This window comes from Tiliqua scincoides, chromosome 3 (genome assembly GCF_035046505.1).
Source record: "Tiliqua scincoides isolate rTilSci1 chromosome 3, rTilSci1.hap2, whole genome shotgun sequence".
Taxonomy (NCBI): domain Eukaryota; kingdom Metazoa; phylum Chordata; class Lepidosauria; order Squamata; family Scincidae; genus Tiliqua; species Tiliqua scincoides.
Genome location: NC_089823.1, coordinates 5,650,045 through 5,930,592, shown reverse-complemented (window position 1 = coordinate 5,930,592; position 280,548 = coordinate 5,650,045). Strand labels below are relative to the sequence as shown.

Here is a 280,548-nt window from a genome sequence, read left to right as displayed (position 1 = left end):
GCGCTGTGAAAGGTGGTTCTGGCACAGCGTCTAGTGTGGCTGAAAAGGCCGATTCGGGAGCGACAATCCCTTCCACACCGGGAGCAAGTGCAGTCTGTCCCTGGTCTGTCTCCCTGGCTATGGGCCTTCCTTCTTTGCCTCTTTGCCTCAGACTGTTGGCCAAGTGTCTCTTCAAACTGGGAAAGGCCATGCTGCACAGCCTGCCTCCAAGCAGAACGCTCAGATGCCAAGGTTTCCCACCTATTGAGGTCCATCCCTAAGGCTTTCAGATCCCTCTTGCAGATATCCTTGGAGCACAGCTGTGGTCTACCCGTAGAGCCCTTTCCCTGCACAAGTTCTCCAAAGAGGAAATCCTTTGGGATCCGACCATCGCCCATTCTCACGACATGACCAAGCCAACGCAGGCATCTCTGTTTCAGTCATGTATACATGCTGGGGATTCCAGCTCGTTCCAGGACTGTGTTGTTTGGAACTTTGTCCTGCCAGGTGATTCCAAGGATGTGTCAGAGGCAGCGCATGTGGAAAGCGTTCAGCTTCTTCTCCTGCTGTGTGCGAAGAGTCCATGACTCACTGCAGTACAGAAGTGTACTAAACATCTAGGCCAGATGCCATCACCACATCATGTGGCAAGGAGTTCCACAGACCAACTACACGCTGAGTAAAGAAATACTCAGCCTGACTCTCCTGACTTTTGTCTGTCCTGACTCTCCCAACACTCAGTTTTAGCGGGTGTCCCCTGGTTCCGGAGTTATGTGAGGGAAAACAGCCTTTGCTCAGGGAGGTGCTCCAGCCCAGCAATCATTTTGGTCACTCTCTCTTGCACCTTTTCCTTTTCCACTATATCCCGAATCGGCCTTTTCAGCCACACTAGACCAGAACCACCATTCAGAGAGGGATACCAGAGTCTTCCAAGACTGAAGGTTGCCAACTATAATGATATCCTTTTTGAGATGATATCCTTTTCTAATCCCCTTTTCAAAGCATCCAGGCCTTCGAGAGCCATCAGCACATCCTGTGGCAAGGGGTTCCACAGATTTATTACATGCCGGGTCAAGAAATCACAAATCAGGGGTGGGATGGAGCAGGGGAGGCGGTGGTCAGTGGCACAGAGCAGACACTTGTCAATCAATCTGTCCAGGGTGCTTTTCAAGGCATCCAGGCATTTGGGAGCCATCATCCTGCGACAAGGGGTTCCACAGATTAATTACATGCTGGGCCAAGAAATCACAAATGTGGGGTGGGGCGGGACAGGAGAGGCAGTGGTCAGCGGTGTAGGTCAGATGCTCATCAATCAATCTGTCCAGTCCCCCTTTGGGGGCATATCCTGTGGCAGGGAGTTCCACAGAGCCCAGGACGCAAAAAACCTTAGCCACACGAAGCACGTGGGACTTCGCAGGGCGCCCTCTTAAGCTGCTCTTGCGACGGCCGCGGCCGCCTCTCCCCGCAGTCCTCAGCACTGCTGCTGGCAGAGGGCGCCGTAATGCCCCAATAGCTGCGCAGCAGCTTCTCAGGACTGCCTCCTCGTGGGCCGTAATGCACCTAATAGCAAAGCCGCTCGGTTTCTCCCCCCCCCCAGTCAGGCGCATACAGTGCCGTGCAAGGCCCCTGGCTTAAGGTCTGATAGCCCTGCCATTCAGCTCCTCAGAGCCCAGGCTTTCTGCTTCAGGTAAAGGCAGTAGCCAGGTAAAGCCAGGTAAAGGCAGTAGCCAGGGAGACAGACCAGGGACAGACTGCACTTGCTCCCAGTGTGGAAGGGATTGTCACTCCCGGATTGGCCTTTTCAGCCACACTAGACGCTGTGCCAGAACCACCTTTCAGAGCGCGATACCATAGGCCAGGGGTGTCCAAAGTTTTTGGCAGGAGGGCCACATCAGCTCTCTGACACTGTGTCGGGGGCCAGGGGGGGGAAGAATTAATTTACATTTGGAATTTGAATAAATTTACATAAGTTTACATAAATGAATATATTGAAGATGAACTTATATGAATGAATGAAGGTCTTGCAATAGCTCAAGGCCTATAAAAGGCCTTGCAGAAAGCAAGGCCAGCCTTTCCTTCACTGCCACTGCTGCATCACAGTTGGGAAAGAGCAAGCAGTGGAGGGAGCTCTTATCCCACAGCTCACGCGAGAGGTCAAGCAGTCGCCCTCACACTGAGAGAAGTTGCGTTGGACCAGTGCGGGCTTCAACAAATCTCCAGAGGGCCAGAGGCTCATTGGAGACTGGGGACTCCCTGAGGGCCGCATTGAGAGGCCTCGAGGGCCGCAAGTGGCCCCCGGGCTGGGGTTTGGGCACCCCTGCCATAGGCAGTTGATTCAACCCACCCTCTGTGCTGCTGGCTTCGGCAGGGACAGTGTGCTCTGTGGAGAGGCAGGTGAGGCAGAGCCTCCCCACTGGAGTCCTTGGAAAAGCAGCGCCCCCATGGGAGGTGAGGCAGAGCCTCCCCACTGGAGCCCTTTGAAAAGTGCCTATGTGAGGGGAGGCACAGTCTCACCACCGGAGTCTGTGGAAGAACAGCGCCCCCGTGTGAGGGAGGCAGGTGAGGCAGAGACCCTTTGAAAAGTGCTGCTAACACTGTGTGCGGCACTCAAGCACACTCAACCCACGCGGAATTCAGGAACAGAACCCCTGCGGATGAGGAGGCACCACCTGTACAACTAATTTTCAGTGCAGCAGAAAGTGTCAGTTTCTGAAGCCTGCGAAATCAACCCCTGAGCCTGTCAATCAAGGCCTGTTAACCGGAGGGGTCACTGTTCAGAGTGGTGGGTGCTGGAACCCCACTTGGACAGGGACTGAGCAAAGCCAGTTCAGGGACTCCAGCAAATGATCACAGGGCAATTCTGGCAAATTTCATTTTTCAAAACAACTAGAACATGCTACATTTCAAACAAACACCACAGAAATAGCAAAAATTTTCCAAACATCAATTATTTGATGCAAGAAGGGACTCAACTTTTGTTGCCTGACTGAGCACAAAACCAATTTTAAGCTGTATAAGATTTCTCCCTTGTGTGGGTTCTATGATGTTTTATAAGATGACTACTCAGATTGAAGGCCATTCCACACTCCTGGCACTTATAGGGTTTGTTTCCCATGTGGGTTCTCTGGTGGCGCTTAATATTCCCACTCCAACTGAAGGTCATCACGCCACATTCCTGGCATTTGTGTGGCTTCTCCCCTGTGTGGGCTCTTTGCTGTGAGGACTGAGTCTGCTCCTTCTCTCTTCCAATCTGGTCCCAAACCAATGCTGTTGAAAAAAGAAATGCCGTAAGAGACCAAAGGAAGGAAGAAACTACAACTAGTTGGGAAAGTATGGTACCCATGACCCCTGATGCCCTGAGACAGGGGGAGCAGAGTGTCTAACAGGGATCTGTGAAGCATGGCTGTGCCATCCCAAGCTCCCCCTCATTGCTGGAGTAAAGATCCAGACTAGGCAGCAGATGGCTGTGAAGACAGAGCCCTCAGCCTTGCATCCTGTCACTACCACCTCATTACTGGTACTGACTGAATTCCTTATAATGGGGTGTCCCATACAGGCATGTGTTGCCCTGCCCCCTTTCCAGCACAGAACCCACCTCCCTAGTGCCCCTGTCACTTGGGTAACCAGCAATCCTGCCTTGGGAGAGACATAACAATCACCAGACATTTGTGAGGAGCTCCAGAAGGATCTCTCCAAACTGGCAGAATGGGCAGCAAAATGGCAGATGCGTTTCAGTGTCAGTAAGTGTAAAGTCATGCACATTGGGGCAAAAAATCAAAACTTCACATATAGGCTGATGGGTTCTGATCTGTCTGTGACAGATCAGGAGAGAGATCTTGGGGTGGTAGTGGACAGGTCAATGAAAGTGTCAACCCAATGTGCGGCGGCAGTGAAGAAGGCCAATTCTATGCTTGGGATCATTAGAAAAGGTACTGAGAACAAAACGGCTAATATTATAATGCTGTTGTACAAATCGATGGTAAGGCCACACCTGGAGTATTGTGTCCAGTTCTGGTCGCCACATCTCAAGAAGGTCTTAGTGGAAAAGGTGCAAAAGAGAGCGACTAAGATGATTACTGGGCTGGGGCACCTTCCTTATGAGGAAAGGCTACGGCGTTTGGGCCTCTTCAGCCTAGAAAAGAGATGCCTGAGGGGGGACATGATTGAGGCATACAAAATTATGCATGGGAAGGATAAAGTGGATGGAGAGATGCTCTTTACACTCTCACATAACACCAGAACCAGGGGACATCCACTAAAATTGTTGGAAGGGTTAGGACAGACAAGAGAAAATATTTCTTTACTCAGCGTGTGGTTGATCTGTGGAACTCCTTGCTGCAGGATGCGGTGACGGCATCTGGCCTGGATGCCTTTCAAAGGGGATTGGACAAGTTTCTGGAGGAAAAATCCATTATGGGTTACAAGCCATAATGTGTATGTGCAACCTCCTGATTTTAGAAATGGGCTATGCCAGATGCAAGGGAGGGCACCAAGAAGAGGTCTCTTGTTATCTGGTGTGCTCCCTGGGGGTATTTGGTGGGCCGCTGTGAGATACAGGAAGCTAGACTAGACGGGCCTATGGCCTGATCCAGTGGGGCTGTTCTTATAAGTAGTCTCACGGCCCACCTCATGTGATCCACCTATGGGCAGTAGTGCTTCCTATGGAGTGACTAATTTTACGCCACTTGATTGTCTAGGTGTCTCAGCATGGAGCTCAATGCCTAATTGGAAGGGGGGGTAGCAGACCCTCCTAGGTGGCTTGGCAGGTGCAAGGTGGCTCATAAGTGACTTGGCAGCGGCAGTAACATTTTTTTCTGGAAACAATATACTGCAGTGGTTCACAAACTTTTTTGCACCAGGATCCACTTTTTAGAATGATCATCTGTCAGGACCCACTGGAAGTGATGTCACTAATCTGGAAGTGATGTCATGGCTGGAAGTGACATCATCAAGCAGGAAAATTTTTGACACTCCAAGCCTGCAATCCTTCCCCCCTTGACTATCATTGTTAAAAGCGCATACACAGTAGCCTGTTAAAAGTATATTTCCCCAAATGCAGTCACATAGCAGGGTTGCATCAAGTCTAATATATTAAAAATAAAATATGGAAATGAATGGAGCCAACCTGAAATTGGCTTATGACTGACCCATAGTGTGAGAAACTCTGATCAGGACTAAATGAAAAATCCTATCAGTTCTTTCATATCCTAACCCACACCGCCTTCTGAATCCTCCACACCTTCTATCCAGAAGAGCAAAAGAGAAGGCTACTAAGTATTTATCTTCCAGCTGGAACACACTCCACCTCCTAACTGGATAATGCTAATTCCCCACCTTTTCTTCCTTATTTAAAGTGAACATTTCCTTTTTACTCTCCTACAAAAGGAACATACAAAGAGGGTGTCAGAGAAGTCTAGGATTTTAATTGTGGCCTAAGCTTGCCTTTTACCAATCATTTTTGGATCTCATGTGGATCTCATTTTTGGATCTCTTTCAAGTGCTATCTCTGTCCCAAGTTAGAGGGGTGACATTTCAGGGGCAAGCCTTCTCTGTAGTGGACCCAGTCCTCAGGGCCCAATCCTGTCCAACATTCCAGCACCAGTGTAGCCATAACGCAGCCTTGAGGTAAGGGAACAAATGTTCCCAGGCCTCTGTGACTGCCTCTCCATCACAGGATGCAGTGCATGCCCCATTGGAATGTCTACACTGGCACTGGAAAATTGGATAGGATTGGGCCCTCAAGTGTGGAATTCCCTTCCAGGGTAATTAAGAACTACTCTCTCCTTCATGGCTTTTCAGTGAGAACTCAAAACATACCTGGCTTTTTGTTGATGGGTGGGGGTTTGCCACCCTCCCCCCCATCCCCCGTCTCCTGGGGACTGTAGGGATTTTTGCATCACTCTCTGCAGGCTTCAGCAGGGAGCTGGATCAGTGAAATTCAAGCTAGTGTGAACTGCAGAGACAGATTTGTTCTACGGACTCAGACCTTCTCTGTCTCCTGCTGTCATCTTGTGTCAAAGTCATCAGACTCCAGGCACGGATGAATTTAATTCTCTTTGGTCTGAGATATAAATTGCATGCAGAACTTATCTGCAAACTTAAACCAAACTCTAAAGCAGGGGTTGAAAAGGGGTTGGAACTCTAAAGCAGGGGCTGCACCCTGCATGAAAAAACACTGGGATCAGAGAAGGCCCCACACTTTGATGCCACCAGTGTGGGTTCACACCACTCACAGCAGAGCCTCCTCAGATAACCTTAGGGGACAATCCAGCTTATATGGAAAAAGAGTACCCTGACCCCAAGCCAAAATGGGCTTTATAGTTTCAAGTCAGCACTTTGAACTTGGTGTTCCTGGGAGGGCAGGTGATGGGTGGCCCTGGGGGCGGGCGGACAGTAGGGGGAGGCAGGGCTGGGATCCAGCACTTATGCTGGATCCCAACCCCCATTCTTGGGGAGTTCAGAGCGACCTCAAGCTACTCTGCTCTCCTTGTACCATAGGGGCAAATATGCCTTGCCCGGAGGTAAGGGGAAAAGTTTCCCCTTGCCTCTACCTGAGCCGCTTTGGTCCCATGTCCTGCACTGGATACAGTGCAAGCTGCTTGGCTTGCCTGTTCCGGTGCAGGGTAGGATTGCATCCTTCATGTGACTGAGTTTGAGTCACAACAGCCACATGCTATGACTCACAAGTCGTTGGGTTGCAGACTCAGGACTCGACTCGGGACTTGGGCTCAGTGACTCGAGCACATCCCTGTCCCTCACCAACACAGTTTCACATTCAAGGAGAGGGAACACCAAGAGTGCCGATGAAGTGGATGTTTTGACAAACTGGGTTCCTCCCCTAATTTTTGAGCACAGCAGGTGCCTTTCTTACTGCAAGAAGAAGTAGCTCCACCACCAGTGATGGCAGGACCCAGATTCCTGTTCTACAGATACAAAAAATACAAAGAATTTCATATTGCACCATGGCAAGACTGAAAAGAAGAACAGATGCAAATTATCCAGAGTATATTTTATTGCAGGCAGGAGTGTGTGGTGTGCAGTTGTGTGTTTGGGGGGGGGGAGGTGTTTCTTCTGCTTTGGTGAGATTATTTCTGTCTCGGATCTACTTCTGCGGTACACTTACACTCTTTTGGCAGTCCCAGCTCTATCATTAGGAAGGGAAGGCTCTCCTTGCATCTCCCTCCCCCCTCGCTCCTCTTCCCTCCTTGGCCTGCTGCAGATTGTCCAGCGTGGCAAGGCGGGAGATGGGAACCGACCGCCCTCTGCAGAAAAGGCAGAGCTAAGAAGACCCGCCCCTCACCCACATTTCTCAGATTTCAGGCTGATTGCACCAGAAATGTGCAGTGTGGGGTGTTTTTTTTTTCCAAGAGGCAGCTCCTCCTCTTGCATGGAGAGGGTGATTTACAGTTACTTTGGACAAGCAGAAGAGCCTCATCCTCAGCTCTCATACAAGCCCTGGTTCACAGCTTGAGGAAAACACACCACAACACTGGGAAATGATAGCAGATGGGTGAAAAGGCTGTTGTTCTGGAGGGGCTCAGTGGACCTGTTTTTGCATGAGAGCTTTCACTCACTGAAGATGCAAGCCCCATCAATCCCAGGATTTTCCTCTGGGCCTGTTTGGATTCCCCTTCTGCAGCGCCGTCAGGCAGTGCATGTGCCTTATGGGGTACAAGCCATGATGTGTATGCGCAACCTCCTGATTGTGCCTTATGGGGTACAAGCCATGATGTGTATGCGCAACCTCCTGATTTTAGGAATGGGTTAAGTCAGAATGCCAGATGTAGGGGAGAGCACCAGGATGAGGTCTCTTGTTATCTGGTGTGCTCCCTGGGGCATTTGGTGGGCCGCTGTGAGATACAGGAAGCTGGACTAGATGGGCCTATGGCCTGATCCAGTGGGGCTGTTCTTATGTTCTTATGTTCTTATGCCTTCACGGTTGCACCCCATAGCCGTGTTTCCATATGACTGTTTTTGTGCAAAATTACACTGTGTGGGTTGACTTGGATGTAAGAAATGGTTGCAAGGAACAGAGAAACAAGCTATTTCATTATATGTACTCAGAATGCCAGCCTCGTCCCTCATGCCTGGAACTTGCTCTGAGAGCACCTCCTTCTCTTCCTTTGGTTCCCTGATGTAGCTGTGACTATAAACATGCTGCTTGCCTTGCATGCTTCCCCCTTTGCTAAATAACAACCATGAGGGAGCCTGATCTTGACTGAGAATGTGGGATAGGCAAAGGGTTAAATCAACCCTCTACTACACCCTGGTCTTGAGCAGAACATCCCATGTTCAATCCTCAGCAGCTCCATATAGGACTAAGAAAAACTTCCTGCCTGCAACCCTGGAGAGCGGGTGCCTGTCACTGTCAGTGATACTGAGCCAGGTGGGCCAATGATCTGTCTCAGCATAAGACAGCTTCCCAGGATTCAGAGTTTCCCAGAATGCAGTCTGAAAACCACTGGTACATAAGAACATAAGAAGAGCCTCGCTGGATCAGGCCAAAGACCCATCTGTTCCAGCTTCCTTTATCTCACAGTTGTCCATCTCATCCTCGGCAAAAGAAAAAAAAAGAAGATCTGCTTTGTTAAATAAATGCATATGCATTTAGGGTTCTAAAAAATGAAATGACTCCAGTATTTGTTTCGCAGGATATTTGCTTAAAATATCCCCTATTTCTTCTAGCCATGTGTGTGGATGGATGTCTGGAAGGAGGAGCTGCTGGGGCTGGGGGGGGGAGGGTGAAATGCGAGCCAATTCCTGGCTTCCAGCAGCTCTCTAAGCTCCCATAGCATTGTCCATGTGGGAGTTGCATAACTGTGGGATGTGTCAGGGCAGTCAGTTTAGGACAGGCTGCTGAAGGCTAGAGGATACAAAATCAATAGGGATGGCTCTTAAAAGCTCCCTTTGCAAGGAAGTGCTGCTGGGTTTAACTCTAGAATTGCTGATGAGGTTGCCTCTTTTCCTGGCCTCCCCCACCAGCCCAATCAGGGAAAGTGTCAGCAGATAAGAGTGAAGAGCAAGGCCAGGAAAAGGCACAGCAAAAAGTCTTGGATGACAAGGTGTCCTTGTCTCAGCACAGCCCAAAAGGACCCCAAGGAAGGGCTCCTGATTCCCCCACCCAGCCCAAGAGGCAAACAGAACAGGCAGCCTTTATTCTGAGTCAACCTGACCAGCTTAGCACCAGCTGGCCTAACTGATTGCTGCTCTCCAAGGATTCAGACAGGGTTTTCCTATTGGTGTTAATGAAGGTTGTTTTAGGCAGAGATGTGGGAGATGCCAGGCTACTGGTGGCATGCAGGGGTCTGGAATAAATAAGCTGCCACAGAGCCCACCCATTGGTTCATCTAGCCCTCTGCCTGCTCTGGCCAGCAGCAGAGAGTCCTGTCGTGTGAGATCCTTAACCTGAGATGCCAGCAACTGGACCCAGACAAAATGCATGTGCTCTTGCACTTGGAATAACTAGCACCCAGTACATTGGGATCCATTTGTCCTGAGTTGTACAGCAGTAGGGGGTGCAAAGCACTACGTTTTGCAGGTGCCTGAATGCGCTGTGTCAGCGACCCCTCTCCCTCCCCTTCGGAGCCATTCTGGTTGGTGGAAGCAAAATGGAGGCAGAACGCCTGGCTCTGAGGGGGAGGGGCCGCGTTGCATTCAGGCGCCTGCAAAACTTAGTGCTTTGCACGCCCTCTAGCTACGCCAACTGTCATGCAGAAAATTCCTTTTTCTGCAACATATGGACTGCAGAAGGAACAGCAACAAACGGGGCAGGTCTATTTTTGAAAGCAATTTGCTGCGGCTTGCTTGGAGAGTTGTTTTATAGAAAAAAGGGAAACGCCTCTTTATGCTGTGGCCACCCACAGGCGCTGCCAAGCAGGCCTGGTGGAAGCTATGGGGCTGTCACTGCCTTGGCTCTGGCCTCGCTCTACGAAAGGGGAAAACGAAAAGTAACAATGAAACAAAAAACGGAAGGACAGGAAAAGCAATAAACTCAGGTGCAGACAATTAAAAATGAAAAGAAGCCACGCTTTTCTTGCACACCCCTAACCGGCACGCCAGGAGTTTGCTGCTCCGATTCATCAGGGTTCACTCCTCCAGGCTCTCTCTGTCCCTTGGCAACAAGCCAGTGAGAACAGAAAGGAGTCTCACAGTTCTCATCACCCACATGCTGCAGAAATTTAAGCCAGAAAATGGACTCAGGCAGGATCTTGGGAAAAGCCCACATCATCCCAGCATAGTCTCTCCCCCATGGCTGTGCCTGGTGTTTCCCCAGTGTCTTTTAGGTGATGACACCCTGTGGGAGAAGGAACCGGCTTCTCCGACTCCATCCTTTTCTGATGTAAACTACTCTGAGGAACATTTTTGTTGCAAAATAGTGTAGGGCAGGGGTGCTCACACTTTTTTGGCTCGAGAGCTACTTTGAAACCCAGCAAGGCCCGGAGATCTACCAGGGGGGAAGGAAGCGTCTGACAGACACCCCCTTTAATGTATGGAGCCCCTGCTGGAGTCTAGTCAGTTTTGTCAGTTTTGTTGCTGCATGCCTGAAGAGCAGCTAAAGTGTCAGTTTCAGTGTCAATTTAGCTAAATATGTCAGTTTCGTCTAGTGACTAGAGGAAACTGACATATTAACAGTTTGGAGAGACAGGGCTCGGTGATCTACTCATTTTGCCTCGCGATCTACCGGTAGATCGCGATCCACCTATTGAGCACCCCTGGTGTAGGGCATCCCCATCCAAACCCTGGCTTGAGCCGGCACAGGACTCCCTAGTAAGGCATGTTTGCGCTTACTCAGGAGCCAACTGGGCTGGTGTAGAGGCCTGTGCTTGTTGGGGGAGGGCAGATCCTGACCCTGTGCTGACTGACACAGGTAAGTGTCCACTAGCTGGCACAGGGAGGGGGAAAGGTTGGTGAGAGGGTGGTGTGGAGATGGGGAGAAAGAGCCACCCACCATCTTGGGTGGAAAGTTGGGAGAATTGGGTCTGGAAGAATTGGGTCACACACTGTATCCTAACCTCCGTTCCTGGGCCAGGCAGCCGTACACAGGCTAGTACAGATGGTGCAGATCCGAGAAGCCCCATAGGGATGGCTGGGGCTTTACTCAAGGTAAGGGGAATCACTGTATATCCCTTGACCCCAAGGTGACCTCCAGCCATTGCCTAACCTGCACTGGATACAGCTCAGGCCATGCAGCCTGGCTGTAGCAGTGGAGGTGAGGATCGTGCTGTAAATGTTCTCCATAAATGCTCAAGCATCTTCAGGAACAGCACAAATTCTAACCTGATGAAAAGAAGATTTGAGTCTGTTTCAGTCAGTCATTATTTCTAAAGAGGTTCCGAGCAAGATTACTGCATTATCTTCAGGATAGGAAGATATTTGTATGGGTTGTGAATCTTCTTGTCAGCCAGAGGGAGAGGCTGAGGATGGGGGTGGCTGCAGGGGTCCAAGCATGTACTTCCTCTGGGGATCTGCAGCAGGGTTCGATTATGCTGTTGTAGTAAGAGTGCCAGTTTGCTTCCATATGCTCTGCTTGCAGTGCGTGGCTACATGGGGGCAGCATTGGTAAGTACTGCAGGTGTTACAACGCACTGTGTAACTGGCCTCTCCTTGCCTTTGAAGCTATTCGGGGCACCGATGGCAATGCACTGATGTGTGACCTGTCTGTGCTCTTCAGACAGGTCACACCTCTGTTCGCAGGTGTCATAAAACATGCGGAAGGCTTGAAAATAATACAGTTGTAAAGTGACCTTCAAGCATGACCATCTGGTTGTTCAAAAGCCTGCTACAAGCATATCTGATACAAGCATTCATTTGCATTTTTCCTGCTAGCCTACATAGCGCATCTCAAATGCAATTCCGGCTGCTTGTGTGAATTGCAGCACAGATCCAGAGCCCAGTAGGTGGTAGTACAAAGCCCATTTCCGGTCACAGATCCTAGATCTAATGGATGACAGTCTGGGTCAGAATTTTGTAATTGGCTGGTCAAAACTCCTTTGTTTTGCTCCTACTGCCCAAATGGCTCCAAAGGGAAGGGGAGGGGAAGAGGAAGCTTGCATGCTACAGTGAGGCTCCCTGCAAAATTTAATAACAACAACAACAACAACAACAACAACAACAACAACAACAACAACAACAACAACAACAACTCGGTATTTATATACCGCCTTTCTGATCATCGGATTACTCCTCTGACTTTATTCAAGGCAGTTTACACAGGCAGGCGTTTCTAAATCCCTCAAGGGGATTTTTACAATCATGGAGGTTCTCTCTTTCAAGAACCAACAACATTTCAGAATGGATCTTCCTGGTTTGATCTCACTTCTGGCCTCCAGTTCTCCCGCGCAGGCTGACAAGCAGCTCCATCTCTCACATGGAGGCAGCCAAGACGCTTCTTGCTCACACCAAGAGCAGGAGGAATAACTCAGCTGGGCTTGTCAGCCACTTCAAGGTCTCGCCACTCTCAGCGGTTCAGGGAGCTGCTGGTGTCCTCGAACCGGCAACCTTCTGATGTTATCTTTGGGCTAATGGAGGCTCTGCCCTCTAGACCAGACCTCCTGCCCACTAAAAATTTAGTGCTTTGCACCCCCTCCAGTGACACCGCTGGCAGTCCAGATCCATATTCCACAGGCTGGTCCTGAGTTTGTGTGTTTATTCCTCAGGTGATACTGAAACCTTTTTGAAATATCTGAGGACTAGTTGAAGCAGCATAAAGTTTATCTAGCCTGCTTTGAGTACTTCTTGTTTTTTTAAAAAAACAAACAAAAAACACCAGCCCTCGGACCAAAAAACAAAACAAAAAGAAGTGTCTGCTGCAAAGTTTTGCAACAGGCCAACTATGTATATCCAATTTAGCCTTCAGACTAGGGAGGGATTTCTAGAAAATTCAGGGGAGTCAGCATGATGCAACTCTGGGAAAAGTCTTGCAGGGTGATGTCTGCCAAAGGAAATCCAGCTGTTAGTAGCCCAGGCCAGCTGTTAAAAAGGCCCCTTTACATGCACGCACTCACATTCCCTTTCCCCCCTCAAGGTTCTCTAATCTGGAAAAGCTGTGGGTTTCCTGTGTGTCTCATCCCTGGCAGTACTTTATGTAGGAATCGGGAAGAGCATCTGACTCACTATAGGGTTAAAGTCCAGACACATTTTCTTTTCTTTCTTTTTTAACAGTGAGATTATAACTCAAAGCAAGAAGGAACCAAACGCAGGGAACATAATTCGCTTTACTCCCATGGTAACATCCCTGCTAAATAGCCCCTTTCAAAATCTGTTTGGCCGATGGTGGTTCTTAGCTTAAAATAAAGGGATGGAGAAGGAAATTTCTGCAAACCACTTTTGGGCTGCAATCCTATTCACACTTTCATGGGAGTATGTCCCATTTAACACAATGGGAGTTACTTTTCGGTAGACGTGGATAGGGTAGTGATGTTTTTAAAAAAAAGAAAACCAGCATTATAGCTTGGCCAACGATAGCAGACAGTGGACATAAATGGATAGCAGGTTGTTCCAAGGATCTGAACTGTGAGGCACATTTATCTAGAACAGGGGTCTCCAAACCCCGGCCCGGGGGCCAGATGCGGAACTCAGCAAGCCTCTTTCCGTCCTGCGGCCAACCTCTTGTCCCCTGAAAGCCTCTGACCCACTCAACTGAACACGACCAGAACTGTGCTCTGATTGTGTCTGGAGGGTGTTCTGAGGGCCAGAGAGGTTGAAGGAATGAGCCCATTCATTCATTTATTCACTCACCTAAGTTCTATCTCTAATTTATTTGTTTAAATTTTATATTGAAATTTTTTTTCTGGCCCTCCACACCACGTCAGATATTTGATGCGGCCTTCTGGCCAAAAAGTTTGGAGACTCCTGATCTAGAAGAACAAAGGCTGAGTCCTCCCTGCTTTCCTCCAGAACAGTGGTTCCCAGCCTGTGGTTCGGGGACCGCAGGTGGTCTGTGAGGCTCTGAGAAGTGGTCCATGAGGTCTCAGGAAAAAAAAAAAGACAATCACCTTTGATCACTTCCAGTGTCTCCAAGTGAGTGCACCCCCATGTCCCCTCCCCATCAGCTGTGGCTGTAGGTGGTCCGTTCCCCTTCCTCTCTGGTGGTCATTCCCCTCCCTCTCAGTGCTTGCTGATGAACCAGCTGCGGGAAGGTCCATTCTCCATCCTTTCTTGTAGCCTGTGGAGGAGTGCTCACTCAGTGAGATGCTTCCCCGTGGACCACCAGTAACGGCGAAGAATGGACCCCTGCAACTCGCATTTCCAGTGTCTCACGGAGCGCTCCTCCATGGGCTACCAAACTGAATTGTATTTTCGTGTGGTGAGGATGGAGGGGATTGCATGTGGTCCATAACTATTCCAATGTTTGCTTCAGTGGTCCACAGGCTCCTAAGGGTTGGGAACCACTGCTTCAGAAAGAAAGAATTCAATTTCCATTCTGGTGAGTAGGTGTGACTCATATTCCAGATGCTTGAAAAGGTCTATTGCCAGTTTGTGCCCATCCTGGGACTGCACAGTGCGCAAGAGGTGTTGTATCAAAGCAGCAGAGACAAAGGCACACAGTAGATGCCAGGAACAAGGGACTGGCAGGCAGCTCCTGAATGCTGCCATATTTTGCAGGCCATGCCATTCTCAAGCAGGGTGGAGGCAATGTCTTCGTCTCACCTGTGTCTGGGCTGTGGTGGCTTTGTGTGGCTTTTTTGGGAAAGCATTGCCCGAGGCAGTCTTTTGTCATCCTCCTGAAAAATCTCCTGAGGTGGCCTCTTCCTCTCCTTGTCTGGACAGGAACGATCAAACAGCTCCCGGGGTGCAATGGAGGTGAAGATCTTGCCTGCTGCCAATTGTGGCGTTCTGTGACTCAGTCAGCGCACGGCCTCAGGCAAAGCATTTCATACATCTCAGCTCTGTGGAGGCCTACAAAATGAGAAACGCTGCAGCCTTAAATTGTTCCTGGAAACCATCACAACTGGGCACACATTGTTTCTCTACGCATAGCCTGCTATGACATGCTTTCCCTCTTTGGGAGAAGCACCCACCTGTGGGGGGCTGCTGGGAAGGGTCTCCAGGCCTTGGCACCTCATACTGTTTCAGGCTGCAGTGTCCAGCTGATAATCAGACCGTTTGATTTAAAACGTTTTGATGGACGACAAAGGTATCCCTATGAATCATGCAGCAGATTTTAAATGAGTCTGGATTTATTTTTAAGCCAAAAACTCATCCAAACTGAAGGCAGGGCCGGCCTTAGGAGCTAGGGGCCTAAGGCAAAACGTTTTTGTGATGCCCCCTGCTACCTGCGGGGGGGGGGTCCTACTCACCAGAACGAGCGGCAGAAATTAGCCCAGGGCTGATGGTGCCCCGCTCAAAGCAAGGCACCTGGAAGTAGGTGGTAGGGACATGATAATGTCACCTCCAACTGCTTCTGGGCGGTAATTCACCCCAGGGGTGACACTCACCCCAGCAGTGTCTTTTCTAGTGGCTGTCTGCTGGTGTTCTTTTGCATCTTTTTAGATTGTGAGCCCTTTTGGGACAGGGAGCCATTTAGTTATTTGATTTTTCTCTGTAAACCGCTTTGTGAATTTTTTGTTGAAAAGCGGTATATAAATAATAATAATAATAATAATAATAATAATAATAATAATAATAATAATAATAATAATAATAATAATAATAATAATAATAATGAGCCAATCAGATCCAGGGGCAGACAGGAGGGCCATCCAACAGCAGTGCTCTGCTCACCACACGCTCCTTACCATGCCTTGGCATGGAAGATTCCACGCTAGAGCGTCAGCTAGAGTGAGGTGCCAGCCGCAAATGCTCTGCTCACTGCCCTTGCACGAGGCCACTCTATACGCAGGGCCCAATTCAGTGAAAGGAGTCACATCACCCTAAGGCCGACCTGGCTCTGGGGCCATGCAGAATGGTGTATGCTCTGCAATCTTTGTAAGTGCTCATTTGGTCTGGTCAGCTTCTCTTCCACCAGCTTGGCACAACACTGCTTGGAAGTGATCTCTCAGGGTCAGGTAAGTGCCATAATCCACTGACCTAGCCTGGGGACCCCTTAGATTCCCAAATTGGCTGAAGTCTGGCCCTGACTGAAGGTAACCTGTGCCATTTAAGAACTCCCTCCTGCATGTGAGAGCAGTGCCCAAGCACCATTTCTCTGGGCCTCTTGTAACATGCTCACCCCCCATTCTTTTCTACAGAATGAAGATATGTTGGAAGACTGACGGGTGTCCTCTGGCTGCTTTCATTTAAGCTCCTTAAATGTCTGGCTGCTGGATTTGAATTTATAATCAGACTTGGCAGCAGGACATGTATGTACATTAATGATGCAGGAGTGACAAATGCCCTTTTGACAGTTGTTTGCTGTCCTTGGGAAGGGATCAAGCGTCAGTTCTTTTTTGCACCTTGGAGACCAGAAGACAAGTGAATTTACTTGCATGTTTTCTGGGGCCTGTCAATCCAATCAGGAGCACTGGGTCCTTCTATCCCTGGGATCTCAGTGTCCCCGAGTATTATAAAAATGGTGGTTGGCAACCTTCAGTCTCGAAAGACTATGGTTTAAGCCTACAGCACCTGGTATTCCCGGGCGGTCTCCCATCCAAGTACTAACCAGGCCTGGCCCTGCTTAGCTTCTGAGATCAGACAAGATCAGGCATCTGCATTATAGTGCCTATCGCTTCCTCTTCCCCTCTGGGCTCCTCCTGCCTGTTCACAGGAAATGTCCACAGGAAATAAGTGCCTCTTTTTCATTAAAAACAGCTCACATCATTTTCTTGCCAAATCACCCTACCCCAAGCATCTCTTTGTCCCTGAAGTAACTATTTTCAGGAACATTCAGTATACAGAAGGTCTCAGCTGCTAGAATAGCTCTACACACCGCATAGCGCTCCCCCTAAATGTTCTGTAGATGTATTAGGTAATCTTCTCAACGGTCCTGGAAAATAGACCAATATTCTTATTCTCATCTCAAAGATGGGGGCAGAAAAGCTTGGAAATTGCTACCTGCCACCCACCTGGCAAAATTTCATTAGCCCTTATAGGGAAATGGATCACCCACTGTCAGGAATTGGAACTGAGATGCTGGAGCCCAAGCAAGGGAGGGGGAGGACAGCTTCATGTCTCGCTTAGGGCTTTCCAGAGGCATCTGAAACTGGAAACAGAGATGCTGAACAAGAGGGAATTTAGTCTAATCCACAGAAAGGTCCTTCTCCTGTTCATGTGAGTTCATAGCTGTGCTTAAGTTTGGATTGGAGACTTGCTGTCTCATGGCTTACAGTCTTAACTGCTACATTGCACCTGCTCTGCTCCTCTATGGCCCTTTTTTGGGATATGAAATGGTTCAGCCTTCTGACTGGGTTCATCTTCACAACAACAGCCTTGCAAAGCGAGTTAAGTGAAGAGATAGTGAGTTACCGAAGGCCAACCACTGAGCTTCACACATTTGCCAGCAGTTTAATCCCCCAATAAACCCAAATCTAGCACTTGGCATTTACAATTTGCATCATGGTGCAGCCTTTTCAGTGCCAGGGATCAATTCTAGAACATATAAAGAACAAACAGAAATGACTCTCTGAGCACAAGCAGAGTGCATTTCTCTACCCAATTGAGTAACTACAGAGGACCCCAAACATCAGGGGTTAATGGAGAAGGACTTCCAGAGCAGAAGGAATTGATTCTAGGCAGGGTGAAGTTCATGTTCTAGAAGCCTTGCCAAAACTTCACCCATTACACTGGCTCTGGATTTATTTGTGTGTTGTACTCAGTGGCCCGTGTAACAATGTAGTACACACAAGTGGAAGCAGATTAATTGAAAGGAGGCTGGCCAACCAGGCAGATCTCACTAGGTGGAAGAAACAACACGGGAAGATGGAGGTTGAATGAAGATAAAACAACACTAATATGGGTTGCATGCCTAGATGGAGAGCCAGACAAATCACTTTGCTAGGTCACTCTGTCTCCAGTAACAAGATCATTCCTCATCCTTGGCATTGGTGGAGTGTGCTCAGTGAGGAGGAGAGCATTGCCTCTTGTGGCAGCTTTCAGGATTTACTAGAACTCCAGGCAATTTGCTGCTGTTTGCACTTATATCACTGCCCCAGGTGGAGAAGCTCCAAGGGCAGTGTTACACGGTTTGGCTCCTCTGAAGTAGAAAACACTGGAGCAGTGGCATAGCTAGAGGGGGTGCAAAGCACTAAGTTTTGCAGGGAGCCTCACCACAGCGTGCAAAAGTCCCCTCACCCTCCCCTCTGGAGCCATTTCAGGAGGCGGGAGCAAAATGGAGGCATATGCCTGACTCTGAAGGGGGGAGGGGCCCCTTGCATGCTGTAGTGAGCCTTTCTGCAAAACTTAATGCTTTGCACCCCCTCTAGCTACACTACTGAACAGGAGACCTCTGGGGCATTGAATTCCTGCTTCATTTGCAAATGTAATAAGCAGATGTAAACAGCAGGTATTTCTACAAGGGCAGATATGCTGCCTCACATCAGACCCCCCCCCCAAAGAGAAGCCCTGCAGTGCAGCCCCCAAGCACTTTCCACTTTCATATAGTTCACATTTAACATTGTGCCTCTTTGCCTGTCCGTGCTGCAACCTGATGCAGCCCTATATGCACAACATGTTCAATGTACATAAAACTGGTGCAGTGTACACAGGATTGCTGGTCTCTCTATGAGCATATGGTTAGCCATATGTTCTATGCACTTGTAACAGTGCACTCAATTTGCACTCCACATTTTCAAGAAGTCCAATCCTCCTGTTGACTTATTCAAAAAAAAAAATCCCATGTTGACTTTTTGAATAAACACACACAGTCATTCACATGAACATATATATATGTCTAAAGACCTGGGTACAGTAAGGTCTGAATTGCCCTTTCAAGCTCAAGTGAGAGATTCCCAAATAACCCAGCATCTGACTGTTCTATGCAATTAGAGACCAGTCTCTGAAACAATCATTCCTCGTCAGTGGAGTCACTGGGTTTGCACTACTCGGTGCAGGAGGCCAGAGTAGCACTCTCGTGATGGACCTCCTGCCCTGCAGTGGACAAGGTGATGCTTCATTACCTCACCCCCTGTTATTTTGCTATAACGTTTGATAGAATAGAGATATTTCAACACAGTTTGTTTCATTGCATTCTGCATGAAATTACGCATCGATTGATATATAACATGATGGTGTTATTTGAAAATACCAAGATTTTAAAAATTTTGGCAAGTAGAGGTGTCACCACCCTTTGCACATCACTTGGTGTGGCTTGCAACCCCCCCCCCCCCAGTGATGCCACTGTTCCCAGTGAATAGCACAACACTTTAGAGCTCTTCACAACATTTTCCCACTGCCATTCAAATTCTTTAAATACTGCAAAGTAGACCTGATAGACAACAAATTCTAATCCTTCGGAGAGCAGGAACGCGTTTCCCCCAGTAGGTGGCAAGCATTAACCAACCCAGATTGTCGATCCTGAAGAAGAGAAATCTCCTACATTCATGGGAGAGGCGGGGCAGAAATCTGGAAGCAAATATTTGTCTTCTGAAAGTGAAGGTTGCTTCTTCACACACAGCATTTTTAATGTGTGCATGCAGAACGTTGACCTTGGAACGTTTGACAGCCACGAATGATGCAGAGTCTGGCACCCCACATTCCCACAGTCCCTTGTTTCCAAGGGCAATTTGTATTTTCTGCCAACTCTCCCTGAGAAATCCTACAGCACCTAAAGCATCCTGTCCTCACGTAAAGTTGTTACATTTAACATTGTTTTAAAGTTGGTCAGCGGATCTCAATCTTCCATCCTCTGTGGCTGCATGCTGTAGGGCGACCGGAAGCCGCTTCTGAGCTGCACTGGGCCCACAACCAATAGTGTAGCTAGAGGGGGTGCAAAGCACCAAGTTTTGCATGGCCTCACTGCGACGTGAGGTTTTGCATGGAGCCTCCAAGTTTTGCATGGTGCCTCACCGCAACGTGCAAGCTCACCGCGACGTGCAAGCAGCCCCTCTGCTTTGGAGCCATTCCAAGCCGCTAGAGCAAAATGGAGGCACATGCCTGGCTCTGAAGGGGAAGGGGAGGGGCTGCTTGCATGCAGCAGTGAGGCGCTATGCAAAACTTAGTGTTTTGTACCCCCTCTAGCTATGCCACTGCCTGAGACCCACTTCCTTGGCCTAGTTGTGCCCCAGAATTCCTTGCGATAGAGTGTGGCATTCTGGGGTGCAATGATACTTTATGGTGTGATGGGAAGGTGCTCTATGAAGAGCGTTCTTGAACCCACCTATGGTAAAACTGGCTTTAATAATAATAATAACAACAACAACAACAACAACAACAACAACAACAACTATATACCACCTTTCTTGGTCTTTATTCAAGACTTTATTCAAAGCGGTTTACATAGGCAGGCTTTATTTAAATTCCTTATTAAATAGGGATTTTTACAATTTGAAATAAGGTTCTATCTTTCAAGAACCACAACATTCAGATGTTTCCTTCTGATCTGGTTTCACATTCTGGCCTCCATCCTCCCACGCTCAGAGCAGATGGAATAGCTCGGCTTCAGCTTGTCAGCTGCTTCAAGGTCGCACGGTGCCGGTGGCCTCGAACTGGCGACCTTGTGGATGTTATCTTCAGGCAGATGGAGGCTCTACCCTCTAGACCAGACCTCCTGCCCAATCCTATGCGTGGTCCTATGCCTGGTCACCACATCTCAAAAAGGATGTAGTAATATATATATAATGGATATATATAATGGAGAGGGTGCAGAAGAAAGCAACCAAAATGATTACTGGGCTGGGGCACCTCCTGTATGACGAAAGGCTATGAGTTTGGGCCTGTTCAGTTTAGAAAAGAGGCACCGGAGGGGGGACATGATTGAGACTTACAAAATCATTCAGGGGATGGACAGAGTGGATAGAGAGATGCTCTTTTCCCTCTCACACCAGAACCAGGGGACAGCCACTAAAGTTGAGTGTTGGGTCAGACTAATGTGTAGTTAGTTACTTAGCATGTAGTTAGCCCTGTGGAACTCCTTGTCTCAGGATGTGGTGATGGTATCTGGCCTAGATGCCTTTAAGAGGGGATTGGACAAATTTCTGGTGGAAAAGTCCATCACGGGTTCCAAGTCATGATAGGTATGTGCAAGTTCCTGGTTTTAGAAGTAGGCTACCTCAGAATGCCAGATGCATGGGAGGGCACCAGGATGCAGTGTACTTGTGTGCTACCTGTCTTGTGTGCTCCCTGAGCCATGGTGTGTCACAGGAAGCTGGACCTGATGGGTCTTTGGCCTGATCCAGTGGGGCTGTTCTTATGTTATTATGTAATTAGTCTGTGGAACTCCTTGCCACCTGTTGAGCCACTGTGAGCTACAGGAAGCTGGACTAGATGAGCCTTTGGCCTGATCCAGCAGGGCTCTTGTTATGGTCTTATGTCTCAGAAATTCCATTACAGGGAAAGCACCCAGGCCAGTGACTACAAGGGGAGCAGTTGGAGGGGGAGGCAGTCAGGTGATGGGTTCCATTGCAGGTGCCTCTCCAGGGAAGGTGAGCAGCTTGCCCTCCCCCCACCAGCCTATGCAGCCCATTGGAGTCAATGGGGCTCACTCCCAGGAAAGTGTGTACAGGATCGAAGCCTGACAGTACAATCCTAACCACACTTTCCTGGGAGTAAGCTCCATTGATTCTAATGGGACTTACTTCTGAGTAGACATGCATAAGATTAGGTTGTGAGTTCCCAGTAATCCCGGCTCTTCCTTGCCCTTTCTAGAGAGGTCCCTCCCTGACATCTGGGAAGAGGGAACAGAGAACTGGCCCCATCTGTCCCAATTCATCCCCATCAATACTGGTTCCCAGTATACAGTGGGGGCCGCACCCCTGGTTGACCTCTGCCTCTTCAGACTCCTTTCTCTCTGGTCTCTGCTGTGCCTGTGTGTCTAGACCGGTGGTCCCTAAACATTTTAGCGCCAGGACCCACTTTTTAAAATGGCAGTCTATCAGAACCCACCCAGATTTACCAGCCTTTAAAAAAAGAAGATCCAGATAGAATTTATTTATTTATTTATTTATGACTAGAAAAAGATCCTCAAACATTTATCCCCGTATATTTACATATGCTTGCAAACTGCAGGAGCTCAGCCCCTTGTTAGCAGCGATCTTGCAAACTGCAGGAGCTGAGCTCTTTGCAGGGTAATTAGCAGCTACAGTATCTGATTTTTGAATAGCCTCCGTGCTTAAGGAAATTAGTTATCTGATCTTTCCACCACCCTTTGGCAACCCACCAAAAATCAGGTTGCAGACCACCAGTGGGTCCCAACCCACCATTTTGGAACCATTGATCTCTAGACTGTACGTTCTTGAGGGCAGGGGGCCTGAAGGTACCAGGAACCATGTATAGAGCAAGGCTTTTCAGTGGAGGGAGAGTCTCATTTTGGCCAGTCTCTGACATTGGAGATGGCAGCTGTGCGAACAGAGCAGATGGCTTGCTCCACAGTTGGGGTTGTCCTCTGAGTCTGCGCCCTCCTTCTCCAAGCCAGGCCTCTCCTGCACAGTCACATCTTGTCCTGGGACACATTGACCCAGCAGCCACCTCCATTTCCAGTGGGGTTGGGCCAGGCAGAGCAGTGCCATTGGTGAGGCTAAGTACCACCTGCTCTACTGTGAAGCACCACTACTACTACAGTAGAAGGTGCAAGGAATTAAGAATGAATGAATGAATGAATGAATGAAAAGCACAAGCACTTTTAAACCTGCAATTCTCTACACACTCGAACCCACAGAACTTACTTCCAAGCAACCATTCACAGAGTCAGGCTGTAAATCTTACAGATTTTAATGGGAAAGATCTAGGCACAAGGAAGGGTGAACTCTCCCATTGAAATGAATGGGGCACAAAGGCCTTGGCAGAAGTTTGTTCTTGAAACTCAGGGCACTGTGCACTTTCTGCTAATAGCATTAAATTAGAACTCCGTGCCAAGAAAGGCTGGATTTCGTGACCCCCTGTGAATCATGCACCTTTATAGCAAGTTTCTCTGTATTTTGGCAAATTGTTTTGCTTCTGCTCATCATGGGATATCCTGTTCCATCCTGACCTCCGTCTTTTGAGATTTCCCCCACAGTTGCCTGCAAACAAACTTGCTGCGTCTCCTTTTACCAGAATAAAAGCTAAGATTCTCAAGATAAGAATATAAGAAGAATTCTGCTGGGTTCGGCCAAGGGTCCATCTGGTCCAGTGTCCTGCAACAACTCCCCTCTGTAGCTTGTTACCAGCAACTGGTATTCAGAGACATCCTGCTAATCTACTCCAGTTTTGTACTGTATGCAATTTTATATTAAAATGTACTTAGATCTATTTGGACCATTAACTCACATGCATTTTTAAGTGGCCATTTTGATTGCTTCCCATTTTTCCATGGAGATTTAATGTCTATAATAAATTTTATTTATATCTCTACGATTCGACAGACCTTGGCTGTGAACCTGGGGCCTCGCAAAAACTGTTTCCAATTGGGCCCTGCAGCTCTTAAGGCCGGCCGTGACTATGTGTTGCATGAAGGAGACTCTTGTCAGAATTCATCCCAGTGAAAACATACTGTGCACTGGTGCAGAATCGTGGTGTACAACTCTTGGGCCTGGAAGTAAATGGCTGATCTCCTTTAATCTACTTTGATGGGAGGGTCTGTCTAGGTTTGATAGGAGGAATCTGTTCAGGCTCCACCCCCTATCCTACCTGGAGACCCCAAGGTTTGAATGGGACCCACTGCACACACAACAGGGTTGAGCTGCAGCCCTTCTTGACTACTATATTTTTCCTGGGAGCTCTCCAAGGTCCTGCCTTGCCCCACCCTTGTTTGCCTTGTCCTCTGTTACACTTAGAATCCACTACTCTATTGTGGCCAAATTATGTGAAACAGACAGTTCTGTGGTTCTTCCTTCAGAATCCCCCCTCCCCCCAGTGCTTTCCCACCTGAAAAGATATGGAGAGCATGCATCAATACACAGCAGCGTAGCTAGAAGGGGTGCAAAGCACTAAGTTTTGCAGGGAGCCACAAGCCTGGAGGCAAATGCTTCCATTTTTCTCCTACTGCCCAGAATGGCTCAGAAGGGGAGGGGGAAGGGCTGCTAGCAGGGCGCAGTGAAGCTCCCTGCAAAACCTAGTGCTTTGCACCCTCTCTAGCTATGCCACTGTCAATACATTATTTATTTGTAGCCTGGTAATTCAACATCACTTCAAGGTGGCCAACACAGAGCTCTTCTCCCCTGTATGTTAGTTTTGTAGGGACAGATAATTTATGGTGTACCTATGGAGGCCCTTTTACTCAGTGATACAGCCTAGAAACAGTGCTGCCATCACAAGCAGGCCAGTTTGTCCATGTCCTGCCACAGGAATTTCTGGTTTGCTTGTTTTCCTCTGTAAAAAATGTTGGTGGCAATAATGATGCATGCACATTCTGCGGGGCATAAAGCCCTTTGCACATCCATGCATCAGCTGGAGCTGGTGGTAGGAAAGGTGGTCTGGTCCAACAAGAAGCTGACGGAACATACCAAGATCCAGGTCTACAGAGCTTGCGTCCTGAGTACACTTCTGTACTGCAGCGAGTCATGGACTCTTCGCTCACAACAGGAGAGGAAACTGAATGCTTTCCACATGCGCTGCCTCCAACGCATTCTCGGCATCACCTGGCAGGACAAAGTTCCTAACAACACAGTCCTGGAACATGCTGGAATCCCTAGCATGTATGCACTGCTGAAACAGAGACGCCTGCGTTGGCTCGGTCATGTCGTGAGAATGGATGATGGCCGGATCCCAAAGGATCTCCTCTATGGAGAACTCGTGCAAGGAAAGTGCCCTACAGGTAGACCACAGCTGCGATACAAGGACATCTGCAAGAGGGATCCGAAGGCCTTAGGAGTGGACCTCAACAAGTGGGAAACCCTGGCCTCTGAGTGGCCCGCTTGGAGGCAAGCTGTGCAGCATGGCCTTTCTTAGTTTGAAGAGACACTTGGCCAACAGACTGAGGCAAAGAGGCAAAGAAGGAAGGCCCATAGCCAGGGAGACAGACCAGGGACAGACTGCACTTGCTCCCGGTGTGGAAGGGATTGTCACTCCCGAATCGGCATTTTCAGCCACACTAGACGCTGTGCCAGAACCACCTTTCAGAGCGCGATACCAGAGTCTTTCGAGACTTTCAGTCTTTCGAGACTGAAGGTAGGAAAGAGGGAGAACCAATGTGCTGGATTGATTTTGTGACACCTGAGAAGTCAGAGTTGCCAACAGACTGAGAGATGTGAAGAAAAGTTCTTTTTTTCCCCTCCCCTTGGCTCCCTCCTCTACCCACTAGGCCGTACTGTAGTCTTGTTCCGCATGGCTGACCTTCTTTATTCCTGGCGTCTGATGTCAGTTTCGAACAAGCTGCCCTGTGACATACAGTTTGTTGCTTGACAGCTCAGCTGCTGATGGCTGGGGCATGATGGGGATTTCAAGGCAAACCCTGCACACTGCAGATGGGTTGACAAGTTCTTGTAACGGCTCACAATGCTGCCATTTTCATCAGGTGGGCTTATTTGAAGGTGTCTTTTAAGTTTGCCTATACAGAAAAAAAAAATACTTGGAGGGTCACCAAAATATCTTGCTACATAGCTACCAAATCCCACTCACAAGGAGGATTAATTGTAGACCCTGTGACAACAGGGTACTCAAAAGCCTATAAAGCATTTCTGACCTTGCATCTATGTAAAGAGGGGAATAACATGCTTCGTTTTGAAATATTTTGGTGCGTTTTCCCAGCATAAACCTGATCAGGACATGTCACAAGAAAGGGCCATAATCAGACAGCGGCAAGATTAGTGGGTTTCTTTTCACAGGGTAGAGGGAGATTAGTCTGGCCTTCCATTAGCTTAATCCCCTCAGAAATAAGCGGTCTGGCAACTTTTGCAATGTCTGCTATGATAAGAGGAAAAGACTGCATGGGTTCACTGAGAAGGGTCTGTTGCTAGCTTTCCTTGCCCTGATCTGGAAAACCAGTATCTGAAAAAGCAGGATGTATAAGATTGTGTTCTGCTTTATTTGTTGGTCAATTTCATTTCATTGTTAAAATACTAATTTGTTTACTTACTTAGGGCCCAATCCTATCCAACTTTCCAGCATTGGTGCTGCCATCATGCAGCCTTACAAATGTTCCCTTACCTTGAGGAGGCCTCTATGACTGCCCCTCCACCACAGGATGCCCCAGTGGCACAGCTGGACTGGCACTGGAAAATTGGATAGAACTGGGTCCTTGTTGTGCTTACATTCTGTCAGGCCCCAGGCAGGGCACCTGCCACCCCCAGGGTGACAGGTTCAGTGGGGTCCATGAGAGGTCACGGCTGCCAAGCAAAGGCAGGTCCAAAGTGATAGGTCTCAGATAGACTATAGAGGAAGGGGGTTGTTTCATCCTTCTTGTTTCACTCGTGGCTCCTTGTAGGTTCCCAGGCCAGCCAGAACATAAGAACCTACGAACAGCCCCACTGGATCAGGCCATAGGCCCATCTAGTCCAGCTTCCTGTATCTCACAGCGGCCCACCAAATGCCCCAGGGAGCACACCAGACAACAAGAGACCTGCAAGGCTTCCTGGGAATTGTAGTTAAGAACATAAGAACAGCCCCACTGGATCAGGCCATAGGCCCATCTAGTCCAGCTTCCTGTATCTCACAGCAGCCCACCAAATGCCCCAGGGAGCACACCAGATAACAAGAGACCTCATCCTGGTGCCCTCCCTCCCTTCCTCACCAGCCAGCCTCCTCACCACCACTGTCCTTCACCCCCGCCTGGTCCAGTCTTGTAAAGGGTTTGCTTGCCCCCCTCTGGACCTGCCCCTCCTTCTCTCCCAGGTTGCAGGATCTTGCCCCCCCTCCCCCTTGTTCCCGTCGGTGCCTGTATTCCTCCTTGTCCTCTGCCCATGTCACCCCTGTCTTCCAAAGTCTTGGCCTCAACTGCAGCTGTTTTGCCATGCTCAATTTCTCTGGGGGTTGGGCCTTGTTGTGGGGGCTCTGAGAACTTGTCAGAGGGACAGTCAACCAGGAGGGGAAGTGCTGCCTCCTGGGATGTCTCTGACCAGGCGGGTGCCCTTCTGGGACCCAGACACATTTTCTTCACGTCCATTGGTTCTTTGGCAGTCATTTCAGGTGACTGCCATTCCCCCACACCTAGAATGCTCCATCCATGGCGTTTGGAGGCAGTCAAGGAAAAAGAGGAAGCCATCATAAAAAAGCACAAAGGCAAACTCCATCAGCAGAATGCATTGTTGCAGAATAATCTCATGACTGGGCATTCTGGGGAAAATGGAAGTTGCCAGAAGATGACCACTGAAATGAGCTGTGCTGCTTCTGGAATCAGTAAACCACCCCAAAAAAAGATGAAATAAATGACATTTGCTTTTTTCATCGCTATCCAAGACCTCTGGCATTTGTTTTGTAACTTGCAACAAATGAAATAAACAGGCCTCTTCCATTCATTTTTCATTTGTCATATCAAATGTCATCCTAGAGGCGGGGATTTAACTCTCCGTTGCCAGTGGGGTGCTGCTTGGAAACAACATCCTCAAGCAGTGGGCTTTTCAGGACCATGGCCCCCTGACACATCTCCCAATAGGCCCACTGGCTGGACCCATTCCATAAATAGGGGTGGGGAGAGGGAAAAACCAATGAGTGCACGTTTAAATTCCAATGCATGTTGTAAATTCCTGAGGGATTTCTGTTCATCTGCTTCTGCAAAACCAACAACATGCCCTGTGGTAAAGACTAAAGGCCAAAACCTATCCAACTTTACCATCCTGGTGTAGCTGTGCCAATGAGGTTTGCGCTGCATCCTGTGGTGGGAGGGTAGTTATGGAGCCCTCCACAAAGGAAGGGAACATTTGTTCTTTGCCTCGGGGCTGCATTGCAGCTGCACCGGGGCTGGAAAGTTGGATAGGATTGGGCCCTAACTTGTTTATCTTGTGACATAAGCTTTGGGCACTAGAGTTCAAATCCACGTCATTGGATGCAAGACGTGTTATCAGTTGGCATACATAGCTGCAGACAAGCAAGCAAGACCCTGCAACATAATGTTGCCATCTCTGACCAGCCACTAAAATGAATGTTTTGCTGGGTGATTGTAAGCCTCATTGGTGACTGTCATGAATATGTACAGTTTAGGCCTAGTAACATGTAAAGCCTGAACCAAGCTAAAACAGTAACACAGAAGTGGCTTGCAGTCCTAGCTGCTAAGATTTTACAACTCAATGGAAGGTGAGCACCTAGGCAGCCAGAAAGACGCCCATGAAGGATGGAATGCAGCTGTAGATCTCCAGGGGAAAGGGAAGAGCTGAGAGCGTGAGCTACTTCGGAAGGACAGGGTCTTTTGGTTTTTGTCTCTTGGAGAGATAGGTGGTGGGTGCACAGCCTGTCCCGCCAGGACCATGTGGCCTTAGGTAACTGACCTAAGGATCTACAAAAGAAGCTGACCCAGATGAGAGTCAGAGAATAATAGAGTTAGCCAGTTAGCTTGTTTTATGCTGACATGTTTCCTAGAAGTTCTTATGCCTCTAGCATTTGCTGCCTTTTGTAAGTTTTGTAACCCTATGTACTTAATAAAGTAAAAAATCTTTTTACCATGTTGGTTCATTCTATGGTGAACTCGTGCAAGGAAAGCGCCCTACAGGTAGACCACAACTGCGATACAAGGACATCTGCAAGAGGGATCTGGAGGCCTTAGGAGTGGACCTCAACAGGTGGGAAACCCTGGACTCTGAGCAGCCCGCTTGGAGGCAGGCTGTGCAGCATGGCCTTTCCCAGTTTGAAGAGACCTTGGCCAACAGACTGAGGCAAAGAGGCAAAGAAGGAAGGCCCATAGCCAGGGAGACAGACCAGGGACAGACTGCACTTGCTCCCGGTGTGGAAGGGATTGTCACTCCCGAATTGGCCTTTTCAGCCACACTAGACGCTGCTCCAGAACCACCTTTCAGAGCGCGATACCATAGTCTTTTGAGACTGAAGGTTGCCCCCCCTGGTGTTGGGGACAAAGGTTCAGAATCCTGCCTAGCCGTTCAGCAAGCTACCAAAAATCCTCATTGTGGACTAGTAACTTGAGGACTGAGACTTTAAGTAAAGAAAGTGCTCAGTGCCTGCAAGGGATATAGTTAAGCCTAGAGGGTCTCGGTGTCCCTGGACTGAGACACTGGCTCTTACAGGGTGGTGGCAGTACTACCGAACAGGGATCTTTGAGGGCTCTAGGGTTTAGAACCAACAACTCTGAGCACCCCAAAACCCTGGGAGTGTGAGACCAAGTATACGACAGTGACCCTTTGGGGGGGGGGCAAATCATCATCATAATCATTATTAAAGATATAAATCTCATTCATATATTAGACTGCTTATTTTATTTATTTATAGTATTTTTATCCCACCCTTCTCCCCAAAGGTGATCTATCTGTGCATCTCATATCACCTCTTACCATGAAAGACCCCTGAAATGTGGCAAAGTGGCCATCTATAAATATTTTTATATTTATAGCCTCTCTTGAGACTTTTTGGCGAGGCCTGAAGACCCTTCTGTTTAAACAAGCCTTCTGAGTTCATGGCCTTTTAAACATCTTTTCTACATCTTTTAGTATTTTTTACAGGCCTGATCTGCTGCTTTATGCTCTTTTTATCTGACTTTTCATCTGACTACTGTTTTTATCTGTTAATGTGTTTTTAATATGTTTTTATCTGTTAAATGATGTTTTTAATCTGTTTTTAACATGCTGTAAGCCGTCCTGGGTCCCTTTAGGGAGAAGGGCAGGGTATAAATAAAGTTTATTATTATTATTATTATTATTATTATTATTATTATTATTATTATTATTATTATTATTATTTTAATAAATAAAACTGTGCAGCCTTGTGTCACTTTGAAAATCACCAACACTGCTCAGGCCATCAAGGCATCAGGCAAAATCAGAATGTGTCTATGAAGCAAAGGGTGCTTTAAACATTTGCTTGCTTCAGATAGCGCTTTCATAATCTATCTCCTAGAAGGCCAATTAAAATTTTTCAGATGGTTAGCTGCCTTTGCCTCACTGATCAAAATACGCCAGTGCGCTCTGGTGGAGAGCCATTTCTGAAAACCCCCAAAAGATAGGTTGATGGCTCAATGCTTTGATTTCAAAGATCACTGCAAGCCTTGACCCAGGCCGGAAGCAAAGCAAATGATTCAAGAAGATTTTCATATCTGAATTTGCTGATATATTCATATCTCAAAGGCCTTGCAAATGAAAGTTGAATTGCAAAAGGGGAGGTCAGATTCAATTTCCCACTCTCCCTTCCCCACCAAATGGCTGATTGATGGGTTTTCAGCTTTTTGAAAAGGTCTGCATGCAATGCAGGCCTGGCTGCTCTGCACACACAGAGTTGATTTGGAGCCAAATATGTTTGTTAGATGTTATATAATAAACTCTGCAGCATGTTAACCTGCAGTTAATCTCTTGCAAAGCCAATCTGTTCAAGCGCCACCTATCTTAAAGCCTGGTGACTGCTATATCCTATGGGGCAGGAAACCAACTCCAGGTCTCCTCAGGGTAACAAATGTTCCCTTACCTTGTGTATGACCCAGGTGGCCCAAATGAGTCTCCTTGGATCTGTGCCTGCTATTGAGCTAGCGCAGAACTGAGGAGACCCATGTTGGATTTATTTCCCAGTCTGGGAGGATATGGCAGCAGAGCAGCAACTGTTACCCTGCACATGCCTGATCTCATCTGATCTTGGAAGCTAAGCAGGGTCAGGCCTGGTTAGTACTTGGATGGGAGACCGCCGGGGAATACCGGATGCTGTAGGCTTATACCATAGTCTTTCAAGACTGAAGGTTGCCAACCAACCTCCCCCCTACCCTCTCCCACCCAGTTCTGCCCCCTTTCAACCATTCCCCACCCCAAAAAGCCCAGCTGCCAGCCAGCGGCCAGACCTACTGCCAGGAGCTCTCCACATCCATCTTCAGTTGCTGAGGCCCAGCATCAATTGGCACTGGGTTTGGTGTTGGTGGAACATTCTGAGCTCTGGCACAAAAGTGCTTTATGGCACCTTTGCTACAGTCTGGGTCAGCAGCGCCGGTGGAATGCCAGTGCCGCAGCCCATAGGATTGGGTCCTTAATCCCTAAGGCCCCAGTCCTTTTGGTGCCACAGTGCCTAGTGCTGCTGGAATGAGTGTTCTGGTGGCACTAGGCGCTTTCCAACTGTCACAAAAGGCAACACAGCATAGCATGCAGGCTGGCAATAAGAAAGGAAGAAGAGCCCTTCTTCATCAGGCCAAGGGGGATCTGCCTATTCCAAAGTCCTGCTTCCAACAATGGCCAACCAGATGCCCTTGGGAAGCTCACAAGTATTCAGAGGTATACTGCCTCTGAACAGGGAGGCTCCATCAATCCATCTCCTAAGACTGGCTCTGCCTAGGCTCATGTCTTGCCCAACCAACTGACATTATATAAATTGCGCAATTGTCATTTCAGTGCATTTGTTGCAAGATTAACTTGTAACCCATAAGCAACAGGTTCAAGTGAAGTTACATCATCATGAGTTCAGCAAGGAGGACTGGTTGGTGCAGGTGGGGTATTTTTTGGCATTTGGTCATGGGATGTGAATTGCAACAAGGACATCACTTTCAACATGAGGTCATGTCTGGGCACACTGAGTTAGTGCCACTGCTGTCAGTCGACCACATGAACACCAGCAATTGCTGGTTAGCCACGATGCGCAAAGCTATTATACATATAATGAGGAAGTGAATATTATGTAGAAACAAACATCAGAGGAGCATTTGAGACTTTAAGGCTGAGGCTCGCCTTTGAATTGGAGAGCCAACCATTTAAAGCTTGCTTACAGCGTGTGCTTGTAGACAGCCAACCTCTCTCTGCAGGTTGAAGTTAATTATGGTTAACCTACCTTAAAAGTAGTTTTTTAACTTATCGCAAGTGCGATACAAGGACATTTGCAAGAGGGATCTGAAGGCCTTAGGAGTGGACCTCAACAGGTGGGAAACCCTGGCCTCTGAGCAGCCCGCTTGGAGGCAGGCTGTGCAGCATGGCCTTTCCCAGTTTGAAGAGACACTTGGCCAACAGTCTGAGGCAAAGAGGCAAAGAAGGAAGGCCCATAGCCAGGGAGACAGACTAGGGACAGACTGCACTTGCTCCCGGTGTGGAAGGGATTGTCACTCCCGAATGGGCCTTTTCAGCCACACTAGACGCTGTTCCAGAACCACCATTCAGAGCGCGATACCATAGTCTTTTGAGACTGAAGGTTGCCAACATCACCTTAAAAGTTTGTTGTGAGGTTTTCAATAAGAAAATATGTTCTGAAATGCTGGAAACATACTGGAAGCAGCATGCAAAAAATGCTAAGAGATTATTATGGTAGGTCTTCTGTTTAATTGCTGCATAAGAAGTCGATATTCAACAGGTGAACTTTCCCTATATAAGAAGAGCCCTGCTGGATCAGGCCAAAGGCCCATCTAGTCCAGCTTCCTGTATCTCACAGTGGCCCACCAAATGCCCCAGGGAACACACAAGACAACAGACACAACCTGCGTCCTGGTGCGCTCCCTGCATCTGGCAATCAAAGGCGGCCTACCTCTACCTTGCACATACCTACCATGACTTGTAACCTGTGATGAACTTTTCCTCCAGAAATTTGTCCCATCCCCTCTTAAAGGCATCTAGGCAAGATGCCAACACCACTTCCTTTGGCAAGGAGTTTCACAGACTAATTACATGCTGGGTAAAGAAACATTTTTTTCTGCCTGTCCTAAGTCTCCCAACTCTCAACTCACTCTTTTCCCCATCACTGCAGTTTTTGGTGCCTTTTGATTCCTGGGTATGTGATAAGGAGAATTTTCATTAGGTTATGACAACTTCTGCTTGTCTTACACTTCTTGAAGGTACAGGAGGCTGGTCAAAAGATAGCCACCATTGATCCCAGTGAGGCAAAACCAGAGTATCTCTTCTTCACTGTAAAATATCACACGGTATCTTTCAGAGGTGTCTCATAATCATCAACCTGAACTGTTCAAGCAGCTGCTGTGTTATGCTTTTTACGTGCAGGCATCAAGAAGTTATTGTGTTTGTCTCCATGCTGGGAAGGCTTCCTTTGAAGATTTCTGCAGTTCAGGCTGCTGCAATGGTAGGCACCAGGATGCAGGTCTCTTGTTGTCTTGTGTGCTCCCTGGGATATTTGCTGGGCCACTGTGAGATACAGGAAGCTGGACTAGATGGGCCTTTGGCCTGATCCAGTAGGGCTCTTCTTAGGTTCTGCTAAAAGCATAAGAACAGGCCATGGCAGTTTTTCTGGTCACTTGGCAACCCCCCTGAGTGGAGCCATCTCTTCTTCAGTTTCCCGGTTTATTTTATCCAAGGGGTAACCCAGACCAGCTTTGCTTTGTCTGCAAAGTTCTCCTGGAATTGCCCTCTGAAGTAGCTGGCATGAAACCTGACTCGACAGAAATGCAATCAAATATTGACAAGAGAGATGAAGGAACTATTATCAGTGCCAAGGTGGGTGATCCAGCAGGCAGCTCCTATTCTGGCTGCAAATGAGTCCACAGGCACAACCTTCAAACAATGACCTGAATGAGGCCGAACGATGGCATTCAGGAATGTGTGCAGTTTATGTTTAAATGCACCGGATTTATTTGGAAATTGCTGAGACTTGGCACAATTTAATCAGCAGTGTTGAATAGAAGTGGATGTTAACTCTCTGGGAAACAGTTTAGACCTGTCTTTAATTTCAAGGCTAAAGTATATATTCAGAGTGAAAAATATTTACCAGAAACCTCATGGTTTACATAATCAAGGAAATCTGGATCCGTTCCAGAGGTTTCTGCACCAAGGCTGTAATCCTGAATCTGCAGCTCTGTACACAGGCAAGCAATTCCCAGTTGCTTTCGCTGCATTGTCTCAAAAGCCGCCTCAGGTCATCCGCAGTCCACGGTGTATCTGCAAGAGCTCTTCTGCAGTCGCTGGAGAGGAAAAGACACCCTGATATTGCCTGCACTAGGGACGTGCGGTGGGTGGGGAGGCAGGTGAGGCACTGCCTCCCCATGGAGTCCTTTGAAAAGCACCACTGCTGTGGGAGGCCTAAACCACTTCGGGGGTGGGGGTGGGGGGTGGAAATAGGACTGCTTTTTTAAATGGCCCTACCTCTGTGCTTTTGACAGAATACAGAAAAAAAGATCCGAAGAAGAGCATGTCTATGGGACTGGTCTGCCTTCAGGGCAGGGTGAAGAGGTTGCCTGTGGTGGGAGGTGACAGAGTGGCAGCCCCTTAGTCCTGCTGCCACTTTCCACCAGCCCACAAGGCTGCTCAACCACTCAGCTCATGGGCTGAAAATGACTTCGACTCTGAGCTCCCTATGTCCTCTGGGCCCTCAGGCTCAGCCAGGGGACCCAACAGAAGCAGCAGGCAACTGGAGAACGTCCATTCTTGCACACTGAGAGCTGACTGCTTCCAGGCTCCAACAGGCACATTCTTCAAGCCCTGCCTCTTCCCACTGGCTCCCAGACTCACAGAACCTTGGACCATAGAGCCAGCAGGGAGAGGTGACAAATCTCCTTGCCATTCTGGGGTGTGCGCTTACACATATATGCTAGCAGTACAACACATGTCTCCCCCTCACCAGGGCAGCAAAGAGGCGCACGGCTTCGGGAGTGCTCTGGGTCAAGCAGAAACATCAGAAAACAACAAGCAGAGGTTGCGCTGTAGCACTACGACAATAAAGTTACATAAGAACATAAGAACAGCCCCACCGGATCAGGCCATAGGCCCATCTAGTCCAGCTTCCTGTATCTCACAGTAGCCCACCAAACGCCCCAGGGAGCACACCAGACAACAAGAAGACCTGCAAAGCTTCCTGGGAATTGCAGTTAAGAACATAAGAACAGCCCCACTGGATCAGGCCACAGGCCCATCTAGTCCAGCTTCCTGTATCTCACAGCGGCCCACCAAATGCCCCAGGGAGCACACCAGATCACAAGAGACCTCATCCTGGTGCCCTCCCTTGCATCTGGCATTCTGACATAACCCATTTCTAAAATCAGGAGGTTGCGCATACACATCATGGCTTGTACCCCGTAATGGATTTTTCCTCCAGAAACTTGTCCAATCCCCTTTTTAAGGCGTCCAGGCTAGATGCCATCACCACATCCTGTGGCAAGGAGTTCCACAGACCGACCACAAGCTGAGTAAAGAAATATTTTCTTTTGTCTGTTCTAACTCTCCCAACTCTCCCAGTTACTCTCCCTGCTCCCTGCTCCCAACTCTCAAAGTTACTCCCAAACTGTCCCAAACTCTCAAGTTACTACTACTACTACTACTACTACTACTATGGCCCTGAATGAGTCCACCAGCTCTCTCTGGAAGCCTGTGATGAAGCCCTTTCTTTTGACTGTTGAACTTCCTGCCAAACAATTTCAGTAGATAATCCAACTGTTGTGTGAGAGAGTGGAAAACATCCCCCTCTAGCAGTTTCTCCAAAGCAAGCACAGTGCTATAAACCTCTCCCCGTGTTCTCCTCCTCCCCAGCTAAAAAGCTCCAAGTTAATCTTTAGACTTTGCGTGGACAGAAGGCGCTCCAGTCCTCAATCCCTTTAGCTGCCCTCTTTTCACCTTTGCCCAATCTCCAATATCAAAAATTTAGCAGATGAAGCTTTTTCCTGGCTTGGAGATAAATCGATGGCAAAATCTTCAACAGCTTGATAACTGTGATTGGGTTTTTGTTAAAGGCACAGAAGCAGGGGCCAGTAGAAAAGTTGGCAACCCTTGTAATAGCCCCAAACTGGGTCACACTGAACTATTGTTTTACTTTTTTTTTTTTTTATTGCTGCATGTCAGCCCCAGGAGCAAGGCCAAGGGAAAAGGTTGGCAACCACACTTCGGCCTTGTGAAAGATATGAAGTGATTAAGGTATTCGCTGTTTAAGAGGGCAACTGAAATTCCTGTGTCAACAGGCCCTTCAAGATGTGTTACTCGGGTGAAACATAACCATGCTGATGTCTGCTTGAGTTCCATCCAAATCTGGGTTCTGTTCTGGTTTGGATACCTAATTTATTGATTTGAAATTTTTTTTAACCCCATCCCAGCAGGCTACAATTACAAGGCGTCAACAATATGAATAAGAGCTTATGAGCAAGGACATAAAATGAAATGAAGCGTTGGCATTCATCCAAGAATTGGGCAGGCTGCAAGAAACAAAAGGGAACCAAACCATGAGGCAAAACTGGGCTTGCCGATGAAATCAACCAGGCCTGACTGGCTGCAGGTTTGAGGGCAAGATAAGCTTTGGTGGGCCTTCTCTGCTTGATATGGTGATGGTCAAAACACTACACCATGTGGGGCACTGTGGCATAAGACAATCATGGTGGGGGTGGCTGATATCTAGAATACCAGTGTTGCTGCTGGTCGGTGGAAACCTGCTTTTGCTGCCACAGCCGGAGGACGGGGGTCCATTCAGCTGGGGGCTGCTGACTGCTCGTTTGGTCCACTCCTCCAGGGGGCTGGGTTAGGCACTGGCAGAGGGCCCCCTTGGAGTGCTGGACATCAGAACATAAGAAGAGTCCCACTGGATCAGGCCATAGGCCCATCTAGTGCAGCTTTCTGTATCTCACAATGGCCCACTAAATGCCCCAGGGGGCACATAAGACAGCAAGAGACCTGCATCCCGGTGCCCTCCCTTGCATCTGGCATTCTGATGTAACCCATTTCTAAAATCAGGAGGTGGCACATACATATCATGGCTTGTAACCCGTGATTAATTTTTCCTCTAGAAATTTGTCCAATGCCCTTTTAAAGGCATCCAGGTCAGATGCCATCACTACATCCTGTGGCAAGGAGTTCCACAGACCAACTACACAAACCAACGGACCCTTGACTGTTGCCCAATGGCGCTTTATGCTGACATCTGTCCTGGAGTCAACCCCTGTTCACAAACCCTGTTCTCTCCAGCTGTTCTCTTCCCTCTGGGGCTTCCAGCACAGACAATAATATTATCATTTGTATATGTATATTTTTAAATTATCTGGGTCAGTTCCAGTTTTGAACCAGTTCAGGTGCATTTCATACAGGTCAAAGTCAAACTTGTATGACTGCGATGCAACTCCTTCAAAAGGAATATGATGATTAAATAGTGAACTTGAAAAGACAGATAGCAATGCAGAAGCTCGCCTCCGTTCTTACTTTCTGAAACCTTTATTGGCATATCAGATGATTAACAATTGTACTTTACAATTGACAGACAATTTGCATAAAACTCAACAATTTAAACAAGATACTAGAATTATTTAAATTCTAACAGCGTTACTTTAAGGATCTCGGATAAATAACCAGCAACAGCTGCAGTTAAGGAATCACAAACATCACTCATAAACTTGGAGAGAATAATATCAGAGGGGATAAGGTCAGAAGGGATCCAAGAACCAAGGTAATGATTCCGAATATCAAAGTGTGCTGGGCAAAGAAAGAGTATATGAAACAAAAAATCAGGAGTCTCATGACAAAAGAGACAGAGCCTTTTCTCCCAAAGAATGTTAAAAAAACGGCCAGAATGAACTGCAGACGGGAAAATGTTGAGGCGAGCTAACATAAAGGCTCGTCTATGTAACGGATTGGTTAATGTATAAAAATAATTAGATGCATGATTAAAGGATGGGGCCAAACCAAGGGAAAGAGGGGAACAAACAGAATTGAGACTATTACTTAGATACTTAAATTCAAATGCTAAGAGCTTGTCTTTTATGAATGTATATGCTCTTGGAACTCGCCTCCGTTCTTTTGAAAGAGATGCAAAAAAGGAAGATACCCTCTGGAAAACCTGAAGAAGCTAAAACATATGAGGTCCTTTCTAAGAACAACAAAACAAGCATCCTCTATAGCCCTCTAGATACCTTCCTTGTCAGCCGGACAGCTATCTTGCTTCTGACCAGCCAGGCTGCTCTCTGTTGACATAAGGACTAGAAACTTGGCTTTTTTTTTTTTTTTTGGTAAACAATTTCACAACCACAGATGAGAGCTTCATATCCTCAGTAATAATAATGGGTAAGAGTGTGTTATTCATTAAATCCTGAAAGTTGTGCTCTTATGTAAAAATCAATTCCCTTCAAAGGCCCCCTCCGTTGTTGCTGGATTCTTGATCAGTGATGTCTTTGGTTAATGTTTCTGCTTCTCAACTTCCTGCACATTCTTCCCATATCTCTTTTGGACAGGGTGGCTCCTTGAACCCAACAAACTGCGACTCGAACCTTGTTTGCTGAACAAAAGCTCTCTTATTCCTCCCCAGGAAAGTGAAGGATCACATTCCTAGTTATCTCGGTGCCAGGACGTTCCACGCCAGGCATCCCAGAGCCACTGCCACTATAGAAGACACAGTGCTTTCCAATGCAAGCCTCTGCTTCTTCCCTGAGAAATTCATTCACTCAAAAATTAAGGCTGCACTTCTGTGCACACTTATTTAGTTAGTGCCATTCAGGTACACAGCATTTTACAAAAATGAGAGAACAGGTTTCTGCCCTGTTACTGGTGCTTTTTAAATACATGCAACATGAACACACAGGGGAAAACAATTTGTGGCAGAGATCCTGCGTAGTGGCTAATGGCACAGCTGGGGGATTTGGCAAGGAAAGGAAGGAGGCCTGGGTGAAGGGAGCAACAAACGGATTTATTCCAGTGACTTCAAAAAGGAATTAGAAATGGTGCCTAACTGAACTTACTCACTCAGAGCCCAATCCTGAGCTCTTTGTACTGGCCTTATGCTGGCACTGGGTGTCACAAATGTGCTATAAGGCATGCCCAGGTAAGCACTGGTGCCTGCCTCGCACCAGTCTGGGCTGAACCCAGCACCAGCCGGAAGCCAGCCCCACACTGCCTGGAGCAAGGGACAAGTTCTAGGTGGTGGAGAGGTTTGTGTGTGTGTGTGGGGGGGAGGTGTTCCAGAGTGGGGGAGAGGGCAGGGGAATGCGGAGAGAGGGAGGGATGGGGGAGGAAGTATAATGGAAGGTGGCAGGACTGGTGGGGCTCTGTTCTGCTTGAACCAGAATTCTTCATTGGGTCTTCTGGGCCAGGAGTTCTGGCCGAATATGTAATCTCTCAAATCTGCACCAGCAAAATAGCAAACTTGAGAAGCCCCATTGGGGGCTTGGGGCTTTTCCTGGGGGAAGGGGAAAAGGGGACAAAAGTCCCCTCCCCCCAAGGAGACCTCCAACTGCTTCCCGGAGCCTGCTGCATGCAGCAGTAGCCGTTTTGGCACTGCTGCTCCAGTGAGTGCTGGGAAGTTTAGAATTGGGCTGACACTCACTCAGCTAGACGGGAAAATGTACCTGACAATTCACTCACAATAGAGCTTACACGCTTACTCAGTGTGTAAACTGTTGCTAGGGAGGGGATGAAGGAGAACTATTTGTTGAAATGGGGCAAATGGGGAAAACAAGGAGAGAAGTCACTGCTATGCTACAGCAGGATCTGACTCAGTACAAGGTAGCCTCCTGTGTTCTTCATGCCTAGGCCAGCATCCTGTTTTCCAGCAGTGGTCAGTTGGAAGCCTCCTGGAAGCCCATGCACAAGGCCTGAGGTTGCTGCCCCTCCAGTAACTGGCATTCAGAGGGTCCATTAATGTGGAGATTCCATTTGGCCACCTTGATGAATAGCCATTGAGAGATTGCGGCACCTTGTGGTAGCAAATGACATGAGTTATCAATGGACTATGTCAGGGGCCTCCAAACTATTGCCCAGGAGCCACATCCAGCCTGCCACAAAATTTTATCCAGCCCTCAGCAACTTAAAATAATTTCCTAATCATGTAGTTGGACAGTTAAGACGTGCAGTTCTGTCCACCGCACTCCATTCCGTATGGCCAGAGTGGTGTCAGCCTGGCTAACCTTCATTTCAGCCACCTGGACCATAGGCTGAAAACCATAATTAATCAATGCTAACCTCACCCCTTCGATAAAACAAATCGGGTTCCGTATATTGACTTTTCATCAGCACTGTAAAACAATTGCGGTTTTCGCGCATGTGTAAACAAATCATAACAAACCGAGTTTCCCCAATAGATCAGGTAGAGACATTGGCCCTATATAAAACTGATTTTTTTAGGCCTGCAAAAATGTGTAAAAAAAAAAATGTGGCGCTTGTACTGAAAAGTTTGGAGACCCCTGTACTATGTGAAGGATTTACCGGGGTCAGTTCCCCTGGCTGGCCCTGAATTCGAGTGTTACGAGAGAGGAAAAACAATCCCTGTAGGCACATTTTCCATTCTGGATATGCACTCAGGAAAGATTATTTATTTATTTTTTCACATTTTTATACTGCTCTGTCTCCAAAGAGCTCAGGGCAGTATACACAACTGCTGCCCTCCTTTTGTCCACACAACAACCCTGTGAGGTAGAGAGAAAGACTGGCTGAAGGTCACTCAGGAAGTTTCCTGGCTGAGAGGGGATTTGAACCTGGATCTTCCAGGTCTAAGTCCACCTCCCAAACCACTACACCACCCTGGCTCTGTTTGCATTTTTGACTATGGTATAGAGAATGGGGTGGGGGGCACACACAGGGGGCAGCCTTGGTTGGATCTATGGGGGAGACACACACAGATATCAAGATGAGCACAGACCTTGTGCACACACACACCTTGCTCTCCTTAGCCTGGGGTTTTTGCAAAGCATTAATTTCCCAATCTCCTGCCCTCACTCTGAAACCATCAGCGAGGTGCGTAATTGCACGCAGCACACCGCACAGCCTTGACAGTTGGCGCATCTGCCAGGGAAGCTGCCTGAAGGGTGGATCCTATTATCTGCTCTCTGTAGCTGGCAGGAGACGGAAATCTTTCCATTGTGCTCACGGTAATTGCTTTGCCTAAGGTTGGTGCAGCTTCAGGAGGCGCAGCTGCAGGGTGCCCACGCTGTTCCTGCTGGACCACACAGCTGCAGGGACAGGCTCAAATGCCAAGGAGCCAGCTGTGCGCCTCATGCTTGTGTGCGGCTGTGTGGCTGGTACACTGGGGAGACTGTGCACAGTTCTGATTGCTCCATCTCCAAAAAGACATTATAAAGCTGGAAGAGGTGCAGAAAAGGGCAAGCACAACAACAACAACAACAACTAGGTATTTATATACCACCTTTCTGATCATTGGATTACTCCTCTGACTTTATTCAAGGCAGTTTACATAGGCAGGCATTTCTAAATCCCTCCAGGGGATTTTTACAATCATAGAGGTTCTCTCTTTCAAGAATCAACAACATTTCAGAATGGATCTTCCTGGTTTGGTCTCACTTCTGGCCTCCAGTTCTCCCACGCAGACTGGCAAGCAGCTCCATCTCTCACATGGAGGGCAGCCAAGACGCTTCTTGCTCACACCAAGAACAGATGGAATCACTCAGCTCGGCTTGTCAGCTGCTTCAAGGTCTCGCCATTCTCAGCCGTTCAGGGATACGTGCCGGTGAATGCGTGCCGGTGTCCTCGAACTGGTGACAATTATCATCATTTATTCCTAAAACACATTAGGTGCTGTTCCAAAACAGGAGGAGCAGTCCCTGTCACATGCTCACCACTGACAGTGTAAGAACAAAATGAAACCCTTTCCTGCTAAGTCAGGCCCCTTGTCCACCCAGTTCAGCCTTGTCAGCAATGACAGGCAGTCCGTAGCGTAGCTACAGGGGAGTATAGCATTATGTTTTGCATGGCAACTCAACATGCCGTGCAAGCTGCGCCTCCCCCTCACCTCTGGAACTATTCCCAGCAGGGAGGAGAAGAGAAGACACCTCTGCTTTGCTCTCACCGGGAGTGACTGATGGCGAGAAGGAGGGGCAGCTCACATGGCACATTGAGGCACCTGTAAAACTTATGGCTGTGCTTCCCCTGTTGCTATGCTACTGCTGACAGTGGCTCTCCAGGGTTAGAGGTGCACAAGAAAGTGTGTTTTATTTATTCCAGTGGTTCTCACACATTTAGCACCGGGATCCATTTTTTAGAATGAGAATCTCTCAGGACCCACCGGAAGAGACGTCACGACCGGAAGTGACATCATCAAGCAGGACAATTTTTAACAATCCTAGGCTGCAATCCTACCCATGCTTACCCAGGAGTAAGTCCCATTTACAATCATTGTTAAAAGAATATATATAGTAGCTTGTGGAAAGTACAGGTCTGGAACATTTCCCCAAATTTCAGTCACATGCCATGGTAGCCTCAAGTCTAATATCTAAAAAATAAAATATTGAAATGAATGGGGACCCACCTGAAATTGGCTCGTGACCCACCTAGTGGGTCCCAACCCACAGTTTGAGAAACACTGATTTATTCCTTTGACTTTCATTCCTAAAAATGTAATTGATGCAGTTATTGCTTCATTAACAGTACCTGTGCTTTGCTTTTTTCATTCAACTGTTGTTGTTCTCGTTCATTTTCATTTCTCTTTTTTCTGGTATATATTTATTTTATGTCTAGCAAATAAATTCATTTTCATTTCTCATTACTTCCGAGCTTGTCTGCTGGTTACATTTATCATTCCAATCCTATGCATGTCTCCTCAGAAGTAAGTTCTATTAGAGTCAATGGGGCTTACTCCCAGGAAAGTGTGGATAGGATTGGGCTGTATGTTTTCCATACAGTTGGCACAACCTTTTCAGGTGCTCTCCTATCCCTCCAAAGGATCAGGCCTGCCAAATTTCAGACAGGGAGGAGAAGATATTCCCCATTTTATAAACAAGTTTTTTAAAAGGCACAAAGCCTCACTACCAGCCTGATGGATGCAGAGAAAGACCTTTCCCATCATTAAAACCCATTATCCTTTTAGCCAGCGCTGCACAGAGTGAACCGGAGGCCTTCTGGATGTGATTCATGCAAACCCAGCATTTGGAGGTGATTATTTCGAGGGATGCCATGCTAATTTCGCCTCTGCAGTGGGGGAAAGGAACCCACAGTTCCCATTAAACCCACATGGAATAGAATTCAATTTGACAATCAATGTGAGGTCTGCATTTTCACGCTGGAGCTTCCCTTTGAAGCCTTTTGTTTTGGTCACTTTGAGGTAAGCCGCAGTGCGTCCTGGGAGACTGAACTGTTCTCCCACTGGCTTCTGAAGCTTGGCATTTTTGATGTTGCCTTGTGTGCCCATTCATTCTCTTGCATGCAGAGACTGCCTGTGTAGGCAGCAGAAGGACGTTGTTCACAGGTGATGGCTCCGATCACGTTGAAGGAGAAGCTGATGAGTGAACCTCTGGTAGTATGACAGGCAGCACCAGCCTATGTGTGGCAGGGCAGGGGGAGAGAATGGGGCAGGAGCGGGGTGGGACTGGCTGAACAGTCATAAATTATTTATTCTGGTGGAGCAGAATACATTACAATATCATACGCACAGTTTAAATGCAGTGGCACCACTAGGGTTGGTGAAAACCCCATTCACTTTATTTATTTATTTAAATATATAGCAAGGCAGGCCCCCCAATAAAACAGTAACCAACAAAAAACCAGTGGCCAACTTGATAACACTCACACAGCTGAATAACAGTCCAATCCTGAGCTGCCCAGTATCCAGAGGAGCGGTGGCACCAAGACGGCTGCATTCTCTTGCATGGACAGGACGGTGCCAGGCAGTCACTGGTGGCCCCTTGGAGGAGCAGGCTCTGCAGTGGGGCTACTCAAGTCTGCACCAGCTATTTAGCCAGTGCAGAGTTGAGAGGCCCTGTGTTGGGCTGGGTGGCCCAGCATGGGGTTCTGGATCCAGTGGAGCAGATCTCCCCCTTTGCCTCCCTGCCTCTGACTCCATTTTGCTCCCCCCCACCTGGAATGTCTCTGAAGGGGAGGGGCTGCTTGCACAGCACTTTCAGGTACCTGCTAAACTTAGTTCTTTGCACCCCCTTCAGCTATGCCACTGCCGAGTCAGACCCTTGGCTTATCTCCTTCACTATTGTCAGTGGCAGTGGCTTCCCAGGGCTTCAGGCAGGAATTATCCTCTGCCCTACCAGGCGATGCTGCCAGATATTGGCCTTGGGACCTTCTGTGCACAAAAATGTGCTCCACCATTGGACTCCAGCTCCTCCTTCCATTGCTGTGACTGGGACCCATTCCTGTTTGGGGGGGCTATGCACATGTGCTGTGTCCAGCAATGGAAGACTGGGCTGCTGTAGTTGTTGGCATCCTTCAGTCTCGGAAGACTATGGTGTCACGCTCTGAATGGTGGTTCTGGAACAGAGTGTCCTCTCCAGTGCGCAAAGCCTGGGTAAAGTAGGTATGGAGGATAGGCTGTTACCCATGCAGCAAATCCCCCCTCTCCACGTTGCTGAAATGGTCCAATGGAAAGGCAGAGGCCAATACGGTTGGTTCCAGCGACGTCGCAGGAGTTGCCAGAACGTGACTGTGTTCAGCCATGAACTGCCTCAGGGACTCCCGCTCCGGATTTTGCCTCGAGGTTGACTCCTGAAGCCTTTTCCATAACTGGATGTAGCCACAAGGCAGTGGAGGTTTGGGATCAGAGTTTTCCTTCTCTCAGATGAGCTGCCTTCCCAGGCTAAGGAGTCCCATCTACCTGTGGATGTTTAGTTGCCTCTTAGGACAAGTACAGCCAAACTGAGGGCCTATTCTTATCCCCAGCCCCCAGGGGAATAAGTAACCCTGCTGCAGTAACCCTTTGGGCTGCTGTAGTAACCCTTTGCTTTCTGGACGCATGGCTGAATAGGGAAAACACTTGGTCCAAGGAGAAGTGCCTGGATGGCCCATGACTCAACAGCTGTAGCCCCACCTCCACTTTCCTCCCTGGTAAAGTGCTGCAGGACTGGGCCCTGGGGAGGGCTTTTCAAACCAGCCAGTCCCAGCTGCCTCCTCCTGGGGAGGTGAAGAAATGCATGGCGCCTGCAGCTGTAATGCCCCAAGCCCAATCCTATGCAAGCCTACTCAGAAGTAAGTGCCATTAGAGTCAATGGGGCTTACTCCTAGGAAGGTGTGGACAGGATTACAGCAGAGCCCAAGCCTACTCAGAAGTAAGTGCCGTTAGAGTCAAGGGAGCTTCCTCCCAGGTATGCAGCCCAGGAACGTGCGTGGCTGGCTGGCTGGCTGGCTGCGTGGCTGGGCGGTGCTGCTGCGGTGCTCCGCCTCCCGGCGGGCTGCAAAGAGCAGGCTGAGCGCACCTCGGCTGCTGGCTGGCTGGCTGGCGGGTCTCCTTCCTCCCTCCCTCGCTGCCTGCAGGGCGATGCGCCGGGCAGGGGCCGCCTGAGCGGGCTGGGCGCGGAGGCTGTGAGCGCTCGCCGGTCCGGCGCCGCGGCAGGTCCGTCTCCATCAGCGCGGAGGGCGCGAGGCGGCGGCAGCAGCAGCAGCGGGCCGGCCGGCCAGGGCAGCGCGCCTGGGCGCGTCCCTCCGGGGAAGGCGGCTGCAGCGCCCGCCCGGACAGGCTGCCCGGCGCCGGGAGGGCGATCGCGGAGCGGGCAGGCACCGTCTCGGCCGTACCGCCAGCGCCTCTCCGCGGGGGCGTCCAGGTAAGCGCCGAGCCCGGCCACGCTTCCCTGGGAGTAAGCCCCGTTGGCCGTCATGGGGCTTGCTTCTGAGTAGACCTGCCTGGGATTGGGCTCTGTAAGGCTATAATCTCGTCTCCACTTTCCTGGGAGTAAGCCCCATAGACTCTGAGTAGACGTGCATAGGGTTGGGCTCCAGGGCTGCCATCCTAGCCACACTTACCTGGAAGTAAGCCCCACTGACTCTAATGGGGCTTACTTCTGAGTAGACCTCCCTAGGATTGGACTCTAAGGCTATAACCCTGTCCACACTTTCCTGGGAGTAAGCCCTATCATCTCTAATGGGACTTACTTCTGAGTGAACGCGCATACGGTTGAGCTGTAAGGCTACAATCCTATCCACGCTTTCCTGGGAGTAAGCCCCATTGACTCTAATGGGGCTTACTTCTGTGTAGACCTGCCTAGGGTTGGGCTCTATAAGGCTTATAGAGCTATAAGGCTCCTATCCACACTTTCCTGGGAGTAAGCCCCATTGACGCTAACGGGGCTTACTTCCGAGTAGACGTGCAGAGGAGCGGGCTCTCCTTGCGCTGCGCCTCTTGCGCGCTCGGGGGTCGCTCCTTCCTTTCCTCTGTGCGCTCCGGGACTTCCCCGCGTCCCTCCCGAGTCCTGGTGCGGGGATCGGCTTGGGGGGCGGCGGGGCAGGGGAGCTGCGGGTGAGGGGGGGCCTCGGGGAGGGCGGCGGCGCTTCTCACCGTTGCCAACTGACCAGGTGAAGCTCGCCCGGCCGCCTCCTGCGCCCCGGCAGGTGTCGCTTCCACGGCCACTGGCCCTTTGCTGCCGATGGGGACCTCGAGCCTGCCCCCTTCCAGCCCCCTCCTGGGCACGTGCTCTCGGCATCCAGTCTCGCTGTGTTCCGCAGGCTTCTTGCTCCGGAGGCAGCGGGCAGAGTTCAAAAACCCAAAACTTTTCCGTGTCCTGCCGTGTTGTCTGCTCTGCGTGGCGGCTGCGAGGGACCTCCTGAGGCTTGGCGATGGGGGGGGGGCGCTGCTACCGCTGTGAACCGGGTGTTTGAGGGAAGAGTCGCCCACTGGGCGGGTGTGGCATGTCCTTAACACGGCCTGTTCGATGGCGGGCCTTAAGCTAGACTTAAGTCTTGCAGGGGTCTCAAGATCTGGAGTTTGGCATGCTGTGGTGAGGCTCCTTGCAAAACTTAGTGCTTTGCACCCCCCTCTAGCTATGCCACTGTGCTAGGATCCCAGCCTGTCTTCCCTTACCTGCAAGACTTAGTGTTTGTGCACTGTGGTGAGGCTCCCTGCAAAACTTAATGCTTTGCACCCCCCTCTAGCTATGCCACTGAGCTAGGCTTCCAGACCCCCCCCCCTTTTGTTCCTGTTCTTCTAATAACCATTTGCTTGGTGGAAATTAGTGGGGTGGCTCATTCCCCAGCACCCTTCCCCACACCAAGGCCTTCTGTTGGATTTTGCTTCTTCAAGACCCCCTCTTGCCAGAAAAAAACAAGCGGTGACCCCAGCCTTCTGGCCTGGGGGGCTGGGTAGTTCAGGGGAATTAGGCAAGGAAGGATGTGGTGAAGCTCTACTGTAGCCTTCTTTCCAGCTACACCTGAGTGGACTTGAGGGAAAAGGGCAAATAGGGGCATTTCAGATGTGGGGAGGGGGTAGCTGTTTGGGAAAGATGTAGGCTTGGTGCTTCTGGATGAGGAAGGTAGGCTGAAGAGAGGATGGTTTATGTAATGTGGGGTTGGTTCCGATGGTTCTTGCCATATTGAGGAGCAGACTCTGGTTGTCTTACTGTAGTTAGGTAGCCCTTGATACACTTAGGAGAATTTCTCCTTTACATTTAGAAGAGAGGGTGGTTGTGATGCTTTTCTGTAGCCTTTAGGGTGGGGTGGACTGACCAGCTGGGTTTCCCCTTCCCTACTGATCCCTCTTGTAACTTTAACTGCAGATTGATATATAGGAAATAATCACATACAGTTCTCTGTTTTTCCATAGCAGGCAAAACTTTCCCTGCTTAATTTCTGCATGGGGGGGGGGCTGTTTAAAGGAACAGGGGCAGAGTGGTGGCTAGTCTGATCTTGAATAGCTGCCTCTCCCTGCTCCATTGTCATTGATTAGGATCCCCGATAAGTGTGTAAAGCAGTGATTGTCAACCTTTTTCAAAGCACACTGGCAAGGTACTAAAATGGTCAAGGCACACCTCCAGCTTTTTGACAACTGACAAGGCACACTGTGTTGCCAGTGGGGGCGCACATCCCCCAGTGGTCCTCTTGATAAATGACCCTCTCTCAAATTCCCGGGGACACCTGGGGACCATTTGCAGCACACCAGTGTGCCGCGGCACACCAGTGTGCCGCAGCGCAGTGGTTGAAAATGGCTGGTGTAAAGGGTGCAGAGAACTTCCCTTTTCCCAAATTGCTCCCTCTGCAGCAGCCAAGGGTGTGAAGACTGTGGGGCCGATAGGAAGTCAGGGTGTGGGTTGCTTAGTGCCTGCCACTTGCTAGGATTCTTGCAGAGAAAGTGAGAGCGTGCGCACTGGACCAGAATCCAGCAGTGTGCTTAAGCAAAAGTGTATTCTTGGGACTTGTCTATTTGCAGGTCATACAGCCAGACTGGACCTAACACAACTGTTTTGTCATGTAACAAAAAGCGATTGTGCATGTGTTAAGCCACTTGGATTGAGACTGCAGTGTTGGGAAGGGGGGCTATGGCCCTTTGGAGACTGTTGGCACCCATGACTGCCAGACATGAGCTGTGGGCTGAGTTAGAGCAAAGTCTTTTATAGTCTCCATGTGTTTTCTGCTTTTCCCTGGGAATTATTTTAAGCTCTCCCCCCTCCCCAATTGCCTCTGAACAGCTTATGTCGACACATGTTTCTGGCTTGGTCTGTATGTTTTTCACTGTGCAGGAGGTGTGTGGCAAGCAATTCATAGTTCTCATGTGGTTCCACTTGCCTGTATTGTGGTTCTCATGTGCATTATAAATAAGTTCAGTAAAATTCATTCATTCATATAAGTTCTGTCTCAGATGTATTCATTTATGTAAATTTATTCAAATTTGAAATGTAAATTAATTCTCCTGGCCCCTGACAGAGTGTTAGAGATGATGTGGCCCTCCTGCCAAAATGTTTGCCCACCCCTGGCATGGAGAAAAGACATGGAGATCATGCTCCCGTTGTGCATATCTCCACCCTTTCTCTGGGCTCAGCATGTACATGAAAAAGGAAAAAAAAGATATTGGGAGTTCGGTTGTGGCATTTCCAAATCTAGTTGGGCCCTAAAACCTTTTTGAAGTCCTCAGTCTCTACATTTGAAGCCAATCAGTAAACAACAGAATCTTTAGCTTTAGATCTTGCAAGTTAGTCCCCTCTCTCTAGTATCAGGGCTAAAGGTGCCCTTAATTGAGAGTGTTTCCACAGCTTTGTCTATACTCCCTCAAAGTGTGCATCCCTTTTTAGGCACAGTGGTGTCCGTTTGTTAATGGATGTCTCCTGGCACATACCAGATTTGAGACTGGGATGCTACACTGCTGCCAATGATGCCTTCATTTGGCTGGTACTAGGCTGGCTGAATTTGGGTCTCACTTGCTTGGGTGTACATTCTGAGCATCTCTGTGTTTGAAAATCAGAAATGTTGTGGTCTTGGTACAGAGAACACTGATGTGGGAATGTGTGTTTCCTCTGGTGGTGGCAATATTTAGCACTGTGCAAGAAGTGAAGGCAGAAGCTTGCGCTCTTGCCCTATTTATACATTGATGGCATTCCTAAGCTGCTTTCTAAATCAAATGGGAGGCGTTGTGTTACCCTCCCCCCCAAAAAAATCTAGGATTGGGCAAGGCCTGATCTATCTTGCTTATGGAGTATCTCGTATGCTGATGGTGCATGTAATTAATGCAAAAGATGTGTACAATGTCATTTAAGTCACTCCCTTCTTGCCTGCTGTTGCCAGAGAAATTTGGAGCTGACTGGTGCTGTAACAAGACTCAGCATCTAAAAGTGGATTGTAAGGAAACAAGTATTTTGAAGGTGTACACATTTGGTCCCTGTTGTGTATATGCAATGTTGGGTAGAAATGGCTTAATGTTCCAGTGGCAGTTCCTGGATGAGCACATCGTGGCTTGACTTCATCTTTTTTTGTTGCATAAGTCTTGGTTTACTGGATGACCTTTATTGGGCCAGTCACTACTTCTTAACCTAACCTGCCTTGCAGGATCCTTGCGAGAACAAAAGGAGGGAACTATGTACAGCATCACCTTGGGTGATGCCACCTTGGTAGGGTGGCAGAAAAATATATTTAGTTGTAAATTGAAACAATTTTCTTCATTCCTCTCCTCTCCCCCTTCAGTTGTTGAAAGGGATGGTGCTATTCCAATCTGTGTGTGGCCTTCCCAGCGAAATCCCAGTGGGAATTGCACAGAAGTCATTAAAAAATTGCAAGACACACGCGCAGTTATCTGGGAAGTTTCTGTTTATATGGTGAAGGGACATCCCAAGCTGAAAAGGATTTCCCCAGGCAATCCTTCATTTTTCTTCCCCTTGCGGCACTGACTGGATAAATTAGCTCGTCTGTCATGCTCTGGCTAGTCCTCTTTTTGAATGGCCCCCACCCTGTGCTGAGAAAAATGAGCGCCAGTGTTTAAGGAACGGAAATAGATGTGAGAAGCCTCAGTTAAAGGTCTACTGGTGTCCTGGCCTCCTTGTGTGCAGTTGCGGTTGGTCTGTCTGACTCTCCATTGAAATGTTGCCCATGAATTCATGCTGCTGTTCAAGGAACAAAGACAATAGTACGATGAAACAAGCAAGACTTGTGGTTTAGTTGTGGGGTGCCCTTTCTACCTGACCCTGAAGTTGGTGAGTGGGTTGAAGGGCACACTAATGGGTTGGTGCTGCAGATTTGAGGGATCCTGGGCAGAATATGGTCCCTCTCCCATGGGCCCCAGCCTTGGGTCAGCTCTCACCCTGTCTAAGGTGTGTGCTGTTGCAGGATGTTCTTGAGCAGGGGTACCCAAACCCCAGCCCTGGGGCCACATGTGGCCCTCAAGTCTTCTCAATGTGGCCCTCAGGGAGCCCCCAGTCTCCAATGAGCCTCTGGCCCTCCAGAGACTTGCTGGAGCCCACACTGGCTGATGCAACTGCTCTCAGCGTAAGGGTGACTGTTTGACCTCTTGTGTAAGCTGTGGGATGAGGGCTCCCTCCGCTGCTTGCTGTTTCACGTCTCTGATGCAGTAGCAGAAGCAAAGGAAAGGCCGGCCTTGCTTTGTGTAAGGCCTTTTATAGGCCTTGAGCTATTGCAAGACCATCATGCATTCACATAAGTTCATCTTTAATATATTTATTTACGTAAACTTACATAAATTTATTCAAATTTTAAATGTAAATTAATTCTTTTTTCCCCCGGCCCCTGACACAGTGTCAGAGAGATGATGTGGCCCTCCTGCCAAATACTTTCTTGAGTATCCTTCTGCACCTCTGGTCTCCCAAGTCACCAGAGCCCCAGTGAGTGCGGAAATGGGATGGGCTGCGCAATGTTATTGAATTCCCAGTGACGCTCGCACATGATGCATCTTCAGGACTAAGTACTTAGTGCCAGCCTCTGGTATAATTTGCTTTGATTCTGCACTGACTAGTGGTGAACTAGTAGATAAGTTCACCTTATCTTATCTAGTAGATTAACCTTATCTTATCTGTTAATATGTTTTTATTTGTTTTAAATTATGTTTTTAATCTTTTTTAACCTGTTGTAAGCCGCCTTGAGTCCCTTCAGGGAGAAAGGCGGGGTAAAAATAAAGTTATTATTATTATTATCATTAGATAAGCCCCTTAGGTCATGGTGAGATGTGGTCATTTCTTGCACTTGAGGCCTGGTGCTGGTGGTCTTGATGTCTGAGCAGATCAGGAACTGACTGACAGATTAACTGATTAACAGATCAGGAACTCCAGAGCATCTTCAGCAGTGCTCTTTTGGTGCTGTCACGGATAAGCGAGAGGCCTTGGGGCATAGGGAGCGGAGAACACAGATCAGTGTGAGGAAGCGCTCAGCCTTGCCACTTGTGGTTTGTGCCAGCTCTGAGCCTCAAAACTTCTAGAGCCTCTGTGGCCTTGTGCCCCTCCAGCCCTCATTTTTCTTCTAGCTCCACCACCCTCTGCCATACAGAGGTCTCCTGTTCCTTGCAGAATTATCTGTCCTTTCCCTCTTGCTGCCCCTGATGCTTAAAAAAAAAAACAACAACTAGCAGGTATGCCTCTTCCCTTGCTGTATATCCCTTCTTGGGGGGGGGGTAGCAGAATGATTAAGGGACTGAGCTGTGAACAGGATCTTCTCAGGTTCACACATCACCTCTGCCATAAACTGACTAGCAGCTCAATCCTAACTAACTTTCTAGCGCTGATGCAGCCATGCCAACGGGCAGTGGTGGTGGTGGGTCAGTCACGGAGGCCTCCTCCAGGTGTTCGTGGGCAAGTCACTTCCCCATAGACTCCCTAGTGGCAATGTGGGGAATAACAATACTGACCATACAGGGTTGTTGTAAGTGGCAACATCAAGATAAGTCTTGATCTTTTAGAAAACGGATAAACTTTGTTTTGATCTTTTAATCAAAGGTTTTTTTATACATTCTGGGGGTTATTTTCTGTGTTGTAGTCTGTTTTTAATTTTTTTTTGTAATTTTGCTAGCTTTTAATTTTATGGTTTTAACAGCAAAAGTTTTTTTCTTGTTATGCTTGTTAGCCACTTTGGGTGCCCCATTTTGTGTGCGTGTGATAAAAATTGTTTAAACAAAAACATCCCACGAAGTGGTTTGTACATTCAGAAAGCATGAGGCAAGTGTCAAGTAATTGCTAAAATCTGCCTTTTCTGTGAAGCTTTTGGTATAACCTCCCAGTTCTCATACCCTAATGCTGTGATTTTCAGTCTTTTTCATCTCACAGCACAGTCATGCACTAAAATTTTCAGGGTACATCATCAGATTTTGAACAGTTGACAAGGCATACCGTGATGCTGGCAGGGGCTCACATCCCCAGTGGCCCTATTGCTAATGACCTTCTCCCAAACTCCTGTGGCACAGCTGTGGACCATTTGCAACACCCATGTGCCATGGGTTGAAAATCACTGCCTTAATGCATAACCCTGAAAGAATGGCTGTTCTTCCCTGCTTTATCCCTGCCTTCACTTCCCTCCCCTTCTGTTATCTCTCTTCTGTCAATATGTAAATTGTAATCCCCTTGGGGTCAGAGGACCTCCATTCTTTCTGAAGTAGCATGTGCTTGGATGGTGTGTAAATAATAAAGTAATGAGTTTACTGATCATCAGAGACTGCAATTCCCTCACTGCTGACTGGCTACGCTAGAGCCTGGGCACTTCTTGCTTTTGAAAACAGGTGCTGGGGAATTCTGTGCTCCACCAGCCTCTATAGACAACATCCTTACTCATTTTTTCCACCTTTCTTTCCAAACAGGTGACACATGGGCTAGAAGAGAAGCAAACTTAGTGTCTCTGAAGATCCTTATCCACTTCTACACCATGTGTTGCCCTCTGATTTTTAACCCTTGAACATCAAATATGCCAAGCTGAATTACAGAATTGTTGTTCCATGATAACTTCTCCATGGAAACAAACTTCAAGCACACAAAAGGCGTGAGTGGGCTAGTTATGTGAATCTGGCAGGAGCCCCATGGGCTATTTGCTGGTGGCCACAGCCCTGGTGGTCTGGAATGCCTGTCCGGCAATGACAGAAAGGCTGGCCCTCAAAGGTCGGCCACCCCTCTGCTGTGACTCCAGAACTATCAGTGAGTATTGGATGTTCTTAGATCATGTTCTTAGATCATGATCCACATGGGTTGACAGTGAGGACCAATGAGTTGGGGCAGTGCCCTGTGGGTACGGAGAGGATGCCATAGAACAAGGGTGCCCAAACCCCGGCCCTAGGGCCACTTGCGGCCCTCAGAGAGCCCCCAGTCTCTAATGAGCCTCTGGCCCTCTGGAGATTTGTTGGAGCCCTCACTGGCCCGACGCAACTGCTCTCAATTTGAGGGTGACTGTTTGACCTCTTGCGTGAGTTGTGGGATGAGGGCTTCCTCCACTGCTTGCTGTTTCACGTCTGTGATGCAGTAGTGGCAGCAAAGGAAAGGCCAGCCTTGCTTTGTGCAAGGCCTTTTATAGGCCTTGAGCTATTGCAAGACCTTCATTCATTCTTATAAGTTCATCTTTAATATATTCATTTAAGTAAACTTATTCAAATTTTAAATTTAATTTTTTTTTACCCCCGGCCCTTGACACAGTGTCAGAGAGATGATGTGGCCCTCCTGCCAAAAACTTTGGACACCCCTGCCATAGAACGTTCCCCAGAATTCTCTGCAACACTTGGTGTGGTGGGCATGTTGACTGTTTTTCTTCCGCTCCACATCAGTGCATGAAGGATTCCTCGAAAGCTGAAAGATTTTAAAAGAGGCTGCCTTTGTGCTTGAATTGCACGAGCATAATTGTGAGATTTCCACTGTGTGTTTGAATGGATAGAATTCAGAATGTTGTGGGGAGGGCCGTGAGTAGCCTGCTGTAAGAAAGGACCCTTATGGCAGGGTTTCATGTGTCCTGCCCTGATTTCCAAGCAGTTCCAGTTCTGTTCCGGACTGGCAGGAAAACATCTTGGTGCTTTCAAACGCCTTGAAGAAGCAGCTGGTACAGATGTGGCCAATAAAGATGCCAGTGCAGGATGGCAGAGGTGGGGGGATTTTGAGTGTTGTTTCCAGGGCTGTGAGGATGAGTGCCCTGCCAGTGCGTGAGAGGGAACTTGCTAATCTGCTAGTCTCCCTTTAGCTCCCTCCATTCTGTCCCCAGCCCTCTCTTGGGCTGTAACTTTTAAGCCTCAGTGGATCAGCATTGCATCAGCATGGATTGCAAAGCTCCCTGTGACTTTGGGGTCTGTTTTGCTGGCTTCAGGGTCATGCGGTGTCTTAACAGCAAAATGTCCTGAGGTGGCGACAGCTTGGAGGCTGAGCAAAATTAATGAAGCCTCAGCAGTTCAGTCAGGAGGGACGTGCTGGGTCAATGCAAGCAATTAAGAACCTTCCTGTACTGAGAACCTTTGTCATTAAGAACAATTAAAAACCTTCCAGGTCAGGATTGGGACTCTGCTGGTGCACTGTCCAATCCGCTACCAAGTACTTTCCCTGCACAAACTGGTGACCTCAGGTGCAGCTTTGGAGTCCCTGAAGCAGGGAGCTCTGGGGAGTTGAATGATCACACCCAGGCTTCTAGGGTGGGACTGACTTGGGTTGTAATGGCAACCACTGGCCATTGCATTCTCTGCAGGCTTCATGCATTTCAATATGGACCAGTTCATAAGGAAATTTTCTCCAGGAGACCCATTGCTATAAGCAGAAGAGAGGTGTCAGCACAGCTCCTCTTTTTCCCATTGGGATGTGTGCAGACTGAGGATTGACTGTGCCAAAAGAGACCAACTGCTGTTCCGTTTAAAAAGCAGCCTGTCTCTTTGGCAGCAGAAGCGTGCAGAGAAATAGGAAGGAAGACTTGAGTGTGGGTGCCAGTGTCTCCCTGTTTCTCAAAATTATGCCTTGTCGTTTTAAAGAATGCACAGACAGCTTAACAATGGCATGAAAATAATAACAGAGATTAATGTTGCAAGCAATAAATGGCAAACATTTGAATGCAATGAGAACATAGGCAGTAAAAACAAAGAAATCAGGAGCAATAAAACAGGGTTATTGTATATTTAAAAGGCTGGGCAGGCTCGTGTCTGAAGCTAATTAGTAGATATCAAAAGGCAGGGTTGATCCAAGAGCGCCTGGTGTGTGGAGTCATGTGCCAAATCCTGCTCACTTCAGTGGTGTAAGTGAGGGGTGCAAAGCAGTAAGTTTTGCAGGGAGCCTCACTGCGGTGTGCATGTGGCCCCTCCCCTTTGGAGCCATTCCATTTGAGTGGGGGAGCAAAACAGAGGTGTTTGCCTGGCTCTGAGGGGGAGGGGTTGCATGCAGGCTCCCTGCAGAACTTAGTGGTTTGCACCCCCTCTAGCTATGCCACTGCCTGATGTGCCAGCCTTGCTTCCTGGATTGGAAAAGGGGGATGGAGAGGGAGAGGAAGCTGCTTGGATGCTCCAGCCCAACCATTTTCCAGATTTTTCTTCTCATGGCGCTTTGACCTCTGTGATTTTGCCTCTTTGTGGGAGGCTTTTCTGGAGGAAAAATCCATTACGGGATACAAGCCATGATGTGTATGCGCAACCTCCTTTAGAAATGGGCTATGTCAGAAGGCCAAATGCAAGGGAGGGTACCAGGATGAGGTCTCTTGTTATCTGGTGTGCTCCCTGGGGCATATGGTGGGCCGCTGTGAGATACAGGAAGCTGGACTAGATGGGCCTATGGCCTGATCCAGTGGGGCTGTTCTTATCTTCTTAAGTTCTGTGACTTTGCTTCTGGGTCTACTGCCTGTACTAATAGATGCCCCTCTTCCTCCATTGGCAGAGCCTTAGAAACAAAGCTGCAGAACCAGGAAGAGTTTTTTGGCTATTTTCAACTGCTGTGCTCCAAGCTCCTGTGGCACACTTGTGGACCATTTGTGGCACACCGATATGCCATGGTACACTGGTGGAAAATCACTGCTCAAGCCCATCCTCCACACTTCCTCTTTCATTCCATTCCGCTCTTTTTCCTGTCTAGGCAGTGGGGGGGGGGGGAGAAGGAGGAATAGTTGTGGTAGTGATTGGGTGAATAGAGGTGGGTGCTCCTCTAATCTGATGCCTGAGACAATGGATTGAGGCATCTGTCAGCCTCATGGATGGTTGGCCCTGCAAAGAAAGCAAGCCTGATTGGGAGAGTTTTAGAGTTGAGGGGCCACCACAGAAAAGACCCTGTTGCTTACCTGCCACCTCTGTCTGACAGAGGGGAGTGGGGAAGGAAGACACCAGAAATGGGCTTTTGAGGAGGAGCTGATAGAACAGGGGTGCTCAATAAGTCGATACCGATCTACCAGTCGATCGCCAGGCAAAATGAGTCGATCGCAGGCTTCTCTCCCGTCCATGCATCCCTGGGAGTGAGCCTCGCCCTGGGAGTGAAGCATCCCTGGGAGTGAGCCCCGTTGACTCTACTGGGGTGACTTGTGAGTAGACCTGGAGAGGAGCCGCTGGCAGGCTTCTCTCCTGTCCACGCATCCCTGGGAGTGAGCCCCGTTGACTCTCCTGGGGATGACTTACCTTTCCCCTGTTTTTGCACTGGTATGTATGGAGATCTGCCCCCCCCCCAACTTCCATCTGTTGGTTCTGTTTGCAAGGGGTTTTGCACTGGTCTTGCTGTGATGTCTATATAGAGATATTCCCTCCCCCACACCTTTCCCCTGTTTTTGCACTGGTCTGTATAGAGATCTGCTCCCCCCCCCCACACACTTGTATTGGAATCAAGGAAGATCTGGTGAGGAGGTAGATGTGGTGTCAGCAGTGGCCCCTTTAAGGGTAAGGCCTGGGCATCCAGCAGAGTGTGCTGCACGGCTGCAGCCACTTGAAGGCAATAGGGCCCTCAGGGATATAAGAGCACCTGAGGCAGGAAGGGCTCCACTTATTTATGTGAGTCAGCCTTTTCCTACATGAAGACCTTTAAGTCCAAGTCCATCAGTTCCACCATGACTGATGAACATTTGGAAGTGTGCTTGAAGCTGGCTGTCAGCAGCTACTGTCCTGGCTATGCATCCTTGGCTGATTCACTTCAGTGCAAGTCATCAAAGTAAACTCAAGTAATTACAAAAAATGTTTATAGTTAATTATGTTGTGTTGTGCAATATTGGCTCATGCGGTTATGCAAGGTACACCAACACACATTGTACACATAAATGTTATATGTTATGATGGCGCGAACATTGTAAAAAAACTCTGGTAGATCTCCAGGCCTTGCTGGGTTTCAAAGTAGCTCTTGAGCCAAAAAAGTGTGAGCACCCCCGTGATAGAATATAAAGAATTTGCAATATAGCATCAGCACCGCAGTCATCCAAGAAAAATCAAGCTAAAAAATAAGTGGCAAAATCTCATATCAGTGTGAGTTTGTGTGAAAAAAAAACATATAAGGGTATGTGTTGCATCTTTTTTCCCATCAGTCGTAGGCCTGTCATTAAATATGACCTAGCATAATAGTGAAGAGCATGAGCGGAGAACTCAGCTTGTTGAGTCGCAGTCTTGCTGACCTCCTCTGTAAGGCAAGGCTGATGTTGGCCAACTTTACAGGGTTTGCACAGGTGTGTTTGAGATGGATCAAATCACATTTTAATGAGAAAGCTGGAGATGTCTTTTACACTTCTTGGTTCAGGGTTTTTGGGTCTGTCTGGGGAAGAGTTGGGGATTAGTAGAAAGTTGCCCAAGGAGAGTGATGCTGTGGTCAGCAGAAACTCATCATGCTTTCTGCACTAACGAGGACTAGACATGCTACTTGTATTTTTTTTAAAGGTCTGTCTTGGTAGTATTAAGGATCCCTTAAGGATTGCCCTTCTGCAGTTGGCTAAATCAACATGCAGGGTAGTTCTGTATGACACTTATAATAAGAACTGTTTTCCCCATTAAAAACCAGCGTTGCCCATTCCTGTCAACATGAGCCTCCCATACATTTACTCAGAAGTGTGCCTTATTCCATAAGTTTCCCTCCTAGCCCTTTTCTTTTAAAAACTACTTTTCAGTTGTTTCCTGTTTACTTATGGTGGCATTCTTGAATCTCCCAGAATCAGTTCCTGTTCCCTGCTGGACAGAGGAGGTGGGGTGGAGTGGAGCTTATTGGTTTTTCTCCTTGCAGCTAGAGCAATTGCTCATTAGTTTTGGTTTGGTAGTGTCAGATGACTTGTGCCGATTTGACCAAATGCTGATGAACCTGCCCTAGCTTGTAAAGACTTCCTTTAAGGCCCTTTGGCAGGCTGCCCTTTCTGTTTCAGGGGTGGTAGGTAATTCCCTGTGCTAGGATTGTCTGGGTCGTGGTGCCTTGACTTCAAGTGCTCTCCCCAGAGAGTCCTGCCTGGTGCCACCTGCTTTCTGGCATCAGGTGAAAGAAGGCCTCTGAGACTTCTGGATTCCAATTATTTTTTAGCTGAATCAAAGTTCCTTCTAATGCTTTGTTTTATGCAGTTCTTTATATACTTTTTGAATTGTTGCTGATGTCTTGTGTTACCTGCTGTAGTCTGAAGAGCAGCATAGAAATCTTCTAAATACATTTTTCTGCCCCACCCCAGTCACTGCCCACCCCGAAGATGACACTTGATCAGGTCTGACTCGTGTGTGATGTGGCTGCTTCTGAAAGCCACAGTGGCATGCTTCATGCTGTTGCAACACCCTGCCACGTGGAATGCCCTATGCCAGTGGTTCCCAAAAATTTTAGCACCAGGACCCATTTTTTAAAACAGCACTCTATCGGAACCCAGCTAGTTTACCAGACTTTTAAAAAAGGAGATCTAGAAATAAAAATATTTATTTATAATCAGAAAAAGACCTTCAAACGTTTATCCCCCTATATTTGCATATACTTGCAAACTACAGGAGTGCAACTCCTTGCAGGGCAATTAGCAACGATCTTGCAAACTGCAGGAGCTGAGCTCTTTACAGGATAATGAGCAGCTACAGTGTCTGATTTTTGAGTAGCCTTGGGGCTTGAGGCAATTAGTTATCTGACCTTTCCATCGCCCTTTGGAGACCCTCCAAAAATCAGGTTGTGACCCACGGTTTGGGAACCACTGCCTTACGCCAGTCTTGCAGGTCTTGGGGGCTGTGGCATGACAGTGTTTCCCACAGACAAACAGAGCATCATAAATGATATATTGCTAGCAAGGGCCTGAAATCCTGCCACACAAATGTCATTTTTGGCAACAGTTGTGCCGTCGCAATGTGGTGTGCAAATCGGGTCACAAAGTAAAGTTTGCTGGGGTGCAATCTTGATGCCATCTAATCTCATCCCTAGTTATGCTAGAAGAAAAGCCCATCACAGGTTGCATGCTGTGATGGGTGTGTGCAGTCTCCTGGTTCTAGAGGTAGCCCATCTCTGAATGCCAGTTGGAAGGGAATGGCAACAGGTGGCTAATTGTCCTGTGTGCCCTGATGCATCTGGTGGGCCACTGTGAGATACAGCAAACTAATCCTGCTGGGCTTTTCTTTTGTTCTCGTGTCCAAGACTGATGGAAGGGGAGGACCCAAAGTTTGGTGTGTGAGGAGAAATCCTTACCCTATTTTGCTGCAAGCAGCCACCTGAATGGAAATTCTTGTGTCAAAAAGGCAGCATTTCAAAGCCACAGGGGTTAAGTGGAGCTGCCACAAATGATATCTTGAGCCCCAGATGCTAGGGGTGAACAAGAGAGGGTGGCAGTGGCCTTTATGTTGTTCCTGCAAGTACCCCGAGCAGTCTGATTGGCTATAGTCAGAAACAGCACATTCTCCTAATTGTGTGCTTAAAAATGGAAGCATCCTTTTAAAGCAAAGCAGCTAGGGTGTTACATGTGCAATTCAAATCAGAACCACAGGGGAGGGGGTGGTTACATGTTCCACTGATGCTGTTATTCCCATTGAAAATTACCCCCAGCTGCTGTTTGACCCCTGAAGCAGTGGTTGGCTTTTGTAATGAAATGTTCTGTTTGGTGGTGCATTTTCTATGCTGATGTGTGCCTTGACTGCTGTCGACATTGATTCACCTCTGCTTTCCATATTGTTTAATGTTTGCTGTCGTGTTAAGCTAGTAAACGGCTTTGATTTCTTATAAAACACGATCTAAAAATACACTGTAGTAAATAAATTTTGCAGCATTTTGATTTGGAAAGGCAGTTTTTAGGAAGAATATCTTGTGACTTGCACAGAGATTTGGGTTTCTCATGTGTCCTGCCTGAATGCTGAAACCTGACACATGCTTTCCATTTGTTTGCCTCAGTGGGAACATTCCAGCAACTCTGGGATAGAGACAAACATGACATCAGAGACTGCAACGGATTGTAAAGTACTATAAGCCCTTTTCAGGTCAGGTAAGCCCTGAAAGGTAATGAAAGGAGTGCTTACACATGAACTGTTGGACCTTCTGTGACCTTCCTTATGCCACCGACTAATTCCAGATAACTCTTCACATGCATTTGTTTGCCATGTGCCTGGATCTGTCAATCCAAAGCTCTCCCTGGAACAGAACCCAGTCCTGCCTTGACTCTTCTCTGCTTTTGGACGCAGCAGGAATGCATGTCTCCAACCAGATGGTAAATTGGGCTCCTTCCATCCCTGAAATATGGTCCCCTTCAGAACTGAAACACTATTTTTAGGGGCAGAAGGCTTATTTTGTTTGCAATTGCTTCTCCACATCCTGCCTACTTAAGTTTGGAGGGGAGCAAAAAGAAATAAGGACATCATGTGAAACAAGATATACTGACAAGCAAAAGTCTGGTCTGTTCTAACTGTGTGAAGCCTTAATAGGCTTCTTCATTCATGGTCTTAAAACCAGCTGTCCTCGCATCTTGGAACATGTTATTATAATAACTGGTACTTTAATTAAAAAAAAAGCTTTGCATTTCATTTTTAAAAAAATGAATATTAGTATCAATGTTGACACGTGCAAGACAAACAATGGCAGCAAACAAAAGTGATGGGAAAAGCTCTTGTATTCATTAATATGCACATTATATTTGTCATGATAAAGTGGGTAAGCTTGTGTTTTCAATTAAGCTAGGGGTGAATCACTCAGGGTTGTGTGTGCTGCAATTTTGCAGAAGCAAGAAACACTTCTTTAAACAATTACTCATTTCAATTGTCCAAAGAGATCAGGGCAGCAGGCATGATTCTTCCCCATGCCACTTTATTCTCACAACAACCTTATGAGGTGGGTTAGGTTTAAGAGGTAGTAGTGGAAAATTCAAGAACTCATATGCGAAATTGCTGATCTGCTAACAAAAATGCCTTTCAAATTGGCTTCTGTGCAGCCAGTGTTGTGTTGATGTTTTGCCTTTTTTAAAAAAAGGATCCAAGAATTTACAGACAGTTAGCTTAAGCAGTGTTTCTGTGCAGTGTTGCATATATGCAAACAGGGATCAAATGTGTACACCTGTGGGCTGGGCAGAAATGGGTTAATGGATTACTGGATAAATTGGAGGAAAGCAGCATTAAAGATTAAGATTACGAAGCCTATAGGAAGACCATAGGAAGACCCTGATAGCAAATGTGGTTTAGTGTAAAGTGATGCATATTAGTGGAAAAAAAAATCCCAGCTTCACTGATGATCCAGAGAACTGGAACACCTTCCTAAGAAGGCAAAGCTACAGTGTTTGGAACTCTTCTAACAAACAGAAAAAGGGAGTTGGAATAGTTAGGGTGAGGCTTATAAAATTACGCCTGGTGTAGGGGAAGTGGGAGGTTTGCCTCCCTCTCACTTTACTGGAACTGGGAACATCCAATGAAATGGAAGCTCCAGGACAGACAAGTGGGAATCCTTTTTCTGTGCAGTGCATAATCGATAAAATTGGCTACCACAAGGTGTAGCAATGGCCCAGTTTAGGCGGCTTTAAAAGGGGTTTGCCCAACTTCAGGTGTGCCATTGGCTACTAGCACCTGGGGTCAGTTTTGTTGCTGCATGCCTGAAGAGCAGCTAAAGTGTCAGTTTCAGTGTCAGTTTAGTGTCAGCTAAATATGTCGGTTTCGTCTAGTCACTAGAGGAAACTGACATATTAACAGTTTGGAGAGACAGGGCTCCGCGATCTACTCATTTTGCCTCGCGATCTACCGGTAGATCACGATCCACCTATTGAGCACCCCGCCCTAGAGTATTGGTCACTGTGGGGCTCGCTCAGTTCAAAGAGTAGATCTAATTTTTTTGTTCATGGCTGTCACTTTGTGTTGAGTGTTGCCAGGGGTCCAGCTACAAAGGGGTGTTTTGATTCTTTGCAGTGCTCAGAGTGTGTTGGTTGCCACTGTTTTTAAATCGAGGTGCTTTTGCTTGCAACAAAAGAGGCAAGCACATCTTTCAGAACTTCCTGGGCTCTGAGATTCAATATTTTTTGTTCTTTTTCAGTGGTAAATAGGAGTAAGAAACTCTCGAAAGAATTTTTGGGTTTACTGTATGTTTTGGGAATTATATCTTGAGAAGTGCCATACCAGGATATGAGGGAACAGTTCAGCCTTGGTGTTAAAGGACTCAGGCTCACAAACTCCCACCATGGTGGAATTGACTGGTTCCATTGTTAAGAGTCTTGTGGGGCCCTACATGAAATCATCAGAAACTTGTTAATCCAGCCTCGTGGTCTGGGCTCGCTCAGTTCAAAGAGTAGATCTAATTTTTTTGTTCATGGCTGTCACTTTGTGTTGAGTGTTGCCAGGCAGCCCTGTTGGAACAGCAGTGCTTTAGGCTCGTCCAGTGGATTTTGGGCATGTGATGGATTCTGTTTGGGAAGTAGCAGTTCAGGGGAAAAGAACTGTCTGTGCCATTTACAATTAAGGGTGGTGATGTGCCTCTGGGGCGAGAGAGGCTGCAATTAATAAGTTGAATGTTTATTTTTAAGTCTAAGCCTGTCTTTTCTTGCACTTGCCTATTGAAGGGCATGGATATTTATGAAACTATCTCTTCACTCATGGCTTGGATGTTGTAGTTCAGACCTTTGTTTTGTAGGCTGTTGAATTGTGGGGGAGGGGAAATCCTTTTGGAAAGTGTATAAATGCTGCTACTTGCAGGGTGGACTGGGGCTCGACAGTAAGAACACATAGCTTTGTATACAATCTCCAGTGGCTTCCAGTTTCAAACTAGTTCAAAGTGTTGATTGTCACCTCTATAGCTCTAAAGCAGTGATCTTTTTTTTTTTTTTTTAAACTAGTGTACCTTGGCATTTTGGTGTGCCTCAATAAGTTTGCAGGTGCACTGAAGGACTTTGGAGCACAGTGGTTGAAATTAGCTAGTGCGCTAAGATTCTGACTGGCCCTAAAACATCCACCTGCAGAGAAGGCTGCCCCTGTGTGGGTCCCTGCTGTGTGTACTGTCTACCAATCAGCTTTCTCTGGAAGTGGGCAGCTCTGTTTTATCTCTGGATCATTCAGTCCTAGCAGTGTAATTGCACCTAGGGCATTGAAATTACCCGCTATTAGAGGAGGTGGAAGAAGAAATTACCCACTGTAGCCATTGTTGGCAACCTTCAGTCTCGAAAGACTCTGGTATCGCGCTCTGAATGGTGGTTCTGGAACAGCGTCTAGTGTGGCTGAAAAGGCCGATTTGGGAGTGACAATCCCTTCCACACCGGGAGCAAGTGCAGTCTGTCCCTGGTCTGTCTCCCTGGCTATGGGCCTTCCTTCTTTGCCTCTTAGCCTCAGACTGTTGGCCAAGTGTCTCTTCAAACTGGGAAAGGCCATGCTGCACAGCCTGCCTCCAAGCGGGCCGCTCAGAGGCCAGGGTTTTCCACCTGTTGAGGTCCACTCCTAAGGCCTTCAGATCCCTCTTGCAGATGTCCTTGTATCGCAGCTGTGGTCTACCTGTAGGGTGCTTTCCTTGCATGAGTTCTCCATATAGGAGATCCTTTGGGATCCGGCCATGTGTGAATCACTGCATTGGGGCTCTTCCTTCCACCTCATTTCTTGTGTAGAAATACAGGGGAGTTTCAAAGTCATTGACAAAGTGCACATGAAGCTGCATTCTGCTGAGTCATACCTTTGGTCCTCTTAGCTCAGCCTCATCCACACGTACTGGCAGTGGCTCTCCAGCATTTCAGATAGAGGTGGGCTTTTCCAAGCCTTCTATGGAGATGTTGGGGATGGGGCCTTGTTCACCCAAAGCGGGCCCACTGTCCCTGAGCTGTGGCCTGTCTTGTTCTTATCCACTGTCTACAGAAGCAAGCCTTTCCTGGTGTGTGCCTCCTATTTGAATTTAGAAAACAATGATGCCTCTGTGACTGTTTTCTGTGTTGGCTTCTTTTCTTCTGTGCGCTACTGACTCTTTATCTGTGCTGAGTATCAGTAACTGAGCATGTACTTTGCCTGTTGGGAACTCCCAGATCCAACCCTCAGAATCCCTGGTGAAATGCTGTCAAGGAGCAGATTGGGAAAAGGCAGTTCCACATTGGCCCTGCAAGCGATCGGTTTGAACGGAGGCAGGCTGGGCCGCTGTCTCTGCCTGTGAGTGAACGCTTTGGGCAATGGCTTTGATGTATTCCAGGCATGCCAAGAGCACAGTGACAGAACATCAGCCCTCACTGAATTGCTGGCTGTGTGTGCCCAAGAGGGGAATTCTGTGGAAACGGGGACTTTACCGGTACGCCACTCTGGGTGTAGCTATTTTGCAAACCCATAAATAGGACATCATGTTTCATTAGTCACCCAGCGCTTGACTGGGGAACCTTCCAGCCTCCACGCTGGAGGTACTCCAGGCTTCCTCGTGGAGGGAGAAAGGGAAGAATTCATGATAGCTGTGTGTACTCAGGCAATCCAACTCTTGTGTCAGAGGAATCTGAATGTCGGGAAATAGAGTGCATTTTGCAGATGTTATTTTTGTGCAAGTACTGGCCAAGAGTAGGCTGCAAACCTGATCTTCCCTGGTTCAAATATCATCTCTGACCTAAAGTCGCTAAGGAACCTTAGACAAAGCATGTTCCTTGGCCTCAGCTGCAATTTGAGGATAATATTTGCCTCACAGGGCTGTTATAACTACATCGTGATAGTGCATGTGAAGCACTTTGGCTGCTCAAAGTGCTATACAAATGCTTATTATTAGCTTGCATAAGCCTGGCTTTCTTTCTACCATGGGCACAGATTCTGAGCACTGATCTCCTGTCCCACCCCCCACCCCCAAATATCTCGTTTAGCCACTTCTATAACTTCTGAGATCAGAGTAGGTATTCCTCCCCCCCCCCCCCGAAGAGCCAGAAATTTCATACCTTTAAAATCAAAGTTGAGGTTCTTGGGAAGTGAGATCCTGTGCTTTCTAGTCACTGCATTTTCCGAAGGGAAAAACGGATGTAATTTTTAAAGTATGCTATAAAATCGAGGCCAAAACAACATGGTTTTCATTTGTTTTCTTCCTGTCCTCAAACTGAATAAATAAGTGCCACTGCTCTGAGAGCTGAAGAGCCAAAATGGAGTTCCCTTTATGTGCATTAATGCACTGAAGCCTTGATTTACAATGGTGGGGGGGTTTCCATTGATGCCTGGAGTCCATGAGCTCTGAATACATTTATGAAAATGCACACATGCACGTGTGAAGCACATATGGCGAGTTTGTACAGAAGCTGGCAAGGCTTTGTTGTGTCTGAAGTCTTGAGAGTTCGCCGTGTATGCATGGCTTATAATATCACAGTGTGCCTTGTTTTGCACATCCATTCGGCTAAGGCAGGAGAGTGATTTAATTTCCGATACTCTGCAGTTAAAGTTTCGGCTACAGCGTTTCGCTTGGGGATCTGGCTTGTGAATGATGTTCAGATTTGTTCCCAATGTTCACTTCATCTGTAAGGATACTTAAAATGCCATCTTCCTGGCCAGTTGCACCTAGGTATCTCTGGTGATGCTGACCTTGTTGGGACTCCTGCATCCAGGAGTCTGGACTAAATCAGGCTTCTGCTGTGTTAAATATACTCTGCTGGCTGCCCCGTATTCAGAGGCATTGCACCTCTGCATACATGGTGCCGGGGGGGAGGAGACAGGTTTAGTGCCTTTATATGGGCTTCTCCAGTGAATGGGAAACCCCTGTTTGTATGTAACATGACTGGTCGGCTTGGACAGACTTGTTGTCATGACCGCATTCATTTGCATGGTCACCTTAACCTGCATATTGGCACTGCCAGTCAGTGTGATACTCGGCTTTGGCAGAACTGGGCTAGGCAGGAACCACATGTGCCCCTTCTGGGTTTTGCTCACATCTGTCCATTGGTCAGATTCTTTCACATGATTGTGGTCAAGGGGATGTGGTCAAGGCTGAAGTAAGGTTTCCTACCTTGGGAGATTGTCAGTCTCCCAAAACCTGACAAAAAGGGGGTGATTGTGATTGTAAGATCATAAGACCAGCCCCACTGGATCAGGCCATAGGCCCATCTAGTTCAGCTTCCTGTATCTCACAGTGGCCCACCAAATGCCCCAGGGAGCACACCAGATAACAAGAGACCTGCAAGGCCTCCTGGGAATGGTAGTTTAAGAACATAAGAACAGCCCCACTGGATCAGGCCATAGGCCCATCTAATCCAGCTTCCTGTATCTCACAGCGGCCCACCAAATGCCCCAGGGAGCACACCAGATAACAAGAGACCTGCATCCTGGTGCCCTCCCTTGCATCTGGCATTCTGACGTTGTGTGTATCTTTGTTTAAGCCCTTGTGAAGTTTTATACTGACTTGTCGAGTTATGGATGTTGGAGTTACAGGTGGCTGCGTTGGTTCTTTTGTGCAGACCCAATATATCCTTTGGTGGCAAGAACTGGATGTTTCAACAAGTATATTTTGACTTTACTGACCCCTGGAACCTAACCTGTACATAAGTCAGGTTCTCAGGACCCAGTTCTATCTTCCCCTGCCAATGCAATTGTGCCAAAAAGGCTTGTGCTGCCCCTGTGGGGGCCAGATTAGGAGGCACCCATAGAAGGACCCTTATCTCTATGTAAGCCTCCTGCTCACCAATGGGATTTGGCCTCAGAATCCAGAAGAGTCTCCCAGAAGCTGGAAGTGACATTCCAAGAGGCGAAGACCATAGTGTGCTATGAGAAAGAAAAACATTGAAAATGGGAATTATAGCATGAGAAGTACCATAGCATGTTCTCCTATGAGACTTCCCTATAATTCTAAACTCTTGTTTCTTTTTTTGTGGTGAGTAGGAGTAGACATTCCTCTTCCCCTTCCTTGCAAAACTTTTACTTTAAAAAAAAAGCTTCTTTGAAAGGTGAGCACTTTTGTCTCTTCTGCTGAACTTATGTCTGGGTTCTGCATTTTAAAATGCTCCATCCACCGACACTAACCTTCATCCATTATCTATTGGGGTGCTCTTGGTTTGGAGGTTCCCTTATAGCCATTGTGGCATGGAAATGTTCCAAATCCTTTTAATTAAAAGCATTTTAACTTTTTTCTAAAAAAAACCAAAACCCAGCAAATAGCTGTTCACAGAGGGGAAAGGAAAATAGCGATGTAACAATATTGACCACCTTGCCGATTGAACCTGTTGTAAGGTAGATGCCAGCAGCGCATTGCACTGTGACTCAGGGCCAGATTGATTCATACCTTGGAAGTCTGGTATCTCACCTCGTGGGCTGCTTCATCACGGTTGGAATTTGGCCTGGTATCTGCCTACGTTTCCACTTTGTCCCGTGTGGTGTTTTTTTCTTCCTTTTCCCAGAACACTCTTACGAAGGTTGCTTGCATTCCAGAGAGGGGGAAAGGTTCACTGTGCTAACTTTTGCTAATGTTCCCCCTGCCCAGCCCCTAGAGCAGGGGTACTCACACTTTTTTGGCTCAAGAGCTACTTTGAAACCCAGCAAGGCCCGGAGATCTACCAGGGGGGAAGGAAGCGTCTGACAGACACCTCCTTTAATGTATGGAGCCCCTGCTGGAGTCTAGTCAGTTTCGTCAGTTTTGTTGCTGCATGCCTGAAGAGCAGCTAAAGTGTCAGTTTCAGTGTCAGTTTAGTGTCAGCTAAATATGTCGGTTTCGTCTAGTCACTAGACGAAACTGACATATTAACAGTTTGGAGAGACAGGGCTCTGCGATCTACTCATTTTGCCTCGCGATCTACCGGTAGATCACGATCCACCTATTGAGCACCCCGCCCTAGAGTATTGGTCACTGTGGGGGTGTGTTGCATGGATGCCCTGCCAGAATTGCAAAGAGATGTGACAGTTGCTTGGCACTGTGTGGTCTGATATCAGCCTCCTCCCTGCTTTCTTTTGAACAGTGTTTTGTAGCTGGATTTACTACATACACAAATATTCACACAATTGCTGTGTTGGGCCCTGCAGCTTACCATGTCAAACATTATGGAGAGCCAAGGCAAACGTTTAGTAAATGGGAGGAGACACATCAGTATAATACAGATGGCTGTGTGGCAGTGTATAGATTGGGACTTGTGTCAGGACAGTGGTGTAGCTAGAGGGGGTGCAAAGTGCTAAGTTTTTCAGGGAGCCTCACTGCAGCATGCAAGTGGCCCCTTCCCTTTGGAGCCAGGTGAACGCCTCCGTTTTGCTCCCACTGCCCAGAATGGCTCCGAAAGGGAGGAGGGGGGATCTGCTTGCACTCTGCGGTGAGGCTTCCTGCAAAATTTAGTGCTTTGCACCCCCTGTAGCTATGCTGCTGTCAGGTTCTCCTGGAAGTTGGGAAAGTCACTAGCCTGGGGGCTGGACCCAAGAGCCAGTCAAAGGAAGTTGGATCTCTTGGGCAAGGCACACCAGCTTCTTAATGGCATTTTTGCGTGCCTTAATCCTCCAATCGTTTTCCTGCCTTGGGGTGAGCTGAGAGTTGAGGAGTGATTTGTGGAGGAGTTGAGGAGTTATCTTGTAAAAGGGGAATTTAAGGAGAATTGGAAATTTGGATCCTGGCTCTCCATAGGTTGTTGTGCGAAGTCTGTCTGGCCTGGGCCAGTTAGAAAACATAAGAACAGCCCAACTGGATCAGGCCATAGGCCATAAGCCCATCTAGTCCAGCTTCCTGTATCTCACACTGGTCCACCAAATGCCAGGGAGCACACCAGATAACAAGAGACCTGCTAGGCTTCCTGGGAACTGTAGTTAAGAACATAAGAACAGCCCCACTGGATCAGGCCATAGGCCCACCTAGTCCAGCTTCCTGTATCTCACAGTAGCCCACCAAACGCCCCAGGGAGCACACCAGACAACAAGAGACCTGCAAGGCTTCCTGGGAATTGTAGTTAAGAACATAAGAACAGCCCCACTTGATCAGGCCATAGGCCCATCTAGTCCAGCTTCCTGTATCTCACAGCGGCCCACCAAATGCCCCAGGGAGCACACCAGATAACAAGAGACCTCATCCTGGCACCCTCCCTTGCATCTGGAATTCTGACATAGCCCATTTCTAAAATCAGGAGGTTGCACATACACATCATGGCTTATAACCCGTAATGGATTTTTCCTCCAGAAACTAGTCCAATCCCCTTTTAAAGGCGTCCAGGCCATCACCATCACCTGCGGCAAGGAGTTCCACAGACCAGCCGCACGCTGAGTAAAGAAATAAACGCTAAAGTAAAGTTCAGGCAGCAGACTGGGGCTACTGTGACTAAATGCTCTCCTATGAAGAAAAAATTTCTACACATGATAAATCAGGATGTGGGGGGGTGGTGGTGGAAAGAGTTATAGCGTAGTCTTTCTGATATGCTCATTTAAGTGCAAGGATTTTTTTACATGTGTTCTGTATGTATTTAGTGGGAAGAACTTAGTCCTGTTATGTCAGCTGTCCTGCTCTCTGCATCACCTGGCAGGACAAAGGCCCATAGCCAGGGAGACAGACCAGGGACAGACTGCACTTGCTCCCAGTGTGGAAGGGATTGTCACTCCCGGATTGGCCTTTTCAGCCACACTAGACGCTGTGCCAGAACCACCTTTCAGAGCACGATACCAGAGTCTCTCTAGACTGAAGGTTGCCAACATAGTCCTGCTCTCTGCCTCCCCCCCCTGCCTGCTGTCAAAAGTTCCATCCTGCCAACTTTCCCCACCTCTGGTGAATTTTCAGAAAAATATGATGTCACTTTGTTTGCTTTTGGTTTAAGAAACCTGAACAAAATCAGCCTTGCCAGATGCTCTTGGCATGGGACAGGACCGAGCAAATAAACAGTTCCCAGGATCCAACCAACAGAAAGGTCATTTCAGGAAAAGTTGCCTTCCCCCCCACCTTCTTAAAAAATTCAGTAGAAAATGCTGAACAGGCACCCATGTTCTTTATTAACTGTAACTGAGCTGTGCAGATAAAAGGCTCAACACCTGCTGCCTCCCTCACCTGGGTGGCTAAAGCAGGGGCTGGCTGGGCTAGGAAAGGGCTGCTAAGGGAAGGCGATGCTGGAGGCCGCACAAGTCAAAAGAATTTCTCATGGCTGAGCAGGACAGACAATTGCAAGTGCCAGTGGCCTGTTTCATAGGCTTACCTGTAAACAGCGGGGGTGTGTGTGTGTGTTCTGGTGCACAGTCTGAACCCCTGCAGATACAGGGGTACGCCTGTTGTATTTTGCAGTAATATATTCATTGTTTAACTTTCTGTGTTTTGCAGCTGGAGAACTTGGACTGGAAATGATGGTTTTGCTCCCTGGGTTCCTATAGAATATTTAATGCTATGTTCTGCTCCGTTGTTGGTAACATTTATATAATATTACTAAAAAACCACAACTGATTACTAAAAAAAACCACAACTGAACCAGTGTAAACATTCATTTATTTGCAGATCTGGGACAAGTAGAGGAGGATCCCCTCCCCTAATGGATCCCCACTGACTGTAGTCCTCAATTCCATTCCTTTTAAGTGAACTCTGCCCAATCTACTCCCTTATAGCAAGGGAAATTCATGCCTTATAGCAGGCATGAAAACATTTAGAGGCTTTATGGAAATGATGCAATCCCTTCTTGAGCTATTTTTGCAGCAGAAATATCCAGATGTGAAGGCTTTTGGGGTTGGACTAGGCTTATACTTGGGGGATTAAGTTACTATACACAAATCATTAAAATACCAAAATGGCTAGAAGACTGATTTGGTGGAATTGATTTTTGAATGCCTTGCAGGTCCCAATGACGGGAAGCACACCTTTTCTTTCAATTCCCATATGAAGTTAAAGCTAAGTACATCTCTAGGTGGGAACAAATTCCAGACCCACCCTTACTGGAAGACTGGACTGTTGTATGCTTGTCAGCACCAAATAGTGCTCAGCTTCACTCTGGGTGCAGTTCGTCCCTCTTGTGCCCAGATTGCCTCCTTCATTTCCTGTTCAGCCCCAACCATAGTTTTCTGTGATGTCTGAGTCAGGCAGACCAGGAACCACTTAACTCTTTCCCTCTAGCCATATTTTCTTCCTTGATGTGCTACCTCAGGTTCTTCTCCACTCAGGAAGGAGGATGGAAAAGCTACTGGGGGTTGCTTTTGATTGCCACATCTCGACAGAAGATTGTATTCAGGGTGTCTTGGGATTTGGCGTGAAGTGGTTTTTATGGTCTGGGCTCACTCTTGCACGACAATATTAGTGCACGGATCTTGGACTTGTAGATCTGCAAGCGTTTCTTGGCTCCTGATAGTTTGATAAGAGCAAAAACTGAAAGTATGTTTTCTGGTCCTAATGCCAAATTTCTGGGCTGCACATCTGCTTGAGGCATCATTCCTAGATTCTAAGTGTGGGGCCCCCTTCCTTGAGCCACTGCCTAGCTCTTGTGCATGGATCTCAGGATTCTGGTGAAATGAGGACTCGCAACAAAACCTGAGATGATCTAACTACTACATCATGCTGGCATGTGTGCTCTTTCTTTCTGTGTCCTGCATAAATGAACAAGTGCGACTTGTTTCATATACTTCTGGTGGGGACAGAGGGAAGTTGGTGGAGAGTTGAATGGTATGGGCCCTCTTGCTACTTCTAGTATGTGCTCCTTGCGACTTTCCTGCATACGTTTGCGTCTTGTAGAGGACAGGAGCAAAGTGTTGTAGCAGGTGTGCGCAGGTCAAAGGTGAGTAGAGTGTGAAATGGCCCAAGGGGCAAAGAGGAAAAGGAAGCCGTTAATCATGAAGCGAATGGCAGCCTTGGATAATGGAGTCTCTGTATTCAGGGCTGGTGATTTGTGGTGGGCTGGGGAGGGGGGGAAAGGGAGGGGAATCTGCATCCTGCTATATGCTTCAGTTCTCTCTTTCATAAGTGAGAGTGCTTGAGCATTTTTGGTCCGTTTTTGCAGGAAATCAACCAACCAAGAACTAGTGAGGACATGATGTTCAAACCACACGGCTGAGTTAAGGGCACACCAAAGATGAGTCACTGGCTAAGAATCTCATCGGGAAACTAGGTTAATGTCAAAAATGGGAAGAAAACCAGATTCCAACAGAGATTCACTCCACGGAGGGGTGTGTATGGATGGCTTATGTTTTGGTCCAGTGAGCCTTCAAAATTCTGCAGCTTTATATGGGAGGTGTATTGAAATGCTTTTGGTCACTTCTTATAGGAGGCTGTAAATATAGATTCAGGGGGCAGGGCAAGGCCCTACTCAGTTCCTTAGAGCATTCCTTGAGGTACCTTGCACAATAGCTGCCTTATTAGTGTGAGTTCTACTACTTTATCCAGGATTTTTCTGTTCTTTCTTGTGGCTCTTGCAAGGTTGTGCCAGTAGATCCTCCACCCAATATCCAGTGTTCATTAGCGACCAAATCTAGATCAAAGAGAAGTCGGAGATCTGTCAAAAATATACAACGCCCTCTCGGTCCTTCTTTTTTTGTTTGTCTTCGGAAAATATGAAGATCGGCTAGAAATTTCCCATAAGGATGCAAATCTTTGAGAGGCCACCTTCTAAAAGACCACAAAGAGAGCCTTGGACTCAGCAGAGGTCATATTTCAGATAAAGAACGTACAAAACGGCTTTATACCAAGTTAGCATATTGGTCTATCTGTCCTAGGACTACCACTGGCCACTGTTCTTCAAGCCAGGAGTATATCACCTCTGCGGCAAAACATGGTGCATGTCCTGGGTGCCATCGGTGAGGCACCACAGCATGTGCTCCAACTGCTTCCCAACGTCATGATGCTGTGTGGCATCGTGATGTCAGGCATTGCCCTGGTTGTCAGAAGCCCTGGGTATGCCACTACTTCAAGCATTGAGGCAGAGGTTCCCCGCACCTCCTATTGGAAGATGCCAGGGCTGAAGGAAGGACTTTCTGCATGAAAACAGGGACCTTCTGAGTTATGGATCCTTCTGATCTGGCTGCAGACCTGGGGTGGTGGTGGTGGTGGAGGAGCTGACTGTTACTCTAGTTGGGTCAGAAGCCGGTGTGAATTCCAAATTGGGCAGAGACTAACTTCCAAGGCAGCAACAGAGGATAGAGGGACCTGGGGCAGGAGTAGTCAAACCAGGCAGGGGTAGAGATTCAAAGCAGCAGGAGCTTACGCTCTGTCCTTACACCAGAGAGACATTGTGCCAACTGATGAGGAACTACTGAGGCCAGGACTTTTATCAAGTCGGGTGAACAAGGATTGGTCCTTGGGGAGGGTTAGCTGCCATGCTGGAATTTCAGCCCAGGAGGTCTCTTCAGAGCAGCTCAATCTGGGAGCTGCAGCACTTTTGGCACAGAAAGTCAACCTTTCCCCTTCTGGGAACCGTGATTACAAAGAACACCCCTCCCAGGGGGACGACTTACAAGCAGTCAGCCATCCTCAGCACATACCAGTGTTTACGGGTAAGGGGGTGTTGGGAAGAATTATTGTCTGTACGCCTGGAGGAGGGCTGGGCCAGGGGATCTGGAAATGTCTGGAACAGCTTTGAGTGTTACATAAGACGAATCTAAAGGGATTTCTCTCTTGTGTGCAGACATGCTGCCAGCAGCGCAGTGGAGACTGGGTTCTGTGGGCTGCTTCAAAGTGCTGGCTTGTAAGTCTTCCAAGAGATCTGTGCTTCCCACCAGGCTCTTAAACCCTGGCTCTTTGCAAAGACCTCTTTCTCTTCATTCTGTTTTGCTCCTTTAACTTGGGCTTGTTGCTGCTGACGTTAATTTTTAAATGCTGTGTTGAATTATTGTTCTTGGAAAGGTGTCTAGCAACTGAGAGCAGCCTGAGGATGGGGGGGGGGATTTTGGCTGGAGAGATGCGAGTTCAAATCCCTATTTGACCAGGAGTGACCTTGTCATTCTTAGTCTAACCTACTTCATAGGGTGGTTGTGAGGATAAGGTGGGAAGGGGCAATAACTCAGCTCTGGTTTTGCATGCAGAAGGACCTGGGTTCAGCGTCTGGGTCAGCTGGCTGAGATCCTTCTCTGTGATTCTGGAATGCAGCTGCCAGTCGGTGTAGACCAGTGGTTCCCAAACTGTGGGTCAGGACCCAGTGGTGGGTCACAACCTGATTTTTGGTGGGTTGTGTAGTGCCCAGCAGAGCCTCCAATAAAAAAAGTGTGATGGAAAGATCAAGTAACTAATTGCCTCAAGCTCTGAGGCTATTAAAAATCAGACCGCTGCCAATTGCTCTGCGAATAGCTCAGCTCCTGCAGTTTTCAAGCATGTGTACATATAAGAGATAAATGTTTGAGTGTCTTTTTCTGGTTATTACTTGTAAATAAATTTTTAAAAAGAGTTCTAGAAAGAAACGTTTTTAACAGTCTTGTAAATCTAGATGGGTCCTGATAGAGTGTTGGTTTAAAAAGTGGGTCTCTGTGCTAAAACGTTTGGGAACCACTCGTGTAGACAACACTGAGCGAAATGATGTGGTTTTAAGGCAGCTTCATCTGCTTAAAGGAAAAGCCCTTGAGGGAATCTTCCGCAGCTTGGTTGTGGAAATGTTGTAATAAATCCCCAAATGGCTTGCTTTTGATTGCTCAGAGAACAAGATGATGATCGCCTGGAATTTGGTATTATCTACTTGGTTTTAAAACAGCTTGTTAGAATTTAGAATTTCAAGGCCTTTGTGAAAGGGCATTTAGTATTGATCAGTGTTGGGTTCTAGATTGAATTGTGTTTTTCCCCTTAGGTTTGTCAACTTTTTTTCATAGTTCTTGTGAAAGTTTCTCATTCTGTTCATTGCTAAGGCACTTACCATCTCTATGTGTGTCTAACCCATAACAGAGACAGGGAGCATTAATTATTGATGAGCTCTGGGGCCTGCCTGAGACAAGTCTTCCTTGTTGAGTAGCCACTTTCTCCTCCTAGACTTCAACCTGTGAAAGTGCCAACCGTGATCAGCTGTTACGGGGCAGCTGGGGATGACAGGGGTTTAGCAGTTTGTGAAACGGAGGCCCAAGAGTAACTGATAGAGGCTTGATCTCAAAGAGCTCTTAGTTCCTTAAGAAAACAGCAATCAAGAATATACATTATGTGATGGAATCTCTTCAGGCACCCCAATTTTGAAACAAAGGACGAAATGGGCAAAATTGAAACCTGGATTGCAGGAATCACTCAAATGGAAGTGTTCAACCTTGCAAATTTTGTCCTTCACCCCTGCTTTGTTCTTAGTGGCTGCCAATTGCAAGTGTGTGTGTGTGGGGGAGAATGCACAGTGCGATACAATAGGAAGACATCGTACCCTATGCGTAGAACTGAGTGTTGCTAAGAATGCATGAAGGAGCGCACACAGGGCCTTTCAGTGGCAGCTGCACATGGATCATAGTGGGTAACTCTGACCTTAGGGGACTCATGAAGCTAACAAAAGAATATGAAGAGTGTCAGTGTATCTATTTGCATTGGGAAATATTTTATTTGCATTGGTGACTGTAAACAGAGTTGAGTCTTTCTGCCAGGGGTTGTTGAGCTGGATTCCAGAGAACCCAGCAATTCTTGGAAGCGAATCAGTGATTCTTCAAAGAGATGGTCCATAACAATGGAGAGCTTTCTTGTTTTTCTCCTATAATTCTGAGTCCGGACCACTTTTTTGATGGGGAAAGGCCTGAAACATTTGGGGCTTTTCTCCCATTCCCAGCTCTACATTACCCAGTGAGAAGGATGGTTGGAAGACTCTGATTTCTTCACACAAAGCACAACTTAATTTGTAGGATTAGCTTCCAGAAGGTGTTCCGGTCAGTCACGCAAATGGCTTTTAAAGGGGATCAGCTGCATCAGCCATTTTCAACCACTGTGCCGCGGCACACTGGTGTGCCGCAAGTGGTCCACAGGTGTGCCACAGGAATTTGGGGGAAGGTAATTTATTAATAGGGCCAATGGGAGATGTGAGCCCCCACTGGCAGCATGGTGTGCCTTGTCAGTTGTCCAAAATCTGGTGGTGTGCCTTGGCCATTTTAGTGCCTTGTCAGTGTGCTGTGAGATGTAAAAGGTTGAAAATCACTGAGCTACATTCATGGAAGAGGAGAGAGCTATCAATGACTGCTCATGGCAATGGCTGTACTGGACCTCTAGTCTTGGGGGCAGTAGGCCACTGAGTTCCAGCTGCTGGGCAGTGGCAGTGAGAGGGCTGTTGCCCTCGTGCCCTTGTTGGCCCCACTGAGAAACCAAATGCTACACTTGATGGGCTTCTTGGTGTGATCCAACAGGACTGTTTGTCTGCAATGAACAGCACCTGGGCAATTTTGAGTGTGTTTGGAGTGTGCACCACGCATAGCCAGTGCATAAAGCCATATGCACACCGAGTCTACTGCAAAGGTCATTGGCTGTGAAGTCAGCTCAGAAACCATGGCTGTGTGGGGAAAGCGTCAAACCTTTTCTAACCAAACCAATGCCAGGAAATAATTGGTCTGCTTAACTGAAGAATCTTCCGAATGGTTGGAAGAATCAAATTGGTGGCCTTAAAAGCAGCATTTATGGAGCCACTGATCATATTGGCTGAAAACTGAACGTTAAACTCTAAAAACTTGAAGGAGGACCAATCTTCTGTGTTCCAGGAAGTAAAAATAAAGGAAACGGACTGAGAACAGAAGCAGTAGCTGTTTAGTCCTTTACTTGGGGGACCCCAAGAGCTGCTGGATTTCATTTCGGTGCTGGAAGGTTAGAGCTAGGAAGTGGCTTTTGTTTTTCTGTCTGGTGCTTCAGCAGAGGGCCAAGTTCCTGGAACTGCTTTGTCCCCCTTGAAGAGCAAGTTTCCTCTGAAATTTTTTCATTCACCTGAATGTCAAAGATTTCCAAGAAACAGCTTCCTGCTTCCTAGCTGCTTGTGTGTGACTTCAAGGAAGGTGTGGGCATTGGCTTATTTTCCTTTGAGTGTGGTGGGCTGTTGGTGCTGGACCGACCAGGATGCAGCTCAAGGTGGTGATAGTAGTACTTAGGAAGATGCAACAGAAACTTGCTGCTTTTGGGGATAGGTTGGGGGGGAGGCAATGGGGCACTCCATGTTGGGAATAGGGGAAAAATAGACCATCTAGTGTCTCTTAGTGGCCCCTACCTGTTGGATGCAGCATACCTCTAAATATCAGGTGCTGGGGGACTAGCAGTGGTGGAGACTTATTATTATTGCATTATGCTGGCTTCTGTCTTTTGTGGTTTTTTAATCACACCTTTGAGATCATCCCTGGGCTCTTGTGGTCACACACAACCCACAGGACACAGTAATAAAATCCAAAAGCAAAATAACCTTGAAGCAATAACAGCAACCCCCACTTTTCAGGAGGCAGGGCCTGGAGAACTGTTCTTGTTTGACTTGTGACAACTCTTCTTGGTGTTCTTTTGTGCCAGAAGAGCTGAAAAACAGAAGTGTGTAAAGCACTGCATACCTGGCTAGTGTTGTATAAATAATAATTTGGGTGGGGTGCACAATAGCTACTAGTGTGAACCTGGCACTGTCTCAATGCCTATGCTTGCAAATGGCTTATTATAAAGATATCTGAAGTCTCCAGCTGTCACAGTGTAGGAGCTTATCCTGTGTGTTCGGGCAGATACCACTGCCCGAACGGCCCCTCCTGACCAAAGAATTAAGTCAGATAGAGGTTAAAAGAGAAGATGTTTCAGACCTCATTGATAAATTAAAGATCAATAAGTCACCGGGCCCTGATGGCATCCACCCAAGAGTTATTAAGGAATTGAAGAATGAAGTTGCAGATCTCTTGACTTAAGATATGCAACTTGTCCCTCAAAACGGCCACGGTGCCAGAAGATTGGAGGATAGCAAATGTCACGCCTATCTTTAAAAAGGGAAAGAGGGGGGACCCGGGAAACTATAGGCTGGTCAGCCTAACATCTATGCCAGGTAAGATGGTGGAATGCCTCATCAAAGATAGAATCTCAAAACACTTAGACGAACAGGCGTTGCTGAGGGAGAATCAGCATGGCTTCTGTAAAGGTAAGTCTTGCCTCACGAACCTTTTGGAATTCTTTGAAAAGGTCAACAGGCATGTGGATGCGGGAGAACCCGTGGACATTATATATCTGGACTTTCAGAAGGCGTTTGGGCTGGGCTGGGGCACCTTCTGGGCTGGGGCACCTTCCTTATGAGGAAAGGCTACGGCGTTTGGGCCTCTTCAGCCTAGAAAAGAGATGCCTGAGGGGGAAAATGATTGAGACATACAAAATTATGCATGGGAAGGTTAAAGTGGATAGAGAGATCCCCTTCCCCCTAGCTATTTTTTCTACACTCTATTTTTTCTATTTTTTATGTTACACTCTCACATAACACCAGAACCAGGGGACTGCCTCTAAAATTGAGTGTTGGAAGAGTTAGGACAGACAAAAGAAAATATTTCTTTACTCAGCGTGTGGTTGGTCTGGAACTCCTTGCCGTAGGATGTAGTGACGGCATCTGGCCTGGATGCCTTTAAAAGGGAATTGGACAAGTTTCTGGAGGAAAAATCCATTATGGGTTACAAGCCATGATGTGTATGTGCAACCTCCTGATTTTAGAAATGGGCTGTTAGAATGCCAGATGCAAGGGAGGGCACCAGGATGAGTTCTCTTGTTATCAGGTGTGCTCCCTGGGGCATTTGGTGGGCCGCTGTGAGATACAGGAAGCTGGACTAGATGGGCCTATGGCCTGATCCAGTGGGGCTGTTCTTATGTTCTTAACTACAATTCCCAGGAAGCTTTGCAGGTCTCTTGTTATCTGGTGTGCTCCCTGGGGCATTTGGTGGGCTGCTGTGAGATACAGGAAGCTGGACTAGATGGGCCTATGCCCTGATCCAGTGGGGCTGTTCTTATGTTCTTATGCGTGTGTGTTTGAGACATCAAATGAACCTGCCTGGAAGAACAATGTCCTCGTGTCCACCTGTGTCTTTGTGAAGACAAAGTTAGTTGCGAGGTTGTGCTGAATTTGAAGGGAGTATCTGTAGTTCCTGTGCAAAGGACGTCTGCAGCGACGGGACTTGTCTAGTCTGTGCAGGAAGGTTCTTCGGAAATATGCTTGATGAATATTCCAGGTGGTGAGTTTCTTATCGTAATGATGCGTTAATGTGGACTTGCTCAGTGACTAGCCTACCTGGCTGGTTTTTGGGCTTTCCTGAGGCATCTGGTTGGCCACTGTGGGAAATGTGTCTCTGGATTAGATGTCCCTATGGTCTGATCCAGCAGGGCTCGGTCACTCCCCAAAGCAGAGTTGTAGTCTAACCAACCACTTTTAGGAGCTGTACACCACATCTCACCATGATTTGCTACTCTGACCTGAGTGCCCATTGACTGCACTCTTATCTGGGGTCTTATCTGCTCCATTGAATGATGTTTAGGGGGAGCATCTCCTGAGTGACAAGCACATAGTGTGCATGCATGTTTCACCTGAAAGGCACACTGTGGTACCTGGTGCTGAGCTCCTGCCCTGTTGGAAGCAGTCGGGGCTGAGTCTGTGGCTGCCTGACTTTTCTAAGGATTTGCTCCACTCTTTTAATCTGCTTGTTTGCCTAACTTTCCTCAGGGGCTAGGAGCCCCCAAACCCATGTACAGGTTTGTGACACAAGTGCTCTCCTTTTCCAGAAGAACTGCCTCCCTTGAAAGTTGCCCTGGGCTCCTCATGGCAAGGCACCAAACCAGTGTCACAGCTGTGATGGAGTTTTGGATACCGAAATAGGCGTGAAGAGGCTCTAAGCTTGCTTGTTTGGAGGGGTGACTGCTCTGTCTGCAAAGCATCTTGGCTGTATTCTCATAATATATCTGGGCTGAGTGACTGCAGAGATGGGAAAGCTGTCCTTGAAACAAAACTTTTCGAAACTGATAGCTGGAGCGATCTATTCCCAGCCCCCAACTTGAAACTGTTGGCTCTTCCACCTGGGAACATCTTATTTTCAGCATATAAAAGGAAGCTTTGCTTGACCTTGGAGTGGGTTCTTTCCCTGTGTTTCAATGCGAGTCACTGATCTGAGTGTGTTTTTCTCCAAGAACAAGGAACTGCAACTTCAGCAGCCACCAAACTCTCCAACTGTCTGGTGCAGACGTGTGACAGAATGACCTGTTTGCATTTGAGGCCAACTGAAGAATCTCTGGTCAGAGTAGCAGATCATGCAGAGAGCTGCAATAGGCAACCTTCTCTGAAAGAGGTGTGTTCTGTTGGGACTCTGCATGGGGAGTCATTGAATGATCCAGCACAGAGAAGGTACTTGGAGAACCCAGTCATTGTGGAGACTGATTGAAGATGGCCAGTGACTCATGCAGAGATGCAGCAGAAAACCTTCTCTGCATTGGGTGCTTTGGACTCCCTCAGATCTTTAGTTTATGAAATACTCTAGTGTGCCCCAGGAAGCAACTTGAGGACTGCTCTCCCAAATAAAACTCTAGTTTGTATCATGTGTTGCTTGATCTCCCCCCCCCCCCCCCAGCCTTTTTTTGGCTGCCTGTAACAAAGTGTATCTGTCAGATAACCAGCCTCAAGGCGTTAGTCTGGCACGTGGGCTTGGTGCCACTGGAAATAGCTGGCTCATCCAGGCTAATGTTCCTGCGTTAGAGAAGGGTTTCTGTTGGTTTTTCTAATAATAGAAAGCTTTGCGGGGCTTAAGGAGGGCCAGACGGACCTAGTCCAATATCCATGCGCTGCTCTGTTGGGTCAAAGAGCAGCTCAGCAGCTTAGGACTTAAGACTGCATGCAAGGGAACCTTAGGGCTACAGAGAGGGTGTGGAGTTCTGCTAGCAAGGAAGAATAATTCCATACAGGGGTGCATCTGGATATTGCTCACATGGAGCAATTGTGTGGGATGGTAGAGGAAAGCAATGGTGTGGCTGTGATGTGATGCAGTGCGCACTCCTTCAGAAGTTCAAGCCAGAAACCAGGTTCAAATCCCCACCCAGCCATGAGTGACTTTGGGCCAGTCACTATCAGCTTCACTTCCTTCACATGGTTGTGCTTTAAAATGCAGACTGTGGCAGGTACCTCTTAAATCTTGCTCTCCGTAAATATGATTACGTAACTGGGTGTGTTAAAGTCTGCTGGGTTGAAGAGAAAATGTTTTGGGGTGTCAAGTCCTGGGAGGCAGAGATGGTGAGGGGCCTTTGTTTTGCTCCCGCCGCTGGGAATAACGGAAGGGGAGGGGAATGGGCCCCTTACACGTTGTGTTCAGGTGCCTGCAAAACTTAAGTGCTTTGCACCCCTCTAGCTATGCTACTGGCTCAACTCAGTCTTGCCACTGTTAAGACAAGTTTTTGTATCATTCCCAAGGCTTGCCTGATCAGAGCCAGAAGTGGGAGAAAAGAGAGAGATGTTTTCACCCTGGGAAGTGAAGTCTCAAATCATTTCCAGCTCCCTTAAAATCTATTGTTGGGTCTCTCACCTGAAGCAGGTCAAGGGCGGCCTCCCTTCCCAGGCTGGGTACACAGGATTTGGAAGCAATATGTCCGTTTTCAGCCTTAAAGCTCATACCACTTTCTAAAATCAACTTTATTGCCTCCTATAATATTGACTTTGGTAGCAGCTGAGCAGGTGCCTTGTTTCCTGAAGACATGGTGAAATTGGTCTCTCTCTAGCTTTGGTTTCTTCCTTTTCCTCAGTTCTGATTGCAAGAAGTTCTTGTGTCTGTCCTGTACCAAGAGAAGAAAACAAGATTTTACGCTGGTTCAGTTCCACCTTCACCCTTGTCTTATTGCTAAAGCATGCCAATGCAATAAACTTGTATTGGAAATGAAGGTGAGGAAAGATCAACTGAGGAAACAATAATACTGTATGTGGTGGCTATTGATCCTGTGTAAATGCATCATCCTACTTACTAAACCAGACCTGCATTCCCTCCCCTTCCCCACTGTAAAGTTGAAACACTGTCTCTCTGTGGATGCCCCCATACCTGCTAGAGTGATACTGGTACTTTATGTTGGTAAATTACATCAGGGGTCTCCAATGCGCCCGGTGGCCAACCTCTTGTCCCCTGAAAGCCTCTGACCCACTCAACTGTGCTCTGATTGTGTCTGGAGGGTGTTCTAAGGGCCAGAGAGATTGAATGAATGAGCCTTCTTGAAGGCTTCTATGAGTCCAGAGCCCCCATCTGCAGAAGAAACCACCTACTGCATCTCTGCATGCCATTGGCATAGCTAGAAGGGGTGCAAAGTGCTAAGTTTTGCAGGGAGCCTCACTGCAGAGTGCACGTGCCTCCTTCCCCTCCCTTTCAGAGCCGTTCCAGGTGTGGGGGGGGGAGCAAAATGGAGGCAAATGCCAGAGAAGACACAAAGAAGAGGTGAATGCTTCCATTTTGCTCTTCCTGTTCAGAATGATTCAGAAGGGAGGGGGCTACTTGCAGGCTATGATGAGACTCCCTGCAAAACTTAGTGCTTTGCACCCCCTCTAGCTACACCACTGCTGTGGCTTTACCTCCTTTCATGAGCCTCTTTCCTGGAGCGGTGGGTATTTTTTGCTGTCTCTGGGTTGGGTATAACAGTGGCATGGAGGCAGTCCTGCTGCAGAGAGATGGCCAAAGTGTCCATCCTCTGCAGAGGTTACTTGTTTCTTTGCTGCATGAATTAGTGCTACGAGTTCACCTCCTTCCAGGGGAGAGCTGTGCTTGGAATAGAGACTTGTGCAGAAGCCCAGTGGGGTGGCCTTCTCTGAGAGTGGGTAATTCTTGCCCTTGGAAACCTTTGAAGTAGACTCTGATCTGGTCATCACCTGGATTTGAGACTGCTTAGAAACGGTAGGTAAGCCACATGGCTTCTGGGGTGGTTTGGTAGCAAACCATGGTTTACCCAGTTTGGGTAGAATGGCATACAGTCATTGTGTCCTGGCTCTGAAGAGGTGGAGTGGGCTGGGGCTTGAGGAAGGCAGGCAAGCCTGCAGCAGTGGCTATGGGGAGTTGGCTGGGGGTCCCTCTGTTTTCTCAGGTCAACTGGACTGAACAGCAGCACCTGCTCCAGGCACTGCATGGGGAGTTCTGTAGCATAGCTGAGAAGTCCCTCTTTGTGCAAGCTGTCCCGCAGGCACAGGAAATAAGGCACCTGTGCTTTGATGCCTGGGATTCTGGCTTGAGACTCCAGGTGCTTTTAGGCTTGATGAAACTAGGAAGTTGGCGTGGAAATTAGAGCACCAAAATAAACTTGGTTTGGAGGAACATGAACGTTAAGTCTAAATAACTCTGGGACTTTCCAGCTTCTCTGCACCCCCTGCCCCCTTAGTCATTGATCCTGATGTAGGAGGCAATGAATGTTTTTCACTGCATTAGCTCTGCTCTGGCAGTAATGGCTAGAGAGCATTGGTCTCCAGCCTGCAGGCTGTTGTATTCAAGTGTTCTATTTATTTCAAGTGTTGTATTTCAAGTGTTCTATTTATCAGGCAGTTTTCTTTGTCGCCAGAACAAAGTGGTTCATAAAACAACTGAAAGAATATTGTATCTGTCTTCAGATGAGAAAGATGTGCATCAAGTTTTGCATCAGAGCTTTTAGGATTATGTGTGACACAAACATCCTTTTATATGGTGAACAGTTGGATGTTTCCTGAGATTTAAGGTGACCCTTTTGTCTTTCTAACCCAGGGGTGCCCAAAGTTTTTGGCAGGAGGGCCACATCATCTCTCAGGCACTGTGTCGGGGGCCGGGGGGGATTAATTTACATTTAAAATTTGAATAAATTTGCATAAGTTTACATAAATGAATATATTAAAGGTAAACTTATGAATGAATGAAGGTCTTACAATAGCTCAAGACCTATAAAAGGCCTTGCACAAAGCAATGCCAGCCTTTCCTTTGCTGCCGCTACTGCATCACAGACATGAAACAGCAAGCAGTGGAGGGTGCCCTCATCCCACAGCTCATGTGAGAGGTCAAACAGTCACCCTCACACTGAAAGCAGTTGCGTTGGGCCAGTGTGGCTCCAACAAATCTCCAGAGGGCCAGAGGCTCATTGGAGACTGGGGGCTCTGTTAGGGCTGCATTGAGAGTCCTTGAGGGCCGCAAGTGGTCCCAGGGCTGGGGTTTCTAACCCATGGAGAACAGGTTCCTACACTTCTGCTTCGTGGTTGTCATGCTGGAGACCTTGCCTGGCAAGCTGAATTACAGGTGTGCATTGAACCTTGGAGTGTGCTCACTTTTGCTGCTGGGAAAGATTCTGGTCCTCTGGGTTCCGAGAGGTTGGTCTGTGGCAGTTGGCTGACTTGCAGTCATTAAGAGTTCCTGTTGTTGCTTCACTGGAAGTCCAAACACTGGCTGGTTGATTTGCGGGTGAGCTGCTTCCCCCCAGACACCCCTGTTCTACTGTCTCTGGATTCCTGCTCCAACTTCTGGGCCTCCTGTTCCTGTCTCTTCCTGTTCCTGCCTCCTAAATGCAGGCATCTAGGACAGTCTGCTGAGGTTGATGGGGCTGGTGTCCTCTTACACTCCATTGTATCCTGTGGCATACATAAGAACATAAGAACAGCCCCACTGGATCAGGCCATAGGCCACAGGCCCATCTAGTCCAGCTTCCTGTATCTCACAGCGGCCCACCAAATGCCCCAGGGAGCACACCAGATAACAAGAGACCTCATCCTGGTGCCCTCCCTTGCATATGACATTCTGACATAACCCATTTCTAAAATCAGGGCATTTGCGCATACACATCATGGCTTGTAACCCGTAATGGATTTTTCCTCCAGAAACTTGTCCAATCCCCTTTTAAAGGCGTCTAGGGTAGACGCCAGCACCAGATCCCGTGGCAAGGAGTTCCACAGACCAACCACACGCTGAGTAAAGAAATATTTTCTTTTGTCTGTCCTAACCCGCCCAACACTCAATTTTAGTGGATGTCCCCTGGTTCTGGTATTATGTAAGAGTGTAAAGAGCATCTCCCTATCCACTCTGTCCATCCCCTGCATAATTTTGTATGTCTCAATCATGTCGCCCCTCAGGCGTCTTTTCTAGGCTGAAGAGGCCCAAACGCCATAGCATTTCCTCATAAGGAAGGTGCCCCAGCCCCGTAATCATCTTAGTCACTCTCTTTTGCACCTTTTCCATTTCCACTATGTCTTTTTTGAGATGCGGCGACCAGAACTGGACGCAATACTCCAGGTGTGGCCTTACCATAGATTTGTACAACGGCATTATAATACTAGCCGTTTTGTTCTCAATACCCTTCCTAATGATCCCAAGCATAGAATTGGCCTTCTTCACTGCCGCCGCGCATTGGGTCGACACTTTCATCGACCTGTCCACCACCACCCCAAGATCTCTCTCCTGATCTGTCACAGACAGCTCAGAACCCATCAGCCTATATCTAAAGTTTTGATTTTTTGCCCCAATGTGCATGACTTTACACTTACTGACATTGAAGCGCATCTGCCATTTTGCTGCCCATTCTGCCAGTCTGGAGAGATCCTTCTGGAGCTCCTCACAATCACTTCTGGTCTTCTCCACTCGGAAAAGTTTGGTGTCGTCTGCAAACTTAGCCACTTCACTGCTCAACCCTGTCTCCAGGTCATTTATGAAAAGGTTGAAAAGCACCGGTCCCAGGACAGATCCTTGGGGCACACCGCTTTTCACCTCTCTCCATTGTGAAAATTGCCCATTGACACCCACTCTCTGCTTCCTGGCCTCCAACCAGTTCTCAATCCACGAGAGGACCTGTCCTCTAATTCCCTGACTGTGGAGTTTTTTCAGTAGTCTTTGGTGAGGGACCATGTCAAACGCCTTCTGAAAGTCCAGATATATAATGTCCACGGGTTCTCCCACATCCACATGCCTGTTGACCTTTTCAAAGAATTCTATAAGCTTCGCGAGGCAAGAAGCCATGCTGACTCTCCCTCAGCAAGGCCTGTTCATCTATGTGTTTTGAGATCCTATCTTTGATGAGGCATTCCACCATCTTACCTGGTATGGATGTTAGGCTGACCGGCCTATAGTTTCCTGGGTCCCCCCTCTTTCCCTTTTTAAAAATAGGCATGACATTTGCTATCCTCCAATCTTCTGGCACCGTGGCCGTTTTGAGGGACAAGTTGCATACCTTAGTCAAGAGATCTGCAACTTCATTCTTCAATTCCTTAATAACTCTTGGGTGGATGCCATCAGGGCCCGGTGACTTATTGATCTTTAATTTATCAATGAGGTCTGAAACATCTTCTCTTTTAACCTCTATCTGACTTAACTCCTCGGTCAGGAGGGGCTGTTCGGGCAGTGGTATCTGCGAGGTCTTCTGCCGTGAAGACAGATGCAAAGAACTCATTTAATTTCTCTGCCATCTCTAAGTGTCCTTTTATCTCCCCTTTCCCTCCCTCACCATCCAGAGGGCCAACCGCTTCTCTGGCGGTTTTCCTGCTTCTAACATATTTGAAGAAGCTTTTATTATTCCCCTTAATGTTGCTGGCCATGTGTTCCTCATAGTCTCGCTTGGCCTCCCGTATCACCTTCTTACATTTCTTTTGCCACAGTTTATGTTCCTTTTTATTCTCCTCATTAGGGTAAGACTTCCATTTACGGAAGGAAGCTTCCTTGCCCTTCACAGCCTCTCTGACTTGGCTGGTTAGCCATGCGGGCACCCTCCTGGATTTAGTGGAACCCTACTTTCTTTGCGGTATACACCTCTGCTGGGCCTCTATTACTGTTGTTTTAAGCAGACTCCATGCACTCTGGAGAGATTGGACTCTTTTTACCCTCCCTTTCAACCTCCTTTTAACCAGCCTCCTCATTTGAGGGAAGTCCGCCCGTTGGAAGTCAAGGGTTTTTGTGAGAGATTTGCCTGGTATTCTTCCCCCAACGTGCACGTCAAAACGGATCGCAGCATGATCACTGTTCCCCAATGGCTCAGTAACGTTTACATCTCTAACCAGGTCCTGCGTACCGCACAATATTAAATCCAGAGTCACCTGTCCTCTGGTGGGCTCCGTGACTAGCTGCTCTAAGCCACAGTCATTTAGCATGTCAAGAAATCCGGTTTCCTTATCGTGACCAGAACACAAATTGACCCAGTCAATATGAGGATAATTGAAGTCCCCCATGATTACAACCCTGTCCCTCCTTGTCACCTCCCTGATCTGTTTCCTCATTTCAAGGTCCCCATCTGATTTCTGGTCTGGAGGACGATAGCACGCCCCCAGTATTACAGCGCTGCACAAGCCTGGTAATTTAACCCACAGAGATTCTACAGTGGAGTCGGACCCACCTTCAATCTCTACTTTGCTGGATTCTATCCCTTCCTTAACATAAAGGGCCACCCCACCTCCAACACGCCCCTTCCTGTCCCTCCTGTAGAGTTTATAGCCCGGGATTGCGGTATCCCACTGATTCTCCGCGTTCCACCAGGTTTCCGTTATGCCCACTATGTCAATGTTTTCCCTTGTCACCAGATATTCCAGTTCTCCCACCTTTGCTCGTAGACTTCGGGCATTCGCATAAAAGCATTTGTACACGGAATGCCCTAGGATGGGCTGCTTATTCGCTCCTTTGTCCCCGCATCCTCTCATTGTGCCAAACCGTCTATCACATCCCATCACGCTACCTTTGCCAATTTCTTCTCTTACCCTGCCTTTGTCTTGTTGTTCTCTAACCTCCCCATCCTCATCCCATAGGGATGAGGAGTCCCGAACCGGATGCCCCTCGGCTCCTGTCGGCCTTCCCCCAGGCCTTACCTGCCAGTTTGAATTGTTTCTCCTCAAAGGTGCTCTCGTCATTTTCTGTTTGTAGCTATCCTGTGTGGCTGTTTGCCTTCATACAGGGGTGGGCAGAAGGCAGATTAGGATCTACTCATAGATCTTGAGAGCAAGTAAAAAAAATTATCTGCCACAATGTTCTTTAATCACTTTATGCCTCAGCCTTGGTGCTTCTCCCCTATAAAGCAAGAGTATCAGCTGATCATCTTAGACTACCACTGTGTTGTTCGCTATTGTGTTATGGGGTGGGGGGAGGACAAAGCAGGTTATGTAGGAGGCTTGCAGGAGAGGATCTGAGTGCTGTATGACTGCATGTTGTTCTTCTGCTTGCTGAAAAATTGACATTTCTACAGAAGCTGGAAAATGCACAGCTTTTTTGAATTCTACCATGCATGCAGGTTGTAGAACTAGGGTCCGCTTGGACTTCTTTGGAAGGGAACATGGTTTGTGTAGCTTATGTGCCACAAGAGCCTGGTCATGAAACCTCAAGGCTTTGATCTGCAGTGAAAACCCATGGTTGGTACTAGCATTCTCTATAGCGGGTGTCTCTAAACTTTTTGGCCAAAGGGCCGCATCAAATACCTGGCACAGTGGCGAGGGCCGGGAAAAAAAATTAAATATAAAATTTAAATAAATGTATTAGAGATGGAATTTAGATGATTGAATAACTGAATGGGCTCAAATGTCCAGGACGTCTCCAAGCACCGACCAAGAAATGAAGCACACACTTAAATGGACCCCCCTTCCGCCACCCCAAAAGCACAACTCTGGTTGTGTTTGGTCAGCTGGCCAGAGGCTCTCGGGGGATCAGAGGCTGGCCATGGGTTGGATAGGGCCTCTCCGCGGGCTGCATCTGGTCCCCGGGCCGGGGTTTGGAGACTCCTGCTCTATAGGGTTAGCTTTGGGGTGTAAGCAGGGGGTACTGGGGGTTTATGATGTGGTGTGTGTTAATACACAGAGAAATTGGAGTAGGGGACAGCAAGCAAACACCAAGACCCAGTGCAGGTGTTCAAAGCAGCATCAGTTCCCCTGGTGCACACAGCATTTCCTTGCTGCTCCCCAGGGCTGCTTCTTGCCAGCCGGCTGGAAAGTTCTGTTTTTCACCTGTCAGATTTTGAGTTCCTTCAGACATGTGCTTGGAGGGTTGGTTCCAATGTCAGGGACCAGGTTGTGTGAAATCCTTGCTCTTGCAGGCAGTGTATTGTGAGAGCAGAGAAGTTGCACAATACTGCTTGCATCCTTTTGGCATTTGGAGTAGCCACTAGCCATCGGAGAACGTTATGCAAGCAAAGTCAGGCTGCAAACTAATGCAGGCGTCTGGAGAGAAGGTCACTTTGAATTTGCGGAGAGCTTGCTTGCAGCTGCGTTTGGAAAAGCAGGGTTTATTTCCAACAGGCAACTGGTCTGCAGAGTCTTTTGTTGTGCTCCAGAAATGCAGTGAGTGGCAAATCCTAAACATCAGTCACTCCATAGGTCATGCTGGGGCAATGTTTACATCCTGTAATTAACATCTGTGTTTAATAGTGCATCCAGTTTTCAGCCCAGCAAGCTCTGAATAGCATTTACAGCTAGTTAAAATAATCTACTAGTTGGAGGAAGGGGTGTGTGTGTGTGTGTGTGTTCATCCCATTCATTTTTGTTCTGATATGGTAGAATGGGTCACATTTCTGTTGGCGCACAGGCAGGGCTAATCTACCTGTTGGGCAGCCCAATCCTGAGCTGCCTGGCTTGTGGAACTGCCAAAAATAGCTGCCACGGTGTCCAGCGTGCAACCAGCCAGCCCACGGCACCTACTTGGGGGAAGGGGACTTTCACCCCCTTCCCCCAGTTAAGGGAAGTAACCCCATAGTGGGGCTACTTGATTCTGTACTAGCTTTGGAGCTGCCACAGAATCGGAGAGTCCCGTGTCGGACTGCGCAGTCCCACACGGGGCTCAGGATCTGGTGGAGGTGAGCTCCACCCGTCCCTCTCCTCCTGCCCGGCTCCCTCCCCCTGTCAGTCCTCCTTCCTACCCTCCTCCCACCTTCGCCCACCCTGGCATGCCTCCTCCCCGCTTCCCCCCACACCCCCTACTCACCTCTTCACTGCCAGGTTCGGGCAACTTGCACTGGGCCTGTGCTAAGGGCTCGCAAGCATGCCTTATGGCATGTTTGCAACAGTGTGCACCAGTGGTGAGCCAGCGCGCACAGTTCTGGATGGGGCCCAAGTCAGCAGTTTTCTCACATTTTCCTGCTTGGCCTTGTAAGAGATTAAGAGTTGGTGATAAATGTCAACCTTTCAGTAAATCTCTGATATTGGCAACAATTACAGGATGTGCTCTTTTATGAAATCTCCCACTGAATCTGAAATGCACCGGATGAGCTGCTTTGTGTATAACCCAAGAATGTGGTGGGATATTTTTATGGCTTTTTTTTCTTCTTCAGGCAAATGTATTTGCTGCCGTTTCCTGTTGTCTGATTTCGAAATGAAGCACAAGTTCCTGTCTAATTCAGTGTCACTAACGAGCCCTTCATTAGCCTGACCAAAAATAGAATCTGCTGAACTGCAAGTCCCAGCTCCTTGGAGGGTGGCTGGCTATTTCTGGGTGGGGTGGGTTCCCTTTGGTGAAACTTCAGTGGATGGGTGAGAGGAACAAGGGATTGATGCAGACACTTTCTTTGTTAGACGGTTTGTGGGTCAGTCTGGGAAGACTGGTTGATTCTTCATAAATGGGAGCCAACGGTGAAGAGGTCGTCTCATTCCTGTGAGTTGCTTTTTCTGATTTGTATCTCATTCCAAATGGAGCTCCGAGAAGGAGCAAAAACGGGGAGACTGAAAAAACAGTTGTTGGCAGTTTGAGGAGGAGGGAGATATGTATCTAGCTCATTTGCTATTGAAGTGCTTTTTGCTGAATAGCGGTATATAAATATACTTAATGTCAGCTAGAAATTCTCATTATCTGAAATTTGAGGGGGGGGGGTACAATTTTGGTGTAATCTTGGTCCAATCATCCCTGAGAATTTCTCTACCCAAGTCTGGGTGCTTCTTTGCCTTCTCTACCCAAGTCTGGGTGCTTCAACCCAACTCTGCAGTTGGTTGTAGGGCTGTCACCCAGTGCGAGAAACCTTAGTTGATCTTTGGCATGTTTGAACCCCAGTATCTGTGGATCCAGCATCTGAGTTTGAATTTAAAGGGCTTTAAAAAAACTAAAAGCACACCAAAATCATTTTTCCTACTTCCGTGTGGCCAAACCACACCATTTAGCCAACCTCTAAAACTCTTTTTAGGACTAAAAGACCCACTTCCAGGATGTGCAGAGGTTCCTTTCTCCTCCCAGTGTCACCTCAGAATGCATTGCGATTTTGACCCTGGCATCTGCAGATTCTGGTATTGGGGGGGGAGGAGGAATCCCGTCACATAACCTCCCCATGGATATTGAGGGTCCCACCTGTAGTTTTGAAGCAATACATGTAATTTGTTAGCTGAGAGATTCCTGTGGTGTATTGGATGTGATTTTAGAAGAGGCATCCTCTCTAGCGTGGAGCAGGAACTGTACTTCTAAAACAGTTGGCAACCTCAGTTTTTAGAAGTGCTTATTATAAAAATAAATATTTTGGAAAAACTATAGCATCTTTTTTGCCTACCAAAAGGCTACTTGCAGTCCTAACTGTTATAAACCATGGGGCATTTGGTGGGCTGCTGTGAGATACAGGAAGTTGGACTAGATGGGCCTATGGCCTGATCCAGTGGGGCTGTTCTTATGTTCTTATGTTCATGACATTGGCCTAAGTACCAAGTGTTCCTGCTGAAAGCATGCTTGGAAAAAAAGAATAAATTAGGACCATACAAGCTGCCTTTTTGGTGATCTAATCTTGAATTGTTATTAAGGATCAGGTGCCGTACAAAAGTTAACTGAGTCGTAGTCCCCCCTTCCTGATTAAGAAGAGAACTGACTAGACCAGACCAGAAATCTATCCATCCAGCACCCTGTTTTCTATGGTGACCAACCAGGTGTTTCCACAAGCAGGAAGTATGATAGCCCTTGCTATGGTCCAGATCTGGAGTGGCCCCCTATGCACACTTGTTTATGGGAGTAAGAGAGCAAGCATTGCAGGCCAATGGCATGATTACAGTTGTACAGTATCTATTTTGGTTCTTAGACAAGAGACTGTGTGTGTTTGTGTTACAGTATGGGACAATGTCTAATAAGATGGTTTTGGTTTTTTAAACCGTGATGAAAGATCCAGTTTGTTGTTCTTCCCTTTAAGTGTGTTTAAACCAGGTAATGTGGATAGGTTAGAGGTGATCCTTCCCCCCAAGTTCCTTAATGAGGAATTCCTTCTCATAATTACTTTTCCATATCCTCTCTGATTTTTCTTGCAAAGCTGTCAGGCAGGAAGTTAATGCTGTTCTCGAATGCTTATATCTCTGCAGCCAAACATCTAATTAACAAACACCCACTTAACCTTGTCTTAAGCTTTACTCTGAGCAAAAGGTTGAAAAACATCTTCTGTGGCAGGAATTAGGAAATGCAGAGTCAGGAAAAGTAGTTTCTACTTGTACAAATGCTTTGAACATATGGACACTGTTGCCTACCCACTCCTGCTAGATTTAGGATTTAGATTTTTCATGGAATAGAATGAAATGGTGGCTCAACCTCAAAAAGCGCGATCTAGTTTAGCATCTTCTTTCTATTGGGCGCTGCTAACATCCTGCAATGGCTCAGGACCCTTCCAGCAATGTGTATATGTGGAGACCATCTTGATAGGGCTGGTGACATGATCTCCTGCCTATGCGAACATCTTAGGAATCTCCATAGAAGGCAGCCCTTGCATGGAAAGGAATTCTGTCCTCGCTTGGCCTGCTTGATTCCTTGCAAGCTATTCATATGTTACATTGAAGGATCGCCTCCTTCCATACAATCCAACCTGTCCTCTCAGGTCATCAGAGGGGGCCTTTGTGCCATCACTAGTGGAGGTGAGGGGGATGGCGGCAAGAAAGAGGGCCTTCTTGGTGGTGGCTCCCCATCTGCAGAACTCCCTTCCCCTGAAATTGAGAACAGCTTCATCTTTGGAGTCCTTTTCGGTGGGGGCTTAAGATCTTTTATTCAAGGCCTTTTATGCTGACACCAGAGGGCATGGTGCTTTTTGAATGTATTTTAATTTGGGATCTAGGTTTTATTGTGCTTTATTGTTTTTAAATGTCTTTTATACATATATGTACATTTTGTTTTTAATATGGTTTTAATTGTGAGCCGCCTTGAGTGCCCTTCATTGGATAGAAAGGCAGGATATAAATTCTATAAATAAATAAATTATTGTGCTTATGTCTCTATGTACATACACATTTTTGTGTGTGTGTGGCTATACATGTATTTTGTTTTTACAAGTTGGCACAGGGACTGAAACCCTTGATGCAGAGTACGGATTGCGTGTGCTACTGTTTGTGCATTGGGCACAACATGTAACCACGTGTAATAACGTGTAACGTGTAAAAACCACGTGTAAAAACCACGTGTAAAAACCACGTGTAATAACCACGTGTGCATACGGAGCAGTAGTAATGTGAATGCAGATTTTACGTGGGGTGGACACGGCATATAAACCTTTTCCAGCTTATGGGCAGGGGAAAAGCCAGAGGACGCACTGTCCTTAGACCTGCTGGTGAGGAGTTCATTGAGTTGAAGTTCTCTGCCTAGAAGGGAGGGGAAAAAGGAGAAGTTTTAGAGGCCGCTGGAGAGTTGCACAAACTCATTCAGTTCCCCAGTACTGTCAGCCAGTCAGTTGTCTGTTGCACCTGGAGGCTTTTGGAGCACTCGGAGATAACAGAAGCACAAGATCCGTGTCTCAGATATGGCTTGTAAAGTCGACATACTTTAACACAGTCCTGCCTGTTCCAGTGAAATATGTGTAAATAGGCTTTGTGTAGCACTTTGCAACACTGAAAATATCCCAGATGAACAAGCATGATGCGTCTCTAGATGAACCGCAAAGAGCAGTGTGCAGGTTGCCCAGTTGCCATACTCAACGCAGAGATGTGAAGTGCTGTGCCAGTGCCAACAATTCTGTGAGGAAAATCCAGTAACACCTTCAGCAAAGTTGCCTGATTTAGGTGACAATCCCATGCATACCTTCCTGAGAGTAAGCCCTATTTAGGACCATAGGACTTACTTCTGAGCAGACAAGCAAAGGATTGTACTCTCAGTCTGCAATTTGAGTACGTGGTTGGGAATATTTCTTTTGTCTTCCGCCTTTCTTGTATTAACTCACCCCCCCCCCCCAGTGGCTTATAATATAAGACCACATCGTATTAAAACAGCGATAGCAGCAGCATCACATGAAAGCAAACCAATTGGCAGTAAAGTGGAATGAAATCATTTTCACCACATTGTAGTCGAGTCTGTGACGGCCTGTCCTGCACTTGTTTCTCATGGGGCTAAGGGTGCGGTTATATGCAGCTTTTTGTGTTGATTTTTAGTGTAGGAGTGTGGAATGGAGAGAAGTTTCCATCTCTAGAGGGAGTTGGTTGCACTTCATTGTAGAGTGGCTGAATCTCAGATGCTGTCACCAACTCTTGACAGCACCAAGCAGGAATAGGGCCTTCTCGGTGGTGGCGCCTTGTTTATGGGATTCCCTTCCCCTGGGATTAAGAACAGCTCTATCTCTGGCGACCTTTCAACTGGGCCTCAAGACCTTCTAATTCATGAATTTAACTGATTCTGGTGCTTTTTAATGATTTAATGAGGAACATTAATGAGGACCATCCACTAAAATTGAGTGTTGGGAGAGTTAGGACAGACAAAAGAAAATATTTCTTTACTCAGCATGTGGTTGTTCTGTGGAACTCCTTGCCACAGGATGTGGTGACGGCATCTGGCCTGGGTGCCTTTAAAAGGGGATTGGACAAGTTTCTGGAGGAAAAATCCATTATGGGTTACAAGCCATGATGTGTATGCGCAACCTCCTGATTTTAGAAATGGGTTATGTCAGAATGCCAGATGCAAGGGAGGGCACCAGGATGCAGGTCTCTTGTTATCTGGGGCATTTGGTGGGCCGCTGTGAGATACAAGGAGCTGGACTAGATGGGCCTATGGCCTGATCCAGTGGGGCTGTTCTTATTTGATATGCAATTTCAAATGGGGCTGTTCTTTTGTTCATTGCTGTGAGCTTGGGTGTTTCGTTTTAATGGTTTAATTGTTTCTAATGTACAGGTAGAGCCTATTTATCCACTTAGTTCCGTTCCGTGACTCCGTGTGATTAACAAAAAATGCGTTCTGCTAAATCCCATAGAGTTATGCAAAGAGGCTGCAACTGTTACCCTGCACATGCCTGATCTCGTCTGATCTCGGAAGCCAAGCAGGGTCAGGCCTAGTTAGTACTTGGATGGGAGACCACATGGGAATACCGGGTGCTGTAGTACCATAGTCTTTCAAGACTGAAGGTTGCCAACCAACCAACCTACAGCCTGACACTTCTGGATGGAAGGAAACTAAGGCAACTGTTCTCAATCCCCTCCCCTCCCCACTCAGTCCTCCTGTTGCCAGCTGTCCTGCTTCTTTCACAGTTGGGATGCTGATCTTTTCAGAGTCCAGCCCTATGCACGTGTTCTGGCTACAGAGATTTTCGGCCCCCATTCCCCTCTTCAGCCTCTTTGCTGGCTCAGGGGCTCCAGGAATGTTACTGTTCCTTTGCAAGGGGAACCTCTTCCAGGGCTCCAGGGCTATTTCCCTGCATGGGCGAGGCAGAGCCTTTTTGCAGTGTTTTGGGCTGCCTGGAAATGGAGCAGGGCCAAGGAGGCAAAGGTGTGTGTGACTTTCCGTACTCCCGCCCCATTTTTGTTGAGACACATCTGCAGATAAAAAAATCTGTGGATAAATAGGCTGCACCTGTATATTGTACTGATTTTATGTTTTTAGCCACCTTGAGTCCCCTTTGGTGTGGGATAAAAATACTATATATAAATAGATTCTTCCTACCCCTAAGGCAGTTAGAAACCCTTCAAAGCTTTGTCCCATCCTTGCATCTTCCCAAATAACAAATTGATTTGACAAACGATTTACTCTCCTGCAGTTGGTCATGATCAGCATTTTTCTGGGTGGGCTGGCTACGTATGTTGACCTGACTTCAGGGTGGACGTTGGCAACCAGGACTTGGGGACAATTATCCTTAAGAGGAAGGAGGGGCAGATCAGTGGACTCGGTCCAGAGTTCAGGGTATTAAACAGAATATTGAAAGCACTTTCACTAAATAGATGTTGGAGTCATCCACTTAGTGAGTTGATGATGGTTCCCTTGTGGTCTGTCTTTGTTAAAGGCAGATGAAATGGCCACTGATGGAAATTGATCTGCAAATGCCCTTTATATCTCTCTTCCCCCATTGTGACTTGCCGGTCAGACGTTGGTGGGGGGGTAATGTTGCTCTTAAAATTCATCTGGATGTCAGAAATTTCAGCTGGATTCAAATATGGCAGTACAACTGTGTTGACCCAATGTGCGGCGGCAGTGAAGAAGGCCAATTCTATGCTTGGGATCATTAGGAAAGGTATTGAGAACAAAACGGCTAATATTATAATGCTGTTGTACAAATCGATGGTAAGACCACACCTGGAGTATTGTGTCCAGTTCTGGTCGCCGCATCTCAAAAAAGACATAGTGGAAATGGAAAAGGTGCAAAAGAGAGTGACTAAGATGATTACGGGGCTGGGGCACCTTCCTTATGAGGAAAGGCTACGGCGTTTGGGCCTCTTCAGCCTAGAAAAGAGACACCTGAGGGGGGACGTGGTTGAGACATACAAAATTATGCATGGGATGGACAGAGTGGATAGGGAGATGCTCTTTACACTCTCACATAATACCAGAACCAGGGGACATCCACTAAAATTGAGTGTTGGAAGAGTTAGGACAGACAAAAGAAAATATTTCTTTACTCAGCGTGTGGTTGGTCTGTGGAACTCCTTGCCACAGGATGTGGTGATGGCGACTGGCCTGGACGCCTTTAAAAGGGGATTGGACAAGTTTCTGGAGGAAAAATCCATTACGGGTTACAAGCCATGATGTGTATGTGCAACCTCCTGATTTTAGAAATGGGCTATGTCAGAATGCCAGATGCAAGGGAGAGCACCAGGATGAGGTCTCTTGTTATCTGGTGTGCTCCCTGGGGCATTTGGTGGGCCGCTGTGGGATACAGGAAGCTGGACTAGATGGGCCTATGGCCTGATCCAGTGGGGCTGTTCTTATGTTCTTATGTTCTTAACTTCCGTTGATCCAGCTGCACTGATTGGTAACATTGGGGGGGGGGGGGAGAACAGACACTTTAAAGTACTGGCTATCACCTTTTAAAGTCATAAAAGGCTGCCTTCCCTCTTCCCACCCCCCCACTTCTGAACCTGTGTACTCTCTAAGGTCATTTGGAGAGGCTCTCCTGTGCGTTCAGCCACCTTCTGGAGTGTAGTGAGTGTGCATGTGGGGAGGACCTTCTCTGTGATAGCATCCAGTCTGTGGAACTCTGCACCAAGATGACTGCCTTGCCCGCTTTTTCTTTTGCTTTCTCTGTGGCCTGAAGATGTTTCTGTCTGGAAAAGGTTTTGATTGTGTTTGATGGCTTTCGGTTCTCATTACTGCTGGCTGCTTTATTTTCCTCTGATCTTCTTATTTCTGATTTCCTTATATTGTGTTAATACTTCATTGCGAGTTACTTTGGACATAGGAAGAGTAGGATATATATAAAAATAAATTTGGGTAAAGTAATTTGTAAGAGGTGGATATGCTTTAGGTGAGACGTGTATCATAATAGACATTCTTCTGTGTGTGTGTGAGAAAAGGGAACTATCTCCTTTTAAAGACGGTGACTGCCACCTGCAATTTTACAAGTACTTTTAGGAGACACACTCAATTAACTTGGCTTTTTTGTTTGTATCTTTTTAGTCAATGAAAATGCTTTTAAAAAATCATTACTCAAATGTCTTACACCATGTTCAGTGCTGCAGCCTGCTGTTCCTGGGTACTCACTGAGTGCATGATCTAATCCCAAGGACACTTTGGGAGTTTGTATGCAGATGTGAAGGGTGGCAGATGATGGCCTATTGAGGTGGAGAGTTGGACCTCTGACACATTTGCATTTTGCTGAACCATAGGGGAAGGTTTTTGAGACTGGGGAATTAAATCAATAGGAAAGAAGAATACCTTGGGAGGGGCTTTAGCTCACCTACTTTGCTGTTACTGGTATCTTCTCCTGCCCCCTGTGAGGCAATGACCTGCCCTCCTAGGTTTTCCAGCAATTGGGAGGTTCTAGGACAGATCTTGACATGATCCAATCAAGTTTGTCTCGTTCTGGTTCTGTGATTTTTATTATCTGGGTTCCACAGATTCTCAGCTGGTTTTTGGCTTGTGGAGGTGGGCTTAAATAGGTTGCTTCTGGGCACAGTGGGAATTCAGGTGACAGAGGTCTTTGAGACCTAGCAAACCCTTCAGCAGGAGAAGAAAATTATTTTTAATTATCCTGATCTGCTCTCCAGTGCAAGACATGGGGAGTAATTTTCTAATGAGCCTCTAGCAATTGCAAGTGTTTCTCACATACGTAATTATCCAGCTGTTTATCAAGCCAAAGCTCCTTTTAAAATCTCATTGTTACCTGTGGAAAATGCATCTGGCTAATTGGCCATGAGTTGTGTTCCTCTTCTCTTAGTAATGGATTTTGTGTTGAAAATGGTGGCTTTGAAGTTGCAATGGTTACACAGGGTATCCTGATCTGATGTGCTTTTTTCTGAAGGCAGCCTTTCTCACTGGTGCAGCTTTGTCTGCAGGAGGGCTCAGGTTCCACCCTTGGCATCAGTTATAAAAAAAAGGATGAGGTTGCAAGGAATGGAATATAGTTTCTGCCAGGGAACTGCTGCTGGTTGGAGTAGAAAATCCTTGGCAACTTAAGTCCACTCTCAGTTTGTTTCCTGCATTTTGGTCTTGGTGACTTTCAAAATAGTTTACAACAACAAGTCAGAAAAAACAATGAAGATACATTACTACAGTAAACCGGGGGAGGGGGGACGGGGAAATAAATCAAGGTAGCAATTTGAAAACTAAGCTAAGCAGCAGCTATTTATTTTAGAACCTGTTTACTCTGCCTTTCCCCTTCTTCAGCGCAAAGCAGGGATTGGCAAATCCAGCGTGGCTTGAGTCTAGTCACGAGTCACCGACCCTGTGACTTGAGTCAAAAACGTCCTAACGCGGGTACTTTCCAAGTTGCCTGGAGTGTTTTCGTGACTTGAGAAGGTGCAAGTCACAAGTCCTTTTGATACATTCTCGTATGTCAGATGCAGAAAATAAGAATCAGAGCTGCTGCCAGTGTGTGTCAGTTTTCTTTAAACACTCCCCTACTGTCCCGTCCCATCTGTAAACAAGGCCGGTCTCCCCGACTCTGAAGTTTACACAAATGTGTCTTATGGCACCTTTGTAATGCCTTCAGGTCGGCACAAGTGACTTGTGCAGGCCTAACCCTGGGTTAAAATTGCACTGTTAATGTGCGTTATTTTGATGGCATCCTTCGAACAACCCTGTAAAGCAGCCCCACATCCCTTTATTGGACATTCTTTCCTGAATGATCTGCTCTTTCCATCCTGTAGGTTCTGGATGTCTGGGTACTGCCAGGTGCAAAGAAACCTGTTTGGAAAGAGCTTCACAGAACACCGTGTAGTTAGATTTTTAAAGTGTAGGAGTCATGACACAGTCCCACTGAGATGATGCACTGGGAACAGGTGAGGTGCCAAAGGTCTGTACTTAAGTCGAATCATCTGGTTCTTGCTGACCCAGCGCTACAAGGCTTGTGTGAAAATCACCATTGAAGGATGTCCTGCGCTTGCACAAAAGTGCAAGTGCATCCACCTGTAACTTGGGGAGCCAGTGCACAACAAAAAATCAGCTTTGTTTCTTTGCTGTTCTTCTCCTTCCATCTAGTATGCTTTTATTTAAAGATCAGTCTCATTTCATTCCGTACACTTGAGTGGAATTGCAGTATTTAAAAACTGAACAATGGAATTAAAAATATGCCAGATAAATATAAAAGGTGGTGTGCTAGCATCTATATGTTGGCTCTGTAGGATTGACTTCAAGGTAAATTTGTATAGCATTGAACCTTAATGTAACAGACACCATATATAGTGTCTCTCTCAGGGAGCCCTTGACATATGACTTGGATATTGACATATTCCCCTAGGCAAACTTCTCCATTTGCCTTCTGATGGTGCTGCTTCTTAAAAGTCCTTCGAAGAAAGTTCCTGAGTCAGACCATTGCTCAGTCTTTCCCGGTACTGCCCATTCTGGACTCTCAGCAGTCTTCCAGGTTTTGGGCAGAGGCCCTTCCCGGTCCTGTTGTCATAGCTCCTGTTAATGGGAATTTCTGAAGATTGATGCCGGGACAAATTCATACTATTAATAAATAATCCATAGAAGAGCTAAGCTGATTAAACATGACAATAATTCAGGGAAATGAGCCAATTTGTGACAAAACTGTGACTCTTGGCTTGCTCCTGCAATTGCAGTTGTGATGTCAAGAAGGGTCAGGAAACCTGGGGAAGATGCAAGGGTCCAAGGAGCATCTTGAAAGGTTCTGGTGGTTCTCTGAGGTATTTAATCAATACCGCAGAAGCTACTTTGCTTCTCTTTGTGAGTCGTGTGTTTTTCCTAACGCAGCTTAGTCAGAGATGTGGTGGTAAAAATTTATTTTGGCTCTGACCCAGCCACTTAAAAACATTCAGGCAGCAGACCCTGGCGGGAACGGGGGAGAGGAAAGGGAGTGCCTTTTAGGGCAGTGGCTATGCAAGCAGTTCTCTCGCTTGTGAGATGTGTGTATTAGTGGACAAGTGGAAGGAGCCAGCGAGAGGGTTTTACAACCAATTTCTGGCATTCACATGCTTGACAGGATGAGCCTATTGGATAGCTTTTGAGTAAATAGGGAGAAGGAGGAGGAGAAGAGAGCTCTGGTTTGGGTTGAGACTTTGATGCAGGAAGCCCTGCAAGTGACTGTAAAACTCGAGCATGTTGCTGCATCCTCCCTTGTCTCTTTGCCACAGTTGGTCTGTGGAACTCATTGCCACAGGATGTGGTGACGGCATCTGGCCTGGGTGCCTTTAAAAGGGGATTGGACAAGTTTCTGGAGGAAAAATCCATTACGGGTTACAAGCTATGATGTGTATGTGCTACCTCCTGATTTTAGAAATGGGCTACGTCAGAATGCCAGATGCAAGGGAGGGCACCAGGATGCAGGTCTCTTGTTGTCTGGTGTGCTCCCTGAAGCATTTGGTGGGCCGCTGTGAGATGCAGGAAGCTGGACTAGATGGGCCTATGGCCTGATCCAGCGGGGATGTTCTTATGTCACACTGGAGTGTTACCTCCAAAAGAACACAGGGTGGAGTTTGCAGATGAAGAGGTGTGGCTATGCAGTATCATTCTTGATCATTCCCATTGACTATTTTGTGGCCCTGAATACATCCCATTTCGGGACGGGATTTGGGGAACTGTTGCATTGGCACCTCTGCACTCTCTCCCCTCCTTCCAAGTCCTGAGAGGACCTAGCAGAGGATGGGCAGGAGGTCTGGTCTAGAGGGTAGAGCCTCCATTTGCCTGAAGATTAACATCCACAAGGTCGGCAGTTCGAGGCCACCGGCACCGTGCGACCTTGAAGCAGCTGGCAAGCTGCAGCTGAGCTGTTCCATCTGCTCGGAGCGTGGGAGGATGGAGGCCAGAATGTTAAACCAGATCGGAGCGTAACATCTTGAATGTGGTGGTTCTTGAAAGAGAGAACCTTCTTTCAATTTGTAAAAATCCCTGCATGGATTTAATAAGCCTGCCTGTGTAAACCGCCTTGAATAAAGTCTTGAATAAAGACCAAGAAAGGCGGTATATAAATACTGTATATTATATTATTATTATTATTATGTGCTGCGTCTTGGAATGGTGCCTCCCCCACCCCATTTTTGTGCAGTCTATTAGACTCTCTGCTTGCCACCCATCTCAGATGGCATTTTGTTGCAATTGTTGGTATCTGCTGATGGTGTAAGTCAGGGGTGCTCGATAGGTGGATCGTGATCTCCCGGTAGATCGCGAGGCAAAATGAGTAGATCGCGGAGTGCTGACCCCCTCCCCCCTTCAGGTGCCTCTGGGAGGAAACGCCGGGAGTAAGGCCCATTGTACTCAATGGGGCTTACTCCCAGGTAAGTGTGGCTAGGATTGCAGCCTCACAGCCTAATCCTAGGCATGTCTACTCAGGAGTAAGTCCTGTTATACTCAGTGGGGCTCAAGGTACACCAACATACATTGTACACATAAATGTTATATATTATGATGGCGCAAACATTGTAAAAAAAACTCTGGTAGATCTCCGGGCCTTGCTAGGTTTCAAAGTAGCTCTCGAGCCAAAAAAGTGTGAGCACCCCTGGTGTAAGTACTTCTGCCAAACATAAAATGAGAGTGAAGCTGCCCTTTGCTCCTTAAGTGACGTGCTTATTAGCAAGCATTCAAATGAACTTTCAGTGTCTTCTTGGAGAGGATGTTGCATGTAGCACTTAAAGGCAGGATTGATGGATGGTGTGGGGCACACACTCATTCTCTCCCCTCCCGTTTTTGCTGGTGCACATTGCAAAACGTGAATAATTAATTTCCCCTTGTCTTGCGCCCTGTTTTATTTCTGTACATGTAATGCTAACCAGCCCAGGCCTGAATCATTCATAGACTGTGTTCCCCTGTGGCAGAGCAGCGAATGGCCTGGGAAACGGTAGTTACAGGATAGAGCCAAAGGCCCAGAGGCTACTGTCAGAAGAGGGGCCTGGGAGTGGCACTCCAAAAAAACTACAGGATCCCCAGGGATGTGGTGAGCATGGAGTGGAAATTTCTGTTGTTCAGGGTGTTGGCTAGTTCTGAAACATCAACATCATGCCATTTCCCTTGTGAAGTTTAGTTTGTGATTTAGGGCAAGGCAGATGAGAGAGTGAGTTAAAATTACTTGGGGGGAATATCTGGGCAGTTTTGCAGCAGTTGGTTCCCCTCTCACCACTTTTAGACCGTAGATGACTAGCATCAGCCTGTATGAGCAAGATTTTGGCCGGAAAATGTTTAACACATAGATTTGTACGCTTGACCTTGCCAGGTTTGATGTAATAGAGGAGCCCTTAATGTGTGGGTTTGTGTACTGGCTCTTGAAAGAATCATCCCAGAAGACCCCAGGGTAAAAGAGGCTATGTGAGAGCACTTGGGGAACAGTTTGCTGCAAAACAGAAGCCTGCATGAGTGGATAGACCTGAATAGGCCCTGGCGCTGGTGGGCAGTCCTTTTTCCTTGCAGTAAAAAGATAAGTTGTGCTTTTGTGTGATGGCTTCATTCTGCTTTCCCCATCATTGTGTGATTTAGTTGGTGTTGGTTGCTAACTTTTATGATGCTGTGGTTTTTTTTGTTTTTTTTTAAATTCATTGTTGGCTGCTTTGGGGCACTTTTCAGAGGGGAAAGATGTAGTAAAGACGTATAGAAATCTTGCCTTTTGCAAGGAATGTACAGTTCTCATTATCCTCTTGGTTAGTTTCTTTGAAACCGTAGTGGATTAGCAGATGATGAACTATTGATCCTGTGGGATCCATGGAGTTAGGTGCAAGGGGTACCCTGGGGGTGGGGAAGGAGTACCTTCCCTGCCATAAGAAGAATCCAACAGGGAGGGAACCAGCAGAGTGCAATAGGAAGTGCCAGAAGATCTCTGAATGCTGCAGAGATCTTCTGGAGGAAACTGGCCATTTTCAAGGCGTCTGTGCTGGTTGCAGGTTCCATTGTGAAGGTCCCTGCAGCCTCTGGAAGCTCTTGCATTGCGGATAGGGACAACAGAGGTTCGGATAATGAGAGAAGGTAGCAATTCTGTCCCTTGCAGATAAGTGAATTTGCAGATAGTGAATTTGCCTGTAAAGAGAACTGACTGTACTGACTGGCCTGAAGCTAGCTGCTCCCTCTTGATCTCTGTTCCTGTCTGTAGTATGGGTATAATAAAGTTAACCCATCTTGCAGAGTGGTTGTAAGAATCGTAACACGAGAATGTATGCAAAGGCCATTCAGCATTGAAAAACACTATATGCGTGCCAAGAGCAATAACTTCCTTCTTCACAGGACACAAAATAAAGGTGTGGATTTTGTTTTCACTGGCCTGGTTAGTGGAGGTTAGGCAAATTCATGTAGGCAAGGTCTGTGACAGAAAAGCCCCTTTGGGGATAATCTTGCTACAGTGGTGACATCCAATCCCAGTCTGACTTTCAGGCCTCTTGCACATGGCCTGACCTAGTAAACTTCCAGGATGCTGTGAGGGTGCCAAAAGGAAGTGTCACACCTCAAACATTGTTTCCTAGAACTGTCACCTCCCTCCTCTCTGGCCAAAAGACAGAATTAAGCATCTGGAGAGTGGTGCCAAATAGGCTTCATTATTGAGCCAAGTGTGAGCTTTGAAATGCTTTGGCTGATGGGGCGGATTTGGTTGGTTTGGCAACCCGGTCAGCTCTGCCAAGAGATCTCAAAGACAGAATTGGGGGTGATTCTTTCCACCTGGTTTGAGATTTGAATATTTTGATCTCTTGATTTAGCAACTGAGGTTGCAACAAACCTGCAAGCAGATTAGACCCGATCTCCCCTCCCCCCCAGTAGAACTAAAATAGATTTTTCTTACAAGGCAGATTTATTATAATGGCCCTCTTCAGATCTTAAACCTGTTGAGGGCTCATATGTGAGGGTGGCCACAGACGGTAGTGTGCTAGAGGGGCTCTCAGCTCTGGGGAGAATTTCTGTCCATGTTTGTTCCCTCTGTGGCCAAGTGTTGAAATAAGGATGCCTGGGGCCAGTGGCATAGCTAAGCCATCTGGCGCCTGGGGGCACAAAAATTAACACGCCGTACTACAAAATCAACACCTTCGCTCGTGTCCCGTCCTATCTGGGACGTGGTCTGAGGTGTGGGGAAGCCATGAAAACCAGAAGTGCCTTTGTAAGACTTCCAGGAGAACTTCCAAGGCCTGGGGAGACTGTGAACCACTTCCCTGAGCCTCAGAATGCCACTTTTTTTTGCCTCTGATCTACCATTGGGGGTGTGGGTTGGCACCCCTTCAAGACATCATACCTGAGGCAATGATGTTCCCCCTGCCCCCCTTAACTACACCACTACCCGGGGGTGTAGCCAGTGGATGGATGCATGGCTAAGCTGGTGCACCATCTTTTGTCCCCTAAGCATTTGGTCCTCCATGAACTGTAGTCCAGGCTTCAAACATCCTGCCTGGTTCTGCACTATTCCAAGCTGCGGATTGGCAAGTTCAAAGGCACTTGTGAGCCTCAGCATTTGGCAACCTCCTAACCTGGAGGGGGGGGGGAATGCCTAGTGGGAGGTTGCGACTTGAATCTCTGCAGCCAGGTGGAAGGAAGGTTGCTCAAGAGCTGCCCCCAAATACACCTTCCTCAGGGGTTTGCCAGTGGGTCTTCTGACCTTGGCTTAGCAATGCTGGAACCTGCTGGCGCCTGTGTGTAGGTTCATGTCGGTATGTCCTCAGCCAAGCAGTGCTGTTCTGTGACACTTGGTTGTGATGGCCAAATGGGGTACCCATGCTAAGTGGTAGTACAGCGAAGAGTGCCAGATGTTGGAGATGAACAGTGGGCAGTTCACTGTTGATTTGGTGGGCTGCTTGTGGGCCACCAGAAAGCAACTGGCTGTCAACTGTTGGATGCCATCTCCCCACTTCTGTGTTGGAGACGGGGAGGTGCATGCTGAGAATAATGGTCAAAAATGACTCCTTATCGCACCTAATCCTCCCTGCAACTTCTTATTTCTTGCAGGACGCTCCCAAGGCCTGATGGATTTCTGAGAGTCTGCTGGTGACAAGCCTGGAAGAGCATGGTTAAACACCAACCCCTGCAGTACTACGAGCCACAGTTGTGTTTGTCATGCCTGACGGGGATTTATGGTTGCCGCTGGAAGCGATACCAGCGGTCACATGATGACACCACAAAGGTGAGTAGTCCGAACAGCCTTGCTGCTGTCACTCTTGGATAGGTAAAAGGTGCCTGGAACACGGGTGTCAAACTCGTTTCATACAGAGGGCTGAAGTTAGCATTCAGGGCTCCAGCTGAGGGCCGGAAGTGATGTCATTAAGCAGAAAGTGACATCATTAAGCAGCTAATGGCCAGAAATCAGACCCTGTTCTCATATAGAAACTCATTAACTGCAAATGACGGAAGAGAAAGTGCGCAAAACTTGATCATTTTTCAAGATTTGGGAAAGCCCCATTTCCATGTGGGCTGCCATTTCAGCATCAGCTGAGAGGCTGAGGGCTGGATAAAAAGCTTCTGGGGGCCGCATCTGGCCCCTGGCCCTTATGTTTGGCACCCCTGGCCTAGAATGTGAGAAGCTGAGAACCCTGCCCAAAAATTGGATTGCTAGGCAAAAGAAAAGGAATTACCTGCGGCTCTGTTACTATTGTTGGGTTTATTTATTGGTGTCTTTGCTTGCAGAACTGTGAATCACTGGTTTTTATTCTTATCTGATATTCAGTGGTATACTGCCTCTGTACAAGGAGGCTCTGTTTGGCCATCGTAGCTAGTATTTTGCCAAAGCACTACTTCTTTTGTATCTATGCAGACGAAGGGCCCAATTCTAGGCAATGCGTGCCAGCTTACCGCCAGCGCGCATTGTCGCAAACATGCCCTAAGGACCTCTGCAGCCCCCGGCGTTGGTGCTGGGCTAGTGCTGGTGGACTGCTGTTGCCCCACCACTCTGCGATCGCCTGAACCGCTGGGCAGTGGAGTGATATGTGGGGGTGTAGGGGGAGGTGAGGAGGAGGCACCATGCTGGGGCAGAGGAGGGTGGAGAGGTGGTGTCCTGGGAGGAGGGAGCAGGGTGGAAGGGAGGTAGAACCGGCAGAGTTCCAGCCCTCTGCATCCAGATCTTCTGTATCAGGCTGTGGACCTGACATGGAGGCTCTTGATTCTACAGCAGCCCAAGATTTGCCGCAGAATCGAGTAATCCCATTGCAGGGCTACTTGCCTTGCCCGGGGGAAGGGGATGAAAGTTCCCTTCCCCTGAGGAGCTGCTGGCGGCTGCCCTGTTGCATAGAGGATGTTGCAGCAGCTGTTTTGGCACTGTGGCAGTCCTGGTGCAATGGGCAGCTCAGAATTGGGCTGTAAGTGCGTATCTGTTGTCTGAAGGATTTGTGTGAAAATGAGACATTGAGTTCCATGCAAAGCATTAGGTAGAGGGGGAAGATCCCTGGAATGATTATAAGTTTCTTGTAACTTTTGCAGAGTACAGCAAGGGAGGAAGGAAGACTTCCTCTGTATAAGATATACCTTAGGAGGAGTAGGAACTACAAAACTCTTACGGCTTTGTCAGCCCAGTCGGTATGAAGATTCTTGTCTCCCCTTCCTCCTAACTCCTGTTCACAAAAGAGTTTCTGTCTAGTTGTCCTTTGAAATCCAATTAATATTTCTAGGTATTGGCAAATAAATGGCCTAGCTCACATTTTTGTGCTATGAGACTGTTGATTGATGGCCGGAGAGAAAGCGTTACTGCGCAATAGCCGCAGCCTGTGCATTAAAGTCTTGTTTTCTAGACCACGGAGGCTGCTTAAAAATCCTCTTTCTTGATCCTGACCTCATTGGCAGCCCTGGGGAGTAGGCAATGGTGTTGGATAGGATGGCGGGCATGCAGTTGTGAGTGTAAAGAGATGACTGCTTGGAGTTCATGAAGTCTTGCTTTAAAAATAACAGTCCTAAATGTCTCAGTTGGAGCTCTCTCCCATCAGATTTCTCTGGGAAAGCTTGCTTTTCCATATGTAAACCCTGTGACCCTCAATCCCTCACTACATCCTCCACTGAAACCAAGCCTTGTGACTGAATGTACTTGCCTTTATACCTGACTGTGCACCTTTCACACACTTGGCTTTTAGGTTGTAAACTGCTTGGAGCAGAGGAATGTTCTCTTTGGTTTAGAAACCCCTGTAAGGCTCTCTGTGGACTGATGATCCTGTATCGATGCATTCCAGAGCAACTAAGCTGCACACATTTCCAACAGTGAACTGCTCTCCAAACTCCTTCCTCCATTGCTGGCTTTGGGGTGTGTGTTCTGTTTTGGGGAAAGGTCCGGGCACACATTATGCAAGTGTAGCTAACCTTCTGGCTTGCTATGTGCTCCTGGACACTTGAGACACAGATGTCAGCCTCTTCCTGTGGTGTGCTGCAGTCTCTTGTGAAGCTTGAGTTTGTAAGATGTGTGCCCACTTTGTACATGAGGAAGGAGGCACCTCAGCGGCCACAAGAGTGACTTCTGCTGTTGGGGTGCAGTAGGAGGACTGTTGGACTGATCAGAAAAAGAATGAGCTCTCCTTGTGTCTAAGCAGGTTTCCACCAGTCTCCCTCCCCTTCGTTAATTTGTTTATTTAGAAATATTTCCATGCCTCACATTTTCCATCCCAATGGGATCCTCAAGGCAGCTTGCCATCAAAAATACCATGCTGCAAAAACAACTTGCAAATGAACAGCGCAGCAGTGGCAGCAGCAAAAACCAGACAGCTGCCAAAGCAGAAGCCAGACCACCAGCCTGTGTTTCATGGAACTCTTGTTGGGACAAGGTTGTTTTGACCCACTGCCTGAGCGGGATCAACAAGGTGGTCTGCTGGATTGCCCCCAAGGCAGATGTTTCCACAATTTGCTTGCAGCTGATGACAAGATCCTATTCCGCATCCCCACCCTCTGCATCACAGGGTGAAAAGGGATGCAGAGCAGTCAAGTTCATGTTGGAAGGAGGTGTGCCTTTAGGTAGCAGATCCCAAGCAGGCTGTATAAATTGCTGCACAAATCTGGCGGTGTTGTGCAGACCTTGGAGTTTCCACTCCATATTCACTTACTTTTCATTACTAGCCTCTTGTGCCTCCAGGACATCTCTGTGATGGCTGCTGGTCTGATCTCTCTTGCACTTCAAAACCCCCCCCCCCCACAATGCCCAGAACCGATGCTTCTACTCACCTGCCCAGGTGACCTGAGAAGCCTGTAGGAACCTATGTAGCTCTGTAGACTGCTTGCTGAAGGCCCAAATTTCTCAGTCCAAGCATCTGGCATAACAATAGACCCCCTTCCTTGCCCCCATGTTGCCTCAACATGCCTCCTTCAGTATCCTGCCCAGCCCCGTTCTGACTATGCCTTCTAACTTTCTGTGAATTTCTGATCCTTAACTACCCAAACCATGATGTGTTAACTACCAAGCCACCCAAAGCCATGATGTGCAATGTGCAACCTCCTGATTTTAGAAGTGGGCTACCTCAGAATGCCAGATGCAAGGGAGGGCACCAGGATGCAGGTCTCTTGTTGTCTGGTGTGCTCCTTGGGGCATTTGGTGGGCCACTGTGAGATACAGGAAGCTGGACTAGATGGGCCTATGGCTTGATCCAGCTCTTCTGGGGCTCTTCTTATGTTCTTAACCTCCCTTGGCCCTGCCTGCTGCCTGTGGCCTCTCTGATCCACACCTGCTTGCTCTGCAGGTTGAACCCAGCTGCAGCTTGGTTCAAAGGCAAATCAAAGCCTGACATGACAAGATGCACGATGTGATCTTCTGCTTCCATGCTTGATCTTCTGAGTCTTCCTGCCCTCATAAGTGACAGTTCATGAAATCAGGCAGGATAGCTATCCTGTCATACCACTGGAGTAGCTGGAGGTGGGGGCAGCGGGGGAGAAGCCATAGGTCTTCCATCATGGCTGGTCCTGGTCCAGGAAAACATGGGAATGGAGGTTGTGCCGATTCGGGCACCAGGTCCAGAGTGAAACCCCATCTAGGAGAAGCTGTCTTGACTAACGCCGAGCCTCTGAGCCCTGGGGTTCAGGCAGACACTGCTGTGTGCCAATGGTTCATGATTCTCTCTCTTAGAGCATTGCACATTGCCGGTTTTGTCTGGTGCAGAGGATGATTTTCAGCTGTTGCTGTGTAAAAATGCAAATGTCTTGGCATCTACTTCAGGCTCACTTCCCTGCTGCATAATTTCCAGCAGTGCTTGTCTAGCGCTAGGTTGACAGGCACATTAACCAACTCCTCCCTGCTCTCTCCCAAGTACAGCCCCTCTCTCAAGAGTTCTTTGCCTCCGATATGTCTTGTGGCCTTGACCTGGAAAGTTTCGTCCTTCAGTATCTGGGCACCATTAGTCAGGTAGTTTCAGCGAATATCCTTGCACTTGCTGGCTCATATTTCTCTATGACTGGCAACAGAGGATGTTGTTGTCTCGCAGGGCCTTTCAATCGGTGCTTTGTTTATTGCACAGCTCTCAAATGTAACCGGAGAGGTCCACCTCTGCAGGCTTTCAGTTGATACAGGTAGTTCATTAGCTTCTCTTTAAGAGGTTGGATTCCTCTTAGACTGGGAGATATGCCTTGTGCCTCTGTTGTTGCCTTTGCGCAAACAGGTCTTGTAGGTTTCAAAAGCCTTTCAAACTTGCTTACCAGAGACAAAACTGCACACGTCTGTGGGATATTCCTTGTGCGGCTGCAGTTTGCAGTATTTGATGTTTTCCTTTGGATCAATAAATGTTCTGGACATCCCTTATAGCCAGAACTGTGGTTGAAAAGGGTTCCCTGAATGTTTTCTCCCAAGAAAAAATGGGGGGAGCCTAAAAGAAACAATCAAATGCTGTGTAGTTTTCTCTGTCTTCCCTTTTTCTTGCTCTGCCTTCTGCTTCGGTGGCAGGTGTTGTAGATCGTAAATTAGGCATCTGAGCAACAAAAACTTGTAGTGACTCTTGTGAATCAGAGCCTGAGTTATCACCAGCAGTGAGTAATCGCAGCACATGTAGTTTCCAGCGGAAGCAACTAGAAGCTTAACTGGCCTTTTAAACTCCTCCTAATTGAGCTGTGTTCTTGACAAGAGTGAATGACTTTCGTTTCGAAGAGGCTTTTTCCCATTAGACACCATACAGAATTCTTCAGGTATTTTCTCCGCTTCTGCATTTACTTCTCCTTGCAGAAGCTCATGTAAACCAATCCCTTAAACCAGTGTTTCTCAAACTGTGGGTTCGGACCCACTGGGTGGGTCACGAGCCAATTTCAGGTGGGTCCCCTTTCATTTCGATATTTTATTTTGAATATAGTAGACTTGATGCTTCCATGCTTGACTGCATTTGGGGAAATATTACAGATCTATATTTTTACAGGCTACTGTGTATATGCTTTTAATCAGTGATAGTAAATGGAATTTATTCCTGGGTAGGATTGCAGCCTAGGATTGTAAAAAATTTTTCCTGCTCGATGATGTCACTTCTGCTCATGACATTACTTCCGGTGGGTCCTGACAGATTCTCATTCTAAAAAGTGGGTCTCGGTGCTAAAAGTTTGCGAACCACTGCCTTAAACAAAGCAGAGTGCAAGGTTCCTAGTGAATGATCCTGGGAAGAAAAGGAGGGATGTGGCTCAGGAAAAAATGGGGGGAGCAAATATGCTGGTAATGCCACAGTTAGGACAGCTTCCTCAGAAAGCAAACGGTGATCATAGTAATAGTTGCCACAGTGCCATAGCGGTGATCAGAACTTGAGTTTGACCCTCTCTGGCACGAGAGAATCCTGGGAAAGCTCTGCAGTGGTCTCCGAGGTCAATGCTGGGCCTGATTTTACCCTACTGATGTGGGCAAGCTTCAGGCTTGCAGGGTCTGTGTTGTGTTTCCCCCCCTCAAACCTGGATGTTCACCAGTGGCTGCAACGGTGGATGGCGCTAGATGCTAAATTGAGGCTCAGGCAGTGGGATCAGGTGCATCCGATGACTCTTACACTGGGAGAATGTTGGCACCAGGTTGCTTGCAGGCCCTGGGAACAAGCCCTTCTGTGGACTCCACACTGGGCCCCCACCTGCCTGCCTGTGAATGGTGCTTTGGGTGTTGCCACCTACAATGCTTTTGAGAGTTTGGTTGACAACCTTCAGTCTCGAAAGACTACGGTATAAACCTACAGCACCTGGTATTCCCAGGCGGTCTCCCATCCAAGTACTAACCAGGCCTGACCCTGCTTAGCTTCCAAAACTAGACAGGATCAGCAATCTGCAGGGTAACAGTTGCTGCTGCTTTTGAGAGTTTGTTTGAGAGTTTGAAGTCAACCTATTTGGGCCTTCAACCAGTGGTGAACCTGCCTGCCCTTTGATGCCACAATCTGATTGGGATGACCTGTATCTATGCAAGCACCTGAATTACTAAAGATCAGGGATTCCAACCACTTAATATAAAACACAAAGCCATTCTTTTGTGTGTGTGTGTGTGTGTGTGTGTGTTAAAAAAAAAAAAAAAAAGGGAGGGGGAGGCAAAACGAGAAACTCTTACTGATCGTCCTGCAAGTCACTCGGAGATGTACCAGTTTCTACATTCTGCTGGCCTCTGTTATATGCTACAAGGGCTTCAGAAAAATTGTGTTTAAACCATTTCTTCCCAATGTTGCATATACACAACAGGGATCAAATGCGTACACATGTGGGCCGGGCAAAAATGGGTTAAGTGCATTTACTTGTTGTGTGTTGACCAGTGTTGCATGTTTAAGATTGGCCTGGGCCATCAGCTACAAGCATAATGCATGAATGGTTCAGCCCCTGTAAGTGTAGTCATACCAAAGCATATATGGAAATCTTACAAAGGGCAAAGACTTCCCTCGAGGCCTGCACCCTATAGATCAGCGTTTTTTCAACCACTGTGCCATGGCGCATTGGTGTGCTGGGAATGGTCGGCAGGTGTGCTGTTGGAGTTTGGGGGAGGTTCATATATTAGTAGGGTGGTTGGGGGAGTCAACCCCTGGTTAGCAGTCAAATTGTCAAAAAACGGAGGGTGTGCCTTGACGATTTTAGTGCCTTCTCAGTGTGCCGTGAGATGGAAAAGGTTGATAGTAGCTGCTGCAGATCATTGGCCTTGGAGTGTGTCCACACTGGCCATCTCTCATACATCAGTGGCAGCTTATGAGGCAGTCTAAGGAGGTGGTGGATTTTGGGAACCTTTCACCCCAAGTCTTCCACTGCCCTATCCTTCTAACCTGCTGCCAAAACCTGCCACTCAAGCGAGAAGCAGATTTTTTTTTTCATTCACCATTTTTGAAAGCTCCGGCTTTTGTTACTTTGGCCCTGTGTTAGGTCTTCAGGTTTTCGGAGTGACAGTTTCTGCTCCTTCTCTCCCTCCTGGGAAGGTATCGCGGCTGCAGTGTCAGCTTTTCAAGGATTTGTGAAGACAGCTTGCGGCAGTGTTGGGATCTGTTGCTGTTTGATACAAGACCAATGTGTGAAAATGCCAGGATTCCCTCTGGCCTTCTGCTGCAAAAGTAGTTCTAGGCTTTGGAGCAGGAAAGAAAACATGTCTTGTTTTTCACAGCAATTGTGCGCGCAAATTGCCATTTGAGGAAATTCCACTGTGTGCTCTCTTCATCCCTCCCCCCTCCTGAAACACTAATTCTTGTACTTGCTTAGGGTTGGAGGGAAAGAAGGAAGATGGGACAGAATTTCTGAGTGATGGGTGCAGTGGGTGGGGAGGCAGATGAGGCAGAGCCTCCCCTCTAGAGTCTTTTGAAAAGCGCTGTGACTGTGTAAGTTGCTCAAGCACACTTAACCCATGCTTGGAGTGCATCTACCTTATACAGCAGTAGTGCTTTTCAAAGGACTCTGGTGGGGAGGCTCTGCCTCACCTGCCTCCCCACCCACCAGATGTCCCTGTTGGTAGTTTATTTTCTGGCAGATTTGGGGAGATGCATCACCCACAAGGGAGCCTGCTAGCATAGGCCATGCCAGGCACTTTTGAAGTAGAAAACAGGTTGTCACCAACTGTGGCATGTTTCTTCCCATAGACATGAATGGTAGCTATTCGTTTTATGGGGAAAAAGAGGACTTCAGCAATAATGAAGCAGCGGAACAGAAGGAAAAATAGCCGCCCCTGTAAACTGCCTCCCTTCCTGAGAAGTTCCAAAGCACAGGGAAGTCTAGAGGTGGCAGTTTGAATGCCAGCTTAAGAAGCCAGTTCCTTGCAGGAGGTGGTGTATCTTGCATTAAATTAGGCCTCTGAAACCCCTTGCTGTGCTAATTGGCTTTCTGGTCTTTGCATGGTGCTGGCAGCTCTGGGGAATCAAGGTGGTCGCTTGCTCTGTTAGTAATTCTGTCTCTCTTCTCTGGCTGATTTCCTTGCCCACTGAGAGGGGCATTTCTCAGTGGCTGAGCATCTACTTTTGCATGGTCCTAGTTTCAGTTGCAGGTATTGCAGTTAAAAGGGTGTCATAACAACATAAGAACAGCCCCACTGGATCAGGCCATAGGCCCATCTAGTCCAGCTTCCTTTATCTCACAGCGGCCCACCAAATGCCCCAGGGAGCACACCTGATAACAAGAGACCTCATCCTGGTGCCCTCCCTTGCATCTGGCATTCTGACATAACCCATTTCTAAAATCAGGAGGTTGCACATACACATCACAGCTTGTGACCCATAATGGATTTTTCCTCCAGAAACTTGTCCAATCCCCTTTTAAAGGTGTCCAGGCCAGACGCCATCACCACATCCTGAGGCAAGGAGTTCCACAGACCAACCACACGATGAGTAAAGAAATATTTTCTTTTGTCTGTTCTAACTCTCCCAACACTCAATTTTGGTGGATGTCAAGGCAACAAGGCCTTGAACAGAGATTTGCTGCCGGTCAGAAAGGGCAGTACTGAGTAAAGTGGACCAAATGACCTGACCCTGTTTAAGGCAGCAGCATCTGCTGTGAAGTGCAGTGAAGGAAGAGCTGAACTGTTACGTCCTTGTGTTTCTCTGTTCTGTTTAATGGACACCTGAGCCCTCCCTGGTCACCACCAGGTGGCAGAAACAATCCTGGAACTGCCTATGGGCAATTCAGATTTTCCAGGCCCAAAGGTATCCCCTACTAGCACCTTCTCTCATATCTGCTCCTCTGTGGATCCCTGGGTGACCCATGGACTGACCTTAGAGTATTTGTCAGTGGCTCCTCCATGCCCTGGAAGGATGTGACAGGTGGGGTGCCTCAGGGCGCTGCCTTGGGCCCTGTGTTATTCAATACCTTGGGTGAGGGGGTAGAGGGGGTTCTCATCAAACGTGCAAACACCATGTTATTATTATTAACATTATTAACAGTATTTACATACCGCTTTTCAACTAAAAGTTCACAAAGCGGTTTACAGAGAAAAATCAAATAACTTGATAAGTTCCACAGTATGCCATGGGAGTTTGGAGCACAGCAGCTGAAAATCACTGAAAAACTGTTCTGGGTTCCTTGACCCTGTTTCTAGGGCTACTGTCTGCAGTAACAAATTGTCTGCCTCTCATCCTCTGCTGGTGGAGGAAGATCACGTTCAAACACGTTTACAACTGTACCACCCCAGGTCAAATTGGTCTAATGAAATAGCCTTGCAAGTAAATGATTTTCTCCACGGCAGCTGTGTGGTCTTTTGTGGTGTGCTCACACCCTGAAAGCGTGATAGGCTGCCTTCCAACCAGCAAAAGTTTCCTTGGCTGGTCAGCTGAGGTGCTTCATACTTGCTGCAAGTAACCAGGTGAAGAGATGATCTATGAGCCTGGTTTTTTAAAAAAAAAAATCAGACCTACTTTGTAACCCCTGCTTTTTGTGAAAAGCACAGCCTTCACTCTCTGCCCTAAAAATGCCATTCTAATGTTGATGAGGAATATTATGTGCATATTTTTACAGCGGAGAACATCGCTTGGCTTCCAAAAATATTTTGGCAGCTGTTCCACCTATTTTAGTTGAGTGGCGGAAACCAGGGTGAAGGGGATGATGGGGAAGGGATGACCGGATGCCTTTTGCATGGCAATGAACTGCTTGCAACAGAGATATGAAAATGGATGGCTTGTGCATAGGCAAAAAGCCTAGAACACTTTCCCTTTGCTTGTCACCTTCCAGCAGTAAATATCCTCTAAGCTTTATGGTCACATTTGAGGCTTTGTTCGCTTTTTATGTAAATCAAGCTATTTTTCCCTCTCCCAGGTCTTATCAAACACTTTTATATAGGTAAGATGCATTCATTATATATGTTCATGCATTTTCTCCACAGCCAGCTTTGTTCTTCTTAATAGACTCCTTTTGTTTAGCAGGAAATGCTGCCTACTTGGAGAGCAAGAGGAAAATGTTATTTCTAAAGCACTGGTTATAAGATGTTGGGCAGAAACAGATTTTGATAAACTGTCAGCATATTATGAAATCAAAAGTGGTTGCACAATTGGAAATGGCCAGTTTTAAGAAAAACCTAAGCTGTTAGTTTCCTGCCATGAGCCCCTTGGAAAGGTGGCCTTTTGCTTGTTGCACAAGGATGGGGACTTGAGTTTGAGTTGCAAAATTCAGCGTTTTTGCTGACTCGTGTACACTCGAGTCACGCGCATGGAAGACTTGGCAAAAGACTCGCGTCAAGGGCCCCTGCTGCTTCTAAGTACAGCTGCAAAGGACTGGGTCATCCTGGTAAGCCTCGTAGCTGCTGTGTGTGACCCTCCTCCCTCTTGCCACCTCTGTCTCCACTCTCATGCAGTCCGTCCCACCCACTTGTTGAACAAGGTTGCCAAAATATTATTCAGTGAATTGATTGAGCTGCAAGACGTGCAATGAGATGAATAGCTTCATAACACGATGGCCCTCAAAACACTTGATAAAGAACCATCTCTAAATTCATCTGCCTGATTTTTTTTTAACCTCTGGTTTGTGACTCTGAATGGGCTCCATGAGCCTGACGCAGCTTTTCTTCAGTGAAATATTTTTATGCCGTGCAGTAAGAAGTTTCTCTAAAAACAGGGAAAAATGCACTGAAACAAAACTCAGAGCTATTAAGTCTTGATGCAAAGTGTGATTGATTAAGCAATTTAATGTTCTAAATAAAACACCACGCAAGATCGGTATCAAAATTTCATGCAGGTCTAAAGCTAATGAATAGAAGACTCCAGCAAAAAGCCATGCAAGCAAATAGGGCACTTGTAGAAAACTGCTGCCCTCCTAAGCTCTTCTGGGCTTAGAAGTTGCCACTGGAAAAGGCCTGCTTTCCTAGCTGCGGAAATGGCCAGCTCTTCTTTTCTGGCAATGTGGAAGTTGTAGAAGGTTCCTGAAAACCAGCGGCATGGTGTGGAGAAAGGGATCAGAGGAATGTTCTTCTCAGCTCTTTGTAGAACTTGGAGTCACCCAGCGAGATTGATTGACAGCTGATTCAAGACAGACCAAAGAAAGTATTTGTTATTTCCATACTGGGTGAAGACGGGGAATTCTGTGCCACATAAAGTGGTAATGGAGTTAAATTTCTGCCCAACGGTGCATATATGCAACAGGGACCAAATATTTACACCTGTGGGCAGGGCAAAAATGGGTTCAACAGGGATTAGAGTAGGGCGTGGAGGATAGGGTATTGCAGTGATTTTCAATGTTTTTCTTACGGTACCCTGACTTCTGTGGTTTTTTCTTTGGTCGTCACCTCTTGCAATGTCACTACCAGCTTACGGGATTCTCTTCCGGGTTCCGTGGCTCTGTAGGGCATCTATCTGTTGTAACAAATTGCCTATCTCCTTTCCTCTGCTGGACAGACAATTTGTTACTACAGACAGTTGCGCTAGAAACAGACCAACAGAACCTGAAAGAGTTTTTCAGCTACTTTCAGCGGCTTTGCTCCAAACTCCCACAGCACACCTGCAGACCTTTCGTGGCACACGCTTTGAAAATTGCTGGGTTATTGGTCACTAATAACACTGGCCATGTTCAGATGCACTGAACCCCTGAAATACTGTTGCTGGGGAGGCACAAGGGCAGAGGGGGCAGTATGTCTTGCTAATGGGCTTCTCAGGAGCCCTTGGTTGATCCCTGTTGTGGGCATAAGAACATACGAACAGCCCCACTGGATCAGGCCATAGGCCATCTAGTCCAGCTTCCTGTATCTCACAGCGGCCCACCAAATGCCCCAGGGAGCACACTTGATAACAAGAGACCTGCATCCTGGTGCCCTCCCTTGCACTGGCATTCTGACATAGCCCATTTCTAAAATCAGAACGTTGCACATACACATCATGGCTTGTAACCCATAATGGATTTTTCCTCTAGAAACTTGTCCAATCCCCTTTTAAAGGCGTCCAGGCCAGATGCTGTCACCACATCCTGTGGCAAGGAGTTCCACAGACCGACCACACTCTGAGTAAAGAAATGTTTACTTTTACTGTCCTAACCCTCCCAACACTCAATTTTCGTGGATGTCCGCTGGTTCTGGTGTTGTGTGAGAGGGTAAAGAGCATCTCCCTATCCACTCTGTCCATCCCCTGCATAATTTTGTATGTCTCAGTCATGTCCCCCCTCAGGTGCCTCTTTTCTAGGCTGAAGAGGCCCAAACGCCGTAGCCTTTCCTCATAAGGAAGGTGCCCCAGCCCAGCAATCATCTTGGTTACCCTCTTTTGCACCTTTTCCATTTCCACTATGTCCTTTTTGAGATGCGGCGACCAGAACTGGACACAATACTCCAGGTGTGGCCTTACCATCGATTTGTACAACGGCATTATAATATTAGCCGTTTTGTTCTCAATACCTTTTCTAAGAGGGCCAACCACTCCTCTGGCAGGTTTCCTGCTTCTAACATATTTGAAGAAGCTTTTATTATTCCCCTTAATGCTGCTGGCCATGCGTTCCTCATAGTCTCTATTGGCCTCCCGTATCACCTTCTTACATTTCTTTTGCCACAGTTCATGTTCCTTTTTATTCTCTTCATTAGGGCAAGACTTCCATTTACGGAAGGAAGCTTCCTTGCCCTTTACAGCCTCTCTAACTTGACTGGTTAGCCATGCGGGCACCCTCCTGGACTTAGTCGAGCCCTTCTTCATTTGTGGTATACACCTCTTCTGGGTCGCTATTACTGTTGTTTTAAGCAACCTCCATGCACTCTGGAGAGATTGGACTCTTTTTACCTTCCCTTGTAACCTCCTTCTAACCAGCCTCCTCATTTGAGGGAAGTCCGCCAGTCGGAAGTCAAGGGTTGGGCAGCCCTTGGCAGAGAGAGATGGTGCAAGGCTTATTGAATGACTGCTGCAACTTCCTGTTGCTGGATTTGACTGTAATGCACATTTCAGGGTGTAGAAAACGAACTGAGGTTGCTGCGTTTGGGATATAAAGCTGACTGTTGTAGCACTTCCTTTGTGGAACAAACAGGATGTTCAAGATGCACTCTGAAGAGTTGAAATTTTGTGCTGCAAGCGCAGGTTTTTTGCACACTGCTTCCTCTTGCCCTCCCCTCCTCAACTTTCTTCCCTTTTTATTTTCCACTTTCTGGCATACTGCTTTCTGAAAAGCTGCTGTTTACCCTTGAAGTATGCTCATGTGGTAAACAGGGTTGCAGCCTTTCTTGTCCTAATCCTGGCAGATCGCCTTTGAACGTGTACAGAGTGCCTGCTATGAAATTCTTCATTGTCTATCCCAGTGATTGTCAACCTTTTCCATCTCACAGCACACTGACAAGGCACTAAAATGGTCAAGGCACACTACCAGATTTTGGACAATTGACAAAGCACACCATGCTACCAGTGGGGGCTCACATCTCCCATTGGCCCTATTAATAAATGACTTTTCCCCAAATTCCTGTGGCACACCTGTGGACCACTCGCGGCACACCAGTGTGCCACAGCACAGCGGTTGAAAATGGCTGGTCTATCCTGAGGTGCAATCTGGAATCCTGTTCTTGAACTTTCCTTATTGTAGGGGTACCCATGTAGGGGCTGTGCTGCTTGAAGAATCGGGCACCCTCTATTCTGGCTTAATACTCTTTAGGGTAGGGAGGAGCATTAGTTTTGGGAGGCAGCCTGTTCATAGCTGGCCCAAGATTCTCCAACACCGGCAAATCAAATATAGGTAGGCTGCAGGCAAATCAAATATTGCCCTTCCCTTACTTGGAACTTCTCTGATGCTGTAGCTTAGGGATGTAAAACATAAGTTCTTTATTCACCCCCCTGATGATTGGGTTCTCCTGGTACCACCATCAGCTGCTCTTGGCAGAAGCAGTGCTGAGCTCCCCCATATCTGGTTCAAGATTTGCATATTTTTCTTTTGTCATATGCCACTAATGAATTCCTAAATGAGGAAGAAGTGTTGTTTTTTTTTTTTCTGGTTGTCACTTGCTTAATGACATCCATTCCTGCTTAATGACCTCTCATGTCCCTTAGCAGACCCCATGAATCTAGGCCTGCTCATGAAATTTTGACATTCCTGAGAGTTTGACACCCCTGCTGTAGCCCTTCATGCTCCTCTTCTCCATTCTTCCTCTTCTGCTGTGTCCTCCCCTCCCTTTTCAGAGCAGTGGAGAATGACCACATCAGCCTCATGGATGAGGCCTGCCTTGTGTCTGTTCCTTGAAAGCCCAAGAGATGCATCCTTGATTAAATTTTACACTGCAAAGGATTTGTTGGGTGCTGCTTGCTCTGAACAAACAGTGTATGTGTTATTGTCTCTGCTTTGAAGGTTCTTCTTTTATCTCAGGCATGCACACTGAAAATGTAAGCAACCACAGCTTTTTCTTTACTTAAGCAACTACCAAGAACCCTCTGGGAGACCAGATCAAAGTCCTGGAAATTCCTGTTTTTCTTTTACTTTGAACAATAAGGTGGGGTACAGGAGCTGCTGTTGCTTTTCTTGGTATTTTGATTCCAGGTTATCTAGAATAACTTAGACTAGAAGCTGGGGGAATTCCTGTCACTGTGATGTAGTGGGGGCTGGGGGAGACATGCATATTGCAGGGAAATATTTTCTATGTGGTCTTCATGCATGTGAGAGGCGCATGCACCTGAACATGAGATACTGAATTCTGCGCGTAGTTTGTGCTTTTGAGCCTTGTGATTACAGAATTGTTTTAAAATGTGCAGAATCAATTTGTGAAATCAGTTTGGACCCCCTCCTTTCCTCAAACCGTCTTCCTGTCATTCAGACTGCTTGCTGCTTCATCAAAATCTCCTCCTGGGCGGAGGAAGGTGTCATTGTGCTGCCTCATCTCCTGATAAGAATGCATGGAAACAGGACAGAAAAGACAAGCTCTATTCTTGCTGCCATTATTTACTCAGCTCTTCCCGAAACTAGTAATTAGCTGCATATTGTGTGAAATCTCTTTGTAAGGGTTTTCTCCCACTTTCTCTTGCATCAAGTTCACTTTAGGTTGGAATGAACAGATAAAAATGAATCCAGTTTTCAAAGCCTGTTTTCGTGTCCGCTGGCACTTTTGGGAAGCGCTGCCCTTCTTCTGCTGAGCTCCAGGGAAGATTTCTGGGTGCAGATGGTGTTTTGAAAGGACACCATGATGCTCTCCCTGTCCAATTCTGCCTTTAAGGAATGGGTAGGGACTGTGTGTGTGTGGGGGGGGGGGGTTATTACATTTTTGAACCTTAGGGGAGGAGAGGCAGCAGGGTGAAAGGGTAGGTTATGTAGAGTTGTTTTACAGCTACGGGTTCAATTTGGCTTTCAGGGTATATCCGCTGTCTGGAGATGGATGGGTTGTGACCGAGATCAGTATGGGAGTTGTGTTGTGGGCAGTTCTCGAGGGTCTGGTCCACAGAGCAAGAGAACAAGCTTAGAGTAAGGAAAGATTTATCAGGAAAAGTGCCTGCCTGCCTGATGGGAAGCCTTGACTGCCCTTCCTGTTGTGGAGAGGCGTACAGCCTGGGTGGGCAGAGTCACCCCAACACCTGGGGGTCTTAAGGTAGTCTAACCGCCCTGTGTCTGGCTCACATGGCAGAATCCTGCCCTTTTGGTTCAAATTCTCCATGAAAGATGCTTTTTCAAATTCTCTGTGATAGATACTTTTTGCCATAAGACCAGGGGTATCTATCCTGTGAAAATTGCAGGGGTATCTATCCTGTGAAAATTGCAAAGGTCTTAGCTGAGCATTAAGGTGAGCATTAAGCTAATTAGCTTAATGCTTTTATTGTTGTTTGGGTTTCCCTTTTGATCATTTGAGCTGAGGACCAAGAGGACCTGGTCAAATGCAAAAGATTTTGCATTCAATGGGTTGCTTGATTAATTGTTTAAAAGGCAAGTTATTGATTTACATTCTTGGGTGGGCAGCCCTTGTTCTAACAAGACAGCAAGAAATATAGAACAAAGAGGGTGAGGGACAGTTTTCCTGGTTGATAGATTCCAACACATTCTGGTTTTTTCTTCTTTGTTTCCTTCCTCCAAGAAGAAGCAATTTCTACGGTTTGGGGGCACCAGAATTCAGCAAAGTTTTGATGAAGGGCACTCCCATGCCCACAACATTATTAGGGGATACCCTCTTGTCAACCCATGACTTATTTTGGTACTGTTTAGTAGCCCTGTCTGATCTAGTTTTCTGCAGTTCATGACCTGGTGTAGAGAGTTGATTTGTGAGAATGGGGAGCTGGGGTGGTGGTGTCATTTAATTTGGATCTCACTCTTTCATGAGAAATTGTGTCCAAAGCAACTTAAGATATACAACAGCCAATGGTAAAGCAACAATGGAAATAAAAGCATGGTTGTATCAACACTTCAGTAATATATGCCATAAACATGGCCATAAACAATTCACACCTCTTGGTTCAGTAAACAATATAAGTGATGTAAGAGAACAGCACTTCAGTAAACAATAAAACCTGAAGGCAGAAGTAGAAAATATGCCTAGATGCTGGGCAAGAATACCAAAGTAGAAATTAAAATGGATTAGAACTGGGCATGCGTGTGAGGATGGGAGCAGGTTGGGAGATTAAGCTGAGGACAGGCCTGGATGGAGGAAAGGGGGTTGGGTCCAGTTCTTGTCCTAACGCTGGCTCTCAACTAAGCTGTTCCCAAAAGAATGGCCTCCCAGGCATTGCCTCAAACAGTGATCTTCAACCTTTTATGTGCCACGATCCCAATCAATAAATAACAAAATAAAGTGGGGACCCACCATTGTTCCTGCCTCCCTTCCTGGGACCCTATCTGCCTACTCCCTGCCTCCATCACTACCTATAAGAAAATGAGAAGAGCCCTGCTGGATCAGGCCAAATGCTCATCTAGTCCAGCTTCCTGTATCTCACAGTGGCCCACCAAATGCCCCAGGGAGCACACAAGACAGCAAGACCCAACCTGCATCCTGGTGCCTTTCCTTGCATCTGGCATTCTGAGGTAGCCTACTTCTAAAATCAGGAGCTTGCACATACCTATCATGACTTGTAACTCATGATATACTTTTCCATTCTGTCCATCCCCTGCATAATTTTGTATGTCTCAATCATGTCCCCCCTCAAGCACGTCTTTTCTAGACTCAACCCCCTCTCCTCCTGTTACACTCTCCTCCCCATTACACTCACTCTTTTAACATAAGAACAGCCCCACTGGATCAGGCCATAGGCCCATCTAGTCCAGCTTCCTGTATCTCACAGCGGCCCACCAAATGTCCCAGGGAGCACACCAGATAACAAGAGACCTGCAAGGCTTCCTGGGAATTGTAGTTAAGAACATAAGAACAGCCCCACTGGATCAGGCCACAGGCCCATCTAGTCTAGCTTCCTGTATCTCACAGCAGCCCCACCAAATGCCCCAGGGAGCACACCAGATAACAAGAGACCTGCAAGGCTTCCTGGGAATTGTAGTTAAGAACATAAGAACAGCCCCACTGGATCAGGCCACAGGCCCATCTAGTCTAGCTTCCTGTATCTCACAGCAGCCCCACCAAATGCCCCAGGGAGCACACCAGATAACAAGAGACCTGCAAGGCTTCCTGGGAATTGTAGTTAAGAACATAAGAACAGCCCCACTGGATCAGGCCACAGGCCCATCTAGTCTAGCTTCCTGTATCTCACAGCAGCCCCACCAAATGCCCCAGGGAGCACACCAGATAACAAGAGACCTGCAAGGCTTCCTGGGAATTGTAGTTAAGAACATAAGAACAGCCCCACTGGATCAGGCCACAGGCCCATCTAGTCCAGCTTCCTGTATCTCACAGCAGCCCCACCAAATGCCCAGGGAGCACACCAGATAACAAGAGACCTGCAAGGCCTCCTGGGAATTGTAGTTGAAGAACATAAGAACAGCCCCACTGGAGCAGGCCATAGGCCCATCTAGTCCAGCTTCCTGTATCTCACAGCAGCCCCACCAAATGCCCAGGGAGCACACCAGATAACAAGAGACCTGCAAGGCCTCCTGGGAATTGTAGTTGAAGAACATAAGAACAGCCCCACTGGAGCAGGCCATAGGCCCATCTAGTCCAGCTTCCTGTATCTCACAGCGGCCCACCAAATGCCCCAGGGAGCACACCAGATAACAAGAGACCTGCAAGGCATTCTGGGAATTGTAGTTAAGAACATAAGAACAGCCCCACTGGATCAGGCCATAGGCCTGGGATCACACCAGGGAAGGTGTCTGGCTGCTGCCCTCTGAGTAGTGATCGCTGAGCCTGTTGCAGGTGTGGCTCTTGCTAGTTTTCAGTCTGTCTTCTCTGCTTGCTGGCATTTGATACCGATGTTGGATAGGGGCCATTGCCGAGTGAGAGAGTACATGCCTTGTGAGCGGAAAGTCCCAGGTTCAATCTCTGGCATCTCTTGTTAAAAGGATCAGGTAGCAGATGATGGGAAAATCTTCTGGCTGAGATCCTGGAGAAAGACTGCCAGTTGGAGCAGGAAGGCCTGGGCTAGATGGGCTGGTGATCTTCATCTTCAGCTTCAGGCTGATGTGCTGACTCTGTGTAACTGATATAGCTATTGCTGGAGGGTAAAGATGAGGTAGGTTGGCAACATGATGTGGACTGGAGGAGCTTGAGTTCCTGGAAGGGTAGAAAAGCAAGGTATAAATCTTTTTTAAAGCCTTTTTGCCACTGCTAGGGTCCTGATCTGTGTTGTCATCGTCCCCCCGGTGTAGTTGCTATTTCCTCCAAGAAGGAAACTCTAATTGGACCCAACAGAAGCATATTTCATAGCATCTTTGCTTGTAGTTTCTGTGTCTTACTTTAGAGCCAGTCTTAGCACCACACTAAATGCACTTCCATGCTATTTTTTTTTTCTGCTGAACACTCCCCAAAACCATTCCAGGTCCCTTCAGGTACCATGTGCTACAGTGGCGGTTTTGAGAAGAATTAGTAGCTTTCATGGCTGACATTTTCTGTGGGGAAGACGAGTGCAGAGGTAGAGGTTAAACACTCCACAGGTCTGGACCACGACAGCTCTGGGAGCCTTGCTGAGAGAAGCACACAACCCTGCCTTCCTGTACTGATGGCCTTCTGTAGTGGAGTACACTGGTTGCCAGCATTAGATGTCTGGCTGTCATTGGTGGCTATATTTGTGGACACCTGGCTAGAGTTCCTCAGTGTTTTATGGGGTCAGGTTGGCTAAAGACATGGACAGTGTGTGTGGGGGGGCACAATGTGTGTGTGTCTTATTTTGCAGCCTGTGGCTTGGCCTGTTTTGTGTGTATGTGTGTATGCTTGTGGTTTCTTGGGCCCCTCTCTGCAGCACGCCTGACCTGTGCTAGTGGCAGGCTGCAGTTAGGAGTCGCATAATTTGATTCTGAGTGGCGGGATCTTCTTGGGAGTGATGGAGAGGATTTGAGTGCCTTTCAATCCTCCTCCTCCAATCCTTTATGATAAGTAGCAACCTCTCCTCCCAAGATTTGATGGCTGCATATGGACCATAATCGCATAATGGCTGTTTGCTTAAAGAGAAGGGTTTTAGGGCTGTCCATTGTATCCTTGATTTACAGCTATTGCATTCAAGATAATATCACAACTTCAGTGGTGCATTCTCTGTTTTCACACTGAGCTGCTCAGTTGAGTAGCAAGTGGGCCTTGTTAATGTTCAGAAACCTCATTCAAGGCTGTGAGGTATGTTTGGAGCTCCTATTAAGGTGCCTGGCTTAAGGAAGCTTGATAGCACTTGGCTGCTAAAAGCATCAGCATACATCTGTATGCTGTATAGCAGTGAAGGGAAAGGAACCAGGGAGAACCTAGGTTCTCATGAAAGCGGTCAGGAAGATGTGTCCCCCTCTCCCATAAGGCAAGGATATGGATGTGTCCCCCTCCCATAAGGCATAAGATGTGTCCCCTTCTCCCATAAGGCAAGGATATGGAATTGTCCAGTGAAGTTGAAGGGCAGAAGATGGACAAAAGAAAGTTCTTTTTCACATATAGCACTCGCCACCAGACTTGTTGGAGTCTGGTCCAACAAGAAGCTGACGGAACATACCAAGATCCAAGTCTACAGAGCTTGTGTCCTGAGTACACTTCTGTACTGCAGCGAGTCATGGACTCTTCGCTCACAACAGGAGAGGAAACTGAACGCTTTCCACATGCGCTGCCTCCAACGCATTCTCGGCATCACCTGGCAGGACAAAGTTCCAAACAACGCAGTCCTGGAACGAGCTGGAATCCCTAGCATGTATGCACTGCTGAAATAGAGACGCCTGCGTTGGCTTGGTCATGTCGTGAGAATGGATGATGGCCAGATCCCAAAGGATCTCCTCTATGGAGAACTCGTGCAAGGAAAGCGCCCTACAGGTAGACCACAGCTGCGATACAAGGACATCTGCAAGAGGGATCTGAAGGCCTTAGGAGTGGACCTTAACAGGTGGGAAACCCTGGCCTCTGAGCGGCCCGCTTGGAGGCAGGCTGTGTAGCATGGCCTTTCCCAGTTTGAAGAGACACTTGGCCAACAGTCTGAGGCAAAGAGGCAAAGAAGGAAGGCCCATAGCCAGGGAGACAGACCAGGGACAGACTGCACTTGCTCCCAGTGTGGAAGGGATTGTCACTCCCGAATCGGCCTTTTCAGCCACACTAGACGCTGTTCCAGAACCACCTTTCAGAGCGTGATACGAGAGTCTTTCGAGACTGAAGGTTGCCTACTGTACTGTACTCGCCACCACAAGATGTGCTGGTAGTTGTAAGTGAGGAGTACACAAACTTTGTGGAAAATGGTTCTGTGTCTGTCATGGTAAGTCAGTGGAACATCCAGGTTCAGAGAAGACTGTGTGCCTCGGAATACGCAGAAAGGGAGGGCCACTTGCCTTCATGCCCTGCTTCCTGGAGGCTTCTAGCTGGCCGTGGAAACAGGATGCTGGCTTATGTGGACCTTTAATCTGATCTATTAGAGCTACTCTTACATCCTTAATCAGGAGAGGAAAAGGATTACTCCCAAGGTAGGATAAACCTGCATGCATCAGTAGCATTGAGACTGTAATTTGATGGAAGGGAGGGATCTGGGTCATCTGTCATTTAAGCCAGAGGTTCGACCCAGTGTAGTCCCCAGACTGTGCTGTGACTAATGAAGTATGCATGCCAAATAGGGGCATATTCTTTCCCTACATTCTTGTCCATTCCCCACCCCCACCCCCTTTGTCTCTCTCAGACTGTGAGCCTTCAGGCAGGGATTTATCTGACTTTTTGTTTGGCATCTTGTACAGAGTGGGGGGGAAAAAAAACACCATAGACGGTACTACAGGCATGCCCTGGCATCTGTGGGTTCTGGAACACCCTGCAGATAACTGAATCCTCAGATTACTGAGGACGCCATCCATACCCTCTGGAGCCTCTCCAGAGGGTCTTCTGAGTCGCTCAGAGGCCGCATGCATTCACCTGTGGCCTCTGCAAGCCTCGGAATGGCTGTTCAGGACACAAAAAGTCACTTCTGGTTTTACAAAAAAACCTGAAGTGACATTTTTATGCCTTTTAAAAGGCATCAGGAGGGCTGGAGAAGCCCTGCAGGCTTCTGAGCAGACGCATGCGCCTTTTGCGGGGCTCAGAAGACCCTCCAGAGGCAAGGGGGTCCATCCCACATCAGCGGTTAAGTAAAACCATGTATATGGGCCCCCAGTACATAAATAAATATTGAAATTCTAGCCAAGGCCGGTTGAACTTAGTTGTCAAACATCTGATTGGTTAAAAAAAAAAATCCAGTTTTTATTCTGCTTGGCTTGCATGCAAGCAAACTTTGGACAAGGATGCCTTAGAATTGCTAACTCTTCCCCTGCCTGTTGGACTGTTGCTTCTGAAGCAGCTTTGAGGTGGACAGAAATTCTGCTGATCAGGATCAGTCCAAGGCTTCCTGATGACTAGGGCGGCAACCCAATGCTGCATCCCTTACTTGATGATATGCCTCTGCTTCTTCCACTTTCTAGTGTACCTGCTCAATACTCCCCTCCATATTTCCTTTTCCTCTTGGTCCTCTGCTTCTTTTTCCACTCCAGGGGGTGGAAAAGGAGCAGTGGAGATAAATCGATGGTGTACAGAGATGGGTACACCCAACCAATCTGCTGGCCTCCTAGCTGGGCCAGCTCTGAAGCAGGTGTCATCTTCCCATCACCGCAACTCCGTACTGAATGCTTTCTGGGTAACCCTGCATAAAGAGGAACAACGGCAACAGAGTTAGGACCTGCAGCTGACAAATCTCAGCAGAGCTTCCTTCCAAAGCCTCCCTCTCTGATAAGAACAGCGGTGAAGAACTTAGCAGTAAAAATAAAAGGAAGTTATTTTTATTTCCATCTGCATTCCCCCTCCGTAGGGGCTCATACGGCAGGGTTTCGCTACAACATCTCTTTGCATTGTGCCTGTCCCCTATAGTTAAGCCTAGGCATTGATATTAATAGTAGCCCTGGGCTGGCTATACATAGCTGTATCTGTTATTTTTATGTGGTGGGCGAGAACACCACCCTCTGGTTCTCCCAGCAGTGGTGCATGTAAACAACATAGAGTTAGCCAGCGTGAGTTGTGCAAAGGCCAGAGACTTCTGTGCTGTTCCCTGAAGCAGAGTGGAGACCTGATCATCTCCCTGAGGTTTGGCATGGATGGATGCAGTCACTGCTGAGGGACAGTTGACCATTCCACGTGCCTGGAACATTGTGTCCTGTCAGTGTAGAACAGGGGTGCCCAAACCCCGGCCCGGAGGCCACTTGCGGCCCTCAAGGCCTCTCAATGCAGCCCTCAGGGAGCCCCCAGTCTCCAATGAGCCTCTGGCCCTCTGGAGATTTGTTGAAGTCCGTACTGGCCCAACGCAACTTCTCTCAGCATGAGGGCGACTGTTTGACCTCTCATGTGAGCTGTGGGATGAGAGCTCCCTCCACTGCTTGCTCTTTCACATCTGCAATGCAGCAGCGGCAGCAAAGGAAAGGCCAGCCTTGCTTTATGCAAGGCCTTTTATAGGCCTTGAGCTATTGCAAGACCTTCATTCATTCATATAAGTTCATCTTTAATATATTCATTTATGTAAACATGTAAATTTATTCAAATTTTAAATGTAAATTAATTCTTCCCCGGCCCCCGACACAGTGTCAGAGAGCTGATGTGGCCCTCCTGCCAAAAACTTTGGACACCCCTGGTGTAGAAGATGAACCCAGTTTTGCATGGTCTGGAAGAGCAGGAGGGAGAAAGCCACACTTTAGATTTGGGTAGGAAAGCTGGTTCAAGGACTCTTGAGTGTTGGTTGGGTGTTGACTTGGAACGATGCTCTGAACTGCTTCTGTATCTCCAAAACCAGCTCTATTGACATTTTGTCAATAGACTGTCGCCTATTTTAGTGGGCTTTTTCCTCCTGCTGTTCCTCATTGAATGAGCTCGAGGCTAACAAAGAAATCTATTATAAGTATTTTAATTACATAAATGAATTTAAAGGCAACAGGGAAAAAACCTGGTTTCACTATTTTATTTTCTTAAATAAAGGTTATGCTTGTGAAAAGACACTGTCCCAAGCAGGGACGTGTGGTGGGTGGGTGCGGAGGCAGGTGCCCTTCAAAAACGCCACTGCCGCCGCGTGAGATGCCCAAGGACTCTCAATTTCTCCAAGGGGAAGAAGATGTTCCAGCAAAGGGCAGCCTGAACCAGGGTAATTTGGCCCCTCTGTAGAATGCCAAGCAGGGATGTGCGGTGGGTGGGGAGGCTAGAGAGGTAGAGCCTCCCCATCAGCCTTTGAAAAGTGCCATTACTATGTGAGGTTCACAAGCAGAGCACGTGTATTGTGAGTGCTTGCGCACCTCATGCGTTGGCGGCTCTTTTCAAAGGACCGGGGTGGGGAGGCTCTGCCCCCCCTGCCTCCCCACCCACCGCATGTCCCTGGTCCCAAGAATCCAGGATGATTCCTAGAGCAGAGCACTGTGTGTGTGTGTGAGAGAGAGTAATATGAATGAAGTGATCAACTGCCTAATTCTGCAAGTGTTTCCTAGAGTGGCAGATTTTGCCAAGCCCTGTTTGTTCTTCCTGGCAGATGTAGGCTGCTAAGGAATCCTTTGTGCCAAGAGTATGGGATGCACACACTTGGCAGGTGTTTGGAATAACCTGGCAGAGCTGAGTGGAATGGTGGTGGAGCGAAGCAGCTTTTTGGGACTGCAGGGTGCTTTGGCTGTGTGTCTATTTGCTCCTTCATCACCGTGATGCCTGCTGATGTGTTAAATATCTGCTCTTGAAGGCACTGTAAATTGCCACTGTGCTCTCTTCCAAAGGAAGTCTTCTGGGCTAGAGGCTTTTGTGAAGTTCCCACTGCTCAGAGAAAGAGGAGCGCGAATGAATCAGTTAACAGTGATGACACACTCTCAGCATCAGGCCTGAGCCACTTGTAGAAATGAGGTTTAACTCCGCAGAAATTCTCCGTCCTTTTCTTCTAGTGCCATTAAGTGACTTAGGGCCCAATCCTTCCAAATTTTCAGTTCCGATGCAGCTGCAACGTGGCCCCAAGTTAAGGGAACAAATGTTCCCTTACCTTGAGGAGGTTTCTGTGACTGCCTTTCCATTGGTGGATGTGGTGCATGCCCCATTGGCAGAGCTGCATCAATTGTTGGCAACCTTCAGTCTCGAAAGACTATGGTATCACGCTCTGAAAGGTGGTTCTGGAACAGCGTCTAGTGTGGCTGAAAAGGCCGATTCGGGAGTGATAGTCCCTTCCACACCGGGAGCAAGTGCAGTCTGTCCCTGGTCTGTCTCCCTGGCTATGGGCCTTCCTCCTTTGCCTCTTTGCCTCAGTCTGTTGGCCAAGTGTCTCTTCAAACTGGGAAAGGCCATGCTGCACAGCCTGCCTCCAAGCAGGCCACTCAGAGGCCAGGGTTTCCCACTTGTTGAGGCCCACTCCTAAGGCCTTCAGATCCCTCTTGCAGATGTCCTTGTATCGCAGCTGTGGTCTACCTGTAGGGCGCTTTCCTTGCACGAGTTCTCCATAGAGGAGATCCTTTGGGATCCGGCCATCATCCATTCTCACGACATGACCGAGCCAACGCAGGCATCTGTTTCAGTAGTGTATACATGCTAGGGATTCCAGCTCGTTCTAGGACTGGAAATTTGGTTAGGATTGGGCCCTTAACTCCAATCCTATTTATTTACCTGGGAGTAAACCCCATTTCAGAGCGCGATACCATAGTCTTTCGAGACTGAAGGTTGCCAACTATATAAACCCCATTGACTATATTGGAACTTGCTTCTGAGTAGACCTGTATAGGATTGGGCTGTTAGCTGTTCTGTTTCAGAAAGGGGGGGGTAAATTGCTCTTTTTGTTTCAGGGCAAATTCTCATCCCCGCCCCATTTGAATTCTCTCAGGGCTGTCTCTTTCCTAGAGCAGTGGAGGAAGGCATTTATCTTGCTCTTCACATCCTGCTTGGTTGACGTGCACGCACACCCTTCTCCCCTGCTGGTTCTGCTTCAGTGATGTGTCTGCCTAGAAGCATCAAGGAGAATAAACAAGACAACTCTCTAATAAGCCTCCCCTCCCTCAGAATTGGCCTGTCCTCTGTTGCCCTTGCTGTTCTGTCTCTCAGAATGCATTTGAACCAGTGCGCTCTTAAATTCTGCAAGTCTTGCTAGAGGTTCTCTTGTTCTTCTTAATTCAAGAGTTTCTGGGCCCAATGGAGGGAACAGATTGAGAGCAGGAAGGCTGGAGTCAGATGGTGCGTCTTTGTGCAATGACCCTGTCTTCTAAATATCAGAAGAAAGCTTTTGGGCGCAATCCTAACCAACTTTCCAGCACTGGCGTATCTGTGCCACTGGGGCATGTGCTGCATCCTGCAGTTGGGGGACAGTTATGGAGGCCTCCTCAAGGTATGGCAATGTTTGTTCCCTTCCCTCGAAGTTGCATTGCACTTATGACACTGCGGGGAAAATGGGTTAGGATTGCGCCCTTTGAGTGTCAGAGTGCTGTGGCTGCAAGACCACGTTGAGATGGCAAGCCATGAATAAGGTCCTGCCAAGTTATGGGGGGGGGGGGGAGAGAGGAGGTGTGTTCAGGGAAAGGCAAGGCTTAAGGGGGAGGGAGAGTGAGGCTGTAGCAGGGAAACACTAGCAGACCAGACCTGCCTTGTTTTGCAGACCATACTTTTCCCAGAAATTTTATAGGTATATATATGGGCTATACCCATCTCGCTATGGTCTATTGCCCTGGTCAGTTTCATATCGATACTGCTTGTAGGGTAACCTAGTGAAACGTTTAATAAGAAAACCCATATCTTGCAAATGATTACTGCGGGTAAAAAGACCAGCTGGAGTTGTCATTTCAGCGATCATAATAGACATTCACAACATGGGGCTTGAGGTGGCTTTAAGAAATAGCTATTGCCAAGACATCTTTCTGCATCATATAATACTGCTGCACTGTCAACAGAAATCAAGCTCTTGACTGACTAACTTGTTTTCTTTACCCCTTAATAACAGGGGAAGACACTTTCTTTCAAGCTAACATACAGTGTACAAGATCCTCACTCTTAAGCCGCGAGAAGCTCCCTTCCCAAACTACGTTTGGAATCCGCTTAAACCTAAGCGGTTCCTCTTAGTGGAATGTGAATACGGTATTTGAGCCTGCCATGTGATGGTGGCATGATGTTGCCTCCAGGAGCCATATGGAGCTGAATAAACATGTCAGGCTCTGACCAGAATTCCAGTCATTTTGTTTGATAGATTTATTTCCTGCCTGTCTGTCAAAGTGCTTAAGGCAGTTTGCATTTGATAATGCCTTGCAGTCTAGGACAGGGCTTTTCGGTGTGAGACCCAAGGACCAGCTGTAGCCTACGGAAACTCATTATCCAGCCCACATGATCTCAAAAAAGACATAGTGGAAATGGAAAAGGTGCAAAAGAGAGCGACTAAGATGATTACGGGGCTGGGGCACCTTCCTTACGAGGAAAGGCTACGGCATTTGGGCCTCTTCAGCCTAGAAAAGAGACGCTTGAGGGGGGACATGATTGAGACATACAAAATTATGCAGGGGATGGACAGAGTGGATAGGGAGATGCTCTTTACACTCTCACATAACACCAGAACCAGGGGACGTCCACTAAAATTGAGTGTTGGGAGAGGCAGGACGGACAAAAGAAAATATTTCTTTACTCAGCGTGTGGTCGGTCTGTGGAACTCCTTGCCACAGGATGTGGTGATGGCGTCTAGCCTGGACGCCTTTCAAAGGGGATTGAACAAGTTTCTGGAGGAAAAATCCATTACGGGGAACAAGCTATGATGTGTATGCTCAACCTCCTGATTTTAGAAATGGGCTATGTCAGAATGCCAGATGCAAGGGAGGGCACCAGGATGAGGTCTCTTGTTATCTGGTGTGCTCCCTGGGGCATTTGGTGGGCCGCTGTGAGATACAGGAAGCTGGACTAGATGGGCTTATGGCCTGATCCAGCGGGGCTGTTCTTATGTTCTTAACTACAATTCCCAGGAAGCCTTGCAGGTCTCTTGTTATCTGGTGTGCTCCTTGGGGCATTTGGTGGGCCGCTGTGAGATACAGGAAGTTGGACTAGATGGACCTATGGCCTGATTCAGTGGGGCTGTTCTTATGTTCTTATGTTGGGCTCTCCCAGCACCACCATCAGCTGCTCTCAGCTCCTGAGCTGCAAAGTGATGCGTCAGCAGACGTGGCATTGCTGAAAGCATGGTGCTGGGAGAGCCCAATTAAAATTTCCTTTATTGGTAAATTATAAAACAATACAATTGCTAAACAAAATATGAAATGTAGGGGAAAAAAAGGGGGGAAATAAAAATAGAAAGGTAGGGGTGTGTTTGTGTGTGTAAAATCAGTAAATATACAAATAAGCATAACCATTTATAAAATGGTCTAGAAAAAAGGCACCTGTGGGGGAACATGGTTGAGACCTACAAAATTATGCAGGGGATGGATGGATAGAGATGCTCTTTTCCCTCTCGCATAACGCCAGAACCAGGGGACATCCACTAAAATTGAGTGTTGGGAGCGTCAGGACAGACAAAAGAAAGTATTCTTTACTCAGTGTGCAGTTAGTCTGTGGAACTCCTTGCCACAGGATGTGGTGATGGCATCTGGCCTGGATGCCTTTCAAAGGGGATTGGACAAGTTTCTGGAGGAAAAATCCATTCCGGGTTACAAACCATGATGTGTATGTGCCACCTCCTGATTTTAGAAATGGGCTATGTCAGAATGCCAGATGCAGAGGAGGGCATCAGGATGCAGGTCTCTTGTTGTCTTGTGTGTTCCCTGAAGCATCTGGTAGGCCCCTGTGGGTACAAGAAGCTGGACTAGATGGGCCTATGGCCTGACCCAGCAGGGCTGTTCCTATGCTCTTAAAATGGATATTAGTAAAGAATCAATACATAAATTTATAAAAAGACTTCCAGGTACCCAAAAACCTATCTGTATGCAGTCGTCTTCTGTAAGCCACGGATTCAAATATTGACAGAGTTAAAAGGTCCTTAGCCCACTGAAAATTGTGGGAGGGCACTTGTCTTGAGAACCCAATCATCTTGCAAGCAAACCTTTCATCACCTGCTTAATGACATCAGTTCCTGCTAATAACTTGACTTCTGGACCTCTTCAGGCTCCATGAATGCTCTTCAGCCTGCTGTATGAAATGGGCTTGACAGTTCTAGTCTAGGGGATTCAGCACTAAAGGGATTGGAAGTAGAAAATTTCCCTTTGGGAGTGGATTGAGGTTTAGGGTCTTGCATTTTGCCCTGTGGGTGTATTTGGTTTTTTGTTTTTTTCCCTGGTATAGACTTAGCTTCTTGTGAGAGAACAAGTGTGGTCTAGTGTTGGCAGACTGGGGAGTCCTGGGTTCAAATCCTCACTTCTTATTTGTAAAGATAACAAGGTGTCCTTAGACCAGTCTCTCAGCCTAAGCCTGCCTCACAGGACTAGGTTAGTATTGTATAAAAGAGGAGACTGTGCATATCATCATCCTGAACTCCTTGAAGGAAGAGGGAAACTACCTAAAAGTGGTGTACTGTATAAATAGTCATAATGTCAGATGCAAGGGAGGGCACCAGGATGCAGGTCTCTTGTTATCTGGTGTGCTCACTGGGGCATTTGGTGGGGCCGCTGTGAGATACAGGAAGCTGGACTAGATGGGTCTATGGCCTGATCCCGTGGGGCTGTTCTTATTTTCTTATGAGAGTAACCCAGAAGGGGGTTTCTCTATATTTTTCCCAGGCTTTTGAGATGGTTAAGCTGTTGTACCATTGGCCTTGTGGTATGGAACATGTATCCAAAATGTGTGTGTTTTTCTGCCTGTCTGTTGCTTTGCAGTGAAATTGCATTCAGAAAAATGAGACATAAATAAGGATGGCAGATTGTGGTGTCTGTGTTCCTCGTTGATTTAATCTTGTGGTTTGATGGAAGTGGGAGCTGGGCACTGCTGTTGGATGACCAAACCCATTTTCCTACTACAGTAGTATTAACTGAGCTAAGTGTTTATTTCTGCTTGCTTATATATATACTTTACCAGGCACCAGGGTGCAGGTTGTGTCTGATGTATTGCGTGCTCCTTGAAGCACTTGGTGGGCCACTGTGAGATATAGGAAGCTGGACTAGATGGGTCTGATACATCGGGGCTCTTCCTACGTTCTTACGTTCTTATAGTTATTTTAAATCTGGAGCTTCCTTGGCACAGAGGGTCCCCAGAAAAGGGTGACTCCCTTTATTGGTTCAGTGTTCTGTATGCTTTTTGGACGTGACTTTTGGAAAGCAGAACTGGGGGTGCCTTTGGAGGACAGCTACAAGGGCTAGGAATGAAACACTTTTCATCCAGAGAACTACTCTGCCAGCGTAGAAATCTAGTTGTGTGCAAAGAATCATTCATCAAACATTTTGATGCCAAGTAGGAGGGAAAATATGTTGGGATAAAATGAGTAATGAGATCTGGGTGAAGTTTTTGGTGTCACTATGTCTAAAATTGAAGAGCAGTCATGGGGATGAGGATAAAACCCAGCTCCCTCCACTCCCCCCATTTTTGTTCTTTAATTTTAAGTTGTATTCCCCTCATTTCTGAGGAGAAAAATTGAGTTTCTTTTCCCCCCCATGTTTTTATTTTATTTATTAAAAATGGAGTTTCCATTAAGTTCATTGTGTTTGAGCATCTAACTCTTTGGTGCTGCCATCCAAGAATCTGAAAAGCCATGGAAAGAGTTCATTATTTGACAATTGGGTGTAGATATCCAAACTGATGCAATATCAGCCAGCTGGTCTGTTTCCAGGTCCAGTTTAATGTCCTAGCGATGACTCTTAAGCCCTTGTTGTGAGTGGAAATGCAGGAGAGGGCTTTCTCCACGACTGCACCAAGGCTGTGAACCTTGACTACCCAGGGAGAATCTGCCTGCCCGCCCCTCCCGGTCAGTGTTCCAGTCGCATGTAAAAAAAGTTCTCTATTTCAACAGGCTTTCCCAGTGGCTACATATCATGTAGCTGGGTATGTAACATGCAAGCTGGGCACTGGCTAAAATGAGAATGTTACACATTCTGCTGTGTTACACATTCGGCTGAAAATTTGACTTGGCTTTTCTGCTGTCTCCTGGCTTTTATGTTTTGATGTGTCTGGTATTGGTTTGAAGAAGTTGATGTGAACAGCCGAGGGCACTGTTGTTAAAATGGAAAGGTAGGAGAGAAATGTTTTCATAAGAGCTGGACAGGTTCTGTTGCAAACCCCCCTGCTTTCCAGCAATTTGCTGGTACAGGTAGATTACCCCTTATCCAGACATCTGAAATTCAAACTATTCCAAGATCCAAACACTTTTGTCCAACACTTTTTGTTAACTTTACAAAAAGAGCAAGAAGAAGCATTTCTCCTCCTCCTCCTCCTCCTCCTCCTCCTCCTCCTCCTCATTATTATTATTATTATTATTATTATTATTATTATTATTATTATTATTCCAAAATCCAGACACCGTCCCATCCCAAGCAGTCCAGATAAGTGATACTCAACCTGTAGTGAGGTAGGAAAGAACCCAATCCAGTGGTTATAGCCCATGGGCATCTAGAATGGGGGCTCAGGGACTAGTTCAGTGGTACTCAAACTTTTCCAGCCAGTGGCTCCCTTGACCCCATGACTCCCCATCATGTTCCTGAGGGCTGGAAGTGACATTATTAAACAGGAAGTGACTAGAAATATTAACTATATATTAAATATAATATAATATTAAATATTAAATATATATTAACTATATTAATATTAATTATATTAATCATATCATTAATTAAATGCAGATTTTAAAAATATAATATTAATACACAGCAATATACATGCTTTATAAATGATCAGCTGCTGATCACTGTTGGAGACAGGATGCTGGAGTAGGTAGATTTTGTCTGGTCCAGGAGGACTCATTTTTTTAAACTTTGTAAGCTGGGAACGAGGAACCAGCCAGACAAGGATCAGCAAGGGTTAAGGACTGCAGACTGAGTGTGCTCGGTTCTTGCCAGATAGGGGTTGGAGTCTAAGAGCTTTGGAAACAACATGCAAACTCCCGTTTCTTCTGCTTTAAAAAAAAGTGCAGAAGACAGGCTCGTATTCTGCCCAGGGGTGTGACTGTATTGCTGCAAGAGGACATCCTGCGCTTCCCCTTTGAGTTCCTGGCGCCTCCCTAAGGAGCTGCGCCTCACAGTTTGAATAACACTGGACTTGTTGAATGCCTCTAGCATGGGGACTCAGGTTAAGTGTGTCTTCGTAATCCTTGAATCGTTGGATTGGAAAGACCAGACTTCAGTGCAGTTTGAAAATTACTGATTCACAGATCCCACAGCTACAGTCTAAAGGCACAAGATATTGTATCCTTGCCAGCAGTCAGCCGGTCTGCTAAGCACCAGGATGGGCAAGTACTTAGGAATAGCTGCATGGCATGCTGAATTCTGTGCAAGAAAGGTGGGGGTATAAATAAAAGGATGTTCATATACCTGAAAGGCATAGAAACATTAGGAGGGGGAAAGTGGTCTCTGTGTGCTTGTGCTTGTTTTTTTGAACCAGTCATTTGAGGCAGATTGCTTGAAATGCCAAGATGATTAGGTGATAGATAGCAGAATCTTAAACTGCAGTTGTAATAGTTTGTGCAGTATATAATGATAGCAACAAACATGCACATAAATCTTGAGAGGCTATGAAACCTGTATCTCATCCTTACAGGAGATTGGGGGTGTGTTTGTGTGGCAACTGATTTCAGAATGAATAGGGCATTGGATTTGGCTGTAAGAAACCCATATTCAAATACCCACCGGCTTCACTGCAGGTAAAGGACTGACTATCCTTGCAGGGTAGTTGTGAAGATATGTGAAAATGAATTCTCAAACTTGCACACATTTTGAATTCATTTGTAGTTGCTTCCAATCACTCCCCTCCAAGTCCTCTGACACAAACCCACAAAGGGAAGATTAGCATTGTGTTCACCTTGCAACATGCTGGGTGTACTCGGAACTGAGAGACAGAGATTTGCTCACTGCTTGCAGTGATATGAGGTGTGTGATGGGTCCTTTTTCTATCTATGGATCTTTTTTTGGGGGGGAAGAGTAAGGAATTTGCTCACTTTGCCCCTTGGATGTAATTTGAAGTGGTGAGGATAAGAATTTTAAGAGCTCTTCAGGATCAGGCCGAAGAGTCCAGCAACCTCCTGTCTACAGTAGCCACTGAGGTTCTTCCAGGAAGCTCAGAAGAAGGGTACAGTCCTCCTCTGTTCCTGCACCCCAGCAGTTGGTATTACCTTTGAATCGAAAGATTTCATATAGTCACCATGGAACAGTCAGTGACAAGGGAATTTCCACCGTCAAATGTTATAGTATGCACATCTTCCTGGGAGTAAGTTCTCAAAAGTATTGCTTGGTGGGAAAATATAAGCATACCAAAAGGCTATGGTCTTGGGTTCACCTTCATGCCAGAGGCACTATTGGTGGATTGTGTCCACCTTTTTTAGTCCACCTGAACTGTTTTAGCCAGAGCCAGGTAGATGAATGGCCTGGTTTAGCGGAACATGGTGCATGCGAGTTCATACATATTAATCAAAGTTAGCACTAGGTGAGTTTCTCTGTGGAGTGCATTCCAACTAGGGGGTTTCTCAACTGAAAAAGGAGGCTGCTTGCTGTACCCCTGAATTACTACTCTGAATTTAATTCCTTTTATTTAGGAGGTGCACTCAGAACAGTGACTCGTATAGAAGCGCAGGATGTGCAACGCTTATTCTTACTCTGAGCCTTTAAGTGATGAGGTGATTCAGGAATGAAGTTTTGATCCAGCTCTCTGAGACATGGACAATACACGCTGCTCCCCTTCCTCTTTGTAACAAACCTGTGAGAGAGCCATGTTGAGAGATAGCGACCAGTACAGGATTAGCCCCCTTGCATGGTTGAGTTGGGATTTGAATCTGGGTCTCTCCAGTCCTCATTCAGCACCATATCCATTACATTGTGGTGTTACAGCCTCCGATTAAGCCCTTTGGATGACTTGGGTAAGCAAGAAAGCTTTAAAACCCATTAGAGGCTGGTCTACTATTCTGTTGGTTCTGAGATGAGGTAACCAGAACGGCATCTAGTCAGCAGCCCTATCAGGTTATAAAACTGTCCATGTTCCGTTGGCCCCAAGATGTGTGGTTCCCCAGATTAAAGTTGCATAGAATAAATTGTGGCTCTAAGTGCCTGAAATTTTGAGCTCTTGCATTCATCAAAATTCATTAATTTTGCCCGTCTTGGCTCTACTGCGGATGCTTTGCAGTGCTTGGCTTGACAGAGACATAAAATTTTGTGAAAGATGCAGCTTGTCCAAGCGGGCGTTGGATTCTGTATTTCAGCAGTCAGCCAGTGGAAGCCCCCCTCCCGTGGGGAGTGTGATTCTGTCACAGCTGCCAAGCTGGGAGATGGATGGCGCAACCAGAGGTTGGAAGCACCAAATGAGATGCTTGTGGTTAAATGCAGAATGCTAATGAGCTCCTCTGAAAACCCCTGACTTGGCTTATTTGTTGAAATTGCTGCCCTCTTTGTTTTGAATGATGCTCAAGGTTAGCCACATAGGAGCTTCCAGTGTGCAAGTATAGCCTGGATAATCTTGCCTTTAAAGATGCGGATTGGCTGTGTGCTCAGCTCTTGTTCTTGTTGTGGATGTTAATGTTATCACTGATGCTCAGAATATTTATGTGGGGAATTAGCTAAAAGTGCAGAGTTGGCATCTGAAGAATTAGGGTGGTAGGTAGCTCAGGGGAGGAGCAGTGGCTTGCATTGCTGACACTCGGTGGAGGTTAAAATCCCTAGGAGATCTCTAGGAGATCTACCAGAACCTAGTGTAAAATCACTAGGAGACTACCAGTACCTAGTTTCCGCTTTGGGTGCTCCCTGCTGGTGTAGAATGTGCTGCTGGTCTTATTTTCTGGTTTCTAAACTCCCCTTGATAACCCATGGGAACTTGTAGAGTTTTAAGGGTGAGTGTTAAAAGATTTTAATCTTAGTCCACCTGTTGGAATTGGCTGCCTACAGAGGCATGAATGGTGGCCATGATTGGAGAAGATCATTTGATGGGTTGGCTCATCCTGATTTTTCCTGCCCTTGGGTTGGGTATACTACCCACTCATTTCCTGTTTTAAGTCAGTGGCTCGATGCAGTATGTCTCTGAGGGTATTATAAATGAGATTAGTTTGTCCATGAGCCCCCAAGTGGTTGCAGTGCATGCATCAAACGCATTGTAGTTGTGAAAATATAAATGCAGGTGCATCAAAGTTGCACAGCCCTTGATGAATTCTCCCCAGATTGGCTACAATAGCTGTCTATCTGTTTGAAGAATGAGAGGTCTATTAGGCAGCCATTCTTTTGTTGAATTCTGAAAAGCTTTTGATATGGGTCACTGAATATTTATTTTGATGGGATTTGATTTTCCTGAAATGGATCAAAAATTTTATATTCTAGCCCAAGATCTAGAGTATTGACTAACGGCTACCTTTGCTCATCAGTTCCTTTGGAGAAGGGAACCAGACAAGGATGGCCTTCTGTTCCCTCTTATTTTTGATTTTGTGTTTGGAACCATTTGGTTTGTGTTGTGAGACAAAATGTAATAGATTATATGGTTTGCTGTATAACTCCAATGAATGTAAAATTATTTTATATGCAGGTGATACTTTATTTCTGAACCTCAGTTTTCTATTCCAGAATTAATGAAAGTGAGATATCTTTGGAGATGTAGCTGGACAAAATCTGAACAGATGTCAGGGATGATATTGCATGGAGTGTATTTAATGCTTGGTAATTTCAATTGTGCCCAAATGTCATTAGGTATTAAGGAATACTAATCTCTAGAGATATAACACAGTTGATTGTGTTATATTTTAATAGATTGATAAATGACATATTGCTGGATTTGGATAAATGGGCTCCTTTGAATTTGTCCCTTTGGGGCAAGGTTAATACATTTAAAGTGAAAATATTATGACATGCAGTTCCTTTATATCATATACTGGGGTGTGCTTTGTTTTGGAAAATTTTGTGGGGGTCCTCCCCATCTAAGACTTCCTTAAAGGATGCAACAACATTTTAGTGAAGGGAGGATTCAGATTCCTGATTTAAGAACACAAGAAGAGCCCCACTGGATCAGGCCATAGGCCCATCTAGTCCAGCTTCCTGTATCTCACAGAGGCCCACCAAATGCCCCAGAGAGCACACCAGATAACAAGAGACCTGCATCCTGGTGCCCTCCCTTGCATCTGACATAGCCCATTTCTAAATTTGCAGCTTATATCACCAAGCTTATCTTTTAACCTCTAGAAACTACTAGAATCCGTCCTCCCGCTTAGGAAATTCATCTTGGGCTATTTTGAAAACTTCCTTATGTAGCTTCTCTTCCTAAATGGGTGACCTTGGGGGGGTCCACAGTTACTAAAGTATACAGGTCCAGCCTTTTTATACACTGATTTTTTTATACACGAATTTGACTCAACACAAATGGCCACTGCAAATGAGAAGGAATGTGCTGATCCCTGGAGAAGGGGAAAAATGCACCCCTTTAAAATCAGTTTTAAAAATTGAACAGTCCTTTAAAAGTAGCCTCCTTAATGAGAGAGAGAGAGAGGGCAGCTGGCTGACAATCCATCAGTCCTTTTCTCTCCAGTGGCCTTTCCCTTCCCCCTGAGCACGTGAAAGAAAGGTGATCGCTTTGCATTGGTGAAGGGAGGGACTGAGTGAAGCCCCTTGGTAAGGCTTGGAGGAGGACTGATTGATGGATTGTCTTCTTAATGACTCTTACCTTACATCACAAAGATCAGCAAGGCTGTTATTAAATCACGGGAGCAAAGAAACATTGTTTTTTAAATGGATTTGCTATAGTTTTTTTGTTTGTTTTTTGCCATCCACGTGAGTGCTTGGAAGGGAACCCAGGTGAATAATGAGGCTCAAGCTGTATTCCACCAACAGTTTCTTCAGCCAGATATTTGTGGACCATAGTGTCTATGGAAATATAAACTTTGGTCCAGATTCATATGCTAAATTAACGTTGTTGTTGTTGTTGTTGTTGTTAACAGTATTTATATACCGCTTTTCGACTAAAAGTTCACAAAGCGATTTACAGAGAAAAATCAAATAACTAAATGGCTCCCTGTCCCAAAAGGGCTCACAATATAAAAAGATGCAAAAAAGAACACCAGCAGACAGCCACTAGAAAAGACACTGCTGGGGTGAGGTGGGCCAGTTACTCTCCCCCTGCTAAAAAGAGGACACCCACTTGAAAAAGTGCCTCTTACCCAATTAGCAGGGGTAACATTAACATTATGGGTTAATATTATGGGTTAACATTATTGAGTTAACCCTGAACTAAAGATTGGGAAGGGATCCTTTTTTGTGGAAGACCGGGATCGATTGGGCAAAGCAGTTGAGCGGCCAAGCAGGGGCAGAAAGCAGTAGGAACACTGATGTGTATGGGAGTACATAAGAATAGCTCCCCTGGATCAGGCCATAGGCCCATCTAGTCCAGCTTCCTGTATCTCACAGTGGCCCACCAGATGCCCCAGGGAGCACACAAGACAACAAGAGAGCTGCATCCTGGTGCCCTCCCTTGCATCTGACAGCCCATTTCTAAAATCAGGAGGTTGCACATACACATTGTGGCTTGTAACCCGGCTTGTAACCCGTGATGGACTTTTCCTCCAGAAACTTGTCCAATCCCCTTTTAAAGGCATCCAGGCCAGTCACCATCACCACGTCCTTTGCCAAGAAGTTCTACAGACTAACTACACGCTGATTGGTGTACAAAGGGCTGTAAATTGCTTCCTCTGCCCGCTCTGTCTCGCAGAACATCTCGGGATGAGCCACCGCACACCTATTGAAAACTGCTGTATTAAGGGGTAAAGGTTTTAGCCTTGCCCTCTCCCTTACATCCTGGTTTCTCATGTGTGGGAATAATATAATTGACTCTACCTGCAGTTTCAAGTGGTACGGTCCTGATAGAGGTTTTACCCATCAGTGTGAGAAATGGGTCTTTATTATAGTGTGATTTATTTACAGCATTTATCTTGTTTCCCCAGACTAACCCAGATCCACCCTGAATTTGATTTTTCTTTTCTTTTCAGTGGGAGCGCCTCTGGTTCCTGATCCTTGCGTTCACTTTCTTTCTGACTGTCGTCTGGTTTTATTTTTGGCAGGAAGTTCACAATGACTACAATGAAATCAACTGGTGAGTAGGAGAAGGGTGATGGGGAGTGGGTTCTTGGTACAGGAGGGGTGGATTTTTACCACCTTTGGGGAGCTGAAGGTTTGATCAGATGTTTAATGTGAAAAGCGTAAGTGGCCATCTCCATGATGGTTAATACAGGCATTACAAGCAAACTTTATAGGTTAGAAACTTTTTGCTGGACTAAGGAGGCCTTTGTGATCAGCTGGCAGATTTAATTTTTAATGCAAGCCCGTTACGCTTTGCCACCTGCAATGTTGCATCTTGAAAGAGACTTTCTTCTGTCTATCATGCGCAGGAAAGAATGTCTCCTGGTGGTTCCTACTATGACCCATGCGAGTAGCGTTTTTGTGTGTGCATTTTTTCACACGTACAAATTTTATGCAGATTTCATTAACTGTGGCTGCAGTCCTAGGCACGCTTACCTTAATATCCACCAGTATTAAGTAGTAAGGGTCACATCTAGTTTACTGGTGCCGGTAAAGTCAACATGGAGGTGGGAGGAGGTGGGGAGGGGATGGGGTGGAATAGGGGGGTGGAACAAAGTCTGAAAGGGGGGGCGAGTATTGGCAACTGCAGTGCTGTCAAATTCTGACTCCCGGGCCTCTTTCTTCCTGGGTCAACTCAGACTTGTGCCAGCAAAATAACTGTAGATCTGTGTGGCAGAGGATTACCCCTGTGTAAGGGAACAAATGTTCTGTTACCCGGAGGAGACATTTGGAACTCTCCCCCCCCCCTCAGGATTCAGCACTCGCTCCAGCAGCACATCTTTGTCAGTGGAGGAGAGGGAAAGGATAGGATGGGGTCTAAGTTTTATCTCTTCAGTTGGCTTGGGTTATAATTATTTAGAGAACAGATGAAACATGGAATTCAAACGTATTCAGTGAATGCAGTATCTAGGTAAATACTTTGGTGTGGTGAGGGTGGGATGGAAGGGAAACAGTTCACTGCCATTTTGTGTCCATTATGTGCATGCGCGCCAGAATCCAGTCTGTCCGAGCCACTTCAGGGTTTATATTCTAGTGACTCATCCAGAAGAGATCTGAAATTCGGATGCATATGGGTGCAAGGTAGCACGCAAAATGGGAAAACAGTAGTTATTCATCAGAGTGAGATACCAGAAAGTGAGGGCTGTCCCTTGTAAATAGGTTAATATATGGGAACAGTATTTTTCTGTAACATCAGAACAGCTGTATGGTGTCTTTAAGAGCTGAGTCCACAGGGCCTCGGAGTGAGAAGGTCTGGGAGAACAGTTTGATGTGCAACAGAAGACTGTGAGTGGTTTGCCTGTGCGATCATAGGGGTTAGGGTAGTCCCAGGCCAGATGGACTGGAGACTGTCTTTTCCCTCTCCCCTCCCCACTACTCACTGAACTCTTTCCATCAGTTGTTAGCAATACAGCTACCATGCTGTTGTTCTTCCATATCCAGTAGAACCTTACAGAATCTGACCAAAGGTCTGTGAAGCCAGAGGCCTCCAAGAAAGCAGTAGATCTCCTTCTCATCTGTCTTGTCCAGGGATGGGAACTCAAGTCTGAGTCGTGAAAATGCACGTTTTTTGTTTACTTGTGTATACTCGAGTCGCCCGTGTGGAAGACTTGGCAAAACACTCTCGAATCAAGGGCCCCTGACTCAGCACTCTTCCCCACCCATGCAGACTTGAGTCTGTCTGTGTCTGGTTGTGCTTCCTTACTGTTTTCACGGCACAAAAAAGCCTTGTGGGGCCAGCATTCAGGAAGTTCCAGCCAGGAGACAGGGAAGGGTTAGTGTTTTGATTTTGCAATGAATAGGAGGCGGGTGGTGGGAACATGCTCTCTTGCCCATCTCTGAAAGAACTGATGATCATTGGACGAAGGACGGGCGGTCTGATATTTTCTTTGGCTGAGGTAGGGCAGAAGAAGGAACCAAGGGGGTTCTTGTCTTAGGATTGACCGGAGAAGCCCAGGAAGAGGGAGGAGGCGTTTCATAGTGTTTACGCTTTCCTCCTCATTTCTCCATTGTTACCTGGGAGGTGGGAGCCTCACTGAACAACTGGAGCAAATGAGACTACTTCTGAGTAGAGTTGTAAAGGATTGGGTTGTCCTGGTAAGCCTCGCAGCTGCTGCATGTGGCCCTCCTCCCTCTTGCTACTTCTGTCCCTGCTTTCTTACAGTCCATCCCACCCCTTCCCGCCTTGTTTACAGATGGGCAGGAACAGCAGGGGAGTGGTTAAAGAGAACTCCTACGCACATGCACACGTACCCTCCCTAGCAGAGGCCCATTTTTTCCCCACGGCTGGCTTTTTAAAGGGGGCAACTTTTGACTCAAGTCCTTTTGAGTTGTGAAAAGGCGATTCGGCAACTTGGAAAGTGCCCCCGTTATGACTCGTTTTTGAGTCGGGTCGTGGGGGGTGGAGACTCGTGACTTGACTCGAGTCAAGCCGTGCTGGATTTGCCCATTCCTGGTCCTGGCAAAAAGCATTCAAAAGTTTCCTGCCTTTGGAAATGGAAGCTTTGTTTCAAAAGACTTCTATCTATCCTTCTCCATGAAAGTTTCAAGTTCCCCTTTAAAGCCATCTGAGAGGTGTGATTTTTTTTTTCCCTGCAGATGCTACTTGGATATTACAAGAAGTGTTCTTGCGATGTCCTTGTGCACATTTACAAAAACAAGTGACGACGCTGGATAAGAACAGAAGGAGCTGTCTGTAGCTGCTGTAGAACGTAGCATCAAAGAAGCTGTTTTCCACTGAGACAGGCCACTGGTCTGTTTGACTTAGTGTGGGCTACACTGGTTGACAGTGGCTCTCCTGGGTTTCCCAGCCCTTTCTGGAGATGCCACCAGGAATTGAACTTGGGACCTTCTGCGTGCAAAGCAGGGACTCTTTCACAGAGTTGCAGCTCCAGCCTTGAACTTTGAGAACTTTGTATAATAGAGCAGTGTTTCTCAAGCTGTGGGTAGGGAGCCACTAGATGGGTCCCCATTTCAGGTTGGGTCTCCATTTCAGGTTGGGTTCCTGTTCATTTCAATATTTTATTTTTAATATATTAGACCCGATGCTACAATGGTTTGTGACGGCATTTGGAGAAATGTTACGCACCTGTGCTTTTAACAGGCTCCTATGTATATTCTTTTAACAATGGTAGTCAATGGGACTTACTCCTGGGTAAGTGAGGATAGGATTGTAGCCTAAGATTGCTAAAAAATTTTTTAGCAATCTTTCACCCGAGTGAAAGATTTCCGAGTCCTTTCACTCATGCCCCCTAATTGGAGAGGTCAGGGATTTCATTTGAGCCTGGAGTGTATGGCATACAAAGTCATATTCTACCAACTGGAGGCCCAATCCTATCCAGGTTTCCAGCACTGATGTAATCCCAAGGTAAGAAACCAACAACATTCCTTTACTTTGAGGAGGCCTCTGTGACAGCCCCACCACTGCAGGATTTAGTGCATACCCTGTTGTACCAACGCTGTTAAATTGGATAGGATTGGACCCTGGATGCTTGAAAGGTAATATCAGAAATGGTGTTATAATTTTTGCTGTTCCTTGTTACTTTTTTTAATAACTACATTCCAGTGCAGAGGGTTGCAAATTCTTTTAAAAAGCGTGGACAGCCTTTCTCTCTGAACTCTGTGGTTAGCATCAACTTTTCTTCTTTCCAAAATTTTATGCAAAAATTTTTTTGCATAAGCCCCCCCCCCCCCCCGAGGTGGTGGTCCTGAAAGCAAACTGCCAGCTTAGGACATTGTGCAAGCAGAAAATGTTCCAACAGTGTACTGATGTGAGTGATCTTTCTCCGGCAGAGATTGACGTGAGATGCACCCACGTGCCCTCGGATTCTGTGGTCAACAGAGTCAGGTTATTTCTGAGTCTCCTGGGGATCTATTTGGGGAGAAAAGCATGTCCGTTGTCAGCTTATCTGACATTTGCATCAGGCAAAGCTGGACAGTTCCCTTGGGCATTGTGAGTCGATCATGTTTATTTGTTGCATCTTAACAGGTTTAAGGAGTTTGTATGCTGAGCGGCTAAAAAATCTCCAGCCAAACTTGACACCAAGGAAGAACAAATTCAGCAGCCTGAAGAAGTTAGGGAAATAGATTATATTTGGCTTGCTTTCACAGCACTTGATCTGGTTCTGTTTAGCTGTGGGAAGAGTTCACAGTCCTGCAAGATGCCTGAAGACCAGGGATAAAAATATCCGCTGGTTTTACCAACCAAGCCTCTCCCTCTCCTCAGTACGAATTCCAAACCTGCTCATCTTGCATGTCCAGTGAGCTTCCATAGTTTGCAAGGATTTCACTTAATTTGTACGGCAGTATGAGGAGGAAAGAAAAAGCAGGGGCGTCTTCAGCTATGTGTGTTTTTATCTTCCCCGAACTGCAGTGCAAGTCCAAAACTCTGCTTCTTTCCTGAGCTTGCAAGAGAGGTGAAGTCTTGTCTCACTTGCACGGAGGCGTGGATAAGATGAGAAACAGCCAGAGTTTCTCCTGCCATCGTTTTCGTCTCCCAGGGAGAGCCACCTTTCTTTTGATACCCGTGGAACCTCAGGAGAGTTGGCAACAACCAGACCACAGCAGACCACTGGGGCCTGTGGCTTCATCACTCATCCACCTGACTTGGTCCAAGATCCCTTGCAACTTTGGCTGGAAGGAGAGGCAGGGTCTTCCTGCACAAGCAAAGAGCTTGTGTTTTCTGTCCTTCCCTAAAGCTCAATGCCTTTAAGAGATGGCCCTGCCTCTCCTTCCCTCCAGCCTGCTAGCAGAGAGGAAAAGTCTTGCCTTGCTTGCACAGAGGCTCGGAGAAGCACAGAAACAGTGGAAGAATGTCTGCTGTTTCTTGTCCTCTCCAAACTGCTGTGAAGGCGAGAACCTGTCAGAGGCTGCTGAGAGTCTTTGTTGTGGGCAAGGGGCTGATGAACTGGTGTGGAATTTGTCTGCTGAAACTGTTCTGCTCTGACTGTTGGAAGGCTCTGCTTAGCCCCTCTCTGAGATCATAGGTAGAAATTGAAGCTGTTTGGAAGTGACATAAACATGGCTTGACTCCCATGGCTTCCTTGAAGAAGACTTGAATAGCAGTTTGGTGGGGATGCTGAGAGTTCTATACTGGAGGTTTTAGCCCTTTCAAAGATCTACAGTTCCCAGTTCTCCTCTCAGGGGAGAACTGTGCCAAAGAATCAGGTTTTAAATGGCTTGTGTTTGCATCCTGGTTGTGGTCTGAGCCTCTGGCCAAATTGTGTTGGGGAGACAGTCAGAGGATGGCCGTCTGTCATATATCCTGGCTTGAAAACTTGTCAGAGGCATCTAGCTAGACACAGCTGCAGACAGAATGGACTCTCAGTCTGATCCAGCAAGATAGTTTTGGAGATTTGGGCATTTGTCTGTAGGGGAGTGCTAACGTAGTCTTGGATCAGTACGGAAGTGTGTAGTATCTTGGATGGAATCTGACATTCTGAGGATGTTGGTGTTTGGTGGTTACCATAGTGTGATGGGTTCTGTAGGAGGATATTCTTAGTGACTGTCTCCAAGTTATGGGAATCTCCTTTTTGGGAAACATGCCAAAGTTCAAACTTGAGTGCTGTATGTTCTTTGAGGTCTGGCTGAGTTCTTTAGGATTTGACAAGTCTGTACGTGGCAGCTTCGATTTTATGGTACCAAACATTTAACCTGGAATCTGATTCTGGAACCTGCATTCCCTATCCTGAGCATGTGGGGCAGGGTAGATGAGAGCTAAATAAATATGCTGCATGTGCATTCAGGATCAGATGTGTACGGAGGCGACTTTGGCATTAAAAATAGCACAGCGTTCTTTGATAAAATCATTATGGAGGAAATAGCGACACTGCAGAAGGCTTTAATTACCGTAGAGCTTGTCCTGGGGGAGGGCAGAAATGCCATTTCTCCTAAGCTTGAGTGTTGAGAGCATCATCACAGGTGTGTGGTCTGATTACATACAGGATGGCGAGTGTGGAAGGAGGCTCTGCTTGGAGAGGTTCTGCCTCCCAAAAGTGCTAGCCGGGGGGGGGGGCTGCTGCCTTTTGGAGAGAGAAGCTGGTGGCATGTTCCACAGTATCCCCTTTGCAAGGGCTGTTTCTCTTTCTTGATGCTGCTTGGGGTGGTGGGCGGTATTTGAGTGTTTCCCCAAGTCCTACTTTTCTGCTTAACCCATTTTTGCCTGGGCGTGCCCATTTTTGCCCACAGGTGTACACATTTGGTCCAAGTTGCGTATATGCAACGTTGGGCAGAAATGGCTTAAAATGTTCCTATTTATGCAAGAAATGCAAAATCAGTAACAACGAAACCAGTGCTGAAACTTTAGAAGGCAGCACTAAAGCACAGTTTTAAAAATAACTGTTTCAGAGCAGCGGATTTAAATGAGAACGCTTAGCACTTGCTGTCGGGCATTCAAAGCACTCACGTATATTAATTTGATGTACAGTAGGACAGAGCCTGCCTCGATTTCAGCAATGTAGAGGGCAAAGTCTTGTGTGATCCTTGTGGATAAAGATAGAGAATTGTGGGTCAGGTGGTGCTACTGTTGGGTGGTTCAAAGGTGGCTAAGCAACTGTTCCCAATAAGTGCTATTAAATGGTTCCATATCAACCTGGAGGGGAGGTATCTAGTGGAGTACCCAGGGCTCTGTCTTGGCCCTGTGCTGTCCAATATTTTTATAAGTGACCTTGATGAGGAGATAGAGAGGGTGCTTACCAAATTTGCAGATGGCACAAAGTTTGGGGAGGGGGTTATGTGGCATTCTGGAAGCCAGGAGCTCAGACTGAAAGACAGCTTTGGGGAAGCCTTTCTCCCAGATGATAAAGCCTCTGGTTGTGAGGTGTCCCACTTAAAAGCCAAACAGTATCAAAACTTGAGTGGCTGGTAGGCATGGCAACTGACTCCCTCTCCAGTGAACTGAAGGCAGGCAGCAGAGCCACAGAAGGAAGAGGCTTATCTACAAGGATGAGAAATCAAACTGAAAGGTGCCGGGAGGGAGAAAAACAAAGTTCAAACAAGATGCTGATTGGCGAACCACAGGAGAGAAAAGGGGTGACTGGGCAGCAGAGATTGGCACAAAGTCAAGTTGAAGACAAGTACCTGAGCACTTTCCCTACCCTGTGTTACTCGCAGTGCTCTGAGTGGGGTGTGTGTCTCTTCTGCATTCCTAGCAAGCTTTTTGCAGAAGAGCAGCACCTTCCGGTGATGAATCTGGGCAGCAGAGAAAGTATGTGGGTGCTAGATGCCACTTGATATGGCCCGTGGTGCTGACCCTGCTTCACTAGGAATTGGTCATTTTGGAGTCACCTGGACTTCCAAACTTAGGGGCATGGAGAGGCTTTCAAGTTCTTTTTTCACAGGTCCAAGGGGAAGATGAAGGTGCTTCAGCAAAGGGCAGCCTGCACCAGAATAATTTGGCCCCCTTTCTAGGTATGGTGGGTGGAGGCAGAGGAGGCAGAGCCTCCCCACTGAAGTCCTTCAAAAAGCCCCTCTGCCGTGTGAGCACTTACAACCCACATGCTCGGCTTGCACACCTCACATGGCAGTGGTGCTTTTCAAAGGACTCTGGAGGGGAGGCTCTGCCTCCTCATCGACTGCACATCCCAGATGCCAAGGCATCTCAGAAGCCTCTGGAGGCCTAGAAGAGCCCAAAATAGGTTAAGAAAAGGGGATTTTGATCACATTTGGGAGGGGCTGCAGGCTTGCATTTGCGAAAGATCACCTGGTGAGTTCATGACTAAGGGAAGAAGTTTGCCTGAGGAAGTTTTGATTTCCAACTTGTCATTATACTGCCCCAACTCTCAAGAAATGAAAAATTCTACAGAAGGCAGATTACAGCTTGGCCAGTTGAAAGAAAATGACAGATCTCCATGGGGAGGGCATTCCCCAGTCTCAGTTCCACCAAGAAGGGCCCCATCTCTCACACCATGATCTGATGTCATGGTGGAACAGATGGCAGAGCCTCCAATGTCCGTCTCATAGATGGACCATGAACTGGAGTCCCTGCTCAGGGTGACCACGCAGTTGGGATAGACACACTAGATATGGTGGGTGGAGTCATCCTTAATATTCTATAAAAGATGATAGCGATATTTAACAACCAAATATTTTCCAGGCTGTGTAAAATTGTGGAGTCTGAGGAAAAGATGTTTTAGTCTTAAAATAGAGGTGTTATTCCTTGAAAGCGTGTCAAAATCTGTTTTTGTGCCACTTTGACTTATTTTTCAACTGTGGTTTCAGTATTCACTCCAATCTTCTTTTCTCATAATGCACCCGAGGTGAAATTAGGAGATCCGAATTTTTGGGAAGTAGCTTGCCCTCATCTAAGCTTGCTAGGAAAGCTACACTTTCGCTTGTGCTTGGCTGTTCCTTAAGACATCTTGGAGCTGTATGGGATCTTCCTCAGATATTTTATCAGACAATTATAAAATTGCAATTCTCGTAGTTCTGCCCTTCATCCTTCCATAATTTGTTTGGAGAGAGAAAAATGAGAAAGGGAAACTATTTCAAGCACCCAACTGAAATTGCTGAGGAGTACACAATATGCTGCAAATTAATGCAGGAACATCTGATCCTTGTCTAAACAAAGAGTGACATTCAAGTCTTGGCACTTCCAGAAGTGAGAGATGATAATACTTGCTATTTCAATAACTCAGTGTCCATAGAATTGAACATACATTGCCTTGGTAGTCCTCACAATGACCCTGAGAAGCAGGTCAGTGTTGTCTCCATATGGGGGATGAGGCCCCAGAGACTTATCTAAGGACAGTCTGGATTTGTAGCTAAGGTGAGATTTCAATCCAAGGTTATTTGCCTTTCTACCACCACCAGAATCTGTGAGCTATAGCTACCACATGTACCTGTAACTCTCTAAACCAGTGGTTCCCAAATGTTTTAGGAAATGACACTCTTTTGGAACCAACTTAGGTTTACTAGACTTAGGGTAAAAAAAAAAAAATCTAGAAAGAAATATTTTTTACTTATTTACACATAGTAAAAACCAGAAAAAAAGATGCTCCAACATTTATCTCCTTATATTTACACATACTTTTGTAAATGCAAACTGTAGGAGCTCTTTGCAGGACAATTCTGATTTTTGAAAAGTCTTGGGGCTTGAGGCAATTAATTTTCAGGTCCTTCCATCACCTGTGTTTTCATTGGAGGCTCTGCTCAGCTGCTGTTGGACCCACTGAAATAAGGTGGGACACACCCACCAGTGTGTCCCTACCCACAGTTTGGGAACTACTGCTCTAAACTATGATTTAGTATTGCGTACATGAGGAGTGCCAAGGAGATCTGAGCCTCAGAATTCCACCATCTTTTCTTTTGCATGCAAAGGCAGGTTATTTAAAACTTTCACTTTGGCTTTGGAACAGACCTGAGTTTTTTGTTGCACCCAAACGTGAAAAACTGTGGCTTATTTAAACCCTGCACATGCCTGGTCTCATCTGATCTCGGAAGCTAAGCAGGGTCAGGCCTGGTTAGTACTCGGATGGGAGACCGCCAGGGAATACCAGGTGCTATAGGCTTATACCATAGTCTTTCGAGACTGAAGGTTGCCAACCATTTAAACCACAGTTGGTTCCTGAACCAGGTTCTGACACCGCAGTTTAATCTTGGTTTCAGATCCTGATTTGGGAACCAACTGTGGTTAGAATAAACCTCAGTTTCCAGAACTAAGATATAACGGCAAAATGTGATGTATTCAAAATGGGCAGCTTAAAATCCTCTCTCACTTGCTGGTGGGAGAGGGGCCCGGAAGGGGGAAATGCATGAACCTGAGGATCAGTTTTGTTCTTGCAACTAAACCATAGTTTAGTGATATGTGTATACCTGGACTTCGTTCTGCAAAAAGTTGCATTGCAACTGGGCCCACATTTCTCGGCAGAGTTATGTTAGTGGAGTCAGAAGTGCTGTACTCTGGTGCACCTGTGACCTCACTCCCATTCTGTCTTCTGCTGTGGCATCATCGGTCTGTGCACCACCACTGTTCTTTCCTCACCAAGTTGTCTTGTACTGCCGGCTCACTGCCCTGTCATTTTTGGCTTTGTGACTTGGCTTCCACTCAATTTCTGGTCTCTGATTTAATTTCCTCCAAACTGCTCCTTGATGGTTTGATTTGGGCCTTACACTGACTGATGTGTCCTTTCCTTTGTTTTAATTAACCTTGAGTCTAGTGAGCTTTATTAGGAAGCGAGTCTCTATTTAAATGCACGTTTTGTGTTTTCAGTCTGGAACGGACAGAGTAGTGCTTGTGGCACTGGTTTATAGGGACAAGCGTACGTATTTGTTGGGGTGTGCCTGTTGCATCTTCTCTCTTAGCCAACACAGGAACGTTAGTGGGTGCAATAGTTATTTTTCAGTAGCTTGGCCTGTTGAATGACTGGGAGCTCTCTGTAGATATAGGAGGGAACAGCTAGAGCCAGACTGCACAACTTGCTACACCAAATGGGGCCCCACTGCCATGGATTGTGGCCTTCCTGGGGTTGCACACTCAAGCGGGAAGTGATAGCAAGAGGTTTATCTGGTTGTGAGGTGGTCACGTTATGGGGACAGTGGGCTGCAGCTGGCTTGGTAGATCATTGCTCATGTAGGCTTGGTTTACAGCAAGTATGAAAAGCTGGAAAGCCCCAGGTTTGGATTTTGCCTCGTTCATGATCTCTTTGGTTGTCGTTTGACACACTTTTGTCTCCCAGCCTTGTAGTATCCATCTGATGCTTAACTGTATTCAGGTTCCATGCAGGTGAGAGGATCTTGGCTTGATAGAAGAATTCATGCTTCCTGTGAAAAAGGCTCCCTGTGGAAATTGTAATCATGGGGACCAAGTAGACAAGTGGATTTTACTGATGTTTTTATGCATTCTATTTCTGCTCATCGCTTTTGTCTCCCCCCCCATCCCTCTCCAGCAGAACTTCTGGGACATAAGATGCATTTAGTTTAATTTAATCTCTCTCCATTCTTGTCTTCCCAGGTTTTTATATAACAGAATGGGATATTGGAGTGACTGGTCCATTCCAATACTTGTTACGACTGCTGCTGGCGTCACCTATATCTCAGCATTGCTGGTGTGTTTTAAGGCCAATTCAACAAATATATTCCCCACTCTGTTGAAATTACTTCTTCTGCTTTTATTTTGCACTTTTAAAAAAAGATAGCATTTATGGGCTTCTGTTGGAGCATGACCGTCCCACCTGTCAGGCTTCCAAGAGGTTTGATGGGCCTGGTCAGGGACTATTTTAACTGAGCGCAGACTCACTTCTGCATGTTGCACTCACTAACTCCTTCCATCTCATGTTGTGCAGTTCAGCCACTTGCTTCAAGGCAAAGGGCTCTGTGGATCCCCTACGTGGGTCGAGGCTCTGCTAGAGTGTTCCTCTTATGCCCCACTTCTGCACAATTGACATTATTGTAATGTTTGTATATTGCATTTTAAGGTGTTCTGGAGGCAGCCAATGGTTGGCAATCTTCAGTCTCGAAAGACTATGGTATAAGCCTACAGCACCTGGTATTCCCAAGCAGTCTCCCATCCAAGTACTAACCAGGCCTGACCCTGCTTAGCTTCCGAGATCATGGTATAAGCCTACAGCACCCAGTATTCCCAGGCGGTCTCCCATCCAAGTACTAACCAGGCCTGACCCTGCTTAGCTTCCGAGATCAGACGAGATCGGGCATGTGTAGGGTAACAGTTGCCAAGCCATTGCTGGAAACGGGTGCAAGCCTTGCTAGACCATTGATGTGACCCGACAGGCCTGTCTGTTGCATACTATCAGGCTCTTGGCAAAGGGCCACAGTACATTTTGCCCCTGCCCCTTTTAAGAGGAGTGTTTTCCCCTCCCATCTGCTGTCCTGCAGTTGGTGCACAACCAGGCAGTTCAACTGGCTTTTCCGTCTCTGTCGCCCTTTCAGATTTTAGCACTATGTCACATTGCGGTTGGACAGCAACTGAACCTGCACTGGATCCACAAGGTGAGCTGCTCCTTGTTTTTGTCCAGGCTGAGCCAAAGGTCTAGCTTCAGAACTTTGGTTTGAATGTAGGGCTGGGATAGGGGGATGAAATGGCACTCATGTTTTTGCATCTCCTTTGCAATCTGGCAATTTAAACCCGGGAACCCCATTGAGCAGCTCTGTCATAATGAAGAGTCACTACAGGTGGAACTGGAGGAAGGAGGCAGCTGGCAATTTGGGCATCTACTTTTTTCACCCAGAAACCTTCTGGCTCTGCTTTCCTGCTCATTGCCATCTCTGCTGGAATGGCTCCGATGGCAAGTGGGAGGGGCAGCTTACACGGCACATTGCAGTGCCCGCAGTATTTATCGGGCTGCCCCCCTGAAGCTACGCCACTGCTCCAGTATCTGGGGAGACAGTTCTGGGAAAGGAGGCTGGGATCTGAGGAGAGGAGTGGGGTGTTGGTTCAGGCAGACTGAGAGGCAGAGGAATCTTGGGGCCTTGATGATAACGGCAAGGTGTAAGAATATTTTAATGATTTTTTAAAAGTCCTCACCCTGTATGGATGGGGAGGAACAGTGGAAACGTTCTCTATAAGATATCTGATGGCTTGTTGCAGATTGGGCTGATAACCACCTTGATCATGACGGTCATCACCATGTGTTCTGTAGCCCAGCTGTGGGACGACGAGTGGGATATGGTGGCCATATCATTGCAAGTAAGTGCCTTTGCGGGTGGCGTTATGCAGGACTACAGCAGGGGTTTTGTTTTGAGTGTGCAGTGGGGAAGGGAGGAAATAATAGAAGCTTACAGAGTGGTGAATGCCGCTGGGAAGATCACTCACATCCTTTGAAATTGCTAGGCTTGGGTTTAGACAAACAAATAGGAAAAGCAACAGTCATGAGTTGTATAATCACAATCATGACCTCACCAAAGAATACTGGGAATTATAGTGTGGTGAGGGTGCAGAGAATTCCTAGTTGTCTTCTCCCTCCCCGGTTCTTAAGGTTCTCTGGGAGGGGGAGACAGTTTAACCCAGTCTTGAGTTTTTGGGGTTGCGTGCCCAGAGCGAGCTAACTCCTGGCTACCTGGTCCAGGTGAGAGGATGCTCTTCTTTTGTCTTGCTTGTGAACCTGCTGAGTTGGCTGGTCTGTCTTCTCACTAACTTCAGCCACCTGTTTTGGCTTTGTGTGTGTGAGGATGATGAAGTTGTCCTTAGAAAGAGCATGTGCTTTGTTTTCTTGGGCTGTGGTTGTCATAGTGATGATGTTCTGGTCCAGCTTCTCTCTTTCTCTCTGAATTGGTGTCTTACACTTAACCAGGCCTACTTGGAACTCAGACCCCTAATTTTTCTTGATACTGATATTGCCTCCCCCCCCCCCCCACACACACATAATGCCTTGTCACAAGGAAGGATGGCAGGCTGGCGTGAGTGTTCTGCAGTTTCTTTAGCTGTGGCATATTCCCCCCCCCCCAAATTTAAAATTAGAACCTTACATTTATTAGTAACTTGAAATGGGTGGTTTTACTTTCAGAGAGTGTTAAATGCCAGACAAACTCAAACTCAGATGAATTCCCTCCTCTAGTTTCTCCATGAGTTTCTGATCATGGTCTATAGTTCATGGAAGCTTAAGTTGAGACCAATTGGTTAATCTTTAAGTGCCGCAAGACTTTTTGGCATTAAAAAACAAGCTGAGAAAGTGAAGTTCTGTTCCTGATAAACTCCACGCTCTCACTGTACAGTGGCATGGAATAGACCAAATACCTGGCTGGAGAAATGTTTAAAATCCTATAACTGCCACATCCCCGCATCAGATGTAATTGATTGATCTGACCACCCCGATGCAGGCAGAGAAGAGCGTTGGTTTCTTTGGGTTGGAGCCGTTTGTTAGCCAGTGCTCAGAGCTAGTGTAGGACCACCAGTTTACAATTCCGTAAAATGTGCAAAAGTCAGAACAGGCTGTCCGAACCAGTGCAAGATGGAAGTGATGCCTTTTGTGCAATTTCCAGAAGGAGGGGAAATAGGGTGCCCTAGGCTGTGTGTGTGTGTGTGTGTATGTGTGTGTGTGTGTGTGTGTGAGAGAGAGAGAGAGAGAGAGAGAGAGAGAGAGATTGTTAGCAGAAGCTCCTGAAGAAGGAAGGCAAAGCCAGTGCAGGAAATCATGCATAGACACAAATGGGCAACTTCTTCCATGTCTGGATACATTTGACTTTTAGCAGCCTGTACTGATTTTATTAATGTCTGTCCTGTGACATGTGTGTTTAGGTGTGATTGCTGCTACTGATCATCAAGGCTATCCCATCCAGCTAAAACTATTCCTTATTTATTTCTGACACATGCATAGAAATATATATATCGAAATACATTTTCTTCCTAACAGTTTTCCACCCTTCTCTTTCTTTCTCTTAGGCAACTGCTCCTTTTCTGCATATAGGAGCCCTGGTGGCTGTCACGGCTCTGTCTTGGTTGATATCTGGGCAGTTTGCAAGAGCAGAAAAAGCAAGTGAGTCCTGGCTTGCTTGTTCCTTTATTTATTTGCAAAATACTTAAGCCCCTTCTCACTAAGGGGATCCAAAGCAAGATGCAGCATTGGAAGTACAGTGCAGTAAAACAGATTAAAAATAACATACACACTCAACAGAGTCCCTAAAAGCCCCCAGCTCAAAATGTCTGATGGAAGAGGCAAGTTTCTCTCTTACCACTGAGAGGACTTCACGAGGGGTTGAAGCTGCTTTGCTTTCCCTGGTTCACCTTAACACAGTGTGATATTGCACCACGAGAAAGGAAGAGTGAGGAGACTTCAGACCAGGACTGGTTTGAAAATGTTGTCTGAGCTGCCCCCCCTCCCCGCTTTTGTGTGAATGTGTGTTTGGACATCTTATTCTACCACATAATTACAAAAAAAGAAAAGTTGTGCTTGGTGGAGGACGGCATGGTGGGAGTTGGCTCAGGAAGTGCAGTGTTGTCCAGACTGGCCCTGGGTCAGAAAGGGCAGGGAGGGACCAAGCCTGCAACCCCTCCCCTGCAGTCCTGCCACGTGACCAGACCAGACCAGACCTTGCCCACCTTTGCACTCTACAGCCACAAGGACTTTAATCTGATGGTCTACAGTTCCTGGAAGCTTAAGCTGAGACCAATCGGTTAGTCTTTAAGTGCTGCAAGACGCTGGCATTAAAAAAACAAGCTGAGAAAGTGGGGTTCTGTTCCTGATAAACTCCCTGCTCCCACTGTACAGTGGCATGGAATAGACAAAATACCTGGCACTTTGTTTTCCCAAAGACACTTGTCGCCCTGCTTTTTGGAATGGTGGCTGTCCTGTTTTGTAGAAGCAGAGTAACCGTCCTCCTTCGTGCCAGCATAGCTTACCTCCCCATGGTTGTTGGCCCATCACTCTGTTTTTAAAAAAAGAAAATAGCAAGTCCCTTAGGGATAACAGACCAGCTTAGCATTCCTCTTGCTACGTAAACCTCTTTGAATACTTGTTTGTTTATAAATGGCACGTAAAATATGGCACGTAATAAGCATGCAGTCCTGGAACTCAACAGCAGCGGGGTGGATTGCAGAGCTTAGCTCATGCCTGACAGTCGAAAGGATTCTCATTTTGTTAAATGAGGAAGGAAAGTGAGGGTGGTGGTGTTGCTGGCTGATGACCAGGGAGAAAGGGAAGAAGGCACTCCCCCCCCCAGCATTTTATAGGTCATAATAAGGCCACTCTTATGTAGTTATTAACAGCACACTCGGATGCCTGATTGCTGTAATTGTACTTGAAGCAGGGCCACCCGCAGACAAGGGATCTGGAAACCAAGTCCTGTGAGGAACAGTTGAAAGAGCTTGAGGTTTGTTTAGCTTGGTGAGAAGAAGACAAAGGGAAGATATATGATAACCACCCCAAGAAATCAGGCAGCAGAAGGGTTTACTCTTTGTGGCTTCAAAGGCCAGCACAAGGACCAAAGGGTTAACGTTAGGGATGCTGTAGGAGCTGCATGTACTGAGTGGTGGATTGGACTGGATGACCTCCAAGGTTCGTTCCGACTCCTCGCTTCCCATGATTCCGAGCCTGCAGTTTTGCATCAGCAGCGAACTCGGTAGATATGCAGAATGGAAGAAAAGTTTGGTGTGATCTGAGCGTGCTCAGGGCCCCCAAGGAGATGACTGGGAGAAAACAACAGCAGAATGCTAGGGGGATACACAGGGAAAGAGGGACTTGGTCTGTTGAGCCAATTGTGCATTAAAAGTGGGGAGATGCATCATTTTGTTGCAGGTTCCTCTTGTACCGATCTGCCACACTAGACGCTGTTCCAGAACCACCATTCGGAGCGCGATACCAGAGTCTTTCGAGACTGAAGGTTGCCAACAGTCCTCTTGTACCACTCTTCCAGCAGCAGGCCTCCTCTCACCCTCTGATCATCTTCAGAGACCCTTCCCCCTGTGTCCCCTCTTTATTTGAGGCTTGCTTAGTGGGGATACAGGCCAGGGACTTTTCAGTGGCAGCTCCCCAACTTTGGAACTTCCTCCTGGAGGAGACGTAACTGACCCTGGCACTACCCACTACTTTTTTTTGTTCCATCTGGGCTTCTGGTTTTTGCTTTGCTTGCCATCTTTTGTTGGTTTGTTTTTTAATTAGTTATTTGATTGATAGATTTCATTAATTGATTTCTATTGGATTACAAAACCTGTGGTTTGCTGCCTGGCACTGTTCCCCCGAAGGTGCGTGACTGTGTATCTCTCAACTGAGCTCTGTGCTGTTCGGAGCTTGGTTGACCCAGAAGTTGGAGATGCTGTTGTCACCAAGCGCTGGGAAGGCACCACTGCGCAGCCCAGAGGGGCTCCTTTTCTCAGTGCTGAATCTTAAAGGGAACACTGTGGCCTTGGGAGTCCACTTACAAAAGTGTATTAATTATGGTAGATATATATTTAATTCTTATACCAAGTATCATTGCCTGAACCACATTCACCCTCCTCCAGCTGCTGCGTGCATTGACTCTACAACACCTTGTCCTCTTTCAGTGACTGAAGCCAAACATGCTGTTCTTTGTTGTCAAAGCTCTGTTTGGTTGACATCCTTATGGACATTACTGATGTATCTGTTATGTTGAGATGGCAGTGAGTGGTGGTGAGCTGCTTTGAGCAGGGAGGTGGTATACAAACAAAATGGAGGGTGGCTAGGAGAACAGAGCAGTCCCTGGAAGCCATGGCATGCAAGTTGGCAGGCTGTATGTGGAGGATGTCTGGGTGTTCATCTGTGTGCACTTTTTGTGAATACACTCTGGAGAAGAGATGCAGCAGCTCCCTGCACAAGGGCTTAACCCCTCTTCTCAGGAAGGAAGCTGAACCCTGACAAACCTAGCACTAGCAACATTTTGCCAAGGCATCCTCCCTTCACCATCCTGCAAAAAGAGGAGAAAAAAAATGTTGTCCCCAGTAAATGGGGGCGGTTGGGGCATCAGAGAAGCAGGTCTTTGGGGCCCCTGTGGGGAAACCACGAAAGTGGGTTGTCTGTGCAGTGCTCTTGCAAGAGAGGAAGAAAGAAGTAGCTGGAAGAGTCTCCTGGGGGAGCTCTTTGATCTTGGGATGCCAGGAGGCTCTGCCCTTAATTGCATGGCACAAACAGGAAGGGTCCGGATATCCAGGGAAACGCTCCATCTCTCATTTCTCCTCTGCGGGGGGCGCCCTGTGTCTTGAGCCTGCCATTTCACCAGCTCTTTTTTTGCACTCCTGCCTTCAGCTTCCCAGATGATGTTGCTCACAGCCTACTTTGCTGTTGTCATTGTGCTTTACCTCACCCCCCTCACAATCTACTCCCCTTGCCTAATGGAGAAGAAGGACCTCGGGCTCAAACCTGCCATTATTGGCCACCGTGGAGCACCAATGGTACGTGTGCATCTTAATGCTCTTTCTGTTTTCCCTTCCCCTTCTCTAGACTGCAGACTTGAATTCTCTGAGCCTTGATAGCACTGTCATGTGCCTGAGATCATGATGTCACAGTCACTGTCTTGAAGTCCAGTTCCAAGATGCAAAGCAGCAGAGGAGGGGCTGATTACTTCCATCTGCTTTTTAAATTTGGCAATTAATTGATTCTCTTTAAAGGCCACCAACATTTCAACAATGCATTCCTGAGATATTGGTAGGGTAAGTGTAAGTTTGCAATTTATTAAGCCATTTCTGCCCAACGTTGCGTATACGCAACGGGGATAAAACGTGTACACCTGTGGGCTGGGCAGAAATGGGTTAAACCAAAGGTACCAGTAATTGTTAAATATTTGATATATATTCCATATCTTATTGCCACAACATACCAGAACTAAAATAACTTTAAGAATAATAGTTTTTCGTCTCAGCCCTACTGACTTGATTAATTTATAGTTGATGAACTTAAAGAAAACTTCACTTTAGTCCATATGTGTTTGGCAAGCTGCTCCTCAGAACCGTGGAAATGCAGAGTGGGTGGATCAGCTCAATTCCTTTTTCTGGTTCTTGAGCACCATGGCCTTGCCTTCCACCCCCTAAGTACCCATCTTCTCTGGCCTTGTCAGCCTTTCCTCCTGGTTGGACATCTGTGAGACCTGAAGCTGTCTCTCAAACTTCAGATGTTGCCACTGTAACTTTTCCTTGCCAAAGCTTGGAATTTTTCTGTTGCACGTAGGGAGAGAGCCAGGGGATAGCTTTGGCTGCTGACTGATGTTACAGTGGCCCTTAAGTAAGTACTGCAAGAGCTTTTTCTTTACCAGTGGAATGGGGCAAGGGGGGAGGTGTTTGGCTTTTTCCTAAGTAAAGAATTACAGGTCCCCAAACACAGTTCACTGACTTCACCTCGATCTTGGTTTTCTGCTGTCGCCACAGAATTGCTCACCCATGCGCTTGCTGTCAGCCTGAATGTTGTTGTGGAAGAGCATGTTTCTCTACTGCATCTCACCCCCTTTCTTGCTTGCCTGCTTTTAAAAAAATGCTTCATTCTGAAATGTTCTGGTGCTGCTCTCGACTTGTCTCCTCGCCAAGTGTATTTACTTTCCAGCTTCAATTATCCTAATGCTTTCTGCCAAAGGCATTCAGCTAAGAGTGGCTAATTCTCATACTAATACTTGTTGATCTTTGGCTTAATGGGAACATATGCTCCACGAGAGGAACTAGTTTTATCAGCTGGCGCGATGCGAGAAAAGGAGTCGACAGCCTCATTAAAACTCTAAAGATATTTCTTCCGTTGAGAAAGAGGGAGATTGTTTTTTCCCTCATGAAAGAAAACACAAAGCAGATGAAGAAATGTGTGGGGAGGATAACAAGACTCCGCCTTGGAGCTCCAGATACTTTCATACCAGGTAGAATTGTGAGGCCAAGTGGCTTGTGTAGAAAGTGAAAGTCAAGCCAAGAAGGTGGCCCTAGACTCCTTTTCCAAGCTCATTTGGAAACAGTGGTGCAGCTAAGGGGGTGCAGGAGGTAGCAACTGCACTGGGCAACAAACTTTAGGGGGCAAGAACCTGAGCTTGATGCTAGTGGCCCAAATTGTGGAAGCCTTGGTATTTTTAAATAATACCATCAGGTTATATACCATTTGCTGCAGAATTTAATGCAGAATACAACGAAACAAACTGTCTAAATTATTCCGTCAAAAATTATAACCCGGTAACTAGAAAATAAAAATACAACTGCATTGTGTGACAAAAACTGGATTTTCTTAGTTCAAAGCTGACCAATGAGACTGATTGTTCTGAGAGCCAATTAGGTGTTGTACAGCAAGGAAGCAATAAGGTGTTACTATGGGGGGAGCCTGGGGGGAGGAGGCAGATTTTCCACTTTTTTTAAAAGCCTGGGCATGACATCACTTCCAGTTATGACGTAACTTTTGGGGCATCATTTTGAGCTTGGCGCCGGGCTACACAATCATTAGGCAGTAGGAGAAGGAGGTGGCAGTGAGGGCAGGATCTGGCAAAGCAGGTAGAGAGAAGCAGGTGGCTGTGGAAGTTCAGGTGAGGTGAGGCGAGGCTAAGGTGCTTTGGGGGAGACTGAAATGAAAGGGCCTTAATAGGTCAAGAACTGAAGGAGGAAGAGGATGGCTCGACAGATGGGCCTAGCAGAAAAATGCTTGAGACAAGACAGGGAGGGGGGTTGGCTTGTGCGGACATTTTAATTTTTTTTACTATTATGTCTATTGTACTTCAATTAAAAAAAAATTACACATGCAGTTACAGAAAAAGCAATAAAACATTTTTAACATGCCAGTACAAACCCTATAATAAAGCATATGACTGGCTTTCTCAGTCCTCCTTTCTAGTAATTAATTGCGTGCCTTTCCCAACAAGCGTATCCCCAATACAGCATCTCCTTCCTTTATTTCGGTCATTAAAGCAATTTGTCCGCAATCAGTGTAACCAATTTACAATAACAGGGGATTTCTCCTGATGCTGCAGTGCACTTTCCTGCTGCTGTCAGCAAACAAGTAACCAACTCCCAGCCGCCTCTAAGTGCCATTTCTCTGAAATGATGGCTTCAGGGTCATGTGGGATGCTCTGCCCTGTGGCTCCCTTGAATTCGTTCCTAAAGTGCATAATTTGTTTACACATCTAGCGCCTATGAAGGCAGTTTGAGCCTGATTCGGTTTTTATGTTGTCCGACCCCCAAGGGGTCAGGTGTTGTATGTGGCTTGTTCATAGTGAATCGTATGGTCAGCTAGCGGGAGGCGAGGGGCTAAAACTGTTCCCGAACTATGTTGCTTCTGATGTCAGTTGGGGAGTTGCATGACTGAATGTTTCTTCGTACCCTCCCTGCACATAGAAAACTAGCTTGTCAAGGAAAAGGATTTCTACTCTCAGCTTTTTAATCACATGCTAGTTTATAAATTTGCAGGGAGGAGTTTTGCATTTGCCACATGGATGGACAGTTCTTTTTACTGTTTTAAGTGTTAGAAAAATTCATGGCTGTGATGCTTAATTGGACATGTCAGAGGCAATATTTTATTCTTAGTCACCTACATGCTCTGCTTGTGGGCTGCCCAGAGTCATCCTCACTGGCTTTTGATGGAACCCTGCGCTAGATGGCGCTTTGGTCTGCTGCAGCAAAGGGCTGAAGTTCTTGTGTTTGCCTTGTGCTTGGAAGCACTTAGGTTGTAACTTGCAGACATGAGAAGGGCTATTAACACTTTCCCCCTCCCTGTGCAAAGCCCTTGTGGTTCATCTCCAATTCGTTTCATCTGCATATTAGTGTGTTTCCTTTCTGAGGAACATGGTTTCCATAGCGGAAGCCAGCAGTGTGGTGGAGGCGCCTTGCGGTGACCATCCGGTGCTTCTCTATCAGACTGACAGCAGGCCACAAAGAGTCGGGAACTCCCCTCCCCATAATTTAGTGGATTGTTTTGGTCTCTTTTTAACCAATGCAAATCCTTTCCTTCCAGGTTTTAAGGACTCGTTTAAAACCTGTGGCGAGCAAACTCTCCAGGCCTTTCTAATCCCTTCCTGCTTTGTGTCATCTTTTTTAGTAGTGGCTTCCTTGTTGGGTTGACTTTTTTTTAGAGTCATGTTTGCTGTTTATGCACAAGACACAAGTAAATATGCACACCTTCTGTTGAGCCCTTATCTTTTTTTATTAAGACCTTTCTAAACCAGGTATAATTTTTGCTTTATTTTAAGTTTTGCTCTTGAAATGCATCTTGTATTGGGGGGAAGGGATATCCTTGCAAAGAACTTTTCCACGGGGCAGAACCCACAAACTCATTCTGCATGCAAAGGCTCTTCCTGAATGCCACAGAGAGCGGGAAGAGCCCTGTTTAAGGTCTAGTCCAGCCATGGGCAGACTTCAGGCTTGTAGAATGTATTTCATGTTTTACTACAACCCCCTCCCACCACAGGTCCCCTAGCCCTGAGCAGGGGCTGCCTCCTCTCCGTGCAAAGAATTCTGTTTTACCTTTGATCTTCACAAATGGGCAGATAAGGCTTTTCTGAATCTTGCCTGGTGTTCTTATTGACTGGTTGTTTGATTGGTACATACATACAGTCCGATGAGGTTTAATTTGAATAGCTGATGTTGGGATTGGTTTGTTGGCACCGTGTCTACTTGGTTTGGCAGCTTGCGTTATGAATAAATACTCTTATTTATTCTCCATGTCTCTTCTCCAGCTGGCCCCTGAAAACACTCTGATGTCCTTCCAGAAGGCAGTGGAGCAGAAAGTCTATGGTGTGCAGGTGGATGTGGTGTTAAGGCAAGTGCTGCTCTCTTCATTGTGAAGACAATAGACTGTTTGCAACAGTTTCTCTTCCAAGTTTCAAACTCTTGTTCATGTTCCTGGTCTGAAGGGTTGAACTGCATCTTATTAACATGAAACAAATAAAATTAAGAACATGAAAAAGCAGGAACCACAATAAAACCAAAATGGGCAAAAGCAAAAGAAAAGCCATTGTTTGGCTATCACGCTATCAGAGGGATATTTGCCAGTTTACAAAAGGTTGACACTGAAGGGGGCCAAGCTGGGCTTCTGGGAAAGGGAACCCCAGAGCCTGGACCCCCAGACTAGGGCCCTGTCCCATGTACCTAACAATATATGGCTTCTTTCAAGCTATTTCTCATCTGACATCAATTCCACTAATCTGTTTTGGATGACAAAGTTCTCAAGTGTTCTCAGGGAAGTGATCCAGATCAGCAATTCTCAACGTTTTTCTTCTCACGGCACACTGACCTCTATGGTCTTCTCTATGCCCCTCACTTCTTGCGATGTACCTTCCAGGAGACTCTTCTGGGTTCTGTTTCTAGGGCATCTGTCTGTAGTAACAAATTATCTGCCTCTTCCTCCTCCAGCAGAGCCACAGAATCCAGAAGTGTTTTTCAGGGATTTTCAACCACTGTGCCCCAAAGACCCATGGCACACCTGCAGACCTTTCTGATGTACACCAATGTGCCGTGGCACACCAGTTGAAAATTGCTGATCTAGATTTTAGAGTTGTGGGTCCTGGTTGTTCTTGGTCATTCCTGCTCTCTCAGAAAAACAAAACTCCAACAACCCAACCCATTCTGCCCCTGAGTGATTTTGCTTCTTTTGTGCTGAAGTGCTGCGGGTAAGATTTGGGCCCATACCTTAGCATGTGCAGCAGGCAGATTGGAATCTTCTGGTAGACCTCTGCACTAGATCAGCAAGGGTCTCTAACTCCCAAAAGCATCTTCCGTGCCTGGCTGTATGCTAGTTGCTTCTCTCTGAACCTTGGTGTTCCTTGCATGTGAATCAGAGTATTAATTGGTTGTCTTTGTGCAGCTTTGCTGGCCAGCTTTAGAATTTTGTGTTGCAATCCCTGAATTGGAATAATTCAGATGTAGATTTGTACCTATAGAAGTTCTCCCAGTGTTTCTGGCTCATATAGTGCAGCAGGCAACTGGTTTCACCTCCGTAACCCCTCCCCCATCTTTGTTTTGTGCCTGACATGAGTTGGTGGACCCAGAGTCCAGCAAAAAATAAAGTAATCCATCCTGATATCTGCCCACCTCCAATTTAGAGGGCATGTTCTGCACGTAGCAGGTCCAAAGATCTGTACCCCTGCAGAAAACGGTCTTGATCACCTGATTCTTACCTGAGACCCTGGGGAATCACTGCCGGTCGAAGCTGAGGAGTTGGTGCTGGGCTGAAAGGACCAGTGGTCTGGACTCCATAGAAGGGCAGTTCCATTATTCCATAGTTATTGATATAAATGTGTACATGCCCCCTTTCTGCCAAATGTTATCCTTGAGGGAGCTCACGGATAAACAGCTTAAAAATCTGAAAATCCCCAGAAAAAGGACAGCACAGAAATGGCACACCAGGTCAGCAGAACAATAAACAGGAGGCTTGAAAAATAAACATCAGAGGTCAGATCTGCACTGACTCTCTCAGTGGCTTGATGGAAAGGAACAGCTGCCCGAACCAGCCCTTTAAAATGTGCAAGAGAGGCAGCCAGGCAAGCAGGGAGTCGAACCACAAAGAATTTGGGTTCCGTTCAAGTGCATCAGCTTGTACTCCTTAGTTCAATTGCAGTTCAGAGTAAAGAACTGCACCTGATGGGCACCTAATCATCGCTTGCAGAAATGCAGTGTAGCTCTAAAATGAATGCAATGCAACACTATAACTTTTTTGGGGGGGAAATATCTATTTTTAAACTTTTTTAATTTAAAAAAAATCAAGTTTACAAAGTTAAAGAACAGGAAAATAAAGAACAGGAACAGTTAGAGAACAGGAAAGTTCTTTAGTTCAAAGTTAAAGAACAGGAACAGTTAATTTTACAAGTTAAAGAACAGGAAAATAAAACGTTAACTGTCACATTTTGGTAGCTTCTGCCTGCTTTTCAAGAGCAGCCCCACATACAGCAAATTGAAGCGTCACCTGGAGAAACCAGGGTATGAAAGTGGCCCAATCTGTTCTGTCCATTGCTGGCTCTCCAGTCGCAGCTGGTCAGAACTTTCATGGGTTAGGTAATAATTCAGCCCATGCACCTATTACTCATGTGTGTGCATGCTTGTGCTTTAACAAAGAGGACCTGTACTTTCCTATGTGCTGTCTTGAAAACTCAAGGAAGATCCTTGCCCTTTCTGTTCTCAGTTATGACGGAGTGCCTTTTCTCATGCATGACAAGACACTACGGAGGACGACCAACGTGGAGCAGCTTTTCCCAGAGCTGGCCTATGAACATTGTTCCATGTTCAATTGGACAGACCTGGAGAGACTGAATGCTGGCGAATGGTTCCTCAAGGTGTGTAAAGGGATATCTGAGGTGATGTTGGGCATCTCGGGGTATCAAGTCCAAATTCTATATGCAGCAATAGGGAAAGTGATATTGAGCATTCCCACCGGCCAGACTCTCAGGTGGCAATGGGTTATCCAGAGAGCCTTCCTCTGGTGGTTGTGGAGAGCAGGCAGGCTGTTGTATGTGTAGACAGCCTTTGAGAGATTCTGCTTCTGAGCCATTCAGAGCTTATTAGCACACGATGTGCCTCCTGAAGTTGTTGCCTGCTGTGAGCTTTTGAGATGGAAGAAGACTGACCTGTCTCTTCAAAAGGCAGCGACTCCCCCAAACCTTGAATTCTGTAGTCCAGCAGTACCCTGTTCCTCTGTTGTCCAAGCCTGCTGTGTTGCAGTGACTGCCAATATCTAGCAAGAGAATTCTTTCAAATATTACCATCTGTGTGGTTGAGCAAAGATCTGTTCGTGGTATGGCTAATGTGAGCTTCCCCTGAAGATTTTTTTAATCAAAAAGGGCCAAAAGCCTCGGCTAAGACAGGAAAGCCGTCCTATGCCTGACTTACTCTCAATTCCACTCCTTTGCTAATAAGACTGGGCAACAGCTGAATGTCAGAGATACCACCAGGCAGTTCCATCAGAGAAGGACTCTTGGAATTAATGAATCTCTCCAGTCCGTCTGTTGTGCCAGATAAGAAGCCTTTTGACCATTCTGTGAAACTTGTGAAGGGCAGTCAAACTGGAGTTTGTCTTGGAGCGACATGTGATGTGTGACCCCAAATCCAGCCACCACATGCCCTTGTAAATGTTCATTCAGAAACAGATGGCAGGGTTAGGCCAATGCTGCTGTCCCCTGCAGCAGCTTACCAGGAGGAGTTTGGATTCTGCGTTTCTGCAACCCCTGGTTATAGACTTGTAGGAATGAGAGGAGGGGTCTGTTTGGTGGTAACAGGTGTGACTCTCTGCCTCAAGAGATTTGTTATGCTCCTTCCTTGATGATTTTCCATCACTATATAAAGACTTCTGTCCAGCATGTGTTGCATTACCCATCCACCCACTCTCTCACATACCTGGCCACCTCTTTTTTTCTGTGTTGCGTCCTTCTTATGGTTTTGATGAAATGACTTTATTCTATTTTGTAAGTTTTCTCCTTGTGCAGCTTTGGAATGAAAAAAATGGCATAAATGTAAAAAAAATAAAAGATTGTTTTTCTCCTTGCTGGAGTCCTGTGAGGTCCATTGATGAATTGCAGTAAGGGGCCATGACTGAGACAGCAGTTTGATCAAATCCATCTGGAGGGAATGTGTGGCTGATAGCTGGCTTGCCCTGGGGGCAAACCCAGCCCACTCCCCAATTAGACAACATGTGATCCACTAAGCCCAATATAGCTTGCCTCTCTTGCTGTCCATCCTATCTGCATAATAGTTCGCCCCATTTTTGTAGCCCAAATTCAGCAGCTTGCTTCTGGCTGGGTGGAAGGGAGGTTTTGAAAGCTTGTGTTGGAGAGGTGTTGGTTCCGCATGTCAGGTCTATGTTCTGGGTAAGACAGAAACACAGCCAACAAGGTGGTTCAGGAACAGGTGCAGATTGCTGGAGTCAGCAGGATCAGCAAACACCTGTGACTGCCTCACACTGGCCACTCCAACTACTTAATGTTTGGTCTGTTGAGCTACCAGTGCAGCAGTAGGAGCGTAGTAGGAGACAACTGAACTGCTGCCAGTAACGTGGGAGGCTGGATGTGAGTATTTACATGTTGTTACTGACCATGGAATGAACTTTGACTGTGTATCTTGGAAAGCTGATTTGGATTTGTTGTTTATGGACTGACTGCTCATCGTGCTGACTAGGAACATTTACTGATTATTCTACTTGTGATAACCTGTATATCTGAAATATAACCACTGCATGCAAAGAACTCTGCTGGTGTATGCTGTTTTGTGTACCTGCTCATCCAAGGTTCCATACAACTCTTTACCAGCCAAAGGGTTGCAGCTCTATCACAGCATACTGAAAATGATGTGAATTTGTTGCACAATAAGTGGAAGCACTGATGCCTTCTTTTTCCCCCCTCTTCCCAGCATGATCCTTTCTGGACAGCCAGTTCCCTCTCTGCTTCTGACCTGATCAAAGCTGCAAATCAGTCTGTCTGCTCACTGGCTGACATGCTGGAGACCATCAAGGGCAATGCTACCGTCCTCTTGAACCTCCAGGACCTCCCATTGGACCATCCCTATTACAGCACTTTCATCAACATCACCCTAGAAACAGTCCTCAGATCGGGCGTCCCGCAGCAGGCTGTGAGTTCCACGTCAATTTTGTAGGTAGACGCTGGACAGTGCTGGGGTGGGCTGGGCTGCTGAATCCAGCCAGTGGTGCAGGACTATAAATGGGCTAATGGTGTAGGCAGCTTCTTGACTGGTTGTGACTTGTTTCTCCTAGCCACAGCGAGAGACCAAACAGCACAGCAGGAGCTGCAAGCACAGCCAGAGCATTTGCCGTTCAGGTCTTTGAGTGAACAGAACTCGCTTTCTGAGTTACCCCAAAGTAGTTTCACACTTTCTGACAATGAGATAAGTTGCTCTTGTGTTTTCTTATCTCTGTGCCTTTGACATCCTGGCAACTCCGGGTGCCATTTGGGGGTGAGTTGGGTCACGCTGAAAGCGTGTGTTTCTCTTAAGCTGCAAAGGTTTATGCTTTCGTATATCTTGGGAGTCCCCAAGGGCAAATGAAGCAGTTTCAGTGCCCACCTCTGAATGGAATGCAAGAGACTAAGCTGCCCAAGGCGCCTGGGCCTCACAGTCCTTCTTTCCCCATAAACACTTGAGTGCACTTTCAGGTTCCCCTCTCCCAGTTTTGGCTCAGCGCTAGTTCATGTGGGTCCAGTTCTCAGTGCACACACTGCCCATGGTGTGGGGCATCTGGGTCTGACCCCTGCAACTTGCAGTGTATGTGGCACTGGAAGCCTGTGGTGTGGAAGTTCTTGGGCAGTGACTTGGCTGATGCACTTCCCATCCAGCCTGGGCTCCTGCTGAGCTTCTAGAGGACTCCAGAGGCTTTCCAGTCAGAGCTCTGCATTTGTGTTAACCTGATGCATGCAGTAATCCCACACATGGAGCAATTAGCTTGGGGCGAAGGCTCTGCATTTAGCTTTCCATCTGTCTTTCTAACAGCTAATCCCAGCGCCCAGATTTCAATTAAACATGTGGTTGCTCCAGCAAATGCTCAATCTGTTGACCTCCCCACCCCCTCCTCTCCCACCCAAATCCTTGTTAAGCAGAGCATTTTTGTTTCTAATGCATCAGGAAAAGCCAAGACGGCAATCTCGCACGGGGCTGCCTTACTCCCCGGCTCTGCTGTGCTTCCCTCCTGTCACGCTCTGGCAGAGAGACAGAGAAAAAAAAGGAGAGGGTAGCTGCAGAAAGGGCAGGCATAGCTGCCCGAACCCCAGTGCAGCTTAGCAGCAACCTACTCCGTGCCTTCCACAGGCTGCAAAGGTGCAAGCCAGCCTAAAGTCAACACCTTTATGTCCCCTTTATTTCAGTGAGAGAGAAATGTTCTGTGCATGCTCAGTTCTCCTGTTGAAATCAGTGGGGCAGAGACGTAATTGCCTTTGGCTGGATCCACACCCTAAGTGTTACAATTGCAGAACTGGTTGGTTGGTGAGTGGGGGGGAAGGAAAGAAGCACTTTAAACTCTTGCAGATATGGATCCAGTATTCCAACTGATTTATACAAGGATATAGTAATTATTTTTTTTAAAGCCCATAATAATTGCTGCAGAACGTTGCTGTGGTAGTAAGAATTAATTATACAAAATGTTACCTGTGAATTGGTTAAACTGCAAGTGTCATGTTAAACAGGGAGATCAGAAATTGCTTGCTTTTGCAAAAAGTTAGGTCCCAATTATGCTGGAAATTATTAATCATAATAATCAGGAAACTAATAGTGATTTTTATCAATTGTATGGATTACTTCAATTTATGAAAATTATTTTGTATTGGGAAAACTAAACTGAGTTGATCAGGAAGCGGTACTCAAATCAAATATGGAATGTCATTTTTCATTAATGTTCTCTTTGAATATAACCATCTAAGTGCATGGCACTTTTCAGAGTATGAGAGGACAGGTCTCTGCCCCTAGAGGCTTACAACCTATAAAAATGCAGGGAAACAGAGGAAGGGGAGAGGATGGGAACAAAGGTAGATGGGGAATATGTGGTTATTTCAGCTACGTGTACTTTAGTTGCGCTACAGCATAGGGACTAGTTATGACTTCATTTTACAGAAAGGAAATTTGTTTACAATATTTAATACATCATAATAGCATTGTAATTATAAGCTGTGATTTTGAGAAACCTAGTTTTTGTTCCTTGAATGAAGAAATGAATGAAGATCAATATAATTTCAAATGTTTAGCTTTCAATGTTAGCTTTTTGAGAATTCCCTTTTTATGATAACAATTTCTGTTGTCCCATTTTGCTGTCTCCCCAGGTGATGTGGTTGCCCAACTCTGAGCGGAGGCTGGTTCAAGAGATTGCCCCAGATTTCCAGCAGACCTCTGGCATCAAGGCAGACGCACAGCATTTGAGGGACAGTGGCTTCCAGAGACTGAACCTGCGGTACACCAAGGTCACCAGAGACGAGATCAGGTTCTGCCTTTGGCTTTTGCTGCTGCAGCTGTGACTGACTTTGGCTTAGTTCTCCTAAAGAGCCGATAAGGAGAGGGAACCTGTTTCTGGATTGTAACACTTCAGCCTGTAGGAGGAGGTTCTCATGACTGAATGCTTCTCTGTTAAATAAGCAAAAACAAAACTCCTAATTCTCCCTGCACCTGGAAAATTAGCACGTTAGGGAAGATTTACAGTTTTTCCACCTCCCTATTTTTTGTGATCAGAGTTAATATATAAAAAAGCAAGCAGTCAATCATGTGCTCCCTGCCTGAAAACAATCAGGAGGCAGAGAGAATTACAAACCCCTTGACCCCTGGAAGGAAGTGACACTTTACAGAATTCAAGACAGGTGTGTGTGTGAATGAGTGAACTGATTCCCTCTGGTTCAGAGTTTGTCCCCATCCCTGGGGATGAGTAAGATTTTCAGTGGTCTGGGTTGGGCTTGTTTTTGCTTCTCAGGGCTAGCAAACCAGAATAAACCATGCAGGATAAAATGAATGATGCAGGTCTGCATTTTTGTACAGGCTGTGGAATTCAGGTTGTCTGGGTACAGAGTGTTTATGGGGTGTGCTTTGTTTGTTTTAAGAGTCAGTACCGTGTGTCATCTGCACTGACCAATGAACAGTATAACAAGGATGTCTGTTGATCAAAGACCAGATGATGGTGTAACTAGAACATATTGAAGGACTTTTTTTGTTTGCACAAAGTGTGTATAAGCAGTGCTGGGTTCTCGCTATGAGGTCCTCTTTGGAGCACAGTGAGGCCTTAAAATGTACCAGCCATTCCCTCAACCTGATAACCCCTGCTCCACTTATGTCCTTCTTGGCCATTGTTGTTGTTGTGGAGCTGTGGTGAACTCCAAGGTCCTGATCTCATTTCAGAAATAGGAACATGTAGTAAGAAGGGCTCTACTGGACCGAGACAAAGGGTGGGGAGATCTAGTTCAGCATCCTGTTTCCCATAGGCACCTCTGGGAAGCCCACCCCGCTGTAGGAGGGAGGGCCATATCTTCCTCCTGCCATTGCTTCCCTGCAACTGGCTTTCAGAGATAGACTGTTAGTGGAACTTAAGGTTGTGCATAGCCTTCATGACTAGCACCATTGATTGACCTCTGGTTCTCCCTGAATTTGTCCAGTTCTCTTTTAAAGCCCTCTAAGCTGGTGGCCATCGCCACATCTTGTGGAAGTTATTACAGAGATAAGTTATGCTCTGTGCACAAAATCGTGGCTAAAATTCAGCCCACTGATACCCTTCAAAAATCTGGCTTGCCTTTAATCCATGTTGCTCCTCTAGATGTCTGTGAGGGTTCTGCTAATGTAAAAAAAAAATTATAATAAAGAAATAAGCTGAATTAATTTTGATTGCTCATTTGGAGCAGTTGAAAGATTTATAGATGGATGAAGAAGTCTATCCCCCTGAGGCCTTTTTAACATGGCGCAATTCCTACCCAGAAAGTTCTTGGGGATCTGGTGCAGTCTTCTTCTTAAGACCTGCCTGTCTTCCTCTGTGCCCTCTCAACAGGGAATACACAGCAGCAAACCTGAGTGTGAATCTGTACATTGTGAATGAGCCTTGGCTTTACTCCATCCTATGGTGTTCCGGGGTTCAGTCCGTCACCTCTGACAACTCTCAGGTCCTCGGCAGGATGGTCTCCCCCTCTTGGCTAATGGTAAGCATGGTGCTTGTTTTGGTGTCTTCTCTGACCAAGTGCAGCTTATCCAATGTTATCCTTTCAACAGCCCTTCAAGTTAGTTGACATTGGAGAGAACAGATGCGTTGTTTTTAGCTAAGTCACTTATTGCTGGTCACTCTTGCTTCTACGGGGCGGTTCTGTTGCTATGCTACAGTTGCTTGGTATGCTCAGTTTTTTTTTTTTGTTGTTGTTTCATCAGATTTTAACTACAAGCAATCTGGGTATATTTCTATTCCTGGTTGGCAACCTTCAGTCTCGAAAGACTATGGTATAAGCCTACAGCACCTGGTATTCCCAGGCGGTCTCCCATCCAAGTACTAACCAGGCCTGACTTTGCTTAGCTTCCGAGATCAGATGAGATCGGGCATGTGCAGGGTAACAGTTGCTATTCCTAACCTCCAGTGAATACCCTGGCAGTTCCCAGCATTGCCTCGCTATTGTCCTCTCCAGCTCATCCATCCTCCCACTTCAGTACCACAGTGCCTGGCTACTTCGACTCTCCTTTTTCCTTTTTAAAATCATGGATCTGTTCCCCAGTCCATTACTCACGAACTAGACATAATGATGGACTCTTTCAGTGCTCTGGGGGCTATAATGTCAAGGGAATAAATTCCCATTTGGGTCATACTTTTGATCATCTAGAGAGGGCTGAACTGGTGTAGTGTAGCAGTGAAAAGACTGAGCTCTCTTTTCTGTAGGGCAGTGTTTCTCAAACTGTGGGTCATGAGCCCATTTCAGGTGGGTCCCCATACATTTCAATATTTTATTTTTACTATTAGACTTTATGCTTCCAGGGTATGTGACTGCATTTGGGGAAATGTCACAGATCTGTAATTTTAACAGGCTACTATGAAGATGCTTTTACCAATGATAGTAAATGGGACTTAACTCCTGGGTAAGTGTGGGTAGGACTGCAGCCTAGGACTGTTTAAAATTTTCCTGTTTGACGATGTCACTTCCAGTCATGTGTCACTTCTGGTGGGTCCTGACAGATTTTCATTCTAAAAAGGGGTGAGAACCACTGCTGTAGGGGAGTTTACCGGGTGGACTCAGGCAAGCCTTCTCCTCTCTTCTCCAGCTACAGTGTGCAAACCTGCTTGCCTTAAAGGGGTCCTTTCAAGGATTCCATTGAGCGCTCCATGTGTTCATAAAGCATTAAGCGGTTAAGAAGTTGTCATTTTACTTCAGGGCTGTGGGATGTGCTTGAGGTTCATTAACCGTAACAAGTAAGGTGGTGAATTAATGACCACCTTGTGTAACGTGTAATTTTTGAGACTGTTTTGCTTTTGGGGTATTAATGTGGTAGGCAGCAGGGAAGAAAAGCTTTTAATGTTTTCTCTTCCAACAGTTAGTGGAAGCTTTTGCGAATGTGCAAGTTCCTTCTCCTTTCAGTATCTGCAGAAACGGCCACCCTGAGGCTTTGGCAATGTGCAGATGTACTGAAATGATTGTTACACTGTGTTTTGGGGAATGCTGAGTTTCCTTGGAAACTTCATTAAGAGTTTGTCAATGAGAAGATAAGCAGTGGCAAGAAGATGTGACTGGAAGACTGCAGGTCCCCTGCAGTGAATAGTTGCAGGAGAGCTTTGGGGGTATTCTGGCTCCCTCTCTGGGATCATGGGGTGCAGCAATGGGGTTACACCCAGCATGAACCAAGTCTGTGCCTCTAGAACGTTTTCTAGAATCCTATGCAACAGATGAGTATTTGAGAGACTGCCTTCTACTGTATATTTCGGCCCGCTCTCTTCGATCATCAGAGGGGGACCTGTTGGTCGTATTGTCATCAGGAGAGGTTAGGGGGATGGCAGCCAGAAATCGGGCCTTCTCGGTGGTGGCGCCTGTATTGTGGCATTCCCTCCCCTTTGAGTTGAGAACAGCTCCTTTTTCCGGCGAAGCCTGAAGAGGTTTTTATTCCAGCAAACTTTTGATGTCTGATGGCTGCTTTTAATTGTTTTTACTGCTGATTTTATTGCTGCTGGTTGTTTTCTACCTTTGTAAATGTATTTTTATGTATTTTAAATATTTTATGTATTTTATAATGTATTTTATGACTTTTAAATGTTGTTAGCTGCCTTGGGTGCCCTCTGGGGAAAAAGGCGGATTACAAATCAAATAAATAAATAAATAAATTCCGTTGTAGACATAGGGAGTAGCTTAGGCAGGTGAGTCAGTGGGAGGAAGGCTTCCTAGAATACGGGATGCTAGACAACTGCTGAATTAAGCATTCTTAATTAGACAGGCTAACTGCATGTACATTTTCCAAGCATTTACATCCAGCTTTACATCATTGGGGCAGTTTGGGGCAGTTTGTAAAAGTGTTGCTGATGCCCTAAGAATACAAATACCGCAAAGTACTAAAATCCAACATCTTTATGAGTGACTTCTCTTGCATCTGCTTGACTGTCCTGATGGAAGTAGGAAAATTCTGCACAACTTTCTGGAAGTCTGCAAAATTGCACCTTGGGGGCCACTCCCATGAAGATGCTAAAATGTAGGGCTGCTTCCTCAGAAAAGGTGAGCGAATCACCTCCAAGTCTCAACTTTTTTTCTTTTTAAAGGAAGGTGCGGCTTCCTTTAAAGTAGTAGGTGCGGCTTAGCTAACCTGACTTCTCAAGGCTCATGCCCAATTTTAGCCACAGTCACAAGAGGTCTGTGGGGGGTTAATTCATCCAGATTCTCATCATCATGTACATGCAGGATTCTCACATGAAAATTATGATTGATGGTTGGCCATGGGTCCCTTCCTGAACTCTCTCCTTCCACCTCCAATTCAAGAACAAAGCTGTCCCTTTTGTCACATGATGAAGATACTGTACCAGAGGGGTTTGGTCATTGGTTTTTTGTTTACTGCACAGTTTACAATCAGTGCAAGTTGCAATAAATTAGGTTAGGGAGGCACAAGTGTGCTGATTCCAGAATTTGTGTCGGTGTCAAATTCTGGAGGGGAAGGTAAGTTTGAGAAGGGAACATCAGACCAGAAAATCTAAATGTTCTCCCTGCTCAGAGAGAGAGAGAGAGAGAGAGAGAGAGAGCTTATAGCAACACAATAGTATGTGGACATTCTTGTCTTTTTGTCTTTCAGACACCAGATGTGTACTCTGTGATCTGGATAACTGCCGATCTCATTTCTCTCATCATAATTGTCGGCGTCTTTATATTCCAGAAGTAAGTAGTATTGCTACAGGTCAACTGCTTTGTCATATCATGTCATCAAAAGCCAAAACATCTTCTCAATAGCCCTGAAAGTGAGGGCAAGTGGGAGCAACCTGGCTGCTTTGTGGTCCCATCAAATGTCACTTTGGCACACTAAATACATAAAGCCTATGGGCAGATGGGATTGCTTTGGAAGAACCATACGAGTGTCGGGCACGGTGTGGGGGATACACATCCTACAAAGTGTAGGATGTCCTCTCACTGTACTTTATCAGAGTGGTGTGGAAAGGAGCCATGGAGGTTCAACAAACATGTTGCACTCATAATGCAACTTGCAGTCCAGAAAGTCAGTGCAAAGCTGCAGGGCCAAGGCATATGGTTGATGCTGTGTGTCTGGTGGGGGAAATATTTTTGCTTAAAAACACCTAAGGACATAAGAACAGCCCCACTGGATCAGGCCATAGGCCCATCTAGTACAGCTTCCTGTATCTCACGCGTGTATCTGTATCTATACAGCTGTATCTATACAGCTTCCTGTATCTCACAGAGGCCCACCAGGTGCCACCAAATGCCCCAGGGAGCACACCAGACCTCATTTCAGAATCTCCCTCCACATGGAATGTGTAATAGGAAGAGGTCTTTTTAACCTGCTTCTTCTTCCTGAGGTGCTGGCCTTTTATGCCCAGGGAGCTTTTGACATGAGAGGGATTTTCAAGGAGCAGACCCCTGCCACCCTCCACCTGCCCTTTGAGGTGGTACAAACGTGGGGGAGCCCTCCTTATGTGCCTCTCTGAGTATTATATTGGTCCCTTCTGTAGCTGGGAAGGAATGTGGGCAGTTGCATCACGAATTTTGACACCTGCCCAAGGCCCTCCTGGTGATCGCGATGATGAATGAGCAGGGAAGTAGGGTCATAGCAGATGACAATATGATGCAGGACTAGCCAGAATGATGCCTGGGTTCAAAGGTCACTAGTATTTCCTGCACCATTTCTAAGCCCTGGGGAGTTGTAGGAGTTCTCACCTCAACCCTGGAAAAGAGATCACTGGAGATCTTCAAGCCACCTTGGACTCCCCTATTGAATGGAGAAAGGCGGGATAAAATGCATCAGGTATTCAAGAGATGTTGCTGTGATGAAAAGGATTTGGGGCAGTAGATCAAATGCAGATTTTGTCTTATGTAGAACCTAGGCATCCCCTGGTATTTCTGGAGGTCCAGTGTGACAAGGGAGGAAGGAGAATGACTCAGTCCAGACATTGGCCTGCAGGACCTGGCCAAATAGAGCCCATCTAATCTAGCCCCTGGTTTCCCACAGCCTACCAGCTGCCTGTGGCCAAACCTGAAAGTAGAAGAGAGGCACATTTCTCGCCTGCCTTTGCTTCTGTGCAAAAAGTATTGGAGGGAGATAGTGCATAGCCCTGCTGACTGGTAGACCTATCTCCAGACATTGGTCCAATCTCCTTTTAAAGCTACACCCCCTAGAGACCAACGCCACATCTTGTGGCAACGAAGTCTGCCAATTAATTATGCACTGGATGAAGAAGTGAAGGCCCAGAGACCTCTAGTGGCTAGCCTCTGGGCTGCAGGTCCAACCCTGTCAGGGCAGGGTTCATAAGAACATAAGAACAGCCCCACTGGATCAGGCCATAGGCCCATCTAGTCCAGCTTCCTGTATCTCACAGCGGCCCACCAAATGCCCCTGGGAGCACACCAGATAACAAGAGACCTGCAAGGCTTCCTGGGAATTGTAGTTAAGAACATAAGAACAGCCCCACTGGATCAGGCCATAGGCCCATCTAGTCCAGCTTCCTGTATCTCACAGCGGCCCACCAAATGCCCCAGGGAGCACACCTGATAACAAGAGACCTGCAAGGCTTCCTGGGAATTGTAGTTAAGAACATAAGAACAGCCCCACTGGATCAGGCCATAGGCCCATCTAGTCCAGCTTCCTGTATCTCACAGCGGCCCACCAAATGCCCCAGGGAGCACACCTGATAACAAGAGACCTCATCCTGGTGCCCTCCCTTGCATCTGGCATTCTGACAACCCATTTCTAAAATCAGGAGGTTGCGCATACACATCATGGCTTGTACCCCATAATGGATTTTTCCTCCAGAAACTTGTCCAATCCCCTTTTAAAGGCGTCTAGGCTAGACGCCATCACGACATCCTGTGGCAAGGAGTTCCACAGACTGACCACATGTTTTTCCTTTTCATGTTTGAGAAAAGGAGACCAAGGTGGTGGGAAATCGGTGTGGAGAGCTAAAGGCCCTGGTTTGACAAGAGAGGGCAAAATTATCCACTCTCCCCTTTGAGGCTCAGAGAAGAAGTAGGAGTTAGCTAGGTTCCAGCTAAATAGGAGGAACCGTTTGAGAACAGGCTGCTAAAAGAATCTTCTGCCTAGTGGAGCGGGGAGGTGACTGAGATAGAAGGGACCCCCATCGTGGCCGAGAGAAAGCAATCTTAACCACCCCTCTCACTTCTCCACTCTGGTTTCTCCGGCCTTCCACACTAGCAGTTAAATGCTGTGATGCTTTTCGGTAGCCTCACAACTGGGGGACGAATAACGGACTGCGATGACTTCTCAGGGGGCTCACCTCGCCTCCTCACCTTGATTATTTTCTTACTGCTCTGACGTTTGTTGCATGTTCCTCCTCTTTCTCTCTCTTTCTCTCTCTCTCTCTGCTGCTGCATTCTGGCATCTTTACAGCTATCACATAATCAGGTAATTTCTGATGCCTCCTACCTCATTCCACCTGCTGTCTTATTTACTTTCCTTTTTCTTTCCTTTTTTTTTTTCCTTCAAGGCTTTGCTGCAAATTTTGGGCTGAAGCAGGACAGTTTTCCTGATGATGGTGGTTGTAAATCCACTAAAAAGTAAAAGCAAAGGCACTGTAGTTTATCAGCCTTTGGTGCTGAAGTGGGCTGAAGTATGGGGCTTTAAAGTGGGGCTAAAGTGTGCCCCTGTAACTGAGAGTTGAGCGTTTTAGGCAGCATCCAATTCAGAATCCAGCAGGGATGTGGGGAGGCAGGTGAGGCAGGGCCTCTCCACCAGAATCCTTCAAAAAAAGCCTCTGCCATGTGAGGTGCACATGTGCTTACAACCCGTGTGCTCTGCGCGTACCTCACATGGCGGCAGCGCTTTTCGAAGGACTTCAGTGGGGAGGCCCTGCCTCACTTGCCTCCCCATCCACCATACGCCCCTGGAAATCTAAGCATCTCTTGTAGCAACGATTACTGAACTGTTTGTGGCAACACAACAGCATTGCTGGTCTGTTGTCAGAAAGAAAGGGACAAATGCATGAAGGGTTCCTATTAGCCCGAAGGATCCCACCCAAATATAGAGGCCCTGATTTGAGAGGGACCAGAAGGTAACATTTTCACATGATGTAACTTGACCTTGTTAAAGCACCTTCTTGCCCTGGTCATTGCTTGGTTGTGTCACAGCCCATAAGTCATGACAAATCTTTTGAAAGTTGCTTTGAACCCGGAGTCCAGATAGGGTGCACTGGGAACCATTCAGAAGTCTGAATTGACGCTTATGAAATCTACTTTGGTGCTAGTCAAGTGAATCGGTATCAGGGCCTCTATCTACAAGGGGTCCGAGTTGGGAGTTGTCCGAAAGGGGGATGCAGAGCTTGAACTCTTGGCAGATGCTACTGTTGCAGTTTTTATGAGTTTTTAAAGTTTCCACCCCCTTGCAATTGCAGGCTAACAGTACTACTAAATGGAGGCTGCCTAAATATCGTAACCCAACTGGCTGGTAGTTGCTCCTCTCTTGCACAGGAGCACCTAAAATAGTACACAGCCCCTCTTTTGCAGTTACATCTTGATTTCCTGTTCTTTTGTGTGGGTTTTTTTAAAACCAAATGTTCAGGGGGTTGATCTCTACATACATTATCTTTCAGCTGTGTTTGATTGTGGTTCTGAAAAGCCATCCTGGTCAGTCCCTCTGCCTTTCCCTTTAGAAAAACATAATTTCCTTGAACATCAACACTTTCTGTTTGGAAGCGCTGAAGCAACCTGAAGGATTATTCAAGAGTGAGCCAAATTCAAGCCAGGTGGCTCGACTCTTTGCACTCAATTCAATAGACAGCAGTCCTTATTTCTGTGAGATTAGGATGAGGGCTTTAGTGCAAGTCACAATTATTGGTTTCTGTGTTCTGAACTGCACGATTGCAGCAACACTTAGGATTACTGAACACAGTCAAACTCGCTCCTGGAAAGCATTCATATCTGAGCGCTGCGTGTCTTTCACTTTTGAGATCTTGTCCATTGCATACGCCTTGTTTATTCCCTGTAGATCTGGGCACCAGGATGCTCTGGGCAGTCACCTCTGCCTGAATGTCCTGTTGCACAACCTTCTGGAATGCTGGGCAACAGATGCCCAGAGCTCCCTGGTGCCCAGATCTACTGGAAATAAATGCGGCATGGAGGTAGTACAGCAGGTTCTGGTTCAAACGGGGACTGCTTTTTTTTACGGACAGCAGTCATGAGTTTAGTGACCACTGATTTAGAAGATGAAAAGGGAATTGATGTGACTTCCACGTTGTGGTGTGGAAAAAAAAAGTGTGTCTTTCAGAAGTGTATGTGTGTTAGTGAGTTCTCCCATTTCCTACAATTCTAGAAGAACACAGAGCATAGAATTGGATCCCGCATTTTTTTTTATGTGGGGCTTTGTTAAATGACTGCCATCACTCTGTCTCTAAAGTCCTGCAGTGATGTGCACCTGAATTACCATAATCTTGCTTTTATTTTTCACATTTTTATACTGCCCTTTCTCCAAAGTGCTCAGAGCGGTGTACACAGCTGCTCCCCTCCTTTTGTCCTCACAACAACCCTGTGAGGTAGGGGAGGCTGAGAGAAAGTGACTGGCCCAAGGTCACCCAGGAAGCTTCGTGACTGAGGGGGGATTTGAAATTGGTTCTTCTAGGTCTAAGTCCACCTCCCAAACCACTACCCCACCATACTTCACCCCAAACAGAAATAGTTTCTTTATTTGAATAAGGCATGCAATGACCCTATGGGACGGTGATGCACACGTGCATTTAGGTCACAATGCATGAGTGGGGAAGCCATGGTTGACTGGCGCCTCTTAATCCATGTGCACTTCACATATGCACAGGAAAATACAAGTGGGTGTAGTTTATATGGAAAGAACATTAGTTGTGACTAAGCTCCATTTAAATCAGTGAGACTAGTTGCACAGCACAACAGTCTTGACCCATTCATTGCAGTGGGATTTAGTCATGAATGACTTTCTTTGGATGCAGTTTGGATGGAATTGAATGGCATGGTCTTTTAGTAGTGGATGCGCAGAGGTTCTTGGCTTGGATGTCTGTGCTAAGCAAGTGCCATCCACAGGACTAGGAGAGAGAGCGGAGCTTCAATGAATTCCACCTTCCTCCTTCTCTTGCATCATCCAGGCTGCTTCTGCACATGTCTGTGCTTTACCGGCTCCTCCGTTGTATTGCCATCACCTGCTCTCTCTTTCCTCCGCTTTTATAAAAGAGCAACTCTCTTGGACTTTTCTAGGGGTGTCTTTATTCTGGACAGCAGTGAGTGATTGGCACTGCTTTCACTACCTGCTTATGGGACTGGGGAAGGAGGTGGTCTCTGTGCTTTGGACTGCCACCTCTCACACTCTCAGTGTAGTGGCTCCTGCTTACTTCTGTGTTCATCGGTCCTTGGCCCTAGAGGGCCAACACTGGAGGCAGTGGTGGCAGATCCAGCTTGGTTCTTGGTAAATCCATACAAAGCAGAGGGAAGGGTGAGGAAGTAGAGTATGGGTGGGCATGAAGGGGTGTTGACCCTCCCAGAACCACCACGCCCAAGCTTTTTTTCCTTCTGACGGGGATTACTTCCAGTTTTAGAGCTCCACTGGGGGAGACAGCACTGGTAATAGGGCAAGATGCATGGTCAGGGGAGAGAACTTGCCTACTCTGTGCTGAGCTTTTGAATCTTCCTGCCTCCATCTGAAAAGGATTTGCCCACTGGCCTACTGTGAACGTGGGAGGCTCTGCTGTCCTCCTGTTCCATTTGGCCCCAAAGTTTTCCAGCTCAAAGACTTGACTGTGTACAACATAATGTTGAGTTGCTCAAATATGACCACTAGGTGGAGCCCTATAATTCAGAGTTCAGCCTATATAGTCGTTCTACTCTGCATGGTTTTCAAAGAATTGCTTTCTGTATGTATTTGTACAAGGGTTGCAAGAGTTCAGTCTGTGGTGTCGATGTTCTGTGTGTGACTAGTAGAGTGGGTCGTTTGGGAGTTGGATTTCAGAAGGAGCTCAGTGATCAAAAGTCTGTGTGCTGCATGAAGCAAGACTGGCCAACACAGGACGCTGTTGTCAGTCTCTTGTCTTATGGAGGCAGGACTGGCTGCCAAGGAAGCTCAGGCTTCCACCGGATTCTTCCTCATGTTCTTGAGTGAGAGAGACAGAGTATCAGCTCAGGAGCTCCTCTCCCCATCTTTGCAGGATAGAATGCAACAAACCCCACTTCCTTGCCTTGGTAGTACCTGGGGGGAGAGTGTGGGGAGGTCACAGGGCAACCCTCTTTTTTTGGCAAGTGTTTTGCTCCTCACCTTAGATGTTCCCTGGCTTTTCCTTCTAAAGCATGTTGTGACCCCTTGTGGTCCCAGTCCTTAATTCCACCTCTACCTCTCCCAATCACTTTCAGGTGAGTAAACCTTTTCAGGAAATAATTTGTGTGAAGTTGGATCTATTTGAGAAGACTTTTTTTTTTCCTTTTCCAACAGTGGGAAGCTTGTCATAAGGGCACATCAGATTGCCTGGTGTTGGTTGGGGGTCTTGGTCTGTGTGTACTGTACATGGCGTGCATGTTCTCTGTGGCGTAGGTGGGCAGACATTGGTTTTGTATAATAAACTTCTTTTTTAAAAAAAACAAAACCCCACCCCAAAACCATAGCTTGTAGTTCTACAGCTTCTGGAACCACAGTTTGTCTGCTGTTAGGGTACAAGTAAGACGCTTGCCTCTTGAAAATGCTGCTTTCCCAGCCTCCCACCTGGGTGACAGTGTGCTGAGTGGAAAACGGGGTATCTACTGAGTCACTCTTCTGCCAGGTAGCAGGTGGGATGGCTGTCTGTGTTGCAGGGCAGCTGGGAGGGCAGAGGAGTGGCAGCAAACAGGGGGAAAGCACCCATTCCCAGCAGTGACCACCTCCCAGTACAAAAAGAATGTTGGGTGTATCTAAGGCTGTTCCTTGATGCTCTGCCCTTCCATTGCAGGTGGCGCTTGGGCAGCATCCAGACCTATAACCCTGAGCAGATCATGCTCAGTGCAGCCGTCCGCAGATCTAGCCGGGACGTCAATATCATGAAGGAGAAATTGATCTTTTCAGGTAAGAGTCTGAGCCCTTGTGGCCGGGCGTCCCAAGTACAATAACACAGCAGAGCACATTCTATAACATTTACAACCGCAGCGGTAAAGACAACAATAAATGCCGTAAAAGCAGTTGCCCTAAAACCGAACCAACTAAATGAAGAAGGGGAAGCCCAAGCGAAAGAGAGAAGTTCTCGGCCCTTGCTGGAGGGCAGGTAGGGAGGGGCATTCTTGGTCAAACCAAGAAGACCCTGCTCCACATTTCCACTGTCCCCTCTAGGTGCTGCTGAAAAATAGCCATCTGAAACACTGGGAAGTTGGTGTGGACCATAGTAAGCAAGATGGTCCAGGGATCCAGCTAACTAGGAGGCAGCTTCATGTGTGCTGCTGAATCGGCTATTGGGCAGGGGTGCTGTTTGAGCCTGTTGCAAGCAAGTGTGCAAATGCAACAGAGAGAGCCCTAACGTGGCTCTTCCCCGCCGCATCCTAAACTTTTTTGAAACGGTGTCTTGCAGGTTCTAGCCACTAGGTGGCAGCAGGCTCATTGGCATTTTGTATTCCTAAGGTAAGAATGTGGGTGCCAAAGCACCAGCATGAACACGCTCGGTGGTGAAGGTTGCTAAGAGTCCTCTGCATCCAGGCTGTGGGTGGTGGCGGCCTGCTGCACTTCTCCAGGGCATTTTCAATAACCCTTTGCTGTGTTGTCCTTGGTATGGGTACACCTTCACTGCAGCACAAGCCCAGGCCTCCTGCAGAGGTCCTCCTCTAGAGCTGGGCTAAGTTCAAGATCCAGCAGACAGTTTTTAAGGTCCAAGACTATGTCTGTCTGAGCACCCCTACTGGTTGGACACCTGTCCTCTTGGCCCCACCTGCTGTTTGAAAAAATCCACTGCACTGTCGCTGATCCCTGGCCTTGCATCCTGAGGCCCCAGGTGTAGCTGCAGGCATCTCAGGGACAGGGCCTTGTGGGGAGCTGCAGTGGGGGGGGGGGTTTGAAGGTCAGGCAGACCAATGTTCTGGCTCTGTAGAAGACAGCTCCTGCATGCTTCACCTGATCCACTGTTGCACTTGACAGTGGTAGTCTGGCGGGCCTTTCCCGTAGAGGGCCCTCAGCCTCACAGTGTCACTCTTCCCAGTTATCTGTCTGTGTTACTTGTTACAAGGATCCAATCGAGAGCAGCATATTCCCATTCCTATTTTACACGCAAGGAACACTGAGGCTGAGAGAGAAGCTGTTGGCACAATAGCCAAAGCAGAAATTTTTTCAACAGTAGATCTGTGGATATTTGTGCACTATAAAGAAGGGGCAGAGAGAAGGAACACTGGGATCTACTGGGTAAACAATCTCTGGTAGATAAAGCCCCATGACTATTCACTAAGAGCAAGTAATGGTCAATATTTACCCCATTCACCTGATGATGTGCCATAGTCCATCTGAGCCATCTACCATAAATTTTAATAATAAAACACATTTTAATAATATACTAATGGGATCTGGATAGGAAAAATGCATACACTTTAAGGCACTTTTTTGCATATTCTCTATTCAAAATGCCAACTTAGGGTGCTTGCATCAATGAACAAACAGCCTAATTTCTGCTTGGAGAATCAGTGGAAACCTTCTGCCCTGATTCTGCTTGCTCCTGTAACTGTTCTGTCCTGGGAAAACACTTGCCTTGGAGCCAGGACAACATAGCAAGCAGTTGCTCCTTGGAGTTGAGAGAGCCCAGGTAGGCTTCTCCTTCCCCTGGACTTCCTCCAAAGATAGTAGGAGCATCCTTATGCTTCTTAAATCCTGGCTAAGAAGGAAGGGCCACAACTCTATAACACTTGAGAGGGGAGCGCTGAAGCACTCTTTTCCTCGTTCATGCCTATATTCAACTTGTGTTCTCCAACACATATGGAGATTCTCATAACCGATTGTTGTGAGTTTCACCTTCTGTAGAGAGTTGTGCTTTCAATTTGCTGCACTGCAGTAACTTCTTTCCTTTGCTACCTTTTCTCTTTAGAGATCAACAGCGGAGTGGACGTGCCGGACGAACTTTCGCTGTGTTCCGAGAATGGATACGCCAATGAAGGCATCACGCCCATGGACCACCGTGATGTGAAGCTGCGGATCAATTGAAGGGCAGGAACTGGTGGACTCCGCACAAATCCCCCTCTTCCTTGGTGTACCGGCTCTTTCGTGAGCTACCTGGGACCGAACTCTTTTACCAAACTCATCATGCAATGGACTTCTTGAGGGTGGCCTGGTGCCTCTCTAGAAACAGAAGCTGGACTGGGTTTCTTTATTTTTTGTAAATATGTCCCTTTTTGTGGTCCTTTTCTTGTTTATTGCTGGGGTGGGGAGGGGATGGACATGTTTGCAAGAAGAAAGAGGGCAATCACAAGTGCTCGCACCTGGCTTGGCCAACCAATGAACCTGGACACTGGGACAAGCCCATGAAGGAACAAACCCTGTTGTCTTCTTCTCTACTCCTGTTCTTGGTGCAGCAATTGTTAGCTGAACTTATTTAAATATGTATGTTGTGAAGTTCCAGTGAAGCGTCTTGTGGTTTTTTTACCCTGTTGAAGAGTTTTTTCGGTTTATAGATGGATTGCTAGAAGGTTTAAGCATGAGGGTGAGGCTTATTAGCTCTGGAGCTATTCTCCAAGCCCAAACTATAAACCGTTCATTCTTTTTCAAAATGGAGGAAGGAAGTGGGGGGCGTTCAAATGAGAGGAAGTGGGGAAAACGTATTCCTGTGTGGTCTCACTGAATCCTAGGAGGACAATAAACTGCAACATTAGCGTGTGTCTTACTAGGAGTAGTCCAAAGCTAAATTCAAATACACACATGTGTTGCTTGATGTACCCTCACTCTGCCCCAGTCTGCACAGGCAGCAGAACAGGTTGCTAGAATGATTTAAATCTCTTCCGAATCCAAATGGGGAAAAGGTGCGTTTGAATGTTTCCCTATAGTGAAAACTCCCTGCAAATAGAAAAGCAGCAGAGCAGGCAATGGGCTTGGTTAGAATATTTCTCCTTGATGTGCTAGTTTTCTACTTTCACTTTGGGTGCAATGTGGGAGGGTATCCCAAAGTGGTATCCCCAAGTGGTATCCCCCACATGCATCCTGATGTGTACATTCCACTCTCTCATTTAGTTCTATCTCTGGCATATGTAAATCCAAACTTGGGGACTATGTGAATGGGCCTCTTGTTGTTGGCAACCTTCAGTCTCGGAAGACTCTGGTATCGCGCTCTGAAAGGTGGTTCTGGAACAGCGTCTAGTGTGGCTGAAAAGGCTGATTCGGGAGTGACAATCCCTTCCACACCGGGAGCAAGTGCAGTCTGTCCCTGGTCTGTCTCCCTGGCTATGGGCCTACCTTCTTTGCCTCTTTGCCTCAGTCTGTTGGCCAAGTGTCTCTTCAAACTGGAAGAGGCCATGCTGCACAGCCTGCCTCCAAGCGGGCCGCTCAGAGGCCAGGGTTTCCCACCTGTTGAGGTCCACTCCGAAGGGCTTCAGATCCCTCTTGCAGATGTCCTTGTATCGCAGATGTCCTTGTATCGTATGTGAATGGGCCTCTACTGAAAAGTATTTTGATACAGGTGATGTGGTGAGGGCCCTATCTGTGTTGGATTCCTGATGGATCTTTTCTCTGTGCAGTTCATCTCTAATAATAATAAATATGCACGTATTTACCAAGGCCCTGTACAACAGCGGTTCCCAAACTAGTGGGTTGCAACCCACCAGGGGTAACAGAAGTGGGCCTTCACCCCTTAAGGGGAGTGGCCCAGAAATGGGTGTCCTGACAGTGCCACAGCTATCGTACCACTGCCAGGAGCAATGGGTTTCCTTCCTTACCTAGGGGGTTGTGCTGGCCTCTGGGAGGCTCACAGCCCCCTCTGCAGGCCTCCCAAATGCTCAAAAGCGCTCCAATTAGCAATCGGAGCACACTTCCGGTTTTTGTGCAGAAGTGTGTTCCAATGGCTAATCAAAGTGATTTTGAGCATTGGGGAGGCCTACAGAAGGGGCTGCAAGCCCCCCCCCCCCAGGCCCTCCTGGAGGCTGGCATGACACCCCAGCTAAGGAAGAAAAGCCATTGCTTCAAGCAGCGATGCCAGTGCTGTGGCACCTTCAGGGCCTCACCTCTGCCAGGACTTAACAGTTGTCCTAACTCCCTTGCAGGAGTTTGGGAACTGCTGCTGTATAAAAATTGTTTTCCTAAACCACATAAGACTTTGTCTGAAAGCTTACATGGTAACAATAGGTAATTCCAATTTTTTTTCTCTTCCCTTGCCTTATCTGGTAGCTACCTAACATATATGGAAATTTCCTCCTCCTAAAAGGATTTGTTTTCCCTGCTCCTCTCTGTGCTCACATACACCCACACTCTCTGTTCTGGAAGTATTAACATGAAACTGTTTTTTGTCCCTCTAGGGAAATTTCAAGTGCACTTCATCCATTGTACGTTTTCTGTAGGTGAAGCATTTCTGCATTGAAATAGCATGAAATGTGCGTTCAGCTCATTTTTGATGATGGCAGGGAAAGACCTTACACGTCTGTTGTAGGGCACATTCTTTGCACACGACCTTGGGTTTAGTCCCTGATTAGGGGCAGTTAACAGTGGTGGCAAAATGGGGAAAGAGCACTTCTAGGTAGCGCAGCGGCAGACCCCTGTGCCTGGTATACAGAAGGTCCTGGAGTCTAAGTGAGCCACCTCCCTCTGCAAGGATGCCTGTTCATGGGACTGGGGCAAACTTTGTATCCCAAAACCCAGAGAACCATTGCCACTGAGAATAAACAGGGCTGGGAGGCCCACTGGCCTGGCACCATATAAAACATCCTCCAGCTATGCATGTTGATTTCATAAGAACAAAAGAACAGCCCCACTGGATCAGGCCACAGGCCCATCTAGTCCAGCTTCCTGTATCTCACAGCAGCCCACCAAGTGCACCAGGGAACACACCAGATAACAAGAGACCTCATCCTGGTGCCCTCCCTTGCATCTGGCATTCTGATTTCTAAAATCAGGAGGTTGCACATACCCATCATGGCTTGTAACCCATAATGGATGTTTCTCCAGAAACTTGTCCAATCCCCTTTTAAAGGCATTCAGGCCAGATGCCATCACCACATCCTGCGGCAAGGAGTTCCACAGACCAACCACACACTGAGTAAGGAAATATTTTCTTTTGTTTGTCCTATCTCTCCCAACACTCAATTTTAGTGGATGTCCCCTGGCTCTGGTGTTATGTGAGAGTGTAAAGAGCATCTCTCTATCTACTTTATCCTTCCCATGCATAATTTTTTATGTCTCAATCACATCCCCCCTCAGGCGCCTCTTCTCTAGGCTGAAGAGGCCCAAACGCCGTAGCCAGGAAGGTGCCCCAGCCCAGTAATCATCTTAGTTGCTCTCTTTTGCACCTTTTCCATTTCCACTATGTCCTTTTTGAGATGTGGCGACCAGAACTGGACACAATACTCCAGGTATGCTCGGAAAATGTGGTATAATCAGCATATGTGACGATTGGCCTGCAGTTTTCAAGCTATATTCTTCCAATTTTAATGAATAAAAGTAATGGATTCAAGATAAGAATTAAGTTTCAAATATGTAGAAGTAAAAAACTCAATTGCAGTGCGGTAGGAATTAACGTCAAGTTTGGCATTCATAGAAATAAGGACCACATCCATCTCACATTAGATCAGGGGTCTCTAAACTTTTTGGCCAAATATCTGGCACAGTGTCAAGGGCTGGAAAAAAAAGATAAAATTTAAATATATTCGAGATGGAAGTTATATGTATGCCAATAAAGGTTATTCATTCATCTAATATATATGGCAACAGCCAGTTACAAGGGAGAGCATAGATGAACACAGAGTAATGCGAAAACAAAAATGAGTACAATAAAATAAGGTATGGAACATTATCAGCAGTAGGCTTAGCAGATAAACTAGGTGTACTTAGAGGACATTGAGACTAAGAATTTAGAGACCATCTCCATTATATCAATTGTACAGTCATCGAGAAGGCATTTCAGATTCTCTTGATCAGAAAACCTCTATTAAGTATCGACCATTCCAAGTAAATGGAACAGGAACTAGCATGACAGGGACACTAAAACAGAATATGTTGGATGGTTTCAATTTGACCTTGAACAATTAATTATAAGAAGCCACTTCCCTGCCTGCTGATAAAGTCATCGAGTGGATGCAAACATCTCTGGCAGCATAAGTTCTGCTTAACCTAGGAAAGGCCAAGGACCACTGATATGATTATAATTTGTGGATTATAATGTGATGTGAACACACAAAGAATATGCAGAGGGTTGTAGAAGCATCTTTCCCCCCAGACATAATTAGGGAAAGCATTGCCAACCGGTGTAGTTCTTGATTATTCTTGTCTTCATCCAGAGACGGCAATAAAACAGACTTGTGACAACCACTTCCTGCCAGAGGCCAATAGACTCATATGCTGGGAGCTTTCAGCTCACGATGGCATCCCCCAAAAGACGTTTTAGTTCCCAAGCTATATTATGTATAGCTGTAGAAATGTAAATATGCCAGACCAGGCCCTCTTCATTCATGTCTCTAGCACCGTGCATCTCAAACTTTTTAGGACCAGGCCCCCCTAGCTTTACAAGACTTTTAAAAAAGTGATCTGGAAATTAGGTTTCTATTTACAAGTAATATTTATTTGCAAAAATCTCAATCCATTTCTCGTAATGAGGCAGCCCTAATAAATAGTCTTGAGTCTGTGACCCAGCTTCACCTATTCCTACTACCTGTCATTGACAAACTTGGGAAAAAGCACCCCAGAAGAAAAGATGCTCAAACATTTCTCTCTCCCTTTATCTACAAAAGCTTGCAAACTGCAGGAGCTCTGCTGTTTGCAGGGCAATTTGCTGCAATCTGATTTTTGGAAAGCCTTAGGACTTGAAGCAGTTATCTGATCTTTTCCATCACCCTGTTTTCATTGGGGGCTCTGTGGAACCCACCAGAAATCAGGTCCTAACCCACGGTTTGAGAAACGCTACTCTGAGTAGGGAGGACCCATGCAGCCATCATGACTTTAACAGCCATTATATAGATTCATCTTCCAGAATTTCTGTGATTACCTATTAAAGTCTCCAGTTGATGCACGCTTACCTGGGGGTAATTCCCACTGAAAGCAGTAAGATGTATTCCTGAGTATGCATTCAGAGGATTGCATTGCTCCCCTCTGACTCTAGGGGTGGTGGTGATGAATTCTCTCAATTGGGTGAAGGAACATGGCTCCTGCCTCTCCAGAATCTCTTGCTAACCTATTAATTTTTGTTTGAATAACCCAAGTTCTAGTGCTGCTATTTTTCACAGCAAGTTTGCAACTGGTCTGTGCCTGAAGGGGAGACCTTATAACCTTAGGTATGCTTTGGACTCCATCAGGGAAGAAAGGTGGGATAGAAACAAAGATACCATTTTTTATCCCAGTCTCCCTCGACGGAGCTCATCATGACACAGGTGGTGATGGTCCCCTTTCATCACCCCCTCACTTTATCCTCACAACACCCCTTTATGTTGTGCTGGGGTCACACACTTCGCTCCATAGCTGCTAAAAGACCTTCCTGGGTTTATCAGACATGCAAGCTCCTCTTAGACCAGGGGTGCTCAATAGGTGGATCGCTATCTACCAGTAGATCGCGAGGCAAAATGAGTAGATCGCGGAGTGCCGACCCCCCCCTTCAGGTGCCTCTGGGAGGAAACGCCGGGAGTAAGGCCCATTGTACTCAATGGGGCTTACTCTCAGGTAAGTGTGGCTAGGATTGCAGCCTCACAGCCTAATCCTAGGCATGTCTACTCAGGAGTAAGTCCTGTTATACTCAGTGGGGCTCAAGGTACACCAACATACATTGTACACATAAATGTTATATGTTATGATGGCGTGAACATTGTAAAAAAAAAACTCTGGTAGATCTCCGGGCCTTGCTGGGTTTCAAAGTAGCTCTCGAGCCAAAAAAGTGTGAGCACCCCTGTCGTAGACCATCCTGATCTGAGCTTAGAAATTTCAGGGGGATTAGAAATGGGGGGGGGGACGATTGGGCAGGTAGAGTGGATTGCACCTCTCCAGGCTGCAGGGTGGCAATGCTATGTTCAAGAGCACCTCTAGGTAAAAACCTATCAGAAGGAATCTGACTCCCCACACTGATTCCTCCATGCAACCCACATATGGGGGAACAGAGGAAGCTGCTTGCTGTTGAGTCAGGCTTTTGGTTCACTTAGCTCAGTGTTGCCAGTATGGACTGGCAGCTGCTCTCCAGTGTTCGTCTGGAAAATTTCTCTGCCCTGCCCAGATATGCTACCAGAAATGGAAGTTGGGACCTTCTGCATGCAAAGGAGGGGCTCTTCCACTGAGCTACGGCCCCCTCCACCATACAGGCACCCTGTTGATGATTGAGGTTGCAGTATAGGAAGGTTCATCTCTCCATACGCAGCCCCTCTGAGGCTGCTTTTAGCACCCATCCCTCCAGAAAAGAGAGATTCCGCCTCTCTGCTACCCTGACCAGTTCGGCTTTCAGCCCACACTTGAAATGCATCAGGGAGCTCCAAGCTACTTGAAGAGCATAGGCGCTCAATGACTGGACTACACATCAGTACACCCCCTGGTGCCACAGTCTTGTCACTGCAGGAACTTGCAGTGGCTTTGGGTAAGTCGCTTTTTCTCAGCTCACTGCCTTCTGCCCCATCAGTTACATACTGTAATAATATAGGTTTATTTTTCACGTCTTCATACCACCCTTTTTTCCAAGGAGCTCAGGGTGGGGTACGTGGTTCCTTTGTCTTCACAACAACCCTAAGGGGTAGGATAGGCTGAGAGAGTGTGACTGGCCAAAGTTCACCCAGGATGCCTCATGGCTAAGTGGGGATTTGACCCTAAGAACATAAGATCTTGACCCTATAAACATAAGACCCTGGATCTTCCAGCTCTAGGTTCAACTCCCAAACCACCACAACATCCTGGCTCCGGTGTAGGAGTAATATGAGCAGATGACCCCCTCTGTCTGCAGCAAGGTCAATATGTGGGGTGGGCTTGGAGGGCACACCAGCTCTACGTTAAGGCTGAGGATCCCTGCTGGTCAACTTCAGCCAAGCAGTGTGATGGTCTCGCAAGGTGGGGTAGAAGTGATGATGAACCAGCTTCTGGCCTTCAAGCTGCGATGGAGGAGTCTGCAGCCTGGCATTTGCACTCTCTGATTTCTCCGTTTCAGTGCAGTTTTGCAAAGCTCTCATTCAAACGAATGGCTCCCTCAAGGCCCCAATTGGTTTTCCAGATGGGCTATTGCCTCTAAGCTGTCCCCTGGGTGAAATTGGAGCAGCGTAGTGCACCCCCCCTCCCCATCTTCACACCCTTGCTTCCATGGAGGGGCCCCTCCCCCCACACACGATTAATTGACAGCTGCAGCTAATGCCCAGTGAATCTTCCCAGCACGTCATAATGAGAGGAACAAAAGCTGATTTTGCTCCAGGAAGAAGCCCTTTCTGTCTTTGTCCGGCACAGGCAGAGGGAAGCGCCCTTAGTGTTGTGCCAAGGAGTTTATGCTGGTGGTTGCCTTGGAGTCGAAATGCAAAGGACTGTCTGATGTCCTTTGAGGAGCTGCACCTGAGCCAAGTGATGCTCTTCTTTTACCTGTCAGGTGAGGAGGCCTTTCCTGAAGACAGAAAAGTGAATCTTCAAGCAGGAAGGGTGGGGTGGGGTGGGGTCAGCTGGTGTGCTGGAATGATGAGAGATCAGGAGACTTGGGTTCAAATGCCCACTCAGGAAATTCGCCAAGGTGACTCTGGGCAACCTGCTGTGTCTTGATCTAAATCGAAGAAGAAATTGGTACCCCATGTAGGCTGGCCTGAGCTCCTTGGAGCAAGAGAAGGATGCAGAGATGGGACAATAAGCTCCATCTCTGCAATGGGTGTGGGTCCCATTTTCACTCTTATAGCATATAGTGACTCTACTCAGCTGCCAGGTTTACCTCTTTGAGTGGCAGGCTGCTGAACTCAGAAAGTGGCTCTTGCCATTGTCTTGTTGCATCAATTGAAGTCTGAAACCATCAGATGGATTAACATTTTCAATCACCCTCAGCTTGATTAACAAGTTGAATGGTGGAGGCAGCTTTATTCCTGAATGTGACAATGATCATTTCTGAATTCTAGGGAAATGATCATGGTGATGTTTGTCTGAGCTTTCTTTGACTCTCACGCCACTGGTTATCATAGAAATGTTCTGTACTTTGGTCTGTGATGCTGCAATAAGCTGGTTCTGAAGTTTGAGTTTTGCAGATGGCTTGAAGATGGGGACAGAGGCAGAACTCTGCCTGGTTTGATGGAGGAAAGGAAGTTTTCACCTGATAAAGTTTCTACTAGCTACCCTGGTCTGTCCTAAATCCCACAAAGGGGGGGGGGGGAAACTGAAAATAAAGCAACACCAATAGATGTGGGAAGAGCATTTGGAAACATCAGAAGTATCAGTCATGCTTGAGTCAAAGGCAATCAAGGCTATTTTAGCCAGTGTTGTATAAACATCCCACAGTTCTGTGAGAACATAGAAATAGTGTCAAAGTCAATGCTGGTTGCACCTGGGGAATATCCCCAATCAATTTAGCAGAAGTAAGGTTCTAGTCCTTAAAGTCTGCATAGATAAAATTGAATCATGCTGATTCATATTGCCAAACTGTTGTGTTTATTTTGCAACTGAAGGGTTTTATTTCTGATTTCTCATGCCCAAGTCATCACTTACATTCTTTAATAAACAAATCATGGGAGTGATTTGAAGACCTGATTCTTGCTGCTTTGTATTTAACCCTATAAATGCTGGCCACAACTTATTGTGTCTTGGCAAAGATCCCTTGACATGCATCTTAGTGTGAGCACACTCCAGTACACACGCGCAGGGCATGTTGGCAACACAGCTTTAAAGCTAACAGATTGTGACTGGCCCAAGTGCTTCTAGTAACCTGCAGGACTGAGCAGGCATTTGGACCCAGCACCCCCAAGCCCTGGTCTGACACTCTCCCACTAAGCCTCACCGGCTCTTGGCATGACTTTGCTGGGGGTCTTGGGTGGCTCCTTGCCCCTCCCTGGGACTAGTAGAGAGGAATAAATTATACAAAATAAGCAGTCACGCAAATCTGCACAAAGCAACTTAAAATAATTTAACAGTGCAGAATTTCATGATCATTGTTAGATACACACAACCTTCTGGTCAAGAAATTGCAAAGTCTGAGGTTTGATTCCTTAAGTTATATATTTCCTTAAGTTGATTGAGTCAAGCCCAGTGGCATAGCTAGAGGGGGTGCAAAGCACTAAGTTTTGCAGGGAGCCTCACCGCAGTGTACAAGCAGTCCCTCGCCTTCCCCTTTGGAGCCATTCCAGGCTCTCATGGTCCGGCATAGCTAAGTGCCATGGTCTACGTGCCAGGCTCTGCCACTGAGTTACAATCCCTTTCAAATGTCATGATAATTAAATGGTACCTGTATGTTCAGAAGCAGTGTATCTGCAAGCATCCAGTAGGACACTCTTACATGAAAATCCCCCTTTTTGCCTTTCAGCCGTGATTTTCTCTCTCTATATGCTGTTATAGACTATAATATCATGCAAGCTAAACTGTTCTCCCAGCATACAGGCCACATTTCCAGGACTTTGGTCAAGCCACAAGCTCAGGGTTCACAACCACCACCACCACCACCACCCCAGTCACACATTATTCCAGGAAGTCTTGTGATTTAATCCAATCACTGTTTAAGCATCTCCTACACTACTGTATGCAAATGATTTTGGTGTTGCTGATTCATTGCATTGTACCTATGTTTTCCACAGAATCCAGCCATTCAACCCCTGATTGAATTTTGCTGATAACTGATACCTACATCTTGCTCCCCATTCAAACTTATACATATGAAAAGAAGACTCTGAGCCCCAGCATTGTGTTAAGCAGCTAGCAATCAAACTATCTTCCAGCTCAGCACTAGGCACTGTCCCCCAACCCCTTATAAGAGAGGGCTTCCTCACACTCTCCCTCTCTCTCTCCAAGGCCCAACACATTTGTGTTGTCAGAAGGTCCTCTCCACAATACTCTCCCCCCCCCCCAACTGGCTGTACAGGACAGGTAACTATCTTGCACCGGGAACTCTTTCCCTTCTTCCCCCGCTTTTTCTCCCTGTCTCTTCCCATCTTCAGTTAGCAGCTGGGGTTGGCAGAGCAGGGACCCCTAAAGCCTTCCCTGCAACCTCTCTTCCTTATCTATTTTCCTCGGACGCACCAAATACTCTTCACACGCAACCACCATGAAAACTGGGTACACTGGATTCAAGCGTGTGTACACTGGATTCTTTACTCAGCGTGTGGTCGGTCTGTGGAATTCCTTGCCACAGGATGTGGTGCTGGCGTCTAGCCTAGACGCCTTTAAAAGGGGATTGGATGAGTTTCTGGAGGAAAAATCCATTATGGGGTACAAGCCATGATGTGTATGCGCAACCTCCTGATTTTAGGAATGGGTTAAGTCAGAATGCCAGATGTAGGGGAGAGCACCAGGATGAGGTCTCTTGTTATCTGGTGTGCTCCCTGGGGCATTTGGTGGGCCGCTGTGAGATACAGGAAGCTGGACTAGATGGGCCTATGGCCTGATCCAGTGGGGCTGTTCTTATGTTCTTAACTACAATTCCCAGGAAGCCTTGCAGGTCTCTTGTTATCTGGTGTGCTCCCTGGGGCATTTGGTGGGCCGCTGTGAGATACAGGAAGCTGGACTAGATGGGCCTATGGCCTGATCCAGTGGGGCTGTTCTTATGTTCTTATGTAAGCATTAGGACCAAGAAATATCATTTCTCCATGTGCATTATAGTTACCTTTTGTTCTTTTGTATGGTTTTGTAATAAACCACAATCTTTTATTGAAAGGTATCTTTCTCTCAGTCTCCTCTTTAAGCAAAAGCAAATTTCTCTGCATTGTTATCCAGCCTACGATCCTAACGTTTTTATCTGTTTTTAAATTATGTTTTTTAATTTGTTTTAACCTTGTTTGTAAGCCGCCTTGAGTCCCTCCGGAGAGAAAGGCAGGGTAAAAATAAAGTTAATAATAATAATGTTCCAATAAAGGCATTGTAATAATTCCCCTAAACAAAACAGCCCTTTTGGTAACAACACTATTGGGAACAGGGTTGGCTTAGGGGAATCCGCTTTGGTCTGATTAAGGAGGGGCTGCTCTCATGCTTTACTGTTCATGTGTTCTAAATCAGGATGTACCATCTCATGAAAGAAGAGTCTAGTTATGGACGAAAGGCTGTTAATAAAAATGCATCTCTGGATCAGACCAAGGAGAAGTCCCACGTGAAACTCTGCAGCGTGTCTTCCCATGCTGAGCAGATCCTGCAGACCCTCGACTCCTACCGGCGGGACAGCCTCTTCACCGATGTGGTGCTTGTGATGGAGGGGCAGGAGTTTCCCTGCCACCGGGCCACCTTGTCTGCCAACAGCACCTATTTTAGAGCTCTGTTTGCTGGGGGCCTGCAGGAAGATGGCCAAGATAGTATCAGCCTCCAGGCGATCTCTGCCTCCACCATGAGTCTCCTCCTAGACTACATGTATGGTGGAAACATTGTCATCCAGGAGGACAACGTGGAAGGGATATTGGAGCTGTCCAGCCTGCTTCAGATCTCCAAACTCCAAGAGGCTTGTGCCACCTTCCTGAAAGACCAGCTCTGCCCTGGCAACTGCTTGGGCATCATGAGACTTGCCCGCTCCTTCAGCATTGCATCGCTTGTTGAGAAGAGTAAGAGGTGCGTGCTGGAAGGCTTTGTGGAGGTGTCACATTGCGAGGAGTTCCTGGAGCTGGGCATGGAGGAGCTCACAAAATGCCTGTCTAGCGACCAACTGGCGATTCCAAAGGAGGAAGTGGCCTTTGAAGCAGTGATGAGCTGGGTGTGCCATGACACAGTCCACAGGAAAGGGGCTTTGAAAGGTCTGCTGCAGTGTGTGCGGCTGTCTCTGCTGGACCCTGTGTACTTCCTGGAGAAAGTGGAAATGGACCCGCTCATCCAGGCCTCCAAGGAGTGCCTGCCTTTGCTGCAAGAAGCCCGTAAGCATCACATCCTGGGCACTGAAGTCAGCTCTCAACGCTCCAGGCCTAGAAGGTAAAAATGCACCGGCAAGCCCATACAGGGTGTACCTGAATATCTTATCACCTGGGTGGCTCCCAAGCTCTAGCAAGGAGGAGGAGAAACCAGATTTGGTTTGTGTGCAGAGAATAAGAGGTTCTTGCCAGTCAGGTATAAGGTGGCAGAATGGCCAAAGCCATGGAGTCAGGGATGAGTGGAGGGAGTGAAGTAGAGAAGGATGTGGGCAGGAGGTCTGGTCTAGAGGGTAGAGCCTCCGTCTGCCTGAAGATAACATCCACAAGGTCGCCAGTTCGAGGCCACCGGCACCGTGCAACCTTGGAGCAGCTGACAAGCTGAAGTCGAGCTATTCCATCTGCTCTGAGCGTGGGAGGTTGGAGGCCAGAATGTGAAGCCAGATTGGAATGAAACACCTTGAATGTAGTCGTTCTTGAAAGAAAGAACCTTCTTTGAAATTGTAAAAATCCCTATTTAATAAGGGATTTAATAAAGCCTGCCTATGTAAACCGCCTTGAATAAAGTCTTGAATAAAGACCAAGAAAAGTGGTATATAAATACCTGTTATTATTATTATTATGTGCTTCTGATCTCGGAGCCATGGCTCTTGCATCTGGGGTTTCAAGGCCAGCTGGCAGCACAGTAGAGGAAAGGCTGGGTGGCACCCCTGCAGGAAAAGAAAACCAGGGTTTGATTTAGGAAGCCAGAGGGGCTGGCACAGCCATACCAGTGTTGGAAAGTTGGTTCGGATTGCGCCCTAAGAGGATTATTAAGAATATTTATTTATTTTTCACATTTTATACGACCCTTCCTCCAAGGAGCTGAGGGTGAGGTCCATAGTTCCTTCCCTCCTTGTCCTCACAGCAACTCTTGAGGTAGGTGAGGTTGAGAGATAGTGACTAGCCCAAGGTTCCCCAGAAAGCTTCATGGTTAAGCAGGGATTTGAATCTGGATCTTCCAGGTCTAAGTCCAACTTCTGAACCACTACACCATCCTGGCTCTCTTTTTATATACCACTTTTCAACAGGAGTAGCTCACAAAGTGTTTTGCATAGTAAAATAAATCAGTAAATGGTTCTCTGTCCCCAAAGGACTCAGAATCTAAAAATCTGTATGTTCAACAGACAACACATGGGAAAAGATTTAGGTTCCCCCTTCTTCCTGTCCCTGCTGGGCCTCCAGTCTCCCACCCTACCTCTGCTTTGCTGGGATTGGGCACAGTCCAAGTTCGGTCATACTGCCACCACATCTAGCTGTACCCAAACACCTAACCTTTCTGTCTTCCCGTTCCAGATTCATGGAGTTGGCAGAAGTGATCATTGTGGTTGGAGGCTGCGATAAAAGGGGTCTCGCGAAACTTCCCTTTGTAGACATGTTCCATCCTGACCGTGGAGTGTGGAAACAGTTCTGCAGTGTGCCTGGATACACCAAATCAGAGTTTGCAGCATGTGCCATGAAGAATGATGTATACATATCAGGTGAGATGTCCATAAGACCAGTCTCTTCAGCAATGTGGTGTGAGGAGAGCACAAATGCAGAAGGTTCAATCCCAATCTAGGGGACACACACACACACACATACACACACACACACACAAACACACACAGAGAACACTTTGGTGTTGCCATCCCTGCCCACTGGGTACAGCTGTAGAGATGAAGCCAAGTGCACAGCCCATAACCCTATGCCTCCTGGGGTCTTGTTGGCATCCTTCAGTCTCGAAAGACTATGGTATCGCACTCTGAATAGTGTTCTGGAACAGAGCGTCCTCTCCAGTGCGCGAAGCCTGGGTAAAGTAAATATGGAGGATAGACTGTTTCCCATGCAGCAAATCCCCCCTCTCCACGTCGCTGAAATGGTCTAATGGAAAGGCAGAAGCCAAGTTGCCAGAATGTGACTGTGTTCAGCCATGAACTGACTCAGGGGCTCCGGCTCTGGATTTTGCCTCGAGGTTGACTCCTGAAGCTTTTTCCATAACTGGATGTAGCCACAAGGCAGTGGAGGTTTGGGATCAGAGTTTTCCTTCTCTCTGATGAGCTGCCTTCCCAGGCTGACGAGCCCCATCTACCCGGTGGCTGTTTAGTCGCCTCTTACGGCAAGTACAGCCAAACTGAGGGCCTATTCTTATCCCCAGCCCTCAGGGAAACTCAGGGGTACCCTCAGGGGTACCCTCCTGGGGTGCTCACTGCACAAAACCAGATAGCTCTTTATGCCACCAGAAAGGGAACTTGGCCCAGAGATTAGTAAAAACATAGTCAGTCTACTTTTATTCATTTACTTGTCTGTTTATTTATATCCCACTTTGAGTCCAAAGTGCACATTCAAATCCATCTTTTTGTCATCCAATGACTTTTGTCAGCCTACCTTCCGTCTAGGGTAACTATAAAAGCCCTGGACACTCACAGCACGGAAGCTGATGGACAGAGAAGCAAGAAGCCAAGTGGCCAGGCTAGCCCCACTTCTGCAGTATCCACACTTGCTGTAGATCAGCAATTTTCACCATTTTTCTTCTCGTGGCACACCAACCTCTACGGTCTTCCCCTCTTGTGATGTCACTTCCGGCTTCCAGGAGACTCTTCTGGGTTTTGCGGCTTTGTTTCTAGGGCTACTGTTCTGTAGTAAATGAATTATCTGTCCCTCTTCATCTGCCAGCGGAGGTTTAGAGATCGACCATAGAGGTGAACATAGAGGTGGGTGTGCCTTGAAAAGAAAAATGTTTGCAGTCGCTGATGTAGACAACGTTGAGCTAGTCTGGCAAGGTAAGGCAACTTTATCGGGTCATGTATGTGAGCATCAATTTTACCATTAGGATCCCTCCCTCCCCCAGCCACCATCTCCTCAGGTTTAATCCTTTGGCTCAGTGGTATAGCTGGAAGGGGTGCAAAGCACTAAGCACTAAGGGGTAAAAGCACTAAAGTGAATTCATCTCCATTTTGCTCCCACGGCCCAGAATGGCTTCAAGGGGGAGGAATCGCTTGCATTCTGTGGTGAGGCTCCCTACAAAACGTAGTGCTTTGCACCCTCTCTAGCTATGCCATTCCTTTTGCTCCTTGACCGCATAGCTCCTCTGCGTTTTGTTTTTGAAGGTGGCCACATTGACAGCAGGGATGTTTGGATGCTGAACTCCCAGTTGAAGGTCTGGATGAAGGTCGCCTGCTTGCAGAAAGGCAGGTGGAGACACAGGATGGTGACCCTCCAGGGAAAGGTATTTTTTTTTTAATGCCCAGCTTTACTCTGTGAACTACACTCTGCTTGACAGCTTGAATGAGGCATTGCACCAGTTATTGAATCATGGCTTCCCTGTGTGGGGGAGGAGTCAAACTACACGTTAAGAAGCTAAGCAGGGTCAGGCCTGGTTAGTACTTGGATGGGAGACTGCTTGGGAATACCGGTTGCTGTAGGCTTCTACCATAGTCTTTCGAGACTGAAGGTTGCCAACCAGGCTGTCACTAACAGAGGGCTCATGTTCAGTTTCCCTCTTCATATGTGTGACTGCATATCACACAGCTTCTCCCATGCCTTGACAACATGATGCTGTGGTGTTGTTTTAACATGACCGTGTGCTATGGTGCCTCTGTCTACACCAGCAGTGGCCAATGTTGATGTCACGACACAGAGTAAGTTGCACTACATGTTATGGGAGAGAGATTTGACACTTGGCTGCCATTTTTGGTGGCAGCCCTATATTTTTTTCCAGTTCTAGATAATCCTAACAATAAAGATAATGTAATTATCTTTATTTAGTTGGTCCTATTTTGGTTGGTCCTACTGAAGGTATAACCTGTTCTGGCTCGTTGATTTCTATCTAGTAGATCGACATGGTTAATGACTGTGAGCCCAGTCCTATCCATGTCTACTCAGAAGTCCCATTATAATCAATGGGACTTACTCCCAGGCAAGTGTGAATAGGATTGTAGCCTGGATATTCTTAAATCTCAACCAAAAGCCCAAGTTACAGAATCTAAGTCCCATCACCAAACAAAATTCCACCACGAACTATTACTTAAACACAAATTTTGTTTGTTTAAATGAAGCACCTTTTCAGAGCTCAAGGCCATGAAAAATGGCAAATATAAATGTGTGGCATCTTTTTTGTCTGTAGAAATGGGATTCTAAGATGTATCTCAGTAGTCCAGAGGAAGCAAATATCTAGGAATCACAACAGTGGAGAAACTGCCTGAAATCTATCTCTTATGGGCCTTGAAACAAACTGTAGCTCATATAGGAGAAGGAACTCTCTACTTCTCAGTTTAGGGATGTCCGCTATAACTGCTCTTTCTTTCTTTTTCAAAGAGTATCTCCAATCCTTAGGAGAGCTAACTGGAACTTGGAAGTGTGTGAGCCACTCTTGTTCGCTCTTCTCTTGCAAAGAGATTGGCAGGATTGACTCAGACAGCCCTTCACCCAAACCAGCCTCCAACCCAACCCCTCCTCCAGTCTGTTTTATGTTTTTTATTATTTAATTGATTTATAAACCACTTTTAAAAATAGATTTCACAATGAAAAATTAAACATTCAATTAAACAACAAAAATTCACCTTAAACAGTCAAATAGAACAGTTTAGAAAGAGAGATGGACAAACAAAAGTATATGACCCCCCCATATCCATCACCAACCTCTGCATGTCTCTGAGATTAGATATCTCTAAACTCTTCTCCCCATTGCTTGGTGACAGGTCTACGCAGTGGGTGGGTATGACGGCTTTGACCGCCTGAGCAGTGTGGAATACTACGATGCCTTCTTGAACAGCTGGACAACAGTCGCATCTTTGCCAGAAGCAGTGAGCTCAGCAGCTGTTGCCCCCTGCCACAACAAACTCTATGTGATTGGAGGTGCACTCGACGACCGCACCAGTACAGATAAGGTAATTGGACGTTATGGCATATTGGGAAGGCAGTTGCACCAGTCAGTTAAAGGGGGAGGTCACTGCTCTGCAGTGTGGAAATGATTCAGAAATTAAACTAAAATGTGAATTTGGGGGTTTTTGTTTGCAAAATGTGACCTTTATTGGGGTCACAAAATGGGGGTCAGTTAGAGTCCACCCTGCACTTGGCGTATACTACACACGTGCACATACATGAGAGAGAGAGAGAGATGCCTGAGGGGGGACATGATTGAGACATACAAAATTATGCAGGGGATGGACAGAGAGATGCTCTTTACACTCTCACATAACACCAGAACCAGGGGACATCCACTAAAATTGAGTCTTGGGAGAGTTAGGACAGACAAAAGAAAGTATTTCTTTACTCAGTGTGTGGTTGGTCTGTGGAACTCTTTGCTGCAGGATGTGGTGATGGCGTCTAGCCTGGACACCTTTCAAAGGGGATTGGACAAGTTTCTGGAGGAAAAATCCATTACGGGGTACAAGCCATGATGAGTATGCGCCACCTCCTGATTTTAGAAATGGGCTGTGTCAGAATGCCAGATGCAAGGGAGGGCACCAGGATGAGGTCTCTTGTTATCTGGTGTGCTCCCTGGGGCATTTTGTGGGCCGCTGTGAGATACACAGTGGGACTAGATGGGCCTATGGCTGGACTAGATGGGCCTATGGCCTGATCCAGTGGGGCTGTTCTTATGTTCTTATGGGAGAGAGAGAGAGAGAGAGTGACAGTACCCAGCCATCAGTAGGCATCACCAGTAAGCCTACCATTTGCTCCTCCTGACAATAGCTGAAATTCCTACCTCCTACCACCACCACAGAGGCTGCATGTTCACCCTCAGCTTCACCTTACTGAAAGCTGCTGCTATGGAATGGAGTTCTCAAAGTTTTGTGCAAGTTTGGTTTGGCATGAATGTGAAAGCAAAGGACATCCCAAACGTAGAAAAAGAAAGGGGTGCATTCAGTGGCATAGCTAGAGGGGGTGCAAAGAGCTAAGCGTGCAAGCAGCCCTTCCCCCTCCCCTTAGAGGCAAGGTGTACGCCTCCATTTTGCTTCCACCACCTGGAATAGCTCTGACAGGGAGAGACAGGAACCCCTTGGACGGCACCTCCAAAACTTAGTGCTTTGCACCCCCTGTAGCTACACCACTGGGTGCTTGCCTATGTGTTCTGCAAAAAAAAAAAAAAAGTTGGTGATTGCTGTTTATTTGAGCAGCCTTTGCACAGGAGCTGTTTTTGTGGTTCAGGGTTGAAGGTGCTCTTGCGTCCACATTGATTCTCAGTATCTGACAGACTTTTCCTTTCCCAGGTGCAGTGCTACAATCCGGAGGAAAACACATGGAGCCTTCAGTCTCCTGCCCCTTTCAATCAGCGATGCATCAGTGCTGTCACACTTGACAACTTGATCTATGTGGTTGGAGGGCTCCTGAGTGGAATCTTCAGCTATGATCCCCTGAAGGACATCTGGAGTGAACTGGCGTCCCTTCCCAAACCTCTGGTAAGGAGAAGGCAGAAAGGTCTTTGAGGATGTTCTGGACAGCAGAGTCAGCAAGTCTTCCATCTCTTCCAGGGCTTGTCTCTAGGACCTTCCTGAGATCCTTATGGATCCCTTATGGATCGCATCAGGCCAGCCAAACCTCTCAAGGTGGTCCACCGTCTCGCCACCTTTCCACTTTCTTCTAATTGGGGTCCGTGCAGCTTGCATGTGCAAATTCCTACACAGGTAGATATGGTGGATAGAATTGGGATGCTGTTGGTGATTCCCAGGACCCCAGGGGTGCCAGGGTATATGTGCCAGGGCACGCACAAAGCTAGCCCGCCTAGCAGTCTGAGCAATGCTGACCCTGTGACAGAGTTGGTGTCCTGGCCGTGGTTGGTTAATGTCTACTCTATCAATCTGCACAGATGTTTCCAGGATTCTCCGGCGCAAAGCCGTGGCAGTCATGAACGTAGCATAAGCATTCATGTTACAAATGTAAGATAGTTTGAAGTGGGGATCATAGAATTTGTGAGGGTGCCATAGCAATTTCTCATAAGCAATCTTCAGCACCCTGCAAAACCACACGTTCTATGATCCCCACTTCAAACTGGCTTAAATTTGTAACAAATGTGTCTTAAGGCTGCCGCTTATCCTCTCTTATGGAGGATGTGCCGTAAAACAACTTAATTGTCTTAAAATTACATAATAAATTCAATTCAAGATATATTAGGATTCTGTGGCTTCACAATGATGTACAATGTCCTCCATTGCACTGGCACCCCCTCCCCCCCCAGCAAAATGTGTGACGATGGGCCTAGATCTCTATCTTGTCAGCCTCTTTCTCTTTCCTTAGGAGAGCTGTGGAGTAACTGCATGTGACGGCAAGATCTACATCCTCGGGGGCAGAGAGGAGAGTGGAGAAGGCACTGACAAGGCTTTCACTGTGGATCCAGTCACAGGAACGGTAGAGACTCAGCCCCCTCTCCAGCGTTGCACTAGTGACCATGGCTGCGTGACCATCCTTCGGCATGTGAGCAGATGACTTGGTAGAGGCCACGCCCCTTGCAAAGGCACCTGCCCTTGATGCTTAAAGAGAATTTCTTAGTGCAACCATCACACCTCTCAGCAGCTCTGTCCTCCATTTGCGCCAGTCAGGACTCGGATCAACGATGTGCTGTGATTGATCACCGAGAAAGAGAAGGATCAGGAGACATCAGTGGGTGCTTCTGTGACTTTCTCTTGCCATCACAATCTCTTTCCTTTGCTTGCAGGCCGATTCTTGGACTCAGTTCCAAGTGTGGCTTTGGGACATTTTGGTTCTTACGGCGACAACTGAAATGATGACATTGCCCACATCCAGGAGCAAAACAGAACACATAAGTGGCAACTGTCAGCTCTATGGGACACCTAAAAGCTGCTGCTCCACGAAACGGCCACCTCAGCCTGCTTTGGGGTAGGAACAGCTGTGCCCAGTTAATGTGTAGGTGTGTGGATGTAGATGCTACATTTATGCTCTGCTTTTCAGCCAAAATAGGCTCCTGAAGCAGTTTGCAAAGTCTAGACAAAGACAACTTATAATTTGGGGTGTGATGCTGAGGCAGGAAACCCTCTCTTCTGGTTTCTGGCCATTGGTCAAGCTTCCTTCTTGCCTCCAGAGGGAATGGATGAGAGGAGCTGCTTGTGGAAAAGATGCCAACCACAAGGCAGCCTTTCTCATGATGTGCTAAGTCTTCTTGTTCCTGGTTCTTGGTGGTAGCCAGGCTCTTCCTGAGCAACCATTTTCAGTGTTTTTCTTCTCATAGTACATTGACCTCTATGGTCTTATCTACGGTCTTTCCCTCTTGTGATGTCACTACTGGCTTCCGGGAGACTCTTCCGGGTTCTGTGGCTCTGTTTCTAGGGCAACTGTCTGTAGTAAGAAATTGTCTGCCCTCTTCCTCTGCTGCCTCAATTCATTACTAAAGACAGTTGCCCTAGAAGCAGAGCCACAGAACCCAGAAGAGTTTCACTGCGCTCCAAACTCCTGTGGCACACCTGCAGACTTTTCATGGCACACCAATGTGCCATGGCACACCAGTTGAAAATGGCTGCTCCAGAGGGAGGGGAACATGTTTGTAGAGGGGAAGATGTAGGTGCCACACACAGTGGGCTCTTGCTTACCACGTTCTTGGTCACTCTGCTTGCTGGGAGTGAAATTGCATGAGTTTATCTGTGGCAGCTGGTGGTCCCCTCTTTCCACCAGGGTCTTGGAGGAGCTGTCCACTCCAGGGTGGGTGGGGAGATGGACAAAGAGTGACTTGGAGGTGGAATATACTGTAGTGAATTGGGTTTAAGATTGTGAACCCTTTTGGGACAGGGAGTACTTAGTTATTTGATTTTTTTTCCGTAAACCACTTTGTGAACTTCTTGTTGGATAGCAGTAAATAAATACTGTTGTTGTTGTTTAGTGCTACCTACCAGCTGTTTTTTTTAATGCTGATTGCTGACCAGTAGCTCAGGAGTTCAGGGATGTCTCTGGATGAGATGCTAGGGCACCAGGGGCTGAGAAGGTGGGTAAGATTACTCATTCCAGAGGCGTTACGAGGATTTCGTCACCTGGTGTGAGACCTCATCTCACCCCCATGATGAATCCCCTCCTGTACCAGGCTATACAGAGCAAATTGCAATATCAAATGCACAACCAAAATGCTGAGGCTTCACTAGCATTAGTGACACCCCCATAAACTTCATTCATTTTAATATATAGCAGTCAAGATCACTCAACAAATCAGCAACCAACAAAAAACCAGTGCCCAACTTCATGACACTCATGCAACGGAATGACAGCCCAATCCTATGCATGTCTACTCAGAAGTAAGTCCCATTAGAATCAATGGGGCTTACTCCCAGGAAAGTGTGGATAGGACTGGGCTGAGAGAGTTCTAGTATGGGCTCTGATCCATGGAAATGAGAGCTGACTCATACTCACACCTGATTGGTTCCCTGCTGTGTCATAACAACACCTCATTGGCTCTTGGAACAATCCATCTCATTACTCAGTTTAAAGAAAATAATAATAATAATAATAATCTTTATTTATATCCCGCCCTTCTCCCTGAAGGGACCCAGGGCGGCTTACAACATATTAAAAACATATTAAAAACATAATTTAACCGCAAATAAAAACATATTAAAACACATTAACAAATACCCATAAAAACAGTAGTCAGATAAAAAGTCAGATAAAAAGAGCAAAACGCAGCAAATCATAGAGGAATCAGGCCTGTAAAAATACTAAAAGATATAGAAAAGATATTTAAAAAGGCCATTAACTCAGAAGGCTTGTTTAAACAAAAAGGTCTTCAGGCCTCGCCGAAAAGTCTCAAGAGAGGGAGCCATTCTCAAATCAAGGGGAAGGGAGTTCCACAACGTTGGTGCCACTACAGAGAAGGCCCTATTTCTTGCCGCCGCCCCACATACCTCCTTAGGCGGTGGCACTTGTAAAAAGGCCTGTAAAAACAACAAAATCCATTTGTTGTTACATAAGGCGATTGTGTTTTCTGTTTCTGGTTATTTGGCTATAATGTTTGATAGAATATAGATATTTTAATGTGGTTTGCTTCATTGCATTCTGCATTAATTACCCATCATATAATATGAAGGTAATTTGAAAATAGCAAGGTTTTCTCACTTTTGGCCAGTAGTGGTGTCACTCACCCCAAGGGCGTCACATAGTGCGGTCCGCACGCTCTAGTGACACAACTGACTAACAGCCCAATCCTGTGCATGTCTACTCAGAAGCAAGTCCCATTATAGTCAGTGGAGCTTACTCCCAGGAAAGTGTGGATAGGATTGCAGCCTCATTCTCTCCCTCCATCCCCACCAACCTTGTGTTAGCTGTGTAACTAAAGAAGTCGTTTCTAGGTGAACCAGCAAAGAATCTGTTTCTTTTGAAGAATTGATCTGAATGTGACAAAGACAGAGAGAGAGAGACCCTGGAACAGAAACAGAGAGAGAGAGAGAGAGAGAGAGAGAGAGAGAGAGAGAAGGTAGCAGCAAGTTCTAGGGTGCAGGAATGCCTCTCTAGTGATCTGATGTAGTAACTTGCAGGAGTGCTCTGTTCCAATATTCTTTTCCTCCAAGGTTCAACTTGTCTACTTGTAAATAAAGCAGAGACAACAACGGTGCCATCAACTTACAGTAGAGTTTCTGAAATTTTTTTTACTTTTTTGACCCCTTAACACAGTTTTTCTCTCAGTCCAGAGCTCCATAGGGTTGGCATAAGTCGCTCATAGTTGTTTCTGGTTAATTGGTCATAACTTTTGATAGGATATGGATATTACAATGGGGTTAGTTTCACAGCATTCAGCATTAAACTACCTACTAGGGGTGTCCAAACATTTTGACAGGAGAGCCACATCATCTCTCTGACACTGTGTTGGGGGCTGGGGGAAAAAGAATTAATTTACATTTAAAATTTGAATAAATTTACATAAATGAATATATTAGAGATGGAACTTATATGAACGAATGAAGGTCTTGAAGTAGCTCAAAGCCTATAAAAGGCCTTGCATAAAGCAAGGCCGGCCTTTCCTTTGCTGCCACTGCTGCATCACAGACGTGAAACAGCAAGTAGTGGAGGAAGCCCTCGTCCCACAGCTCAGGTGAGAGGTTGAACAGTCATCCTCACGCTGAGAGTAGTTGCGTCGGGCCAGCACAGGCTCCAGCAAGTCTCTGGAGGGCCAGAGGCTCATTGGAGACTGGGGGTTGCCCAAGGGCCAGATTGGGAGCCCCTGAGGGCTGCAAGTGGCCCCCAGGTCAGGATTTGGGCCTGATCTATAATATAATGGTACTGTTTGTACGTACCAAGGTTTTCAGAACTTTGGCCACTAGCATCAAGCTCAGTTTGTTGCCCCCCCCCAAAGCCTATTGCTCAGTGCAACAGCTACACCCTGCACCCCCTTAGCTATGCCACTGTTCATAATAGCAATAAAAATGCTCCGGAGCCTCAAAAGAGAAGCTGCACCGGGCATCAATTCCAGCCATGCAGCTTACAGGGAATGCGGCTTCCTTCCCATGACCCTCGGGAACACCCCCACGACCCTCTTTTGAGTCATAACCCCTTGTTTGAGAGCCACCAGTCTGCAGTGATCTCTTCTCCAAAGGAGGTCAGGATCCAGGCAGAAGTACCCATGGAAATTCTCAATACCTGGGGATGGGGAAGTGTGCATAGCGAGACATTTCCATGTGTAGTCAGAGTCTAGGTCAGTGATGGTGAACTTGCTGCACTCAGGTCAAAGGTGACACACCTTGGAGTTTTGGGTGACTCTGCAATGCTCGACAGCACTGTTTTATTTGATTTCATTTTTGTAATTATGTGATGTCTAAGGAGTATTATGTCTAAAGTCTAAGGAGAAATCTGAGAACCAAGAAAGTCGGTATAGAAATATGTGTATTATTATTATGTCTCTTTATGTAAGACAGCGCCCCACATGATTGGGCTGCAATTTTTTTTTAAAATAAATGAATATGTAAAGAATAGTTTCTCTTTTATTATTTGAGCCTTCCCTTGTTCCCTGAGGGCATTTCATTTCCTACCTGGAGGTGCTGTCTCAATTTAATCTCTCTCATTTACACATATATGAAGTAGGAAGCTCAAGTGTCCCTAATCTTGTTAAATCAGAGCTGATTTCTCCACCCTTCAAGATGCCATTTGCTATCCAGCTGGCACAGGCTGATAGCAAAGCCCTGAAAAGAGCAATGGGGAGTGTTGGAGGTCCCAGCTGAAAAGCCAGGCACCCAGTGATTAGCAGAAATAAGGCTCACCAGGGCCATCTGGGAACTGCCAGGAGGAGATCATGAGGGCCAGTGTTGGCTGAGGGGATTAACCAGATCTGCAACAGAAGCTGGGCACTTTTGGGCTGCTTTGATATTTCAGGATCTTGGAGCCCGGTGTCTTAACATGCTGTTAGGGAGAGTCAATGTGTGGTATACTTGTTAGTGTTAGATTGCATCCCAGGAAGTCCTGCATTCAAGTCCCTTCTCAGCCATGAAGCTCACCCGGTGACTTTGGACCAGATTCTCCTTCTCAACCTAGCCTGCTTCACAGCCGCTACACATGCAACTGACATGTTCACAGCAACATTTAGTTGGCTATTATATGTAAGTCCATGTCATTGCTTCTGCCTACCATCTTTCCTCATCTGCCTCTGTCATTTTCCCATTGTCTATTTTAGATTGTATACTCCTTGGAAGCAGGGGCCTGTTGCCTTTTGGGCATCATGTACACTGGTGGGATAGTATAAATAAATAGAAAAGATTTGTACAATACTGGAATATTTCTACCCAAATGTCTGACCTGAAATTCTATCCCTTTTAATGAGCATGTTGTCTCTTTCCTGTAGGATTTTGATAAAGAAATTGGTGGAACTTTGTGCTTGACTCCAGCGTGTGTGCTATCTTAATGCAGTATCATGTTTAACAGGATTGTGTAGATTAGAGGATAAGAATGAAAAGCTGGGCATACAAAGAAGAAGCCATAACCATCTATTTTGGGTTGTTAAAATGCTTTAAAAAAAAAAAATCCATAGATTTCGAAAGCCATGATCAATTTGGAGGAGAGAAGGAACTTGATTTGCGATGGAAAATCTTTACTGGCTGCTTTTCAATAGGGCAAGAGTCCATCATTACTCCAGGTCAGAAAGTGCGACAATAAGTCCTTAATTCTTTCAATGTTCTGGTCACTAAAAATCATCAGCATAGTTTCTGAAAAGAATTCCTGATTGACAAAGTGGGTGTACAGGAAGGCCAGGCATAAAAGGAGAACGCACCCAAGCACCAAAAGGGCCAGAATTTTCCCAAGCCAACAGGCCCACTGCACAACTTTCCTACTCTTTGACCTGTTCAAGGCGACATCCACAAGCTTGGCTTCTACTACCTCATGCATCAGTGAGCCAATCTGCACCCTATTTTCCTGGTCCAGCCTTAAGAAGGTGGCCTGCTGCACGCACATCTCCAGTTCTCCCTGCAGGTCTTTGATGTCTTTCCTCTGACTTTCCCTAAGTTTAAGAAGCAAGGCGACCTTCTCCCTCAGCTGGGAGGAATAGTTTCTAGCCTCCTGGTAGCGGTACTCGGTCTCCGCCAGCCTGTCCTCCAGACTCCTCATATACTTCTTAACTTCTGCAGACAGGTTCTGCATCTCCGCCAGGTCCTTCTCCTGCTGGGCTTTGTAGTCTTCAAAGAGGGCTACTTGGTAGGAGACCTCGTGCAGCTCCTTGGTGAGCTCCTCATTGGCCGTCACCAACAACTTGTTTTGCACTTCCAGATTGTGGATCTTGTCGTTAGCCTCGTCCATCCTCTGCTTGATGTCTTCCACCTTCTTCTGCATCTCCTCCATCCTGGCTTTAAACATGTCTGCAGTTCCGAGCAAAGTCTGGTTGTAGTCCTTGATGCTTCGGTTCTCTTTGAGCAGCTCCTGGTTTTCGGTGTCAAGGCAGGCCACAGTATCCCGGAGGTCGCTGATTTGGCATCGTAGGGTTTCATTGGCCACGGACAGGTCTTCCAGGGACATTGTCTCAGCTCAGGGCTCTCATTCAAAGCTGGAGAACTTCTGGAGAATTCAAACGCAAGTACTGGTTCTGAAATCTGTGGGGGAAAATGTTATTATTCAGATCACCTATTTTGCACTTCCGTTGTCAGCAGATGGTTGCTTATTGTAACATTTAAAATATATTGTTAGAATATGGATTAGATAGCCTAACAAGTATGTGAATAGTAGGGCAAGGTTGTCCCATCCAAACAGTGTTCCTGGGTGCGCTTTTCAAAACACACAATCTCCCGATCTTGTCTGATCTCAGAAGCTAAGCAGGGTCAGGCCTGGTTAGTACTTGGATGGGAGACCGCTTGGGAATACCGGGTGCTGTAGGCTTATACCATGATCTTGGAAGCTAAGCAGGGTCAGGCCTGGTTAGTACTTGGATGGGAGACCGCCTGGGAATATCGGGTGCTGTAGGCTTATACCATGATCTCGGAAGCTAAGCAGGATCAGGCCTGGTTAGTACTTGGATGGGAGACCGCCTGGGAATACCGGGTGCTGTAGGCTTATACCCTGATCTCGGAAGCTAAGCAGGGTCAGGCCTGGTTAGTACTTGGATGGGAGACCGCCTGGGAATACCGGGTGCTGTAGGCTTATACCCTGATCTCGGAAGCTAAGCAGGATCAGGCCTGGTTAGTACTTGGATCGGAGACCGCCTGGGAATACCGGGTGCTGTAGGCTTTTACCATAGTCTTTCGAGACTGAAGGTTGCCAACCATTATTTTCAAAACACACATAACATACGCACACAGGGGAAATCTATTGTATGTGCAGGGACCAGGCACAGTTGCGCAATGGCACAACTTAATGGCTTGCCTTCTAAGAAAGAGGAGAGGTGTGAAGGTACCAGTGCAACAGTGACTCGCTTTTGTTGTGGTGGTAATAATGCAATATTGGGGGGGGGGTCAATCTGTGCACCCATCACTCACATAAGTCCGTCCTTAAAACCTATGTGGTTTCTAGGTAGGACAAAGAGAGCAGAAGATCCACATTGATAGCAAGACAGACAGGAAATGAACCAAAAAATGAGGGTGGACACAAGGTGTGCGATCCCCCACTCTGTGGGAATGAATACGTTCTTTTCTGGAGTGCTCATCAAGAACCCTTCCTTTGTCACCTGAAGGCCTGAGACTGCTCATCCCCTGTTCAAGAGGGGTCCCTTTATTTGAGGCAGCCTGCCAAGAGCGTAGTGACAAACTCTTGTGCTGGAGGCCGGGGCCTTGTTTAACCCAGACTTCTTGATGGAAGTTAGCCATGGAGTTTGGGAAGATGGCTAGGGTTGGGGACTCTTCTTCTTTTTTAGTGTCAGTTTGTTCCAAATCAGGGCTCTCCAAGGATGTCGGCTTTTGTTCACAGGCTCTAATGGGCTGTACCAGCAAGGGACAGCCACTCTTGGAATTTTCCCAGAAGGTGAAAGAGCAGTGAGAGAAGCCAGCAAAGGTGGCAGAGGGGAGGGGTGATTGCACTAACAACACAGGTGTGGCCCTAGTCAAGGCCTGTGGGGTCCTGGATGAATCCAAGTCCAAAGGCATTCTTGACAGTCACCCAGAGCCATATGCAGGTGTGTGTTGCATCACACATAGAAAAGGGGTACAGGCAGTCAGTCAGCTAAGACTGTTGCTTCATGGCTGGCAACCTTCAGTCTCGAAAGACTATGGTGTAAGCCTACAGCACCCGGTATTCCCAGGCGGTCTCCCATCCAAGTACTAACCAGGCCTGACCCTGCTTAGCTTCCAAGATCAGACGAGATCAGGCATGTGCAGGGTAACAGTTGCTGCCTATTGCATCATGGGTTGATCTTATATAGGCAATTCTTAAATGACAGTTGTCGGGTGTGGACACTGGAGAAAATGATGATTTACATAGCACCAAGCTTTTGATTTAGCTTAGTAGATGAGGGCTGGAGGACAGTGGAGACAGGGAGGAAGCAGGAAGGTCAGACCTGCATAATTACTTCTGAACTTTTATTTGGAATTCCCCAAATTTCCTTAAACCTATCAAATCTTGTCTCATTCCACAATTTCCTTCTTTCATGCAAAGCAACACATAATTTTAAGTAAAATGGTCAAATCTCACAGCTTTGTACTCCCTGCAGCACTTCTTCGGGTTGCCAACTACTAACCTTTATACAGGAGCTACATCACAAACCCCAGCTCTAGGGACAGACAAACTTCTACAATCTGATTTATCAGGTTCCTTTTCTGTGCCCACCAACTTTCATTCTACTGCATGCCTATCAACAGGGGTTAAAATCACTATTTCTTTCTTGCATTACCAAGGTCAATTGGTGACTTCAGAGGAGACAGTCCCCTTGCCAATGAGTGCAAATTGAATAAGCCTGTTGAAAAAACAGGACTGGGTCCAAGTGAATTCAGGTGAGGGCCCTTAATTGAGGACACATTGGCAAAATGGAAGTTTCTGCAATAGGCAGAAAGGCAATGGTGAATCTTGCACAGCTGATGGGAAGGAGCCCTTAAAACAGATTACGGGAACAAAATGATTCTAATGTGGAGTCTTTTGTCTGAAGACAGCAAATCTCAAGGGGGAAATGAGAGAGATTTATTCCAGTCAAGGGAGCTTGCCGAACTGTGGACCGCCATGCTAAATATGCATGTGCAGCTAGGAGGTTGCCATTCAAATACTGCACCCATCTGTGCTGAAGCTGAGCACACATTCCCCAGTGACCATGGGAGGAAGGCTAGTGCTTCTCCATAAAATGTGTGCTCTACATGCGGAAGGTTCTTTCTTGCTCAGGGGTCTCCAAAGTTTTTGGCCAGAGGGCCGCATGAAATATCTGGAGCAGTGCTGAGGGCCGGAAAAAATTTTAAATATAAAATTTAAATAAATAAATTAGAGATGGAACTTAGAAGAATGAATAAATGAATGAGTGGGCTCATTCACTCAGCCTCTCCGGCCCTCAGAACACCCTCCAGATGCAATCAGAGCACAGCTCTGTCATGTTCAGTCAAGTGGGCCAGAGGCTTTCGGGGGACAAGAGGCTGGCCGTGGGTTGGATAGAGGTTCGCTGTGGGCCGCATCTGGCCCCTGGTCCGGGGTTTGGAGACCCCTGTTCTAGCTCAATAGCCACCACCTCCAGCTGAAAGCAGTACTGAGATGAAAGCCTTGAGGGTGGGGTGGAAAGGCAGGGTTTAAATCTCTTAAATAAACAAACAAAACCTCCCCCAAACAAGGTCACTGTCCCATTCGCAGATAAAAAAAATATTTCTCAAAGTGACATTTGTGTGTGAAGTCCACCCAGTACTCCTTGTGGTGTGTGCAGCGAGATATAGGATGGACATAAGTGCTCTGCTGGATGACCCCAGAGGCCCGTCTGTCTCAGTATCAGTCTGCAACACTTGGCAGCCAAATGCCTGGAAGATGCTCATCACCTGGGCTATGCATCCCATAAAGCGGACTGTCGGTCCACAAGTCTTCTGCTACAATACCTTCTTCCATCTGGAAGTTGCCACAAGATTCTTTGCGTTTGCTGCTATACTCTAATGTGGTCACCTCACTAAACATGAACATAAGTATGATTCCTTTCCGCTTATCATACTGTGAAGTCTATTGGCACTGAATTTGGGTTCCATTTTGCTCATCTAATAGCCATTGATAGAGCTTTTCTCCTGCGTTAATTTATTGCCTCGTTCTTTTGGTTTGTGATCTTGTTGTGCTCAGAGACATTTTTTTAACTAATTCCTATACTGTGTTGTATTCTTATGGGGTGTAAATCTTTCAAATAAATAAATAAATAAACCACTTGCACATGGTGAATTCCAAAGGTGGCAAGAGCAGGAGGCAATATAGCTTGGGAGCTCTGTACAGAAGGGGGGACCTTATGCTCCCCCTGTGCCAATTCCCTAGTTTATCAGGTCTCTCTCAGACTGTGATTAGTCCTTATTCTCTTTGTCTAAGAGCAGCCCCTGCCCACGTTTGCTTTTTGGAAGAGAAGCTGACAGCTCCTGCCTCTGGTCTAGCTTGCCCCTGGTCTTCTGTTTGTGTCCAGTCTCTAACTTGCTTTACTTGAAGAATCTCTAAGGCAAAAGCGCCTCCTTGTGATCAAGGGATGTACAGCACTGCAGAAGGAATTTTCAAACTCACTGTGTCTCCTTGTGACTCTGAGGTTGCCACTGTAGGCTGAAGAGAGAGAGCCAGTGGAAGGAAATCTGTTTCTTTGGAGAAAATGGGGAGTTGCTTTTCAGGATCAAAACTTCCTTATGGACCCTGGCAAATGGAAACAGATGTGCTCAAAGTATGCCCAAGGACTCTGTACATGCTCCAGGGTTCCCTTGATTTTCCCTTCCGACTGCAGCGCCTTCATGGTATGAGTCTCCTGGCTTTGTAGAGCAACTATAGTGAAGCACAGTGGTAGAACAGCATTATGATAGGACTTGGAAGCCCTCAGAACTTTGATCCCCACTGCTATTTTTAAAACTTATTTATTCCTTCCAAGGAGATGGGGTTACCTACATGGCTCCACTTTCAATCCTTGTAGCAACCTTGTAGGTAGATCACCCAGCAAGGTTTACAGCTGAGTGAGGATGTGAGTCCAGTCTTAAAAACATAAGAAGAGACCTGTTGGATCAAGCCAAAGGCCCATCTAGTCCAGCTTCCTGTATCTCACAGTGGTCCACCAAATGCTTCAGCGAGCACACAAGATAAAACACAACCCATTTCTGGTGCTCTTCCCTATATCCGGCACTCTGAGGTAGCCTATCTCTAAAACCAAGAGCATGCATATATCTATCATGACTTGTAACCCACGATGGACTTTTCCTCCAGAAATCTGTCCAATCCCCTCTTAAAGGCATCTAGGCAAGATGCCATCACTACTTCCTTTGGCAAGGAGTTCCACAGACTAATTGATCTTCTCGCTGCTACACTGCACTGGTTAAGAAGCTGGTGTGGAGAGCTGATGCATTTCTCATCCCTGAATTTTGATGGAGAACGTTCTCCCAGCAGCATGTGGGCATATGAAGATTTGGTGACTATCTTGCAGTATTGTATTGGCAACCTTCAGTCTCGAAAGACTATGGTATCGCGCTCTGAAAGGTGGTTCTGGCACAGCGTCTAGTGTGGCTGAAAAGGCCAATCCGGGAGTGACAATCCCTTCCACACCGGGAGCAAGTGTAGTCTGTCCCTGGTCTGTCACCCTGGCTATGGGCCTTCCTTCTTTGCCTCTTAGCCTCAGACTGTTGGCCAAGTGTCTCTTCAAACTGGGAAAGGCCATGCTGCACAGCCTGCCTCCAAGCGGGCCGCTCAGAGGCCAGGGTTTCCCACTTGTTGAGGTCCATCCCTAAGGCCTTCAGATCCCTCTTGCAGATGTCCTTGTATCGCAGCTGTGGTCTTCCTGTAGGGCGCTTTCCTTGCACGAGTTCTCCATAGAGGAGATCCTTTGGGATCCGGCCATCATCCATTCTCACGACATGACCAAGCCAACGCAGGCGTCTCTGTTTCAGCAGTGAATACATGCTAGGGATTCCAGCACGTTCCAGGACTGTGTTGTTTGGAACTTTGTCCTGCCAGGTGATGCCGAGGATGCGTCGGAGGCAGCGCATGTGGAAAGCGCTCAGTTTCCTCTCCTGTTGTGAGTGAAGAGTCCATGACTCGCTGCAGTACAGAAGTGTACTCAGGACGCAAGCTCTGTAGACCTGGATCTTGGTATGTTCCGTCAGCTTCTTGTTGGACCAGACTCTCTTTGTGAGTCTGGAAAACGTGGTAGCTGCTTTACCGGTGCGCTTGTTTAGCTCGGCATCGAGAGAATGAGTGTCGGAGATCGTTGAGCCAAGGTACACAAAGTCATGGACAACCTCCAGTTCATGCTCAGAGATTGTAATGCAGGGAGGTGAGTCCACATCCTGAACCATGACCTGTGTTTTCTTCAGGCTGATTGTCAGTCCAAAATCTTGGCAGGCCTTGCTAAAACGATCCATGAGCTGCTGGAGATCTTTGGCTGAGTGGGTAGTGACAGCTGCATCGTCGGCAAAGAGGAAGTCACGCAGGCATTTCAGCTGGACTTTGGATTTTGCTCTCAGTCTGGAGAGGTTGAAGAGCTTTCCGTCTGATCTGGTCCGGAGATAGATGCCTTCTGTTGCAGTTCCAAAGGCCTGCTTCAGCAGGACAGCGAAGAAAATCCCAAACAATCTTGCACTATCTTGCAGTAGGTTGTTGCAGTAGGTACTTGCAGACTATCTTGCAGTAGGTTGTTGTTAATATGACAGCCTCTACCCGCTGCGCACAGAGAAACAGAGACGCCTGCGTTGGCTTGGTCATGTCGTGAGAATGGATGATGGCCGGATCCCAAAGGATCTCCTCTATGGAGAACTCGTGCAAGGAAAGCGCCCTACAGGTAGACCACAGCTGCGATACAAGGACATCTGCAAGAGGGATCTGAAGGCCTTAGGGATGGACCTCAACAAGTGGGAAACCCTGGCCTCTGAGCGGCCCGCTTGGAGGCAGGCTGTGCAGCATGGCCTTTCCCAGTTTGAAGAGACACTTGGCCAACAGTCTGAGGCAAAGAGGCAAAGAAGGAAGGCCCATAGCCAGGGAGACAGACCAGGGACAGACTGCACTTGCTCCCGGTGTGGAAGGGATTGTCACTCCCGGATTGGCCTTTTCAGCCACACTAGACGCTGTGCCAGAACCACCTTTCAGAGCGCGATACCATAGTCTTTCGAGACTGAAGGTTGCCAATACAAATACCCGCTGCGCACATAATTGCTTCAAGTTCTGAGCAATATTTAACATGCAAACGCCAATAGATGTCAAGAATTGATACGTAGCGATCAACACTGGGCAGTATTTGACAGCTGTCATGTGGGAAATGCCAAAGGTTACCTCTAGAGTTAAACTGCCTGAACCCTAAGATCAAATTCAAGGGTCATGTGTTATGACCCATCACCTGCCAATATGATTGGGGTCTTTCCAGTGGTGGCACTGAAGCCTTGGAATCCCCCTCCCAAGTTAGGGTTAGATCTGCCAGTGACTCTCCCTGTGTCTAGAGGGGCTTTGAAAACTCACCTGTTCCAAACAGGCTCTTAAAGTTTATTTACTGTTTAAACTTGCATTACTCTGATGCAGCTTTTTGGTGTTATTTGTAGATTGTATCACTGTGTGTTTTGTTCTTTAGAACCCTTCTGATTGTTTTGGGTATTTTGTAATTCATTTTGGATATAATTCTTTGTAGAAAAGCTGGATTCAGATTAAATAAACAGTATCAGATATGCAGTAGCCATTAGTAGAGGTGCTTTGAAAATGGTGTTATTTATTTTATTCAGAAGTTAGCCCATTGTCTTCCATAAGACATAGAGTGTAATCCTTTCTTACTCACCAGAAACAAATACTTCTAGCAATTAGTGTTCAGCAGTACCAAACAGCAAATCTACAACAGAATTCAGTGTCCTTTTAGCCCAGGGGTGCCCAAACCCCTGCCTGGGGGCCATTTGCGGCCCTCAGGGACCCCCAATCTGACCTGTGGGGAGCCCCCAGTCTCCAATGAGCCTCCTGCCCACCAGAGACTTGCTGGAGCCCATACTGGTCCAATGCAACTGCACTCAGCACAAGGGCCAACTGCTTGACCTCTCGAGCAAGCTGCAGGCTGAGGGCTCCCTCCACTGCTTGCTGTTTCATGTCTGTGAAGCCACAGTGGCAGCAAAGGAAAGGCCAGCCTTGCTTTGTACAAGACCTTTTACAGGCTTTGAGCTATCATGAGACCATTCATTCATTCATATAAGTTCCATCTCTAATATATTCATTTATGTAAATTTGAGTAATTTTATTCACATTTTAAATGTAAATTGCAGCAACTGTTACCTGCACATGCCCAATCTTGTCTGATCTTGGAAGCTAAGCAGGGTCAGGCCTGGTTAGTACTTGGGTGGGAGACCGCCTGGGAATACCAGGTGCCGTAGGCTTATACCATAGTCTTTCGAGACTGAAGGTTGCCAACCATAAATGTAAATTAATTCTTTTATTCCTGGCCCCAGACACACTGTCAGAGAGATGATATGGCCCTCCTGCCAAAAAGTTTGGGCACCCCTGATTCAGCCAATCAGCTTTCAGAATAAATTTTGATGGCAAATTTTGAGTTTCAGCAGCAAAATCCTACTTCTGACTTGTGAATCTTCATCACGCTCAGAAATTTGGTGGTGGAAATAATCATTTGGGTACCAATCCTCACCAGCGGTGTCAAACACACTGAGCCTTCTTTTCTGAGATGGTGTACCTGTGACTTTGCAGTTGCTGGGTCTTAGCAACAAGGGTTGACATCACCATTGTGCTGGGCTTGGGCAATCCTCCGTGGCATCTGGCTGGTCACGAATCAGAACGTTGAGCTAGAATTTTCGGATCTTGCATGCTGGTTCGGTCCTTAGTGCACGGCTCGTGCCTGCTGAAATGATCAACTTGCGGTCATCTCTTGCTGACATTCAGCCAACCCTGAATATTTTAGAGCTGGGAGCCCCGATCGTCGAGCAAAGACACACCCCGCTCACCTCTAAGGCCAACTGATGGATCTTGTTGTGCTTGGTTTTCAGGCAGCTGTTTTTAATTTAGTTTTCCAGGGCTGAAGTCTCAGGAATGAAAATTCACTCTGGGTACCATTGTCTTGTCGCTCACCGTGGCAACACCTCAGCCAATAACATTATTTGGACACCATGTGATGCAACAAGCAGCATGTCTGAATTTGAGTGTGCACCAGTGATGGGTAGTGAGATCCAGGCCAGGGGAGGCAATACACACTCCCCCTCCTTCCCCCCCCCCTTAAGCTCAGTCTCTGCAACACACACACACTCACTTCCCACCTTCCAGAAATACAGCTCAGTTTCTGCAACACATAATCTCCCCCCCCCCAATAATTTTTTTTAAAATTCACCTCTTCTTTCTCCACTCTGAACTGGGGAGAGCTCAGCACATGCCTTCTGAAGCAACTAGAGAATGGCATCTCCTGGTGCTTTGGAGAGCCAGTCCATAGCACAGGCCCCTCCCTACATTTTTCATGTGGCAACTCTTCCAGCTGCCTCCCAAGAGCTTGCTGATGCAGGCAGCCTGCCATTTTTCCATTGGCTAGCCAGCTATCCAGCCTTTTTTTTTTTTTTTTTTGCAGCTAATTATGAATACAGCCCAACCTGCTGGAGGCAACTCTTCCTAATGCCTCCCCAGAGACTGATGAGCACTATCTTTTTTATAAGTGGGCAGACAGAGGTAGCTCTCCTTGGTTGTGCAGGCATCCCTGCCTGTTTTGTCTGTTGCAAACTACCATAGAACACCTCCGGGGAGAGGCCCTCAGGGAGCAGCCATCAAATCAGCATGCTGATATTGGCAGTGTCATGAATAGGTACAGTTTAGGCCTAGTAACATGTAAAGCCTGAACCAAGCTAAAACAGTAACACAGAAGTGGCTTGCAGTCCTAGCTGCTAAGAATTTACAACTCAATGGAAGGTGATTATATAGCACCAAGGCAGCCAGAAAGACGCCCATCAAGGATGGAATGCAGCTGTAGATCTCCAGGGGGGAGGGAAGAGCTGAGAGGGCGAGCATCCAGCCCCACTTCCAGAGGACAGGGTCTTTGGTCTTTGTCTCTTGGTGAGATAGGTGGTGGGTGCACATCCTGCCCCGCCAGGACCATGTGGCCTCTTAGGTAACTGACCTGAGGATCTACAAAAGAAGCTGACCCAGGTGAGAGTCAGAGAATAATAGAGTTAGCCAGTTAGCTTTGTTGTTTTATGCTGATATGTTTCCTAGAAGTTTTTATGCCTCTAGCATTTGCTGCCTTTTGTAACTTTCTGTAACCCTATGTCCTTAATAAAGTAAAAATCCTTTTACCACGTTGGCTCATTGTCTGTTGGGGACAAAGGTTCAGAATCCTGCCTAGCCGTTCAGCAAGCTACCAAAAATCCTCATTGTGGACTAGTAACTTGAAGACTGAGACTTTAAGTAAAGAAAGTGCTCAGTGCCTACAAGGGATATAGTTAAGCCTAAAGGGTCTCGGTGTCCCTGGACTGAGACACTGGCTCTTACAGGGTGGTGGCAGTACTACCGAACAGGGATCTTTGAGGGCTCTAGGGTTCAGAGCCAACAACTCTGAGCACCCCAAAACCCTGGGAGTAAGACAAGTATACGACAGGCAGCCAACTGGGTGCCGCAGGAGGGGCACTGTGGGCAGGAGTGGCACTGCCTCCCCAAGCCTGGTGCCCAGGGCATTTGCACCCCTTCCCCTCATGAGCGGGAAATGTAAGATGAATGTTCCTGGGTGGACGGGGGAAACTGTGCAGGCTCCCCTTTGCCCACATGCAGTGCCTTTGCCTCTGCAGACAAGTCTTGCATGTGCAGAGAGCCAGGGGTGTAACCAAGGAGCACATGGGCATTGTGGCAAATTGGAGTGTTCCCAGCTCCTTGTTCTCATGTTCATTGGATGCAGGGACAACCATTTAGGACGAGGGCTAAAATAGCCTACTTGGATCCAGCACGGACTTGTTCGGTCACGTGGTGTGAGGGGGGTGAGTCCATATATAAAATCGCCACCCCTATTTCACGTCACAGCTAGAGCAGCAATTTCCAACCAGTGTGCCACAGCGCATTGGTGTGCCACGAAAGGTCCACAGGTGTACTGCAGAAGTTTGGAGCCCAGCATTGAAAATCACTGAGAAACTCTTCTGGTTACTGTGGCTCTGTTTCTTGGGCAACTGTCCATAGTAACAAATTGTCTGTCCCTCCACTTCCACCAGCTGTAAGGAGGCCCTAAAAGCAGAGCTACAGAACCTGGAAGAGTCTCCTGGAAGCCGGAAGTGACATCACCATCGGGGTCAGTGTGCCGTGAGTAGCAAAACGTTTAAATCGCTGATCTGAATGAATACATGTACACGTGTCGGCATAAGAACATAAGAACAGTCCCACTGGATCAGGCCATAGGCCCATCTAGTCCAGCTTCCTGTACCTCACAGCGGCCCACCAAATGCCCCAGGGAGCACGCCAGATAACAAGAGACCTGCAAGGCTTCCTGGGAATTGTAGTTAAGAACATAAGAACAGCCCCACTGGATCAGGCCACAGGCCCATCTAGCCCAGCTTCCTGTATCTCACAGCGGCCCACCAAATGCCCCAGGGAGCACACCAGATAACAAAAGACCTCATCCTGGTGCCCTCCCTTGCATCTGGCATTCTGACATAACCCATTTCTAAAATCAGGAGGTTGCGCATACACATCATGGCTTGTACTCCCGTGTGCATGTGCTATTACCTGCACTTCAGCTCTCTCCCTTCCTATGGAAACCCAGTGCTTAAACAGTTGCACAGGCATCATTGAGACGTTCAACTAAACTCACACAGATGAGAGCTGGAGTCTGTGCTACAGTCCTTTTCCTTACCCTGCGTGTCTGTCTGAGAGTCCTGGATATGCCATCAGAGTGCATCCCATCTCTCTACCTGCACTGTTATAGCTGGGAGGTTATTTTGGGTACACAGATGCTGGGTGCATCCCCACAGGTGCTATCATAACTATGTTGTCAGGATCAGGACTCTGAAGTCTTAAAGAGTCGGGGAATGGAATGTGCTTTCCTTTCTTTTATTTGCACCGTTTGTGATCACTGAGCAAAATTTTGCGGCCAAACCGTTCAGCTCATTTCTGATCCTTAAAGTTTTCCTTTTTTCCCAGGCCCTTTGGGATCTCTTCCCAGCATGGCTTTCTGATGCTCAAAGAGGGCCACCTGATAGGACAGATTGCTTAGCTCCTTGCTGAGCTGGTTATTGTTATGAACCAAAGAACGCTCATGAGCTTCCAACTGGTTTATCTTCCGGTAGACTTCATCCATCCTCAGCCTCATGGTCGTCACTTTCCTTTGCATTTCCTCCATCACCGTCTTAAAGTTTTCTACAGTCTCTTGCAAGCTGTGACTCATCTTTGTGTTAGACCTTTTTAAAATTTAGTACAAATCTTGGTTCTGACTGAGGACGGAGGCGGAGCGCTGCTTGTCTGAGGTTGCAAGCTTGATCCAGTCAGCTTTTGTTGGTCACTGGCCGTTTCTTTAATGGCTTTGTGAAATTTTGTTCAGTGGTGTGGGCCTGAAAAAAAGAAACCCTGTTTTTAAAAACCCTGGTAGGGAAAGCTTCAACTCTGCTGCTTCCAGATCAGCTTTACTTGCACAAAACTGGCCTTTTGCAACAATATGGCCCTGGATAGGAATGAGCATCTTACAAACATCTTCAGTTAGTACCAGGGATGGGCATATCCAGCATGACTTGAGTCGAGCCACGAGTCTGGGCCCCCACATCTCGAGTCAAAAACGAGTCCTAACAGGGACACTTCCCGAGTTGCCTGGAACACTTTTGTGACTCAAAAAGACTTGAGTCATGAGTCTTTCTGATAGATGTGTCAGGTGCAGAAAGAAAAAATGGAGCTGCTGCCAGGGTGTGTGTGTGTGTGTGTGTGTGTGTGTGTGTGTGTCAGAGTTCTCTTTAAACTCTCCCCTGCTGTCCCATCCCATCTGTAAACAAGGGGTGGAATGAACTGCATGAGAGCGGGGACAGAAGTTGTAAGAGGGAGGAGGGTCACTTGCAGTAGCTGCGAGGCTTACCAGAATGTCCTGATCCTTGGCAGCTCTACTCAGAAGTAGTCCCACTGTAGCCGGTCATTCAATGGGGCTTCCTCCCCCTCAAGTAACAACCAAGCTCACAGCAGCTCTGATCTCTATGAACTTCCCCACTCCACTTCTTCGCCTCCTTTTTCCCTGGGCTTCTCCAGCCATTTCCAAGGCAAGAACCCCCTTGGGCTCCTCCTTTTGCCCTCCCTCTTCCAAAGAAACAAATCAGACCTCCTCTCTTTCATCCAGTGATCATTGGTTCATTCAGAGATGGGCAAGAGAGCCTGCTCCTGCCTCTCTCCCTCCTGCTCGCATGCAAAAGCAAAACATTAACCCTTCCCTGCCTTCTGGCTGGAACTTCTCTGCTGCTTGTCCAGTCCAAATGATGGCCCCATGAGGTTTTTCACGTTGCAAAAACAGTAAGCAAGCACACACAGACTTGAGTCTGCATGTGTGGGGATCAAGCATCGAGTCAGGAAGCCCTTGACTCGAGTGTCTTGATGAGTCTTCCACACGTGTGACTTGAGTATCCACGAGTCAATGAAAAACACTGATTTTTGCTACTTGGACTGGAGTCACCTGATGAGTTCCCATCCCTGGCTAGTTCAGCGGCACCAGCAGTTGGCAAGGTCAGGCACTGGCTGATGACCTGTGACCATCAGAAGGCCACCCGGTCAGACTGGCCTCTGAATTTGCATCACTGGTGGCAGGGGCAGCACTCAGGGTGCCATCAGGATGTGGTCTGGGGTACTTTTGGGGACCCAGGGCAGTGTCTTGCCCCTGGCACCACTGCTGAATGGCCCCCAGACAAACTTTGCAACAGCATAATTCCAAGCACACCCAACTTCATGTCAGCATCTGTATCTGACTTACATGCGTAAGCCTGGTTGGAGTGGACCACAACATGCCATCATTACATGCTCCAATGTATCCAATTTCACATGCTGTATCCTTAAAACTACAATCTTGCTTTCCTTCCAAGAGAGGTTTAAAAACTGCTGTCCTTTGAGAGAATCGAATGGATTTATCTAAGCGAGCACTGTCTACTCTGTCCAACAGCTGTCATTCCATCAGAACCCATGAGAGGGGCTGCAGGGGGTAAATTGTACCCACGTCCGAGGTCAAAAAGGGGGCCTGCAAGTCCAAGAAGGGGTCCCAGAAACTTCATTGGATCTTACATTTTCCGATCTCAACCAGACTCAGTGCGCACGCGGGATCTCACTGTGCGACCTCCATCTCTGACAACACCATGTGGGCTACGACCTGGCCTCCCACAAGGTATGCTTGGGGTGCTACTATGGTGCAAATACGTTCATGACCCTCCATAACACAGTGTCAAATCTGGGAGGAAACTGGCCTGCTTGAGTAGCTCTTTGGTTGGTGGATTCGCTTACCATGAAGGAGCGTATAGGAGCTCAGGCACACAGCTGCGGGACTACAGTTTTGGCTCAGAAATTTCCTGGGATCTCAGCTGGCCTCAGGGAGAGCAAAAGATAGAGGCTGCCCAGGCTGACTGGGAGGTTAGGTCTTACTGGGAGGGTAGACCTGGTTCTAGACACTTTTCCGGCTGTCACTACACTTCTCCTGCCCTGTTTTGTTTCTCCTGGTCCCCTTTGGGAAGGGGTCCAAAAGAAACTTTGTACCCCCTGATAAAATTCCACTCAGAGGCCCTGGTCCCAATGTTTTAGGCCCAGACTGGAGCTGATGTGGATGTTCCGTGACCCAAAACACCCAATCTGATTTTCTTTTTGGAGATCGGCACGAGGTCAAAAGGGACTGACCCACTTTCCCCCACACCACAGCCCTGCTTCAAATTGGAATCTCATTCTGTGTCCATGCCATGTCCTCCCCGTCCTCCCCCCGGGGCGGGTTTTGCATGTCCTGCCTGGTTTTGCAAGTCACACAACAGGTTCCCTGCATCTCACCCAAGTGTGTGTCATTCTTGCATTTGCTTAGACTTTAGGAGGAATGACATTTGGGAGTCTCTGCCAAACTCCACCTTGGCTTTCTTAGGCCGTCCTATAGTTTGATATTTAAACTGCCACATTTTGTTCAACTGCCACCACCCTCCCCGCATGCTTAAGCCAAGAAATCAGCGTCTTTCCTGCCACCTGCCAGGTTGTCTTTTGCTCAACTTCTTTCTATGCAGCTTTTAATCTTTCTTTCCCAGAGATGACAGTCAGGAATGAAAAAAATTCACCACTGAAACCATTACATTGTCTCTTGCCATGGAAACAGCCTAGCCAATACCTTTATGAGGAAGCCACAAGATGTCACAAATGGGGGACTTGAGCAATGTGCACATACGTAGGGGCTGGAGGGGAAACTATTGGGCACGTCAGAAGGTCAATATCCTGTGCGATCTGGTAAGCATTACAGCACATACTAGAAGGAAACAAAATGCCCCTTGATGTTCAGTTTTTCTTCTAGGAGACTCTTGGGCAGACAACTGCCCGAGACCTTCCTTCCTAAAAAAGACTTTGGATTCAACTGAACCACTTGAGAGCCTGTATTTTGCTAATGATTGATTTAGCTGGACAGTCCCGTCCCCCCTGCCTGCAGTGGGGTTCTGTTTTGTTGATGTTGTTGCAAACTTCAAATGGCATGGTAAGACAGATGGGTTACATGGGTTACGCAGACATAATGGACAAATCCATTATGAGGTAAAAAAATCCATTATGGGGTTCAAGCCATGATGTGTATGCGCAACCTCCTGATTTTAGAAATGGGTTATGCCAGATGCAAGGGAGGGCACCAGGATGAGGTCCCTTGTTGTCTGGTGTGCTCCCTGGGGCATTTGGTGGGCCGCTGTGAGATACAGGAAGCTGGACTAGATGGGCCTATGGCCTGATCCAGTGGGGCTGTTCTTATGTTCTTATGGGTTATAATTTGTTTTTATTTTTCATTTTTCGAATGAATGAGAAACATAGACCATGAAAATAAGCTGGATAAAAATCACGGTGTGGTGACTGGACCCTGTCAAAAATGAGGGTTGGGCTACAAGACTCTGTTTCCTGGGCCTTACCAACCTCTGGATGTCATCCCCCCCCCATCTACCTATAGTCAACAGTCAACAAAACCTTTATTTGGCATAAACATTTGATAGGTGAGAACTCTGTACATCTACCTATAAACCCAAAACTTTCTTGGGTGGCAACTGGTACAGGCACTATTCAGTTCTCCTCCTCTCAGGCAGGTGCCATCCTCATGGTCAATGAATGATGGGATTTTTCCCCCCTACTACTGTACTCAGCTATTGATTGGCTCCTCCTCTAACTGCTTACACCTCTCTTTTCAAAATCTATCATTTGCAAGCAGTTAATCCATTTATGAGCATGTCTGGGTGGAACTGCAAAATGAATCCTTTTCTTCAATCAGTTATCTCCCCAGGGACCAGTGCATTGCCATCTGCTCACAAGAGAGGCTGTATCCTCCTCCTCCTCCTCCTCTTGGTGACCAACAATGCCCATTTGTCTTGTCAGTAGCAACTGCCTCTGAGCTGCAGGGCATAATGATTACAACCCCGATCACCCAATTAAAGAGGTGGTCGGAGTTTGTTTGGCCTGGCCTGGACACGAGAGTCCAGCCCCTCCCCAAGGGGGAGGTGAAGGGGGCGTGGTCTGACAGCCACGGCGGACCTTTTAAAAGGGGACGAGACCCAGCCCTCTTCCTCCTTGTGCACGTGGGCAGCATGGGAATACCTGCCTGCCCACCCTAGAGGCAGTCTGAGTTTAACTGGTCGCCGTTTGGGGCCGGGTAGGAATTTTTTGCTGCCTGCCAAGATTGGCCGAGGGGCAGGCAGTTTTTTCGCCTACCCCAGACTGTTATGGCCTGGGGGTTACATCCCCCCCTGTTTGCAAACTGCCATTGGTCACTTTAAGAGGGCAGGTGGTGCGGGTTAGGAGGCGTGAATGGGACTTTGGCATGCACCTTCAGGCGGCATAGGCAGGGCAGAACCCTATTTCAGTCCTCAGGGGCTCGGCGGCACGAGGACGTAGACGGGGCCCTGGCCGGGACCGCGGGGCACACCTCAGAGGCTCAGCGGCTCGAGGTGGCGCAGTCCGCAGTCCAGCTGCCTTCCCCTTAAGGGACAGACATGGATGAGACGCGCCGTCCCAGCAGTGGGGCGCGACTCGGAGTCGGGTGCATGCCCGCCTGGGGGCAGAGGTTACTGGTACTGCCCAGAGGTCCCTCCCCGCACCACAGGGGCTTTCGCTGCCTCGGACGCTGCAGGTCTCAGCCTCTGCTTCTCTTGGTAACATGAAATAAAGTTGCCCTTTCTCCCATATCTGTTGTCTCGAGTGTTCATTGGACAGTGCCGAAACAATGGGGTGTAATCTTAACAGGGAAGGCAAGGCTTGGCTGCAAGTAATTGCTTGTGATAAAGCTTGAGGGGAGGGGGGATAAAATAGCACCGGAAACTTCAAGGAGGGTTTTTAGACTCAGCAGTGCAACCTTTAGTTGACTGGCCAATGGGATTAATTGAATTAAATGTATTTGATGATGTGAAAAGGTGCTTCAATTAATCAGACAACATTTTTTAAAAAATGTTATAATTATTAGTAGAAGCATTTAAAAATCTCTGGTAAATCTCTGCGATCTTAGAAGGGCCTCCTCTCTCACCGGCAGGTGCTTCATAGACTGTGGGCCCAATCCTGTCCAACTTTCCAGCACTGATGCAGCCACAATGCAGCCCCTAATGTTCCCTTACTTGGAGGAGGCCACCATGAACACTTGTTCCACCAGTGTTAGGAGCCCATAGGATTGGGCAGTGACTCTACCTGGTGCCTGGCAGGAGAGGCAGAGTAGATTGTCATATCTCCTCACTCTGCAGGTACTACTGTGAAGGTGAAGGTGATAGGATCCCTTGAGATTCAGTATTTGGCCCAGGGAGCCCCTTTGGCTACCCTGATCTCCTGGGCTAGTGGCAGCCGGTAACAGTCCACCGAGGCTTTTCCTCTTTCAGCTGTGTGTCCAAACAGGAAGAGAGGGGAGCAAAAAGTGAGTGCACTAACCACTAGGCGCTGCTCCCCTGGAATGGTCAACAGACGTTGAAGCCCTCTCCCTCTTCCTTGACATTCCCTCTAATCTGGATTAGATGGACCAATGTTCAGTCACAAGGTATACCCAACTCTGCTGTCAGCAACAGAATGGACGCTATTTGAATCTCTGAAGTTCCTTCCCCAAAATGGCTGAGGTGTGTGCCTCTAGATCTAGGAAGTCAGCATTGAAGGGTCAGAACTGAGACCTTGCACCACCCCGCCTGTTTTCGTTTCCACCACATGACCGTGGACATTTATCTCGGAGATGCCGGCCGACTAATACATAATGAATGAATCTGCATCTTAAATAATGCATCCCTCATTAAAAATGGAAGCTTGTAATTTATTTTTACTGAGATGGAGGAATCCTGATTGTGACCCAGATATGTCAACAAAGGCTGATGGGAAATTCTCCCCAGTGTAAATAATAATGTAAAGTGGGGACAAAGAGAGATGACTAATGCATGGTTAAGAGCTGGAAAGCAAAACTGAATGGAACTGTAGTGGGGCGGGGGAAGAGAGAGAGAGTGTGCAACCAAGTCAAAAGCAAAAAGGCAGGGGAGGAGTATGAACCCATTAATAGTATGAACCCATCAAAATAATTGCTAAGGCCTAGGGAAATCGATGCATATGGGTTCCTTTACGGAACAAGATCTTGCGTTTCACAAGAACATAAGATCCCTGCTGGATCAGGCTAAAAGGTCCATCTCATTCAGCTTCCTGTATCTCACAGTGGCCCACCTGATGTCTCCAGGAGGACACAATCCCAGTTCAAACCTGTGTGACTCTGCTATGTGGCCTTCTTCTAAGGAAAGAAGGGTGAGAGGAAAGCACATACTCTGAAGGGGGTTTCTTCATTTGATGGCATCCTAGTTTCATTCGTGGACACTTAACTCCTGGAGTTGTAGAGGGAAGAAGCCCTGAGAGAAAGAGGGCATTCTCTTGTAGGAGAGCTATTATAAAACCCTGAACAGCTTGGCCCAGGTAAGATTAGGGCATGAAAATGGGGAAATGACAACAATTTTGTCTGAGATGGCACATATTATCCAGTGTACTTCTTAATTGTTGCAGGGGCTTCCAAACTTTTCCTATTTCCTTTCCTGAAGTAGTCATCCCACTTATGTGTGTGGACTGTGACTCTGCAAACCTCAACTGTGGGATTGCCAGATGTGCTATCTTCCCAGCTGGTGACCTTCAAAGAATCCTGTTATTATCGGAATGGACAGCAAGAGAAAGGGCTGATTTGAGTGCTGAGCTTCGGGCATTGGGTGCATCACTGTGTTTTGTATACATTTTTCTCACAGCAGTGCCCAATTGTTCTTACCCACAAGCATTGCAGGGAATGTGGAGGCCATTGTGTAGTGGAGGTCCAGTCTGGAGCGACAAGTTAAAGCAGCAATGTTCAACTGGCGTGCTGCGAAAGGTCTGCAGGTTTACCATTGGCATGTCTCCAAATGGGAGTTTGGAGCAGAGCAATTGAACATCACTGAAAAGCAATTCTAGATTTCTATTGCAGCTGGTGCAGGAAGAGAGACAGACAATTCATTCCAGCAGACAGTTGCCCTAGGCCCAGAAACAGAGCCACAGAACCTGGAAGAGTCTCCTAGAAGTGACATCACAAGAAGTGAAGACCATAGAGAAGACTATAGGCGTCGATGTGTCTTGAGAAGAAAAACGTTGAAAATTGCTGATTCAGAGAGATGCTTTCTTTGAAAAATGAAAATGAACCCCCACCCCATTTTTTGCCATTGGTTCCATTCATTCTGTAGCCCCTCATTTCAGAACAAGTGGAACGAGACGTGAACAGAACCCATCTATATTCAATACTACTAGTTCTGAAAATGAATGTTCACACCTCTTCAGTTGCTGCCAGACTTCAGTGGAGGCTCACACAATTGAATGTTCCTCCATACAAACAGATTTTCCACATGCAGAAAACTAACACGCAGGAAGAAGGCTAGGTTAGGACAGAGCGCTTTTCTGTGGCAGCTAGTTTTCTACATGAAAGGATTTTTTGGAAGATCCATCATCCCATGAATCCCTATTTGAGCTGGCACAACCTGGACCCAGGTTAACAACCTCCATGAGAAAGAAGTCAAAGTCAAGAGATCTACAGGAACAGAGAAGGATCTGGTGTGCACAAAGAGCTGCAGGAAGAAAGACCCTCCCCCATCTCTGACCCACCACTTGAAATAGCTAGTTGTGATGATTCCATTTCTCTCTGGTAAGCATGTGGTTTGCCTAACATGTCCCCCATGCCATTTTTCTCTCCTCCTTCCCTTTCCCCCCCTCTATTTCCACTTCCAGGGCCAGCTCCAGTCCACCACCTGTCACTCTGCTGCTTCATCTGACCTCATCAGGAGGCCAGTCCTGGTTCCTGCCCTGATTTCTCCCCAGTCAAGAAACACAGTGTTATTACTGATGTTGTCATCAGTAATAAAACTGGGGGGAGGCAACCCACAGCCCTTGATATGGTGAATCCAGGGAGGATTTCAGATAACTTTTACAGACAACAGAAGGTCCAGTACCAGTTGATGGATTTTTTATTGTATTTAAATAAGTCTTTACAAGTTTCATGCAGGCTACATGCTTGTCCTGGCAGCTTGCTCAGGAGCGGTGGGTGGAGGCTTAACTTCCACAGCTTGGTCCTGTCCTAAGGAACTTGGTTCCTTGGCCGTAGCACCGGTATCTTGATCAGGATTCCTACAAATCAAAAAGAAGGCATCATTCCGCAACTACAAGACTGATCAAAAACCAATATGTTTGTAGATAACCACAGCAAAATTACACCATGCTGGTGGCACATGGATTTTTGTGAGGTCTCCAATTTGGTATGCCTCCATTTTACTCTAGCGGCCCCGAATGGCTCCGAAGGGGAGGGGGAGGGACCGCTTGCACCACACAGTGAGGCTCCCTGCAAAACTTCTTGCTTTGTACCCCCTCTAGCTATGCTACTGCTCACTCTAGATTATTGAATGTGAGAGTTGCTCACACAGATACGGATTTCAGCTTTTGGCACCCTGTGGTGCCAAAAATATGGATACTTTTCAACCTAAAAACAGGGATTTTTTGAAACTCAGATACATTGCTCCTAAACAGCCAAACATTCCCATATACTCCATATATACATATATATTGAATTTTTCCTCTAAGTAATAATTAAAAATTTCTGCACTTCTTTGTCAAAGTACAGGAATAATGTAATTAAAAGTGCATGCTGATGGTGGTGAGCCAAAATGTCCATCTATGGTATATCCCCTGGATGCATATTTTGCCATGTACATTTTGAAATTTTCACCAGATTTTGAATTTATTCAAAATGAGTTCTTGGCAATTTGCTTTCCTTAAAGCAAGCTATGGATGTTGGCAAATGTTGCATAACGATGGAAATTGCAGTCTGAAAAAGATGACTTAGCTGTGTTGCACCAGAGAATCCAGAAAATTCTGATGGGCTGAGGTGATTGCAGAAAACCAGGAGATGGCAAGATGCACTGATTCTTCCTCATTACAAAGTGTTTCCCAAAGGTGTCAGTGTGTCACAGATAAACTGTGTGCTTTGTTTTCATTGTAGCTGGGTTCACACTTTCACACAGCTCTGAAACCGCTTGGATTCAGCTCCCAGGGTTCATTTCATGACATTTAACCCAACATCATAAATCCAATGACAAATAGATGTTCACCAAGTTGGGTACTTATTTTCCCCCAGAAAGTGTTTAACCCTTTCCTTCAGATCTACACTTCTGGGGATCAATCATTTATGTCTTTGTGTTATTAGACTAGTAAGGCTGCAATCCTATTCACACTTTCCTGGGAGTAAGCCTCATTTGGCACAATGGGACGTCTGAGTAGACATGCATAGATAGGCTTGTGCTCTGAGTAATCTGGGGGGGGGGGCAGGATAGTGGAAAGTCCTACATCGGCTTGCGAAAACTAAAGTTTAGTTTCCCAAATGAGCTGAGTCTTAGAGAAACAAGGTGGAAAAGAACTGAATTTAGCAAAGTGTTGTGTAACATATCAAACTGTAAAATATATATATGGCGGCCACAGTCCAACACAGGGTTGAGTTAACCACAATAAACTCAGTGGACTTAATTTTGACTATTTCCAATTTTGGCCTTCTTATTATCATTATTTTATTAAAGTATCCCTAAAGGGCAGTTTCCAAAGCAAAACTTGAAATATTCATACGTATTACATGGTTGTGAATTAATGGCAGTTCAGCTACCCTTGGTACAGCTGGACAAGCCTGTGTCATTTTCATATTAATTTGGCTCACTGGGGATATGTGGCTTTATTTGGTTATGTTAAGCACTTTGTAAATGTGTGTTGGAAAAGGGCATATAAATATTTTAAGTAATATACACACAAGTCCGTCCCAGTAGTTGGTTCATACTGTACGTTTTCACGTGTACATTTACAGTGTTTTATTATTAGGTGCTCACCCTTGAAAACATAATGTGTAAATGGGATCTTATTGGTATTTGTATATTGACAGATCCACATTTATGCTTTATTAAATAATGACTTCTACAGAGCTGGCACCAGATTGCTGGGGGCCCTGGGGAGAAACCCCAGATAATTAATGGAATGTGAATGGGTTGTCTGGACTGTCTGAGAGAGTCTTTCAGGGCATACTAGAATGGAACCTACTCATGACAATACTGTTGGGTCCTGGAAAAAAAAACAACCCTTAATGAATGATGAATCTTTGCCATACCTGTGGGAAAGAGCATATGCTTTGTCTGTGTCAGTGTCATCATTGTGCAGGTCTAGAGTGTCAGGACCCTGCAAATGTGCAGTGAGATCTAGACCAGTGTTTCTCAACCAGTGCTACCAGTACCACCAGTGCTACTGGTGCTTGGTAGTATCACAGGACCCTTGGACACCTGCTGCCCAGCAGCAAGACCAGGAACGTGACACAACAGACAGCGGTAGGAGCCCCCAAAGCAGGCTTTTCCGTGCTTGAAAACGCCCTCCCTTCCACCCTGAGCCTCTTACCGGCGTTTGTTGTGTCTTATCAGGCCTCCCAGCCCAGAAGTAACTGGCAATGATGTCATCACAATTTACTTCCAGTGGTACTTCAAACAGGTGGACCGTGTGAAGTGGTATGGTGGAGGACAAAAGCACCAGACCACTGCAGGGCCTGGAGCGGTCCTGGAAGTCCAGCATAAATCCAGGAAGGGGGAACTCCAGTGCCACCAAGTTATTTACACAGCCTTCTAAAATCTAGCGGAACTATCTACCCCCCCCATCATCCACTATAGACCAGACACTGTGTTCTATTTACAGAAGGCAAGTACCCTGAAATCCGCTGCCTTTGGTGGGGTACGTCACCTGCTTAGTGTTGGAGCTGGATCTAGCTCGTTCGAATCTAAGAGAGCAATTTTCAACATTTCTCTTCTCCTGGCACACTGACCTCTATGGTCTTCTCTATGGTCTTCACCTCTTGTGATGTCACTTCTGGGAAACTCTTCCAGGCTCTGCAGCTCTGTTTCTTGGGCGACTGTCTGTAGTAATGAATTGTCTGTCCCTCATTTCCCCATCTGTTCAGCTGGACAATTCAGACAATTTGTCACTACAGGCAGTTGTCTAAAAACAAAGCCACAGAACCTGGAAGTGTTTTTCAGCAATTTTTTTTATTTAATTGTAAATGTGAATTTGATCATTTAATTTCACTGAATGTCACTTTGAGCACCCATCTTGGGTAGCATAAAAGCACAAATGAAAAAGTGTGTGTGTGTGTGTGTGTTCTTTTATATGAACCCAATTAAGCAGGTGAGATGCTGTGGGTTCTACCTCACAGGGAGGCTAGAATGGCTTTTTCTGATGCTCCGAAACTAAATCAAAACCATGTAATTACATTTAAATCCTGTCTTTTCCACGACGCAAGTTAGATGTTGTGTGCTCAGGGCCTCTAGGAGGACTCCCACCCAAGTATGATCAGATAGCCAAGACCAACTATTTTCAACCATTTTCATCTCATGGTACACTGACAAAATTGTCAAGGCAGACCATCAGTTCTTTTACAATTGACAAGGCACACCATGCTACTAATGGGGGGCCCAATAGCCCCACTAATAAATTACCCTCCCCCAAACTCCCATTGCACACCTGGGGACCATTCATGGCACACTGGTTGAAAATTGCTGGACTAGACCCTGAGATGGAAGCTACCTCTCTCTGCTATAGATGGAAAGACCACCAGTATCATTTTGTGTTCTTTGCCCCAACAAAAGGACATACTAGAACCAAAATAGGTTAAAAAAATGAAAATGCAGCCCCTCCAATGAAATATGTTATCTTTGATGTAGCAATGTGAAGCTTCAGTTGACTGATCTACTGATTCCAGTGATTAAAAGTGGCAGCCCTAATTAAAACCCATAGGGACAAACAAATCTGGTCCATGGTGGTGTCTTCCTTGCTCTGTTGTGCCAGCTCTGCAAATCCTTGGCATTCTCATGTCTAAAAAATCAGCCACCTTGAACTAAATGGGACTTGCTGAAGACTGCGCAGCACATTAAAACAGCAGGCTATAGAGAACCAACCATTCCATTCTTTCCTTGTTATTTTGTTCTGCCATGTGAAACTTGGGGCCTCTTGTGGGATGTACTCTCGGAAGGAGCATGCCCTTGACTTACTCAGAAACAAAAAGGAGATCAAAGAGGTGGGTGTTTTGTCCAGCATTTATTTATCATTGTCCAGAAAATAAATGGAAGAGACCCCTAATTCAAGCAAGCAGAGTCGACAAGCACATCACAATCTATAGGCAACACACTGATATTGATTTGGCTGGGATTATACTAACAGCAAAATTGGAGGCAGTGCTGAGAGAACTAGGGTGCTCTGAGATGGGTTCAGGAGATAAGATGTTTTGTTGTGGTATGTGGTTAAACCCAGGCCACAAAATAGTAAGATACTGCAGACCTGCCTCTCAGAGGCAAAAGCACAGACGGCTTTGTGGGGGGATCATCAAGTATTTTCCAACAGAAACACTGCAGAGAAGCAAAGCGGGTGGTTGTGGTATTTATTTCTTTTGCAAAGCCAAGTGGGGGGTGTATAAACAAGCCATGGAAAGGACTTTTAGCACCATCTCTCAAAGGGGAAGTAAAATAACGGTACACGAAGGAGGTACAGTGAATGTGACAAGCAGACAAAACGTAAAAATATTCCAAAGGAAAGGATGGAGGGGAGCCAGCAAGTAGGTAAACTGTACAGGGAATGCAAAGAAATGTGTTACACAAGTTTGCCAAGACAAAGATCTTGTTTGAGAAGAAATTTTGAATTTAAAAAACCCCGAATGTAATAATGTTGTCATTGACACAGGAGCTTCCAAGTGATTTGAGGTCAGTCTCAAATGAAACATTTGGCTGTTAACCAGAGAAATGAGAAAAAAAGCAGCTACAAGCAGTGTCGTAGCTAGAGGGGGTGCAAAGCACTAAGTTTTGCAGGCACCTGAATGCACTGCGCAAGCGAACCCTCCCCTTCTGAGCCGGTCCAGGAGGTGGGAGCAAAATGGAGGCATAAGCCTGGCTTCAAAGGGGACGGGCTGTTTGCACAGCGCCTTCAGGTACCTGCAAAAAGTGCTTTGCACCCCCCTCTAGCTACACCACTGGCTACAAGTCTGTTGCTTCCTATATAATCCAAGAGGGGGAAAAAAAAGAGAGAGAACCAATTTTCTAGAGTGTTCCCACATGGAGCAGCAGGGGGCAGAAGGGTATTTAAAGGTACACGTTTTGAACAGCCCAATCACTGATGTATGTTTCCATGGACTTACTTCCCAGACACGTGCACATAAAATTGCAGTCGTGAGATCCACTGACACGGCCCTTTGCAATCTGTAACATTAAACTACACCCACATTTCTCCAGTCCATTTTGGTGTGTTCAGCCAGTCTTGCACATGCACTGGAGTAGATCTAGAACATAGCGATCCAATGCCCCAATTCCAATTGCCTCTCTTGAAGTTTCCCAGGATGTGGTAAGAGGTAACTGAGACAGACTGGAGCATTCACAAGACCAGCTCAATGCACCAAATGCACAGAAACCACCAGTTTGCACTGACTTTGTCCCATCCCAGTAAGGAAAGCTTACTGTTCTATATGAGAGTGGAGAGAGGGGGTAGAAATAAGTGCTAGAGCACCGATCTACAGATACTTCTTGCCTCACTGCTAGTGACCAATCAGCCTGTGTACCCCAGGTTTGCAGTAGCACCACTGGAAATGAGCAGGCTTTTCCACTTACACTGGGTGTGGGACCTTTGCACAATTGGGCCAGTGTTAATGCTAAACTGGTGCAACGAGGATCTCGTTAAGGAGGACTGGGATGCTTTGGGGCCATACTTCTTGATGAGGCTGTGTTTGAATATCTGAAAATAAAATCTGACCCAGGGATGTTTTAAGGTTGGGGGAGCAGGTGAGTGGTGGTTGTGGGGGCAGTGAAGGAAATAAGAAAATCCTCCACAATTTCAGGTGTACCCTCTGGGTCATGGCCCAAATCTGTGACACTTGGATCTCCTTGAGTACTGAATGAGATGCTTTCAGATGGAGGCAGTGACAGCCTTTTTTGCAAATGAACCTCTTCCCGGATGCAATCAAGCTATGTCCATGTGAGTTCTCCCTCCCCCCACACATTCTAAACAGCAAATGAGCATTATGGGTCACCCAGAGAAGCTCTCCATGCTGCACATGTGCATCTTTGTGAAACCAACACAAAATGTGGCACTTGATTTCCACACTGCTGCTTCCTGACATGTATTCCTGAATATCTCCAAAGCATTTCTTCAACAATTTCTTGACAAGGCAGGTGCCCCTTGATTCCCCCTCCCCTCTGCATACAGACAATCCCAGCTACACTTCATACTCTACAGTTCTAATACAGCTATGCTTGGAAACACACCACAGAAGAATTCATTACACATACTTATAGTCAAAAGCTTTCAGGTACAAGCCATATAGGAACACACCACACATAGTACACTATGATTTTTTTTTTTTTTGCATTCCATTCACTAGTCAGCCCAACAAAATCTGCTACCCACATATCATACAGCTTTCCCTAGTCTTTAGATATGTTCTCCTAACTTGGCAAACAATATTTCTGCATTTTTTTTTTGAAACTATCTCCAAAACGAGCATTTGCATTCTGAAAATTTCGTCACGCTAGAACCAAAAAATGCAAAATAAAAGAGTTAGGGACTCAAACATCTCCCTAGCAACAAGGCCCTGGAAAGCTGGCCTCCTGATCCCTCATTGTCGCTCTCTCTGTTGTTATTTCAAAAAGAAATTGGGCTACAAAGCAATCAAACATCACGCCAGCTTCTCCTTAAACTGCCCAGGGTAATCTGCTAAAGCTTTTTTCCTGGTGGTGGTGACCTCAAAGGCATTGTGAAGGAGCCAGAAAAATCAGACTACACCTTTTTGATTTTCAGGATCAAAAACATGGGGCAGGATGCTGAGATGGCTCTAAGTGGGCTTATCAGAACGAATGCTGGCTCCAGGCTTGAGGGAATCCTCATTGAAGTGCCCCCTCCTATGAGAGTGCCCCCCCAGTCTGGCTCGAGGACAGCTCCCACTTGAACATGGGAAGGGGAAGGTGACATGGCCCCCCCACCTCTCCTCCCAGCTGTTCTATCTGCACATGGGAGCATGCTTCAGGGGCCTTTGAGAAGCAGCCCTTATTTGTGGCTGGAACAGCCTGGAGGATGTGGTAATGGCACAGCACTTTCGGCTCAGAGGGTTGTGCGGCTGTTGTTGCGTAAGGCAGCTCAGTGACTAGCAGCAGGCCTTGGCTGTCCACAGACGCCGACTTCAACACAAGCCTTGACCAGAATTTACCTAGCTCAGTTCTAGCAAGCCTTTCCCTAATTTCAGATTACTTATGGTGCAGCTCACATGTGACACCATCATGTCCTTGGGCCTCTTGGGCTCGTCAGATCCCTGTGTCATGCATGATCAATGTCAGTGACTGCTTCTGAAAACAGCGGCTGCATCATGAGCTGCTCCTCTTCCTCACCAGAATGTTTGGCAGAACTTGTCTTAGAACAACTGATTGGATTCCTGATCTAGGTGCCATATCACTGGTGGCCAATGGAGAGGGACAATTTAGAATGTTATATCACCCCAACGTAAGGTCAGTTCTGTGCAACATTAGGGAGAAGAAGGAAGGGCTGAGGTATTAGACCTCCACGCATTTGCTGTTACTCCTAGTTTGGCATGCAAAGCAGGTCACAGATAATGGATCAATTCCTAACTCAAATGGTTACAGCAGTGGCATAGCTAGAGGGGGGTGAAAAGCACTAAGTTTTGCAGGGAGCCTCACTGTGGCGTGCAAGCGGCCCCTCCCCTCCTGAGCCATTCCAGGCCTCGAGAGTAAAACTGAAGCCTCCATTTTGCTCTTGTGGCTCAGAATGGCTCTGAAGAGAAGGGGCCGCTTGCATGCCGTAGTGAGGTTCCCTGCAAAACTTAGTGCTGGGCACCCCCTCTAGCTACACCAGTGGGTTTCAAAGGGGCTAGCTTTGAGTCTTTTTGATTGGTTAGAAAGCGCTTAGACGCCACAGGCAGCCCTCCTTCCTCACAAGAGTCTAAATGTAAAATTGTTTCATTATTTGGACTGCACAAGCTCAAGATTTAAGATGATGTGACGAAGGACAGGTCTGATGTTGCAAGATACTTATTGTAAGGATCGGTAATTAAGTCATGGCCCAAACTGAAGGGCGTGCTATGCCAGTGGAATGTGCACTCCACCAGCAATGATGTGCTCTGCGGCTGTGGCAAACATGACACCACTAGAGTGCACAGCCTGGCTGCCACTGAAAGAGACTGAGTCGGTGCAACAACAGACTGAGGAACCCACTAGTGCGGGCAAGGCCACAAAGTGGGGCAGAGGAGGGGGTGGAACAAGGAGGAGATGGTGTGGGGAGTCGGATTTGGCGCGGGAAGGGGGTGGGTTTGATGGAGACAGTACCTGCCAAATCCTAACCCCCGCCATGGGTCCAATCTGAGACTTGCGCCAGCGATATTACTGGCGCAGGTCCAAGTTGACCCATGGTGGCAGCGGGGCTTATCCCAGCTACGTCATGCCAAAACATGTCTCAATGCGCCAAAACCCCCTGTGGGATATAGTGGATGCCACACTGGCACCACTGCATTGCCCTGTGGGAAGCTGTGGTGGATTGGGCTGCAAACTTTCTGAGTGGCTTGAATGGGAGCTTTTCCTTTATCAGAACTCCACTGGGAAAGATGTAAGAAGGACAATTGCCCTGTTTTCACCATTCCTTCCATGCACTGACCAAAAGCATAGACGGGGAACAGCAGTGATCCACTCCACCTCCATGCCTCCAGCAGAAGCTGCAAGGAGACTCGGGCTGTTCCACATGAATTGGAGCCCTGTGCAATCAGTGCTCCAAACATGAGCAAACCCATTCTTGTTTCTGCTGAATATACCAAGGCTGGGGAGGCCAGTGAGGGTCGAGGGTGTTCCTGCTCCCCCTTCAGCAAGTCAGTAAACTTTTGGAAGGGGAGATGAAAAGAGGGCTGACAGCCTGAAGACCCACAGAATTGTTTCTGGAGTTCTAGAGAGCTGTTGCTTCCTTGACGGATGGTGTGTTTCTTTCCCCCCACTGGTGCCTCTGAATGAACAGGTCTTGCAGGTTGTTGGAACGACACCAAAACCAACCCGACCTGTTTTACCAGAGGTGAATGAGGGATGAGCGCACCCCCCAGAGGGCACCAGCCCTCTTCCGCAGCACCTTCAACTTGGTCTCCAAGGGTTTCCTCAGCTCCTCACATGCACTAATTGAAAACTCCTCTAATCCACTGTGCCTTTCCTGCCTGGCTTCCCATTTCTTTGCCTTGCAGTCCAAACCCTGAAATGAGGCTTTCTAATCCTTCTTGGAAATCAAACATTAAAAGCTCCTAATAGAATCGGAACACAAGCAGATTAGGAGCCTCTAATTAATTTTGTGGCCTTTATTTAAAAAAAAAAAAAAGGGAGAGAGAGAGAGAGAGAGAGAGAGAGAGAGAGAGAGAGAGAGAGAGAGAGAGAGAGAGAGCAAGGAAGTGCAGTGTCATTTACTCTTTCGCTTCTGCCAACTTATTGTTCATCTCTTTCTTTTTCTCCTTGTCCGCGTCAGCGCTGGGTCCGCTGGAGGCCTCGGCGTTCTTTTTCTTGGCCGCCCGGCTGGACACCATCTGTTTATCTTTGGCCTTTTTCAGTGGTTTATGGCTTGTGGTCGTCTTTTTTGGTTTTGGAGGCTGTGGGCGAGGCTTCTCCACCTGGACAGGTGCAACCGACAAGCCACCGACACAAAGAGAAAATACATACAACACGCAAGGAGAGGTGGGAAGAAGGGTGTTTAGAGAGGAATTGCACCGGGAGGGGAAGGGTCTCATGTATCAGGCATCATGTCTGCAGTCCTTAACTGAGCAATATGGTCAACAGCCAGTTCTTAAAGCTTCTGCACGTGTGTGTGTGAAACTGCTGAAATAGGGTTCACCCTTATCCAGGGTTTCCGGTATCCACGGGGGGCAGGAACATATCCCCCATGGATACTAGAGGACACCTGTACCTGACAGGACTCCACGTATGATTGAGAATTCAACAAGGAAGTTGGTCCCAGACACAGTCACACATGTACAGCCTGTCCGAAACAAAGCCAGAGACCATGGAACACGAGTCTTCTGGGATATCTAGGAAATTAATCTGCTTATTCTCGATTACCTCCAGATCAGAAGGGGACCAACCCTACCAAAAAGAAGCCCCCACACACACTGTGGTTTTGGTGAGCTCTGAAAAAAAATGGTTGGCAACCTTCAGTCTTGAAAGACTATGGTATAAGCCTATACCATATGGTATTCCCAAGCAGTCTCCCATCCAAGTACTAACCAGGCCTGATGCTGCTTAGCTTCTGAGATCAGACAGATGCACTTATCTGGATATAACCTGCAGGCCAGATGTACATTGTCTTGGTGACTTCTGCATCAGCAGCCAGCTTGATAGATAGAACACAATGCCTGGCTACGGCTGAGGAAGGAACATAAGAAGAGCCCCACTGGATCAGGGCAAAGAACATCTAGTCTAGCTTCCTGTATGTCACAGTGGCCCACTAGATGCCTCAGGGAGTACATAAGACAACAAGATATTCATATCCCGTTGCACTTCCCTTGCACCTGGCGTTCTGAGGCAGCCTAAAACCAGGAGGTTGCACATACCCATCACGGCTTATAACCTGTGATGGACTTTTCTTCTATAAATCTGTCCAATCCCCTTTTAAAGGCATCTAGGTCAGACACCATCACCGCATCCTGTAGCAAGGAGTTCCACAGATTAATTACAAGCTGGCTAAAGAAATATTTTCTCATGTCTGTTCTAACCCTCCCAACACTCAATTTTAGTGGATGTCCCCTGGTTCTGGGGTTAAGGAGGGAGAGTGGGACACTAGAAGAATGAAAACAAATTGTGGATCTATAGGGGAAGGTAAGGACTGCTGAACTGGCTGATCAACAGGATGGAAAATGGACAGGATATGCAGATCTATCAGTTCTTTCTAACCCTGTAACTGCCCAACTTTTCCTTAGAGGACAGAGAGAAAACAGTTAATAATCTGTGACTTGTAGTGGACCCCCTGGGGCTGTATTTACATCACCTACATAAGCAATCCATAGGGAGCATCTCCTGCCCAAACACCACTGGAAGGAGTGGGAGTTGTGCAAGAGCATGAATTAGTTGCATTGCACCGACTGCGTTGTGTGTTTCAATGGGCCCTGTGCCTAACACAGACTGCGCTGCCCATCTTCCCTCTTCCTTACCTTTGGAGATTCCTTGTAGGGCTCGCTGTAGAGACTGCGTATTCTCCTTCGCTCGAGGAATTTGTTGTCTGATGGGCCAGGCTTAGCACCCTCGGCAGTAAACTGGGCATTGTAGCTAGTTTCGTGAAGCATCTTCTCCTCTGGAGGCTTGTACTGGTACTTGGCTTTCATGGCCTTCACCGGCTTGATATCTGTCCATGGTCGAAACTCATTTCTGGAGGGAGGGAAGGATTTGTGAGAAGCAGAAAAGCAAGGCAAGAAGACCTCACAAGCAGTTGCCTTTTCAACGGCATTGAACAAGGAATTGTTACCAGGTCCACTGCTGTGGGAAGAGTCTGGGAGCTACAGGGAGGTGCTTCATAGGTTGGGGTGGAGCCAGAAGTGTAGCGAGAGGGGGTGCAAAGCACTAAGTTTTGCAGGAGCCTCACTACACCATCCAAGCGGCCCCTCACCCTCCTCTTTGGAGCCATTCCAGGCCACTAGAACAAAACAGAGGTGAATGCCTAGCGGCCCGGAATTACTCCAGCAGCTCGGAATGGCTCCAAATGGGGGAGGAGCTGCTTGCACGGCACATTCAGGCACCTGCAAAACTTAGTGCTTTGCACTCCCTCTAGCTATGCTACTGGGTGGAGCTTGATGGGCAAGGATGAAGCCTGGCAGAGGCAGAAATGGCAGAGCTTGGTTATAGTTGGTGCCTTGGGGGAAGCCTGATGGACATGGGGGGCGGAAATTGGAGCAAAAGAGAGAAGCCCTCAAACCAAGCAGAAAAGAGCTTCTACCCCTACTGTAAGATCATAGGAAGGAGTGGGATCAAGTGCTGGGAGAGCACTTTGGGATGGTTGCACTTTGCACAAAGAAAATCTGCGGACCTGCAGCCTGAGGCTCTGATGCACGTTGCCTGGGAAGGGTGCCCCATTGAGCTCCGTGGAGCTTACTTCCAAGTAAGCCCAGCCAGTGGGAGTTGCAAAGCACTCAGTTTTGCAGGAAGCCTCACTGCAGCGTGCAAAGGGACCCCGCCCTGCAAAATTTAGTGCTTTGACCCCCCTCTAGCTACGCCATTGAGTCCAGCCTTGGTTGCCCTTCCATAAGAACATAAGAAGAGCCCCACTGGATCAGGCCAAAGGCCCACCTAGTCCAGCTTCCTGTATCTCACAGTGGCCACCAGATGCCTCAGGGAGCACACAAGACAAGGGACCTGCACCCTGTTGCCACTCCCTTGCATCTGGCATAACCTAAAACCAAGAGGTGGCACATACCCATCCTAGCTTGTAACCCATGATGGACTTTTCCTCCAGGAATTTGTCCAGTACCCTCTTAAAGTCATCTAGGTGAGATGCCAGCACCACATCCTGTGGCAAGGGCTTCCACAGACTAACTACACACTAACTAGTTCCACAAGAGTTCCACAGACTAACCCACTCTGGCTATTAACACCTTCCTCTAGAAAAGGAAAATAATTCCACCCACCCATCCCCCAAAAAAAATCCAGGTCAAATTCAGAGAGTTTGGTGCCAGCCCAGAGTTCTGGTGCCAGTCCTGAAGCAAAGCCCTGCACTGGGTTCTCCATGGCGCCCCCTGTCTGTCCCCAGCGGCATATTAGGCGTAATCACTGCCATTGTACTGGGGCACCGGAATCAGCAGTTCCATGTCCTGTCCAACCCTTGGTGCTAGTTCTGCTGTTGCCGCTTATGCTATCTGATGGCCTTGTCTTGCAAGAAGAGGGAGTGAGAGAGAAGGGAGCTTCCGGCTTCAGTATGAGATGGGCCTATGAACTGTTAATATCTGGGACAACCCTGAGAGCCCTCTTCACAAGTCTTCCTTCTCATCCTCAGGGTGCAGACTGAGTGTATAGGGAGAGACGGTCTGTGCCTACTGGCCCTGGTATCAGTGTTTGGTATCCTCTGCCTTGCACTAAGGTGTACAGTAGTTGGTGCTGCAACTTTCACAAAATACATCAGCTGCTTTTTTTCTCACTGTCTCAGTTTCTTTTCTAACCCCTACCATCTTCGCTGCCGCAAACTTGATAAAACGATGCCCTGAGACTGAAGCCTAGACGCCTTTAAAAGGGGGATTGGATGAGTTTCTGGAGGAAAAATCCATTATGGGGTACAAGCCATGATGTGTATGCGCAACCTCCTGATTTTAGAAATGGGTTAAGTCAGAATGCCAGATGTAGGGGAGGGCACCAGGATGAGGTCTCTTGTTAGCTGATGTGCTCCCTGGGGCATTTGGTGGGCCTGCTGTGAGATACAGGAAGCTGGACTAGATGGGCCTATGGCCTGATCCAGTGGGGCTGTTCTTATGTTCTTAAGCATGGAACACACAAACTTAATATTGTGTCATTCTTGCTACAACTGATCAAGATGGATTCTGCCCAAGAGTTCTGTTCTGCTGGAGTTCGCTAGAACGGCTTCCTTCCAGTCACCCATTCTCAGAGCACTTGGGTGCTGGAAAGCTGGTTTCCATTAGACTGGTCTCGCACGAACCAAAATGACAAATGCAACTTTGCCTTTGAAAACTAGGCAAGGCTGGCTACTGAAGTATGAATAAGGGCAGCAGACAGCAAATGGGTTGGACGGTTCAACTTCAGAGTATTCAGGCACTGTGGGGAGTCCTCAGGTTGTGATCCTTAGAATGAGAATTAAGAGTGTTGTGTGTCAATGGCATAGCTAGAGGGGGTGCAAAGCACTAAGTTTTGCAGGCACCTAAACACACCATGCAAGCAGTCCCTCCCCCTCCCCGAAGGGAGCTACGCCACTGGTTTGTGCATCTCTATTGCCATGTTCAAAACCTGGAAGGCAGGAAGTCCAGATCAGACAGGGTGGGATGCCTTTTTTTCTACCAGTTCACTGTTAATTTTATTTATTTGGATTAGACACTATAACCATGCTAAAGTACCAGCATTAAGATGCAATTCTAGGCATACTAACCTGCAAGTAAGTTCCACTGAAGCCAATGAGACTTTCATCTGAGCAGACATGCCTAGGACTGTGCTTTTGTTGTACTAGTGCTCATTTTGGGCAAAAAAGGAGAAAAAGGTCCCTGCTGCAAAGAGCTTACAATCTAAAATAAAAAAGAAACCAAAGAGATGGGGAAGGAGCAGTTACCAGCTTTTTTTCAGGCTAAGATTCTATGACTTTTAGCTGCGTGATGAGCCGAAATCCAACAGGTGAAGTTTTGCCCCCAGAATGCAAATGTAATTCTAGGAAAAACTTTGTAGCTCAACTTTGTGGTGTAGCTGGCTCGGGAGCCCTGCTTGGGGAAAAGATTGGCAGGCCAGCTCTGTTCCCTTATAAATAATAGGTGCAGAACACCTTCCCACAGCAGCCACTATACTCAGAGGAAAAGCACTACTACAAACGAGTTGTGAACTGACAGACTTTATTCTGAGGATGATCAATCTGCTTTTAGTATGATCAATCTATGTGAGTGACAGCAACCATTTGGTCTCCTAACACTGCGTCCTTCCCCGGGGTGTCAAGGCACCCATTGATTAAAACCAAGCATGTCGTTAATATTCTGTACACATGCGGGAGTGGTAGCAATCAGCTTGTTAATCACTGAAGACCACACTGGAAACCCATCATGAGCTCTAAAGGTTGAAGCTCATTTGCAAAATGTATCTATGCATAAATGTGCTCTGTTTGCATTTCTGCGGCAGACATAGGAGTCTTGATCTAACAAAGGGCTGTTTGCGCATGGAAGCAATCATTTTCCACTGGCTAGACCAGGATCCATGTTCACAATGGGGTGCTTTGCACATGGATACATCCAGAACCCTCAACTGTGCTGCACTTTGGGATCCAGTTGGGAAACTGCAAGTCTTGTGGAGGACCCATGTAAGAAAACCATATGGTGAGAGTCAGGGAGGCATTTATTGGACAGCACCCATGACATCACTGGTGACCAGCAACCTGATTTCTCCCACCAAGCTCTATATGATTTTGTGAATTTCTTTGAAACCATAATTTATATTAACTTTCTAGTTTTCAAACAGCATTGTCAACTCTGCTCCCTTGCAAAGTGGACAGCAATGGTGTCTCGTTAGACCAAGTTAGCACAAGTAACTGATATGTAGATTAACTGAATGAAACTGTTTTCACTTCATATTTGAACAGTTTCATTCAGTTAATCTACATATCAGTTACTTGTGCTGATTTACTGATCATCAAAAAAGATTCACTGGATAGGTCTGGCAGTCGTTACTAGCTACAACAGCTAAACAGAACTTCCATGTTCAGAGACAGGATATCTCTCAAAAATATCTAAACTTCGTACAGAAAATGTATTCACACACCACCTGTAAACTTGATAAAATACTTGCAACACACCTATTAGGTTGGAAGGTGTTTTTATTCTAAGCTGGAGAGTCTGAGAGGGCTAGGTTTACCTCAGTAACTCAGGGCACAATCCTAACCAGGTCTCCTCAGAAGTGAGTCCTATTTTGTTCAATGGGACTTACTCTCAGGAAAGTGTGGTTAGGATTTGGTCTGGGGCATTTGTGAGATACAGGAAGCTGGGCTAGATGGGCCTATGGCCTGATGCAGTGGGGCTGTTCTTATGTTCTTATGACTGCAGCCTCACTGAGTGAGTTCACGGCTAAGGCGAGGTTTGAACCTTCCTTCCTTTCAGGGCAGGAGGTCTGGTCTAGAGGGTAGAGCCTCCGTTTGCCTGAAGATAACATCCGAAGGTCGCCAGTTCGAGGCCACCGACACCGTGAACGGCGAGACCTTGAAGCAGCTGGCAAGCCTAGCCGAGTTATGCTGAGTTATTCCACCTGCTCTTTGGCCGCTGTCAGCCTGTGTGGGAGGAAAATGGAGGCCAGAATGCGATACCAGATCATTAAAGATCCATCTGAAATGTTGTGGTTCTTGAAAGACAGAACCTTCTTCAATTGTAAAAATCCCTACTGGGATTTAGTATAGCCTGCCTATGTAAACCGCCTTGAATTAAAATCTGAGGAGAAATCTGACAACCAAGAAAGGCGGTATATAAATACCTGTATTATTATTATTATTATTATTATTATTATTATTATTATTATTATTATTATTATTATTATTATTATTATCAGCAGCTCAGCCACTACATCACACTGCATATACCTGCATGAATACACCCAACCAAATTTTAATTGCAATCCGAACTCTGCAACCAGAATAAAGAAAGAAAACACACATACATTTGGCTGTTTTACTTAATTTACTTCATCGGCAGACTGGAAGTGCAGTCCCCCTGGCCCACTGCCTCCCCCCTCCCGAGCCATTCTGAGGGCTGGGGAAGCGGTGCGCTGTAAACCAGAAGTGACATTTAAGGTCCTCTGGGGGCTGGGGAAGCTGCATGCATCCTCTTTGGCCCTCAAAGCACCTTGGGGTGTGTGTGTGTGTGTGTGTTCCGAATGCCACCCCTACCCCTCTGCCACCCAGGAACAAGTGTTCCCCTGGACTCCCTCTCCCCACATATGTCACTGCAGAGGAGAGCTGGGTTTCTGGTGACCACAAATTCTGACTAACCATCAGGTCTAGCCAACTTTTGTGGACCCCTGACTCGCTGAGTTTTTGCCCCTCTGGTTATTTGGAAAGACACTGCAATCTATTCTGTCTTTCCACCCCCACCCGCCACTAGAGCTGAGTTCTCCCTTTGTATTGTTGTGGCTACATTGCTTCATTTGGTTTTATTTATTGTGCTAATTTGTATGTTTTAATCTTTTGCAAGCCACCATGAGTCTCTGTGAGAAGGGTGGGACATGCATTTTAGAAATAAACACATAACTCTTTAGAAACCTTTTTTAAAAAAGTGTGCACCCATACATGCTAGAAGGGCTTCCCTCCCTCCCTCCGACTCCCCGCACGACTGTCGATCCTGATAGGAACCCTTGCTGAATGTGTCTGAGCTGCAGTGATTGCATAATAAGAATTAATTTTTTTTGAAGGGAAAAGTTATTGAGTAAAAAATGACTACAAGCCACAGCCGGCAAAGACCAGCCTAGCAATGTGTGAAAGCAGAGGGCACCTCTGATTTTGGAACAGAGGTGTTACGAGAGTGACCTGCAAAAAAATATTGCACTGAATCTCCAGTTCCTTTGAAAAGAAGCATGGTTCAGCCAGCACTGTGGTGACTCCTCCATCCTAAAACAACCCTGTGCAGTGCAAGAAGGGGAAGTGTCACACATTTTGCCACACATACACCCCACCACAACTCTAACCCTTCCCTACAGGACTCTCCATACAAATGGTTAGAGTGGACTGATTCCCCTCCTCTCCACTTTCCTGTATCTTTTTTAGCAGACACCTGAAAGCTCCATCGCAATGGCTGACCTACAGCTTTCCACCAATGGCCCTCGACAGATTGGCACAACCTGCCCTACATCTGGTTTCTTTAGATCCTCTGATTTTGTTTTCCTAGGACAGGAATGGAGAAATTAAGGAATTGTGTGGCAGTCCTGTTATCACTTGTATACTGGCATTTCCCACAGCAAAACCTGTGAGCACATAAAAGAGGCGCCTTGGGGGGGGGGGACATGATTGAGACATACAAAATTATGCAGGGGGTGGACAGAGCAGATAGAGAGACACTCTTTTCCCTCTCACATAACACCAGAACCAGGGGACATCCACTAAAATTGAGTGTTGGGAGAGTTAGGACAGACAAAAGAAAATATTTCTTTACTCATCGTGTGGTTCGTCTGTGCAACTCCTTGCCACAGGATGTGGTGATGGCGTCTGGCCTGGACACCTTTGAAAGGGGATTGGACAAGTTTCTGGAGGAAAAATCCATTACAGCTTACAAGCCACGATGTGCATGTACAACCTCCTGATTTTAGAAATGGGCTATATCAGAATGGCAGATGCAAGGGAGGGCACCAGGATGCAGGTCTCTTGTTATCTGGTGTGCTCCCTGGGGCATTTGGTGGGCCGCTGTGAGATACAGGAAGCTGGACTAGATGAGCCTATGGCCTGATCTAGTGGGGCTGTTCTTATATTCACATATTCTTTTGCAGTTATGGCTATACTGCATAAGAACCTAAGAAGATTCTAACTGGATTAGGCCAAAGACCCATCTAGTCCAGTTTACTGGATCTCACAGTGGCCCACCAGATGCCTCAGGGAGCACTCAAGACAACATGAGACCTGTACCCTTGTGCCACTCCCTTGCATCTGGTTTTCTGAGGTGGCCTACCTGTAAAACCAGGAGGCTGCACGTACCCATCATGGCTTGTAAACTGTGATGGACTTTTCTTCTATAAATTTGTCCAATCCTTTTTCAAAGGCATCTAAGCCAGACACCATCACCACGTCCTGTGGCAAGGAGTTCCACAGATTAGTTACATATTAGCTAAAGAAATATTTTCTGTTTTAACCCTCCCAACACTCAATTTTAGTGCATGTTCCCTGTTTCTGGTGTTGTGCGAGAAGGAAAAGAACATCCCTCTGTCCACTATATCCATCCCCACCTCAAATCCACAAAGCACCTTTTCAACGTCACTGCCTGCGAAACCGAGGGGCACTTCAGCTCAGCATTAACTCTGTAATAGGCTGTTGACCTCACATCGCTTGTGGAACTTTGTGTGGTGGAGAGACTTGTTCTCAGTGGGTCACGCGTGCTTGCTACATTATTCATGTGCCTTTTGTCTTTACAGTGCGCACGAGACTTGAGTTTTTAATGAAAAAAACACTTAACTGCATGTCTCTTTCCACGCCTGACTGAGCTGCCACCTCTCGTCCTTGCACGAGATCGAGAAAAGTGGGCATTCTGGGGCCCAATGGGAAACAGGAGCTCTGGAACTGCTGGAAGCTTCTGGCAAAAGCTGCGGGAGCACTGCCTTCCACAGAGCACGACCACTGCAGCCGCCAGAGTTTTGACTGGACCCCAGAGATCAGATCGAGTGACACGGAACTTGTAATGAAACTTCACTGGCTACAAATGGGCCTGACAGGCTCAATCCAGGGGGTGGGGTTTTGACATTTAAAAGGGTCTGAGACTAGCACTTCTCAGCAATTGCCTCTCCCCATGTGGAATATAGGGGAGGGGGGCTTGTAACAGGGCCTTTTCACAGTGGCATCACTGGGGGTGCAGGTCGCACTGGGTGATGCGCACGGGGGGAGGTGATGTGCACTAGTGACCAAAATCACTAAAATCATGGTTTGTAGGAATAAACCATCATGTTATATACCATTCGATGTGCAATTTACAGCAGAATGCAATGAAAAAAAGGTAGTGAAATATCTCCATTCTAACAAAAGTTATGGCCAAAAAACAAAAATACAACTGTCTTATGTAACAAAAAACTACATTGCCTTAATTCAGAATGGACCAATGAGACAGATTGTTTGAAGAGCCAACGAGATGTTGTTATTACACAGCATGGAACCAATAAGGTGTTAGTAAAGTGACACCCGGGGAGGAGGGGGTTACATGCACTAGTGACCAAAATCGCAATTTGTAGGAATAATACTATCATGTTATATACCACTTGATGTGTAATTTACAGCAGAATGCAACGAAAAAGATCACGTTGAACTATCTGTGTTCTTTCAAAAGGTATAGCCAAAAATCCAGTATGGGCAGGGCAAAGGTACATCACCATGCCCACCACCTGGGTCACTGTCCCCCCCACTGCATGGGAGGAGGTCCATCAAGGAGATGATGTGCTAGCCTCCCGCACTGTGTGACGCAAGCCCTAGTAACGTCACTCCCCCTGAAAGAGCAGACTCGCAGCTTGGGGGTTATCTTGAATTCACAGCTGCTCCTGGATGCCCAGGTGTCAGCTGTGGCCAGGAGCGCCTTTGCCCAGCTTTGGCTGGTGAGTCAGCTGTGGCCGTACCTCCCTCAGTCGGAGCTGGCCACGGTGGTCCATGCCATGGTGACATCAAGAATAGACTATTACAACACGCTCTGTGTGGGGCTTCCCTGGAAGACAGTCCAGCAGTTGCAGCTAGTGCAGAATGCAGCGGCTCGTGAGGTTGCTAGAGGTCAGCGGTTTGACTCTGTCAAGCCGCTGCTCCGGCAGCTACACTGGCTCATTTCCGGGCCCAATTCAAGGTGCTGGTTTTGACCTTTAAAGCCCTAAACAGCTTAGGACCAGCGTATTTGAGAGACCGCCCTCTTCCGTATAGTATGGCCCGTCCTCTTTGGTCATCAGAGAGGGCCCTATTGGTTGTGCCATCATCAAGAGAGGTTAGGGGGATGGCAGCCAGAAAAAGGGCCTTCTCAGTGGTGGCACCTGCATTGTGGAATTCCCTCCCCTTTGAGTTGCAAACAGCTTCCGGCGAGACCTCAAGACTTTTTTTATTTCAGCAGGCCTTTGCCTGATGGAGGGAATGATGGCTGCTTTTTAATAATTGTTTTACTGCTGTTTTTATTATCTATTTTATTGTTGTTTTATTTTATATATTTAATGAGTTTTAAATGTTGTTAGCTGCCTTGGGTGCCCTTTGGGGAAAAAGGCGGATTACAAATCCAATAAATAAATAAATAAATAAATAAATAAATAAATGTAAGCGCACCCCCCCCCCACTCACCATCGTAGCTGTTGCCATCACTGCCCGGAATGGCTCCAACAGTGAGTGGGAAGGGCCACTTACACAGTACGTTGCGGTGCCTGCAGTAGTGACCGCACCCCCTGTAGCTACTCCACTGGGCAGAAGCAAAAGCCACGGCATTGCCTTGGAGTGGAACTCTAGTTTGCACCACCTCTGGACTGAGATTTGTGTTAGCTGTTGCTGTTGGAAGTGTCAGAATTCCTTTTATTATTATGTCTGCAGGCTGCCTTGAGCATCCCACAGACGCTGGGGCAGAAGATTGAAAATAAAATTAACAAAAAAATGAATGCCTGGAGAATGTCTTGGCAGCCTCACTACTGCACAAGCTTGTGTGCTGAGGGCACCCAAACTCTCCAGCCAACTCTCTGACAACAACAGAGCCCGGAGCTGAGCTTGGCTCTTTTGAGTGGGCAGTTCATGTGTTATTTCAGCAGGTACACAACGCTAACTTTGTTAGCTAACTTGATAAACTTAGTTCCTGCTCTCCTTGTTTTTTATCTGTCCTTCTCATTCTGTACACTGATGCTATGCTGTGCTGTTAAATTTCGTACCCTTCTTTGAGTGAAAAGTAGGTTATGCATCTTCTAAATAATAATTAGCATTAATAATAAAACACTTTAGGAATTGCCCTTCTAGATCAAGCCAAAGGCCAACTAGCCCAGCAATCTTTGTTCAGCTGTGGCCAACCAGATGCCTTGGGGCACTCACAAGAAGGCATGTTGGAGCTGGTCTTCTGCTGTGGTTTGACCCCAGTATCTGGTGTAGCACAGCAGTGACGATACTAAGCTATGAACCAGGTCTTTCCTGGTTGAAATCTCACCCCACCAACGAATTCCAGCAATAGCCTTAGGCAAGCTGCTGAGCCCTAGCTGCGGTATGAGGGATCCTGATATTTCTCACTAAAAAGGGGAGCAACAAAACAATGCATAGTTTGCATATTCAACAAGACTGACAGGTATTCTGCACACGCAGACCAGGCTGTGATCAAACATAGAGGTCAGCATCTCTGGACAGGATAATGCTGATGGCTTCATCATTCAGACACTGTCTCCTACTCACTGATGAGGATTTTATGGGAAAGAATCAAGCACCCAGTTCCTAAACAGCTAATGGAGTCCCTTGCCAAGCAGCTGCCTCCGGGGATCTCAAGGGAGTCTGCAGGACAAGCTGAGTGTAGGGGAGCAGGTGGCCTGACGGGAAGGCTGCCTCTTAATTAAAGGCCCGCTATAAACGGGTTTGGTGGCTGGAAGTGGAGGCAGCAATTGGTGGGCGCTGGCAAGGTCACAGCTGGTGTTTGTGCGAAGACCCTCCTTCAGGGTTTTTGTTTTTAAGCCAGCCACTCTGTCTTTCAAGGCTGGGTGAAATGTCACTTCCAAGGATCTCTTTAAGAATTACTGCCTGCTGAGGTTTGTTTTAAAGGGGGCAGCCAGCCCAGCTCCCTTGCACACGGCAGCCTGGCCTGTCATTGTCCCAAAACAAGTCCTGAAGAGGCACAATTCCTCGTAGCGTTTCCCACAGTAAAAAATATCCTAAACTTTTGGCCCAACCCTAATCTGGCCTTGCGCCACCAAAATGCTTATTTTTATGTGGCTCTCTAAGCAGCTTCAGGGTAAAAAATCAACATGGCAGCCCCAGAAGCCCCCATCAGAGCAACGTGAGAACATTACATGGGAACGAGGGAACTTCTGAGCGGAAATGGGTAGCTGCTAGAAGCAACACCACAGGGCTCCTTAAGTCCCACCATCAATAGTTTTTCCCTACCCAACAACTGGTGGGGTTTTAGCCCCCACTCGCACCACATCCAGTGTCAAGGTCAAAGGTCCCAGCTGACCAGCTGACAACTGCCAGAAGAGCACAGCTGAGTCAACCCAAAGGCCCATCCAGGACAACATCCTGCTGTTCACAATGGACAGTCAGAAGCCCTCAAAGGAAAGGCAAGAGCCCACCTCTGCCCTTGCACCCCAGTGACTTGTAGCCAGAGGTCTGTGGCCATTGAACATGGAGGCTTCATGCAGCCATCAAGATTAATGGCCCCTGATAGATTGTCCTCCACAAATCTGCCTAATCAGCTAAGCATCAGAGAAACCCAGAGTACTGTTAGTCATTAGTGGTCCTGAGATGGATTGGATGTATCTTTTATTGAATGCTGCAAACTTTTTAAAAACATTATAAAACCCATTAAATCACTGAGTAACCATTTTCTTGTTACAAACTGGAAAAAGACACACCTGTTGTCGGCTAAAGGTGTTGCTACTTAGGAACGTGCTTGAAACTTGCATTATGATTTTGGCATTGAACTAGTCGTGTCCTTATAATGCACTAAGCTAAGCCCAATCAGGACTTTATAATGAGCAGTACTGAGGTAGGGATGATGTATTGCTGTGTTTTGATGACACGAACAAGTTTTGGGCTCATCAATACTGGGAAATCGAAAATTAAATACTGCATATGCATATTAATTTTAGCAAGCTCACCACTCTGTGCACATGACTATCGCATAATCATAGGTGTATTCAATGAAAATGGTGACAGTTGCTGGTCTTCATTGCTGTGAATGTATCAAAACACCACGCGTCTTTGTAACAGTGTGAATTCCTGCACAGCTGACCTGCATGTCAGGTATGCTGACTGCACACCAGGCAATTGCTCGTTAATTAAAGATTGAAGAAATATACGTGAACTAGAAGCTGCTTGTGTTTGAGTGTGCAACTGCTCCACATCAGAACCCCAGTTGGTTTCCAAACATAAGCTACTGGCCATCACCAAGTCTTACAGCATTGGAATATAGAGAATAAGTACTCAAGACTCGTTGGAAGGTATGGGGTGCTTCAGAATCTTTGCAATGTTACTAAGGCTGCAATCCTATCCAAACTCTCCTGGGAGTAAGCCCCATTGAACACAATAGGAGTTACTTCTGAGTAGACACACATAGGATTGTGACCTAAGAATGGTTGCTAAAGATGCATGCACTTTGAGAGCTGCAAGCCATTTTTGTTTGAAAGACTGCAAAGGTCTGTGGACAGGTCAATGAAAGTGTCGACCCAATGTGCGGCGGCAGTGAAGAAGGCCAATTCTATGCTTGGGATCATTTGAAAAGGTATTGAGAACAAAACAGCCAATATTATAATGCCGTTGTACAAATCGATGGCAAGGCCACACCTGGAGTATTGCGTCCAGTTCTGGTCGCCACATCTCAAAAAGGACATGGTGGAAATGGAAAAGGTGCAAAAGAGAGTGACTAAGATGATTACTGGGCTGGGGCCTTCCTTATGAGGAAAGGCCACGGCGTTTGGGCCTCTTCAGCCTAGAAAAGAGGTGCCTGAGGGGGGACATGATTGAGACGTACAAAATTGTGCATGGGAAGGACAGAGTGGATAGAGAGATGTTCCTTAAACTCTCACATAACACCAGAACCAGGGGACAGTCACTAAAATTGAGTGTTGGGAGGGTTAGGACAGACAAAAGAAAATATTTCTTTACTCAGCTTGTGGTTAGTCTGTGGAACTCCTTGCCACAGCATGTGGTGATGGCATCTTGGCTACCTGCCTTTAAAAGGGGATTGGACAACTTTCTGGAGGAAAAATCCATTACGGGTTACAAGCCATGATGTGTATGTGCGACCTCCTGATTTTAGAAATGGGCTATGTCAGATGCAAGGGAGGGCACCAGGATGCAGGTCTCTTGTTATCTGGTGTGCTCCCTGGGGCATTTGGTGGGCCACTGTGAGATACAGGAAGCTGGACTAGATGGGCCTATGGCCTGATCCAGTGGGGCTGTTCTTATGTTCTTAAGAGCCCCACTAGATCAGGCCAAGGGCCCATCTAGTCCAGCTTCCTGTATCTCACAGCCCCAGGGAGCACACCAAATAACAAGAGACCTGCATCCTGGTGCCCTCCCCTGCATCTGACATAGCCTATGTCTAAAATCAGGAGGTTGCACATGCACATCATGGCTTGTAACCCGTAATGTCAAACACTCAGGCACTGAGCACATGGCCAGGAGGCATAGTAACATCAGGGGGCATGGTTCTGGGTCCTCCTGGCATTGATTGAAAGTTGGGAGAATTTCATGAGAAGAGAGCTATTGGGTGGTTTGATCATGGCAGGATAGAACACACACAGCGCTGTCTGCCGGACAATCCAATCTTCAAAAGTGCTTCTCTGGCACACAGTCTGAGTTGCAGTGCACAAGTCAGCAAAGGGGCTGGGAAATTGCCTTCTATGGCAGTTCAGAGGCAGTGCATGGCTAGATGCCAAATAGGGAAGATACATTAAGTGCAGCTTTTAACACATCCTAGTTCTGCAATATATTTATATTTTCTTTAACTGGAAAGATAATTCATGTAAAGAATGCTTTTCAAGTACCATCTCTTTTAACCCGTTCCAGCCTCATTTGCAGGGACATATGCTTTGATTAAGATCCCATTCCTAAGTACATTTCCGAGGAACCAAGAGCTGTTGAAGTCAGTGGGACTTTTGTTTGAGTACAGTATGAAAACTTAATTACACCATTTGGTAGAATGGTGTCCAAATGGAAGTTCTTCTCCATTCGTCACTTGCTCAGCCTATGGAACTCTTTGCCACAGGATGTTGTTGTGACTTCTGGCATGTGTGGCTTCTGGAAGATCCATTCATAGAGCCCCACAGAGCTATCCAGGGTGATTGACTGCATTACAGAGTACAGTATTGATATTATGCATTTTAGAACTCACCTGTAAGGACTTGGATTTGTCCATGTAATAACAGTTCAGAAAGCCCCAGTCTAGACAGACATCCCTTGGAAGAGAAACCAGACCAGATTCAAGGCAGTCCTTCCAGGCTGCATTTTCCCCCCCTATTATTAGTGTTTGAGGTGGGAGAGCAGGCTTCAGGTCAGAAGCTGCCCTCATAATAATGCGTGTCTGCCAAAAACATTTAAAAGTAGAAGATTTAGCATTTAAATTTAGCATCTTCTGTAAATTTAGAATTCTGGGAAGGGGCAAGCACTACAGTTTGTCCACTCCTCAGTTCACAGTGACATTCAAGCTTGCAAATCATGGTTTGCGTGAACCTCCAAAACCAGGATTTTAAACCACAGTGTGAATCTTGATATGGGCAGACAGACCAAACCACAATTGACCAAACCACAATTGAGTTTGGATTCCTGTGGTTTCATTAGAGTAGAGGGTGTTCTATAAAGCCCCCCTTAAAAGCAGGAGGGAAGGGGGAAGAGATTACGGCTGGTTCACATATCTGCAGGCCACATTTGGTGGTCTGAATGCAGACAACTGCTGAGTAAATGAGTCTGTACTGTTTTTATGTCTTGTATGAAGTCATTACAACATAGTTGCTCACTAAGATAGTGACTATTCCTTCACCATCCTTTTCCTTTGGCTCTTTCCCACTAACTGAGCCTCCCGCATACTAAGATCCCAGACCTGGAGGAGGAAGAATTAATAACAGTTTTGGTGCTTTGTGAGTGCGGGGGTGCAAATTATGTGTCAGTGGCTTGCAGAACAAGCAAATAAACATACAGTCCATGAAATAGGTTAATTAGAAGCTTCTTGACTCTATGAAGCCAAATCTGAGCTGCTGGGACAAGAAGTCACAAATGCCACACAGACTCACAAAAACTAGTCAACTTTGGAGCTCATTATTATTAATGGGTTTCCCTGCCAAACCTTGATTTTGAGTCCCCCCCATCCTCTCTCAGACCTGCCATGCTTTCCACTTTGAACAGAGGCAGAGATGTCCTCCAGAAGGCAATTGCTTTGAAGAATTAAGGTCTCCAAAGTAAGGTGCTGTCTGTAGTGGTGTAGCTAGAGGGGTGCAAAGTAGTGAGTTTTGCAGGGAATCTGCAGAACTTAGTGCTTTGGACCCCCTCTAGCTACGCCACTGACTGCCTGACTCTTCTTTGGGTGAGTTTCCCCTCAAATAAGAACCTGAGGAATGCATTTCTGTCCCTTCCCCATCAACCACAAGAGCTCCTTTGGTATTCTACTTTGAAATCAGTACTGATCCCAATGATTGAAGTACTTGAAAAGCCTTTCTTGTGCAGTAATCTTGGTTATTCCTACAGTACTTTTTAATCTCGAAGTGGCTATACACAATCTATCAATTTACAAGATGAATCTTATTCATTGTGTACCCAGTCTTTGGACAACTTCAGTTTCAGCTGTGATGAGCCCTCCTATTTCGAAGGCTATCTGTTTGATTTTTGTCTGCAGTGACCTTGAGATCCCATGCTTCTTTTCCTGTCGGGGGTCACAGGGTAGCTTCAAGCAATTATAATTTTAATAGAAAGTGCCTGGTGATTGATGGATGCAATTCAAATTATCCTGATGGCGTTTCTTGATCTAGAGTTATTAAGGCCTTTCCCTCTCTCTTGCCATCTATCCCACTCTACTCCACCCCTCACCTCCTTATACCTATAAATATTATGGCAACAATTCAGCAGGTTATCTGCTGATGTCAGCATCTCCCTGGAAGAGCATGTCAGTTGCAGGCTCTGCTTTTTTCCTTTGACCAAACCACGTGCAAGTAGGGAGTTGAGCCAGAGGACGGTATTTTGCCATCCAAAGAGATCTGCCTTTGAACATAAGAACAGGATCAGGCCATAGGCCCACCTAGTCCAGCTTCCTGTATCTCACAGCGGCCCACCAAATGCCCCAGGGAGCACACCAGATAACAAGAGACCTGCAAGGCATTCTGGGAATTGTAGTTAAGAACATAAGAACAGCCCCGCTGGCTCAGGCCATAGGCCCATCTAGTCCAGCTTCCTGTATCAAACAGCTGCCCACCAAATGTCCCAGGGAGCACACCAGATAACAAGAGACCTGCAAGGCATTCTGGGAATTGTAGTTAAGAACATAAGAACAGCCCCGCTGGCTCAGGCCATAGGCCCATCTAGTCCAGCTTCCTGTATCTCACAGCGGCCCACCAAATGCCCCAGGGAGCACACCAGATAACAAGAGACCTGCAAGGCATTCTGGGAATTGTAGTTAAGAACATAAGAACAGCCCCGCTGGCTCAGGCCATAGGCCCATCTAGTCCAGCTTCCTGTATCAAACAGCTGCCCACCAAATGTCCCAGGGAGCACACCAGATAACAAGAGACCTGCATCCTGGTGCCCTCCCTTGCATCTGGCATTCTGACATAACCCATTTCTAAAATCAGGAGGTTGCGCATACACATCATGGCTTGTACCCCGTAATGGATTCTTATGTTATGTTCTTAACTAAGCCAGTCTTCAAGCAGAATGTAGACTTTTTTAAAATAGCAGGACTGGCACCCTATTAAATAAGTCTATGCTCCCATTAAAGACAGTTGATTAATTGTACAAGTTTTAACGGATTGATTAATCACTGGGTTGCATTCATTTGCATATGAGTAAAAGCAATTATTAAGAAACAGAAGGCAAATTCCCCTTGTCTGCAGGTGATGCCTGCAATCATCACCATGGACACTGTTTTAGGTGTCTGGTGTGAGAAGGGGGAATATCTCTTTTACAATGGTGCTTGCTTTCTGCAGCTTTGCAAGTACAATACTTGCATTAAAATTGCATGCTGCAGCCTGATCAATTGCCTGATCAATTGGATCAGTCCTTTGGCCCTTCAATTAAAAAAAATGAATAACTCCAGACAATTAATTGATTAAATGTTGCAGCCAGCCCAATTAAAATGAATAAAGTCAAGATTCTGCTTGCAGGTTGAACCATTGTATACAAAGCATGAATAATGGCTGTCTGTTCTGCAGGCAGAATATGGGCTTGTTTGTTACAAAATGTGAGGTCTCTTGGCACTGTGTGAATGGCCTTGGTTAGGTAACCTGGTTAGATAATCAGGAATTCCTGAACTCTGTCTTGGGGCACACTGGCATGACATGAGAGATCTGCGGGGCTACCATAAGAAATTAATTAATTAAATAATTGAAGGCTCTGGTAAACCCACACAATACCCAAGCAATGTTTCTCTGTGCCCAGCACAAACATCCTTGTCTGTTTTTGAAGGATGTTGTCCCTCAGATCCACTGCTGAAGTTCCCTCAATTTCTGGCTAATTGGTCTTTTTAGCCGCTTGTACTAGTATGGTGTACTTTATACATGACTGACAAATACTCTTTTGTCATACAAAATGCGATATAAGGACATCTGCAAGAGGGATCTGAAGGCCTTAGGAGTGGACCTCAACAGGTGGGAAACCCTGGCCTCTGAGCGTCCCACTTGGAGGCAGGCTGTGCAGCATGGCCTTTCCCAGTTTGAAGAGACACTTGGCCAACAGTCTGAGGCTAAGAGGCAAAGAAGGAAGGCCCATAGCCAGGGAGACAAACCAGGGACAGACTGCACTTGCTCCCGGTGTGGAAGGGATTGTCACTCCCGAATCGGCCTTTTCAGCCACACTAGACGCTGTTGCCAGAACCACCTTTCAGAGCACAATACCAGAGTCTTTCGAGACTGAAGGTTGCCAACATGATGATACATGACTGACAAATACTCTTTTAGACAAAAGAGTACCCAGGTATTGCACACAAAACTGTATCCAGGTACCTCTGCCTATGTAGCTGCAATCATTGAGATTCTGCACTTGGGTGCAATTATTCACATGTTCTCTTTTTCCCCGAGATTGCAGTTCTGTGAGTCTCCATGTTTCCAAAGTGCAGGTCTCCAGCATCCCAGATAAATGTCCTTTCCCTTAGTATTAGCCTTGTCTGGCTAATCTCCAGATAACAATTCTCAAGGCGCATTTCAGAACCCTAACAACCTGGCAGCCACTGTATCCTTGTCAGAGGGCAGTGAATGCGTTCAAAGAGATGAGCTCTTCAAACAAGGCAAATATAGCTTGTGATTGAATATTTAATGCTCTGGCTAAATCTTGCTTGTGTCTCTTCTCCCTGCCATATCCCAGTATTGGTGTGCAAGGCTCCAAATCACAACTTGCACTTGTTGAAGACAGATGCCTGCTGTTTTCTGGTAGCTGTTTCTGGTAAAACACCATCCCAGCATCTCTCCCCAAGCCCAGATATGGAATCTACTACAAGTATTGGTAAAATCTATTAATGGACACACATGTGGACCAGAGCAGGGATGGACAGGCAGACAGTAGATCAGAAACTCCAGGTAAATCTCTAGATCAGTGTTTCTCAAACTGTGGGTCAGAACCCACTAGGTGGGTCGCAAGCTGATTTCAGGTGGGCCCCCATTCATTTCAATATTTTATTTTTAATAGACTTGATGGCATGTGACTGCATTGGGGAAATGTTACAGATCTGTACTTTTAACAAGCTACTCTGTATATGCTTTTAACAATGATAGTCAATGGGACTTACTCCTGGGTAAGTGTGGGTAAGACTGCAGCCTAGGATTGTTAAAAATTTTCCTGCTTGATTATGTCACTTCCAGTCATGACATCACTTCTGGTGGATCCTGACAGATTCTCATTCAAAAAAGTGGGTCCCAGTGCTAAAAGTTTGAGAACCACTGCTCTAGATCAGGGGTGCCCAAACCCAGCACTGGGGCCACTTGCAGCCCTCAAGGCCTCTCAATGCGGCCCTCAGGGAGCCCCCAGTCTCCAATGAGCCTCTGGCTCTCCAGAGATTTGTTGGAGCCCACACTGGCCCACACAACTGCTCTAAGCATGAGCGCAACTGTTCAACCTCTCGTGTTAGCTGTGGAATGAGGGCTCCCTCCACTGCTTGCTGTTTCACGTCTGTGATGCAGTAGTGGCAGCAAAGGAAAGGCCAGTCTTGCTTTGTGCAAGGCCTTTTATAGGCCTTGAGCTATTGCAAGACCATCATTCATTCATATAAGTTCATCTTTAATATATTCATTTATGTAAACTTATGTAAACTTATTCAAATTTTAAATGTAAATTAATTCTCCCCCCCCCCCGGCCCCTGAGACAGTGTCAGAGAGACAGTGTGGCCCTCCTGCCAAAAACTTTGGACATCCCTGCTCTAGATGATCCATATCTGAGCAGCAAAACCAGCTCCTGAGAGTTTCAATAACAGCCAGTAAACACAAAAATTCTTTGCCATTCAGGCAAAGATTTCTTGACATGCGTGGTGCCAATCAGTGGATTTTTACGTATCACCCCAGCCAGTCCAACGTCATAAGAACAGCCCCACTGGATCAGGCCACAGGCCCATCTAGTCCAGCTTCCTGTATCTCACAGTGGCCCACCAAATGATGGAGGGAGCACACGACAACAGACACAACCTTTGTTCTGGTGCCCTCCCCTGCATCTGCCAATCAGAAGCAGCCTGCCTCTAAAACAAAGAGCTTACCATACCTAAAATGACTTTTTAGATAACAGCCTGGTTTTTAGATAACAGCCTGGCAAAGTTTGAGCCTTGCAGAAAATAAGTGAAGAAGGTAAGAATTTAAAAGGAAAATACATTTGGGAAAACAGCTGCAAATGCATTATGACAGTGGTTCTCACATATTTAGCACTGGGACCCACTTTTTAGAATGAGAATCTGTCAAGACTCACCAGAAGTGATGTCATGACCGGAAGTGACATCATCAAGCAAGAAATTTTTTAACAATCATAGGCTGCAATCCTACCCACACTAACCCAGGAGTAAGTCCCATTTACTATCATTGTTAAAAGAAAATACATAGCAGCTTGTTAAAAGTACAAGTCTGTAACATTTCCGCAAATGCAGTCAAATCCCATAGTATTATCAAGTCTAATATATTAAAAATAAAATATTGACATGAATGGGGACCCACCTGAAACTGGTCTGCAACCCACTTAGTGGGTCCCGACCCACAGTTTAAGAAACACTGCATTACAGCATTTAAAATCAGTGACAGCACATTAGGTACTTTCCTCTTATGTCTGCAATTGGCAACACTCATTATGGGCTTCAGGCTGTAAAGCCAGACACATAGACAGGCAGCCAATCCCTGCACAATCACCTGTAAATCAGTCCCACTGAGAAAGTATTCCCAGCTACCCAAGGGGAGGGTCACAGTTCCACTAAAGCCAAATGGCTGACTCCCATTTCTACTAATTTTTTTGCCCCCAAATGTATCATATTACTTTACTCAGGCCCGCCTCCCCTTTGTCATTACCCTTGCAGTCTCCTTGCATCAGACCTCAAGTCCCTTGTGTCTCTGCACTGCAAAAGCATGCAAGTGTCATACAAAAGAGAGGATACCCTTGACCAGGGGTGCCCAAACCCTGGCCCTGGGGCCACTTGCGGCTTTCGAAGACTCCCAATCTGGCCCTCAAGGAGCCCCCAGTCTCCAATGAGCCTCTGGCCCTCTGGACACTTGCTGGAGCCCACACTGGCCTGTTGCAACTGCTCTCAGCATGACAGCCAACTCTTCAACCTCTCACGTGAGCTGTGGGACGAAGGCTTCCTCCACGGCTTGCTGTTTCACACCTGTGATGCAGCACTGGCAGCAAAGGAAAGGCTGACCTTGCTTTGTGCAAGACCTTTTATAGGCCTTGAGCTATTGCAAGACCTTCATTCATTCATATAAGTTCCATCTATAATAAATTCATTTATGTAAATCTATTCAAATTTGAAATGTAGATTAATTCTTTTTTTTTTTTTTCCTGGCCTCTGACACAGTGTCAGAATGTGGCCCTCCTGCCAAAAAGTTTGGACATCCCTGCTCTTGACATACACCAGTCTGCCAGTTGGGTACCTTCCTCAGCCATTGCTCTTCCATGCATGTTTCGCTGGACCACTGTGACCCATCTAGCCCAACACTGTCTTTCCTGGTAATGGCTCACTAAAATTCAAGCATGTGATTTTGATGCTGCTATTAACTTATGCGTGGATTTCTGGTCTTAGGATATTTTTATTTATGTGTTGTAAGCTGCTTCATGTTTTGAAGACAGGAAGGAAAGAAATCTCTTTAGCAAATTTAAGACTAGAATCTTATGCATCTTTCTAAGGAGAGAATCCTATCAAGCTTACCAGTGAAAAAAAAATCATTTCACATTTGATTGTGAGGCCAAACCGAGCAGCTGGAAAAGCAAAACAAGACTTTTTAATCCCCTAAACACAGAAGCCAAAAAAACTTGAAAGTCCACATGCACCCAGTTGTGAACATCAGAGCTGGTCTGAATCAAGAGATTATTTTACTAAAGGTGCAAATTTTCTTTGCATGGACCAGTACAGCTGCTGGAAGCAGAAAGGTGTGGCTCTAGACAGGCTGGGTTTTCCTATCCATATAAACAGGGGTGGTTGGTGACAGGGAAAAAATAAACTCCGGATCATCAACAGCTAAAACAAACTCTGGTAACACAAGCATGCAAACTAGACAGGGCCTTTTTCACATTTGATGCAGGGGCAAACCCTGAAACTAGATAATGAGTGGCAGTTAGTAGCATAGCTATGGGGGGTGCTAAGGATTGCATGTGCCACAATGTGCCATGTAAACAGTCCTTGCCCAGAATGGCTCAGATGGCAAGTGGGAGGGGCTGCTCACACGGCACACTGTGGTGCCTGCAATACTTAGTGAGCTTCCCCCTGCAGCTACTCTACTGGTGGCAGTGGATCACAGCTTCCTCCTGAGAGTGGCCTGTGTTTGCAAACACATGAGTGTTCCCATTTTGCAAATTTCAGTGTACACTGAAGCCTCAAGTCTATCCTTGAAAACATGTGGAAATCAACCTTTAAACTTTGCTCCTCTTCTATATTTAAAATGGGAGTGGACTGGAGGAGGGAAAGAAATTACCATCTTGGTCCTTAAATGTAAGGCCCTTTTAATAGAATAGCCACTGTGGCCTAAGCAACACATCAACAAACTGTCCTTTCATACAGAACTCAGGGCATGCTTTAGAAACTATTTGGTGGAACAAACTGAAGGGACATTATCTCAGGCAGGGTCAAGGGATAACATTACTGCCCCGAAACAGACTCCCTTCTCTCTCTTCCCCTTTGTTAAAATCAACCCCCCCCCGAATCCTTCCTCCTCACAAATCTCTCCCCCTTCCTTGGGGCGGGGGGCAGTGCCACTAGAACTGCTAGACTGCCTCTGACAACTGGCCCCACCATTTGTGGCTTACAGTGGTTCACTTCATCCTGCTACATAGCCTGGATCTCAAGCATGCCTTACTATACAATCGCACAGTTCAGTTATCTTCCCTAGACCATTACTGGTGTTTTTTTTCATACCCCTCCCACGTGGTGGTTCACAACACATTAAAAAAAAAACACTATTAAAAACATTCTTAAAAATAGGAGAAACCTCGAAACAAAAATTCACTGTACCTTTATTTTAATTATTTGCATTGTTCTATTTTAATATTTGGGCAAAGTCTCCACTGAGCACCATGGTGGCTTGTTAAACAGGTAAGAATCCTTAAACAGGTTGAAATGAAGCCCAATCTAGGCAGAGGTGCTATTTATCAGAGACCTTTGATTCAGGCTATGGTTTGTCAACTTGTGCTTGGATGGGGTTGCACTTTCCTTGAAGGATCAGGGTAGCAGTTCAGGGCTTCTACTAAACCTGAACTTTTCCTGGATGCCTGTAGTGGAAACATGCAAGATCCCTTGGCAAGATAGGGTGTGGTGTCAACAGTGGGCCCTTGCTCTGACAGGTCTGGGAAGCATGGGATTAACACCAGGGCCCTCAGGGATAAAAGCAGCACCTGGAGGAAGGAGAGTACACCTGGAGCAGGGAGGGATTTCTGGAGTTCAGACAGGCAAGCCATTCTGTTGGTGGTACTTTCTACAGAGCTAGAGCCACTTTTGGGGAAGGGAGGGAGGCTAATTAGTCTGTGGTCGACATAAGCCCTCTAGAGCATATATTTGATGAGACAATGCCCAGGCGGTAGCTGTGACCTGGAGTTGCTTAGGTTTATCCACCTTAGGTTGCTGAGTCGACTGTATTTTTCTTGGATCAGTCAGACTTGCTTACAATTATCCATGCGCTGGTTACATGTAGGTTCCTCTGACAGTAGAAGCTTGGCTGGCAGTGACACATGAGTGAGGGGCACTTCTCTGGTGAGGCACCCTGCATGTGAAACTCCTTGCCTTTTGAAATCAAACTGGCTTCTCTCTCTACCTGCATTCCAACGGCATCTGATTTTAGCCCTTGCAACTGAGCCGAGCTTCTTTTGCTGCCATGGATTTGATGTGATTACATTTGATCTCTGCTACTTTAGTACCATGCTTTGTTGCTCTGTTTTGGATTTTGGGTTGCTGTTCAAAGGGTTTTCTTCAGGTTACTTTAAGATGCTGTACACTACCTTGAGTGTGAGCAGAAAGGTGGGATACAAATATTTTAAATAAATGAATGAAATTGGTCCAAGGGTATATAATCCAGGTAATGTGGAAGCTAAGCTGATCAAGGTCTGATTGGTGCCTGGATGAGTGACTTATCAGGAACTCCATGTACTGGTGTTCTACCATGTGTCACAAAACCCTGGTGTCTGCACTGGAAAAAAGGTGGGGTATAAATGAAATAAATTAAAGGGAGAGAACCCTCTGTGAGCTTCTTCAGACCTTAACGGGTTGGGAACCCATGAAAGGCAGGTATCATGTCGGCTTTAGAATCATCTCACAAGGGAGGCTCACCTGAGGTTTCCCAGTGCCAGGTAAAGACTCTTCATTCATTCACCCAGGACTCTGAGGCAATATCTTCAACACCACTGTCTTTTTCTGGCTTCTTCCATCTTTTTGGTCCCTGCTGCCAATAGGTAGCAAAACCTTGTAAGGGCAGTTAACATTAAGCAGCAGAAAGATGGGAGTAGTCAAATGGCGAGCGAACAGGAAGGTCTTTACCTGGAAAGATCATTTGGACACTACTCTGTCTCTGGTCCCCACCCATCTATCTTCTGAAGGCTGCTGAATGCTACCCACGCCTTGCTACAGAAGGACCTCAATGCTGCTAGCCATTCTGTCTCTCTTTGCTTCATTATATCCTGCCTTTCTTCCATCATGGAACTCAAGGCAGGCTAGCAGGAAAAAAAGAAAGCCATGTGATTTGCCCCTGTCCCTTTTAATTAAGCACAACTTGCATCTGAACCTGTATTGGTCTTTTAGACATTACATTGATCCATAAGTATCAGCAAGATACTAAGAACACCTATCAAGTTCTCTGAAGAATGGCTGCTGCCAACCAACTCTCCTGAGTACAACCAAAGGACAAAAGGGATAAGAGATGGTTAAGAGAGGATCAAGTCAAGTCCAGTAGCAACACTTGAGATAAGTGCCATTCTGCTGGAAGGCAGGAGCAAGGGTCTCGGTAAGGCAAGTCTAGATGGAAAAGTAGTACCTGGAAGGGGAAAAGGCTGGGAACCCTGTGCACTCCTTATTGCACTGGCTTGGAAGCAATGGCAGGAGAGAGCTATTGCCTTCATCTCCTGCTCCTGCACTCCCCACGGTCATGGGAAACAGCATGCTGGCCTGATTCAACAAGGCTTTTAAAAAATGTTCTAGCCACGGTAGATCTAGGGCAATATCTTTATTCCTACATAACTAGATGGGCACGACAATAGTGTAGCGACTTATGGTTCTCAAGTCACACCCTTTGCATTAAACCAACATCTGTATCTGCAACATATTTGCCTTCTGTCTACCCACCACATGTCACAGCAGTGGTGTGATGTGATGCAAGGCTGAGGAAGGAGACTGAAAGGTAACTGAAACAGGAATGAACACCAGTGAGATGGGGAATTGGGGAGCATCTGTTTATTGATAAAAGCTTTTAGACCACCCTTCTCTTATAGAAAAGGAAGTCTATAATGAGGGTGGATTACCTTTCCAAAAGATACCAACTGATGCAAATGGTCATATTAATAAGATCATCCTTAAACTATTAAAACAAATTTAAAATCACAACTGCGAGCCCCATACTATCCAACTTTCCAGTGCCAATGCAGCCACAATGCAGCCTCAAGATAAGGCAATAAATGCTCCCTTATCTTGGGGAGGCCTTCATGATTGGCCCCCTCCCCCCCACCTCACGATGCAGTGCCTGCCCCATTGGCATGGCTGCATCAGCACTGGAAAATTGGATAGGAATGGGCCTAAGTCAGCAAAAATGACATCAGGCAAGAGTGCTGAGAAAGGCTGAGAAAATAAAGAGGCGGCTCAGTTAGCTACTACATAAGGAGGGGAAAACCCCTGGGGGCTGGGGATAAGAATAGGCCCTCGGTTTGGCTGTACTTGTCTAAGAGGCGACTAAACAGCCACCGGGTAGATGGGACTTGTCAGCCTGGGAAGGCAGCTCATCTGAGAGAAGGAAAATTCTGATCCCAAACCTCCACTGCCTTGTGGCTACATCCAGTTATGGAAGAGGCTTCAGGAGTCAACCTCGCGGCAAAATCTGGAGCCGGAGTCCCTGAGGCAGTTTGCGGCTGTATACAGTCATGCTCTGGCAACTCCTGCAACGCCGCTGGAACCAACCGTATTGGCCTCTGCCTTTCCATTGGACCATTTCAGCGACGTGGAGAGGGGATTTGCTGCATGGGTAACAGCCTATCCTCCATACCTACTTTACCCAAGCTTCGTGCACTGGAGAGGACGCTCTGTTCCAGAACCATCATTCAGAGCGCGATCCCATAGTCTTCCAAGACTGAAGGATGCCAACAAGCAGGGGAAGGAATTGAGAGTGGCCAGCTTGATATACTTGGTGTTACACTCCCAAGTAGGGCTGGGATTCTTGTCTGAAATCTTGGGAGACGCTGTTAGCATGGACAGCACAGACCAAGATGGGTCAAAGGTTTGATTCAAGATAAGGTGGCTTCCTACTAGGAAGGTCAGGATATGGAAAAGACCAAGACCAATGCAGTGGTGGAGAGAGCTTAAGGAAAGGGTGGATCATTCAGTACCAGGGTCAAACAAGACAGGACATTTAAAACAGTTTATTATCTTTCCACCTTTTTTTGTTTGTTTGTTTTTAAAGCAGCTGTGGAGGGAGGATCAGAATCAGGTCCATGTTGTGGGTGGAGGGTTTAATCCTTACCCCTCCCCCAAACTGTGATTTGCCATAGGGGAAAAGCTGTTATTGGTGTCAATGGCAGTTTTCTTTCTTGGGCAAAATAGCAAGAGGGAGGCAAGTTTCTTCAAGACCACTGTATCTGGGGCAGGGTTAACCCTTTGTGACTGGTATTAAAACAGAATTGAAAAAAATGTCATGTCCAATTTGACCCTTAGAGTCTGAGCTTTAGAAGCAGAAAGTCCTAACCAGTGGAGTAAAGCACTAAGTTTTGCAGGGAGCCTCTTCACATAATGTAGGCAGCTTCTGCCCCTCCCCTTTGGAGCCATTCTGGGTGGCTGGAGCAAAATGGAGGCTCTGAAGGGGAGGGACAGGAGCTGCTTGCACAGGGTGATGAGGCTCCCTGCAAAACTTAGCGCTTTGCACCCCTCTAGCTATGCCACTGATCCTAATGTAAGTGTGATAAAGCTGCCACATTTGTCGATCTAATTCAGGATTCCGTTTCCAGTCAGAGCCAACCAGGGAAGCTCAAAAGCAAGACAGGACCAGTGACATCCTGTGAGGATTCACCCAACATCTGGTACTCCAAATATGGCAGTTCCATTTAGCAATCAGGGCTAATGGCCATTGATCAACCATCACGTTTTTTCCAGTCCTTTTAATAATGCCCTCTAAACTAGTGACCATCAGTATATTTTGGGGCAACAAATTTCATGCATTAACGCCACATTCTTTGAAGAAGCACCTTTTCCAAGGTGAGGGAGTTTATCACACCAAAAGAAAGTATGCTTTTCCCCACCAGAACTATCAGTTTACTCATATGCAAATTTATGCAAAGTTGATTGGTCCAATTAATAACATTAAGCTCAAACAATGAATGAAGTAAGACTTCTTCAGCCCTACAAGACACTTCAGGTTCTCAAATAGCTGGGCAAAGTCCAGGGAAAGCCACTGGCAGCCAGGGTGGGCAGGAACATGGAAATTTGCCTCCTCCTGTGCCAGATCCTTGGTCCATCTAGCTCAGTACTATCAGCACTGACTAACAGCAGCTCTCTCCAGCAGGGACGTGCAGCGGGTGGGGACGAAGGTGAGGCAGAGCCTCCCCACCGGAGTCCTTCGAAAAGCATTGCTGCCCTGTGAGACGTGCAAGCACTCACAATCCACACGCAGAGCTCGTGTGTCATGAGCGCTTATGCGTCTTACACGGCGGCAGTGCTTTTTGAAGGACTCCAGTGGGGAGGCTCTGCCTCACCTGCCTCCCCACCCACTGAACATCCCTGGTGCTCTGCCACCCAGCCACGGCCTCTCCATCTCGTTTTACTGAGGCTTGTGCTTCCTCGCGGATCCCACCCAGGAGCTCAGATCTGTCTGTCACTCCCATAAGGTCCCTTGCGTGGCTTACTGAGGTAGCCACCTCTCCTTTTGTCTCACGAGAGGGCCATTTCTGAAGGGGTGGACAGCCAGGAGGCTAGAAAAAAAGAGCATCGCTAAGCAGGAGGTCCCGCTGCTGCTTAGGAAACATGTTCTGGGTTCTCACCTGTAGGAGGATGTGCTCACCCTTGCTGTTACTTCCTCTTTGATCTGCCGGTTGAGAGCATCCACGGCCGCTCGCCCCTTGCTGCCTTCTAGTGGCACGGAGGACTCTGGCTGCTGTTGGGGCTGCTGCTGACCCCCATCCTCGGTCAGATGGACCTTCTTCTTGATCTTTGTTCTTCCTTCTTCAGGCCTGGAGGCTTTGGTCTCGACCTCTTTCCTTGGCTCCTCCTTCTCTTGGCTCACCTGAGCCTTCCTCCTCCTCTCCTGACTGCCAGATCTCTCCTGGGATCCCTTGCTCAGCTCTACAGGAGGGATGGGCATCTGCTTTGGGATCCAAGGATGGTCCCCTCTCTTGGGGATGGGCCAAGGACGGAAATCCTTCTGGTACTGACTCTCTGTCTCAAAGGGCGTTTCTGACGGATGGTACTCACTTTTCGGCTTGCAGCTGGGCTCCAGCTTCTGCGGCTTCCAGTGCTTGTAGTCCTGGCGCATGACTGAGTCGGCCATAGGCTGGTCTTTTGATGGAGCCTGTCCAGGTTTGTGGTGCCCTCCTGACGCCGTGGGTGCATGGTCCGCAGCAGTAGCGGTTGCCCTGGCAATTGCCTCGAAGTCGCTGGGAAGGCCAGCAGGCTGGATCTCGATGGCAGAGGACGGGCGTGGCTGCTGCTGCTGCAGGACCACCTGAGTCCCTGGGATATCGGTGGCCTCCGAGTACTTGGTGAAGACCAAAGGCACTGCGATGTCTGCCTTGTCCAGCTGGTTCCAGAAGCGGGCGATGCAGCAGGCCCGGGTGATGCACGGCCAGGCCATCTTGTCGGCCTGGCCCAGCCCTTCCCCTTCCTCCACTGTTAAGCACCTGTCTCCCCCTCCTCTCCACAGACAATGAACCCACCAAGGACTCCTGACCTCCACTTACATGATAGGCCGGGCCCTTCTGCAGAGCCAAACCCACAAAAAGGAGATTAAAATCAATCTGATCCAACCCTGGCTGCTACTGGAAAGGGTTTTTTTTTTTTGTTTAAATTGGACCAGAAAAATCTACACAGGAAGAGGGGGGAAGGACCATGCCCCACCTAGGAGGTTTAATAGTGTCCTAAGGCCCCCAAATGAGGATCGTGCCCCCCTTGGAGTGTCCTAAGTCCCCCCAATGAGGATCTTGCCCCCCCAGGCTTAATAGAGTCCTAAGTCCCCCCAATGAGGATCGTGCCCCCCTTGGAGTGTCCTAAGTCCCCCCAATGAGGATCTTGCCCCCCCCAGGCTTAATAGAGTCCTAAGTTCCCCCAATGAGGATCGTGCCCCCCTTGGAGTGTCCTAAGTCCCCCCAATGAGGATCTTGCCCCCCCAGGCTTAACAGAGTCCTAAGTCCCCCAAATGAGGATCTTGCCCCCCCCGAGGCTTAATAGAGCCCTAAGTCCCCCCAATGGGGTCAGGGTGACTCAGGATGGGAGAAGGCAGGGAGCCAGGCTCAGAGAAGATCGCCAGCGAAGGGTGGTCGAAGGAAGAGGGGTCTCTCGGTCTCTGCTGGAGGAGGCTGACCAGGGTCAAGTGGCTGAGAAGAGGGAGGCTCGGGCCCGGCTGGGGAAGGGGATCGGGGCCGTGGGGCGGATCGGGGAGGGGGCTCTGGCCTTGCAGCCCCACCTCTCTGGGTCGCTCTGCCTGCGCTCCTCTCTGGGCCGCCGGCTGCAGCTGGCGGGTCCTCTGGGTGGTGGTGGTGGTGATGATGATGGACGGTGCTGACGAAGGCTCTCCTCCTCCTCCTCACCCGACAAGAGCCCGGGAGGCCGGCACCATCGCGGCTGCTGCGGAGAAAACAGGACCCCGCCCAGCGGCGCTCCCAGCCAAGGATGCTGAAGGGGCGGGCCGGAGGGGGGGCGATGCGGTCGGATCACCTGCCTCCGTCAGCACGCAAGCGCCGGGGGGGGAGGAGGGGGGAGGCACCACCGATTAACCCTTTCCAGCCATACCAGCGAGGGATGGAGGGCGGGGGGCGCAGTTGCAGCTGAGTCTGGGGAAGAGCACGCAGGCTCCTCGCCCAGGATTCCTGGCTGCAGGGGCGTAGCCAGAGGGGGGCTTGCACCAGGCTCCCTGAAAAACTTAGTGCTTTGCCCCCCCAGCTACGCCCCTGCAGCCAGGAGTCCTGAGTGAGGAGCCTGCATGCTCCCTTCAAAACTTAGTGCCTCGCCCCCCCTCCGGCTACGCCACTGGTGCACGAGGCCATGTGGCTCTCAGCACATGGTTCTGGTGCTTTCGTGGTCAAGCAGTGCCACTGTGCAGGAGTGTTTGCCCCTGGATGGTTCTTCTTGGAACAGAAGAACATCAGAAGAGCCCTGCTGCTGGATCAGGCCATAAGCCCATCTAGTCCGGCTTCCTGCATCTCACAGTGGCCCTCCAGCTGCCTCCAGGAGCACACAGGACAACCAGAGACCTGCATCCTGGTGCCCTCCCTTGCAACTGGCATTCAGAGATATTGCCTACTTCTAAAATCAGGAGATGGCACGAGCCCATTAGGGCTTGTAAGCTGTGATGGACTTTTCCTCCAGAAATCTGTACAAACCCCTTTGAAAGTCTTCTAGGATCACTACATCCTGTGGCAAGGAGTTCCACAGACTAATTAAATAGGAACCTAAGAAGAGCCCTGCTGGATCAGGCCTAGGGCACATTTAGTCCAGCTTCCTGCAACTCGCAGTGGCCCACCAAATGCCCCAGGGAGCACACAAGACAATAAGGGACCTGCATCCTGGTGCCCTCCTATCTACCTGGCATTCTGGAGTAGCCTACTTCTAAAATCAGGACCTTGCACATACCCGTCACGGTTTGTAACCTGTGATGGACTTTTTCTCCAGAAATCTGTCCAATCCCCTTTGAAAGTCATCGAGGCCGGATGCCATCACCACATCCTGTGGCAAGGAGTTCCACATACTAATTACATGCTGGGTAAAGAAATATCTTGTTAAATATCTGGGTAAAGAATTATCTTGTTTTAGTTCTTTTTAAGTGTTTTGTATTTTTAATGTTCATCTGTGGCCTTGCATTTTAACTTGATTGTTAGGGGCCTTGGGTGCCCTTCGGGGAGAAAGGCAGAATACAAATCTAATAGATGAATAAATAAATAAATTTTCTTTTTCTTTTGCAGTGAGAGTGCCATTTTTCCTCCTCAAAACAGTGGCTTAAATCATTTGTACCTGGATCAAATAACATTAGGTGATGTCTCTGGGCCACTCCACGCATTGACCGGAATGGGTTGGCCCCCAACTCTCCTCTTTCTCCTATCCGTAGTTGCAGCTCACACCAAAGTCTCCTTCCTTGCATGGACAGAGTGCAGGAAGAAGATGGAGGATGGGGTACAAGGTCCCCAGGAGCACCTCGGGTGGCACGGGAGCCCAATGAGAGGGCTTTGCCCCAGAGCGCCCAGCAACCACCCCTGGGCTCCAGCAATAATCCAGATTCATTTCCCTGGCATCCAGAGAATTAATTTGAACACCATTGTGTTTTCTGGGTCAACATCACTGTTGCATGCCTCGAGGCTGAGACCAGAGTGCAAACATCAGGATGAAAATGGCCCCCTTCTAACAAGTGGGAGAGGGGCAGGCAGAGACCTGATCCAGGTTAGATGCAGGGGTTTAGTCTGAAGTGGATATCTAGGAGATAGATATAGATCTTCCACTCATTAAGGGCCTCCATATCTGTCTTGCACACATATGAACAAGCATGGAACTGGTCTTGCCTGTTTTAATTTTTTTCCTCATGCTTTTGCTCAAAACATTCCCCCCCCACTACCAGATCCACTTGCCAAATTATCTCTTAGCACACCCTCTGCCATTACTCTTTTTTCTATACATTTCTCTCTCTCTCTCTCTCTCTCTCTCTCTCTCTCTCTCTCTCTCTCTCTCTCAATGCTGGACAGCACCCCGAATCAGAGCCATTCTGTCTTTCGCAGGCAGACATTTTCAGGACTAAAAATCTTTGGACAGATCCCTGGACAACCCACACTTGGAAAGACTAAAATGAAGAGTGCTGGTGGGGAGGAATGAAGGAACAGAGAGCATAATGAATGAATGAATGAATGAATGAATCCTTGAGCCCTTAATCCACCATGATGTGCCCATTTAGAAATCTGAAAGGTGGGTCAGAGGCTATTACAATGCAGGGGCTTTTGAAATCAATAAAATCCCAGCGAGGCCTCTAGAGCTGTGCATTTGTGGTGGGGTGGCCAAGCTTGGTTGTTTTCTATTCCTGAACATGGGATCTTTCACAGGCGTTTCCAACAAGAAGGAGAGGGAGGGAGGGAGAGCTCGGAAGACTGCAATGCCACCTTAAAAGCCAATGCTGTCTAGACTGGAGCAGCACAAGCCCCTTCCCACTCACACCCAAACCCACCCACGCCACATTTTCTTTAGGAAATGGAGAAGCAAGAAGAGATTTATTTTGTGAAAATGCTAGAACTCCAATAAGTCTTCCCCCTGGAAGACTGACCACTTTGTGCCATATACATAGTTGGTGTGAATCAATATGGGGTAAATATGGGCTTGGGGTGAATAAGGTGAATTATGTCAGAATGCCAGATGCAAGGGAGGGCACCAGGATGAGGTTTCTTGTTATCTGGTGCGCTCCCTGGGGCATTTGTTGGGCCGCTGTGAGATACAGGAAGCTGGACTAGATGTGCCTATGGCCTGATCCAGTGGGGCTGTGCTTATGTTCTTAAGGTGTACAATTCTGTTTGTGTCACGTGAACGATCCCAGCAAGGCATTTGAAAAGATGCAGAAAATGACAGACGACTGAATTGATTCAGGGATTAGAACGCTCTCCGACAAGGATGAAAACCGGAAACACTTATGGGGTTTGGACTGGGGGAAAGGGGGCAATGAAGAAGCAGACCAGATGGTTTTTCGTAAGTTTGTGTCTGGTTGTAGCATCTATCAAGGTCACTTAGACAGAGGGCAAAAGACCAGGGGCTCAGAATCCCATAATTGACCCAAAGGAAGCAGTGGGAGGGAGGAGGGAGAAGGGAACCAAGGCAAATAGGGGTAAACAGGGGAAATATATACAGTTGTATCAGTCCCTTCCACCGTCATTATTTATTTATTTTCCACATGTTTATACTGCCCTTCCTCCAAGGAGCTCAGGGTTGTGTACATAGTTCCTCCCTTTTGTCCTCACCTGTGAGGTAGGTGAGGTTGAGAGTGACCGGTCCTAGGTCACCTAGGAAGCTTCATGTCTGAGCAGGAATTTGAACCTGGATCTTCCAGGTCTAAGTCCAACTCCTGAACCACGACACCATCCTGGGAATCCTGCACCCATGCTGAACTGCCAACAGAGGATGCCTGAATGGTACCACACAGATTTCTGAACCTTCAGACTTTGTGTTGTGGCATAAGCAGCCTGTTATCAGAACAATGACTGTTGCTTCACTTCCACTTTGCTGGTGTCAGCCTTTTGCTATCAAAGAAGGCAAAATACTCCTTAGCTACATGGCCCATAGGTGTGAAAAGTGCAGTCACCCTCGGAGAGAAAATGCCGTGTCATCTTAGATAGTCCTTGTGCCACTGGGTACGAGATGTGTTAGGGAGTGGGAAGGACACTGTGGTAGAAATCAGTCTACCTCGGGCATACATATGCAGAGGCCACCCTCTGTCCTCCACCATCTCCTCAAAGGACATGTGAACCCAGCATACTTCTGCAGTGCCCCCAGGCACAGAATCCCTTCTTCTTCAGCTTCTCTTCTCCCCAGGGCAAGGCAGAAATGATGTGATCGTCAGGGGATCATCACAGGGTGTCATCACTGAGCACTGGACTGTTTAGCACGGAGATTTTCTACTAGTATGCCATGGCAAATTGGTGTGCCATGAAAGTTCACAGGTGTGCCGCAAGTGTTCAGAGCACACGGGTTGAAAATAGCTGAAAAACTCTGCCAGGTTCTGTGGCTTTGTTTCCAGAGCAACTGTCTGAAGTAACAAATTGTCTGACCCTCTTCGAGCACGAGCGATGGACAGTTGCCCTAGGAACAGAGCTGCAGAACCTGAAAGAGTCTCCCTGGAAGCTAGAAGTAACATCTCAAGAGGCGAAGACCTTGAGGTCAATGTGCCATGAGAAGAATCACGTTGAAAATCACTGATCTATCAAGTACTGGGGAAGCAACCATGAGAGAGGGCTATTTCCCCAGCTTATGGGCTTCTTTTATGAGCAAGACACGCTTTTGTAGGCAACCGGGCCATGTTGGAAACAATGAGTGGTGGTGGCCATGTGGCAGTGGTGAACCCACATGCCCTGGTGTCACTAAAAAGCTATGGGGGAGGGCAGGGGGGCGGGAAAACCGAACGAGGATGATTTGTTGAGGCTGGAAAAGGGCAGGCAGCAGCAGCTTCACCAATATCCTAGCTCCCTTCCTAGCCTCAATCCACCTCCCCAAGGCTACTGGGAGCTCCACTGGTGCAGTACATGCTCCATTGGTGCAACTGCATTGGCTGGGGGGTGGTGGTGATTGTCTGATTTCATTCTGGTTGGGTTGTCAGAAATGCAGTAAGTGGAGACGTAGCTGCTTCCCTACTGTCCTTCTCAGGAATCCACCACAGGACCCAGATCTGAACTTCTGGAATTTCAGATGTTGTGAATTCCAAACAAAAGGACAAACTTTTAAACTCTCAGCCCTGCAAACAATCAAAAATCCAAGTCATTTTCTGATTACCAGGACCAAGGGTCACCATCTTCTCAAACCAGCCCCTGCATCTGTGCCTTCTTACCCAGAGGACTGACTGGCAGATTCTCATGGCATGGAGAAAGACAATGGACACAATCCTAACCAGGTCTAGTAGTCCTATTTTGTTCAATGGGGCTTACTCTCAGGAAAGTGTGGTCAGGATTGCAGCCATCATCACTAACTGATTGCTGCAGAACAAGTTACTGTTAAAGGCAGAGATTCAAGGGCCATTTGAAGTTGGCAACCCTACTGTGTAAATAGGAGACCACCAACCCATCAATACTGCATATCACAACACTGCCTTCTTTTCCCCCCCTTCAGTTTGCTGCTGTCCTGTTGCAGTGCTGGAATCTCAGCTTGACAAAGACACGTTAGCGGGCGAGTGCATTTGGTGGAAGCCTTTCCAGCGACATGCGGTCTGGAAAGACAAGAGGCCCTTATGTATGTTTCCTAACAAAAGCCCTGCTGGTACTTGCTCCTTCTGTCTTAAGGACAAACAGGAACCTCCTGGGTGCCCGGACTATTGTTAGGGATACAAGCATCTTCATCAATGGGGCTGGAAGGATGATGTATTGTGGAGCCAGTAAAATCACGTGCTAGACTTCTAATAGAGCCTCCACCCCTTTCCTAAATGTCTTTTCTTAGGAGCAAGTACTACTGAGTCCAGAAGTCTTTCCTCTCAAGTGAGTGAGTATAGGATTGCACACTGCATTCACAGAGCTTGACACAGGCTATAGTGAAGTTTCAGGTGTAGTGAGTGTTTCTTTGCACAAACCTCTGGCCTAAATGTGGAATTTGTGGTTGGAAGATGTGGGGATGGCCATGCGCCTAGGTGCACTAAAAGGGGACTAGACCAGTGCAAGGAGGACAAGCCTACTGCCTCTGTTACTTGCTGACTCTTCTTAAATCAAAGTTCCCTAATACAGCAATGGACAGAAGGTAGATCAGGACTTACTGGTCGAGGGCCAGAGCCGGTGCAGCTGTGCCAATAGGGCATGAACTGCATCCTGCAGTGGGGAGGAACTCACAATGTCCTCCTCAAGGTATGGGAATATTTGTTCCGTTACCTTGGGGTTGCATTACAGTTGTACCAGCTGTAGGTTTGGGCCCTCAGTGGCATAGCTAAAGGGGGTGCAAAGTGCTAAGTTTTGCAGGGAAGCGGCCTTTCCCCCTCCCCTTTGGAGCCATTCGGGATGGTGGGAGCAAGACAGAGGCATTCACCTCCATTTTGCTCCCACCACCTGGAGTGGCTCTGAAGG

General features: G+C 47.1%; 4 protein-coding genes and 6 pseudogenes across 10 annotated transcripts; 5 read left to right on the top strand and 5 right to left on the bottom strand.

Moving 5' to 3' along the window:
• The first annotated feature begins 45,171 nt into the window (after positions 1-45,171).
• Positions 45,172-187,697, top strand: GDPD5 (glycerophosphodiester phosphodiesterase domain containing 5). 7 transcript variants are annotated; one of them, XM_066620697.1, is made up of 16 exons: positions 45,172-45,231; positions 105,739-105,913; positions 143,619-143,722; positions 154,655-154,748; positions 155,590-155,649; positions 156,248-156,346; positions 158,039-158,132; positions 161,355-161,500; positions 165,733-165,815; positions 168,174-168,324; positions 170,390-170,608; positions 172,801-172,958; positions 174,501-174,648; positions 177,755-177,837; positions 185,076-185,188; positions 187,179-187,697. In XM_066620697.1, the coding sequence occupies exons 2-16, from the start codon at positions 105,797-105,799 to the stop codon at positions 187,292-187,294; spliced, it is 1,785 nt and encodes a 594-aa protein (XP_066476794.1). In that variant the 5' UTR covers positions 45,172-45,231; positions 105,739-105,796; the 3' UTR covers positions 187,295-187,697. The 7 variants fall into 7 exon arrangements, with proteins under 7 accessions (XP_066476794.1, XP_066476791.1, XP_066476796.1 ...); XM_066620694.1 differs by lacking the exon at positions 45,172-45,231 and adding an exon at positions 45,300-45,439; XM_066620698.1 differs by lacking the exon at positions 45,172-45,231 and adding an exon at positions 73,867-73,925.
• Positions 95,211-95,327, top strand: LOC136646291 (5S ribosomal RNA; annotated as a pseudogene).
• Positions 153,092-153,212, top strand: LOC136646419 (5S ribosomal RNA; annotated as a pseudogene).
• Positions 155,261-155,378, bottom strand: LOC136646561 (5S ribosomal RNA; annotated as a pseudogene).
• LOC136646512 (5S ribosomal RNA) lies at positions 174,946-175,062 on the bottom strand (annotated as a pseudogene).
• A 9,765-nt stretch (positions 187,698-197,462) lies between the features above and the next one.
• KLHL35 (kelch like family member 35) lies at positions 197,463-206,685 on the top strand. The gene is given in 7 exon segments (XM_066619464.1): positions 197,463-197,522; positions 198,366-199,303; positions 200,575-200,759; positions 202,368-202,486; positions 203,958-204,146; positions 205,473-205,661; positions 206,497-206,685. Coding segments are annotated over 7 exon segments (1,869 nt in total).
• Positions 206,686-212,286: 5,601 nt separating this feature from the next.
• Positions 212,287-213,192, bottom strand: LOC136644005 (transmembrane and coiled-coil domain-containing protein 5B-like). Its single transcript, XM_066619463.1, has one exon. It carries the CDS (start codon positions 213,190-213,192, stop codon positions 212,287-212,289), a length of 906 nt encoding a protein of 301 aa, XP_066475560.1.
• Positions 213,193-214,878: 1,686 nt separating this feature from the next.
• LOC136647259 (5S ribosomal RNA) lies at positions 214,879-214,995 on the bottom strand (annotated as a pseudogene).
• Positions 214,996-221,010: 6,015 nt separating this feature from the next.
• On the top strand, positions 221,011-221,129 carry LOC136646746 (5S ribosomal RNA; annotated as a pseudogene).
• Positions 221,130-233,414: 12,285 nt separating this feature from the next.
• Positions 233,415-273,404, bottom strand: MAP6 (microtubule associated protein 6). Its single transcript, XM_066622327.1, has 4 exons — positions 272,596-273,404; positions 244,637-244,850; positions 242,904-243,103; positions 233,415-233,535 (listed from the first exon to the last, which is right to left on the bottom strand). The coding sequence occupies exons 1-4, from the start codon at positions 273,402-273,404 to the stop codon at positions 233,415-233,417; spliced, it is 1,344 nt and encodes a 447-aa protein (XP_066478424.1).
• Between the last annotated feature and the right edge of the window lie 7,144 nt (positions 273,405-280,548).

Excerpts from the sequence above, each read along its gene's own strand:
- LOC136644005 (XM_066619463.1), bottom strand. The coding sequence starts at position 213,192 with ATGTCCCTGGAAGACCTGTCCGTGGCCAATGAAACCCTACGATGCCAA.
- MAP6 (XM_066622327.1), bottom strand. The coding sequence starts at position 273,404 with ATGGCCTGGCCGTGCATCACCCGGGCCTGCTGCATCGCCCGCTTCTGG. Across the intron at positions 243,104-244,636 it reads CCTACAAGGAATCTCCAAAG|GTGGAGAAGCCTCGCCCACA; the intron begins GTAAGGAAGAGG and ends GCACCTGTCCAG. Across the intron at positions 233,536-242,903 it reads AAGTTGGCAGAAGCGAAAGA|GAATCCTGATCAAGATACCG; the intron begins GTAAATGACACT and ends TTTGATTTGTAG.
- GDPD5 (XM_066620697.1), top strand. The coding sequence starts at position 105,797 with ATGGTTAAACACCAACCCCTGCAGTACTACGAGCCACAGTTGTGTTTG. Across the intron at positions 143,723-154,654 it reads GACTACAATGAAATCAACTG|GTTTTTATATAACAGAATGG; the intron begins GTGAGTAGGAGA and ends TTGTCTTCCCAG. Across the intron at positions 170,609-172,800 it reads CGGGCGTCCCGCAGCAGGCT|GTGATGTGGTTGCCCAACTC; the intron begins GTGAGTTCCACG and ends CTGTCTCCCCAG.